We start from the raw sequence: 278,714 nt of genomic DNA on the forward strand, positions 1-278,714 counted from the left end.
GGAAAAAGAAATATACATCACCCGATTGTATGGGGCGTAAAGAAAAGTGCATTGTGGCTTCTCTTCCCCAAGTAATTTTTGTTCCGTGAAATAAATAAATAAATTGACGGAAGCCTTTTAAGTATGATCTATACACTTTTAAGGGGGAAATCAAACCAAGTGTAAAAGATTAATCTGAAGCGATATCTCCCAAGGTGATAACAGTGTTGAGCAGATATAAGGTCACGACTAAAGAAACTTTCTAATTCCCACTGAGAAAAAATATATTTGGTTTTGCCAGCATCATGCAAAGCTCTGGCCTTTATTACCACAAGATATTCCAAGGCCTCTCAGAACTGCAGACACACATGGATACTTTCGACTAAAATAGATCAACGATGCAAAAAACATGTCCAAAGGGATTTTTTTCCCCATTGAGCAAAAGAAGTTCAGCTGGAAGTGACCACTAACAATTGCTGGCCACGTTATTAAAAACCACTGGCTAAGGAACAAGCACTGGCAGTTCCCACTTGCGAACAAAATCAAATTGACCAGCGAAGGTAACTAACTTTGGACATCAGTTATTATTTTCTACAAGTCAGGCACTAGCGGCCTTACGAAGGAAACGGATGGGCCCCGCTTTGTTTCTCTTCTCGCTTTCACCAGCGTGTAAACGTAAGAAGGAAAAAATGAAGCAGAGTTACATAAGTTCAGCAGAGAATCAGTAATGTGCAGGGAGAGGCAGCCATCTGTCTCACTCCTTTATGCTACGTGTTATACACATGGCACTGGTTTGCACCCTGCGATCTAGCAGAAAAGGGACCCGAGTGAGCTTTGAAGCAGCCCAGCTAAGTACCCCAGCGGTCCTGAAGCGGAGTACCGAATTGCAAGCAAGAGAGGGAAAATAATGCATTTAGCAGAGGATGCGAGATTGCAGACCAAAGGGCCTCTTAGGCTCTCATCGCTGAATGAATTAAAGTTCCAGGGGAGGAGGCCGGAGAAATCTGAGTGCCCGAAACAAAAAGTACGACAGGAGAAAAGGAGCCAGGAACCGTAAATCCGGGGACGAGGCGGGGAGAGGCCAGCAGCCAGAGCCCGCGGCCCGGCGTCCCCGGCAGGCGCGGGTCCCCCGGCGGCGGCTGCTCCTTCCCCGCGGGGCTCCGGCTGCCCCCGCCCGCCGCGGGGGCGGGAGCGCTTCCCACCGCCGCAGGGCTCCGCGGGGCGCGGAGGGGGCGCGGAGGGCCAGCCCCCCCGGGAGGCAGCTGCCGTCGGCGGCGCGGCGAGAGCCGCTGCGGGGCCGGCGCGCTGCGGCGGGGCAGCCCGGGCCCCCGCCGCCCCAGCCGGCGGCCGCCCCAGCCGCGGCAGCAGGGCTCTCGCCCCGGCCCCGCAGCGCGGCCGGAGCCAGGGCCGGGGCCGGGGCCGGGGCCGGGCTGCGCCCCGCTGGGGCCGCCGCCGCCGGGCCCCGGCCCCCGCGCCCCCCCCCGGGCGCGGGAGTCCGGCGGCGGCCCGGGAAGCGGGCTGGAGAGCGGCGCTCGGAGCGGTGCCCGGGGCTCACCTTCCCCTCCCCCCGGAGAAGCGCGCTTCGGAATGGTTTTGCAGGCGAGGCTGGCCGGGCTGCGCTTGGTGCATTGATTCCAAGTGCAGTGCCTGGTTTGGTTTCCGTATATTCTTTGGCTTTTAATAGCTAGCGGAGGAAAAAAGAAAGCATTATTGTTTTCTTTCTTTCCTTCTCTCATTGCCTATTCTAAATTTGACTCCAAAGTTTAAGCAGTTGAATTGGCTAATTCTGAATACAGTCTATTGAGAGACCAGACACAGCAGTATATCCCTGTATAGCAATAGATACAATGTGCTGAATTGGCAGTCTAATTATAAATGTGGCATTTGGACCTCCTTTCAGACCCAGTGCCACCTTACCTTATGAGGGAACTTCAACTACAGCAACTGTTCAAAACAAAATGCCATTACAGGATCAGCTTCACCCAACACTGGAACCAGCCAGGGGATTGTTTTACAAACAGCCTTTCTCACTTAGCACAAGAATGTATTATAAGGAAAAGTTATGGATAGTGCAGAGTCTGAAGAAAACGCGTATGCAGTTTCTGCCAGGTGTCGAGCTACTTCAAACTGCAGCATACTCCGAATGACCTCATTATTTTCTTTTAAATGTACTCACTATAAATAGATTATTTCTTAGTTTTACTAGAATGAGCTGCTAGGTACGCTTGCTGTTTATATTCCGAGTGTGGTGTGAATATAACGCTCTGAGCACAGAAACACGCGAAATATCCTGGCTCAAAACAAAAACCTGCAATAAGATCTTGCCAAGGAATCATGGTGTGCTGAAAAAAGTTTTTTAAAGCGTCTTTTCCAGGGAAATATTTGTATATAATGGCAGGCTACATGCACGTATCTCACATTCATTCTTATTATTTACTTTATGGTATAATGGCTTAATTAAATGAGTGGGCACAAGCACGTCAATAAAACAAGTCAAGTCAAGTCGAAGTCTCAAAACAGGTTTCAAAATTACTCCATTGCACGAATACAGAAAGGGAAATTCGTTAATTTTTGGACTTCAACCCCTGCTTGGGGACTGGATAAAACTGTTCTTCTGCCCTCACGACCAGCACTGAAGATGGAAACACCAAAAACGTTAAAATGAGGGGAAAAGAAAACAGTGGCAACAAAGTGCCGCTCGTGTGCCGAAGGCTATTTAAATTAGCTTAATAAACACATACCTTATCTACAAACAGCAGGCGAAGATATATGACTTTATCACAGAAAGTTTCACCGTCTACGTTTTGGGGAAACACCCCTGGGACAGAACTAATCTGTCGTCCCCAGGCTCCCACCAGCCCGACTGTCCCCGCAGCCCCCCCGCCACTCAGACACAACACTAATTGTCTTTTCACGTTGCCACTTTCGCTCCTTCCCGTCCTTTAAAAACAAAAAACCACCAGAGACCCGGCTGAAAGGAAGACAGCAATCAAATCGATATGATCGGTGCCTCCGATTGACCTCAAGGCCCTGCTCTGCTGCAGCAGGCAGCCCCTGCTGCAGAGCGGGTTAACTGCTCAGCGCTCTCCAGCGCAGCCCGGAGAGGGAGCTGGGAAGCTCTCCCGGCCGCGCAGCAACTCTCTGGCAGCTCAGTTCTTCATGCACGCGTGGAAGTACCTGCTCACATCACGCCTACATGTTCTCCCCCACGTATCTACACACGGCCGCGCTCGCGCAGGGGCGACCCCGCCGCCGGTACACGCGTGCATGCATTACACGAGCGGGCTCGGCGGCAGCGCGGGTGCCCGCTCCTCCCCGGAGCAGGGCAAGCCGCAGAGGCACACTCATTAGCTCCCACTGATGATTCCTTTCAGGATCATGAATGGAACGATTGTCAAAAACTGCGGGAAAAAAAAACAAGCCCCGAGACTATTATACACAGACACAGCTTGTGTGCGCGCATGTGACATTTGCAGGCAACCCAGATTTGTTCATAAACTCTTCAGCATTATCCGAGATAAAACATTAAATTGCCTACACGGTTACAGAGGCTCCTTCTCCCCAACCGAAAAACAAACCGCTTCGAAGGCAGTGAAAGCCAGGAAAAGAACAAGCTCTCCACCAGACACACCTTGCCTTACACTCGGATCCTACAGCACCGTCTGTAAACAGCTGCGCTAGCTTGTTGCAACTGCCACTACTTTATTTTAAAAGAAGAGTAGTAATAATAATAATAGTAAGTGAAATACTTCCTGAAAACTTACTTCGCATTTAGTTTAGGCACTATTCTTTTTTTCAGCTCGCAAAGGAAGCCGTTTTGTCCAGGTTAGGTATTGTCTACTTATGGATCAGCCTCTGGCTAAGGGTTTATTTTAATTTATGGCTTATGCATTCTTTTAAGGTCGATTTGCATGACCTCCGGCAAAGAGCTAAGGCAGCAAGAAATCCCAAGTCGAACGTTGCCACAAAGCGGCACACATCTCCCCTTCCCCGGCTGTAAACAGAGCTCTCTGAGGGTGGACCGCTGTCTCCCCCCTCCTCGTGTGTCACAAATTAGGGTGCGATAGCCATTTTAAAGTTTTCGGTATAACTTTATCCAAGCCCTCTGCTCGGAGAGATAAGGCGCCCGCAGGGACGCAGCTCCTCGGGACAGTGCCCTGCCGTGGCCGAGGCCGGCATTGCACCTCCGCTCCAGCCGCCCTGCCTTAGCCCACGCTCCGTGGAGAGCACTCAGCTGTGGAGAACTTCAAAGCAGCTACCCACCTCAAACTTCACGGGGAATTTAAAAGCGCCCCTCAACTCCCTTCGCCTTGCTCCATCCCCTGCCTTTCGGGGCTACCCGTGAAGAGAAACCCACGCGAGCGCCTCGGAGCACTGACAGCAGCTCCCTGCTCGCAAAGATTGATTTCGGATTTCATTTTTCCTCTCTCGCTCTCTCTCTTTCTCCCTCTCGTGTTAGTTCCTTACGTGCAATATCTTCCCAGCACCATGTGTTCGCCTGCCGTGGGTGATCTTAAAATACAACGCTGATCTGTCACTACATTTTAAAATAAACTCTACTCGGGAAGGATGAGAAAGTGTTGTGATTTCAAGGTACTGGGGTCCCTTAACGTCTCGGAAACCTCGGGATTCAAACCGCCCCGGAAACTCGGACGGGGACGAGACTATAACTACTTTTCCCTAAAGAAAAGGAAAAAAAAAAAACCAAACCACCCTCCTCGTGGTATAAAAGTAAATAATCGTGCAGGGGGAGGCGGGGGGAAGGGGTGAATTCAGCAATGTTAAAAGCTAAACAACAGATCTACCTCCGGACTCTGCTGCTTCACTCAATTGCAGCTAACAACCCATTAAAGACAGCGCAGGGGGAACCGGATTCTCTCCTGCAAAGCGACATAAATCCAGCGAAAACCCATTAAACCGCCACCGCCACCACCGAGCCACGCAGCACTACACACCACAGCAAACAACAGGTATACAACACAATAGGGCTTTTTTTTCCTGGTTACCTCCTCGGGATCCAGTGTGGCACAAAGCACTGGGAGAGCCTCCTTTTTTTTTTTTTGCAACGCGCTTCGGTAATTTTCATTAAAAAAAAAAAAAAAAGAGGGAAGGAGATGAAAGGGGAGAGAGAAAGAGGAATAAATGGGTGGTAATTCGGTAAAATAAAATAAAATAAAATAAATGAACTAGAGTCTGCTGGTGTTTCTCCGGGCCATGGATGTGCAGGATCCCGATCGTTAGAAGTTTGCGGATGGGTTGCCTGGAGATTTGGTTACGATCAGGTTCATTATTATTATTTTTTTTTTCCTCCTGAAACAAGTGAAGGCGATGGTTACTGCTGTCAATCTTGGCAATCAATGTGAGCGGCCATGTCGTAAGTATTCAAAGCATTTCCCGTCGTGCAACATCAGAAAGTGAGTGGCCAGGGCATTGATCTGAGGAAGGCAAAAGGAGGCAGGGCTCCCCCGCCCAGACAGCACAGGCAAGATGAGACAACACAGAGAGAGAGAGGGAGAGGGGAAGGGAGAGAGAGGGAGGCTGAGAGCGAGCGAGCGGGGAAAGCAACAACTGCGGAGAAAGTGAGCACAAAACAGAAAGTGAAATCACCCCAGGCTGCCAGCCGCATCCCCGAGAAGCTATCACCACTCACATTGCTATTAGACAAGTGAAACCTTAAACCTCTCTCCTCTAATGACCACTGATTGCCCGGAGTGGTGAGGAAAGGTACTAGAAAGTTACCGGGGAGGGGGTGCGAGGGCGGGGAGGGGAGGGCGGGCGGGCGGGGGCCGGAAAAGGAGGAGGGGGAGCGGGGGGGTCCCGGGAGAGCCGGTTCGCGGGGCCGGGGCTGCGCGGGGGGAGCGGCGTGTTGCACGCCGGCCCTCCCCCGCCCGGCACGGCGCTTCCCGGGGAGTGCGTGGGGAGGCACACGCCAAAAAAGTCCGACCGGGCTCCTGCTCGCAGATTTAAAAAAAAAAAAAAAAAAAAAGGGGGGGCAAAAAAAAGGAAAAAAAAGCGGGAGAGGGACCCTCTGCAGGACATGGGAAGGGCTGGCGGGGAAGCGGGGACGAGAGGGAAAGCACTCAGCAAGCGCTCACTGACAGTTGACGGATGGGGCTCCGAGGGGCCCGATCCCACAGCCCGGTCGGGGTAAGAAACAGACGACATGTGAAGTGTACATGACACTAGAGACGGGAGTCCAGCTACGGGGACCCAGGGGAGAGGAGGAAGGAGAAGGCACTCAGGGTCCACAAACTATTTAGTGATGCCTTCAACAGAAAGGTAAAACGTGAGCGCAGTTAAAAGGGAAAGACAGGTAGGAGCGGAGGAGAAAAACTGATTTAGGACGGACTCGAGCTGAAGTTGGGATTCTCGTGGCGACGACGAGAGATTTTAGCAGCGGCAATATATAAATATCTCTCTCTCTGCCTACCAAAAGGCAACAGATAGGGACTTGAATATCAGCTTGAATACCAATTTAGGAACTCACGCTCCCTTGGAAGTGCTAATTGGGGGGGGAAATCTGGGAGAAAGAAGGGAAAACTATAAGGAGCTGAGGAGAAAATCAACCAGTGGCACAGCGTACTGCAGAACCAGGAAAGTCTCTCTGCTGTATTTTTACATTCCAAAGGTAAACATAAAAGAGTCTTTCAAACTGTCAGGGGCCCGCAGATCAGGTGGGCAAACAGCGCTGCAAAGCCAACGTCTCCCCCTTTTGATATTATTCACACCTAGGCTAAACTGTTGTTAAGATGGGAGTGCGGAAAGCAACCTCAAGCCCACAAAATGAGAAAGAGAGAGAGAAGTTGTTGATTCATCTCTGTATTTTTGGCACTTTCTCCCCATTTTCCAGAAGGCGCCTGGAACAGTTAGTAACAGAGAAACTTTTTAATTTTAAAATAGCTTCATAACTTATAGAGGCCAAAAAGACGAGGAGAAAGCCTGATTTCACTTTCCTCCTCTCTCCAGTAGAAATTTGCGGAATAGGTTAGACCCAGACACATGCTCAGCCCCACTGCGAATGAACCTTACTTCATAAGGACGTGATGAAAATTGAGCATTACCGTGGTGGCACAGGACTGATCTGATCTGGCTCTATTTCACTCTGTTAACAAGCTGTAAAACTCAACACACTACTAGAGTCGTGCACGTTGCATCCTCTACCTTGCTACCCGAGGTACTATCGTCCCTCTCGAGGCGAGTCCAGGGAAAATGAGTTTTAAGTCAGAACCTCTTGGAACAGCGGACCTATTTTACACAGTATTTTTGGCAATTCCACTACAGTAAAAGGAGCAATCGAGTCCTATTCGGCAAGCAGCAAACACCTTGAAACAGAACTTTAAAATTACCTAGTAAAGCTTTATCATCAAATTAGCTGGCTGAGGGCATAGTAGCTAATTTCCATGCATTCTTTCAATTTCAATAAAAGATACTAAAATCCTGAAATTCGGAGACGGGGTAAATTGTAAGATTGTAAATACTGAGTTTGTATTCACCTGCGTTCAGCCAAGTCAAAGCATTCACCTTGCTGCAGTTATCTGGGCTATGGATTTAGCAACAGGAAGTAGCTGTCTTTCCAGATATTGCTATGTCCTTTTTAATCTTTAATTGTAAGAATTCCCGTGGTTGGTCACTAACACTTCCCTTCTAACACATTTAAACCTGCCGCAAGTAAAGGAAACACCTTGACGTTTTGCATAACTAGTAGCTTTGGCGCGCAAAAAAATGAGCTCTGTAGGAAAAGAGATATCATCAGAACAGCAGGACGAACTATCCTGCCCGAGTTTGCAACCCCATCAATTTGTTACTGGAAGTTTTTTTCTTTCAAGAAACAAACAGGAAAAAAAAACCCCAAACCAACAAAACCCACTCCTCAAATGTAGCGTCCTGCTTATCAAGGACGAGGCGGTAATGGGACAAGAGATAATTCAGGCATCAGCCCAATCTAACCGCCCACCTAGCTCCAAATCGGGGGAGCATCTCGCTGCGCTCCCGAGAACCCTGTGCAGGCAGTGTCCCCCGGGAATGCCCCTCGGCTGGGGCAGGACACCGCCGAGATGCGTCCACCTTCCCAGGCGGGGCGCGAGTCCCACTCGCCAGCTTGTTGCTTGCCCTGTGTGAGCCATTAACGTACAGATGTGGCACACAGTGCCAGGGAGCTGCAACTTCCCCGCGGCAGAAGAGGACTCCTCGGGCATTGTATGCAAATGTGCGCGTATGGGCGCTGCACAGGAATCATTGTGGCTCCCTCTTTGTTTGCATAAGTGAACACCCGCCGTGTAGACACGTATACACGTGCCGAGAGACAAGAAAGCGCTTTTACTTTTAGCGTTACCAGACGTGTAGGGACCGCGTTTTAAATTACTTCCCTTGCTTTTGCTTCATTAAGGCTAAAAGCGGCCAGAGCAGGCAGCGCAGGCAGATGTTGAGGAGGGATGCTGAGCTGCTGGGTCCTGGCAGTGGGAAGGGACCGGAGACGCTCGGTTCACGTCGGGGCACTTACCTGTTCACAGCTGGCATTGCATTTTGCGCCGTCTCTCTCATTCAACACAGTAAAGTAAAGCAATATGCAACAAGCGAAGCAACCTGTCTGTGTGTTCAGTTTTACATACCGCATCTTTAACATGATGAGCAAACCTGCAACTCCTGCAGAGTTGGCGGAACAGTCTCAGAAGTTTTGATTCAAAGGGCAAGAAATTCCGCCTTAAAAGTCATCCACCCATTTCTGAACTCCCCTCTCTCCCCAGCTAATGCCGGACAATTAACAGGCATATTTATAAATTCCCTCTGCTGACACTCTCCGACAACGAAGACTTTTTATAGGCTTGTTAAAGATGTTCAGAGAAACTTTGGCAAAATAATCAACAGCATCTGAGAGAAAGCTAAAGGAAAAGAAGTTACAGCCTGATCATCCGATTGGGAGAAAGTTTTGTTAGACTAGATAGAAGCATATTACTGCACGTTTCTTCATAAGCAAACCCATCAGCTGGTACGAGTTCCCCTAGAACAAGAACCTCTGGCGATCTCCTCAAAATTTAGGGGACGTTTGCTTTTTATAACGCCCAAAGCTAAAGATCTGACTGAAAACAAAAACTCTGAATTCCTTACAGCGTCATCTGCCAACACAGTGTATTGTCCTGGCGGAAAGAGGACCAAGCAGATTTTAATTTCATTTGAAACTGCGCATCATCTTGATAGTGAAGCAAAAAGCCGCAGCAACAATCTCCCCACTCCACCCCCCCGTTCCAAAAAAAAAAAGGGGGGGGGGGACCTGGAAAAACCACATCAACTTTTACAAAGAAAATAAAAGCAAGTTTGACATGAAAACCCCTTCCTGTCTCAGAAAGTTCATTTTAAAGGTCCCCTCTGTAAATCTAAAGTGCAAACACCAGGCTAAGGTAGTGAGTGGCTGGAATTTGCATGCTGATAAGAGAAGGCTGTTGTACTTACAGTGACAGAGGGCAGGCTGCGGAAGAAAAGCTGTTTGTGTTAGCCTGAGAGTCACCCAGGGCTGCAATGAGAGGAGAAGAGAGGAGTGGGAGTGCCAAGCTGGATACACCTTCACCGCATCTCATCACATCTGCCAGCCTCTCTCTCCCTCTCTCTTTCATTTCCACATTCCCTTTGTTCCTGAAAAAAAAAAAAAAATCTACACGTCACATCAGTCCCCAGATGCAGTCTACACCAAAGAAAAAAAATGAATAATTCAATCAAACTGTGCATAGTCTCTAAGGCAATAAATCTATTGCACTTAAAGAAACGAAGGGTAATTACCGCTATAGAATTAGAATAAGGCCAGAGCGCGCAGGAATCCCAGGGTCCGTAAAGTCCACGGTCAAATAAAGTTTCATTTGTTTAATCCTTAGACAACCCCAGTGTAAACTAAAGGGGAGGATCGGAACTTATCCCGGGTGGGTTTGAGAATGCTTGAAGTGAATGTTACAAAAGGAGAGCGCCCGTGATCTGTAACAAACACAATGCGAGGAAGTAGAAGTGTTTCACCGCATCACCTCCAGGGTCCGTTCCCCCCTCCCTAACGACGAGCAGACCACACTCCCACTTCCACCGGCTTCTGCTGCTCTCTGCAAGTGCAACGGGAACCGCTGGCAGCCAGCAGCCGCCTTACCTGCTCCTAGATTGCCAATAGAGCCTGACAAAAACTCAGGGCAACCGGCAATTTTGTTCCACGCTCTGGCGGAGGGGAGCCATGGGGGATTTGCACCGGCACGGATTGCCTCGAAACGCTGGCCCCGAGTTCTGGATTTGTGCTGGGCTGAGTTTGGGGACTGCCTGCCGGGGGCGGGGGGAGCGCGCCGGGGAGCGGAGCCCGGCTGGGCAGGCGGCGGCAGCGCTGCCGGAGCCCCGCGGCAGACCGGCCGAGGTAGGATGGAGGAGAGCCGCACTTCTCCCTCTCCTACCTCTAACGTTGCTCTCCCGGCTCGGAGGTAAGATGACTCTATATTGTGTTTATTCTCTCCGGGTAACCCAGGTCCCAGGGGCATGCTTCTGTATTAATGAGGGCGGCGGCTCGGGGCTGTGTCTCAGATCGTTATACTCAAGCCGAGCTGGAGTTTAACGTCGGCGTCTGCTGCTTTACACTTTCGGTCACATTCTTGGTAAACTTCTCCTGGGGGGCTGGGGGAGGAGAGACACAAGGAGGGAAAAAAACCAACCCCAGGTGCGACCGTGCTGTTCAGATGGCCCCGGCTCTCGCTCCCGTTCCGCCGGGCTTGGCGCCGGCCGGGAAGATGCAAACACCTTCCCCTGACGTCGAGCATCGCGCATCTCCTGTACTTGAGCCGCTTGGATAGACAGTTTTGATTTATCCAAAACATTAACGGAACTGTTATTCTAATAAAGGTAAACTAGAAAACACACTTGCCTCTCCGCTCACTCGGGCTTTGTTTATGTGCTTAAAACGCCACCGTGAGGCGAGCGCACACAAAGCAGCGAGAGCAACCGCCTGCTGAGGAGCTCTCGGATTAGCACTTGGCAAAGCAAAACAAACAGCGTTAGCGGCAGCGCGAAAGTCACCGAGGGACCCGCTGCCGGCGGGCGCGGGGCCGGGGGTTCCGCCGCGGGGCCGGGGGTTCCGCCGCGGGGCCGGGGGCTCGGCCGCGGCAGCGCCGGCCGGCAGCCTCCCCCGCCCCGGGGGCTCCGGGGCCAGCGCACGCACGCTCTCGCGGGCCAGAGAAAGAAGGGGAGAATTTAAGGCGAATTTAGGGAGATGGGAACACACAAAGAAAAAGCCCGACAACAGCGTTTTCCTTAGCCACCGGCCCCTCGCCCCTCGCCTTCCTTTGCCGTTCTCACCGGCCCCGGGCGCACCCTGCGCGCTCCCGCAGAGGGACGTGGCGGGGCGAGGAGCGCACCGCGGCCCCGCTCGCCCCCCGGCCCCGCTCTCTGCAGAACGCCTCCGACCTCCCTGCTCGCAGGCCGTTTCCCCTCGCAGCGTGTGCCAGGGAGTCCTTCCAACTCCTCTGCCCGTCTTCTTTCCACCTCCTTCCCCGGCCGAAATCAGGCCAGGTGCACTGCCCTGGCTGTCCTGGAGGATTTTGCTTCCCGAGTCTTTTAGGTGGTTTCAAGTCAGAGGCTGAGTTTATAGTTTATAATCTACACTGGATTTATTTTTTAATGGAAGGGGAATGGAAAACAGAAAGACGGACTAGGCTGTTACGACCCGTGAACAGTACCTGGGGTGACACTGCTAAAAGTTGTGGGCAAGAGTCAGCACCGTGAGTTTCTTTGGCACGCTCCAGGCGCAAGAAAGCTATAGGAACGGATCAGCTTCAGGAGGCAGATCCTGTTGTGTAGGGGCACAATGCATCACGATACATTGCAGTTCTTAGCCCTGCTTCCACAAAAAGCCATGAACCAGGAAGGGGTCCTCTCGTGGGACTTTTAGCAGCTGGTGGGATTGATGCTGTCCCCCGGCCACCCGAAAGCATTCATCATGTCAGGGCATCCTGGCACCCAGAAAAGCACTAACTGCACCGGCAAAGTTGAAGTCACCAAACTTTTGGCTAGAAGTTGCACTGGCAGAGTAAGCTCTGCAAATGAATCATGAGAACACTAATAACAAGCTCCAAAAAAATGGCAATTACATTCAGCTGTAATTAGAAATCACATTAAGACTGAATACCTGATACTTTGCAGGTATAGAGTAAAAAAAGAAAAACAGCAGCACGACTGTGGAAGGTGGAAACATTTCTACTGACATTCTCCTCCTACTCTGGGTATTTCACCTAACAGCTGGATTTGCCTACTTGTCACCTTAATAATTTTTCTACTCCCATCCCTCTATAATAGGATGACCATAAAACACAGTTAACATACAAAAAAGCAGTTCAAGATTAACAATGATTTTAAATGTACTTTTTCAGAAGCAACCCAAAGCCATGCAAGAAACGCTTACAGCAATCATCACCATCATGCTAAGGCATCTCTTCCTTCAGCATACACCTGTGTGGCCTCACGTATTATTCCAATATTCCCAGCTTCAGCTGGGAATAGCTGAGCACGTCTTGTGAATGAGGAAGGTCGGAAAGATATACTGGCATATCTATACGCGCACGCACATTTGAGGAGCTGGGAGGGGACACATGCTAGAAGACCCCTTTACAGCCCTCAGTAGTCCTATTTTATATTTCAGCCCAGAGTAAATCGTAGGTCAGTGACATAAACGTGAAAGTCGCTGAATATTTTTCCCTAGAATCGCAGTCACAGAAAAACCTTTGCTAAACATGATTAATGCAGACCCCTATGAACCATTCTAAGGGTTTATCAGCACACCATGGTGCTTTTCTTTTTTGTCCCATTCTGACAGCACATGCTGGAATTCAACAGAATATACATAGATTTTATATTATAACACTGTATTTATTCCATCAGTTTATTTTTGTTTCATACCCCCCACCCAAAAAAACCCCCTCATAATGCCAACAACAAAGCACAATTTTTAAAGTTCCTGACCTAACTACCATGCTACAAACAAGATACTGTGTAAAAAACCAAAAAACCCTGAAGGCTAGAATAAATATACAAAGCTGTCTTTGACCTGAGGACTGGCCCACATTGCAAATAAATGCATTGCCACTAAGCCACATATATATGCCACATGAACAGAAATAAAAGGAATCCTCAAGATAGGCCAAAGATTTTGTATTCTATATTACTACCACTGTGCACTTATCAATTGCATTGGTTTTAAGATGTTCTTGTGGGTTTGTGATAACATGGCCTAATCTTGTAGGCTTGTGTCAATGTCAATTGTTTCACCCAGAAGCTCAAGTCCTGTGCATGTAAAGTGCATGCTTATTAAGAGAATCAAAATGATGATGCTGGAAAGGACAAGCTGTTTAGAAAATCTCAAGAAAAAAGGTGAAAATGTCTACAAAGAAATTCTGGGGTACAAAGTTGTTTCGGATTGTTGCATTTTGCCTGGAGCTTATAAATATCATGGCATATTGAATGGGTAGTATGGCTGTCTCCTGCCTTTGATCACCTTTTAGAACACTTTACATTTTCTAACCAAAATACGCAGTAGTAACTTCTTGCAACAAAGTTGACTAAGAAGCAAATCACTGTATAAATCTTTCAAAACATGTTTAAATATAGTTTACTAAACCAGGAACATTGGGTAGAAACTGCTGAAAGTATTCAGACTGTTAAAAACTAAAATGCGACATGATCTCAACATATTTGAACATTCAATTATATGAAATGTTTTCCCAACGTAATATCAAATTTAAGACTGAAGTAAAGTAAATGTGATTTGACTGCTTTGGAATCTTCCTGAGACAAATGACTGAAAGATCAAGGTGTTTTATTTCCTATTTGAATCAATGATCAATAAGTCTTATACACAAGAATCATGCATTTTGAATATAAACCACACTTTTTTAATAAGTGCAAGTTAGATCGAATAAAATAACTATGTTTTGAGAGCAAAACTCACTATTTTTTAAGTCATTGCAATCTATATAATTATGAAGTAACTTGAATAAGGCATCTTACATTGGTCCTAAATTTTTTACTCAAGTAAAACACTCATTGATTCCAACGTGAGTGTTGCCTGAGTAATAGAGTTCCCTGTCAAACTGTTAAAATCAGCTAACTTCTAAATGCCTGCAGATTGATGGAATAGTATGATTATACTAACGGTATATATTTAATATGGACAGAAAAAAATCAAGTTACCAGGCAAAGCTTTTTAACATTCACAATAAAAGAAGGCAGTAATATAAGTAGATATTTTTAGGGGGCTTATAATTCTGTGCCTGGTCATGCAGACACCTATGCTTGTGACTTTATTTCTGTAAGTCGTGCTAGTGAATCAGTACTCTTATGTCACAAGCATTTGAGGTTTAGCATCTAGGACAATAGAAATAGGAATAAATTGTCTTTAAACATTCCACTAGCAAAACAAGACTATTTGTAAATCAATTGCAGTGGATTGGAATGTCGTATTTAAAAGTTTGTGACTGATGATATACATTTTCTTTGTTTTGATTGAATAAGCTCTTCATCAATGTTACGTAGCAGAGTTAGATTTTAAAAATGTTCTCATAAAAATTAGAACTCCTTTACAAAAAAATCGACATCAAACAAACGAAAAACACTGACATACACCTTTTTTCTCATTTTTTTAAAATGAAGTATTGAAAGCTTAATTCTAATAAAAATATTAAGTAAATAAATGTTAACTCTACTCAGTGGTATTAGCATAGTTGAAATTGTAGTTTATAAATTTTTGAGAGCATTGGCATCATGATATGGTTGTCATAGAAACTGCAACAATATGTCATTTCAATTAATTTTACATGCAGTGATGCTGAGGTCCGTGTAACAATTCTTTTAAGAAGTTCTGGAAGTAAATATTGAAAAGCAGGAACAAAAATATGAATAGGCAACAGTACCCTTCAATTATTATTTAATTAACAAAACAGGGAGAATTCTAAATTATTTTAAAACTATAACCAAGATGGAGAAATTAGTTAGGCAGACTCTGACTTAAAAAACCACCAAAATTAAAAGACGAAAGCTACGGAAACATTCAAATTCTAACTGAAAAAAAGTACCTTTTCCCAATGAAGCAGATTTGGTGAAATATGTAAAAAAAGACTTATTCCTGTTTAAGAAATATAAAACATGAAATAGTTTTAAATCATGAATGTTCCTTTTGTGTGTGCAAGAAGCAAAAAGTCAAATGTTACAAATCCAGGACCATAACACAATATAAAAAACCGCTTTAAAGGTAGGAAATGTAACATGAATAGATTTATTTTTCCTGTATAATGCAGCTACTGTGTGTTATGAATGCTACCTTAAGTAAATCATTGCCAGACACACTCAACTGACATTAATGACTTGATTATTAGAACAGAAAAGCTAACCAAAATAAAGGCAGTGGTTTTTTTTTTTTAAAAAAAAAGTATTGTAGCAGTATAAAATTAATTTCTTTATTTTTGCTGTTATAGGACAGTATGAACATATACTCTTGGGTTTTTATTGCATATGTATGATACAATACCTAATCCGATAGTTTATACATGAAAGAAAATACTGAGCAGATCCTAATGAGAAAAAAAAGTAGATTTTCAACACATTTTACACAGTAATCAATAATTACATAGTATATTTTGTTTAAATTTACTGAGTTGCCACACAGACTACAATATGCAAGACCTTTCAAACTGAAACATGAAACAAACTGTAAGTAAATGAAAACTATCAATATTAAAAACAAAACAAAAAAAAGAAAGGAAAAAAAAAAGAAAAACCACAGCCTAGAGAAGCTATCTGCAGTGAGAAAGGAGAAGCATCTAGAGCTATCCTTTCTGATAGGATTAAGGAATGCTACAAAAGAAGCATTTAAATCTCTAGTTTTCCCTGACAATTAACAATGAAAAGCAGATGTTTACAAAGCTATTTTACATGCTTGTTTATAAGATGCTAAAAGATGGTTTGTGGATGGTAAGAAGGAAGAGCTGGATAACTGCTTGTCTGGTGTATATTTAAAAGCATTTTCATTGGCTCAGTTATTGTTAATAATGAAAGAAACACTTTGTGCTGTATGGCTGTGACTATAGAAAACTGCCGTCATAAAGTCCTCAACAAACTCTTAAGATGCAATTTACAAAGATAATAATAACACAGAATTATTTCACTTCTCTGAATGCTACACATTTGCATACCAGGACTGTGTACAATATACTCATAATGCACATTCATAACAACAAGGACTTCTTAACATTGCAACAGCACAAGATCTGTGCATTAAAAATCTACAGTTCCAAGTTTTCCTTTTTGGTGGGAAACCATTTGTATAAACCAGATGCTCTGCATCTACGCAGGGTAAGCCCACATTCAGTTCTACACCTTTATTGAATGGGATCATATCAAGAAAATTATGAAACACTGGAAGGTAGCAACAATATTAATAAATTCCCTCTCATATAGAAACACAGCAAATTAAATTTTCACACAAATTTAAGAAGTCTGGTCTATAACCGTGAGTCAGGAGATGTGGGTTCTATTCCTGGCTGTGCTACAAACCTACAGAGTGTTTTTGAACAAGTCACTTACACCAAGTCACTTGAGTAGAAAAAATTCGAAGAATGCATGCCTCAAGCTCAATTTAGACAGATCCATATCTGCTTATGTTGGATGCATGCGAAGGTAGGCATATGTCTCTGAAAAGCTGGGGCCTACCCTTTTTGGACTTTTCATCTTCTTATTCCATTTCCTACATGGGGAGAGGCTGCTGGGAGACTTAATTCATAAAAGACTCCTCACATATCAATTATATTCATGCGTAACAAGATTACCATTAAAAGTCCCAGCCCTGCAAAGACTCATATGCACGTTTCACTTCACACATTTGTAGTAGTCCAATTTACTCTAATGGAATTATTCACTCTGTATAATTCTAGGCATATAAACTTCTGCAGTATCAGGAACTAAGTTAATGGAATAGATAATGTGTAAAAATACTCATACAAGTTAGTAATGAGGTTCAGGCTTCACATTCAACAGAAGGATTTTTTTAAATATTGCTATTATAATGTTCTGGTACAAGTAAGAGGATGCATAGCCAACGACATTAAAAAGTTTTGCTATCCTATCATATCAACATTTTCAAAACAAACAAAAACTTCTTTGCGACGTGTAAAATAATTCCAAAAACTTCAGTTCTAATCATAAAAGATACTCATAAATCACCTGTGTGTTGCCACCATCCAAGCTGGTTTTGGTTTTTACCTCAGACACTGAATAAATTCTAATTTCTGTTAATGCCTATGCCATTCCTCTACTTATTCAGTTGTGAATGAATATATTACACTAAAGTACAAAAATATTTAATTCATATTAGTTGGCTAGATTTCATTTCTTCAATGGACTCTTCCGCAACTCAGACTTCCCATCTACAGGCTACTCTCTTGGACTAAAATTATGCTACATACATAATGATATGCAAAGTGGGTCAGGTTTCCAACTTGCAGCTACAGCCATACTTCACTTCACCCAAATGGATACTGCTCACATGGTTAAAACTAAACATGCATATAAATGTTTACAGCATTGGGGCTGAAAGTAGCAAACAGCCTTCCTGATTTGGATGGAATTTTTACCATAACACAAATTATTTACACAGAAATCTAACAGCAAGGCATAATTGAAAATGTTTTGTATACCTTTCAAAAAACACCATGGGGAAAATACCTTCCCAGCAGCTGTTAGTGGTAGAGCAGATAGAGACAAAAGAAGGAAACCACTTCTCCCTCAGTCTGTAATAGCCTGCACTGGTATTGCACTAATGCCAAGTACCAAACCAGCTAATACAATGCAGCTCACAACTGCTTATTTTTTCTAGTACCACGTTCCTCAGCCCAGAGAAACAAAAGGTATCCTCCCTTCTCCCTCCCCTTCTTCCCACAGAATTATACTCCTGGCTGGGTCCTTGAATGCTGGCTTGCCACAACCACAGAGGAGGGGACACAATTTGCCTCTGTCTCAGTACTTTGCCATTATTTTAATTTGATGGCATGTTAGTAATATGGAATGGTTAGCTTTCTCAGACTACCATCTGAAATGTCTATGACTAAGGTTTCTGTTCTGTGGGTTTTTCTTTTCTTTATTTTTCTTCTTTTCTGTTTTGAACATGTCTTTCAGTCAGCTTTCTAATTTATGCAATAGAAAGGTATGCCCAAGGTGAACATTATAGGGCTTTTTTTTAAATTTAACTTAGGAAATGTTCATAGTGTTCAGCAAAGTAGCCCATGCTCATGGAAGTTGAAATTAAAAAGAAAAATACTTTGAGCAAAAGGAGAGCACATTAGAATCAATATGGTCACACACACCCCAAATCCCCAACTCTTATGATCAGCAAGTACTAATTTCTTTAGTATGGTAATTTTCCACTTAAGCACTGAAACCTAAACCTAGATTGTAAAGCAGTATTCAAGGGGTCATAGCTTCTGCTTTTGCTTTTCCTGTCCTTTCTAGAACGCAGAGTTGCAAAGAAAATTTGCCATGTTACGGTTCTTAATGTACAAAAGTGGGGGAAGTTGAGTGTGGAATTAGCAATGTATTAGATTTGAATGCACGCATCTATTGTAGCCACACATGATGAACCTTTTATAAAATATCCTCTGTAATCATTGTGTTCAGCACAGGTAGCAATTCCTAAAAAACAATACAAAATACTCTGACATACTTTCTAAGGTTCTGGGTCAAGGGAGGTGAAACAAGGATTTGTTAAGGCCTATTTACTGAAAGACTGAGATAGGAAAAGACTAAAATCTTTCCTTTAAATGTAGTACACCATACCAAAGCCTTTTTTCAATTCTACAGAACCCAACCCTCTCCTATACAGTATTTGGCACACTTGTTTTCTAAGAGTGAGATTCAAACTTTTCAAAGCCCTTACATGAGGAACTTGTTTCTTTTTGCTCAAAAAATTAATGAAAGATACAAATCCTTTGATTTAGAGAGAAGCTTTATTTTGTGGAGAATATTAAGGGATTTTACTGTTGATATTTTCACATTAATATACATTATTTATCTCCACAGGGTGGCGAAAAAGAGAAAATTGCAAAGTCTTACTGGGTGGCAGGAAGTGGGATTCACTATAATCAACAGCAGCAGGGGACTCTTTGAGGTTGTGTTGCAAGATATATTCAAGATTTTAGCAGAAAGAAAATAATTGCATTTAATATTGTGCTGGTGGGAAATAACATATGTTCAATCTTTTCCAGCTTTTATACTTACATTCAGATTTAGACTCTTGCCCTTTAGATGCAGAGATACTACTCCTTCAGATCTGGAATTTTTTATTTATTTTTTTTTAAGTACACTTATGCAGAGGATATTAGCCAGCTAGAGCTTTATGCTACTTGCAAATTTTACTTCAAAAATTTACTAAGTTTTCATGAACGTACTCACTGGACAAAATAAACAGCTCTATGTTCAATGAGCAAGCTATTACCAAAACATAATTAAGTTTTATTTTAGGGTTTTTTATGAAAAACTCAAAAATCATATGCTTTCTCAGATGTTTGCTTAAAATTTATTTCTAGGTCAAATCACTACACTTCTTACAAATTCAGAACTTCTTTAAAATAGATGTAGTTCTGTCTGTCTGTGTAAAGAGTAACTGATAAGTTGATGAAATAATTGGAGTTCATTAATACAAAAAAGCTGCCAGTCGCATAAAGGTTTTCCACACTTAAACGGGATAAAAATTTGTGCATATGATAAACTAACATTGAGGCTCAATTATATCTCATATAAGTTCAGGAAATTAAAAGTAGCTGTCTAGTCTAAGTTAATTGTGTAGAATTCCTTTATAATTAAATACATACATACAGAGAGGTATCTCCATAGCATGTTTCAATATTGCCCTGTTTTGCCCATGAATAACTGAAGTAGAAGAGACAAAGTGGCCACTGGAGGAGTCTGTCCCTTTCTCCTGACTTAAAAAGGACCTAGAAACAATTAATTTAGGCTAGATAACTATCTTTTAGTGACTAAAGCAAGTGAGATGAATTCTATCATCTTGCACAACTATTGCAACCCTTGTCTAGTCTTACCATTTACCTTTTGTCATTCTCCTGCTTTGTGTTACTTCAGAATGGGAATCTCGGGGCAGACCATCATCTATGTAAAATGCTAAAGGAACAGTGATCATTTACACCATATGGGGATCCGCCTATTCCACCCCTATGAGTTTAGTTGCACACTTCAGGGAAGCATATAAAATTATTTTTCAATGAAAATCTGTTAAAACCTTATTTCTCATAACCCTATTGTTTTCTTAATTTTTTATGTAAGTACAAATGGGAGTACATGTATATATGTATAAAAACACATCATAAACTTTCGGAATATGACGGATGCCAGATCTGGGCTTTATATTGACATAGACTTACAGGTATCTGCAAAAAGACTTAAAGTGGGAGTTGTGTGTTGGAGGAGGAGGTGGGGGGAAACAATCTTCCATTCAAGAACAGTCTTCTAAAAAGACATATCAAGGCTAAACAGATTGGTTTCATTTGTAAAGTGTAATATATATATTTCATAAGCTGCAATTCCATGGTTACTTTACATGGCTTAATGGCTGGCATCACAGAATTTACTTTTCTTGCTCCATCCTCACTGCCAGCAGTAACATTAAGTGGCTACGTAGGCAGCCAGTTGAAGAAACTGCTCTGGATTTGGGGGGCAGGGAGAGGGGGGGTCTGTTGTGATTTGGAATAGCACAGCTACACAAAAACTAGTGCTGGCACAAGAGGGGACAGTGGTGAGTGAATGGGTGCTGGTATGGAGATTATGCCAGCTTAAAGAAAGAGTGGAACTGCAGCCTGCGGGTGGGATCCTGTGGCACCTTAAACCAACAAAGGTTCAGGTTGACAGAGCCTTGCCTCCCATCCTTTCTCTACCAACTAAGCATTTCTATTCTTTCCCTTGCATCAGCACTAACACCCACATAAGTGTGCAGGAGCCAACTCAGGGAGGTGACTTGTCTGGAAGCTAACCCCACAAAAGTAAAAAAAAAAGAACAACCAAACAAAAAAACTTTTCAGCCAGATCTGCTCCAAGGAGCAATTCACAGAATGATCAGACAAGAGCTAGTGCCAGCACAGCGCAGAAGGTGGAAACACAGAGCCAGAGGCAATAGAGGAGAGGACAAGGCAGCCCAAACTTAGATCAACTCCAGCTGTGATGGACCCAGAGTCGGAGCCAGCCTGACCGCTTGCAAGCTTCCTCTAAAACCTCTGCACTTTCTCTGAAAACGCGATGATAGAATGAGTAAGTATACAGAGCTGAAATTACCAAGATGCCAAAGAAATAAAATCAGGATACTTACTTATACACTGAACGAGACAAGAAGCAAGAAAAAACCCCTATGGTCTTAAAGCTATCTAGCAGAGTTTCTGTAGAATGTAACAGGCAAGGACAAATCTTTCCTGACTGGAGTACTGGAGCTATACAGACCACACTTTTGAGTAAATTTCTACTGTAGTTTTGGGCTGACAGGAAGACATTAGCAGTGGATTCAGAAAGCATTACTCATAGTTTACAGGACTCCATATCACCATTATTATAAAACACATTATTCTACATATTATTTTTTGCAATGCAATCATCATGGAGATGAGAAGATAAGGTAGAGACAGCTTGAGAAGGATTGGAAAAGACTGAATCCGAGAAAACTAGGAGCTAGCATTTGGAAAATTAATAGTGTGGAAGACCAGACTTCTTTTCTCTATGCAAGTATGTAAATTCTGCTATCCCACATCCACAAAAATCTGAATCTTTTGTTACTTGAGGATATACAAGATTTTAGAACAAACAGATTTACCCTAGCTTAAGCTTGTAAGGGCAACTACATAGACACGATGAAGTGTTGGAAAACTGAATTTAAAAGAAAAGAGAAAAATCTTTATTCAAGGAGAAATAAAATCAACAACAAAAAGATTTCTAATATTACAGTCACACTGTAAATAAAAGAAAAAAGTCTAGTGTGTTGACTACAGTAACAATATTAAGAAAAAAAATCTCTGTAAAAGATAGATTTTCTTAAAGCTTTGGAAACTGCAGACAAAAGCTGAAGGGAACCTATAAAGGATTGACATGTCAATTCCTGAAAGAGAACTGGCTATTCGCAAGTAACTGATTAGATCAGGAAGTCAGCTACATGGAGACTGACTCACACCACTGAGGTATTTGTTTAGTTTATGTATGCAAAGTACATAAATAAATAAATAGATATTAGTTAGTAGAGGTTTAGATTTCCCATCCACAGCTTGTACTAGTTGGAAGGAAGATAAAAGCTGTCACTGATTAAGGGGAAAACATCTAAGAGGAGATTAGAAAGTTTGATATTGACCACCTGACTTGCCAAGAAGGCCCAGAATGAAGGACTCTAACAGACCACAAAGTGACACGTGGACTGTGAAATCTCTGTTCCCACGAATATACATTGACTAGCAGACAGGTCTTTGAATCTAACTAGGATAAACCAGTATTTACAGATACATTTGTGCTCCCACTGTTGTAGTACCTTCCTGTACTAAATTACAAATATTCCAGGGTCCTCTGCTGATAACTTAGGAAATTAGTATAAATTATATGAAGACATAAAAAGATCTCCAAAAGTTAAGTAGAATGGTCAAGGTATGTTAAAGGTTAACACAAACATTTGAACACACGATGGGATAAAAATGCCTGCTTCTGGAGGATAGCAGTGGAGAGCAGCAAGGAAAGAGTGTAAAGAATACTTTAAGGGGAAAATCCTGGAAAACAGCTGTCAAAGGAATTCAAAGAAGAAAAAAGCAAGCAGAAGTAATTCACATGCAATCAATCCATTTTCAGATTTGCAGAATTATTAGATGACAGTTTTCTAGAAATAATAGTTTCTTAGAAATAAAAGTTTCATGTGTGACTGTCCCCTGGCCCTGTGTACAGATATTGAGGAGAGGAAAGGTAAGGAATTAGATTTCTGAAGCTTTGATTACTGGCCTGCCCTGGCTGAGATAATAAAAGCAAAGTTGAGTTGAGTTAATCCAATCTGGATGTATATTGATTTGTTGTTGTTGTTGTTGTTGTTAGCAGCATTGCTACGGTATACTTCCTGTCTTCTTGGGCAAGCAGAACAGAAAGCATCCTGGGAAGGGAAAGATATGGCAAGGGGAAAAATAGGATGGCATCTCTGAGGCTGGGAAAAGGAAACATGGGCTTTGATGATACAACTGTAAAAACACCTGTAAATCCTACGTCTTTCTGGTCTGCTTTGTTTATACAGATTTGGTAGCAGTCCTCAAAACTGAGTTCTCATCAGTCAAGCAGATCAAGTCAGTTGAACTCAAACTGCCTGTAGGAGCACAGCTCAAGGATTCAACCACACTTAGTGGCTAGACTTAATTAGATTCAACATCTGAATGTATTTCCTTAAGGAATTTGTCACAGAAACAAAACAGTCTTCTTATTTTTATAAAAAAACCCGCCACCACCACCCCCCCCCAAAAAAAAAAAAACCCAAGCAGTTTCATCTTAACAGCAGAAAGACAGTAAAACTTATGAATAAGAACACAAGGACCACAGAATGTCTTTCCTATCTACAGTATTTTAACCTAGAACTACAACTCTTGTCTAAGTCAGTCATCTCAGAGTGCAGTGCCCCTGCAGATTTTAACTGGTAGTCTTTTTAATCAGGATGTGTTGGTATACAACTGTGTACCTTTGAGTGAAGCCTGGAACTGCTGTCTTCAGAGCAGATGATTTCAGGCAATGTTTTGCAATTACTCCATACTGTGTATCATAGTATTGTTCAATCCAGCATGCTTCCTCACAGTCCTACCATCACAATAAATTATGATATGCATACAGAAAATATTACAATAATACAATTATGAAGTAAACACCCTAATTTACTAGATCACATATAGTATTCCAAAACAATAACACATTTCTTACCTAAAATTTAAAAGATTGCTACTAGTGGGGGGAGATCGCTGGTCTCCGTTTGTAATGAGTTCATGATATCAAATGTCCTCCTTATTGGATGTTGGTCACTGGGAGAATTAATGGGTAATCAGTGATCTTTTAAGATCTGCTGGATTGTCACTCACCTCCTGTAATACCCTAAGAAATATGTCCTTTCCTGATTAGATGTTTTGGTACCAAAAAAAGGCAGTTCATAAAAAAAATCACAGTGAATTTAAGGTTTGCAAATGCATAGTAGTTCAACAAGTATAAATTGCTTTATAAAAAGTGTAAAGTAGATGATCATCAACATGCTAGGACACTAGAAACTAAGGTAGCTTTTTTTTTTTAACAGACTGAAGTCATGTTCGACTCACTCAAAATCCTAGCTCTCCTGTGGAAAGACACATAAAAGGTTAAAGCCCTAGACAACAAAGAGAAACCCAAACAAATTCCTCCATCCTAAATTGTCACCAGGATTACAAATCAACTAATTGCAATGCAAGAATATGAACTAGGTTGCTTATAGGCAGTGTGTAAACTTAAAACTGTTCTACACCGAAGGTTCATTTTTCATGCATGCTGTCCTGTGCTAGGCATAAATATCTTTTCCTGCACAACTATTAAAAGTATTTTCAAGTATACATACATTCTGCACATTTCTCAGGAATTATAAGTTTGAACATTTGAAGTTGAGAATTCTTAATTAAATTACACATAGTTACAGACTGTCTTTTGGTGTCTTACAATTTTAAAGTAATTTTTAAAATACAGTAGTTGCCTATTTACATGTTGAAAAGTTGTACTTTAAAATGGAATTGGTTATGGTTCCAAACTGCTACTCATAACATAGAAAAATAACAGATATGCATAATTCCAGTAGGCACTGTATTTTATTGTATTAGCCTTTACCAAGAAAAACATTTTCAAGTAATTTTTCTGACCAGAAGTTTATGAACTAAAATTGGAAAGGTGGTCTATAAATCAAGTAAACAATTTCATTGTCGATGACTCTCTCCCTGGCTTCCAAGTATCTATTGCACACAGAGACTTCATTAAAGTGGATTGCAAAAAAAAAATTATACAACAATATTTGCCTTTCATGTTGCAGCTTTAATTTACTGCATATATTATCACACACTTCCAAATCAGTAATCAGTAACCTTAAATTTAGAATTCCTTAATTTTTTTCACCAACAAAAAATATAAGTACTTTAAAAAATTTGTTCTTTTAATAATATTGGGAATATTAGTTTAATTGAAAACAAAATGAAATTAATTATATTGCTATCCAAGAACAACAAAGTAAGTTACAAACAACAAAACCACCATAAAAAAAAAAAAATAGCCTTTGCCTGTATGTCAATTTCATTACGTATCTAAAAGATTATGTTATCTCTGTTCAATGGCTCAACAGTTCAAGATTCAGAATCCATTTTTATGGCTCCAACATAATAAATTTAGTCATTTTTAGGTGTGTTACAAAATGATCAAAGACTAGAAACCCCAACGCACAACTGCATCCCATTCTACCAGGCAATACTCATATAGACAGAAGATACACAGTAAAAGGCAGATTCTGTCCTGAATAGTGTGAAGTTTAACAGACAAGAGAAACAGAAGGTGCAAGGAAAGAATGTAACGCCTAAATAAAAGTATGGAATGTGGGGCAAAGACAAAGTAAGCAAATGGCTCATGGTCACAGAGGAAGACCATGGCAGAGACAGAAATTACAGCAGATCTCACATTGTCCTCTAACACAAAAGAATTCCTGTCTGCATACAGATGGCTTTGCTTGCCTTTCTGCAGGTCTTAGGCCTTATTAAAACTCAGACGGAGATAAACAAGATATTTAGGACCTTTACTCACTTCTTCAAATTAAAATTTGATCATTAACAGGCTAAGCAGGAAGTCCCAAGCATCACCTATTAAGATGACAATGTGAGCTTGTCTCTTACTTGCTACTAATAGCTTTCTTTCACTCAGTGTGTATGGAAGAAAACTTAAGGTAACAAATTTTCATCCAGTGAGTAAAGGAAGAAAATATAATCTGAAAGTTTCCTTTGGCATCTTAAAATGGGAATCATATAATTATGACAAGGGAAATTAATTGCTAGCATTAATCCCATGTCCTTGTTGCATTCCTAATTCTTAGTTCACACATTCACCTAACAAGAAATACATAGAATACAATATATATAATCCCACTGCATTATAATACTTGTATTAGAGTACACACACATTTGCATTCTTAACTGGTTATGTATGTATATATGTGTATTTATATGCATGGAGACACAGGAAGACAAATACATATATAGTATATAGACACATTGATATGTATACTTCCTGAAGAAATCAAAACACTTTGAAAGAAGAGAAAAATACCTTGCTCGACCACAGTCATTACCTGTTAGTGAACTGTTAATTCAGACTTTTCTTAGGAAAATGCAGAGTCATGAGTTTTACTATAGATATTTTTTTAAAGAAAAACCTTTGTTCATCAGATTTCTAATAATATAAACTAAACATTTTCCTTCTATCTGAATAATAGATATATCTTTTTTAAAGTGTCTTAACATTCATAATCTCAAAAATAATACCTGCATAAGTAAAACCAATTCACAGCACTCTAGCACTTACGAATTAAATTAGTGCTTGTTATAAAAAGAGCTAACGGGCCAGCACAGCAAAAAAAAAAAAGTTGGGTTCTTTATGGTCTTTCTGACACACCTCTTCCTGTGTCAGACTGTGCAATGCTCTCTTTTGTTTGCTATTTCTCTAACCCTAATCCTTGCCTCCATGACAGAAGCTACTAGTTTTGTGGAAGTCAAAGCAAAACCCATCAGCAGTACAGACGTATTCTCAGAGAAGGTCAAAACACTCACAGAAATAAGGAAATCAAAGCCCACTCCAAGATCCAGCACCGTGCTTTAACACGACTTCAGACAAAGCTTCCCTTCTCTCCTCTGTGTTGTAATCATTGACCAACGTCTTTGTTCTGCTTCAAATGTGCACAGGTATCACCATTACTGTCATCAAACTGCTGTTAAGGCCAGGTATTCACAAACTGATAGTTTAAAATAATGGCAATACTGTTTAGCAGACATGCTAAACAAGATAAACTATTTATTCTGTCGAGCTCCATATAGTACTAGAGCCACCAAAGCCCTGAAAGAATTCTGCAGTGCTGTACCTACTTCCCATGACAGGTAAATTCAGAACTATCTTTCAACCAAAGGTAAGATTTTATTTTAGATATAACCTATCCTTACTCTTCTGCTGTATTTCTGCAGGCGTATTTGCCCACTGTTGTAATTGATCTATCACCAAATTATATGTTTTGTTCTTTGTTTCGTCCAGCAGAGATTTTATTGTTGTTATTGTTGTTGCCTAAGGGCACCAGCCAGAACAATAAACAGTTCCAAATAAGTTCCCCTTACACAGCCTTGGACGTACTAAAAATTTACCTGCTAAAGCCTGATCACAAGTGAAATGTGCTTGAACTTTGTCAGTCCTTAAACCAGAATGTTTTCATTTATCCCAACATAAACATGATGAAACCTAGATTTAAAAGTTTGAAAAAAAAGTCCCATCACTGTAAAACAGAACTAAATGTCCTATTTCTCAGTGGTGCTCAAGGAGAACGCTCTGAATGTTCATTTAAAAACAGAAAGTACGTAGATGAAATAAAAGGCATAGAATTGTCAAACAGAAAGAATATTGTAAGAGCAGATCCAGTGCTGTTCCTTTTTACTTTCACTACTCCACAGTTCTCCTGATTTGTATTAACTAGATTGCTGCCACTGATAAGTCTCTTTGCTACTGCATTTGACATGAAAATTAACAAAAGACTAATTTTAGGAATATTACAAGCATCCTTCTAGAAGTATATCACACAGGTTTTTTTCAATACGCAAAACATTTTCCTCCTAAATATCAAGGAGATAATAGACATTCATTATCTAAATTCCTTTTTAAAAGTCCAGGTCCCCCACACTTCTCCATGTTTAAGGACAGCTGGTCATCAGTAGGGAACAGAGGGTTGAAACGGTTTGAACAACTGACAGGACACTGTGCAGACTCCAAAAGGCTTTCTTGAATGGGTGTCTCCTGAATCAAATATTATAGCTTTTCCCTGAGTTTATAATACACGAGATATAGTCCAATGGCTTGTTCATTACAGTCATTTTCCTTCCTTTCTGTTTTCATGTTCTTTCTTTTTTTTGTCTTTAGTACACATTTGGATCTATTCCCTTTCTTAAACCTCAGAATATACAGTAAGAGCTTATCCAATAAACACTTTTTCAAATGTCCTAAAATATGTTAACAAAACACCCAAATAAACGGCTATTGCATTGAAGTGTTCAGCATCTTCAACACCCTTCACAGCAAAACTAATTTATTTAAACAGTTTAAAATGCAGAGATCAGCCCAAAATACAACTACTTAAGCAGAATACCATCAGTGTGGTTTTCAGACTCACTAAGTGTAGATGACTGGAAGATACCATATTTTCAGAAGAGCGGCATGGCCATTATGAAATATTTTTCAAATCCCAACACCTAAAGGAGCCATATTGTGGCATGCAATTAAAAGTAATTGCATGCACCTTTCAAAAATAATAAAACAAATCTTGTAATATCCCATCAAGTGCTGCCAGTATACCACCTCTGCTGTACCTACAGAGAATCAGGGATATAGAATGAGGACCTGATTTACCCCATTCACAAAGAATGTCTGTAGCGTAACTGCAAGGAAAACTCTGACCTCTTGAGTCCTTATGCCTTAAGCACTTGATCTACATAAACACCCCCCTGCTCCTTAATAATTACTTCCTAAGAAATAAACATAGCATACTTGCAAAACTGTAGCGTAGATAGACTGAAACAACTCTTCAGCTGCTTGTACTTACAGATATAAACAGTACACAGTTCATAATCCACCTGGAGTTTTCAGAAGGTTTTGATGTCAATGCTGTTCAAACACATCCTCTAAAATGTTGAGTCTATAATCCCTCAATATGTGTCAGATAAAGGATTTCTTATTGATTTGAGGTCAGGATTTCAGCATAGTGTAACTCATGCAAACTTAAGGCTTTTGTGTTGTTTCTTTTCCTTTGTCTGGCTACTCCCTTTGCACTTTTAAACATGCAATCTGTGATCCATGAGACTTAGGAAAAAATCCAAAACTGTTTTCCTTGTAATTCAGTACATCCAGATAAAACCATGCTAGAAGGTTATTATTGATGCCTTGTTTGCTCATGCTATACGCACAGTCTATTATATGTCATCCCTGGATGTTCTGAAGAATCATTGCTAAAATTAAAGAACCTTTGTTTGAGCTTAAAGTTTCGGTGAGTGAAACGCATCTGCTAATAGAAGAAAAGCTTAGAAAAAACTGCAGAAAACTGTACTTCCTCACTGTTACTACTTTTGCAAACTAGCCACAAAAAAATCATGCTAGGTAACCTCAACAAATTGGTTCAGGTGCCTAAGATTAACATTCACAGTGCTTTCCTGGGACATATCTTGCCCTCCTTAACACATACAGAGTTGCATCATTAACTCATTAAGTTTATTTAAAAATTGTTCTCCCTGTTTGCGTGATAGGCTGCAACTAACAGTCTGCTTTGTAAACTAAGCAAGTTTATTCTTGGTCTGTGTTCATGCAATGCTTAAGATTTGTCTACATACAAAAGTTATGCTTAATTACACTGATTTAATTTAATCAACTCAAGCCCTGTACTGTGATGAGATCATAAGGTTGCTTTCTATGTGTGAAGTTCCTCTTGTTAGGGAAGATGGACATGGCCCTTTTATACTATTACAGTTGCATCCACATCCAGGTTACACCTGCACAATTATTTCAACAAAACATAATGCATAGCCAAAGTACTTACACTGCTCTAGAACCCACGTTTAGAACAGAACACACATCTGAAAAAGTAGGTGGTCCTTAGAAATTTGGGTAAGAGACTTCATTAGGAATTAAAATATTCTTTTTTTTGATATGTGCTATTTTAGAGCTGAGGGAAAGTTCCAGATATAATAGTCAGTCTCTACCAGAAGAGAAAATGGCATGAGTACTGGCAGAACCAGCTTCCTGAGTTTCTGTGGCATCCCAGTAGCTGAGAAGATGTTTCAATTTTCACGGCAAACAATCCCTAACTTTGGATGCTTTTAAATAGCATTCAGGTGGTATTTATATTTGTTGCTTAGAAAATTGCAAGACTGAAGATGCAAGGTCACCTGAGCCAACAAATCCTAGTAACTATTTGAAATTTCAGAAAGTGTTGAAAATGTCCCAGAATTTCTTTCAACTTAGGATGAGATTTTTCAGTATTTTGCAAAATATAATGGCTCTTTGCTACACGGTGCACTGGCACTGAACTAGAAAAACAATGTGAAATATTAATAATTTGAAATTTTCTTAATGGAAATATCTAATAAGAAACTTTAATCATTGATGACATTGCTATTTCTATAATTGAGCGGGGATCTCCATTCTAGGGCACTAAGAACAGAGGAAAAATACAATTTAGGTATTACAAGGCCCTAGAATATGTAGTTTCATTAATGGAATTTCACCAGATATAAATGGTTTTAATGAACAAATTGCTCTGTAAGCAATGGAAATGTTTATAGTGTGGCTACTAGTTGATTTGTGCTGTATCACACCCACGTGGGTCCAACCACAATAATTGCCATTTGTTGCGTGTATGCCCTATGGCCTCTCCCTCCACTTTCCCCTGACCACGAGTGACACCACGAGCGCTGGTTCCCTTTAGCGCTTCACCAGGGAACGCAGCTGGGTACTCAGCTAGGGGCTGGGCAAGACGCAACACATGATTCATACAGAAATGAAGACAAGCTGCCTGGTTGGCTATAGATAACTGCTGCATTCACTCTGCAGTCTTCACTGCACAGAGGAACACTGGATCACTCTCTTTCCCTATCTAGTCACCAGTTTTTCTGAAGCTTGTAAAAACTTGAAACTTGACTGCCCCACTGTCAAATTCGATTGAAATCAGCCAACATTTTCTGAGATACAGACTTGCACGGACATTGCAGATATGCTTCTATCAGAAACAAGATTGAAATACGCTTGATAATGAACATAAATATATCTATTTTTTCTGGAGATAAGTGGTCGTGCTGCTTTTCTGCTCCCAGATTCCTAAACTTTGTTTAGGATAATACAAGAGGTCGCACATTGCACAATCACAATAGCTGATAGTAGAATGCTATCTGCTGATAGTAGAATCCACAGATTTGTTAAATTCCACCATCATCAATATTTCTGAGCAATCCTCTACTTCAGTAGCATAAAAACTTTATTAGCTACATGGATATAACGACAGAAACATTTCAAATGCTATGAGTCTGTAAAGCAGTATTTTATGGACTGCTGGAATACTGGGCAACAGGTTATGGAATATCCTATATGAGTTTTCAATTTTGGATAAATTACATTGTTTGCATATGGAAATTTTTAGGTATTATATTATTTCCTCACAAAACGCCTGTAGATTCAGAGAGGCAAAAACACACCGAAGTGTTAAGAGTTAGGTATATATGCAAATAACAGAGTGCATGCAAAAGATTGTGTGCTGTTACTCACTTATTATATACAGAGTATATATGCATATTCATGTATGAATTTAATATCTTATGAAATTCAGTGTAAGATAATGAAAATACAGATAAGACTTACAGATGAGCATTTAGGCTTCTCACTCTAATTTCTGTTATCCACTGTAAAGCAAAAATAATCTGAAATGGCCAAACCCGTCTTCAACTGATATATCTTTTTTAACAAGATATATGAATGCTACACACAGTCTAAAAACTTTCATGCTATAAATCACTTCAGAAATAATGATGGATTTATAACTCCCTCTCAATAGTGCAGACAAGTGCTACTCTAGTCCAAACCACTGGGATCAGGCAGGTTGCATGATACACCCTCACTCAGGATTGTTTAGATCCACCTAAGCATCAGTGCTGAAAGTTATTTAGCAAGGCATAAAGCATTTGGAACTGTAGTATATTTACTACTGTTCATATTTAAAATCTCATTTTAAATATTTTGTAACTTTCTTAAGTTTTATTAAGGAACATTTATTGGTTATTAAATGACTCCCCACCCTATTGCTCTACAGGACAACACTGCATGCTCTTAAAGGCTTGGGTGGCTTAACAGTCTGTGGCTGCTCTCAAACTTCACTTGCTAGATATATTTACCTTATTTCTACCATTTCATATGGAATTATTTGTTGGTTTCGGTGCCATTCCTTCCTCTGAGCCAGCACTTTAATTTTATTTAATTTTTATCTTTTAGATTCATTTTTCCTCTTCAAGGGATAAAGAAATTGAGGAACGAACTCCAAATGTAACTTCATATGGCTTCCACCTCTTTATGATAACCCTCTAGATTAGCAGGCACTTTCTGAAGAGCACAATGACAGATTCCTTTGTATAGTGGTCTCTCTTCAGATCCCACAAATAAGCACCAAAAAAATTCTTAACTAATATGGAATTTCAGCTTAGATGGTCACAAATTAACCAGAGAAGGGTGTATGTTTTAGTTTAAACAAATTACTCACATTTTCCATTTTTGGTCTATAGCGTAAGAAATTAGATAGTTAATTTTAAATGCAAAATTTTGTACAGCGTGCAAATCATGTCTGTATGTCAAAGTAAAATAACAAACCTAATGAGGAATGTTAAAAAAGCAAGACCCATTAGTTTAAAGATACATGGAAGCAGCCAAAGATGACAAACATGCATAAAATTCAAAACATGATGGAAAAGGGAACAGGCACTGAACCACATAAATCAGTGTTTTGAATTCTATTTCTCTGTGGGTATAATTGTACCTTAGTTTCTTATAATGATTTATTGAGGTAAATAGTCTGTATGGTTTAACAGCTACAGCTTCAAAGTGTCAGGCACAGACTCTCCTTTATTCATGAGGCAGCTGAGTATTGGGATGTGAATTAGCTTCTGTATTCTGGGACTTGGCAAAGTTTGTTTTTAAGGTCCTTATAAAGGATTCATGTTGATGCAGCTATTCAAATGTGAAAAACACTGTGCTGTAACAGATGAAATAGAAAAGCTTTACAGTAATTCTGGAGGCAAAAAAGTAAAAACACTGAAATAAACCATTCAGAATTACCTTCAGCAAAAGAAAGGAATGCCCCAGAGTTAATTTTAATACATTATATCAATTTGGGGAACAGAAAAAAACTAATTTCTTGATGAAGTACAAAAGTGTGATGGGATTCCAGAATTTACTTTTAAGTTAAAAGAAAATAAAGTACGAAAAAGAAATGGTAGAAGTTTAAGCTGTGATAATCACATTTTGAGTTGATTGCCAAACCACACGTTCTATTGCTCTCAGACCAGGATAAACCAACCATTAAATAATCAAAAGAATCATCACCCATGAAAGCTATGATGGCATTTTAACAGTTCTTAATCTATTAATAAGAAAGAATAATTTGCAAAATATATTCCCTCTTCTGTTTATATTCATAGGTCCATTCTTAGCAGAAATTATATGTAGGCTCCCATGGTGTAGAAACCCTATGAAAGCCACGAAAATTCACTAAGCTTCCTTACGTACTGTGCCAAGATATTCAGCGGGAACTTTGGTTGTTGCCAAGAAACACGTGTGCCTCAGATACAGAAGCTCTGCGTGTACCGGTATTTCAACATTCCTGGAGAGAAATGTGACCCCTTGATGCATACACTGGTTTGCTGGCATGCTTGCATTCCTCCCCATCTGTCAGAGTGGCATTCTGCCTTCTCACAAGGTGGGATGCCAGTTTTGGAGCACAGGTGCCAACCAAATATAGGTTCAGACTAATACTCTGCAAAATGTGGCACATGACATTTCACCTGCACAAGATCATCCTACCTCTGACCCATGCCAAATTAGGATTGCATGCTTCATTAGCAAAGGGGGTCATCAGCTGAAAATCACAGGCAGCACCAGAAATGCTAGTTTTCTGTATAACGTCTCCTAGCTCAGAGTCTTCAGCACTGAGGTTTAATTTACTATACGCCAAATTTTCCTAACATTGTGGACATACAGCCCTTTTGAGAAAGCTGCGACAGACCATGGACAGAGATCTGTTGAATTAATCCTCCCAGACTCATTTCTGACAAATTCCAAGATTCTTAAAAAGGGCAAACGAATTAACAGTGGGGGAAAGGCATAAGTAAAGATTTGTGTTACCACTAACGGGGGGTTGCTAACAACACAAAGAAAACTACTTTTATTATGACTGTCAAAAACCCCAAACCAAAACCACTTGTTATTAACCACCGAATTGCTCATATAATTCTAAAATTCTTAAATTACAATAAAATATTTAATTATAAAAATTGACATACGATATAAAAAGTTGTGAGCTTTTAGTTTGAGAATTTATGTACACGTGAAAGCACACTAGTCACGAACAGCCATTATATGAAAACCATTCAACATACAATGACAACACTGGATAATATTAAATGGTATTTCAATATCCTCAGAATGAAGTATATTTTGAACTCTTTTATTAATGAAAGTATTCCACCCAAAATTAATCTAACAAGAAAAGTTAAATATTCAGTTGATCAATAAACAGAATAACCACAAAGTAGTGTTCGGTTTGCTTCCAAATTAGCATAGCCTACTTTATTTATAAATGTACAAAACAAAAATGAAGCATCGCTAGTCTAAAAAAATTATCTGCTTTCAGGAAACAATTCACTATCCCTTCTTTGGTAATTTACTGATTTCTGTAATTTATTTATTCCAGGATGCACTTGATATATCATCAGCCTTAGGTGATTTTGTTAAACTGACTATCCAAAAATGAGAGTCATGTTATGCATGATTCTGCATTATTTAGGCTATTCAGAAGGCATGCCACTGCTATTCCCAAATGACAAACTCAAAGCTATTAATTCTTACTAGCACAAAATTATAACTCAATACATTGAATTCTATAATTATAATTCAATACATTAAGCTGCAGAGTCCTGCATCTGAGGTGGAATAACCCCATGCAACAGTACAGTCTGGGGGCCAACTGGCTAGAAAGCCTGTTTGCAAGAAAAAAAACGGAGGTCCCTGTGGACAACAAGCTGATCATGAGCCAGCAGTGCACCCTGGCAGCAAAGGCAGCCAACAGCATCCTGGGCTGTTTTAACAGGAGCATTGCCGGCAGATTGAGGGACCTGATAATTTCCCTCTTTCTGGCACTTGTGAGACTGCATCAGGAGCAATGTCTCCAGCTCCGGTCTTCCCAGTACAAGACAGATACTGAAACAGTGGAGCAAGTCCAGCAGAGACACCAAGACAACTAGAAGGCTGCAGCACAATATGCAAGGAGAAGTTGAGAGAGCTGGGTTTGCACAGCCCAGGGAACAGCAGGTGAAGGTGAGAGCTTATTGCTGCCTGCAACGGCCTAATAAGAGGGTGTAGGGAAGAAGGAACAAGGCTCCTTGCAGAGCTGCGCAGTGACATGAGAAGAGGTGATGGACACAAGCAGAAATATGGGAAATTCCAATTCAATATACAGAAAAAAATTTACCTTGAGGGTGGTCAAACACTGGGCCAGGTTGCCAAGAAACAGTGTGGCACCACCATCCTTGGAGATACTCCAACTTGACTGGAGATGGCCCTGTGCAACCTGCTCTAATTGGACCTGCATCAAGCAAGAGGTAGGACTAGATGACCCCTGGCGGTCCCTTCCAATCTACATAATTCTATGTTTCTATGACATATGTGATATGATTTTGTATGATACACATACCAGTTTTAACAATGCCAGATACAGGAACATTTATGAGTATCGCACTCTAGGCACCCGCTAAACTATTTAGGGTTAGCATATAGCCTTACATTTGCTTTTCTCAGCTTTTCATTCAAACAAAGGCTTCAGTCTTTTGTACAGAACTTACTCTAGCAAATTAACAGCATTATACATGGCATTTATACTAAGCCTTCCCAGTTCAGATCCCAAATGCTTTAGAAATAATGTATTACTTGAAATAGAAAAAGGTAGCTGTTATGCCCCCAGAAAAACAAGGAAGGTGGTATAAAGTCAGTAGAACAGCATATTTTTCTTCCTGTATGTCACAACCACTGTCCTGATGTAAAGGACACAGTCCTGCCTCTAGGCAGGATACCACAATTCCATGACAGTCTCAGACCTATCATAAATATCACAATATTAAGAGGACATGATCTTTCATGCCTAGGTTAATTTATTTAAAATTTATTACTTCAGACTATTAAAAATATCCTGATGCTTGGGCTACAAATTTCTATGCTCAAAGCCAAAATGTACATAAATTGCTGCAGTACTGCACCTGCAACTTAATGTAATTTATTATAGGAGAATGAATACCAAAATGGTAAAGTCAACTTCAGTATAGGCAGAGTGCACAGTAGGTTCTTGGCAAAGTTGCCAGATAGTTTATAGTTTATTAATACCGTATATAGCTTGAAAAGATCACTACACTAATTTTAAAGACCTGATGTAAGAAATAAGAAGTTGTTGTTAAACAGGTAAAAGAGGGTAACAAATTTCCCTTTTATCTTTGTGTTTATTGCAGTCACTCAAAGCCAATAGGCTGTGGCTGATACGCAATTAATAATCCATGAGCCCAGCACATGGACAAGCAAATATGTATTTGTATGTCCTTTTGTACAGTAAAGAGCTTAAGTAGCTAAAACAAGCAAAAATCAGCATTGCCAAGGAGACATGCTGCCTACATTTTAAGTAATACAAGTCACCAGAACACATAGAAACTGGCTGCAATGGACCTGATTCATCTTCCTATAGGCTCCTGTAAATAAGAGGGGTAATGAATGATCACATATTTGGAACATATACTGTCAGGACACAAGTTAATGAAAATGTTTTTGCAGGAGGAAAAATCTTTCTGATGAGCTGGCAGCAGAGAGTATTGTGACATAGCTCTATCATGGAGATGCAAATATTGTCAGAAAAGAAAAAACCAGCAGTCTTCAAAGTTTCTTTGGACACTGGGTGCATATGAAAAGTCTAAGTGCTCCACTGACAGTGAAAGTTAAGCAGAAACATGTCTTTTCAAAAAGGACTCTGACTTGGGAACTATGCAGATATACCAGAGTTTTAACATGCCCATTTTTTTCACACCTTTAAAATCTTTCTCAAAGCATTTTGGATCAAGTGAAAATCAGCAGTATAAAGATACCTGGTGTTATTTCTTACTCCTTTCCACTGACCACTTCCACAAATGTTACAGAAGTCCCCAGGGAGGAGCAACTACTACAATCTTACAGGGTTGGGAAGGAGAACACACAGAGCCACTATTTTTCCCATACCAATTATATTCCCAAATGTAATTTTTCCCATACCAATTACATTTCCCAAAAACATAGAAGAAATTACTTCTAATTTCTCTTTGCCATACAGTAAAAGATTCAAAGGTGTTGGGAACAGGAATAATTATATGAAGAGGCAAATTCTTTATACAGACAACTTTCAACTGACTTCAGAGACTTTGGCTTTCACAGCACCACAAGACTCAAAAAAGGACAATGTTAAATTTGTTCAAATGCCATCACTCCAAACGTCCTCCCTTCCTTCTTCTTCCCCAGCTTGATAGGCTGAGCATGATGTCATATGGTATGGAATATTCCTTTGGTCAGTTGGGGTCAGCTGTCCCGGCTGTGTCTCCTCTCAGCTTCTTGTGCACCCCCAGCCTACTCGCTGGTGGGGTGGTGTGAGAAGCAGAAAAGGCCTTGACTCTGTGTAAGTACTGCTCGGCAGTAACCAAAACATCCCTGTGTTATCAACACTGTTTCCAGCACAAATCCAAAGCATAGCCCCATACTAGCTACTATGAAGAAAATTAACTCAATCCCAGCCAAAACCAGCACATTCTCCACCCCTTATTCCATACCATTTATGTCATGCTCAGGTCCCACACTATCCGATACATTCTCATTACCCACCATGCCCCTTCCCATCCTTAGTGGCTGTGATATAATACACAGATATCATTCCCTTAGTCTATGGACTACCCCTATAAAATGTCTTTAAAATGTCCACAAATGTCCACAAAATGCCCATTGCGTTCATTTAGTCCATGACTTTGGGCTCCATCCGTTATGGTGGTCACTCAGGACAGGAGAGGTGGTGTGTTGCGTGGAGTTACTGGGTACCAAAGCCAGCTCAGGTCGGGTCACTGCTGCACTTGCACTGCTTCTTGTAAGGCTTGTCCTCCGTTGGTTCCAGTGGTTCCTGCTGTAGTGAATCCTATAACATGCAACTCAAATCATGGGTTACAACAATTTAAAGGTATTTCCATTACAATCTCCACCCCTGGTCCCTTTAGACCAGACCACAGGATTTAACATTGCAATGAACTCCTCTCCTTGCCTGTGCTCCAGCTTGGACTTATCCACAGACTGCAGTCCCTTAGGGGTGTACCTGCTCCAAGTGGAGCCTTATCTATGCGCCACAGTCTCTCCAGGGGTGTACCTGCTGTGGCATAGACTTATCCACAGCCACAGTTGCTTTGAGGTGCACCTGTTCCAGCATGGCCTTCTCCATGGGCCACAATGTCTTCAGAGATATACCTGCTCCAGTGTGGCCTTACCCACAGCCACAGTCCCTTCAGAAGTAAACCTGCTCCAACATGCTCTTACCCATGGCTGCAGTCCCTCCAGGGGTGTACTTGCTCTGTCATGGGCTTATCCATGGCCATACACATGGCCATGCACTTAGAGGTGCTCCAGCATGACCTCATGCACGGCCACGCACACTTCAAGGTGTACCTGCTGCAGCATGGACTTATCCACAGCCACAGATGCTTCATGGTGTACCTTCTCCAGCATGGACTTATCCTTGGGCCACAATCCCTTCCCTGCTGCGGCACAGGCATAACCACAGCCACAGACACTTGGAGATGTACCTGCTCTGGCATGGGCTTATCCATGGCCACAGATGCTTTGGGGGTGTCCTGCTCCTGTGTGGATTCATCCACAGGTCACAGTCCCTTTGACTCGAGTTTGCACTGGAGTTCCAGCCTGTCCGGTACAGCAGCACAGAAACAGCAGCGCTGCCCTGGCTGTCTGCCAGCCCAGGCGCATCACCATTGCTGTTATCAGAATGTTCCCAGGCACAGCACAGTAAGATGATGAGCAGTACAGCAAGCAGTGAAAGCAAAAAGCAGCCACTAATGAGCACTAGACTCTAATATTCGGTAAGGCAAGCAAGCCCCACTGCAAGCACAGAAGCCTGCTGATTAATAGCTAAACAGCAATAACAGCTATAAATTCAATCTAGCACATTCCAATCAAACCTGTTGTTATCTTGAACCCTTCAAGCCCCACATTGGGTGCCAAAAAGGCTGTTGTGGTTTAACCCCAGGTGGCAACTAAGCACCACACAGCTGCTCACTCACTCCCTGCTGGTGGGATGGGGGAGAGAATCAGAAGAGTAAAAGTGAGAAAACTCGTGGGTTGAGATAAAGACAGTTCAACAGGCAAAGCAAAAGCCACACACAGAAGCAAAGCAAAACAAGGAATTCATTCGCTACTTCCCATTGGCAGGCAGGTGTTCAGCCATCTCCAGGAAAGCAGGGCTCCATCACACGTAATGGTTACTTGGGAAGACAAAACACCGTAACTCTGAACATCCATCCCCCCTTGCTTCTTCTTCCCCCAGCTTTATATGTGGAGCATGACGTCATATGGTATGGAATATCCCTTTGGTCAGTTGGGGTCAGCTGTCCCAGCTGTGTCCCCTCCCAACTTCTTTTGCACCCCCAGCCTACTTGCTGGTGGGGTGGTGTGAGAAGCAGAAAAGGCCTTGACTCTGTGTAAGCACCGCTCACCAATAACCAAAACATCCCTGTGTTATCAACACTGTTTCCAGCACAAATCCAAAATGTAGCCCCATACTAGCTACTATGAAGAAAATTAACTCTATCCCAGTCAAAACTAGCACAGCAAGCACAAAAGAAAAAGAAGGAAAAGAAGTGAGATATATAAAGCTATATCTTCATTGCAATAAAAAATATTTTTACTCAGGTACAACATTCTAGCACTGTACCATGTACAGTGGTAAATGAAGAGGCCTAGTCAGTCTAATATGATGTAAAATCTTAGAGGTAGCAAAGCACTATATTTTCTTATTTTGATGTAGCTGGTTCACATCAACTCCAGTTAAGAGATATATGGTTGGCCTTGACTGGCTACACTGATATAAAAACTACCTGGGCCCTGTCTCTGCTAGGACTGTACCTAGAGAAAGGTGTCCTAACGTACCTGTTATGATGTTAAAAAGTGGGGATTTTTAAAAAAAAAACCTTTGTATTGAGGACAAAGCCTAACACATGCAATGGTATTGGAAGCCTGCACAGTCTTAGGTTCAAGGACATAATTTCTCCATTCTTTGTTTTCTTAATTCATTAAAGTGGAGCAACAATTCTTTGTTCTGCGGTATTGAATAATGGTCTGTTCTGCTAGCCCTGAAATAAAAGTAAGTGAAGATAGTCTTTGTATTGATGTGCTGCCTGTCTTGTTTACGATAGAAACTATTTTGTTTTTAGAAGGGAAGTGTTCTAAGAAAAGCTTTTATAACAGGTTCAGAAATATAAAAGCCATTTCAGGGTGAGGACTTCTCTATCCTTTATTTTGTTAGTCCTTGAAAGGGCTTTTTAAATGTTAACAGCTATGATTGCCTTCCCCCAACTGACGCTCCCTTCTCAGCAATCCTTCTGTTGACATCCTTTGTTTGCTCTTAGCTTGTCTCTCCTTCGTCCCAACCCCTTAAAACAAAACTTAGCAAGAGCTTGGAATTGAATTCTTGGCAGACATCGGGCCACTAAAACACACTGAATAAGTATGTTGTGTAAGTCAGATTTCAATAAAAAAAATTCTTTCCCCACCTCCAGTGATACACAGAATATTTTCCACTCTTCTCTGTGGCAACCTCTATATATTACAGTGACAACTACTAAGCAAAGCTGGTCAGAATACAGGAAGCATTTTCAGCTTAAACTATGCTGAAAGAGCTGAAACAGTTTTGAAATGCTAGGGTAATGTCCTGTTTCCATTTAAAAAGAAATAAAGCTTTCTGCCTAAAATGAATTTAAATTAAACTGTGCACTTAAAGTAGGTGTATGCGTACATACTTACTTTGTTTTTATTTCATGCTAAAAAAAATCAGTAGTTGCCTTGTTAAGCTTTCCTACAGAGAGATACTGGCAGCATTCCCTGTCTCACAGTGATAGCTACTTTGAGTATCAGAAGTTCATTAGTAACAATTAAAAATTCTACAGCACTTGAGAAGAGGTTGATCCTATTTCATATGCTGATGTCAGTTAGCATATAATAAATTACAGTAGTCCAATTACACTATAGCTAATATTTAGCACTTATACATTGCTTTGAACACACACCGTGCAACCCTTAATTAATTCTTAACGCTAGCAAGTAGATATATTATCCTAATTTCACAGATAAAGCAGAAAGGTGAGATAATTTTCCAAAGGCCACTTAGGCTTGGGTGGAGCCAGGACTATAACAGGGGAAGATTCAACTCTGAATCCATGACTTCCAAGCCAGGGCTGTCCAACGTCTTGCTCACTGTGTGATAGTTTTATTACTGCAGCTTAGTCAGTCACCGCACAGCAAAGACAGCCATATCACATTACACAATGAAAAAATTCTTTTGGCTGTCAGACCTAGTTCTACTTTAATCTACCCTACCTCTACACAGAGAGCTCAAAAAGAAATTAAAAAAAATTCCAAGATTCTACATCAGGTTCTTCAAAGATGAAACTGCTTCCGCAAGATCTAATTAAGCCTCAGCTTCCCCATACCTAGCTTTCTTAAGCTGTTGTCCGCCTGAAAGTTTTTATAACACAGACTGCTGAGGTCCAAAACTTGGAATTGGACTGGAGTGGAAAATCTTCATTAAGGTAGTTTTTCTGGTATTTCCTGTAATAGAGCTGGTGTTCACTTACCCTCCACCTGCAAAGATGGTTCCCATCCAGAGACCGGAGCTCACTACAGAAGCAGAAATATACAGAAAAGTCTAAGACAGAGTATAATTATACATGACAGTGAATAATTTTGTTACCTTAGTTGTCATTTCACCTCATCTTACCCTCACCTTGTTGTCTATCTCTGTTAATTTCCAACACAAACCCCAACATTCCTCCCTACTGTGCTTTAGCTATACTGATAGAGAGTCATTTAGCTGAGGTCTGATTTCTGCATCATAGACAGTTTCTGCTTCATGAAAAAATCTCACCTCCTGTGAACTGAATGTTAATTTCAGGATAGTGTCTTCAGAGGGACTATGTCAAAGAAATGTGGAAAACTCACAAAAATATTGCCCAGGATCCTTACCTACTGTTTTGTTTATCTTCTAAAACAGTCTCACAGATTGGAGAAGACAGGTTTCTTCTTAGAAACCCAATCTGTCTTGTTCTCCTATGAATCATTATATTTCTCAGTTGTTCAAAAGAATACAGATAATATAACATTGAATCCTAGCATGACAGGATTTTCAGAACTCCCTTCTTATCATTTGCTGGTGTTACTGGAATTATACAAAGCTCACGAGTTGCACATCCTCAGAATTATCTGTAATATCTCCATAAAGATAAGTGAAACCTTTACATAACCAGTCTGCTACTGAGAGAATCCACATTTTTGTAGCAGTTGGATCACTCCATTTTTAAGTTACCCCATAAGTAGATGGATGCCATTTAATGCTAGGGATGTATTTGTTTATTAAGGTACCTCTTTTCTGCAAAAACAGAGCATTTTTATCCCAAGTGAGCAATAAACTAAGAAAAAAAGAAGTGTAAAGACCCCTCACTAAAATATCATCAGCACATCATTATTCAAAATACAAACAAAAACAAAATTACCAAACGGTTAGTCAGCCATTTAAACATTAGTACATTTCAGTTGTCCTGAAAAAGACTTGAATTTAACAGTAAGCCACAACTAAACCCCAATTATAATAGCTGATTTAGACTTTAACAGTCTCATTTTCTTGCACTTTTTTTTCAAAGGCAAACCTTCTCAATTTGTCCCAACTGTAGCCATGAAGCTAAAATTTCACACTTGTTTTTATTAAGTCTTTAGGCATAATAGTACAGAAACTGTAATAAAAGCTTAACTTAAAAAAATGGAAAAGATACAATTTAACCAGTATTAGATTACCACAATTCCTATTAGCAGACTAAAAATGCTGCTAGATACTAGATACTACTCAAAAAAAATCACTTTTTTAATTTATAAAGTGATGTTATTTTTACATTTTTTGCATCCTTACACCCCTTCTGTGAGAAATAATTTTTAAATACTTAAATTTAAATTAATCCACTATTACAGTCATTATCTAATATTCTATATGTTTACATACATTAAAATGAGGTTAAAGTTGTAAATATAACATTCTCTCATATTAATGCTCCCTTCTGCTTTTTATCATTGTTAAACAATAACTACAGAAGTTTTAGAAAGCAGGTGTAACAGCTGTGCCTTTCTATTTGATTTTGCATGCTCAGGCAGTGCAATATATGTGAACATGAATTTAAGCACCACTATCCTAGTACTGTTCTGTATAAATAATAATTGAAAATAATTATATTCTACATGTATCTTTAACTCTGAATCTACCTACCCAGGACTGGAAGAGCTATACCAGCACAACTCTACATTGTTAGATCTGCTGAACTTTTGTGCTCCATCTTCCAGACTATTTTCTTATCAATCAACTCTGCTTTCATTGTATTTCAGTCCTACAAAAGAACGATGGGTGACATGTGAATAACAAGGCTCAGGAAAAATGTTAAAAAGTATCAAAGTGACTGAAAAGCTTAATTGCCATACTCACAAAAACCATTGTAATGACACATTTTTAGCTCTGTAAGGAGAAAATTCATTAACACAAACTTAGCTAGGAGCAGTTCATCCCCCAAGCACAAAGATTCCTCTCAAAGACAGTTCAGAGCAGAAGCCTAACTTCAGAAGCCCTATAGGAACTGTTCATTCACTACAGGGAGAGCATAGGAAAACTACATTCAGAAAACTGAAGGTAGCCACTGCAGGATCTTCCCCAAACTGTTTGAAAGCTGGACCTGGTTCTGACCAGCAGTCAGAACCTCGGCTAAAAGTGAGTTAAGGGAACCAGACCCACCACCACCACCCACCCCGAGCTGCTTCAGCATAAAGAAGTTACTTGCAAGGAACTAACACCCTTCCTTTATGAGATGTGTTGTCCACCAGCATCTTTACACTGTGTGTAGACCTATGTGTTATGGGACCTATGTGCTATGTTTTCAATGTTATGTTTGCCCCTAATCACTCTTTGCAGAGTGTGGTCTTCTGCCTTGCAGATGAGTATACCTGGCATTAGCAGGCATAGCCTACCTTGTCCTTCCTTCCCTCTAACCTTCAAACCCAAAAATTTCCTCGATGGAACACAGAGCTAGACAGGTGGGTGGATAAACTTACTGGCTCAAATCCAATATTTTTAACAGCTGTAGTGACAAAAACAATAAAAGTGAGAATAAAAACCTGTGAATAGAAGAAACTAAACCAAACAAACCACTAAATATAAGTAGGTGCAAAGAAAGGCAGCTTAGATCACTGCAAGTTAAAAAGAAAGTTCAGGCACAGTCAACATGGGTTCACAAAGGGAAAGTCCTGTTTAACTAATGTGATATCCTTCTACGATACGGTCACCCAGCCAGTGGATGAAGAGAAGGCGGTGGATATAGTTTTTCTGGATTTTAGTAAGGCTTTTGATGCTGTACCTCACAGCATCCTTCTGGACAAGTTGTCCAACTGTGGGATGAGCAGGTTCATGGTGTGCTGGGTGAAGAACTGGCTGAAGGGCAGAGCTCAAAGGGTTGTACTGAAAGGGGCTACACCTGGCTAGCGACCGGTCACCCAGCAGTATTCCTCAGGGTTCAATTCGGGGCCAGTTCTGTTCAATACATTTATCAACAATCTAGATGCAGAAGTCGAATGCACCATTAGCAAATTTGCTGACAGTACCAAACTGGGAGGTGCCATTGACTCACTTGAGGGACAAGAGGCTTTGCAGAGGGATCTAGATAGATTGGAGCATTGGGCAATGATTAACGGCATGAAATTTAACAAGTCCAAATGCTGGATTCTACACCTGGGGGTGCTGGTCAACAGCAGGCTCAATATGAGTCAGCAGTGTGCCCTGGCAGCCAAGAGGGCAAACCGCATCCTGGCATGCATCAAACACAGCATAACCAGCCGGTCAAAAGAGGTGATTATCCCACTGTATTCAGCTTTGCTGCGGCCTCACCTTGAGTATTGTGTGCAGCTCTGGGCCCCACAATTTAAGAAGGATGTTCAGGTCCTTGAATGTGTCCAGAGGAGGGCAACAAAGCTGGTGAAAGGGCTGAAAGGAATGTCCTATGAGGAGCGGCCAAGGACTTTGGGCTGTCTAGTTTGGAGAAAAGGAGGCTGAGGGGTGAACTCATTGCTCTCTACAGCTTCCTGAGGAGGGGAAGTGGAGAGGGAGGTGCTGATCTCTTCTCCCTGTATGCAGTGATAGGACACGTGGGAATGCTTCAAAGACGCAGCAGGGGAGGTTCAGACTGGACATTAGGAAGCATTTCTTTACCGAGAGGGTGGTCAAACACTGGAACAGGCTTCCTAGAGAGTTGGTCAATGCCCCAAGCCTGTCCAGTGTTTAAGAGGCATTTGGACAATGCCCTTAATAACATGCTTTAACTTTTGGTCAGTCCTGAATTGGTCAGGTGGTTGGGCTAGATGATCGTTGTAGGTCCCTTCCAACTGAAATAGTCTATTCTATTCTATTCAGATTCAAGCCACTATTGAGAAGAACTGAAGACTTGGGGCATATTCTGACCACCTATACTATATGTGCAAAGCATGCAAGAATATTGAGGGAACAAGCACACGTAATTTATGGGTACTGCTGGAGATGAAAAGTCCATGGGTGAAGTGATTGCCTTTATGCACATGGACAACATGAATGTACAAACTGACAACCACTCAAAAAAGATCTAATTAAGACACTAACTTTAGCTCTTTGACTAAACAAGAAAATTGCAATCATTTGTTTTAAATCAGCTGTTAAGGAGGTTTCAATAAGACTGCATACACTTGTGTGCTCATATACGTTTTCATCTCAAATGGTTTACCTCATTTTAATTTCAGAAATCCTTAAGCAACCAACTTTAACCTTAATCTAGCCAGGTTTAAGCTGCAATATGAATTGGCACACATCATTTGCACATTTCAGCATGTGCACCTTAACCTCCTGGCATTAGTTGGACTGCTACAACTTTATCATGGGGACAAAGTTACTGTGTAATTGAGGAATTAAAACAGAACGGATTTTCTTAACATTAAGGTGAGAAGACCTGAAGATGTGACTGCACACCTTCCCATCCAATAAACCGAAGCAAGACTCCAGAATACTAACGTTCAATGGCAACTCATTCAAATAAAGGTAATTCTGAAGCAGACATACGTGAGAACATACTAACTTGCGGTAGCAAGTAAATTTCTGCTTTGTACACGGCATATATGTGGAGCAGATGGGACCGCAGGAACGACAGTGATGGCAAACGGCCAGAGCAACTGAAGGGTAACTGGAAACATGTGGAGCTTCAAAGACAGGATTCCGCACAGGTCACAAACTGCCGTTCTCCACGCGAGGTGGCGGCACCGGGAGGGGAGCCCCCGCGGTGCTCAGGTGCGGCGGTGAGAGGCATTTCGGGTCAGGCTAGAGCTGACGGGACACTGACGGTTACCGAAGCGAACCACGAAGAACAGCGGGAGAGGCGCCTCATCTCCGTCCCGACTCTCCAGCGCCGGGAGATGAGGGAAGTGGCGGGAACCTCCCGGTGTCCTCCCGATTACGGCCGTTACCGGAAGCGCGAGGGAGGAGGGCGGCGAGGGGCGCTACCGCCGCCTTCAGGCGACCGTTACCCAACCTGAGGCGCCGGCAGCGCAACACCCAGGCGGGGACCGTCGCCGCCCCCACGCCGGCGGCTCGCACACTCGACTGCGGCCAGAGCTCGCCTTCCCTCAGCGGGGATTACCGCCGGCTCCGAGCCAGCCGCCACCCGGCCGCGCTCACACGACGGCAGAAGCGCAGCCCCAAGGCTGGGAACCCCTTACCCCCCTCACTCCCCCGGCAGCGCTTCGCGCCTGACGCCACACCGAGGCACAGCCGCAGCAGCGAGCCTCCCCCACCCCTCCGCGCCGCCGAGGACGCCCGCCGCGCCCGCCGCGCCCGCGCGCACGGCCCCGCTCCCACCGCCCTCCGGAGGCGGAGCTCGGGGCTGGCCCGTGCGCCTGCCAATCAGCAGGCAGAGGCGGCCCGCGCCGCCGCGGAGCCTGTGGGACGCGTAGTCCCTGCCTGCCCGCGCCGCGCCGCCAAGGGCCGGGCGAGAACTACAGGTCCCGGCGCGCCCTGCGGCCGACCCGGGGCTGTGACCCGCCGCTGGCCGAGGGAGCGGCTTTGGCAGGAAGGCGGCGGAGGGGCCCGGTCACCCAGCCGCAGCGATGAGCTCGGCCAGGGAGTCCCAGGGCCACCACGGCCTCAAGCGAGCGGCCTCCCCCGATGTAAATGGGCGAGGGGCCTGGGGCAGCCGCGCGGCGGGAGGAGGGGAGGAGGAGGCTGGGAGGGAGGCCGCGGCGGTACGGCGCCCGAGCCCCGCGGCGGGACGCAGGGAAGGCCGCGGCCTTCCCGGCCGCCCCCTTCCTCGCGCTCACCGCCGTCTGGGGGGCAGCGGCCGGCGGAGGCGTCACGGGGGAGGCTGTGGCGGGGGCAGAGGGGCTGCTCGGGGGCCGCCGGGCCCGCCTCGGCGGAGGGGCGGGCGGGCGGGCGCAGTCAGCGTGTGCTCCCGCAGGGCTCCAGCAGCTGGGAGGCGGCGGACCTCGGCAACGAGGAGCGGAAGCAGAAGTTCCTGCGGCTGATGGGCGCTGGGAAGGTGAGGCCGCCCCGCTGCCCGCCCCGTGGGCACACGGGGACCCGAGCGGCAGGAATCCCCCCCCCCAGCGGCTACGCGGGGTTTTCCATTTGCGATGCAACGAAACCTCCCTAGGAGGCTTGCTGCAGGCCTCAGTGCTCTCTGAGGAAAAAGAGAACGCTCCAAGACAATTTCGCCTTGGGACTCTCCCTTAAGGAGGATTTGGGTTTCACAGCTGCAGCTGTTCAGTCAGCAGCGGTGTAACACAAAACACCGGTCTGAAATTGTCAAGTCTCTGCTCTGCAGCTTCCTCCCTGCCCCACACCTTTATACTTTCAGACTAGCTAATGAAACTATTTGTGGACACTTGTGGGAGAGTCCTTGTTACAAACTACCAAACCTGTGCACAAGGTCTGTAAAATTCTCTCTCACTGGAAAAAAAAATTAAAGATTCAAAAAAATGGCAGCTGATAGACTAAAACAGCAAAATAGTAAACCTAATCAAATAATCCAGGAAATATTTTTAAAGAGAAAATGCTCTAAAACAATATTTCTGCTATGCTTTTTGCAAAAACTGCTGCAAAAATAGTAAAATATAATCGTGCTCTTTCCCTGTACAAAATGTTGGTTTAGTATTGCAATTCTACTTACCTTCAAGAAAAATAATTTAATTTGTACTAGCTTGTTTTGTTGCTTGAATACAGTATTTGTGTAAGCTAAAATATTTTACTGTATTAAAGAGGTGAAAGTTAATAGTTCCTAGTGGACAGGGATACAATACCTTATTAAAACATCCCACTACGGCTAATCTTAATGTCTACTTGGATACTTAATGCTGCTTGCTACGTAATGCTAGTTCTTGCCTATAGGGATACCTTTGCTAATGAGCAACTACTGAGGCAATATATTAATGAGCACTGTGAAGGTCTTACCTGATACTGTGACCAGTCTAAAAGTGGGATCATCATAAGATGCACAGACTGAACTATTGCATAGTGCCAGAGAAAGAGACCCAAAGGGTAAATTGTCAGAACCTAAATTCACACTTGTCCAGCATGGTGTAGTGTAGTTTTCATATCAGGTGATCACTATTCTTCCTTGTTTAGCTGACATACTAGCATGGCTTGTCTTCATCTTTGGAGTGGCAAGAAACGGAATGAAATAGAATCAGCTTTGGGGTGTGGGAGGAGTAAAGAGTATCTAGTTGTTGGGGTTTCTCTTTCAGAAAATTCAGTGAAACAAAGATGAAACAAGTTCATCAAGAGGCAGCAGTTGTTAGCTAGTAAAACTTACAGTCTTACAGTTGGTTGTCAAGGTTTGACAGCAAACCTTTTCCATTCAAGATTTCCAGAATGTTGGCAGAGCTGTCAGTGCACCCTAAAGCTCCAAAACAAACTGCCTTTTCTTTTAGAAAGAACATACTGGCCGCCTTGTTATCGGAGACCACAGATCAACCTCTCACTTCAGGACAGGTCAGTTTATCCAACAGCTGATACAAAGTTGGAAATCGAACACTTATTTAGGAACTTCCCAGTACTTTGAGCTTCGTAGATGCTGCAGGGAGAGATTTCAGGTTTCGTGGCAGAAGTTGAAGACAGGTCAGGCTGTGGAGTTGTAGAAGTTCTTAATTTCTCCTGTTAGGTTACTGACAAACAGTTTCTCTGACTGCAGTTACTTGCCTTCTAAAGTCCAGGTTCAGCAGAGTACTTGATGGTCATTAAACTTGCGTACAGATGCCCTGGAAATCAGAGCCTACAGGTCCTCAGTCTTGTTTTCCTATCAAAATAAGAAAGTGAAGTTTTATTGCTATTGGTACCTAGCAGTATTATACTTCTTCCTTGCTGCCAGGTGTGGATATCCAAACCTCTAAATCACTGTGCATGGACAAGAACAGGGTTGATTTCTCCCCCCACCTGATTACCTATTGAGTAGAAAGATCTCTGCCTTAAAGCAATGAGGTGGAAGCTGAAAAGATCTGCAGGGTCATCTTGGCAATCAGCAATAATTTGATGTCATGTAATGTATGACCATGGTAACTTCTTATCAGGCTTGCTCAGGTAGTAAGTCAAAGTACATCGAAACCAAGCTGGGCTTGACTGTCTGAGAGAAGCTTTGATAAAGCTGTATAGAATAGTAACTGGCAGAGTTCCAGAAAACTTCTTTCCCTGATATGCTCCACTAGTAGTTTTTCAGTTGGCAAAAAATGATCCATGGACCAAAATACCAAAAGAAGCCTGAGGATTGGTCCCAGGTTCTGCTGTTAGCTTGCAGAGTGACTGAGAATCACTTCCTTATACCTGAATTTCCTAGAAAGGAGATGATGCTTCCCCTAAGGAGTCATAAAGAATCAGTACTGCTTTGTTATTAGCAAAAAGTTAAGCTGCTGGGGGTGTTTTTCCAAAAAAATCAGAACAGCTATTTTCTTAGCACTTTACTTCCTTGTCCAATGTACAGCTATTGTCCTTTTATAATAACATACAGCTCTAACTTCCAAAGGAGGAAACATTTATTTGCAATACAAGCTTTTAATTTTACAGATATACAAATTAAAAACTAGAGTGTTTTAGGCCTATCGGGGGAGAATTAGAGATTCCTACCTTTCACAAGAACAGAGGATTCTTAACTATTTTAGACCATATTTTCCCCCAGTAAAAATGATTCTTTATTTACTCATTCAAACAAGTAAGTAAAGGGCATGTAGAAATAGCTCATGAAAATTAGTTTTTCTGCTAATTCCTAAAGATGGAAAAATGCAGAGCTGTAGTAACTGCTCCTGATAATTCAGGATGCATGAAATAGTTTCAGATACAGCTCTATAAACAAGAGTGGTAGTACTGTCCCCAACTTCTGCTGCTATACATTAGTCGTGGTTTAATCATAGTAATCACATGTTACGTAGCGAAGGTCAGAAACTTTCTCCTTGCTGTGACATGCTGCAGTATTGGCAGGAAGCACAGAGAAGTCATACGGGTTACACTTACCTTGTTTAGTAGAACATACACCATGCATAGTACAACTGTCTGAATGCGTCAGGTCTTAGGAACTTACCAGGCCATCTTTGTATCAAAGCAATTTTGCTTGCACACTTGACACGATCGCTTATAAGTCTGATGGTTTGTACGCAATAATACTCAATCTAGTGGTTTAAGATGGCTAAATTTAAACTTTTACACATATATAGTGATAAGCTTTGAAAATGTGATTTCATGTAATTTGACGTCTTTGTTAATTGGAATGAACCATAACCAAAGTACACTGGACAATGCAGGGGAAGAAGACAAGAAAATGAATGAAGAACTGGAGTCTCAGTACCAACAGAGCATGGACAGCACGATGTCTGGACGAAACCGGCGCCATTGCGGACTTGGTTTCAGCGAGGTAGTAAGTTGTTTATTTCCATAATGATTTAGCTTTCTCTTCACTAAGACAAGATGGTACATGGTTTAAAAATCCAATCACCACAACTAGTGGCAAACTTCCGCAGTTTGGGTTAAAGGACAAACTTAGTGGAGGCACTTGACCCCTATTTGTGTACACTGTGGTGGCCGTTTAGATGTCTGGAAATGATTGATGCTTCTCATTGTTCTGAAAAGTGATATGACATGCTTAATGCTCCATAGTAGTCAAGACTGATTAGGACAGAAAGTGACAAATATATTAAACCAGGGTGTTACCAAGGAATACATAAGAAGGCAGGATAACCATCTGCATTGTCACTGAGAGCCAATTAATCTTAGCTTCTTGTTGTGGTGAGGCACATACCTCTCTATAGTCCTGAAAAGTAAGTGGCTATAGAGGGGTCAGGCAAGGGAAGTTGGCTGTAGAGTTCTCTAGTGAGCTGACACCTGACTGGTCTTGTACTTCCAAGGAATTCCATAGGAATGAGCAGGAAGAGAAGTGTGACAAAACCCAACAGAATTACGTTATGAGGAACATGTCTTCATCTGCCAATTGAAAGGCGCAATAATTAATTTTTTTGCTAACTGTTAGCACCAATTACTGCATAAAAAACATAGCTGATGTTTCCAGAGTGAGTAAAACCACCTGCACAGTGCTGGGAATTCTTAATATCACAGCCGTGGAGGCTTTGCTCTTTAGGAGCATGAGCAAAATTCCATTTTGGGATTGTTCTTGTTAGCAGTATCATTGGATTACTTCAGCATTCCTCACGCTGTGGTGTGCTAAGCTTATTTTCAAAGATTAGTCACGAACAGGAATTCTTGGTGGTCTAGCCATTATTTTCATCATGTTTCACTCCATGACAAATACTCAAGTGTCGTTATGTACTGTGTACACCAAAGTAAGGAATTACTAAACTGATGTGATCTGAAACTTTTCAAACTCATTTAATGGTGTCTTTAGGATTTCTGCTGTAACTAAATAAGAATGTGGCTGATGAAACCATGGATGTCACGGTTGGTACGGTTAACCACTTCAGTGGAGTTGCTTTCTGTCTAATAATTTGTATATTAAAGACCTGTGTTTAGCAAGATAGCCCTTTTTAGTACTAAAATGAAAGGAGGCATTAAGTGAAACATTCTCACTGGGAAACTTTAAAAGCTGCAGTGGAGTTGCCATGAAATAATGGTTTATCTGTTTCATAATCTGAACTTCTAGTTTCAGGAAGGTGAAGAACAAGAAGAGGCAGCTGGACACTCCTCTGAAGAGAGTTCAGAGGACTCCGAAAGTGGCTCTGAGTCAGAGCAAGAGGAGTCTGCAGAGGAGCTACAAGCTGCTGAAAAACATGATGAAGCTGAGGTTCCAGAAAACAAAAAAGAAGCAAAAAGCAACTATAAAATGATGTTTGTTAAAGCCAGTGGTTCATAACTGCAGATGTAACAGCTTTGTATTTAAAGTACAGTAAGCCTTATTGTTACAGTGCAAAGTGGAGGACTGCTACAGCACAAATCTTTGTATTATGATTTTAAAAAGACCCCGTTAGATGACAAAAAGTAGTATTTGCTTTCAGTTGCCATGGATAACATTTTTATGGGCACAGTGATATTACTGGTTTTTGTAAAGTGTATAAAATTCTGGATGGAGAAATAAATTCTTTTTGTTCCTGCCCAATCTCTACAATGTTATCTAAATTATCCCTCCCCTTATTCCATGCCAGATAAGGAAACTTCATGTTAGTGTTTTCTTTTGTTAGTACCCCAGTCTTGAATTTCTAACTATTAAGATTACACGTGAATTACTGGATGTTGCATTAGTTGTAAAATACCAATATTGGCACTATTCTATGATGTACTAGAGCTTTAAACAATGATTTTGTCTATAGATGCTAGTGTTGACAGGGCTAAGAGAAGTCACTCACTTTTGTGACAGTGTTAATCACTGTATCCATCTGAAGTCCTACAGCAGTTGCAGGGGAGAAGATGTTTTAGAAACGTGTAATACAACAGAAGGCTCTAATTGCTTCTTTGGCTTTATAATGAGGGGGATAAGCTGTAGTTCTTTATATCTTTCAGTAGAAAAGAGTGATTTTTTTGAATTACTGGCTCCTGGCTGTAGCACTGAGCTGTTATTAAAAGTAACTCCTCCCGAAGAAACCAGTTTACTTTGAAAGAGAAAATATACTTTGATAATGAAAAGGATATACAAATCATTTAGCTTTTCTACATATAGAATACAGAGTTAAGTACGTAAGCCCTTCTTCATTTTCTCCCTGTACATGCATCTCTTGGAGGTGTAAGTCAATTACTACAGAAAGGTGGTACCGCTCAAGTAAAGTTGATACGCCTAAAGAGTCAGGAGTTCCAGTAACTCCTTCCAGCAAGATTTAAGCACATCCATTCCTCTGCAAATTTATAGTTTATTGTATTCAAGTAATAAAATATCAGAACTTCTTAGACTTTGTTTCCTCTTTGTACATCAGACAGATCAACTGCCTCTCCTTGCTGGGAGAACATCTGATCTGTACCTCTAGTACAACCTCATTCTGCCACAACAGTGTTTCAAGAAACACTCCAGATGCTTGTGGAGAATCTTTCATTTCTGTATACAGTTTATGACATGTGGACAACATTTGCAAGCCAGTTGGCTTACATAAAAGCAGCAGTATGTACTATCATTGTACAGGTTTATTGAACATAAACATTGCAGCACCGGTTATTGGGGGAGGACTTGGAATAAGTTACATTATGGAAAAAATAAAAGTAATATGACTGTAAATAAAAACTGAGTGTAGATTCTGATTAATCTGTTTTACTATACTTGCGTTTAATACAAAATTTTTCAAAGTCATTCAGTTTTAAGAATGACGTTACAGCAGCCACTAATGGTCAGTGATTTGTACTTGATTTGGATGGATTTTTTTGTTTTACCAATACTGCAAGCTTCTAATACACAGACAAAAATTAAAGTTGCTTGTACATGGGGAAGAAAGAAAAACCTCACCATGACTTATGAAAGCTGCTCTATCTCTGGGAAGAGACAGAGGCCCTCCCCAAAAGATCAACTTATTAACTTTCCTAATAGACTGATAGCAGTTTTTTCCTATTTAGACAGTCGAGCTACACTTAAACCAGCATTTCACTCTTAAATCCTTTTCGATGTGGCTGCTGGCTGTTTATTGCCTTGAGTGCAATTACAAAATTAAGGTGTAGGCTGAAAAATGCTGCCTATACGCTGACTTCTCTGTCCCAGCACTGAAGCTAGTGCTGCTCTCACAACCTTTTCCTCTGCAGATGTTCAGCATGGACTTGCCCATCAGCATGTGTTGAAACAGAGACTCACTTTCAGAAGGTGATTGATAGAATCCATTGCTGTAGACCCACCCTGCAAGGCCCTGCAGCTTTCCCCCTAGCCTTAAACAAAGGGCACAATAAAACCTCACCTGAGAGCTTTTCTCCACAGTGCAACCAACCTGGAAAGACCCAGGAAAAGCAGATCCAGCTGGCAGGCCCTGCATGGGTCTCTGCCGACAGAACAGGTGGCCACAGTGAGCACCATCAGGGGCCTCTGCCACTCAGCTCTGCCCTGAATTGATTACAGTCTCCTGCCTTGTATAACAGATTTGGTGGCCAGTTGCAAATATAAATAAATAGACCACACAAGGATAAAAAATAAACTGAAATTAAACTATTCTAACAGCTCTGACCAGAAAAAAAAAAATCAACATAACACAACTTCCATTCCCCAGAAGTATGGCACGTAATATTGTGAACATCTGATGAGGTTTCGTGTAACGCCTTTATGATGCTGACCTAAGACTAATTGCTCAAAATAGGAGGAGTTCTACACAATTGCACCTGTTTCTGTCCAACATTTATAAACATATTATTAAGAACCTGCAGATTCATCTATGAAGCTGCCTAAGAAGCTTCTTTGTGTACACTGAGAAAGGCTGATGTAGTTCAGTGTAGATTCTGCAGTACACATTTTAATTCAGGAGTCAGTTTTAGCAACACTTGGTATAACAGCATCAGCAGTAGTGGCATGGATAGTAGCAGAATGGTTTCAGCTCTCATACTTATCGGAGACAGAGAACACAGGAAAAATCAAGGTTGGTGTCTTAGCTGATTCTAGTCAGTTCTTTGCTTTTTCAGGTTGGTATGGAAGCTCCTGGACAGACACCAGCAGACACCAAATCATAAAGAGGGCAACTCTATTTGTCTTTTCAAACAAGATTTGGCCACTGAAATTCCCCAACTTAAAGACCAGCTTATTTCCATCTCAATAGAAAGGCAGAAGTCTGCCCATACTCCTACATGTCTTAGGAAACAACTGATGAAAGTTAGATCTGTCACAGAACCACCATCACATCTGGTAAAAGTTTTCATGTTTCTAAACCACACTGAAAATTTACCTACACATAGGTCAATGCAGGTGCATTATCAGCATTTGGCTTTGGAAGACTGAAAACACTTGAACAGGTCGAAAGCACTGGTGTGCCTGTTCCCCTTCCATTTGCCCTGGGACAGGGAACCCCTCAAGATGAGTAGCATCACAGCCCCACTGCCCACAAGGTCCTGCAGTCACAAAAGAGGATGCTTCTAAGCCAGGTGAAAATGGATCTGATTCTTCCTCAACATTGTACAGGAATTCTTTGAGGCCAAGAAAACCAGATCTGTAAGTTGCCCTGTAGCTTTATGCAACTGCTTTACACTTACTCTCCCTTTCTTCCTGAAGAGGAGGCTGACAACTTGATTCCTGAAAGCACAATTTATAGGGCAGCTTCAAAGCTACAGGTCCTTCTAAGGCTCTGGTTGGGGAATTCACATCAAAGAAGATGTGCACACGTTGTTCTGATGCCAGAGAGGACGGTTGGTAGAAATCTCTGTGGATTTGCTACAGTCCCCAAAACAGGGATTAAATTATGCACTGAAGCTGCTTCTGTAAACTGCAGGAGACAAAGAGAATAAGTGGCAGTGCAAGATCTCATAATCAAAGCCTGGCACAGTTATTTGCATCAGTCTCTTGGAAGCTGTCAGGGGATTAAGAGAAGGGACATGTGTCAAGGTACCCTCACTGAAGGGACAAAGCAGAAGTTGGTTTTGTTTGCTTTTAAGACTGCCACCTCAACTGCACTTTTCCTGAGAAAAATATCTGAGGAGTACATAGGTGTACAGCATCACGATGGATAGATAAAAGTTTCCTTAGTTTTTACACAGCATTAAAGAAGCAAAATACCTAGTGATTTAATCTCATTTGATTTGGTTTTGATGTGCAGGTGCAGAATGAGACCACGCTGACAGTTTGTGCTATTATCTATCCAAATCCAGTACTATTTATGGTGTCCATAGCTCAGGCAGAGCTAGTTGAGAGAAAAAACAAAAAAAAAAGAATGAAAGGTAACATATATCAGAAGAGGGGTTTTGTATCATCAGTCAAGCAATACAGGGGCTCATACAAAAAAAACTTACTTCCTTTGAACTTTTTCACAATTGCCCACCCTGACGTGCAGGGAAATTCTCTCAAACCATTATCAGAAGCAAGTGTTCTCATCACAAGTATATCAAGCTACATTAAAGACTGCAGAAAGGTTTGCCAATCTGAACTGCCTCCTTTTCACCCTCATATTTATTGCTAAAGCTTTAAAACAAATGCAAGTGAAGCTTTTGATCCTTAACTGGTTGGGGCCAAGTCTCCTTCTTCCTGTTACAGCCACTAAAGTCTAGTAATTGTGGTCTGTTTGTAAGGATGCTGCAACAGAGCATCTCTTTCCAAAACCTTTTTTTTTTTTGTCAAAAAGACTTCTTCTTAACATAAGAAATGGATACTGGACACACACACAAAAAAAAAAGAGATCAAATTTATTCAGTAGTCAACTGATGGAGCCGCTACCCAGATCCTGAATAAAATCTGCATATAAAATAATTTCCAAGTCACTTTTAAACTGGATTCAGTGAAGACAACTGAGGAGTCCTCAGGGGTACAGAAGGCTTTGAGGAAGCCAGGGGACACAGCTACACTCAGGAGATGCTGCTCTCTTGTCCCTCTGAGCCTCTCATCCAGGTTACGACTTGGAAAGCAGCCAGTTCTGGTACTCATCTCAGCAGTGGTCCCTCAGCTTTTGCTGATTGTGTCTTAGCACCAAATGAAAGAAGAATGGGATCAACATGCATGTGTGTGTATGCATTCACACCCCCCAACACATACACACAGACACACTACAGCTGTGTTGGGCAGAGGACAAAATCCTGTTCCATACTGGGAAGAAGATGCTCAAAGGCGCAGTATGGAAGAAGCAGAGCAGGGACACAGAAGAACTGTTTAGCATGAACTAAGCAGTTAGAAAAGCCAACAAAACAGACAACACAAGAGACAAATAGAATTAGCAGTGACCTCTCCGATGTCAACTTTCTCCCCCAGAGTGGTACAACTCACCAGAACTACATGTCGCCAGCTACTTAATTTCATTAGGATTACATCTTGCCTAAGCCATCAGCCAGGGTTTCAAAAAACCTCCAAAACCCTCCCGTGCCTCAAGAGATGAACCGGAAAAACAATGTTAAGGCTTTTCTCAATTCTGGCTCTAGAGAAAAAAATCAAGCCAGGCCCAAAGCCCTGACAATATCACAGAACTGAGGCCAGAGACTACCACAGGCTACACAACACTCAATCTTGCAATGGCACATCACAACAGCTGAAAGAGCGGCACTCACTCGGGCCAGGCTCTGTGCCAGGGAGGACCAAACTTTTCCACCCCTGGCTCTAGGGTAAGCTGTTTCTACAGAGAAGAGGAAAGTTTCACTCATACTAGCCATTCTTAACTGCAATTTGGTTTAAAGGAACAGAGCACAGCAGCTGCCAATAGAAAAGACAACTGTCCTGTTGCCAAAACACTATCTTAAAAGTCATCAGTAATTCTCTCCGTCACCTACTGCCACCATCAACACTCTACTCTCTTGTTTATCCCATTCACAAGGTATTTTTTGTACTAGGACACTGGACTTACATTCTCACTTGCCATCTATTCCTTCTTCTTACCTCCCCCTCTATGATTTAGGTTGAGTCCCTTCGTTAAAAGCATTATGCTTCTGTCCGAGTCCACATATTCCAGCTCCTTCAATCTTTTTACTACCTCTCACTTCAAACCACTCGACTGTTCTCCACTCTCACCTTCAGCCTCTCACTTAGTCTTGTTTGCAGATACATCTCTGCCATTATTTGCTACAAAGTCACTACTCACCTTTGTTTTCTTAACCTCTTCCTTCCTTTAGTGCTTTCTTATGCTATGGCTCCTGGTAAAAGGCTTCTTCTAGTGGGCAACAAGAAAACAGCATTGCCCTTTAAGCTTACATCTTCTAACACTATTTCATCAATAACTTCTCCAAAAATGCTGTCCAATTCTGTTAGCGTTTTCTTTGGAGGCTGTTTTGCACTCTCTGTAAAGCAACCAGGAGCACTGGCAAGTAAATAACAAGTAAATAGTGCACAAATGTGCACATATGCAATACTTTCTGGCTTTACTTACTTTTCTAATTAGTGCTCTAAGTTATTCTGCCATCCCCCAGTAATTTCACGGTAGGCTTTATAATTTTACCTTCCTCTTAGGTTTACCTGTAGTTTAACATTCAAAGTATGGTTGTTGCACAGAATACCTCAACAGACTTGTATTAAAAATGCTCTTTAAAATTCCAAAGCTTTGAACTAAAGAAATATCTCAAGAAGTTTTCATGGAAAGTTCATCTCAGTTGGTTCAATTCAGCTACAGTTAGATGCACCTTTTGAAATAATGGAAAAAAACGTAAAGGGGTCAGACCCAATCAATACAGTTGTTCAAACAGAATTTCAGGCACTGTGATGTGTGTATTTTTTGTGCTCTTTCTTTGTACTGCTCCACTATGAAGAAAGCTTGCTTTTGCTAGTAGAGCAATAAAAGTCTTAGCCTTTTGAATACAGCCAAATAACCAATGCGAATGTTTACTAGGTGTGGAAAATATAGCAATTTTTCATGTTTTTCTTGTGCATGGCTTTGTTCTTTTTATAACTATGCAATACATAGACAGACACACGCACGTGCAGCACAAGCAAACACTTTAAAATACCCAAAGACAGACATAAATCAGAGGGGTAACATCAGATCATGTCTTCTATATCTTCTAAGTTTTGACACTAAGTAAATCTGGTCTTTCCTTCACAGATCATCCAGAAATTAATTGCTAAGACACATGGGAAATACGTGGTTTTACAGAGGGGAAACAGACGCTGATATAAGATATGTACACATAGATTTGAATCTGGAAATCAGATGAGTAAATGGTGCAGGTGGAAAAATAACAGTGTAAACAATACCAGAACATGTTGGGAGCGCTCCACTTTTTCAAAGCACCAACCCCTCTCCCCAAAGGCTAGGGGGTACCTGAGACCACCTCACTTGACCTTTAACAATTTTTTTTTAAATAGCAGCACACAAGTCTAGTAGTATCTTTCAGTAGCTTTTAGTTCCATACATTAACTTTCCAGAATAGAATCTCTTAATACAGTTGCTTCCTGAAAAACCTTTCTATCTAGGGTTTTTATCCAACTGTTCCAAAACAGTCTGGATGCCTCTAACTACTGCTACTGTCCAGTGCTTCAAACTAAAAAGTTTTATATAGATGTATGAAGACAAGCAACACCTCTACAGCGCAACAGGATTTCCTAACAGCCCGGCAATACCTACAAACGCAATATAACACCGGTGAAAAAAAAAAAGGGGGGGGGGGAGCGTTATGCAAGTTCAAAAATGTGAAAGCAGTGCTACTTATGAGTATCAGGCTGTAGTTTTATAAATTCAGCTATGCAATACACCTTGAATAACTTTAGTTGAAGAAATTGAAAACATGTATAAGGGAAGATAAGTCAGCCTGCATAATTTTTGCTTGGTATAACATTATGAAACACTAATTAGAAAACAGCGCCTTCAAAAGAAGAACTGATACTGCTTTCTAATGAGTTTCTGTTTCTTTAATTAGAGTTAGTCTCAAACACTTAAGCTCCTTAATAGGCAGAGGAAAATAAAAGCCACTTTCTGACCAAAATGATATTGATCTGCAAATAGACATCATTTTTTTCTAGTCTTAGTATTAGAGAATAGTGTCTAAAACCTACAAAACAGCATTTTTATTAAAAGAAACAGAACTGAAAAAGGAAATCGACCCAAACCAAACACTATATGCATATGAAAATTAACCCTAATTATTTAAAACTACACCCATGCCTGCAAAAAATATGGCCACTGGAGAACAGCATTTCACATATTCGATAAAAAGTTTTGGAGGCAAAATTATCTTGATAATTTTTTCTCAAATACGGGATTAACTATGGACACAGACCAAAACCTTTAGAGAGACTAGCTTTGTGAAAACATTAATGGTATAACTATTTAGGGCAAAATCCTTCTCTTTCATGCATGCTTGAATGAGCAGATTTTGTGTGTGTGATCAAAGGAAAGAAAATTAACGTCTCCCAAAACCTGCAGAGCGCAAGTGCCTGCACGGCTTTCCCTTCATTGCTAGGGCAGCAAACGAATTCGGAGTCAATGGCTGCTGCAGTTCAGGAACCCCCGGGCTGCGCTCTTCACCCACCAATTATGGCCACATTCTCTTCCCTCCTGCATAACAAAGCTTCTGGAGAAAGAATGCAGTTTCACTGAACATGTGGTCAAAAGCTCCTTTGTGTACCTGAGAAACAGGAGGAGCATGTCATAAGCAGCTCAGGTCTTGACCTTCAGATGTGTGCAGCAGAAATTAAGTACTCACATTCTCAAACATTTGCTCTCAAGTTCGCAGAGTCAACACGAAGCCACAGAAATACTTCTAACTGTTTCTTTAAATTTTGTTCTAGAGATGAAGTTTCAGAAGAATTAAACATTTCCACTGGTCTCCATCAAACCGATGTCATTTGAGGGAACTGTTATAGTGTAAATCACTGCTGGTTACCTGCTACTTAAACCTGCTTTGCCAGTTGCCCACCAACCCTCTCTTTGGCCAATACCCTACTCACATACAGTGCACATGTTACTATGGATGCCTCCAGGTTTTTTGTTTGTTTGTTTTTAAATTGAAGTTACTTTTGATACTTTATTTCACCAGAAACTGAAGGGCTAAGAGTGTGTCAGAGAAACATATTTATCTACGAGATAGAAAGGACAGTATTGTAGTCATTATGTTTAGGGGACAACCCTGAAAAATCTTTCTATTCAAGAATAAAGACAGATTTAATCAAATGCTAAGAAAAATTTCTAAAAAAAAAAAAAAAAAGAAAAGAAAAATGAAGCTTTGGTGTAAGGGAAACCTGATCGAAATCCCAGTGAAATAAGCGCAAAACTGGGGAACTTCAATGGGATTTGAACCAAAGAAGAGCAAAATGTGATAACAGCACAAATGACTCTGGATTTTCAACCACATGGATGCTGATAAGAGAGCAGACAAAACAGAGGCAATAGGAGGCAGTTATGTTAATATTTTAATCTGTACATATACCATTTTCCAAACTGTTACATTTTATTTAAATTAATGTTTTCTTGCAAAATATTCATTTATGCTTTCAAAACTTTTTATAAAGGCAAAAATAAATCATTATTTTGGCAAAAGGTTTTGAAGTTGATACTGGCAGTACTGAGGTAAAGCATTAGCTAAATATATACTTTAAGAATATTTCTGAGTATAGTGTTAATATAATATGATTGGTCTTAAAGTCTGAAACTTGAAGGTCAATTTCAAGGGTTTTGTAGCTATTACTTGAATACAGCAAATGAACAAGTTAGTTGTTTCACAAAATACTGCAGAAGTATTTCTCAGTCATTTCTCATACAGAGCTGAACTCAACTAATAATTACATAATGGGAAATTTTTGCATGTCTTGCATTCAACATGTACACAGTCTTTTTCAAGTAAAGTAGTTGCAGCAATTAATTTAATCTTATTTTCTCCTTATGTAACTACATCACCCTTTGCCCTATACATAAGTAAAACACTGAATTTCCAAGTTTGGCAAAGTTAAGCACCAGGTGAATATACACACGAAATTAATAGGTGCCACATTACATTAGTTTTGCTGTTTCCAGGATAAATACTAGTCAATACATCATATTGTAATGTTTATTGAAAAAAAATCAAAAGAAAAATACATATTTACTAGTAAAATGACATATCCTATTATATTTTTTTATTGCTTAGTTCACATATTTAATTAAAACTTTTCTTCTTCCACATCTCAACTTTCAAAAAAATATCATTTGTTAGCTGTTTGTTACTGAGGGGACAGCACTACTGTCAAGAGCAACCTAGCATACTGTGTATTGATACCAGCAAGTTAATCATATGGGATCAAAAAAGGAAACGGGAGTTAAAACTGGCTTTCATTATGGCTTTCATGGAAATTTTCAGCTATTCAGTGGTTACTGATATGTAGAAATTCAAGCTAAAAACTCCTGGCAATGTATTATTTAATGGGGAAAAGGGTGGGTGATTAACTCTACAAACATATTCAATCCAAAACACCCTTTTGGCAAACCTCTCACTTGCATTAGCTCTACCCATACCCTATGAATGTGCTTCTAGGTTTGTTCAAATTTACATTTTTTTCATGAAACTTTACATTGTGCATCTGAGCCTGAGGGGGAAGTAACAGCATCTTTTAACATCTATGCAAGTAGTTTCTCTTAAAATGAATTCAGCCCTTGATTTAAAAAAATTCCAAAATACATTGTCCTAAAAATACATTGTCAGTACTTTACAGTTTATTAAAAGTGCCATTTATTCATATAAAAAGTCTGAACTAAACTGAAGTCAAGATAAAATGATTTGCAATTCTCTTCATTTTCATAGAAAATCCCCCTATTATTCTCTGAATGTATTTCCAGAAGAACATGTCATCAGCTGATGAGTATCTTCACAGAAAGCCGATAATGAATCTCCTCTTTCTTCCATGCGGCATCACTAGGTGGGATTTGCTTTGAGTCTTATGTCAATGTTCACTTACTGCTTTGGCTAGCATGAAGTAAAATAAAACATGGTTAAATATTAAAGTGAGTACACTAATGCCAAGCAGTAAGCACTTTCAGGAAACTTTTTTTTATTAAAGCCTTCTGCAGTTTGACAGAATGAACAATTCATATAGACACACTAAGTGAATAATTATCTCATGATGTCACTGATGCTCAAACTTCTGTGTCCCCTGCATGTTGCTAGTTACTGCAATTATTTTCTTGGTAATTTTCCTGCAGAAAATGTAGTTTTTATATATATATGTAAATATATATCTATACATACACATGTATGTATGTATATTTATACAGACATGTGATACATGTTTTTAAGTCAGCCTGGAACCACAGGATAGTTGGGGTAGCAAGGGACCTCTGAAAGTCATCTGGTCCAAGCCCCCTGCTCAACTCTAATACCCTGGGACCATACGGTTATTTTTCTGGGTTCTTGAGGCCACACATGGGTACCCTATTCGCATGCAAAGATCTCATGTGATAGTGATAATCAACTAGCATATCCCTGGATATAATAGTAGAGTCAAGTGTTATTCAGACACAGCAAAGATGGTAGAATCTGGTTCTCAGAAAGATAAACTGAAACCAGAAAAGCAAATAGCTATTTCCATCAAGCTCTGTAGAGGTTTCTAATGTCTATACACCTCTCTTGATGTAAATTTGTCATTTTTCACAGGCCTTGTTGAAGGCAGGTCACTGCCCGTTTGGGCCTTCCTGGTATGTGCTCATTTTTATTTAGATTTTTATTTTTTGCACAGATCTTTGGCTCAGATTAGTGACAATGAAAACAAAGATATCTAAAGATTAATCTATTTGAGGTATTCACTCAATCAACCCTCTTTACTGCTTCATCTATGTTTTATCTTTCTGTCCAACATCAGGCAATAAAATTAGGCCAAAGGAAATCAGAAAGGTGAGAATAATTTCCAAGGGAAACTATGGAAGCATGGGGAGTGCCTTACCTAGGGGCACACTTAGCAGTTAAGTATCATAATATTTATGGGTTTTCCTGTTTCAAATAGAAAAAAATCTGAAAATACTACTGGGAAGGGATGATACACATTTCTTTGTAAGGACAATGAAATTATCATAATTTTAATACTTGAAATGGCAAAATAACCTAATCGAAGACAAAAATTAAGTCTTCTGTTAACACAATTCAATGAAAAACACATCAAAGGCATGAAAAAGTCAAACATGATATTGTAGAATTAGTTATAAAGGGCCAAATCTTCAGCTCACCTCAATTAAGACTCCAATGTTTGCTCTTGTGTAAGATACCAGCCCATAAACGAACCCCCGGCTTATACAACTTCGTTTGCACTTTGGATTGTCTTATGCAGCAACTGTATATGCCACACGCAGGTAAAAATACCTATGCACCCCTACGGTAGCCACAGGAGTACACAACACTAGCCACCAGAGTGCAAACCGATGCTGAAAATCTGGCCCCATGCTACCAAGAGTACAGATGTCTCTTTCCTTCACCACAGTAAGATTATGGAAGCATCTTATCTGTAGAGTGACAACAGTTATTTGAAGACTTTATTAGCCCACGTGTTAGCTCATTAGAAGCAATATTTACAAGAATAAAAGGTTTCTGAAAAATAGATGCATGCGTTCATTTGGATCTAATTTAGGTTTAGTAAAAATGTTAAAATTCAGCAAGCCACAGCAAAGGTACAATGGCAAATCAGACATGCCAAGAGCAGTTAGTTCTTACTTTTAAGGTGTTTAAACAAATGTGTAGTGAAATCCATTGCTTAAGGGGGAGTGAGGTGGCTGTGGTACAGAAGGTGAGGGTGCTTTAGATGGATAGGTCAACTGCTGAGCTAGAAGGGATCACATACAGGAATTAGGCTGCACAATCAAACATTCATATTATAACAGAGCCACCTTAATTTTCTACCACGTGAATAGGAACCCTGATTAGTAATGCAATGAGGTGTTACACTATTTTAGTTACAGGGAACACAATTTAAACAATAACATTTCTACCTGCTGTTTTTTTCTATTGGTTGTATAAATTATGCAAATAAATGTTCCTGTTTTGATGAGAATATGGACAAGCGATCTTAAGATGAAGTTTCACTGGAACATTTTAAGGCACACAACACTGATATACCCTAATCAAGCCCTGCTTTTAAAACTACAGTTCGGGAATAGCACCTATATTTGCTAATTTGATTTCAAGATTTCACTGAGGTTGTACAGGTTTTCAACATTCCCTTTGTTATATGCCAATGAGCAGAAACAAAGATAATATATAGAAAAATCACCAAAAAAAAAAATTACAGATGCATGTAACGTTTGCTTAGTACAGTGCATGATACAGTAAATACATTTTCAGATCTCAGCTTGAAACTTCAGGATAAAGAATACAGTGATTAAAACTATCCTTGTTTATAAAACAGAGTAATGGTATAGTATTAGAAGACAATAATCATAAAACTAAAGAGATTGAAGCTCAGTCTTAAATTCTGCTTTTACATTTTGGAGGGCCAAAGGTAGACCTAATTCCAAAACACGCAATTTAGGAAATGACTTCTTGATACTCATGCATTTGATTTTAATCTTTCAGATTCTTGGCATGATTTCCATTTAGAAGGTTGATATCTTACTAGGAACAGAGGGACTCTAAAATGCTGCTTTACAAGGATTAGATAAACGTACAATTTATTGTAAAAAATATTTATATTATCATAGCATCTTAACATAACTGCTTCCCCCTGAAAAATGGGAAAAGTTAAGCTTCACAGTCTTTTTCATAAGCAAATCTTTGTAAAAAATCTAGATATTTAGTTTTGGATTTTCAGATATGGTCTGCTTTGTCACAAGAGCAAATGACAACCCATACTTTAAAAATCAAACTACAAGAATAAGAATGTGAAGGAATCCATAAAATTAGAATAAATGAGAATGTACAATCAGCTGTGCAAAGCATCAAATGCTTTTCTTTTTAATCACTTTAGATAATCAGAAAATAGGCTGTAACTAAAAAACCTGAACTATTTTTATGGTTTGTATATTTTCTATCAAAACCCAACCACTCTGGCTTTTTTAAGAATTCCCTGAAAGGTGTTTGTTTTTAAAGGAGTAAATAATAACTGAAATCAAAGCAAGACATGTTACCAGAAGTGAGTATTTGAGATACAAATGTGGCAAGGAAAACTGTGCACAGACATAAAGGTTTGGGCTTCCTTAAAGAATCAAGTCCTTGGCTACTATGTTAGGGTTTTTTAAGTGTCTGAAAGACAAAAGAGCTAGCTGCTATACTTCACAAAGAAAATTAAATTAAAAATCGTCTCACAATTGACTGCAAATTTTTTCAAGCAGCATTTAAACATTTGCATGCTGACACACATTTTACTTCTCTCTTTGGGGAGAACTAAAGAATTAAGAAGACTTCTGTGGTTATGTATACCTAAGAATATGTGGTGATCACACTTTTGAAATAATTACAATTAAAAAATTAAAATATAAACAGAAGAACTGTAGTAATGAAAACATAGCTACTACATTCACTATACAACATAAAAAGATCACACATATTTCAGTACTGTATAGTTACTGCAACTTCACGCACACCCAGAAGTAAGTTAACTGGCCACATGAAGACTGTTTAGTATGGCAGGCACTCTGCTCTTCTTGTACTGATGCAGAGGAATAATTTCAAGTATGGGCTGCGTTCATCCTGGTTGATCTTAGTTTTGGTGTTACCTTTTCTCAGAAGAAGCTAGAACTTGTGGCAAAATGCTGCATTGGTTCCTACCTCCTGAAATGCAAAAGTCCCACTCCATAACCAAAGTGTGCAAGTTCCTGTTACAAGGAGCTGGTTATTAGAACTGGGACCAGACTGCCTGCGGAGAAGACATTTTGACGCACAGATGCCTGAAGGTCCAAAAGGTTATTCCTGAAATGCTCCCAAGATTTTACAATTCTGGAGGGGTGAGGGGGTGTTTGTTTTGTTTTTTTATAATGCCTAGCCTCCTCAGTGAATCATTTTATCCCTTCCAGTCAATTAAATTACTCACAGAACCTCTCCGAAGTCTCAAGATTTGTATCTTGAAAATGTATTCCATCCCCTCAAAATCACATTCCCCTCAGGTTTAGCTGCCACTGCATCTGTGAGTATACAGCCACATTCAATCAACAGTCTGTTACTATAGATGCCTGTTACGCATCTGGGTATTGGAATAATCTGTCTTTAATGGGAAGGTCTTAAGGGCTTCTGTGGCAAATGCCATAAGTTTAAACTGGCAACTTCAGATAAGAAATGTGCATATTTTATCTCCATCATAGCTGAAGAGCTGAAGTTTCCATTATTTCCATTCTCCACTGGAACAGTGAACTGTGCCAGTTATAAATGGCCAGTCAGATACTTGCTGGAATAGCTGCTGCATGTATTAGTCTGCGATACAAATCTCTTGACATTTCTTACTTATTTCAACTATAAAGCAATCAACAGTGAAATTATCACTTTTAGTAATGTATTGCAAAGGATCTATTAATTTCCAGGCATCAAGCAGAATGCATGCACGGCTGTCTGGCTGTGACCTCTAATCTTGGTCACCAGACAGAAACATGCCAATACCCATTTTACAATGTCTTTTTCAGCCTGTTGTCATACAGCTTAAGCTGCAAATGATCACACTCTAATCTCAATCACCACACCAGGGAATCTTGCTGTTAAATTAAAAATCCCTTTGTCTTGATTTTTTTAATTCATAGGTCAATTTACTTTTTAAAAATGAATATAGAAATACCTCATTTAATATAATTATAGGGAATTCATTGAAAATGTTAATTTTTTAGTCCTATTAGTAAGAGCAAGTTTCCAAGCTCTGAACTTACTGATCATACTATTTTGTCCCCTTCATCCTGTCCATTAGAGGCCAAATACTCAACATAAATCTTTAGTCTCTCTAAATTCATTATCTATACACACGTTTCACTATTTTTAATATGAATGACTAAAACTGTCTTATGCCAGGAGTTCAGCAACAACCCCTCACAACTTTAGAAACTGGTAAGAAATAGCTGTTATTTTGTAAATAAGTATTACCTGCTACCTCCTTGCTCCTCTGAGAGGCTTCAGAAGCCAAAGCGTATGATATGGTAATGATGCGCTCCTGCTCTTGCAGCTGTGAATCTAAATCAACTGAGTTGTGCTTGTCCTGGGCAACAGTAGGCTGTAGATTGTGCATACTAGTGGGAAAGTGCAAAACAACGTTAAGATTTACAAACGGAAAGAAGAATCCACCATGCAGATGAGAACAAGCTTGAATTCATACAGCAGTTTTCAGATCTCATCTATCAAGCTCCATATTTTATTGAAGTTCTTTAAAGTAGTGTTAGATACTGTATGTAAATGACTACAGCATACAAAAATATGCAGCCATTACACATTCACTCACAATGTCTGCAGAGCATTAAGTACATCTGAAAGCCCTTTGTTATTAATACGCTGTTCACATGAAAGCACTACCGAAAATGCTATTTATTTGAAGCTGTTAGTAAAACTTCTTGTTAGTGCCCAGACGAAAAGGTATAACCTGGTGGTCCTCAGGCACAGCCTCTTTAATTGTCTTCCAGACAGCAGATACTTGAGGTAATCAAATTCTTGAAACTGAATGTTTCAGGTGACTCTACACTAGCTGCAAGTAGCCAAAAGTGTTCTTTCAGGACTCCAGCTCTCTGGAGACAACAGAAACTTGCTCTCACACTGACTCTTCTTCTGCTTTTGGCCAGATCTGTGCCTTTCCTTCCTCCTCACTCTCATCTACAAGTGTTTGGTAAGGACTCACTACTATTTTAGGATGCTCTGAACAAGAAAATGGACATATAAAAAATTTGTCATTATCTCTTCTACCCTGTTTTTAAAAGGAGCTTTAAGTATACTATATAAATTCCGTGTGCACTTTCTAAAATCCTCAAGTTACACTTGATAATTCAATAGGACTTAGACTATTGTATGAAGTTAGTTCCCAGTGTTTAACACCAGCCCCTATATAAGATTTGAAAAAACCCCTGACCTTGATTTAGTAAGAAGATTCTTTATCTTTTCTGCTTTACGCTGCCTTGCTGCCAGTTCTTCTGTAGAAAGAGGCTCTTCTGGCTCCAGTTCAACATAGCGTTCTGGAATTGCAACCTTCTCAGGTTTTGACAACTGTGGAAAGAAAGCAAGTGTCAAGTTTTTAATAACAAAGACTGAAAAAAAAATTGAGATAAATTCTCCTCAATGGGAGAACACAGTGAAAAGAATAAAGCATGGGTTTTCACAGTCAACACATGTACCTGATGTTAAACACTCCCTCTGGATATGAGCTGATGCCCTTTTAACAGTCTTTTCCCTCTGATTCATTTTACTTCAGAAGATAGATCGAAAAAATATTAAAGGGATTACAAAAGAAATGAGAATCAACAGGGAACCTTTCTTCAGCTCAGGCTTAGAGCTCAAACTAGGACACTGCCTAAAACAGTAGAAAGAAGCAACCACTACAAGACTGACTGCACAACCTGAGATTTTAATGTCATGATATGTATGTCATGCCAGTGAGGACTTCCTACAACTGAAAGGAAATATCACCTAAAGTTTTAATCCAGGGTATCATTCTTTTGAGACTGCATAATCTTCTTCTGTGAGCAATGGAGGAAAAAAAGAAAAAGAAAACCAGCAGTTTATCTTCATCTTAGGAAATTCTTGGACTATAAAATCTGAAAACCTAGATGTTCAAAAGTTGTCTAGGGAACTGACCCAGAAATACACTAACATTGCGCAATTGTCACAACATGTTGCATACACATAAAATTCTGTAGACTGAAAATTTTAATATGATTGTACAAAAGCTAGCAACAAGTTTTTGTTAGGATCAATTTTTTTGTGGGAAATTTTTGCTCCACATAAGAGATCTAAATTGCCCAATGAATATTCAGTTTATAAATGGACTTTGAAAACCAATGCTTATTATACAGAACAGACTTCTTTTGAAAAACACAAATAGAGGATGTGTGAATAAATAAAAATAAGTAAAGGGGAACTGTTTTTTCTTCTCCTCTTTGGATTTTTGTTAAAACACTCATGAGGTGATGAGTTTTCAAAATTCAAAGTTTTAAATAAAAATAATCCTAAATTTCTCACCACTGAACTTAGTCCACACTAATTCAATGGCATATGTAAAGTGGCTTGACCTAACTGGCAGTGATTAGACTCAGTAATTCGCAGGCAATCATAGGCCCAAAGCATACAGTACAGTCGTCGGCACTCATAACAACATTAAAATCACAACCTCAAATTTTCATACTTCCTTCTCAGTAAACCCAAGACCAATGCTCCCTGAAAAATCGTCATTTTCCACTACACTTCCTTACCTTCAAATGCAACTCCTCTCTGGAGCTCTGGAGCTATATATATACATATTATTTTTTAAATTTAAATTTCTATCTCCCTACTATAACTAACCTAGATCAGCTCATCCTGCCACTTCCAGAAAAACAAACTCAGTTATCATGTGAACAGCAGATTTATTGGCCTTAAAGACACAACTGAGTACATTTCCTTATGGGGCACACATTTCCTTATGGGGCACAGAAGTTCCTCAGGTACAGAAGTGCCTGCTGGGTGAAGAAGATGGATACATTAAATGGAAAAGGACAACCTGGGTAATCTGAGAAAGAAGCTTTACATTCAGAGCTTCAGACCTGCTTCAGTTACTCTGAAGTAGGACAGAAATGCCTATAAACAAAAATGTTTCCTATCCTAGGCTTAAGGAGCTAATTTGGGTGTACGAAGTGATTCACGTAGCCCTGAAGGCCTTCTGAAAAAAAATTTAATAGCAGAGTGCAACAAAGAAAGGCAATACAACACAAGTATTTTTTTGTGTTTCTGACGTTTACAGGAGCACTGCATTTTCTGTAGAAAATATACAAAGATTAATTGAAAGACACATTCATTCATAGAGATCAACAGATAATGGCTCACAGATTCAACCTCTTAGAAATATCCCTCTACGTAAAATGATACGTTGCCAACAGCTTTCAGAAGAGTAGAGGTGCTTACTAGTCTAATTATCATTAATAATTTTACTGATTTTCCATCTACCATGGCATTTTACACAATGCATAGTACCTACTGAAATCTTTCCACTTGCTATATTCTTTCTTTTCCACCAGATGGCTCAATCGCATTTCAAACAAGTATTTTACTGTTACTAGAGCTGAAAAAAGATCTAGTGCCCAGAATACCAACCAAGTCATTTGAAAAACTGACAGAAGGTGTTTTCTGTTCTGACCAGGATAAAGCAGTGCTCCCTCTTCTCTACCATGTTTTGCCAGTCAAAATGAAGAGTAAGGTAGCTCTGGGGAACTAACTTTTACTTCATTACTGTTTCTTATTTTCAAATACTCTTGATGTTGTCTTCTCATCTTTTTTTCCCATTTATATAACATTGCCTAACTTAATTACTTTTCCCTTGATAAAGGCTGAGATGTATATTTCAAACAGTAGAGCCAACCTTTCAATTTCTTCTCTCCACTACAAAACAATATGAACACAAACCGTACAGATCTAAGTGCCAGGCCATAAATTTTCAATACCCAAAAGACTCCTTTTAGTTCAAACTTCCAGATAACTTTTGAAAGAAAAGATGAGAATTCACTACCTAAAACTTAAAAAGGTCAATATTTTGGGGCACAGCACAGGAGGCAAAAAATTATGAGTGTTACCTCTCTGCTGATATCTAAATCATAGTCTTGAGGCTCCAGGTCTGTCTCTGTCACTGCTACAGGCTGAACTTTTAACCATTCATTTTCATCCTTGTCTTCTCCACGAATTGCCCTCTCAAGTAACTGCAAATCAAATTCTTGCTCTCGTTTCCACTGGTAATAGATACAAAACAATTAACAGCATTCAACAATACTGCCAAATTCATAATTTAGCAATGTACATTACTACTGCTGCAAATGCTCTATTGCTGAAAGAATCCACAGAGCAAACCCCTTAACTGAAAAGAAAAAGAAATGCATTCTGTATTTCTTGGAACATATGGTTGGGAGATTTGATCTCTAGCTGTGTTGCACAGATTTTGGAGTATTGTTTAATTTTATAGGTAACGTTCAGCAGTATTAAATTTTAACAAATGTATTAATCACAATTTCACATATGCTGATTAACATGGAACTAGCTACACACAAACATCTTCGGAAGTACAGGTGTCAGTACAAGTGAGTCTACGGACGGACAGACTAGTCCTAGGCATTCTAACCAGGCAGTGCTGTGTGATTTTGAATCACTACACAGAAAGGGTATTTGTATTGCAGGTTGAGAATTGCAACTTGAAAATTTTATGTATCTTTCTAGAATAATACCTAGTGATTAAAGCTGATAATATTTTACGTACTAGCATTAACTTGTCTTGAATTCAAAAATAATAATTTAGTAACTTCTAAGCTCTTATGTCTTTCCTAAAGTATCTAGCTACCTGTGAAGATAAAAAAAAATCTTTCACATTCTGTATTTACAAGGTAAATATTAAGCAATAATAAATTCAGAATGTATTTAAATTAAGCAGCATAATTTTTGAGTTCCCAAATCATTGCATAGTAGCTCCTTCACAGCTACACACAATACAACTACATATAAACTCACGCTTGAAAACACTACCAACACTTTTTTGTTCAAAAAATTAAGGTCATTTGCAGCATCATTCCATCCAGCAGATCTCTGCAACTTTACCATACAGAATTGAAACACGACATTCAAAGCAGTGGGAAAGAGAAGGGACAAAAAAATGATCTCCTCAAGCATTTGAGGGTATCAATAGGAGAATGTGCCATTATATGTTTCTTAAAAGCATCTCTAGTATTTCTGTTACAAATCTTTGGCTTGTTTTGGTTGAAGTTTGGAAGTCCTTAGACTTCATTATGCTACTTGCATTAATAAATCTAATTGAAACCTATTCATGCACAAGCTCTCAAAATTCACTCAGAAGATACATATCTTCCATGTATGTTAAAAAAGTTAAATAGCTAAAAGACAATTATATCTCAAAAATTAAGATGTTTCTTTACAGAATTCAAAAGAGAAAAAAATGTTTTCTCATACAAGTACTCCAAACTCATTCTTCTACTCATATTCGAACCAGGCCTGATTGACATAGTATATTTTAAATACACGGTATTATTTTCAAGATATTATATATAGGTAAGAAAAACATCAAACCATTATTATGAAGCAGTACTTTTATTGGCTTTGATGTTGCGACTTTTACATTAAAAAGGCATTGTATATAACAAATGAATTCATGTACTGTGATCAATACTTAAAATGTCATACTACACTTGAGAGCTGACCGATTAAAAATTAGTTACACATACAATGTATGTTTAAAGCAAATGTTACATACTGAGCCGCATTTCAATTATACATTTAACTGTGTGCCATTTTGGCTGCTAAATAATTGTAATGCTGTAAGTAATTGTGCTATCAAACATGCTTTTTGCGTATCGAAGCCCTATAGGTACAAGAGATGACCTCTACAAAACATTGCTAGGGCTGAAAGATTCTATTTTAATTCTTTACAGCAAGAAAGAGACCAAGATGGCACCTAAATTTATAGATAAAGTGTTTGCCACAAATGTTAATAAGGAGTGTTACGAAAACGTTTAAATTCGACTTGTGTATGTTAAGTGAGTCAGGAAACATAAGAAGCTCAGATTTAGTTCTTCTAATTAAAATACGAAAATAACAGTGATACTATAGTTCTACAGTTCCAAAATATTATGTACTATCTTTAATAAATTTGTGATTGCAAACCAGAAGACAAAATAGATGAATGTCTCCAAGTAGTGCACTCGTATTTACTAGGAAAGTAAATACAAATAACTGGCTATAAATTAGTGCTACTGAACAGTGGGAATGAAAGGCTGAATATTATAGGGGTTTTTTAATGCTAGCAATTGACACACATGTACTAAATGCAATTAAGCCTGGTAAAAATTGAGTAGTCCAGTTAGAAATTTTAAAATAACTACAAAATTCTGCAAATTAAAAACAAGCAAACAAAAAAAGAGGCATTAGGTATGATGAGTGACGAATCTAAAAGCAAGAGATCTTGTGCAATGAATTAGGTAAAACAAGGTGATCATTCTAAAGCTCTAGTGGACCAAATAAAAAATAAATTAAAAGACCACAGCATAAGTGCAATTACAGTACAATCTTGGTTTAGCACCAAGTGAGCAACTGGGTAACTTCACCAATTAGAATTGCTTTGGTTAGTATCCAAAATGTATCATTACAAACTTATCGTCTGTACAGCATTTAATCTCAGAACGCAACAAAAATCCTTTTCTTCAGCAGCTTAAATTTGAGCCTTATTAGAATATTCTAAATTTTGAGCTTTAAAGAAGAATTTGTATCAATTAAAACACATTAGCTCTTACATTAATTTCTAATCAGCATGATTAGATTTTAAAACTGATTATCCATTTATCACCTCTTTAAAAAAAACAAACACACACCACCTTGGTCTGATATAACCACGACTACCTTGCAGCCTAATTTATGAATTAAAAAGAAAAATACCCATGGTGAATAAGAACATTCTATAAGGCCCATTCCATTATGAAGCAGTTTTAAAACTGTACAAGCTTCTTACACTTTCTAAATACAATTCCAATAAAAACCAATCAAGTCTCTGAAATCACTCCAATATACACATATCTCCACTCAGCACACTAACCTCTGACCAACTTACCTGCTGAACCTGCTACATATACTGTAACTACTAGTAAAAAAAGATCATCTGTTACTCACTCTCTGAACTCATTTTATACTGCATAACACTAATTTAATTAGACTAGAAGCATCACACACACTCAGTGAAAGTGCTCGCTAGGAAAAAAAAAAAAATAATCCAAAGATATTTTTAGTTTAGTCCTTTTAAGGCATATCTAACATACTGAGCCTACGTCTGCAGAAATGGGCCTGATGAAAGACCGAGATGAAACAGACTGCCTTTCTCCTTGGCTAAGAGTTCTCTTGCGTTCACGAACTAATGCCTTCTGATGTCGCTTCATTCTTTCTAGTTGTTCCTCTGCACTCATCTTGCCTCTTTGGTGGTCTCCAGAGTATAAACGTTCCAAGGCACTCTTTGGTCTCTCCTGTAGAAGTCACAAGGCACACAAAACACACATTGTAATTAATACTTTCAAGAAGTATACAAAAAATTAACTCTTTCTCCTACGTTATTACTAAACTAACATGATTTTGTTCTATTATTTTTGCATTCATTTGCATATTTCAACTCTATATTTTCTATTATTACTGCTGATTTTTGGTTCTAAACCTTGTTTTATAAGTCTATTTCAAATGCAGTAAGTTGTCTGTCTGCTTCCCGATTCATTTAAGAAAGTGAAAAATTTGAGATTTTATCAGATCAGAGGTGTTGGGTCCTCTCCCATGCTACTACAATCCCACTTCCTGCTATGCAAACTGTATTCTGGGCTTAACTATTTTGAACAGTTCAGACATTTGCCTTCAGATGTTGATTTTAAACTTACCTTGGACCTATCCCTTCGAAGTGTTGCATATGATGAAATGGTAGATGATTGGTGCAATCTGGAAGTTGATCCAGATAAACCTTGATAAGGAAAAAGAGAATGCTTTAAAACCAAATGACAGACAAAAGGAAGAGAAGTGTCAGATATTTTTTTAAATTATCATGCTTTTTCTATGACATTCTGGTTACTATTTTAGCTCATATTTCACATTTTGCAGTTCAGAAGATCATGAGAGGCATGAAATTTCATTTCAGCCAAAAGTAATGTGTTTCAGGTCACTATTGATAAAAATTCAGAAATATCTACGATAATTTAGAAGCTTATATTAAATGAAGTATGGGATGAACTCAGCTGCACAACAGTAGATAAGCTGTACAAATAATCACATCTATGAAGAAAATCAAACCTTAACATTCACAGTTAGGAAGGAAAGAAATAAGAATGGCTAAGAAATTAATTGCTCTTCCTGAACTATCCTCTCTGTCCTCATTTGTTAAACAGTTACAGGACTGTAGCACAGTGGGGATGGAGCGTCAAGTCACATGTAGTGCCTGAGGCCATTATATTCTTATTCTTCATCGCTTTCATTTCAATGGGAATAAAAGTGTTTAAAAAAAAAAACTTGAGTTTGTAGCAGATGACACAGAAATTATGAGGAAAAATAACTGAATACAGGAGACATTCTAACAGCTAATTTCATGTTTTGCTATGTTTTTTTTTTAAGCACTATATATTAAGTTGCTTTGCGAAAGTCTGGTTGTCTGTAACAGCACCATTAAGATGCACAAAATCTCTAGACTTTCACAGCATTGTATAGTTAATCTAAAAATAATGATCTGATGATAAAGACCATCTCCAGAAAATCCTAGGAGAGAAAAGCTCCTATACAGACAGTACTGTTAAAAACAACTACATAAATTCCTGGCTTACCACGGGTAGGTAATGTCTGGTATCCACTGTCAGAGCTTATTAAACCACTGGAAGGTTGGCTGAGGTCACCACCTATTGTTGCTAGTTCTGGTTCACTCATGTATGAACGCAGTTCCACCTATATGGAAAAATACTCATCAGCTCAAAGGAAATCAGAGGCAGCAAGTCTTAATAATCTTAAAACAAATCCTAAACCTTTGTTTCTGGATTACTAAATCTGTCTCTGCCATTATTATACAGCATAGATCTCTCCCTGCCATTATCTCTCTCTCCTTATTACAAGACCTACAGACAATATCTTTTATTATAGGTTGTCCTGGTGTCGGCTGGGATAGGGTTAATTTTCTTCCTAGTAGCTGGTATAGTGCTGTGTTTTGGATTTAGCATGAGAATGATGTTGATAACACACTGATATTTTAGTTGTTGCTAAGTAATGTTTCCACTAGTCAAGGACTTTTCAGCTTCCCATGCTCTGCCGGGTACACAAGAAGCTGGGAGGGGGCACAGCCAGGACAGCTGACCCAAACTGACCAAGGGGCTATTCCATACCATATGACGTCATGCTCGGTATATAAACTGGGGGGAGTTGGCTGCGGGGCAGCGATCGCTGCTTGGGGACTGGCTGGGCATTGGTCAGTGGGTGGTGAGCAGTTGCATCACTTGTTTTCTTTTGTTTTTCCCTGGGTTTTGTTCCTCTCTCTCTCTCTCTCGTTATTTTCCTTTACATTACAATTTAATAATATCAACAACAACAACAATAATAATAGTAATTTATTATTATATTTCGATTATTAAACTGTTCTTATCTCAACCCACGAGTTTTCTTACTTTTGCTCTTCTGATTCTCTCCCCCATCCCACTGGGGCGGGGGAAGGGTGAGTGAGTGGCTGTGTGGTGCTTAGTTGCCGACTGAAGCTAAACATGACATAGGTTCACATATCTTTAAAGTGCAGGTGTATAGGTGTAGGAGTGCTCACCCTATAATCTCCATTAACATACTGTCCGTGTTCTCTGTCTCTCTTTCTTTCATCTGACTGACGTTTCAGGCCCCGCACTGATGTGTGTCTGATGACTGTGGCTTCTCTCGGGAGAGGTGGAACAGCTGGTGGCTGATCATCAGGACTGTACAACTGAGGGAGAGGAGGTCTGGGTGGTGCTTCATCTTCCTGGTAACACGAAAGCACAGGTATTTGGCAAACAATCTGGCATAAACTGCCTGAAAGTTCATTACATATATGAGTTATTTGTGACTGCTTTAGCATGCTCTCCTCTGTCCACACCAGGAGCTTGAGGCTTTAAAAACCAAAGACCCAAGAAAGCAAACAACTAATCAACCACAAAGTATCACCAAAGAACATGCATCGGCATGTTCTAAAACAGTATATGGCTACTGTACATAAAGCTCCAGGTTATGCACTTATATTCTGCTGTAAGTGCTATTGCTCAGTTTCAATACAAACACCTTAAGTGTCTCCCTGTTGTGCCTCCACACAGTGTGCCCTTTCTAACCATGAAACTTCCACTGCTGCTGCCAGAAGTAAATGGAAACATTGGTGAATGAATCTCACAAGAGCAGTACTTACAACCTTTGGCTTTAGCTTAATTGGTGACTGAAGAGGCGGCTCGATTTTTTTCAGCTGCTGTGCTTGGTGCTGCATTCTGGCCTGGAAATAAGGCTGTGGATACAGCCTAACCTCCAGAGAGGATTTAACAGGACTGGGTGGAGGGCTTTGCGGGACTGAAAGTTTGCTCTCCGCAGTTGCGAGGGAAGCTGGTAAGGAAGGCACTGAAGACTGAGAAAATGAAGGCACTATTTTTCTCTCTAGGGGACAAATATGCAAATGTGTTAGGTGTTGTTTCTTATCAATAATGTTCATAAGAATAGCAATTAATATCCTTAGACTTCATAAACCAGCCCTAATACTCTGCACATTGCTTTGAACACAAACGGAGGGTTTCTTGGAGATAAAAATGTTTGATTGTTACATTATAGCAGGGGTGGAAAACATTTTCTTGATGAGGATCAAGCAAGCCTTTCAGGCCAAAATTAGAAACACACACTTAAATATCATCCAGTAAAATTCCTTGGAAAGGGTAGTGGGAGGGAAGGAAGAAAAAGCCCGAGAATCATACGAAATCAGTTCATAGGCTGTATCTGGCCCTGTGCCACAGACTCCTTAAGACGCCTATAGATCTAGACAAGGCTAAGCACTCACAGCCATACCTTAAATAAAATAAGATCTCACCATCTCAGAACTATTTTATCTCTGTATGTAAAAGGTAAGCAAAGATACTTTAAATATAAAGTGAATTTACAGCAGGCGTTAACAGTCTCTTGCTGTCGCAACGTGTTAGGTCTTTTCTTTGAAACATAATAAAGCAATTGAAATGCAGACCACACACACTTTCCCTTCCTCTTTTCCATAGCTGATGATGTTGCTCTGCCCACCAAACACCTGCCCGAAGAGGGAGGGGGAAGGCAACTGCAGCAAGGGTAGTTGGGCAGCATTCAGTAATAAAATTATAACATAATATAAAACAAAAAGCAGAGAAGAACACAGAGAGGAGCTCCTGGACAGAACGCAGAATAGATACTATGTTGGTATGAGCCTGGAATGTGACAGAAACTCTTTCTGCAACTTGAAGAACTTAGCCCATTATTATTATTATTATTGTTCCCTTTTTATGTCTTGTTACATTTCAGTGCCATCACAATGTGAAAACAAACAACAAAAACCCTTTCTGCTACCTCAACCAAAGAAATGCCAAGTTAATATGCTCAGAGTTCTCTGATGCAACCAATAGCAGAATTAACTGGATTTTCTGCAGTAGAACAAACGTCTAGACTATTTGCACAGACCCAAAGATTGAGCTGCATTTGTGTATTTTTTATGTTTTAATTATGTTCTCCTTACCTGGATTCTTGATAGAGTCTACTATGGTTTTGTAGTTTGTTTTATTTGCACTCAAGCCAGCTGTAACATCTTCAATTCTCCACAAATCTTTTTGTATTTGTGTTTTCTCCTGATGTTTGCAGTAAAAAAGAAAAATCAATTATATCTCATTTTTAATTTATTATGGGCTTATCCTTCTTTTGATACCAAAACCAAACTAATGTTTCAGAACTTACATGAAAACTTAGGAGTCTAGAAATGAGTTGAATAATTATTTTAAAATGAAAAAAAAAAACCAAAAAACCCCCAAACCAACAAAAAATAACCAAACAAACAAAACAAAAAGCCACCAACACAAGCCAACATATCTTGCCCATAAAATTTATTAGAGCATTTTCTGAGTCTTGGAAGATTTCCTATAGAAGACTGCGAGAAAGAGACACCTCTACATTTTTCTCTACAATATTATACACGCTACAAAAACCTCGTTTCATATTCTACATAAAATGAGCTTACAGAACCTTTTCATTTGAACTTTGTTCTTAAATCCTATACTAACACACTTAAGACTGCTAAGGCAGCCTTATGAAACCCATCTTAATACATTTAGGGGAAATGTCCAATATTAAAAAAGCAAAAAATTAGTATAGCCTCCCTGAATACTTCTGTGAACTTCCTAATGGCTTTTAATGGATGAAACACAAAACCAAAACTAACTCAGAAGGGCTGAAAAATTTAATTTCTGCTTATACTTGGTATTGTTAGGCCTACTGGACATGATGTATTATAGGTTGAAACAATATATTAGTGCTGTTCCAGGATTTAGTCTCATCTTGCAACCTATTTGCTTTATCGAGGCTTTCCAGGAGGGAAAAAAGGGAATCTTTGCCTATAGTCTGGACTCCACCTTTGCATCTTGCAGCCAGAGGCCTCAGCTACTGAAGCCACCACTTTGGTCAGATGTTCATTGCAATCGTCATAAATAGCTTTTCTCATCTACTTAAGCAGAAGGCAGTGAAACACCATAGTTAAGAATTGCTTAGAAGCTGCTCAAGAACTCTAGAAATCCATCACTTGCCATGAGCTGCAAAATAACCGCTAATTAATCCTATAAGCCTGAAAGAGAAAAACTTTAGTAAAAGCTCTTACACCTCATAGAGCTAAGGAAGGCATATAAATTGCTTTCCACTTTCTGCCTTAGATCAGAAAATATGTTCACCCAGGTTATAGATCAGCAAACAGGGTGCCAAGAATGCAAACGTTTAAATGATGGAGAATGTTATTTGCATGTAGTAAACTCATTTGATAGATGGGACATATCTTCAAAGATTGTCAGGATGCAAACTATAAATTTGCACGATTCATTTCATTTTTCTGAGATTAATCATACTACAAGGAACCAAATGATGGATTTACAATAATCAAGCCTCAGAACTGGTTAAAATAACCGCACAGGTACAAAAAAATCCTGCTTCTGAAACCACTCAGGAAAATGTTCGATCAGTCATGTACAAAAGCCAGGAGATCTTTTAATATTATTTCTTCCCATTACTTAAATATTGATGTGAAGAGAATATTTTAGATCAAAAATGGACTAGATCTAAAAGATAAAGATGAATTTATTTTTAAATTATGAAAGCCAAGATTGCTGTTCACGAAAGGGTATAAATATACTTTATGGGCAAGCATGAAAAGGTAACTTGGAGAGATAAATCAATTTCTCTAATTTCCTTCACACAGAAACATAGTTTAGAATGATTTATAAAACCAGAGGAGAAACACTTACCAACTAAAAAGTTATCACTGACAAAATACCACATCTCAGTTAATTTCAGCATGCCCAGATCCCCCCAACCCGTAAGCAAAAGACAATGAAGCTACACTCTTGAAAGCAAGATTTACTCTGACCGAGCTGCTTGAAACATTTAGTTTTTAACCTCTTAATTAATGCTATATAGCAACAACATTAGCTGTTTCCTACAGCAACTTGAGCCTGCAAATGTATTGAATTTTTAATAATATTCCATGAAGACTGCATTTTTTTAAATACAGTGTGCATTAATTTAGTGCTATTGGAAAATACTAGATTAACAATCTTGAGTCTACATACCCTTAGGCAGAGATCAAAAAAACTCTAACTATTATGGGTACTTCAAGTGAGACTTCTTTGAAGGAATATAGTTTTAAGAACATTCAATGCTTCCTGAAAAAATCAGCTCCCCTTAGTATCTCCAAAATAGGTATTCAGAAACATTTTTTAAAATCTTAGCCAAAGACAAACATATCTATGCATACATATACATATATATATGTAAGTATACACACACAAAACACATAATGTGCATATGTTTGTGTGTGTGCATGTGTATTTTTTATAATTATGCATGTATGTGATATGAGATTATAATAAAACTGAGTTAACATTTTTTTTCTGTGCAAACCGCATTGCCTTCTCTATGTATTTCTAAATCACATGCCACACATCCAGTATTTTAAGCATGCTCAATGCACAACGGGAAATTGTTTGTTAAAGTACTTTAACAAAGTATATTTTGTTTAAACCTGTTATTTCCCTTTGTTAAACAAAATAATTTCATACAGGGACAATTTTATTCTAAAATACCCCTGGGATTTTTTGGAGGGATGTATTCTACAGCTGAGCTCAATTACGTATTATCTGGCTCTAGAAACTGAATCACTCCCCCATCCCCCAAAATCAAAAGTAAATGAAAATGGACTTTGAAGGTTGATGAAATCTAAAAAAGTTTTACAACTCTTGCTTTGATACAAAACATTTATCCATTAATAGTGAAAATAAATATCCTTCAATTCATATCTGACCAGATATTTGTTGCAAATAAATAAATTTAAAAATTTAACTAGTGAGCTCTTTTGGTCCCGGATATTTGGAAAAGTAGGTTAAGATTTGAGCAAAATGTATACATTAGCTTTGTTCCTTGTGTTTTCTCTTTTATTTAAAACTGTTCTGCTTAAACACAGGAAAAATAATCCAAACTGTATTCCTTGCTCTAAGAATAAAATCACCAGTTGTAAGCAGGTACGTAGAAATAATCTGGTATGCCACATCCAGTTCAGCAAACAGAATAACTTAGCTTCAAAAAAAGCTTATTTGTAAGATTCAAAACGGAATAATTGATTTAAAACTGAGGTGCCTTTCAATTACCAATGGCTGTTAAACACTTACTCCACTTCACAAAACAATCTGCAGAGATAAATCTTCCATAAATAGAAGAACATGACAAAGAACAAGTAATGACAATAACAAGCTAGTGACTGATGTTCTTAAAAATGGATAAAGCAGCCAACAATGTCAGATCAAATAAATGGAAGACTAAGACGTCCTGCATAGTCTTATAAATTAAATACGTTATCAATGTCAAGATGTCAGCATGTAATAAAAACATAATAAAATAATGACAAATTTGCATAGACAACTTATGAGAAACTATTACACATGCTGCAAGATAGCTAGTTACTGCACAGCTATGCTGTTACAATGTCTGAACTTTGCAAACTAAGCTACATGACAGCTGAATACAGTGCAAAAATTGCGGAGAATTTCTCTTAGGAGATGATAGCTTTCAAGTTCAGACAAAATAATCTCATAAGTGAACCAGTGTCTGGAAATGGACTCACCTGAGATAGCAATGAACTATTCATCTGTTCCTGTAAGGCTATTTTCAGCTGGCTCACATCCTTTTCTAATTTCAAATATTCACTCCAGGCATTTTCCATTTCCTATTAACAGAGGGAATACTCTAATACAATGTTACGATAAACTTCGAAATCACTCTATCCATTCTCTAATTGAGCACCAAAGTGTTTTTAAGATAGTGTTGTTCTATTATAAAAAGCAATCCATTTTGAAGTCTACATTTTTGCTTAGAGTTGATGATAAACTTCAAAATGTTTTATAGCTTGCAAGATCAAGTCAAGAATCCCTAGTTAAAAAATTCTGGCCAGCTTCCCCACACAAAACCATTTCTTAAGCAGAAAATTGGCATTTAATAGAATCTGAACTATGACTAATATGCTATGAAGGAATCAAGTCTATTCCAGTTCCATTTCCTTTTACCTTACTCCTCTATTTAAAACAAGTTTATAATTAAAATCCAAGCAGTCACCTAAACCAGAACTCATGTTTTGAAACACAGAACAGGTTATTCTTTAAAAGTTCTACAGACTGTGTTGTAATGTCATTAGAAGTGAATAAACAAGCAGACACCTGGAAAATAAGGCTATCCAATCACCCTTACTTAGATTATTTCTAGCATTCATGGCACCATAGTTTGCCTTCTGACACAGAACTGAGAAAAATCAAGTGTCTGGAGCATTTTTATGTAAGAAATGATGAAGTAGGCTTTTTCTTTGAAGTCTAGAAAAGAGATCACTTGGGAGTTGAGAAGAAATAGTGGAGGTCTAAAACCATGAGTGGCACGGAGAGAGTGGATAACAACTGACCACTCCCCATCTTTTCTCATACAAGAACAAGGGTCTATCACATGAAACATGTACAAGTCAGGCTCAAAACAAATAAAAGAAAGTGGCTGTCCACACAGTGGGGAAAAGATCTGTGCAATACCTTGCCAAATGACGTTCTGGATGCAAAAGGTTCACAGAATTTAATGTACAGGTTCTTGGAAATGAGATCTACTGAGGATTACTAAACAGACAAAAAAAAAATACCAACCTCAGGAATTCCCTGAGCAGAAAATAGTTAGAAGCTGGATTGGTTATGACAGCAAATACTACCCACCACTCCTACCCTTACTCTTCCCTAAGCATCTGCTTATGCCCACTGCCAAAGCCAGAACTCTGAGCTAAAAGGAGCCTTGGACTGGACCAGTACAGCCATTCTTACGACTACTTGCTATTTATGCCCCTGATTAAATTTTAAATGCTGTCTGTGAAAGTCATACATTTTCTACAGGCACAAAACACTGCATATACCCATTTAAATAATACTTGCATTTTAATGATCAGATATTACGATAGGAAAGGTGTTCAATTCTAGAAATTAATTCAATTCTAGAAACAATCTTATGAAGAGCTGGTCCCACGTTCATTAAGAGGCAGGAATAATATAATGAGTAGACAACACCCAGGTTTAATATAGTCTCTTTTATGGCCAATTCTTAGAAATACTTTTATTAACAAAAATGCAACATGAAATTGCATTTGAATTTTATTAAGTCATAATGTCAACAGTAAATTTTGACCAAAATATCAACAGACTTTCCCAATGCCTTTTCCCCTGGAAAAATACCATGGAATCACATTTACATTTTCAAAGGACTAGCTGAAAGATTTGCAATTTAAGCCCCATACATAAACGAAAAAGGTATTAAAAAGGTTTTTGAGCTTGGGGGGGGGGGGGGGGGGGGGGGCATTGAAAAGGAAAGCTGGAGAGATTGTTTAAATTTTTTTGTTCTGGTTTAGTATCCTGTACCTTAACCAAATCAGTTCAGAACAGGACTTAACTCCCCTATTCAACGAACAATACAGTTTTACGCTAACTGGTATTTTAATTACGGTTTTAGTGAAACAACCAAAAACACATACTGTTGAAACTTTGGATATTTCAGCCCGAATATGTATGAGATCCTCTTGCAAAAGTCTCTGCTGATAAGAAATTTTTTCTGCGTGTTGTGGTTGGTCTTTGTACTGTTCCATCTGCCTGTGTAACACCTCCAAAACAGACTCCAGCTGATCCTAACAAAGAAGAAGATGGCAGTAAGCTTGCAACATTTACATGGAATTTTATGGATCTACCTGTGGGAAAATAAAAGTTGTTTTCCACCTCCCCAGTCTTTCCTATAAGCCACTAGAGGTTAGGATTGGCCTCCTGTTGTGGAGACTACAATGTAAATGAAAAAGTGCAAGAGCCTTAATTAACTGTTATAACCAAAATTATCTGATAGTTTCCATTAAATCTTTCCATTAAGTAGCCAAAACTGCGGAAAACACAAAGCAGTGAGAGGGGAATTTTTCTGTTTACAGTCTGTACAAAACTGTAATTTACAGTTTCAGAAAAATTCCCACTAAGCAGTATAGAACTGTGACAGCCCTACCACAGCACAGCATTAGCTGTTTATTTAAGGATAGGTTCTCATTCACTGCTATAGTTGAATTAGCCATGTGAGGGATTAAAATATTGTCTAAAACACTACGCAGGCCTGATTCATTCAGTCAGGAGTAAATAACACTGAATCATTTTTGCATAATAGCTCTTCTGAAGGATCTACAGGGACAGTACTTTCATTTTAGAATAGATTTTTTTTCTGAACCACCTCGATTTATTGACAGCTATAGCTTACAGGCAGTGAAGCAGATAAAGATACATACAGGCAAGGAAAGACAAGGAAAGGCAAACCATTTTGTCATTGTCTACTATTTGAACTCTGACTTGAACAGGCACAGAGGAAAGGAGGTGGGTTCCAACTACAAACTTGTCACAGAAGATATTCCAGCATTTCAGTCATAACCCTCAGAACTAAGTTCACAGTACTATATATAAACCACCATAGGTTTCCAAAATTACTACAAATTTGAATCTCACTCGCTTCTCTCACTTAAAAAAAAAAAACCAACAACAAAATCAAAAACCAACAAAAAACCCAAACCACCACACAAGTTACAGTGAGAGCTCAATATGGTAGCAGACTGCTATTTATGCAAACAATGTTTGTGCAGGTGGGAAGAACTGCAAATTAAACATGACTCCACCTCACACCATATACATATTAAGACACAAAGCAAAACTACACAGAAAAGTATATACTTCAATTTGTAATAAATGCCAAAAAATTAAATGTATGTGGTTTTAAAACATTCATTTTCAAAAACATGTTTTCTAAAAGTGCATACTCATCCTAATGTAAAAAACAATTATTTTCTTTATATAACTTTATATATATGTCCAAAGAAAACTACTACAATGCAAGCAGCATCCTGTAATTTGATTTTTTGTTTGTAATTCCATATTTTATGATTAGATGAAAGTTGTTGTTTTCGTTTATAAAACCCTTTTTAATCTACTTACTTTATTTTCCTTAAGGGCTCTTATCTTGTCCTCCAAGTCCTGCAGAATTCTGTCTTGCTCACAGAAAATGCTTAGCTTGACCTGAAAAATGAAATCATGTAAGTATATAATGTTAGATTTTAAAAACCAAGCAGAAAAGTCTCCGCTAGCCATATTTTACCCAAGAGCATAGTAATGTGAACACATAACAGTACAACATAAAGAGCCAAAACAATGCAAGAGGGAGGTTCTGAAGTGGTATTTGATACTTACATCAATATCACTTTCTGCAATCTTGACAGGTTTTGTACTTCGTTCTTTTAACGTGTCACGCCCTGTCACCTAAGAGGAATAGGTTTTAAAGATCTGAAAAATTTGTTGCAAACTAAAACCTAATTATGCTTCAGCAATGAAAAGTTTTGTTAAATATTCACAGTTATTAACAAAGATGAATACAATTTTGGATACAAATATTTTCAAATATGGCTTTAGTTTTAAAAAAAATGTTATCAGAAAGGATTGCTAGTTATATTAGGCTACTTAATAACTCTTACAGTAGCTTAAAATTCTGTACAAAACAGCATAATCCTACTTGTCTATGGTTACAAAGGTCCTGTTTCTGTAAAACCAAATATTTTTAACAGTTCAGCTTTAATAGCTTTCTTGAAGGCAAAGGACTTCAATAGTTCCTTTAAATGCGTGGTTGCAAGAATAACAGTGTTAATTAATGACTAAAAATACAACTTTTTGGCAACTATTTCATTCTACAAAGGGTAGTCTCTTCCATAGTACAGGGTGCATTTTATTAAAAACAGACTGCTATAGCAGTGCTATAGTGGAATTAAATGTAATTAATCTACTTTGACATGTTTATAGTATGACAAATCTCTCATTCCATAAATCACTCGTTTCATATTCAATTTCTGGTGAGAAGATTATTTTCCCACATAATGCAGTTTTCAAATCAGTACAGAAACTATACTATATTATACTTCCAACCTCCACGGCAATCTTAAAATGAAGGCATGTCTATCTCTGTAGAAAAGTTTATTATTTCCACTGTCTACATGGGACCCTTTTTGTGAATAAATGAGATTAAGAGAATGGCAATATAATACAGCTCATTAATCATACAGTTTTTAAAAGCCTTAAAATCTAATGACAATATTACTAGATTAGAACACTTTTAAAGATTCATTAAAGCAAATACTATCTTACCAAAGAAACACCTGGTGTTTAGAAGTACACCACTCATATACAGTATATTTCTATTTATATACAGGCAAGAGCTTATGAAGAAAAGTTCACCTAAATATTGTCTTTAATAATATAAGAGCAGAAGTTTTAATATAAGAGAAGTTGTTGGCTTTTTTGGTGGGGTAGAAGGGATAGTTTGCTTTTTTACCGACTGACTGGCAATCTCCAGACTTGAAGCTACATAGCTTACTTATTAACCTAACAGGCACCTACAGGATCATGTTAGCTTTCTTAAAGTAATTAAATTTTACTGTAAGTGTAGATAAATCTTTGATACAACCTCAGTTTCTCATTTAACATGTTAGGTGAAGTCAGTCATTTACACATAGTATTTTCAAATAACAAAGTATGTTTAAGACAGAAGAGTATGGTTATCATTTATGTTTACTGTCTTCTCTTCTCCAGTGGCAGACTCCATTCAAAGACTTATCATGTGTTTTCATGTGGTGAAATGTTACTTCCCCACCACTAAAATCAAAAGCATTTACTGCATCTCAAAACTTTCAATTTTTGGATATTTTCATTTTCAACAATGACGTGTTTTATGTAAGAAAAATCCTTTCTTTCAGAAGTATTAATGGAATTATTTAAATGCTAAATCCTATGTATAGTAGTAACAAATAATTAAATATAAGCATAAATACTAGAATGTCAAAGTAATAATTTTGCATATTTAATTAAACTAAGAGAATGCAATAGCCTTTTTCAAAGCAATAGAATTAACATAAAAACCAGAGCCTACAGATTTTGGGGATATTTTAAATTACATAATCAGAATTGTAAAGAATTTGTTAATTATTAAGCAGCGAACATGAAAACATAAAGAAGATTTAGCATGCTTTCACATTTTCAAAATTACACATAGGAGTCACTACTTGACACAATCATTTTCAAAACATGATAAAATGAAACCAAACACTGAGGTCAGCCATAATTTCGCACACAGACTCCAAAAGGGGGGGGGGGGGGGTGCAGTGGGGAAGGAAAAAGAAAATCTTACAGAAAGCTTTACTGTTTACCGTAAGACACCTGTAAAAGCCCGAATATGTAAACATTGACTGCTATTTTAAAAAGCAATGGGATGAGCACATTTCAGATGCAAGCAGTCTTACATGTATACTGGATAGTAACCCTTGTGCTGAGTTCTTTAGCACTTTGTATATCATGTTGATCAGAGGTCCATTATTTTCTATCTGTTTCAAACAAAAGTTTAGTAACAGCTTGTTATAGATGTAAAAATTAAAGACCCCAAACTTTACAACTCGAAACTCCATGAGCAGCAATCACATGCTCTTATGTCACATTGATCCTTGAGGTTTATAGTCTATATAATCTGCCATTACAGAAGCTACAACTGGATATCTACCTATCTTGTTATATTGTGGGTAGATTGTTCATCCAACCATAAGACTTTTTTACTTTTGCAAAACACACATACAAACACACAACACAAACCAGGATTTGCTCAGACTTCCCCAATTGCAGTTTCAAGACTGTTGGGAATTACAGCGAGATATTTTCTGTCATGTAATATGTAGTAACACTTGCACCAAGAGCTCTGTATTGATAATTTGAGCAACCTAGTTAAAACCTCAGTGAAAAAAGTTATTTCAATCACACTTACCCTTCCTCCCACAACAAATACCTGCCATGCACTTTTTCCTTCATCATCTATATGACACAAGATTGCACTAGCAACCTCTTTCAACTGCAGCAGAAACTAAACAGCTTCAGATATTACAGTATGATTGCAGAAGAATGAAGCAGGACCACTGTCAAACCACTGAGAGGGCCCCAGATTTGCTTCAACTGGTTGCACAATTTACACTTAGTGACACAAACTTTCCTATACTTCCTCATCCGTATATTGTATAACCTGCTTGGGAATGCTTGTAAACTACTCTGAAGTGAGACTGCCCATCCATCCCTCCTGTAGCCTGCTTGAACTTGATTTCATAGTCATGAAAAGGGAAGCTTCCTTCACCACTTGTGTTTCACCTTATTTGCAAAGTCATCTTAGAAGCTTGTGCGGAAAATTGAGTTTTTCTTTCCTTTGCTCTTCCTTTCTGCTTTTCTAATACAGGGTCTATCCACTTTACAGATAAAAACAACTGTGGAAACACAACTGTGGAAATTTGTTGGCAGAAAAGGCATGGTTATGCTATAGCATACAGTTACACCATTTCTTTCACACTCCACATACCTCTATTTCATGAGTGAAAAAAGAATACAGAGTCATTGCAACAATTTTGGGGAAAAAAAAGTTCATAATCTAAGGGCAGTATTGTTAAAGGAAACCTCCACAATGCATGGCATTTGACAAGTTCAAAATTATCATAATTGCTCCTCATAGCGTGAGTAAACAGCCTTTAGATTATATTTTTTTTAATGTCAGAACTAGCTTGCATGCAAGAGAAAACTACTGAAATGGATTAATACCTCTGGAACATTTTAATTTCATTTATACTTATGTTATGACAATACACTATAATGTTGAACAATATCATCTTGGTATTAACATCAAAATTATTTCTCAGATAATATTTTTTAAACTCTTAAATAATAAAAAAATAGGCTCATATAAAAGGGTAAGAGCAAGACAGGGACAAAACATGTGAGTAATGGCAAATTACTAAATGCTGTGTAACCAGTTACTGTAAACAGTTTTAGTACTATGGCATGCATTATGCAGTTAATTGCTTAATTACTATTCCATGTTGAAAAGTTATATTTCAAAACCTCTAGGAAGAGAGATCTTCAGAAATAATGGATTTAGTGAAAAGAAAAAAGTTTAACTGCAGTTCTAAAATCTTCAGTCCTGTTTGAAACTGTTTAATCAGAGTGGGCCTATCTCAAAGCCCAATGAAGTCAAAAGAGAGACCTGAATTAAAAGGCTTTCTATCTAAGCCTTCAGTGTCTTAAATGACAGGTACAACGTATATTAACTGTGAATTTGCCATATTCTGCCATTACCAAATCACTATGTAATTTGCTTAGTTTCATCCAGCATTCTGTTCTTTTTTCTTCATACTGCAAAACAAAGCATCTCTTCAGTAATTTATATTTAGTGGCAAAACACAAATTTAACCAATACCAAGACACCTTCTCAAGTTTCACATGGTCTCTTTAATCTCTCAGCAACCTGACCTGAATTTTTACATTTCCACTACTGAAAGACCACTTTCTGAAAGAAGGTTATTAAGAAATGCCCATTTTGAAAAATTAGATCATTCATATGGAAACACACTTGACATTTTGACTGTCAAGATTTTCAAAAGGGAACTAATGCTAACATTAACATTAACGCTGGGGGATGAAGGGATTGAGAACAGTCGTGAGGAGAAGGACTTGGGGGTACTGCTGGATGGAAAGCTGGACATGAGCCGGCAATGTGCGCTTGCAGCCCAGAAAGCCCACCGTATCCTCAACTGCATCAAAAGAAGTGTGGCCAGCAGGTTGAGGGAGGTGATTCTGCCCCTCTTCCCCGCTCTGGTGAGACCCCACCTGGAGTCCTGCCTCCAGCTCTGGAGCCCTCAGTACAGCAAAGACATGGACCTGTTGGAGCAGGTCCAGAGGGAGGGCCACAAAAAAGCTCAGAGGGATGGAACACCTCCCCTATGAGGAAAGGCTGAGAGTTGGGGTTGTTGAGCCTGGAGGAGAGAAGGCTCTGGGGAGACCTTGTTGTGGCCTTTCAATACTTAAAGGGGGCTTATAAGAAAGATGAGGACAGAATTTTTAGTAGGGCCTGCTGCAATAGGACAAGGGGTAATGGTTTTAAACTGAAAGAGGGTAGATTCAGACTAGATACAAGGGAGAAATGTTTTACGAGGAGGGTGGTGAAACACTGGAACAGGTTGCCCAGAGAGGCTGTAGAGGCCCCATGCCTGGAAACATTCAAGGTCAGGCTGGACGGGGCTCTGAGCAACCTGCTCTAGTTGAAGATGTCCCTGTTCATTGCGGGGGGAGTTGGACTAGATGGCCTTTAAAGGTCCCTTCCAACCCAAACTATTCTATGATTAAGTTTTTCACAGAAGGATCAGGAGCCCCCATATTTCTCTTCCTGGCTGCTTTCATCAGGTGCTATGCAGGCTGCAGGAAGGCACAAGGGGAGCTCCTGGGAGACCAAATAGCTCTTCATGTCCCAGACTGCAACAAATCAATCTGGATGGAATCCACTAAAAAGTTAAAAACCCATCCTGATACTTTGGCTAAGCACATAACATTTTCAGAGGCTTAAACTGTGGCCATTTTTAACTGTGAAAATTGTTGTGTTTTATAATCGACAAAACACTGTGCTTATTAAAAATTTCTCAAATTGTAGGACCTTTCAAATTGAAATTTGTCATAAAATTCAGCCGATGGCTTGGGATGCAGTTACATTTGGCACAGTCATGAACAAACCAAGAACAAGGCCTGAAGTTAAATGCGTCCAACCAATTTTAAATTCATATATTAATGATTACAACAGTTGACATATTTGATCATTTAGACTATATATACCACATATATTATGTGACAAATATTCTATCTTTATATATATATGACACTATACATATGTGTAATATGTATTATTAATATTTTCCATTGATATATTTGGTTATATATTCAGCCATTAAAACATCAGATAAAATTGAAATACACATACTAATAGGTCCAATCAGCTCCTTAGTTGCACATATGCAATGCCCCCATGGCATCAGTCAGAACCTACATACATGCAAACAGTAAGGATAACAAGGTGTCAAATTTCACTCCACCTTGATTTTCAGAAACACCACATGATTTATATATGGTGAGACATCCTACACACCATAGAAAGTGGTAAACCGCTTTGCTAAGCAAAATGATTATACGTTTTGGGGTTTTTTTGTCTTCAAAACCTGATATTAGTAAGTCTAGATTTGCTTTCAAATTGCCAACTATCAGGTGTACCAGATACAGAAGCCATTTAGTTTAGACAGATGCTTTGATGCTCAATATCATATTTTTTAAAATTTTTTTTAAAAGGAAATATCACGTAACATTATTTGGGCAGATTATATCTACGGATAGATGGATGAACGGGTGCATTAGAAAACTCTTAGCTGTAATAATATGAAAATGACAGGTGCTAATTAATCACCACATTTTCACACGAAAGCAAGACATTATAAATATGGCATATTATAAAAACAAGGAAAAAGTCAGCTCAAGAAGATTTAAAGGGAAAAAGATAGATTAAAAGAACACCCTATTTTAACTTAGAGGAGTTGACTTCATATTGGTTCTAATATTACAGCAGACAAATATTTTGAATCAGTTTTTTATCTGATTTCTCTATACTCACATAATATAATTCACCTGAAGTACCAGTAACACAAGTTCTTCCTACAAACTGAAGCAATTACATTTTCTGAGCTTGCCCTTTAATTGTATAGTCACTACTATAAAGACACTCAATATTCTAAGCACAATAGTGATGGCAAAAGACCCAGAGGTTCTATCTCTGAACAGAAGGTGATTTGAAAACCTTCAGGTACAAAGATGATACACAAAAGAGTACTGGGTTAAAAAGAAATAATGGAAGCAGACTCCTATAAAATCCTACCTTTAGATCCAAATACTCCAAATCCTTTTTCAACTGGATGTAAGTGTCATCCGCCTTAAGGTAAGTACATAGGGAAAAAAAAAATGCAATGTATTTGAAAGTTTGAAACAATTTCAAAATACTTGGATTGGTTACATCTAAGAAAATGGATGAAAGAGGAAACAAAATAACAGAGTAGGAAGTACATAAAAGAGCACATTTGCTCCACCAGCATATTGCTAATTACAGCTGAAAAATGGGCAAAATATTTCCCAACAATATTACTACCTCATGCCGACCCTCCAAACATATAGATTTGAGTTTTCCACCTCTAATGAGACATGTAACTACCTGAAACAATAGATTTTCAAAAGTTATTTTTTCAAGATCAATTTCTACTGACTATCCCTTCGCTGAAAAATTTACGGTGTTGTCCTCCAGCACAATATGTCTCTTTGGGAGAAGAAGAGAAGACTTGTACCTAACTGAATGTCAAATGTAACTAGAAGCCATTATATAACAAATCATTAGAATACTTTTGATCACATTTCATACACATTTTAAGATATGAATTCCTTTGTTCAGGGAAAGTATGAAATAAGTTTTGTGAATAAAATACTGAAAAAGATCTCACTTATATGATTAGAGAATCCATTTTGTCTTAAGTAATAGCATTCAACTTGATCCTTATATTTCATTGGCTCACCTGTAATTGCTATCATCATAATTTTATAGTTACATTTGTCTACCAACATCTTCATTACAGTCGCTTCAAGAAAAGCATGCACAGAAGTCATAACAAAGTTATTTCTCCTTTTTTCAAAAGAGGTATTTGCAATACACAACAAAATAAAGCTTAACTGTTGCAAAAGTGCTTTGTAATCAGCCAAAATGCCCCAAAATTCCTAGAATTTTATTGCTATTTTGACAGGATTTTATATCCTGGGTACATTAAGCTTCAGAACAAAAGAAAAACAGAACTATACCTTTTCTCAAGTTTTGAGCCAATGAGAACATGTAGTTAAAAAAGAAAAGAAAAACCCTTTATGCCATAAAATCAATAGGTCACACTTGCATTTCTTTAGAAGCGTTCACTTGCAATTCTTGTCCAATCAGCTTGTAAGTCTGGCTGAGTACTTGACTAGAAAGTCTGCCCATTTTTTGAGAAATCGCTGTTACTATCACCCACCTTATTGCAATCATTCTGTAGGTGAGGTAAGTTGGGAAATGAAACTTTTCCAAATTCAAAAAAATTCCTTTAGTTTTGGGCCAATATAAAGCCTTCACCAATTCCAAGAAGAGTCACCACATTTTATTCCCAGATGGCTCCATTTTTGAGGCTCTAATATGAACCGAAGAGCTCTGTAAGTACATTTCTGTTTGATCTCACATTTACAAGTTTCATACATCAGTGCAATCAAGAGCACTGTTGATGATCCAAGATGCCCCATGAGCTTTTATGAACCAACGTTCACCTGCAGAACTGACACAGTTACAAGCTCATATGAATGTACAAACTGGCCGACGCATTTGAATTTGCAGATGACGCAGCATGTGGCACAGGGAGCCAATCCCATCATGAAAGCAGCACAAAGAAATGGTTTTGCTTTAGAATGAACCTATCTAATATTTTAACCCACATTTCTGAAGATGCAGCATTTTCAGAAATAGTATAAAAAGAAAGTATACATAACACTTTGAGATATATGTACTGGTGCCCTATAACTTAAAACGCTCATCTTTTATAGCAAATACAGTAGCAAAGAAAAACCGCAAACGACCTGGGAATTGTAGAATACCAAAGAATGGGCAAGAAAGCACAGACTCAAGCATGCCACTAATGAAGCATCTGCAGAGTCACAAAATGTCATACAGCACAGATGAGCCAAGCAGCAGCTGACCTGATAGGTGGAATTAGTTGGCAAGTGCTGCAGTAATTGTGCGATTGTGTAATTTCGTATACTAGCCAACTTAGCCTGATGTCTCCTTAATCGAATGAGAAGCAATGTTAGCTCTTCAGGCTGCAGGTATTTAGACACATTGTAAAGAGCAAATTAGCAGTCTTCAGGGAGAGTAACTGTAATTACATTTTTCACCTCAGTGCCCAGAAAGCAGTTACTTGACATGATTAAGCAATTATTTCATTAACTCTGCATTTGGTCAAATAAACATAATAGAAGTTGAATCCTGTAATAACAGACAGCTCACGCCTGTTCACGTTGCAGATAACGGCAAAATTCCTACAGGCTTTACTGGGAGCTGGTTAAGATTAAGTTCTCATTCAAGTTATTTATGTTTTAACTAATAAAAATACAACTACTATGGAATGAACAGGATTTTAAAACTTAACTACAATACTGTGATGACACAAAAGGAAAAGTAACTGCTCTCTCAACTTACCGACTTGCCATGCAAACTGGGTGCGCTCACAGTATGTGTCATGTAACCCATAGCAGGCATAGAGCGTCGATCAATGTGAGTTGAGCTCTGTAAGAAGCCACAGCCAGAATTGTAAGGATTGTCTCAAGTGAGAGGCATGTTTTACTTGATGGAAAATTCAGAAGATATGCCCCTCTGCCACAAATTTTGTATTTGAATTCACAGCATACTTAGATCATGGTAACATTCATGGGCCAGCCAGATCCTTTGATGATTAAGTAAAACTTACGAATGAACAAACACAAATTTAGCACCTGTGATGCTGGGCAGATCAGCAGATTCTGGCAGCACAAGATGCTTCAGCAGAACATGCAAAGTGGCTTCCAGCAAATAAAAATAATATTCATGAAGTTCCCCCCCAGCAATGTCTCCCAGAGAAAGGCTGGCTGACTTATGCCCTCCAACAGCAGGTTGGCAGTCCATACAGTAACAACTGTGAAAGCCCTCTTTTAGCCAGGGAACACTAAGCTACTGACATGAGTGACACCTTGTGGCAATGGGTTCCATTAATACCAGGTTTTATTAAATAATCGTATTTGATCTGCCCCTTTCTGCTTGTATTATGAAAACGTACTGCACATCCATTCTTTCATCTGTCTCTTAATGCCAAACTTTTATGGCTTTCTTCAAGGCAGACTAAATGTCTCATGGTATATTTTTATTCCTGTCTCTGAATTTCACTGAATGCTGTTTTGTTCTGCATTTTTTCTTTTCTTTATTTTTTTTTTTAAAGTGTAACTGGATGGAATTTAATAAAGCATTCCAGGAAGGGGGGAGTATCACAGATTTCTGTAGACGCTGTGTGCTTACATATAAAAACATGAGCATTTTTCTCTAGAAACTTTTACAGAAGTTTCACAGAAAAGTTTTACAGATGAGGAAAACTGTGTTTCCCTATATTGCTAAAACCAATGTGACATAAAAAGAGTTTTATTTTATGAGTAAAATTTATGCAGCTACATTGCACAGGAAGGGAAAAGACTGCTGTACATTCCTTTGTAAGGGATGTAATGCTTGTTCAACTTATACATGGAGAAACCAATGTCTGGTATAATATAATCAGGAGTTCAAAAAAATATTAATTTCTAGTGCTGCATATCACTAGACTATTTCACCCTCTGACAGAATATTATAAATCTATAAATGCTGAAAGACACCTGACAGCTACACCACATATACACTAGGAAAAAAAATCTAAACTGTGCATGAAGCTGGCATGCAACCTAAAGTCATGGCCCTGAACCCACGCTGGGTATCTGAATTTACAAGTCTTTTTCTTTGCAAATACTTTCCCCCATCAGAGCCCATGGTTGAGGTCAAAGAATCAGGTGAATACAGAAGCTTCCACTTCCACTTATTCCAGTGCAAGAGCTACCAAGACAAGTAAATTCTACATTGATTCAATCCTGATTTTCCCTAATTTCCTTAGGCAAGGAGAGCCATGTGGAGTACTAAATAGGAAAACCTCTGTCACCTCTGGATAAAAAGGGTACAACAGTGCCTACAAAAAAAACATACTGAAATTCTGCAAAAGGTTAAAGTTTCAGACTAACACTATTTGATTTTGGTTAGCCCAATGCTAACAACTCTGCAAAGGGCTTAAACTATCAAACACATGAAAAATTACTATGTTTTTAGCCATAACTAAAACTGAATCAGCTGTAAGACTAACTACCATAGCAAAACATGTAGAGAAAGCAGACACAGCAAACACTGCAGACTACAAGCATAAGTAAATAATCAAGAAGGGTTCATCCTGCTGAGTTTTCTATTCTTGCCTACCTACTCTATACATTAAAATACTACAATTTGTATATTTTATACATATAAACATATGCCTTCCAGTTTTTGAATAAAAATATTCCAAACCAATGTGATATGCCACCAACTTTCCTTTCCTAATCAACAAAAATTAATAAATCTGAAATGATCAGAAAGATAAAATTTTTAGGGGAAAATTATTCATTGTATTAACTTTTACAACTTGCAGGATCTTTCATACACAAGGAAGGATGCAATGAAAATGACTAAATTAAATTATCAATGTACAACACCACATACAGACTATAGTTTGAAATCAGTTATACTGTATACAAACCTTTACAGTGTGATTTCGTATCTTCCTGGGTGATCCAGCAAAAGGAATGTCTACAGTCTGTCTCTCATCAGATGGTTTAACTGTAAGCCTTTCTGCAGGAGTATGTGGTCTCCTTGGGGGAAAGCTTTTTGGAGGTCCAGGTGGAGGAATATCAGATGGAGAGGGCGGAACAGATATTGATCGTGGAACATCTAATGAACTTTTTGACTTACCACGATCAATAAAGTCTGAAGAACCTATATAAAGTGGGGCAGTGGGGCTGCCATGTTTAAATTGCTGTCTCTGCTGCCACTCATATAGCTGCCAAACGGTTCCATCCTTATTTGCTTTCCTTTCCTCCTGGGACATCTTCAAGTGGCTGACACGGTCTTGTGCATATTTGTAGTCACTCGGCAAATTGCGGTTTGGTGGTGGTGGTGAGCTCCCTGAAGGCTGCCTGCTATTCTTTGGCAAAGTGTGATAGTTTTCAGGAAAAGGCGGATTGGGACCCTGACGTGTAAGAGTCTGATCAGAAGTGAGGCTGTAAAGGAGGGAGAAAAAAAAAAAAGGGTAAATTTCAGCATACATTGATGAGTGGGAGTGACTGATAAAAATCTAATGACATTAGCATAGGAGCTACAAGACACAACGTATAAGAGTAATTTAAAAAGAATTTACAGAAATATTAACCAAGTAATACTAATGAAGTCTACTCTGCACAAAAACATTACACTGTATTCATGCAAAGACGCAAATAGTATAAATACAGGCTTTCAATTTAGTGTCTAACCTAGGATAACCTACTAGAAATAAACTTAAGGGACAGATGCATTATGTACTTAGACCAAAAAGAATTTAAAGAACATGAAGAAAGGAATTACTATGTTTAAAGAGCAAATCCGTAAATTAAAATATTTATTTTCATCGAAAGCTTGCTCACCACTAGGTGGAGCAGTTCACGAACAACAAATGCATGCTCATTATAAAAAATTACCTTAAACTGCAAGAAAAAATCTCACCAATCATAGAATGAGTATCTCAGACAATTTTTGTTCATGTGAATGAAGAAAAAAAAAAAGGTAAGAAATTGCTCAAAGTCCCCAAGTCTGTACGATTTACTTTCATCTGACCTAATGCTACTGGTTCTACTGTTTTAAGCAACACAAGGCTTTTTGCAACAAAACTCATTGACAAACTAAAATATAAAAAGAGGCATTACATCCTGGCTTTAGTACTGCATCCATAATGCACTTACACTGTAGAAATTAAATCTTTTAGTAGACAGAGAGTTAAGACAGAACTGGCAAAAGCCTGGACAAAGTGTAGTTAGCTCCCTCTCCTACTTTAAAGTCAAAATCTTTCCATAGCTTCATGCTTTTTCCATAGCCTCTAATTTCTGATTCTCCATTTAAACATCTGGGGGTTTTGTACTTGTAGTCACTCGCCCATTGATTCAGGATCTCCAAACAGAAAACCATTCTGCTAGACTTGTCACAGAGCAACAGTACAAAAAATAAATAAAAACAACATACAAACCACAAATGAAGAAACTCAGAGCATGTTCATCACTCCACTTGGTAGGCTCCGCTCTTTGCATGAGCAGGAGACCCAATGGTGTGTGAACTGCAGGAATTCCACATGAAAGAAAGGGCAGTATGGAAAAGAACATCTTTGTTCAGCATCCAAGAATAACAGAAGCAGGGGGAAAAGAATTGCTAGCCGTAACTGCTGGTAGCTCAGTAGTTGCCTCCACCTATTTCTGCTTGCAGGACTTGGCACTGTTGGACTGTCTTGAAATATGGATGCTCTTGAGAGGATATATAATTCCTCATGTCAGAAAGCAGAATAACTGCCTTGCGCTGCATGGAGGATTACAAATTCATAAAAGCTCTGCTCTCTCATACCACAGAACCTTGATGTTCAAGGTCTGTGAAATTGATCCTCAAATTTCACAATAAAGGTTAAAGCAAGCAGGTAGTATGAACAGGGGCAACTCAAAGATCAACATTTAGTGGTCAAATAACCTCTTTTATTTGTCTAGCTCATTATCTCATGTGTACTCTGTATGTTCGGTACTGTACTGCCCACTATTTCCAGATGAAAATCAAAGTGGTTGGTAGAAATGTGTTTTCTCTAGATAGGAATGAGAACTGAGAAAGTCTGGAGCAGGTAATACTTTGAAAGGACGAGAGACAGGCATGAAGCTAGGACAGATTCTTTGGTGATTTCTCTGTGGAAAAAAGGGGAAGAGGGCTTAAGCATTCCTATACACCAACCTAGTGGAGCCCTCATGAAGGCATCAGCAAACTACTGAATATTGCAAACCATCTGTGTGTGGTTATTTTCTAATTGGACACAAAAGTGTAAAGTATTCAGATCAGCAGGAATTACTGGTAGTCAATTAAGTCATCAGGGCTAGGAGCTTTAGGAGCAAAAGCAGTCTGAAAACAAAGACCTCATGAGTTTTGGGGGAAAAAAAAAGTCATGCCTTTCTTCTGGAAAAGGATGCATTTGTTTGAGAGGAACTAAAAACTGGATGAAAGCAGTACTTTGAGCAGCTGGGAAGTGCCGGCTTCATGCAATACTTCAGCCTGCTAGAAAAAAGAACAAAGTTGTATGTGCATTACATTGCACAGGGAAAGTCATATTCAAAGCTGAACTGCAGAGGCAACTGCCTACATACAGGCAGGTTGTAATTTCTTACTATATGAAGTAGGGAGAAACCTCCAGCTAAGATTACAGGCTTTAAGCAGGTGGCATCTCTACCATACAAGCTTTCAGACCCTTAAAAATAATTTGCATAATACAAAAATAGGCACTAAGATGGCGTACCAATTTCTAGAACAGGGAAGGAACAATGTCCCAAATGACTCAAGTTAGCCCACAGTGGACTCTGCACAATTGCTTTCTCAGGGATCAAGAGTAAAAATGAGCAAAAGCAGATGTTCTTGAGAATCTCTCTGTCTTGAATGATGAGGTATAAAGAATATAAAAAGGAAAGCAGACATTGAAGAGTGAAAAGATGGCCTGATGCCATATTATATGATTATTTGCCATGAAAACCATCCAGGGTCTGCAATGGGAAGCAACCACACAGAAGATATTGTACAAAGAGAAGATAAATGTTTAAAAGAAAACAAATACAATTATTGGAAACATGATTCCCATTCATGGGAATGCACAGAAGCTAACAAAGACAAGTAATGTTTCTTCCTTAAGCAAATCAGGAAGAAAGGGAAAGTTCTGCATAACAAGAAATGTTAAACACTGTATTTACAAGGATTCCTCAACGTGACTGCATTTAGTTGGGAAATATTAAGCTTACATTTACCAGATTTATTTTTTTTAGAAGTGTAAACTGGTTGTTAGAAATATCAGATTCTTTACAATTATGTATTCACTATGTCTATCCAGGCACTGGAATCAGATCAAAGACTAATAATTTCTGGACAGCTGCTGTTTGATGGTCCTGACCTGTGATTACTTAAAACCAAAATCTCCTGAAAGCCTCCTTTCAAACCTCCTTCCAATACTCTAGATCTCTCTCAAAGGCTGGCACGAACCTTACCAAAGCAGGTATTCCCCTTTGCTGAGAACAGAGGGAGGTTAGATGACTACATTGGACACAACTGCAGTGCAGCTAACATTTCATTGTCTAAGAGAGAGCTAGCATTTACTAGTTAGCAAACAATTCCGAATGCTTTATAAAAAGAGGAAGTAAAATATCTATTTGAAAGATCTAAATATCTATATAAAAGGTGCAATCCCTGCAAATAATTATACAAACAACTGCTGTATTTGTGTGAAGCCTCTAGTTGAAAGAGTTCTTTCTCGTCACAATCAACTTGCTGGCAAGCATTGCAGCTTTATACACCTGAGCCAGGAAACAAATAAAACTGTACTCATTCTGTGTTCAAATTATAAAGGCTTCTAAATCCTCAGAGGTTCTTTATTTGTAACAATTCAGGTGGAATAAGAGTAAACATGGAGCATTAAGAAATTAAGTGGTCCACTCATACTTACTAAAATCAAAACAGAATGTCAGTCAAATTATCATCTCTATCTTAAATTTCTATATCCTGAAATCAAGACGACATTTGACAACTAACTTGCCACTTTTATTCATCAGTTAAGTGCATTGCAACAATCTCAGCAGGTTGAGAGAAGGTGCCATTTAAAAAAAATCAATCTGTTAATCTTCAGGAAGGTAATGTGCAATTTATCCTGAATGCAGAGACTATAACAGCATTTGTCAGGGAAAGACAAAGAAAACAAGGTCAACTGAGCTAAAATAGAACATAAAGCAAGTTCTTAAGGTAAGAGGAAAAATTTTATATATATATATATGTGTGTGTGTGTGTATACATATAAAGTTAGATTTTGGTTACATCACTGCAGTTAACTCTTACAAAGTTTCACTGAATACTTAACAGCTCCAGCTGAGGTAGCTGTTTTTATCTAGAACAAAAGCTGGCACCTGCAACAGCACTATCTTAACACTACACCTGATACACACCTAAAGCTGATTTACTGGAAAGAGTAATTAGGAAGAAAACAGTACTTCTTAGCTATCAGTCAAGTCTGTTCATTGTCTATATTTTTGATGTGAAAAACATCAACAGAAGTTTTCTGAAGCACTGGCTAGTTAGTTCAATAGCTTTCTGTATTGTTTTAGACTAATACATCTGTGTGTGTAAGAACTAACATACCAAGTACTTTTTTTCATTAAAGTCGTATTCTCTCAGGAAGGACTGATTGACATCCAAGCAAAAAACATGCAAGTAAACTGACTCTAGTAGTCTAGAAGAACATTATATAAAATCAAAACATATGAAAGCTTCTTTAAGGGTAATTCCAAAGATAAAAGAGTAAAAGAATGGACTTCCAAACAGAATTAGCAGGCCTTAAATTTCTTACTGGATCCAAAATGACAAACATTAGCTTCAATAAGCATCAAAAAAATGCTCAAAATGTTTTCTCCCTCCTAAGAACCACATGCTAATGTCTCCATATGTTCTATATTATAATTAGATTTTAGCAAATTTATAAGGTACTAATTCAGTAGGTTACTCATGTTTGAAAAATCCTCACATGCAGCACAGACCCCAACTGCCTTTCCTGCCACTTGACACAAGGTGATATTCTGAACAGATGCATATATACATCGCTTCATTTTTTCAACTGGTACCTAATCTGACTGCACACTTTGAAAGTAAAGCAATTACGAGATTTTCAAATGGTACAATTGGTACAATTTATGTAATTTTCAGGGACTCAAAAGGGAAAAGAGAATCCTGGAGACCATGGGAACATCCTAAGACCTATTCATTAACTAAATGAATATACGCAGACCTTTCAATATGTGACGCACACACTGTGACTTTGAGTGCAGTGATCTGATATAGAGGAGGGAATGGATGTTTGGAACAGGAACAGAAGGGAGAAAAAAAAAAATCAGCATTCTTTACTTTTAAGTGGAAAACAAACAACTATAATTTATATTGTGTAGTTGTTTATGAATAAGAGGTAACTAAGGGCTGCACACTTCACTTTCTGTCTCTTCAACTATAGCAAATTATAAGAAGTTTTAAGCATGCACAGGTGATTAAAAACAGTAAAGAAATAGCACTCTAATCTCACTTTTTCTATTTGCAATATAGTGACAACATAAAAGGGATTTGATTAGCCAATCCCATATTGACTTTCCCATGAGATAAACACCTGAAAAATGCCATTCTGTACTGGAGGAGAAAGTAAGTTTTGTTACATACTGTCTCTGTAAAATATCATTCTGATTTGCACTAAAACATATTACTAATACATATTTTCCTTTAATTTAAGAAATTGCCATTTGGCAGTCTATTTAAAGATGGGCCTATTACTAACCTTTTTGTATCTCCTTTTTGGACTTTTACCCACTGCTCCACTTGAGCCATGTTACTTTTTCTTTGAATCTGTTTATCTGGATTTGTTCTGGGAACAAACCCTCTTTTATATGAGCTGGTACCATTCTGCTCCACCAGGCCAGCACTCATACTTAATGAACTAGGAAGCGTTCCATTCTTCTCAGCTGGCTGAGGCTGAGCTACTTGGGACCGCGATGCATTTGTTAAGTCTGGAAATAATGAATCAGCTTCTGTTAACGCATGCTTAGCCTTTCCCTTCTTAGTTTCCAGAGTTTCTTTTCTGTGGATATAACACTCCTCTTCCTCTTTTTCTCTTCTTATCTCTTCACGCTTATCATATCCAAGCATTTCAGCTGATTTTTGATAACTTTCTTTTGTATCTGTAATCTCTGCCTTCCCACACTCTTTACAGGCATCCACATGATTGACTTGGGGAACAGCTTGCTGATCGACTTTTTCGGTTTCTCTGAAAAGAAAATACATGTCAGTAATGAACACTGCTTAATTGTGAAAAGTTGATGTGGTCTTGTTACTATTTTAGAAAGGATATCCACAAAAGCACCTTTTCCAGGCTGTGATAAGTTTGACAGAAGTATGTTAAGGTAGATATATGCAGCAAAACTCAGTTGTTATCTCAGTTAGACAAATGTTACATTTACAGTGCTATCAAGGACGCAGAAATCATTTATACAATATTAGTATTTTCAGTCATTTTTACAGATACGTATGAAAGAAGTGTTCAGCTTCTGTAATATTACGTACAAAAAACTGTAAAAAAGAAAGTCTTCCTATCCTGGGAAACACTGAAAACCAAAAAACCAAAACCAAACTGACAACTGCTCATTTCAAAGTCAAAAAAGTCTTTCATATCTTTGTAGATGCCTTAGGGCCTAGTCATTTCTGGCCAAGAGGACGGAACAATATCTACATTTGAGTTAGTACTATCATTGTCCAGGGAATTTCTAACCTGGGGGCTATTCCTGAAAAAAAACACCCCCACAGAAAACCCCCCCAAAACCCCAACAAAACTCCATTGCTCCCAATACATGCTGCAATGCACACTAGTTTATTTATTTACCTTATTGTCTAAATATTTCAAAAATGCCGTACCAGAAATCTTGATATTAAACTTACAACATGCTATAAAATGTCTAAGGATCCTAAAAGTTTTATGTTGCTTTTGACATGTAACATACTTCATTTGCAATTTTCTTCATCTCCTTATAGAGATAAGCTTCCCAACAACATTTTTTTCTCTTACAATTCAATGGAGTGTCATTGATCTCGGAGTAGCACCTCATCTTCTCTGAAACTAAGTTCAGCTTCTTTAAAGCTTTATAGTAAGTGCTATAAAACAATTGTTTTCATTTCAGTCTACTCAGTGTCTCAAAATGAATAGTCTACTAGGAGGAAGAACACTGAATCAATAATTCTAACATGCCAGACTTCCCCAATTGTTCTTTCAATTATTCCTATCCTTATAAAGAAGATAAAGAAAAAACAGCTAACAGGTTACATGTTATTTGAAATTTAAATTAAATTCAGAAAATCTTAACACAAAGTCATACAGGATGCAAAGCTCTGTCAGAGATGTTGATCCTTTGCTTATATTTGATTTACCAAAAGCAAGCAGTAGTGTGAGATACTCCGAGAAACGGCACCATGACATTTTAATCCTCACAGCCCCAAGGGTTAAAAGCAGGGTTGTCCCACAGTACAGAGTCTTCTTTCACAAGGACTTGTAGGGAAAGAATCACATTCCCAAAGTCAAAACATCAAGAAGGCTACATCAATTTTAAAAAGAGGGAAAAACTGGAAGCACATGAAGGTACAGCTGAATTAGTTTGCCTCTAGCACTAATTAAGAACAATGGGACAAAGGACATCCTCCTTTTGAAACAGTGCTTTTTTTTCTACACTGACAAAGCCATAAAAAACCTCTTACAAGTACTAAAGGCCACCAAAGTAAGCAAAGAAATAACCAGCTAATACCTGCATAAATGAGTTAATATCCATAACTCTATGCACTTATGATTTACCTATCTTTAACATTCTTTTCCCTCTTAACAAAAACTAACTTTTTAACTGAAATTCCCTAAAAAATTATATATATACAGAAATTAACCCACGTCACTACATGTGGGCACACAATTTGTGTGTAGACACAAATACTGAACAGCAGGTTTTCTTAATTAATGTTAGTTAACTAATTTGCAACAGAATGTAAATTAGAAAGAATTATTTCTTTAAGATGGGAATGAGTTTCATGCACATGTTTACAAATATCACTTCCAGAAATCATCACCAATCTGATTTTATACATATATTTTAATATATATGTATAAATATTAATTTTTTTTTTTAAAGCTAATAGTTTCTGTATTGAACTTGCCTCTTCAGTGAAGAGCGTGTTTGCATAAGAGCAGCTTGATTCATAGCCCGGATCCAGCTATTCATATCCTCCTGGGTATCTGCACTGAAGTAGTATGTCCGCATCCCTGAATGCTCTGCCTGAGAGCCAATAACAGAATTCTTATTATAAATATATGCCCGCATACCTGTATGAACAGCCTGTAAAAACAAAAACAAACAAACAAACAACAAAACAAAAAAGTCAGACAGCCCTTTCATTTCCCCCCCACAAGAAAATTTACTGTAACTTTTCCCGAGATCTTTAAAAAAAACTTTCCAGATTCTTTGGCCATTTCTTGAATTTTGGGTAAAATTACACTGCCACAATGGGCTATAGTGCAGCAAACTCAAATGGCACTCTGTGATTTTTACTGAAATTCCTCTACATCTTTCTCGCACTATTAAACTAAAAGTGCAGTGCTTCTTTTTTTCATCGTAGGAAATTTCAGCTTTTCATTTTCTCTTAACTGATACATTTCACTTGCCATAAATACCATACAAAACAAATTAAAGAAATTCCGAGACATGCATAAGCAAGCCAGTTTTCCCAGCTCATTTAATAAAGCAATTTATTCAGACAAAACACAGACAAAAATCTTACAATTCAAGCAATTAAACTGCTTATGTAAGAATTGATTATAATGCATGTTAAGATCTTTTGGTTAAAGCGTGCACTTGAACCTCCATATTAGCTGCAAAAATCACAAGACTTACTGATAAAGTTAGTAATACTCGTGGAATCATCACAGCACATAAAATATTGACAAGTATCTCTGCACACCAAAATACTCCATGAAATTCCACTTCAAACTAGAGGTATTTGGACATTCCTCTATAAATGTATTCAATATGCAATGTCTTTGTAACTCTAGGCTAGTTGAATTTAATCAAATCTCATCCACATTTGTATAAGCACTAGTATAGATATTACTAAGTTGTATCAGTCCTGAAACACTTGACTACATTTCCTCAAAGTTACTTTACAGATGTGCATCAGATTAGTAGGGAGAGATTCATCTCCTTACTTTCCAAAAAACTGAAGACCGTACACTCAGCTTGAAAGCTCTAGTAATGATATTAAAACAAAATTAGTAATTTAAACTGCTTTTTATAAAACTAAACCTGCTATCATACACAAAAGCTAATGGCATGAAACACTGCTGAGACGGGGTTTTTTTAAAAGGAAAAAAATTATCTCAACTTTTTAATTTGGCTACATCTTCTTTTAAAGGTTAAACATATTTCACAAATCTTCCCTAAATGACTGGTCTTTTTATTTTGATGAAATCCTCTCCCCCTCATTATTCCAAACTAAAAAAACCCCACTCTACAACACAGATGCCTTCAGAAACACAGCAATACTTTTGCCAAAACCCAGGCTATTTAATTCAATGCAGTCCTCCCTAAATGTTACAACTTCAGTTGTTTACCCTGAATTTCCCAAATTACCATAATCTTAGAGACTCGTATCAACAGCTCCAAAGAGCAAAATATTTGCTTGCTATTACAGTGCTCTAAGTTTTGTGGAAAATTTACTCCTTTCTGTTGCAGCCTCTTCTTACAAAAGTGTGAAACATTGCCTTTCCTTTCTGCGCCTCAAGCAAGGAGAGCCTCAGTTTGTTTTGAAAACTGTGGTAATACAGTCTCCGCAGGGGTCAGTCCCTGGCCTGCCATCACACCTGTGGTGGAACGGATGAGACTGCAGCACAACAGCCAGCCAGAAAAAGAAGGAGAAGGAAGAGGAGGAAAGGGTGACATAGAGAAGTCCAAGACTCTCTTCTGCTAGAAAGAGTCTCCGCTTCCCAACAGCACTGGCCGATAAGGGAATACATGGTGGTTTCTCCCTCCCCACCATTATCTGCCTACCTTAACACAGGAAAACAGGACTTACATACATGAAACAGTAGCTCTGATCAATCAGGTATTTAGGAATCACAGGATTTTTTTCATGTTCGCCTGGTTGAGTTCTTTGGGTTTGGGTTTTCTTTGTTGTTATTGGGGTCTTTTTTTTTTTTTTTTGCCATTTTGAGACCGTTACAACTGGTCAAAACAAATATGATTTAGAAGCATTTAATTCATTGCAATTTATGGTTAGCATCCAGTGTAAGAACAGATGAAAAATTGGAAGCTCCAGATGTAAAGGAAATCAGTGATTTTAATGCTAGACCTTATGACTACAGGGTTCCTTCACAGACCACGTTGAGCCCATAGAAGAAGATGCTAGAATTCAGAAGTGAAGCAACTCCTGCAGAAAAGCAGACTATGCATGCCCTGCTGCAGATGGCACGTTAGGACCCTACCATTCATGGTTATATGCTTGCGGAAAAAACCCAGAACCTTGGGTAAGTAACTGCAGAGACTGCATACCACATCAATAAATGGGCTTAACAGCTGTCTGTCTTAATTGACCTGTACATCCTGATCAACATAACCCGTTTGCCTTTCAGGTTCTCTTTCAGTGGTGCATGATGAACACAGCTGAAAGCATTGCCTGAGAGGCTCTAGGTGAAAACGGTATAAAAATGCAAAGCATGTTGCACCATTCTCCCTTGAGAGACTGAAGCTATCACAGCCATAAACATTCACAGCTTCAGAAGGGATAACAGAGATGGTGTGTTATTATCAACAAACACAACATTCTGAAGTTCATAATATATAAAACTGGTTAAAGGAAAATTCAAATATATTTCAGTTATTTATTAGTAGCGTGTTTTATATGCAAGAAAGCCACTTTGTGCCAATGTCCTGTAGCTGTCACTGCTAGTAGACACAGAAGCTAGCGGTTCTTTTTTTTTTTTTTTTTTTAAAGCAATAGCTATTAGGATGACTACAGCACACTAAAAAGCCTAAAACACGGCACATGTGCACATGTACACCATACACACAACAGGGAAAAAATAATATTGGTACCTATTCATGCATTCAGATGCCTTAACGTGGATAGATTGAGAAGAAAAGCAGTCTCTCTCCCATAATGCACAGAAGGAGAAATGGACAGTAAACCCCAAGGGCGTATCAATAGGACAAGACAAGGACAAAAAGTTAAATAAGTTAAATTAATGAAAAGATTCATGTTTCCCAAGAAAATACTTAACAAAAGACCATACTAAAAGTAACTAATGCCTACAGCTGTTACGTTCACCTCCAATAATTCAAAATTCCTAGAAGAGAAAAAGCCACAGTTCATAGGACAGTGGGATGGGGAGGGGAACAGTTTTCTAATAATTGTGATCTTTCAAAGTTAGTCCTCTCAATAAGCTATAAAATACAGGAAATTCTCCTTTCTCCTGAAGTTCAATATTCATGAAACATTTATGAGCAAAAATTGAAATAATACTCTGAGCCTTCACTATAAACACAACAGCACACTACAATCTAACTCACCTTTCACTCTCAAATAATATTGAGGTTTTTCAGGATTTCTAGAAGCTAGAATCTTCCCTTTTCCAAATTCTAAAATGGCATCTCAAATTTATAGTCCTTGGCAGTTCTTTACCTGACTCCCCAGAGCCAGAGAAGCTTTATAAGCAATATGGGAACCTAAGGAAGCAACAATGATCCAGAGAACATACAGGAACAAACTGTGTCAAAATTTTTTAGGAAAACCATTGAGATCAAAGAAATAGGTAAGAAGTTTGCCCTGGTCCCAGGAGGTCTAACCAATGAACAGATACTTCCATTAGTAAGTCTTAAAGAGTGTCAATAATGAAAATATGTTTAAAAACAAGCTGCAGGAGCATCTTCTGGAAGTAATGATTTGGCCTGGCTTCCTAGGCTCTGAATGCCCTGACGCTGAAAGGGTATATATCTCTGAAAAAATTTAAGGGTAGTAACAAAATAAAAAGGAGTAATTTATATCTCCAGCACTACTTCCTGACTCTTACAGGAACATCAGAGCATCTTTCATTGACTTTATTTGGTAGCAAGATATGCACCTAAATACAAAAATTGCATAAATACAAACATACTTGCATACACTGTCTTTGCATGAAGTTTTGTTGTTTTCTTTACAGCAAACGTTGGTAGGCCTTCCAAGTTTCTCACTTTGTATTACTGTCAGATTCATATAAATTAGTTTACATTCAGTATTCTCTCATATATTTTAACACATATAAGACCAATTAAAAATAATCTTCATGATTGAGGACAATGAGGCTTCTAAAGAGACTGCGATGACATTAACCTTCCTAAAATGATACTACTCATGTTTAAAATAGTTGTATTACTAAAAAGTACAGTCAATTATCTATTAATCACAGGGAGTATTTCCAGCTATATGTTAATGTTGTGCAGACTTTTTCACATTTAAAACTATACATTGGATTTGTGCTCCCTCACATTTGTATCAGAAAAAAAAAATACTGTATTAAAAAATATAGCAATTAGATTAATTAAATATCTTTAAGATGTTAGCTACTGAACTAAATATGCAGTAAGGATCCTGAGTTCTAAAAGGCCGTCACACAGCTTAATGACAGTAGCTTACAGCTAGTCACAGCACTTTGCTTGGGACAAATAAACAATGTGAAAAATTCATCAAGATAAATACTGAAAAGCAGAGTTTCTAAACAAAACAATTTAACATACATACTGCTACACTTCAAAGTAGGCATTTGAACAGCCTGTACGCAGTTTTGCAGGCCTGTAATTGTTAAACACCCAGAGACACAAAAGCTTAAAGCTGGTCCTTAGGAGATGACGAAAGGAAAAGAGTTTTGAGAACTCCTACGGTGCACATTTTAACAATTAGCAGGGTTTAACATATATCCTAGTGAGCATGTATTTTAGAAACCACCTTCTAACTGAATCACATGCAAAAAGCATCCATGTATTTGCTAAGTAAATTTCCTTCCTTTAGTTTTACAAACCAAAATATTGAAATTTTTTGCAGTTTGACTGCTTCCCTAACTTCAAAAACTCATTGTTACTTAAAACAGCCATTTAAAATGAGAGCCAATATCTCTGTTACAATATCTCTGTTACAATATATAGTAACAGAGGATTTACAAGAATCTGAAAAAATGGCAGGCCAAATGTAAAAAGTAACATGGCACATTCTCCCACTCATTCGGGACTTAAATTTGAGAAAGTCCTATCTTTATTTTGGGCATAATCTGCTTGTGTTTTCTATTTCTGGCTGCACTATGTCGTGAGACAGAATGTCCGTCTACACTCTGGATATCAAAGCGTACTGAATAGATTAGATAAAGGTAATGGCTGGTGAGTGATGGAATGCCAGTACGGCCATGCTCCTGCCGCCGTGGTCACAGCCGTGACCACTGAACATCAGTGTTGGATGGGGTCCATGCGACAGGAATCTTATGAAATTCTCCTACTGCCGTAGGAGTTGGTTCTAAATAAAATGAACCTGCAGCATCAAGCCTGCAGTCAATCATCAAACACCTAAAGCAGAGTTAAGATTGGCTCAACAAACTAATACGTGAAATGTACGTTGTGGATTTTTTATATAGGTTTCTAGCATAAAGTTTATTTTGCTATCAATTCCCTGTTTCTATATCAACTTTTTAGTAATGACCCTATGTTGAAAGTCTCAGGTTACTGGCGCATGCTGATATTCAGAAAAAGACTCAGATTACAGACTTGGTAGAGCTCATATAGAAATGATATCCTAAAAGGAACAGGGGAAGTTTGCACTTGCTTCTGAAAACATGATAACCATGATCACAACCATGGATTCTACTCCGCAGGAAAGGAGAGGCACAACTTGGCAGTGGTGACTTGAGAGCTTTCCTATAGAACATACTGCTTGGAAACTATGTGTGTGTGTGTATATGTATATACACACACACACACATGCACAGGGTGGTTTTTTTCCCCTTATCACTGAGAGTGTTAAACTGGTTAATAATCCTAATATATACATTTGATTAACATTTACAAACATATTTTCAATAAAATAAAAAGCTGATTTTTTTTTTTAAACTCTAAAGCAACTAGATACTATCGCTACTTTCTTTATCTCCTTCCCCAGTCTGCACTAATTCAAGAGAATTCGATTCTGCACTAATTCAAGAGAAGTAGAAGCCTAGAAGTACATTGGGTCCTTCCCTTTCAGTATGTGCTTCTCCCTAGCAAAAGGCTCTAGAAGAGGAGGACTTGATGAATTACACTCATTAAATATTGGAGTGGAATGTTTTTCTTAAACAAAGGTTCCTTTGTAGCTTGTCCTGCTATCTCATGTTCAATGCATTTGAAAAAGTACAATAAACATTTCCACAAAGTGCACTGGGTCTTTTTTTAAACACATTTCCCAAGTTAATATTTGTTTAATAAATTTCAAACCATTATCCACCTGAAATTAGAACCCAAAGCAACAAAAAGCAGTCTACAATTTTAAAACAACCCAAAAATCAAAACGCAAGAGAAAGTCTAAGCTGAGCACACATTCTTTGTAATTTTAGCAGAGAAAAGATTTAAACAGAAAGTGTCCTTCTAGATCTCCTAAAGTATACCTGATCAAAACCTGATCTCTAAATTTATTTTTTTTTTAAGTACATAGCTCATTTGATTGATAGAAAAACAGGTTCTGCTCCAAGTATCGGTAGAATTTAAATCTGCAACATACACTGAAGTTTCTAAACTTTGACTTAGTGCTGCAGCTCAGACAATCAATTGGAGTCAGGTTTCTCCACTGTCAAGAAGGAATGTATGTTTTATTTCATTTTCATAGGCTTTTATAACAAAGAATAGAACTGTAAATTATACAATTAATTTTTTTAAAAAAAGAAAAAAACCACAAAACCAACCTCAAACTATATCAAAACATGAGTATTTTTTCTTTAAAAAACTCCATGTCACTTAGGACGACTGTTGCTCCACCCAAAGAAAGGAGAAAAAAATTGGTTACTCTTTTTCCCCTTGAAATGAGGAAACTATACGTCAAAAGCTACAGTGTTGTCATTTTCTAACTGCGAGAACTGAGCTAATTATTTTATTTTAAAAAGAACACAACAAAACCAAAAGACCATCAATCCAGTATGAGATTAAGTACTCTATAAAGAACAAATGACAACTCTTCTTTCCATTTGTAAACAGTACTGGAAGAACTTATCAATACTAATTTCTAATTTTAGAAACAGAATCTTTACTCACAGACACATTATTAAGCTCTAAAGACACACAGTTACAGACATATGAATGTCAATTCATAAGCAACAAAGAAGTGCTATGTCACATTGGAACAGGCAGTCAATAAATCTGTCTACTTTAAAAAAAATAAATAAAATGGGAAAGCAGATGATGTTTCCGTTTACAACAGCACCTTTTCTAATGCAAACAAACATTTAAAAATATAATTAGCTAATAAGCTTTGTAACTGTACCTTAAAAGAAAATTTGCGATTTATGCGATCTTCAGGTCCAACTGGAGATATTACGTAACTAGGCAATGGTATGCTACCCAAAACAGATTCTTCTCTGCTGTCTGTTGAATAAAAAAAAAAAAAGAATCTAATTCACTGCACTTTTCAGTGGGGTAACAATACATTCTCCTTTATGGACACACAGACAACAGGCATTAAGTAGAAAGAAGAGCGGTTGAGACTGGATATAAGGAAAAGAATTTTCCCCATGAGGACAGGGCAGCAGCGGAACAGGCCAACCAGGGAGGGTGTGCCATCTCCATCCTTGGAGGTTTTCAACGCCTGACTAGATTAAGCCCTGAGCAACCTGGGCTGACTTCTTTCCTGACCCTGCTTTCACCAGGCGGTTGGACTAGACACTTCCTGAAGTCCCTTCTGACCTGAATTTTCTTATGACTCAACACCAATAATACATGGAGAAAAATGTTTTATTTTTAAAGAAACAAGATTGAATTTTTTTTAAAAAAGATCAGTTCGGGTTTTTGTTGAGGTTTTTTGGGGGGGGTTGATTTTTTAGGTTCAGACAGAAGAAGAATACACTTTGAGAATAAAGCTTATTGTGACAAATGAACTCTGACAGGCTGCATAACATGACGGACCTTCCATTTAGCATTCTGTATCTAGGCTAATTGCTATAATTAGGAAACCTCTATTACTGCGGGCTCCAAAGTGATCAGCAGCAGAAATGCAGTGCCTAGAAATATGAATTTGAGTTTCATATTCTGTAAGGCTTTCCAAAAATTGTAACACACTACAAAATATTCAAAACTTCAAAATAACCTTATGTCATACCATTATTCCCAGTTCAGGCTAAGATCACATCTAACCTTTTTTGGTAGAAATACTGGATCCAGAAGTTCTCACTCTTACATTGCCGCTTGGATTAAAGCTGAATCAATACCCTTATCTAGCCATAGGGCATTCTCAAAAAATCAGCTGTCCAAGCATAAGCAAGTATGTAACACAACGCAGACCAGAGATGGAATAAATCTTAAACTGGTATTGCTGCCAAATGTTTTGCAACGTAAACCTTGGCATATATCAACGATAAGTTATGTGACAGAAGATCATACAGCACCCCCTTGTTCCCTGACTCTGGCCTGAAATTTGCTGTGCATTATAGACATATGAATAAAGTAATTGTTTCACTATGCATCTTCTCAGAATACCTAACTATATCTGAAGAGGTCAATTAGTTTATGTTTGCAATGTGATTTGAACAGGTGAACTGTTACAGACTAACTCAAAAGAGCTACTATCTACTCACCTTTGTAGTAAAACAAACAATAATCAGCAAGCACAAACCATCGTCTTTTCCATAATCGCATTCCAGAGCTATCCTGAAATGCAAGAAACGCGATACACTTTTCATTTAAGGAAAGTTAACAGCTTATCATATAATGCTGTACCAGTGAGCAGTTTACCAGAAGTTTACCTAAATATGGTATTAATTGCAAAAACAAGTGGTTTATATTTTGGCAAAATATTATGTACTAAGAAAGATAAGAGGAAAAACATCCAGCTATAAAATAATCAGGGTAGAATATTCAAACTGCTAATTTTCATTAAGTAATTAAAATCACATCCCAAACAGCATTCAGATTAACCTTATACACAACCAATGCATATTTTATCTAGACAGATTCATCCTGCAGTAAAGAAACAAAGTATGCAGCTGGATGGCACAAACTCCAACAAGGATTGCCTGTAGACCAAGATGAAAATCACTACACAGCTGTGAAGTATGACCTTACATTTCAGACAATGATCCCCTATAATTCTACAATCAAACTCCCATGTTGCCCATGCCTAAAATGTAATTTAATCTAGTATTCCTTAGGAAATAAAACAGGGTGCATTATGTGTAAATTTTAATGAAGTATAAAATAATATGCCTGTGGAGATCTACATATATATCTCTATATATATAATATATATCACCTTGTCAAAATGGGTAATATTTACATTGAAATTAATTATAGAAGCTTGCAAAACTGCCAGACTGTAACCTAAGCAAGTACAACTTATTCAGCTGAGGGAGGCTTTGATGAGACCAGCAGCACAGAAAGCACCTTCAGGCTTTAAGTGCTTGCAAGTAGAGGAAAGGGGAGAGAAGGAAATAGCTAGAGGAATGCTGTATATACTATTTCCCTTCTTCTTTCTGCAGTCATATTAAGTATGCAAGGACTTTCTTCCCTTTCTTTTTTCATGCTACAATGCTGTCAACACATACTGTGTCTGAGTTCTGATTCTGTCCTGAAAACTAATGGACTTGGGTAGTGGATGTCAACAGAGTTGATAGCAGAATACAGCTCTCCATGCAGGAGGAAGCAGACGCCTGTCGGCAATTTCACTTTCCTGTATATGTAGAATCATAATTGTAAGCCTTAGATTTCAGCCTTCTCCTACTCATCCCTAAACCTAGCTGCTGGATCTCTGGTGATAATCTGATGGACGCTGACGGCCAAGTTAGAAGCAGGGAAGTATTCGCATACAACAAACAGCTTTATTTACTTTTTTGCACTCAAGGATGTGCTTCTGTCAGCTTAAGAGTTCAAGATGCAGCAGCTGTAAAATTCTGTTTGTTGAACAAAATCCTACAATCCAACCTTTGCTTGGACACTGGTCTTGGTGACAGCAATGTATGGTGAACGGATCCCTGCCTCCCTTCATTTTCTCCCTCCTGCTTCTGGAGAACAAAAGGCATATGGGTTGGAATTCAGCCTTTGGTCAGGATACACGGGCATAAACAAGCAGATGGAATAAGGCCTTCACAGCCAATCTCGGGTTTATAGTGCGTTCTGAGGGAGACTGAGGTCAGCATGGCAGTAAGCCAGCAGGATAAAACAGGGAAAACAAACAGACTTAGACGACAAAGTTATAGCCTCAACATTTAACCATGATGGCGATGTCCACTTATCATTTTTTCCCCTTCTGAATCAAACCTGTATGTAAAACTTGATTTTCACACTTGCTGAGCACAAGCTCCTCATTATGGAAGCTTGTAGGAGAACCCAATACTGCCCTGCATCACCAACATTCAAGGTTCTGTTTTTTCAGCTACTTGGAAGGCACTTACTTTTACTTGATGATTCTATTGAAGTACACGAACAGAAACATAACATTACATGGATACCTGTTTGTGTAGCCAGCCTCTTACTATAACAGGAACATTGGGATTCCTCCTGATAGCTTGTTCCCTCTTTCCAAAGCTATGAACTTTGTTTCCAGCCTTCACAACCTGTAAAGTAGTATAATGTAGCAGTGGTTTTTAAACTGTACTGAGACTCATTTCATACTACAAATAACCTCACTGTAGTAATTCATACTTCATTACACAGTAACACAGTATTTATAGCATTTTCAAGGGCAAGTAAATAGACAATGATATTTACAACATAGCAAAGTCAATCTCTCACTTTCAGCAACCTATCAGTGCCAAGACGGCCTGCCAACTTCCAGCTGAACAGCAGCAGCACTGGAGACTGAAGCCTGAAAGGCAGAACTGCTGAAGTTTTAGTGTGCTTTGGGAAGTATTTTTGAGTGCACTACAAGAGCTGCATGCAAGTCTCTCTCTGCAACACGGTACAAGTCTCTTACACGTGCAGGACTCTGTGCGCATGAATCCTACTCTTGCTTTTCGTTGTTTGGGGGGGTTTTTGGTTGTTTTTGGTTTTCTTTCCTGTTTAAATTCAAACAACATTGATAGCTTAATAAAATACTTGGACTTTGACCGTGCAAACAAAAGGAGAAGACACAGAGTGATGCTGCTAAGGAAGAGACCTAGAGGCAGCGAGTAGAAATCACAAGGTCTAGGTAATGGTTTGTGTTTTACTGCAACCTCAGTTTTGACTCACATGGGCAAAACTATTTCAAAAACAAACGAGGAAAGCCTATCAGTGTGTGAAAAAGACAGCAAGAATCTCTGGATGAATAATCTGCCTGTTCTTTTCCAATCTCAGCACAGTTTGCTACTGCAATTGCTTTAGGAACCTGAGGTGCACAAACCACCCTTATAGTTGCTCCCGACTTCTCCAAGGAAAGAGCTGTCCAGATTCACTCTCTGTCTCCTTCCTACAATGTCTCCTTTGTTTGAACCTCTCCTCTCAGCTAGTCAGGGTAATGATGCTCTGTCAGCTGCAGACAAACAGCAGCTCTGGAAATGAGCACATTTGTCATACACAATCTCAGCATACTGCTTCTGCCAGTCAGGCAACATCTGGACTAGAAGACAGCATATATAATAATAAAATATTCTAGCAATATATGATAATATTAAATGGATTCTGTTAATTTTGAGGCCAGGCTTTACCAACCTGCACTAAATTTCACACATTTCAGTAGACAGGATTAAGATAATAGCAATAAACAGTAAGAAAAAAAAATCCACTTTTTCTTTGGTGATACAGCATATAAAACAGCAATGTAGATTTAAAACTCATAAGGAGATACCAAAGGGCAGATTTTACTAGGTAGTTTCCCTGAGGTCTGTTTACCAGGAAGCAACATCCTGCTTTCAGCTCTGCTGAGAAGTCAGGTGAGCTGCACGTCACAGTCATTTCTGTGAAACGCCCTGACACTTAGGAGACAGGAACAATGCCAAGTATAGGCTTTTCCCTAGGAGTGACACCTCACCTGACACCTCAGTGAGAGACTGCACAAGATTTACCCGCAGCCCAGGGCAGCACAGAGGATTACCTGAGCAGCCCAGCTGTCTAGGGCCAGCACAACCCTAACAGGCCAGGTTGTAAACAGCAACAGGTTTCTGAGCAGATGCCCCTGGCATTCAGCTGGCAATAACCAGTTCACAGTAAAAGCTGGGTGAGGATGGTATCACCGAGGTCTCCCAGCCCATTTCTCTGCCATACCTGTGCTAAGGCACTCAGCTAACAGGCTGCAGAGCACTAGCTTTGTGCAAACACAGCATGTCAATTATGACCACAAAATCTCTTTCAGTACTAACTCACAGACCTACAAGCAGCAAGTCCGAGACTAAAGGAAGGAAGAAATAAGATGTTAGGCATCTTGTGTTTGCTATTGAAAATATTTCAAAAGATAACTTGTGAACCTGTGTCCAAATATCACTTTAAACGAACACTCAAAGATGTATCATGAGGACAGCAAGCTCTGGATGATCGTATGATCACCAGGCCAAGCCATATATATTTCCTCTTCAGAAAAATGAGAAGTAATCAATTCAGTCAAGATTTTAAAAAACTGTTGCCAAATGTTAGATGCCACAGCTACATTAGAAGGGTGATGAAAAATCATGAGGCCCAAACTGTTTAAGGCTCTGAAACTCAAAAGTTTGCACCTGAACAGAAATCAATTTACAAAATGTACAGAATTTAGTTTCCTAATTTTTCTTTCTCATATTTATCCTAGGAAGGGTGGATGAACGGAGGAACTGATCTAGTTCCTCCTTCTAGCTAAAGTATAGCTGATCTAGCCTGACAACAGGGTTTAAATTTGATTTTTTTCATCAGATCCCGTGTCAGTGATCAAGCACTTTGATTCTCTGACCTTATTTAATTTAAAAAAAATGCAGACGACAATGTAGAAAACTCATCCTTGGACTTGGTCAAAAGACCAAACAATTTCTATTACATGGGAGGGGGAAAAGTTTTCCTAAGGCTGTATATTCTATATCAACACAATACCCATTAAAGAAATTAAAAATCATTTTATGGTGCTTTATGCAATTAAAATTTTCATATCATCTGTAGTATTAATAATCTCATTCTGCTCTGGAATAAAAGAAAGCATAACAGATACTGCATGTCAGGCTTTGCTTCTACTGGCTAGAATAAAAAGTTAGTTTAAAAGAAAAGGTATATTTTAAAAACTCTTTGTCTGTACTGCAGTAGTCTTTTCCTAACTTAAAATATTCTGATATCACTGTTGTGTGTTGAAAAATGCAGGTCAGAGCAGCTGCCTGTGCCACTGAAGACAAAGAAGTCACTTTTTACTTCAGTACATTTGTTATGCTGCTTGTTTGTGAATGACTCATAAGTTTTTGCAAAAAACCCAAAATGTCAGGAGCCAAAATCTTCAAATCCCTTTTCGTCACTGCATCATCTTCTTCCTTACAGTAGCCTCTAGCTGAGGAGGAAAATTGCTAACTTAATTATAAAATGTGATTATTTTTTTTCTAAAACTGGACAGTCAAAAAAAATGTAAACAGCCTTTCATTTGGAACAGATTTTCTAAATGGCAAAAAGGAAGACTGTATATCGGTAAAAATATGCATATATATATATACACACACACATAAGAGAACACATAACTTTCAATCTACAGGGAATTAAAAAAAAACAAAACAAAACCACAAACCAACAAACAGCCTACAAAAACCCCACCTGTTTAAGTCATAAATTCTTCCATTCGAAAAATCTCAATGTTTCACTAACAAATGAACTCATGCATCCTTTCAGTATCTCTAAGTCAATTAGACAAAATCCTTATTCTTCAGATAGGAAAAAACAAAACTCTCAGAAATTCCTGCTCTTAATATTGAGCATTCATCTACAGTGGCCCTGAACTAATCCCTGTGTTCTACACTCCAGCTCCACACAGTCCCACAGAGCTGGCACCATTGCCTACCTGTCACCATTGCCTGTTTCTCTCAACTGCTAGACACGTTCTTTATTTACTTGTTGTAATCCTCACCAGTTCATCCTGGAAAAATACCAGCAACTATCAGTGTCATCAACAATTCAATTACTTCTCTTGTGCATAATCCATCCAAAACGCACTCTCAAAACTAAATAGTAATAAATACATTACACTACTATCCTTTATGCTTTTGACTTGGCCAAAGTACTGCGTAGCACAGTAACATTTACAAGCTTCCATTCACACCATCAGATGCTTTAACAGACTAAATTCCAAATGTACCTTACTCTCAAACTGAAACAGATCTTTATTCCTCTATATCCTTAATTTGTAATCAATATAAATGGCTTTTAATATGGTTAATAATGTAATTGAATTGGCTATGAACAAACAGACCTTTGGGACAGAGAACAATTGTGGTTTATCAGCATGCTCTTTTGCTTTTTATTCCCTCAACTCCATACCCCTCAAATTTCAAAAGGAAGGGCAGACTGCATTGGTCTAAAGTCTTCAGATGACTTATTCAGACAATGTCAGCACCAAAATGGTGGGACTGACCCCAAGAATCTATGTGCATTTCTGCAAAACTGCCCATCTCAGGTGTCTTACAAAATGAAGCCTTATATATTTATATGCACATCAATAAAACATGACATTTTGATAAGTATAAGCCTCATTTTGGCTTTTTTCTTTTTCTTCTTTCCAACATGCTCCTCTTGTTGTAAACTGTACAACTAACACTGTTGGACAGAACATGTGAAATTCTCTTTCCAAACATTTACTTTTTATTTCAGAAGTTTTATTCAATCCAAGTTCAGACTTGAACACTGCAACAAACAAACCAGATGTCTTCATCTCTTTCATCTTGAACTGAGAATGACAAATCTGCTGTACAGTTGGCAGCTTATCTTCCCCCTCCACCACAAATGTAGCAATTGTTAGCTGTCAACTTTCTGCAGAAGAATCAAGTGGAAAGCAATGTACCTGTTCTTGCACTTCCTGATTTAGTACTAATTCAATGTGCATAGCTCTATATAAAAATCAGTTTGAATTTGACCAGGTTTCCAACACTATACCTACAAAGTTCCGTGACAGCATTTGCAGGACAAAATTATGAAAACATTTCATAAAAGATAATAATTAGCTATGGGTAGCTAGAGACCTTTGCCATGACCTGGGGAAAGGTGCCAAGAGGCACCTTTTCATAAAAGATCATCTTAATATCTTTTCATAAAGGATATTAAGATAAAAGATAAGGTCATAAAAGATAATCTTAATATCTTTTCATAAAAGATAATAAGTAGCTATAGGTAGCTAGAGACCTTTGCCATGACCTGGCGAAAGGTGATAAGAGGCACCTTTCCCCAGGTGCCTCTGCACAACAGATAAAAGGCTCTAGAGGTGGAGGACCAGTCAGTGGACGATGAGGATGTCAATCCATCTACACCAGAGGAGCAGCCAAGACCAGAAAGACATACCCCCCCATATTACTACAATCTCCACAAGGACAAAAAGATGTGTCCTAGTTGTAGGAGACTCCCTGCTGAGGGGAACAGAGGGTCCAATATGTCGGGCAGACCCTTCTCATAGGGAAGTGTGCTGCCTCCCAGGAACCCAGCTTAGAGATATCCCTAGGAAACTTCCTAGCCTGGTACAGCCCTCTGACTACTACCCATTACTGCTCTTCCACGTGGGAGGAGACAAAGTTGCAGTACATGGCCCAAGGGAGATTAAAAGAAACTTCAGGGCCTTGGGACGATTAGTGAGGGAACCTGGGGCACAGGTGATTTTTTCCTCCCTCCTTCCAGTTGTGGGCAGTGACACTGGAAGGAACAGGCAGACCCAGTCTATTAATACATGGCTCCATGGCTGGTGTCAATGTCACAATTCTGGGGTTTTTGACAATGGGGTGGACTATACGTCACCAGGCTTGAGGGCATCAAATGGGAGCTACTTTTCTCAAAGGGGAAAGAGGGTCTTTGCCCAGGAGCTTGCAGGGCTCATTGACAGGGCTTTAAACTAGATGTGAAGGGGGAGGGGGAACATATCAGGCTTGCCTGCAGCAAGCCGCGGGAGGACACACAATGGTTAGAGGCACGGGGTGCTAGTATGGGCCCTCACCCTGTTGCCCAGGGGCGTGCTGGGGACACTGCACCACAGTCAAAGTCTTGCGGAGATGAGGTAGTAGGAGCCAACAAGGAAACTTCCGTGGAACACCTTAAGGGAAACAAGGGGTGTTCCACTAGGAAGGTGACATGGCCGACAGCCCAGATGAAGTGTCTCCACACAAATGCACGCAGCATGGGCAACAAACAGGAGGAGCTGGAAGCTACCGTGCTGCTAGAAAGCTATGACCTGATTGCCGTTACGGAAACCTGGTGGGACGAATCCCATGATTGGAGTGTGGCTATCGATGGCTACAGGCTATTCAGAAGGGACAGGCGGGGAAGGAGCGGCGGAGGTGTTGCCCTCTATATCAAGAAATGGATAGAGTGTGAAGAGCTGTCCCTGAAGAATAGCCATGAGCACGTCGAAAGCTTATGGGTAAGAATTAGAGACCAAGGCAACAAAGGGAACCTTGTGGTTGGTGTCTACTACAGGCCGCCTGATCAAGGAGAGCCTACTGATGAAGCCTTCTTCCTCCAGCTACAGGAGGCTTCACGCTTGCAAGCTCTTGTCCTACTGGGGGACTTCAACCACCCCGACATCTGCTGGAAAAGTAGCATGGCAAGCTGTAGGCAATCCAGGAGATTCCTGGAGTGCATTGAGGATAACTTCTTAACCCAGGTAATAGACACCCCTACCCGAGGGGATGCAATACTGGACCTGATGGTCACCAATGCAAGTGAGCTCATCAGTGATGTCAAGATCGGAGGCAGCCTAGGCTGCAGTGATCACGCACTGGTGGAGTTCACAGTCCTGGGGGATATGGGACAGGCGAGGAGTATAGTCAGGATCCTACATTTTAGGAAAGCAAACTTCCAGCTCTTCAAGGAGTTAGTCAGTAGGACCCCTGGGAAACGGTCCTCAGGGACAGAGGAGCAGAACAGAGCTGGCAGATCTTTAAGGATGCTTTCCATAAAGCGCAAGAGCTCTCAGTCCCCAGATGTAGGAAATCAGGCAAGGAAGGGAAGAGACGAGCATGGCTGAGTCGAGACATGCTGGTCAAACTAAAGAGCAAGAGGGAACTGCACAGGCAGTGGAAGCAGGGACAGGTAACCTGGGAAGAGTACAGGGATGCTGCCCGCTTGTGTAGGGATGGGGTCAGGAAGGCCAAGGCGCAGCTGGAGCTAAACTTGGTAAGGGATGCAAAGAATAACAAGAGGGGCTTCTACAGGTGTATCAACCAGAAAAGGAGAGTTAAAGAAAGCGTACCTCCACTGATGAACAAGAATGGTGACCTAGTATCAACAGACGAGGAGAAGGCTGAGGTACTCAACAACTTTTTTGCTTCAGTCTTCTCTGGCAACCGCTGTCCTCACCCCTCCCGAGGCAATGGACAACATGTTGGGGACCAGGGGGGTAAAGCCCCTCCCAATGTAAGGGAAGATCAGGTTTGTGACCACCTGAGGAATCTGAACATATATAAGTCTATGGGACCTGATGAGATGTGCATCCCAGAGTCCTGAGGGAATTGGCTGATGTAGCTGCCAAACCACTCTCCATGATATTTGAAAAGTCATGGCAGTCAGGTGAAATCCCTGGTGACTGGAAGAAGGGAAGCATTGTGCCCATCTTTAAAAAGGGTAGAAAGGATGACCCTGGGAGCTACTGACCTGTCAGCCTCACCTCTGGGCCTGGGAAGATCATGGAACAGATCCTCCTAGAAGCTACGCTAGAGCACATGGAGGACAGGGAGGTGATTCGAGACAGCCAACATGGCTTTACCAGGGGCAAGTCCTGCCTGACCAACCTAGTGGCTTTCTACGAGGGAGTTACCACATCAGTGGACAAGGGAAAAGCAAGGGATGTCATCTATCTGGACTCCTGTAAAGCCTTTGACACGGTCCCCCACAACATTCTTCTCTCTAAATTGGAGAGATATGGATTTCATGGATAGACTGTTCGGTGGATAAGGAATTGGTTGGATGGTCACATCCAGGGGGTAGCGGTCAATGGCTCAATGTCCAGATGGAGATCAGTGACAAGTGGTGTCCCTCAGGGGTCCATACTGGGAGCAGTGCTGTTCAATATTTTCATCAATGACATAGACAGTGGAATCGAGTGCACCCTCAGCAAGTCTGCAGATGACTCCAAGCTGACTGGTGCAGCTGACACGCCAGAAGGACAGGATGTCATTCAGAGGGACCTGGACAAGCTAGAGAAGTGGGTCCATGTGAAACTCATGAGGTTCAACAAGGCCAAGTGCACGGTCCTACACCTGGGTTGGGGCAATCCTCAGTTTCAATACAGGCTGGGGGATGATGTGATTGAGAGCAGCCCTGCGGAAAAGGACTTGGGGGACTGATGGATTAAAAGCTGGACATGAACCAACAATGTGCGCTCTCAGCCCACAAGGCCAACCGTATCCTCAGCTGCATCAAAAGAAGCGTGGCCAGCAGGTCAAGGGAGGTGATTCTGCCACTCTGCTCTGGTGAGACCTCACCTGGAGTACTGCGTCCAGCTCTGGAGCCCTCAGCACAAGAAGGACGTGGACCTGTTGGAGCGGGGCCAGAGAAGGGCCACGAAAATGATCTGAGGGCTGGAGCACCTCTCCTATGAGGACAGGCTGAGAGAGTTGGGGTTGTTCAGTTTGGAGAAGAGAAGGCTGCGGGGAGACCTTAGAGCAGCCTTCCAGTACTTAAAGGGGGCCTATAAGAAAGACGGGGTGGGGACAGACTTTTTAGCAAGGCCTGTTGTGACAGGACGAGGAGCAATGGTTTTAAACTAAGGGAGGGCAGATTTAGACTGGATTTAAGAAAGAAATGTTTTACAATGAGGGTGGTGAAGCACTGGAACAGGCTGCCCAGAGAAGTAGTGGAGGCCCCATCCCTGTAAACGTTCAAGGTCAGGTTGGATGGGGCTCTGAGCAACCTGCTCTAGTTAAAGATGTCCCTGCTCTTGCAGGGGGGTTGGACTAGGTGACCTGTAAAGGTCCCTTCCAATCCATAGCATTCTATGATTCTATGACAAACAGAACGTGTCTCTGGCTTCATGATTGTGTCTCAAGTCTGTATCTGGGAACTCACTCTTTGAAAGAATGATTATGGAATTCATGGAAGAAAACATTTAGAAATAGATTAAAGGATCTTAGAATCTACTCTCCCCGTGCCAAAAGTCAACCTCAAAATGGAGGACAGACTTTACAGCCTTTGGTCTCATTGCTAGTTCACTTGAATTAATTTTGTGTTAGGCTGTGAAGGAATTTAACAGATGTCCTTCTAACTCTACAGAACGAAAGGAGTGATTTCAAGCCTGGAAACACATGCAATGATGAAACACAGCATATATAAGAAAGGTGTTGGTTCTCTGTCTTAATCAAAACTCCAGTAAAGTATTTATTGAGGGCCTGCAGCAGGATGGATCTTCTATAAACAAACTTGGTGGAGAAAAAAAGAACAAGCAAGCCTTCTACGGGAGCTCTATTCAAAGTCTAAAGCTGCCATGTAGTAAAAAAAAAATGCCACACCGGGGAGCCTGCCAGAAGCACGCGTGGCCACGCTTATACTGGACTGCAAACAAAATAGAAGCAGACACCAAAACCAGACCAACTGAAGTTTTGGGAGGTGATTCTGCATATTCTCCAAACTGTGATTGAAAGAGCATTATCCTCACCTGTAGCTGTGCGGTTCTGATGTCTCCAGTGAACTAGTCTCTAGTATGTGGGTGGCCCTGTAAGTTGTATCCAGTCACCATTTTTGATCTCACTGTTTTGCAAAGCCTGATTAGATCAGTGCAAATACGTGACAAAGGGAAGCAGCAGGAGCAGATGACGGAGGATACACACTTTTTGGCAGAAGTGTGATCCTGGGTAAGGTAAAGCCAGCTGCGTCACGGAAGAAATCCCCAACTCAAAGCAGAGTATCAGGTCCCCATTAAGTTTGCTGGTTTTAAGAGTGAAAAAATGAGCCTTCTCCCCCTAATGCTGGCTTCAAAAAAATCAGAATAAGGAGGATAAATACAGTAAACACAAATGCCCAAGTACTTTGGTAAGTTCAACTGATAGAATATCAAAAAGAAATGTATCAAGTAATTCAGGTAACCTACTAAGTTCACTGTTTCCAGTGATAACTTCATCTAGCACTTTAAAGATAAATGTATTCTTGAGATTTGACACATGACAATCTTTGTGTTGGTCCAATAACCTATACACCTTCAATCTAAAAAAACAGGGTTTTTTTAGCTTTTCATGAAATAGTTTTCATCTTCTCCAATATTCACCCAAGCAATTCAAAACATTAGAAGACGACTGTACGTGATTCCAACTCAACAAAAATATCTTTGCAACCAATTTGGCAAAGTCCTTTCTTCAACTCAATTACTTAACAGGCTTCACACTTTTGCGTTTAAAAAATACCTGAAAAGTTTAAAAACTGCAGACAAATTTAAGAAATCTATCTTATCTCTGCTAATTCTTCCAGTATTTTTTTGCTTCTTTTTATCCAGCCCCCTCCCGTTCTCACTATACTGTAAGTTATTGTAAGGTCAAAGAAGCATTAAAATAGTTGGTGACACTTCAAGTACAGCACTCTATTATATTTTGTGCAATAATAAACACAGGCCCTTTGTCAATGCCGAATAATGGATTTTTCTATTATTAAACATTCTGTGTGTAAACTTGGTGTCTGCACTGTTTGTGCACTACAGTGATGGCATAAAAGAATCTAAGTTCTTACTAAGAGGAGGAACAGCAGTAAGGTTTCATGGAAAAGTAAGAACTGCAAATTACAATTCCTGGTATTCTGCAGCACTTTTTGCCATATACACTGGACTATCAAAAGACTTGCTGGAATACTAGTATTACAGATACTTACTTCCGTTCTTAAGAAGCCTCTCAAACTTTACATGTCACAATAATCACTATTTTTCAAATTACTATTCAACACTGTCATGTGGATGTACAGTGCTCCTATGCCGTAAAAAGGTTTTTGCTTGGGTAGAAAATATTACTTCTTATTTGAAGGAAGTTATTAGACTTCTAGGCTAAACCCATGGCCCTATTAAAATCAGCATTGAAAGAGTATTGGACTTAAAGCGAGTGAGGTTCTAATCATCAAGCTGAAACAATAGCCTTTTTCCTTTACCTTAGAGCCAGGTTTTGTATCAACAGCAGATGTAGTTACTGCAGTGGACGTTTCACTGACCATGCTTGAAGGTCTTTGGTTTATTTGTTGCTTGGACATAGATGAATGCTGTCTAGAAAACAAACAAAAACAGATAATCTAAAGCACATTGTTTCAAACAGTCAGCTTTGCCTTTTTATATTTAAGATTCACAGTGAGTAAATGAATGACAGGCTAGTCAAACATTTCCCATGCATCTGCAACTTCCTTTGCACCACCCCTATTATTTTTATTTCAGGTATTTCTCAAGCAGATGTTGCCAGTGACATCTGATGATTGGTATTTGTCAATGTATCAGGACGAAGAAACCTGCCAAATTGTCTGCAAATCCAACAGAGAATCAGGATATAACAAAGAGCACACAGAGAAGATAAGGCTAATGCAGGGAGACTAAATTGTGCCCAATTTAGAGGCTTGGCTGCAAACATGTGGAAGAGCCAGTACTGGGGAGGGAAGGATAGGAGACAGAAATTTGCAATAACAAGCTTCTTATTTAAAATCAAAGTGAGACTAGCCTAGTGTTAGTTCTTTCACTAACCTAATGTTAGATCTTTGAATCTGCCCAAAATATGATGCATACTACAATATGCATTATTAAAATACCTTCTAAGTGAAATGGTGCAATTCATGGCAGATATTGTTCGAAATAAATAACTTCTGAGTCATACTAAGATTCAGGAAATCTTGGTAACTAGCTTAGATGCAGATACCCATTTAAAGCATAGGTAAGATCAATCCTACCATAAGAACCTGTTCAACAAGTAAGAATTCAGTACAGCTGCCCAGATGAAGAAACGAGAGGATAAACGGAAGTGCAAAATCTTGTGGAATCCCATATGCAGGTTGTGAAGAGAAGCCTCAGCAGCCAACCTCAACACCAACTTGTGAATTAAACCCACAGGTGGTATTTTTAAAAATCATTAACAACATAGTTTAGCAAACTGTATTTTAGGAACAAGTAGCAATACAGTCACATCAGAAAAAAACAAAACAAACTATTAACAACTTATGATTTTCCTTTTCCTATCTTGTTAAGTCACCCAAACCATTTATTTATTGGGGGGGGGTGGGGGGGTGGGGGGGGAAGAAGAGACACACAAGCCACACCAAACATTACTGTTGCTACCACCAAAATTCAATTCAGTTCTGAGCACAACAGAGAACAGAGTAATTCTGGGCAGTTACCACTCAGAAGAACAGAGAAGAGTTTTTTATTGTAGTAGCTCAACACAGGGTTTAACTGAGGACAAGGTGTTTGCCATTATTGCTCTTCCTCAGTTACAACCTGAACAATTACCTGTCCAAAAGCTTTTATAGTTGATTTGGTGTCAGGGAAAGCACATTTTTCCATTTGTGACCACACAGTTTCAATTAAGCTTGCAAGGAACTAACACAACTTTGATCCCGTTTCCTTTATGCCTTGCTTATCTGGCATAAATCCCTTTTTTCTAGCTTTTCTATGTAAGTTCAAGTCCAAGATGTGAGAACAAACTACACCAAGAGTCTAAAATCCCTGGCCAGCCTTCAATGCGTGAGAGCTTCATCACATCAGTTTGAGTCAATTTGCCTTACCTCTTATGGACCAGTTATCCTACTTCAGCATTTAATCAGCTTTAGGAATATCCAGTTTCAGCAAAGAGCAGATTAAGACACTTCCCGTATATAACGCTGCCCGACTAAGCTATTTCTGTTGATCAGCCAGTCTTATTATCTGCTTTTGACTCTGTTCTTACTTGTTCCTTTTCCACCCTATAAACTTTCAAAACAGGTAGAAAATGCAGAATTACAATGTGCCTGCATTTTCCTTGCAAAACCATCTTACTTGCCTTTTCCTAATATTTACTTATCAAAAAGGTTCTATTTCCCTGCTTGAGGCAACTAAACAGAGAGTAGATATTTCAAGGAAGGAGGAACACTAAGAGAGATGTGACAGTCTTCTACATTGCCTCCTCAAAATGAATTTAAAGTATTAGATTTTATATCATTAAGAGGGCTACTAGAAATGAGTTGCAAAAGTATGAAAACAAAACATATCCAAGAAAAAAGTTTGGCCTTAGAAGACACAAACATTCTCTTTTTCCCTTCAGGTTTAGATTTTTTACAATGTCCACACCACAAACTACGGAGTTTTATACTGTAGGACAGTCGCACAATACATGTTATTTTCCAGATACTCACTGGGGCAAGGAGGGGGGAAAGGAGGAGGTGGAGGGAAGAGGATAGAGCACGTAACATACATATTCAGAAAATCTGTAGGCTTTCCAGACTATAGACAATCTGATTACATTTATTCATTTTATAGAGTAGCTATTTCACAGAGAGCTAATTTTCTCAGGAAAAACAAAAATGAAAAATATAATTTAAGTTTCAACAAATCGGAATTAATTTTTCCAACAAAAACATTAATATGAAGAGAAAAATAACCCCAGAGGAATGGCTTTAATCTACCAATCAGGGTAGGCAAACTCAGATTGAACAGATTTTCACTATTCCACAATATACTGTTTCACAGTAGGTTAAACATACTGCAGTTTAAAAAAAAAAAAAAAAGAAATTTAGAAGAACTACAGAGGAAGATTAGCTTTATATGTTTAACAAGACCATCACTACCAGAAAATCATAATGCAATACAGAACAATAAATGCATAATTTCTAAGCATTTATAATTTGGCCATTTAGTAATTTGTCTTCCACTTGCTACTGAAAATGATCACTGCCAATAAATCAAGCTTTCCTTTTCTAGTAGTACGAAGATTAATTATGAACTTCAACTGGGAAAAGAACAAATTCACAATGAGAAAAATGTTTTTTAAAAAATGTGAGGTTGTTGCCACGTGGAAGAACTCACATAGCCAGCAAAAGAGACAGTAAATCCACCAAAAGAGAAAATACATTGGTATTCTCCTAAAAAAAGCCTTTGTCAGTAAACACTGGTAATCCAAACTCTCTGTGTGTGAGATGTAACAGTGTCCTGGTTTCAGCTGGGACAGAGTTATTTTTCTTCCTAGTAGCTGGTATAGTGCTGTGTTTTGGATTTAGCATGAGAATAATGTGATAACACGTTGATGTTTTAGTTGTTGCTAAGTAATGTTTACACCAGTCAAGGACTTTTCAGCTTCCCATGCTCTGCCGGGTACACAAGAAGCTGGGAGGGGGCACAGCCAGGAAAGCCGACCCCAACTGGCCAAAGGGCTATTCCATACCATATGACATCATGCTCTGTATATAAACTGGGGGGAGGTGGCCGGGGGACAGCAATCGCTGCTCGGGGACTGGCTGGGCATCGGTCAGCGGGTGGTGAGCGGTTGCATCACTTGTTTTCTTTTGTTTTTCCCTGGGTTTTGTTCCTCTCTCTCTCTCTCGTTATTTTTCTTTTCATTACAATTTTTTATTATTATCATTATTATTGTTGTTATTGTTATTACTATTGTTATAATTGAATTACTAAACTGTTCTTATCTCAGCCCACAGGTTTTCTTACTTTTGCTTTTCGGATTCTCTCCTCATCCCACCGGGAGGGGGGAGGGTGAGCAAGCGGCTGTGTGGTGCTTAGTTGTGGACTGGGGTTAAATCACGACAAACAGAAAACACCAAACAATACCAAAAATTAATTTAAATACTCGTATATAGCATTTCAAGGATAAAATAGATTTGCATGAAATCAGAACAAAACAGAACTCAAGTATTTAAGTCTCTTCATAGCTAATTAATATTCTCAGTTTTAAAAAGCAAATAAAAATATGCAGAATATGCAGAATTACCTGATACATCCCAGCACGTTAATGCAGTTAACACTGTCTTAATAGTGTTTACAGATTAATCTTTAAAAATAAGTGACTACAGCATTAACACTGTGCATTCAGAAACACTACTTCAGAATCACTATTACCAAAGATGTTTGATAATATCTGTTATTCAAGACATCCCATTCTGTCTTCATAGTGCTGATTTTTGTCTATTTTCAGGATAGTTTTCTTACCGCCTCCCCCAGGCGTGTGCATACACACGCAGAATTGCAGTATGTACATTTGGAGCTCCAGTGCCTTGTAAATCTTTTTAAAATACTTGAAAATAACACACTATATAGTGTGTCCTGTCAAGCAACTCCTTGCTCTACTTAAACAGTGCTAGTACATCCACAGAAATCACATTTACCAGCTAAAAGAATTATATGGCCAATATTTGGTTTATTTAAAAAAAAAAAAAACAACCCCAACCAAAAAAAACCCCACCACACTGAACAACACAAAAAAATTACACCAGTAGCCCATATTGAAAATGCAATACTCATGAGAGAACACATTCCTTTTCTCTAAAGGATCATCATAAAGATTAGTCGACTTAGAAGATCCACATTCATACCAGCAACTTAAAAAGTTTATTTTGTTGAAACCAAATATGACACAATAACATTGTGTAACCTAGTTTTTAATATTAATAAATCTCCTATTCAGCTAGATAAAAAAATAACTATCCTAGTATTTCTATACATGTAAACATGGCAGATGTTTATTTTGGGGTTGTTTGGGTTTCCTCCTTTCTCTCCACCTGATATTTTTGCTGCTATAGTAACCAAATGCAATAGACAAAATAAGATGGCTCTCTCCCCAGAGGTGATACACAGGCTTTATCAGGTGCACAAACAACAGGTAAAAAAGAGGGTAACACTCATTGGATTAAGCTCCCAATATATATATTTATGTTTTCTATATTTCCACATTTATATTAAAGTCTTATCTTTTTTAACTTTAAAGTACTACCTTCTCAATTGCAAACATAATACTAACTGCAAATATATTGTAAAACTTCTAATACGTAACTACTAGTGTTTAGCAACAGATGCAATTAGATACACAGCTGTCAGTTATTTGAAGAACTGTTATTTAAAGATAAGAGAGAAGAAATATAAACATTACGTACATCTACCCTAAGTAATTCTATCACAGATTTTTCAGGGAAATGCGTGTATAACGATATGGTTAAATTAGACCTAACACTTGTCCAGCAGCCCTAGCCTTAACACTCATTTTTCCATTGGTTGTTTAGGAAAGGTCCCCTTGTGGATTAAGGGTTCATTAAAAACATGAAAGTAAAGCACAGAAATTAAGATACAGTTGTTAAATGGAGGAAGGCTACCACAGGGACTTCCCATGCAGCCAAGGTGTTCAAATTATTTAGAGGTGATCCTGAAAACTGTGAGGTTACCAAGTGAATAGAGGACAAAAATTAACCTGGACAAATACTGAAATGCTAACAGGAACAGATAGAAACATAATCTTCAGATAGGAGTAACCATGTGATAAGATGCCAAACTGAATTCAGTGTCAACAACAGAAAACCAATTCAAAGAAGGGAGAAATTAAAAAACATCTCTGCAGCTTTTTCTGCTCAAAACAACACTAGCGATCTAAGAAAAGGATATTTTTTAATCTTAGCAGAATGATTAACAGTGAAGTATGTTAAGAATTATTAGGAAAGGAATAGAGAAGAAAAAGTATAATTAAATTATTATAAAAAACAATGGTCTCATATACTGAATACTGTATTCACCTATAATCAATCACTCCACCAGATAAAAGACAAATCTAAAAGCCTCATGCCAAAAAGCTAGCACTCAAGCAGGGCTAGTGAAAGGTACAGAACACACATTCCACACAGTAAATGACCAAAGCTTCTAAGCTTGGAAAACAGAATGAGAGGTGGGGATTTGACAGTGGTCTCAGCTAAGAATGGGTTAGGAAACAAGGAATTATTATCACTGCTTCTCAAAAAAAAATCTAAATAAGAACACCGTTAGGAAGAAGGAATAGCATAAGGATCAAAAGAATGTAATTTAATTTAGGTTCAGGCAATACTCTCTGTTTTTATCCTCCAGTTACAATGGAGTTGAGGAAATCAGATTTTGGCTTAAAAAGCAAGATTGATGTGATACTGTTTAAAAGGGGAAATGCCTTGGGAAAAGACTAGTGAAATACAGCCTCAGCCTTCTACTGAAAGTATCCAGTTCTCATCTGATCAAGTGAGGCAAGGGCATCTGGTTCATAACTGACTCATAATCAAACTAGGATTACATCATTTATTCACATAATTTTCCAAAAATTATTTTCAAATCTTCTCACCAGAACATTGCTTCCTGGATGACAAATGTCCAAAACAGCGCGTACATTCATCATTTCTAGGTTACTGTAAATTACTCTTCTGATGTTAAATGTGTCCTTTTAATAGATATGTTTGTTGCAGCCTGAACCAGTTTGTGCTTATGTCTCCCCACTAGCTCCCAGTCAACATCTGGTGACAACTCCTGGCTTTGGCCCTAATCTTAAATTAAAATCAATCCATAAGTAATAAATCACGTCACAACAGCACTGAAAAACAAATTGCCATTTATGAAAACCTTAAGAGTGCTACTACTTCAGACAGGGTTCTTCAGCTATAGAAAAAAGTACTCTTGGTCAAAAGTATCCCATGATGGAAAGTTTCCACAGACCATGCAAATCCAGAAACTACCTTTCCAACTGCATCCTGTTTGTGAAAGTCATTTCATCACAAGATACGGTCTACAACACTGATTGCAAACTAACATACAATCAAAAACACCGATTCCATACAAATCCCTGATGCCCGAGGGACAAGAACTGAAAACATGGCGTAGCCCCATTATGATTCCTAGGCCTAAAGACAGGAAGGTGCTAACAGCTTCTTTGATTTCAGCAGAGACATCCACATATGTCAACAGTGTCGTTTGACAGGAACTCGGATATGACCATGATGAACAGCATCTGTGTAAAACCTACACTGTTGCATAGAAACAGTACGAAACTAAGGAAACCAGAGCATCCCACGCACTTGAAAATGGCATCTTTAAAGTAATTTAAACTGATGTATAAAAACACCTAATTTTAAAAACACTCTGTATGTACTTCAGGCCAATAAGAAAGCTTAGAAAAATGTTCTTGCAACTGTTTCCTAAGTAGTCACTACAAACACATACTCCTCTCTATATCCCTCCAGCCATTCCCTTGTCTTTTAGAATAGAAACCACCTGTCTCTATTAATTCTACTACATTCTAAGATCTTTTTCCTGCTTTTGATAGCATCTCAGTGTAATTGAAATCTAGAGATGACAAGTTATGCTCATTCATCTGACTGCCCTCCAAACAAACACATCCACTTCTCTTCCAAAAAAGTTTCTAACATACACAAAAGATCACTAAAACCATGTGCCACCAGCAAATTGTTCTTTCAATTCTGCTTTTAATATTTCATCTACTACCATGATTACAAGACCAGAAACAGCCCAGGGAAGTGTGACTAACCCAGGGAGGCACTCCAAGGAGTTCTATCCAAACACCTGTTTTCCCTTACTCATGTACAAATTTTCTTTATATTAAATTTGATCAAACCTTTACAACAGATTAAATAAAAACCAATTAAAGGATGGAAGTTGGAACACAGATGCACAGTGGCTGTTTTCTATACTGTCTTTGAGATTTGCTCCATTGCAAGACTCCTATTCTCCTCACTAAATGACTTGGAGTAGCTTGTTTGCATACTTGTGGCGAGCCAAACCCCTCCAGAGCAGCAAGCCACATACCACATAACATCTGGGGTGACCTCCAGCTCAGTAGCTATCCCACAGTCCTTGTACCTAATCACAGGCCTCTCCCACACACAGCAAAATAAGTTCAACCTTCTATTTCATGCTGGTTCTCAGCATGGGCCTTAACATAGGATTGGCCCTTGGATTTGCTTTGGGCTTGGGGAGGCGCAGATGATTTTTTGTTGTTGTTGTTGGGGTTTTGTTGCTATTGTTGTTTTTGTTTGGTTAGTTTGTTTTTTAAACCATATAAGAAGCACTTCTCAGGGCTGTATCAGAAGCTCTGAGCAGAGGGCTATACAGTCATGCTCTGGATCTCCTTTCCTCTCCAGGTCCACAATAGAAGACGTTGCCAGAAATGCCTCTCTCCTGGGAGTCTCACATGCCCCTTCTCTGGGCCTCATTTTTCTTAATGCTATACTGCTTTAAATTAAATGTAAAGCAAATTAAATGTCAGACAATTTGAAACAAAGTGTTCATAATCGTGTGGGCAGCCATACAAACCACCACATGCAGGCCATCACAGCATAATGCTCAGCCTTTGTGATACATGAAGGGCTAGAGGCTACTTAAACAGGGCTGGAAGACTAGGCTGGAAAAGAAAAAGCTATCTGGTGTAGTCCCATTCCTCTTGCCCTTTGGAGTGCTTTTAGAAGTGATGTAGAACTTTCTCCTAGACTCTGTCTAGGGAAGATATCCAGTCATCCCATTACAGAAGGGATTCCAGGAGCAATCTAGCACACAGCAAGGACGACAGGAGTAGTTAAACCCTACAGCGAAACAGGGACTGATGCAAACCAACACCAAAGACATGCCCAGATACACCAGTTTGAATACATGCATTTCTTCTTTTCCTTTTTTTTTTTTTTTTCCCCCACATCAGACAATCAAGATAAAACATGCTGGAAACTAATATATATGATTCTAGCCCTCTAGAATAAATTGAAGAACGCCTAATCAAAAATTTTTTAATAAATACCAGACCAAGACAGGAAATGTAGAAAATCTAAAACATAAGAAAACCAAGGAATTACAATAGAAACTAGTAATATTTTGCATATTTCAATTTCAGTACAAACCTTCCAGTTTGCTCTAAAGACATTTTACATTTACATTCTGTACATTTGATATTTATTATTAAAGTATCCTATTTATACTGCCTTTTTTTTTGTTTGGTTGGGTTTTTTTGCCCCCCCCCCCTTTTTTTTTTGGGGGGGGGGGTGTGTGCTTGTTTGTTTTTTAAAGATTTGGTGAAGATTTTCTCACAAGCCCTAATGTGGAACAGTGCTAGAATCAAATACATACTATCACAATGAGAAGTAAGTTTTTAAGTATAAACCATCTCTATGACATTTTTGCTACAATACCAGAAGAACTGTCAAACTACTAAACTACTGTAGGTAAATGTGTTACTGTTTTAGATCTCTTGACACAGGTATAAAACTACTTACTCTTCTCGCAAAATAAATTCAATATTTTCTGGAGAAACCTGTCCTGTCACAGGATGTCTAAATGACGTGGTCTGCTGATTATGGCTGAAAGGAAAAAAAAATAAAAACAGAAAAAATAAATTAATATTGCTAAACTCAGTAAAATATATCTATTATCTCTAGAAGGCAGAACTGTTTATATTGATGCTTTGCTGCTGGTACTCCAGAAATGAAACATATTTCCTAGGTACTTTTGAAGCCAGAAATGTTTTCAGCTCCTTCCTGCATCACTTTGCCAATGGCACACTGTACCATTTAATTATTAAACAGGTTAATGTTTTAAAAGTAAACTAGTTGCAATCCTTAGTTAGGGAGATGCACTTGAATTTCTGATTATTTACACCTGACTGTTACAAGATTATTTAAACATAACATAGAAATTACACAACATAAATTACTGATTTGTATTTCTGTAAATTTCACAGAACAGAACCAGTAAAATAATTTAAAATGTTGCTGGACAACATTTTACACAATTTGTAATGTTTAATCAGATCACAGAGAGAGATTTTGTGGAAGCCATTTATTGCATGCTTTTTTTTTTTCCTCTAGTATGTTATTTCTTCAATTATTTTTCTTTACACCTCCATGTACAGGGTCATATATAACCTTAGTTGTTCAGTTGCATGGCCGATATAAAACAACGTAATTTAGTATTTCATCCAAGTTGAATTAAAATTGGGATTTTCTATCAACTTTCCCTCAGAGTACTATCTAAATGTTTTGCTACCCTCTGTGAAATATTGCTATCCATTAAAGACAATTATTTTATCTGTGTAACTGTACTCATACAATGCAAAAGTATGGAATGAGAAAAGCTTATTTCACAAGACAAACTGGTAGTCTTCCCTCCTCCCCAAAGCAGATAATTTGAATTAATTATATAGAAAACACAAGACAATTTCTAGAGAGTCTCATACCTACTAAGGCCCTTATTCTGCAGCCCTGTCCAAAGAAGCAATCTATAAAAATCACAAACCTTGAAGGAATAAGAAATAGAAGACCTTATTTCAGAATTAGAAAGGTCATGGCTGAGATGCTGTTAGGGAGCCTTAGAATTAGACAGAGTAATGACCCAAGAGCTCGCCTACTTAAGGTTCTGAATTTTTATGGGTTTAGTTAACAACATTTAGGTAAACAACATCCAAAACAAAACTAGAATTCTCATAAAATGCAGCAAAATGTTAACACACTGCGAGTATATTCAGAAGAAAAATAATAAGGCCATTAAAGGAATTATACATCAAAGAGCCAAACACTTCATCCATTTTTCTGTTTTAAAGATTTGGGGGTTTTCCTCCTGTAATGCCCAGCGATTTCAGGTCTTACAGATTTGACCCAATTGTCTAGCATACCAGGTTGTCCCCCCAGAAACAGAATAAGGCATAAAGAAATATTTTGGGGTTTCAAAGTAATGAAATTCCAAAGAGGTAACAGCCTTTCTGTAGAGTAAAGGACAGCTAAAAATCAAACAGCTCATGCACCCATAACATTCAAATATAAATAGCTCAGGACATGCCTTGATTTAAACAACAAAACAAAACAAACGCCACCACCAAAAAACAGACAAAAAAATAACACCAAAAAACACACCACCAACAACAAAAAAACCCCACAACCAAAACCATAAACTGCTCACGCTAAGTCCCACTTGGACCACGAACAGCAGAGGATGTTTTCTGTGTTATAAACTTTTCACCGCTTTTCCAATATGCCTTGCTACAGGAAGTCATATATAAGGGAGCAACATAATGAACATTTTCAATAAGCTGAAAGCTGTGACAACTTACGTTACACCAAAAGGACTTTTTACAGCCTCACCTACTGCACAAATTCTATCCCTACAGCCATTAAAAACTGTGAACAACATATTAGGCCATCAACTACCCCACAGCACCAGCAACAGCATTCATTTCCTGGAGTGGAGAGAACTGACCTCTGCTACAGAGGTGGATTAATGAAGTACCTTTGCAGTTTCTAACTCTTCAGTTTTCCCATGAAATCAGAGATCAGGAAGAAGTATTTCCAATAAGCCTGCAGTGCTAACATCTACAAAGCAACTATGACCTTCTTCTCACAAAAGGACTGAGGAGTATTTTTTTCTGAATAAGCAGTTTTATGTGAATTTATATTCTAATTTTGAGTATACATCCAAAGAAAGGAATAGCAACTTGCAGATGTCAAATAAAATAATAAATAAATTATAACAGTAACAATTAAACTCCATTTTTGTCACACAGTTCAAACAGTTAAGCTAAAAGTCTTTTCTTTTAAATCAGGATTGAAGCAATCTGTTTAACCTTTGACATCTAGGCTAGGACTACTAGCAAAAATGCAAATACATAGTTAGCTTTAAAAGGAAAGTACATTGTCAGTTTTATTCTCCAGAGGCAGACAAACTGTCAGCAAGCTCTCATATGCAGGCTGTTAGTCATTAATAACTCACTCTACAATTAAGACTAAGAAAAAGGACTATGTTCCAGAAGTGCTCGAGGGTTACTTAGGAAATGAAGTTACCCATTATACCATACTAGCACTTTTACAAATGTTTTATTATTTCCCATGAAATAAATTCACGAGGCCTTCAGAAGATTAATTAGTCCTCTTGCTGTAATTAAAGAGCAAGTCTATTACCAATAGACTAAATATTACTTGCTAATAATAAAACTTTCAGCTGGAAAGTAAACACTTCTTAAATATCTAAGCAATTGCATTTGGGGACAAGTTTTGCACTTCGAACAGTAAAAACAGAGAAACAGAAGGATAGTTCCATTACTACATAAAAAGCAGATGGTAATTTCACAGACAAGGAGAAGACATACAAAACCAAAACCTTCTGCAAATCTGCAGCTTCAATCCTTAGGACTTTACTGGGATGAGAGAAATTAAACCACTGCCACTAACAATTAGTTTTGCAGAACACAGTGGTTTATTTGAATTTGAAAAGTGAGAGTTTAAGTGTTTTGCCTCATAGGACTCATTAAGAGTAAGCAATACTATTCAAAACAACCCATACAACAGATGCCTAATGCCTTGCAACAAGGAATTAGATAGCAGGGAGATTTTTGTCCACAATGAGAGCAGTCAAACATTGGAAAGGTTGCCTAGCAAGGCCGTGGAATCTCCATCCTTGGAAACATCCAAAACGTGGCCAGGTAAGGCCCTTAACAACCAAATACAACTTTTTAAGTTGGCTCCAACTTTGAAGCTGGGCTGGCTCTGAATAGGAGGGGCTGGATCCGATAGGGTCCAGAGGTTCCTTCCAATCTAAATTATTCTGTTCAGTCATTCTCTGCTGCTCCCTCCATCTTTCTCTGCAAATATTTAATTTTTACAATCCCTTTGAAGCTTTCCCAGTATTTAAATAGATGTATCCCAAGAATATTAGCAGTAACTGGTTTTGATTAGAACGAGAGAAATTGTAACATTATATTTTTAGATTTAGATTACGATCTTTTGTTGTTGTTGTTTTCATGTCCTTTAAACATTTGCTTAACAGTAATATCTGTTTACACAACAATGACAACAATAACATCTCCAGTGAGAGTGATCTAGTAAACTTGTTGCAGTGAAAGTTGTCCTTCCCTTCCAAGCACAGACTAAGAAAAGACCTGGCATAGTTGTTCTCCAGACACATCAGCTAACCAAGCCTCCCGACAGTTAATCACCTGTATTTCCTCCAAATAGCAACTGCTGAATGTGTTTCTATTGACCAGAAATCTACCATGTATAACAGACACAATAAATGAACCTTAATAAAAGGACACGAAACGCTGCTCCACTCTTCATGCCCCTTTTATTCTTTTTTCCACCAGAGAAAGACTTAATACCCCCAACAAAACTGGGAAAGGCTTATGATGCTTCACCACATGAATTGTGAACGCCATGTAACTTGTATTAGTACAACACCACACATTTGAAATCCCAAGCTAACTTTGCTAGTAACATGAATTTTCTGTGTGATAAATTATGGCATTTTGCCTAGCAATCATCTTTTAATTTTATTTTGTATTATTCTAATTTTGTATAATTAATAATCAACAGAACCACCAAACCAAAGCAAGTATGAAACCATGAAAAATCCACACAAAAATTACATTCGTTAGCATCTACCACTACCATCGTTATTAAATTACACTACAGACTGCTAAAAGTAATTCTGAATTTCAAAGTTACAGAACACCATTTTCCAAGGCTTGCTGCTGGTTTGTAATAGTTAAGACTAAGACTCTTCATAACAGAATCACAGTTCAAACACCAGTTCTTTGAAATTGGATACTGCAACACAAATTCTACCATTTCACAGCATGCGTACACAACATTTACAAACATAAGAACTGATAGTCTCCCACTGTCTTAATGCTAATGTACTATAGCAGTTTAGAAAGACTCAAGACCTTCAAGATGTAAACAACGTTAATACACCTGGCTAATATTAGCCACATGTGACAGCATGCTGCTTGAGCACCTAATGTAACTTCTAAGTTGGCCCTGGGTTCAGGGGTGGCAGGGTGGAACCAGATAACCTTACAAACTGGATGTTGTTTATGATCCTACTGAGTGGGTGGGAATGCAGACAGACAGACACCTATATCCTTTGATAACACCTTACTGCTTGCCATCACAATGCAGCCTAAAACATTTCTCAGGTATTGATTAAGCAAGTCTGCAAATTTAACGATGCCTATCATTTGTTTGCACTAACCTAACCTATAGTATGATGAAATTTAACTGATTTAAACACAGGAAAACCACACAATTACAATCCAGTCTCCAATCCTATACTATAACTGCCACAGGCAGGCACTTTTGCCTGCATGGATCCTTTTGCAGAACTCATAATTAACATGACTTCACTGGTTTTTTTTTTTTTTTTTTTTCAGTTCATTTTGTATTTGAGTCAAAGCCAAGTTTTAATGATTAACTTTTGGACATGACTGATGCTGATGACCTTTCATTTGAAGTCAAGCAAGTTTATAGATTGCCTCTAGAGTAATTTAAATGCCCAGACAGATGAATCTTGAAATGTGTGAATCAACTACTGATTGAGTCTACATCACATTAACAACAAATTTATAAGTTGCAAGAAAAATTCATGTTGTCATTGGACAGACTGTCCTATAAATTATTATGAGCCATTTCTACAGTATTTACTTTCCTGTAGGCCAACTCCTTTACACTTACCTGCAAGACTAGATAAACATGAACATCTTTATGTTGAACCCCCCACAAATGGTGATAGTTCCAGGAAAGCACCCACGCTTCTATGGGAGTTACTGGTGTGCGTGCAGCTGACAGAAGAACTCGCGCAGTGAAGAACTGCTGTTCAGCCAACAAGTTATCACTCCAAACAGGAGGAAGTGCTTGCATCTAACCAGGCAAACAGCCAGGCATAGTTTGCTTTATTTCATATTTCTGAAATACATCAATAGCTTCAAAATAGTTTCAGCATTGCTTCTGAGTATTTTTTAGATATTAGCTTTTAAAATTGGTTGGAAAGAGTATGAACGAATAGTCCAAGAAAATCAGTGCCATCAAAGCTCTGCAAAGAATATTATTGGAAGAAAAATGCAGTGTAATACAAACATAATCTGGAAAAATTTGGAACAATACCAACTAACTGTATTACACAAGCAATAGCACCCACTACAAGCTGGACACACATAAAACGCCATCTTTTCAAGATACTGAATGTTATCCATGGTTTTAAAAAGTTGGGTGCCTCCTCAGAGTAGTGGTAAAATCCTTGTTCCACTGTAATCAGTGTCTGGGAGACTTTCATAAGGTCAAAATTTCACCTTCTCATACAATTTAATTAGCATCTTAACCTATGAACTATTACGTAAGAATCACAAAGGAAAAGTGATTCTCTCAAATCTCATAACCTCCTTAGATTATTGGCCTGAGAATTCACAAGTGTTTAGTCATTTAGTTAGAATACAATTCAGTGTCTTGAGCAGCTATGTCTGTGACCAATCAGTCAACACAAGAGCCTGTGCTTATAGAGACAGCTAAGGGGACAGCTAGCATGACATCAGATTATATAATGTGTTCACTTTTCCTTGTAAGAGCTTGCAGACAAGAAAAGTTTGAAACTAACCGTTAAATGGTCAGTAAACCAATAGACGTGCTCTCGCGTAGTATCCTTCCTTCTACCTAGCTCACTAATGATGAGGTTAAAAAGGAACTGCAAGTTTCTTTGGAACTGAGTCAATATTTTTTTTTTTTGTCTTAATGAACTACCAAAGATAATTTATACTATCCAACAGTAATATTGGCAGAAAAGATTTTGCTGTTAATGAACATCCTTTTAAGAACAGATCTAATAAATCAATGGTAAGCTAATGTGGAACATGCCACTGAATCACTGCAGATACTTTCAGTCATTAAAAGAACAGCTAAAAGAACAGACGAAAGGATGAATATAACTATCGCATCACAAGATCATCACAGATTTCCATGAGTAATACAGGTTAAAGTCATCTGCTGATTCAGAAATCCTTTTGATACATACCATGAGACATCATCAAGATTTTATTAACCCACAAAAACCACATTCAAGTAACTTGAAATTAAGGAAAAAAAAGCATGATGAAATTTTGAAGACAAGGAAATACTTAGAAAAGAGGACATTCCTGGAAAGTTAAATTTGATTCTATTTCCTTACTTTTGCAACTTCAGAAAAATTACAGTCCCTGCCTTCAAAAATGAAAATCAAATTTAAAAACTCCCTGATCACAGCCAAATAAAATTAGAAAGATAAAAGATCACATTACTGTATCACATTATCTTAATTCAGGTTTGGAACTCACTTAAGACTGTTCCTTTCTTTCCCACTAAAGTATTTGAAGATAGACGATTCTCCATAAACCTCCAAAATAAAAATGTAGTACCTTCAAAACTATCTATCTAAATTATTTTGGAACTTTGCTACCTAATAAAAATAATCTTGACTTTTAGCAACTACGAAATGTCACTAAGGTCACAATGTGAACAGCAGACTCAATCAATTGTACATTTCTTACAGATATAATGTGAACATCTAAGCCAAATCTTGAAAGTTTGAAATGGAAGCAGGAGTAGGTCCAATAGTTAAATACATGTATTGGTGGTATATACATACATATATCTGTATGCATACACATATACATATGTGTGTGTATATATACTTATATGTATATCTGGGATATATACACACACACCTCTCATCTCCAATGCTGGCACAGATATTTCTGCAATTATGTAAGTAGCTCTGGCTCCTATAGGATTAAATGGTTGGGACAAATGGTCCCAACAGTCCAATTAGATGCGGAAACTCCAAAGACAGATGCTCACATAGTAAGCAAGTATTTTTTTTAATCAAAGATTTTGGGAAGTATGGAGATGGTTTTTTGTTTGTTTGTTTTTCTACTGGGGACCATTGGTGTGACAGAAAAGCAGCAATGTAACTTTTTTCACTACTCAATTCTGTACTGCACATAAAGTAGTATTTGCCATATAGTCTTTCACACAAAAGAAAACTATGCAGGCCTAATGTAACCGTATTACAGTAGCAGAGTTGCACAATAGTTATACGTGAAATGCTGCTATAAGCCAATCCTGCCACAAGAACACAACATACAGAGTGTGACACATCACATTATTTCTTCTGGATCTGATACACAAACTAAATTAATAAATGCGTTCTCTAATAAAAAAGAAAGCAGTGATATCACTAAGTAATATGATTAAAACACCCTGGGTAAAAGCAGCATACCCTTAAATTCCAACGTCAACCACAACTGAAAGAGTCTAGTGAGGAAGCAGTCCAACAAGCATTGCCATATAAGCATACTATTTTGGAAAAAGTATTTAAAGAAAGCTTTACACAAAAATATTATATATCTCAAATTTTAAGCCATAACAAAACTGGTTAAAATAAGAGATGTTCATATGCATAGCATCTAAATTTACCAATGGAGGCTGAAAACCCTCACCAGTTTGATTTGAACATATTTTACTTTGATGCAAAGACTTACACAATAATAGACATGACAATTCACATTGTTCTAAATATGAAAGCAAATACAAGTTTTCCAGCATCCAGCTTTCATCTAAGTAGCAAGCCATAACAGTGCAGAAAGCTGAAACAATTTAATACAACAGCTATGAAAACAGAATAAAACAGCTTTCAAAAACTTTATTCCTCTGCCATGTAAGACACATAACCTCAAACCATTTTCTTTTCATCTGCTTTTTAATGTTGAAGACGGATTTCAACTTCTTAAGACAAACGCACTTCTGATTTATTATTTATTGAATTTAATGCATAATATGAAAAGGTGATTATCAAAGGACAGTACTGCAGACTGAGACCTTGCTGGGCTGCTGTGTGTGCCCTTGAACAGTGTGGAAACACATTGCCCTTTACCCCTTTCCATAAAATGGAAATGCTTTATCTACAACCTATACCATGGGAATGAAGTTTTAATCAAATACTGTTTTCTTACGAAACCACAAGTGTCCAGAACAGAATTAAAGAATTATAGCTGGTATCCATCCATCCATGTCGCAGGGCTACAGACCAGAATACTGGATCGAATTTTGGACCTCCTCATACAGGAAAGGCATCAGCAACTTGAAGTGAGTTCAGCGGAAGGGCACCAAGATGGTCAGGAGCACCTGCTCTGTGAGGAAAGGCTGGGGGAGCTGGCTTTCTTTAGCCTGGAGAAATGACAGCTTCAGGGTGACCTACCAGCAGCCTCCTGCAAGGAGGTACTCAAAAAGGCTCTTCACAGTGGTGGATGACAGGAGGACAAGAGACAGCAGGCATAAACTGAAACAAGAGAGCTTCAGACTGCATGCAGGAGAAGCTGCTTCACCTTGAGGATACAAAGATGTATCATGAGGATGGTAATGCACTGGAACAGGCTGCCCAGAGAGGTTGTGCAGTCTCCATCCTTGGATGTTTTCAACACCAGAGTGGAGGAAGAGCTGAGCAACCCAGCCTGACCTCACCACTGACCCTGCTTTGAGCAGAAAGTTGCACTAGGGACCTCCTGAGGTCTCACCCAAACCAATTTGTCGTACAATCATAAGGTTGTGTATAGTTCCTATTTCTACCACAAAGCCAAAAAACTGCAACCGAAACCCAAAACAACCAAAAAAATTTCACAGAACAGATCTTCCTAACAGAATAATATAAAAACTCCACATCATTTAGGAAGTAAAAACTCAAATTGGCATTAAAACCTGGATTCTTCCTTCAACCTTTAACACCACATTCATTGACTTCTTCACCAAATCATTAAATCCAAAGTTCATTTACATTCTACTAATAAATATTCCGTGAGAGAAGAGAATTTACACAGCCTGGGTTCCTGTGGTTATGTGGCTTTTATCTAATAGGACACACGTTCCAACCAAAGCCTTTTCTGTAGTTAAGGACATTTAAAACATGCACGTGTCTGTCTCAGTCCCTCTCTAGCCCTATCCATGTCCTCCACTGCTTCACAACACTGCGAGGTACTGACTGTAATCCTACAAACCTCATCCCCTTCAGACACCAGGCTAAAGAATAAACAAGGATATTAGCATCACATTCGCTGAAGTACTGTTTAATATGAAGAAGCCACAATTCCCACAGCGCACACCTATTCTCGTGGGTTGGCTGTTTGTGTTTACTGGCATATATATTAATAGAAGTTCCTTCATTAGTAACAAACTGTTCCAGCCTACTTTGTGGATAATTCTGAAACACTTCAAACTCTATTCATATACAGCTTAAGCCAAAAATAAAAAATTACAGCAACAAAGTTACTTCCTTTGGTTTGTGTGATTCTTGACTGTTTTAAAGAAGTTCCTCCTTTCCCAATCTCATTCAACTCACTGTGTTGGATGAAATATGATGCATCTCCCCCAAATTTAAATGCATTTGTAAAATATTTTTTCCCATCAAATCCGAAGTATAAAGTGGACTACAGTATTCCTGAAAGGTACATAACATCAAGCTTTTGCTTAAGAGAAGATGAGTAATACAAGACCAACTTGCTTTGAACAACAAATGTAAATTAACAGTCTATCAGACCAACTCTTCAGAGCTTTTGAGTTACACAGCTACTGGTTACTTTCCTTTCCAAAGAGGCCCAGCACCTACAGCACTGAAATACTGACACATACGAAAGCCATGACGTTAGCATCAGTTCACAGAAGACTACTGTAAGTCACACGCAAATCCATACAAACCCAGAGACAAATTTACACTCCACAATTAAAACCAACAGAAGGCCCATTAACCAGGGGCAGCTCAAGCCATTTGTAGCAGAACTTCATAATCCCCTCTTTCTGAGCCTTTCTTCCCTCCTGCATGCAGCGCAGACCTCAGCCCTGCGGGCACAAAGCCTGGCCCCGCAGCACACCTGCGCAGGAAGCGCACAAGAAGTGCATGTACCTGCATGCACCGCACGTGTGGAGGGCTGATCCCTACCAGTTAGAGAAAAAAAACCCAACACAATAGCTGCTGCTGCCGTTAAATAAAACTTCAAAGATTACAGAAAGGGATTATTTGCACTGTCAAAGACTAGTGTCTCTTAAAAAAATTTTTTTTTAAATCACATTAATCAATACTTATTAAAAGTTACCACGTGTTAATCACACTCTTTTATACCTCATATAAAATGGTTCTGAGGCCAAAGCTCTAAAGCGGATAAAACTTTACTAAAATGTTATTTACCCAAATGTTTCCATCATACAGTTACCCCACTGTGTCATGAGAGACCCACTATGATTCATAGCCTACAACTAATTCCAGAGTAGTATTTTACGGATTGGAACTGTAAAACAGATATGGAAGACTCTCTTTTTAGATTGTGCACAGAGTTTATGAATTATCCAGAAATGTCTTTTTAATTCAACTAATAGTTCTTCAGCATAAAAAAAAAAAGGGGGGGGGGGAGGGGAAGTTTATAGCTATCAGTTGTTGACGACTTCAGTCAAACTTGCTCAAAAGGCCCACTAGAGCCAACTCTTCCTTACAGAGACGTCAGACAAGCAGAGAAACTCCCGTGATATTTCCAAACAATCACAGAAATATTGCTGTAGAACTAATTTCAGGTATTCTCTTTGGCATCTGTAGAACAGAAAATATGCTAAAATTTATATAATACTACTAGACAAGCTTTATACAACCAAACAAAAAAATAACATTAAGACATTCAGAATTTCAACATTGTACTAAACAATTCCAATCTCTAAAACTTTTCTGCTTTTAATGCTCATTATTTACTCAATGCAGAAACCCAAACAAACTGTTTTGAAAATCAACTATTTTGGTGTGTGTAATGCCAGAATTTTCTTTGCTAAATATACACCAATGAACCAATTCTGCAGAAGGAGGCAATTATTTTCAGTCATCCAGTGTCTCCTCCCCAACCCCCAAACCCACCGCTATGTAATCAAAGCATGTCAAGTCACAATATAACCTACAGCAATAAGTTAATAATAATTTACATTTTGGCATAAATCACACTGAGTTTACTGTATTAAATGTCTAAGTATGTGAACCAAACATAAATCAAATTTAAGAAAACTCTCACATAATCACATTCTGTTTTTATTTTCCTGAATCAACACATTGCACTACCAGAAGGTGAAAATTTGAGAATAAAATATTAAAATAAAATACAATCATACAGCTGTGAGAAGAGTGGCACTGAAAACAACCCAGCCACAGAACAAACATTTGCATTTTCTTAATGTCACTAAATAGACACATTAACAATGCCCAAACAGCCAGCTCAGAAAAAGCCCAGAGTACACACTGGTGATGACAATACAAAGATCTAGTGGCTAAGGAAAATAGCACAAGGAATGTATAAAGAAACACATTTTCACTCTTTCTGTCTCAAAAATAGCTTTAGCTAAGCTAGCAAACACATTTTTAAAACTACTTTGTTGGTTTTCTATGAAGTGGTTCGGACGTTCCATTTATATCAGTAAACATCAGTATGCATTACTAGATAGCATGCAGTTATTTGGGGACAGCATGTATCTTCAAAATCAGCTCTGAATTAGACTCTGTGTGAAACCACATTATCCCACTGGGAAAGATGAAAACTACTTCCTTCAGCACATAAAGAGTGCAATTATTTTTCAAAGTAATTGGAAGGATGAAGCAACTACCACCTTTCACAATAAGCCTGGAAGCCAACAGCCAAAATATCAACAGTCAAAACAGATGAAATCAGGCTCCTTAATTTTGGTTCAGGGAGCAAGGCTTCAGCAAAATCCAGCCGAAAGACAGCTCTTAGTACATCACTATATATATTGGAGCTGTTAGCTACATTCCTCTTGCATCACTTGAGCAGCATGTTACAGCTGCATTGTCTGGTTCTCGTGCTGTAGCTCCACCACCAGAGCACTCCATTCTCACCATGAAGCTGGTGCAGATAACAAACACCTCCAAGAGTATAACGGCACTGCTCTGCTGCTGCTTTATCACCAGGGTTTCCATAGCCTATACGGCTCCACAACAGAACTCACACAGATGAATATCAGCAAAATGTGCCCTTAAATAAGACCTCAGCCAGAGGATCTACAGTATTACCCACCTCTCACCTTTGCAACGCAAGGACTAGTTCTCTGCCATCTCCCTGAACTGGCCAGCGACCTAGGAAGGACAGTCTCACACCAGTTCACTTTCTGACCTCAAACCACCACCACTGTTTGCCGCTGTCAAATAACAGGGCCAGAGCAGAGTGCAAGCACCACTCGGAGAGCGCTCCAGTTTGCACGTCTCGCCACTTAGCTGGCTTTCCTCCAGTCAGCCTATGCACAGGCCAGGGCAACGCTGAAGCAAGAGAATCCGGAGGCAGGCGAGCTCTCACGTTGCTGACGAGGCCTGGGATAAGGACAGGGAGCGCTGGCAGGATTAGAGACTGAAAGAAATGCCAAAAAACTTCTTCAGATCCTGCATTAACTCCTTTCAATGCTGAGCAAGTCTCTATCAAGCATGTGACTGAAACTTGGCAGCTATGAAGGTGAAGTAACTTCACATGAAATAATATTTGTTCTTTAGGTAATTATTTAACAATACATACAATTACAGAATGCCTTAAAAAATGTGCAACTTCCACTTACAGGAAACTTTATAATCTCTTGAAAATATAGGTATTAAATAGTCCTTCACTGTTCGGGGAATGAAAAGTTTTATTCCCCTTCAGATGCAGCAAGATCAAAAATAAAGTGCTCCAAAGCACATGAGTGAGCAGAGCCAGACTAAGAGCTAGACACTCCAGATAAGTTCAGACCAGCACTATAGTAAAAATGGTTTTATTCAATGTTAACTTTTAAAATACAAGAAACCTCAAGTGCAACATGATAAATATTGTATGCATATACATTTGATCAAGAGGATTGCAAGCAGCACAGTACCTTTTCATGCTTTCAGTGCTTCAGTTGCATTTTCATTTACTAATTACATAAAATGCACAATGTTTTAAAAACCACTTAGATAAACGTATTATCTAGCAATTTAGTTATTTGCAAAAGAGGATTCAGTTGTTTTGGGGGGGTTTTTTGTGTGTGTTTGTTTTGGTTTTGTTTTACATATTGACTACTCTACAATTAAATCAGCACCAGACATCAACATTGCAAGGATTTTCTCAAGAACGCTTGGGATCTTCCCTTCCTCTCCAAAACTACATTTGACATTACAGCAATCGAAAGCAAAGCTATGATTTATTTCTACCTTCTTGGCCAGTGTGCCACACTACACTCAAAATTTTTAGCTTTAACTTCATAAAATGTACTTATTTGCTTTTCACTTTGTACAACTGAAAATATGTTAACTACTCTTTTTCAAGCATCCTATCTGCTTTCCTAAGTAGTTACAAAGAGTAGAATAATTTGTCTGCACAGCTACTCACTTGGTCTCTCATTCTTCCACATGAATTCTGCGTGATCATGAAAAAGCTGTAACTTATAGCAATAACCTCCACAAAAGGGGGAAAAGCTCTAGACCTGTTGTTTGGAAGCTGCTTAGCTGTGACCGCCACATTCACCTTCCCTGGGACTTTATCTGATTACAGAAGTCAAAACTTCCAAATAGGAAACAGCTCCTCTTAGAGAACAGTAAGTAACTGGACAAACACTGTATTATTTCCTCCTGAGGACTTAATTTCAGATCAATTTCTATTTGAGTTTCTCCCAATCAGCTGTTGGAACTAACCAGCGCCATGAATCATTACTCTGAACATTTGCTGCCCGTACTTATTTAATTCTAATAAAGTGACCAACAAATGATGTTTATTCCTAAAACTTAACTTAATAGACACTGCAATTACACTATTTAAAAAAAAAATAAATCTGTAAGTAGCACAGAAAAGAGTAAGACTTCAGAGTGACTGATTTTTGACGAGTAAGTCATCACTGACTCACAAGAGTGATTCTGCTTCAAGGTTAAATTCATCAGTTTTGCAATATAAAGTTGAAACAATTTTGATTCATGGAGTGATGACATTTCAGTTATTTCAGATACTGGATCAGGACTTGGAAATGTGTCTTTACAGAGAAATGGGGTTCTCCCACAAGAAAAGAGAAAGAAGTGGCTAAATTTGCAAAACTTGAAGTGCCGTAATTTTTTCTGCATCATTAACAGATAAAAGTAGTTAATAGTTTTGGCACTACTACATTGGGTTTTGGGAGATCAGGATTCAGATCTTAGCTCTGAAGCAGATTTCTCGTATGACCTTGTTGAGTAATCCTATTTTTGTAAGATCACCATTTTATTAACTTTAAGACTTTCAAAAGAGATAAAAGGTGCCTACCAGTTTAGAGTCTTTACCTCATTTCCAGCTTTCAGGGTGCTATTGCAGTACATACAAGCAAAAACATTCATTGTTTTTCAGTAGCAGAAAGGACTACCTCGACCTTCCCAAAGAATTCCAGCAAACCGGAGGCAAGAACAGGCTGGAATTTCTGAATCTAGCTAAACAAGGCATGTTGCTGCCTTCCAGGTTAATTGTTTACAGATTTACAGAAAATCTCTTCCAATGCATGGAAGTTTATTCTTTATAATATTTATATCCAACAGAAAATCTTCTCTATTCTGAAGACAACATTTTGGCTACATCAATTATTCTTTTCACTTCAAGTACTAAGTGTATGGATGTGGGAAGAAGAAGGTTGCCTTTTACTAGTGTACTTTTTCACAGCTGTGAGGTAACACACTGTAAAACAGGATACAATTCTGTACAAACATAATAAAGCCCAATGCATTATGATAACCAGAAAGCAAGTTTAGCAAAATTACTTGGCAAGATTAAATTCCCAGTGCAGTTCTTCAAAACTGATCAACGCCATCTGAAAACTTGCATCTCCAAATGTAAGTCTCTAGAACTAAATTCACTCTGAGATTAACTTTTCTATACTACTTAATTAAAATCTTTCTGCTCAATTACTTATCTCCTAGTTGCTATCAACTTAATTCACCCAGGTATGACTTACAAATAACTGCACTGAAACATCAAGTTCAGCCTAACATCCCCCAGAATATGTTTGCTTTTGTGGTATCATGTACTGTCATCTTATTACTGTTTTTTGAAAACAATCTAAGAATCTAAATTTAAATTAGTGATGCCAATACAAAAGATTAAATTCCAGAAGTGATGAGTGGCAGCATTCATTCATCTCAAAGTAAAACACCAGAAAGACATAACTACATTGTAATGCAAATTACTGTCAAATCAGAATAAAAGGAGGGAAAATGCCCTGTTTCTGAATAAGAAGATGCTCTCTAGGAAAAAGAAGATAAATTAATTATTCTTCTCTTGTATGATGCAGACTGTGTTTTATATCCAGCATTCTGGGACTTGCATGTTATATGCCATGACCTTAAGTTTTAATGCCTCTGAATTTAACTATTCTCAGACAGCTCACAAATTCTGCAAATACCATGTGCATATTCTACATTCTTTTGACATGAATAGGTTGCAGAGTAAGACACTGTATTCTTAAAACATTAAGAAAAGGCAGCCCAAACTTTCTGGCACCTTGAAATGTCTAGTCCTACATATCTTACATACTTACAGACCTCTTTTCACTCTCAAATATTTCTGTTGACGTGAATGTAAATTTTATCTGCATGAGAACTAGAAAACAGACATGAAAGCTATTTTATTGATGCATCAGAAAATAACAACTGAGATTTACTGTGGGAAGAAAAAAAACCCGCTAGAGTTCTACTTGGAAATGGTCAGTTATATTTCAGGGACAGGAACCAGAAGGTCTAAATATTTTTGTTTTAAATAACATGATCTAAAGAAAATAAACTAATGTTTCTGATTAGTCAGCATGCCTACAGGAAAGGACAACAAAAATAAGAAAGGAAACAAACAAACAAACAAAAAAACCAAAACAAAAACCCCTCCACCACACATTCCTATTTCCATAAAGAAACTGAACAGAACTTAATCTTTAACAGATATTTTACTGAAACTGGATTTCCATGACTTAAATATAAATATTTCACTATTAGTTGTTATCAGTAATAGTGTTAGAGTACTTCCCTTCAACTGAGGGAACCCAAAATCCGCATCGGCAGAACATACCCTAACTATCCAGCTGCAACAGCAGAGCCACTGTACAGCAGAGATCAGTCAGGTACTTTGCTGCGAATTGTGAGACCACCTCCCTGCATTTTATATTGAAGAGTCATTGGAGGAAACAAACAAACAAAAAAACCAACCAAACCTTGACAGCAGGACCAAGAATCATGTTACGTCTTAATAGTCTTCCCCAGAAATTTATCTGAAGGAAGAAAAAAGACAGACGTACCATTTTTATTAAGTGGCCTCACCCTACCCACAAAATCACAAATATAAGGACTGCGGCCCCATTTTAAAGGTATTTTCCTGCTACAGTTAAAAGCACATTCTTACGAGAAAACAAACAAAAAAAATCCATATACATGACATGTAACACCAACTATTTTTGGAAGCAAGGAACCGTCACCTAATGCCAAGCGTGGCATGCATCAAAGACACATGCAACATGCCAGTTTTCTAACTGCTTAACTCCCCTGCCATGGGCAGGGACACCTTCCACTAGACCACGTTGCTCAAAGCCCCATCCAGCCTGGCCTTGAACACTTCCAGGGAGGGGGCATCCACCACTTCTCTGGGCAACCTGCTCCAGTGTCTCAACCACCCTCATAGTAAAGAATTTCTTCCTTATGTCTAATCTAAATCTACCCTCTTTCAGTTTAAAACTGTTACCTCTCGTCCTATCACTGCACGCTCTGATAAAGAGTCCCTCCCCATCTTTCCTATAGGCCCCCTTTAAGTACTGGAAGGCCACTATAAGGTCTCCCCAGAGACTTCTCTTCTCCAGGCTGAACAAACCCAACTGTCTCAGCCTGTCCTGACAGAGGAGGTTCTCCAGTCCCCTGATCATGTTCGTGGCCCTCCTCTGGACCTGCTCAAGCAGGTCCATGTCTTTCTTATGCTGGGGGCCCCTGAGCTGAATGCAGGGTCTCACAAGAGCAGACTAGAGGGGGAGAATCACCTCCCTTGACCTGCTAACCACAATGTCCCCACGGAAATTTCACAAAGTTAATTTAAAATGTATTTTGACCAGTGTTCACTTAACATAGATTGTCTGCACATATTCTTATCAATGACAACTGTATTCTGGATTACTCAAGATTTCCTGTACTTGATAAAAGTATCCAAGCATCATGTATAGTTCATAAACAATGTGTTCCACAAATTCTTCTCACAACATTTTCAAAGGAGCTAGAGATTTAAAATTGTATCTGCTCTTTGTGTTATGCTATCTTGCAGTGGGAACAGTTGAGTAAAGAAGCAAGAGTGAGGATGCAGGAGCAATAAGGAACAGTACATGCAAGGAGACAGGGGAAAGATGTGTGCAAAATGCCAAATGCCCATGACAAAGTGAATCCTTCGCAGTTGCCACTGAGGAAGAAAAAAAGGTTCATGAGAGTTCTGGTTCTGTTACAGGAAAATTATCATTACAGCTCGGAAACCAGCTACTACCTAAAACCACCATATAAGGGACTGGACTAGCAAGAACTTATATGTCCTTCAATAGGCAAGCAGCATTGCAATACACACAGCCCAGGTCACCAGCTTTTCACAGGACTTTGCCTTAGGCAAACCAAATGCCAGCAACTAAAGAAAGTCATGTAAGTGCTACAGCGATTTTCCTTGCTTCCTAATCCTCTACAATTGAGATATTCTCTTCTGTTCCTTGAGCTCCCAACTGTTCCCTGGGGCTGGAATTACAGGTAATTCCACCTCTCCAAAGAAATATCCTGTCCTCTTCTTCACATGATAACTAATGTATAACCGTATTATAACAATATATGTTATATTCATATATAATTACACAACTTTTACAGTCAAGATCACTATATATCCATAAATTCAAGAACCAAAACTGAAGTATTAACTGACCTATGAGATTCCAAATGGAGCAGACTTTTTAAAATGCAGATATTCAGAATGCTGAATATGGGGCATTAGCAGCAGCAGTTGTTTCTACAAATTAAATCTCAATGGTATCAATTAGCAGATTTCTCAGGAAATAATTAAAATGAGATTCTCAATTCAGTCTTCACAACACCGCTTGTACTGCAACCTCTGTAATACAATACTCTTAGAAAACTTTTAATCTTAAATTTTCTCAGAGTCTGTATGTACAGTATTATTTTGTAAATGAGAAGTTTCAGACACTTCTATCTCCAGTTATTATAACAATGCTGCACTCATATTGCTCCAGGCTCTCCCACCCCCAGTCTCTCTAAATTATTCACCTCCAAGCAAGATTTTCACTTTGCACTACTTTTAGTCCAACCAGCCTGTCATACCACTGTGGTCACTATACAAATCCTGAATTAGAAGCAGACAGGCAGACTGCAGAGGCATATTTTATCTTCCAAAAAACAACTGAAGTTCAGGATGCATCCATTCCGACCTTTCTTAAAGTATTTTCCACTAACTTTCCCTACTTTTCATTCATGGAAAACTATCAGGCACCTGCAACAAGCTGGCACCAAAATGTACAGAGAGAAACAGAATGTAAGCCCTTGAGTTAGAGAATAACATTGCGAGAATATTGAGTTAGAGAATAACGCAAGCAAAGCAAAGCAAGGAATTCATTCACCACTTCCCATGGGCAGGCAGGTGTTCAGCCATCTCCAGGAAAGCAGGGCTCCATCAGGCGTAACGGTTACTTGGGAAGACAAACACCATCACTCCGAATGTCCCCCCTTCCTTCTTCTTCCCCAGCTTTATATACCAAGCATGACATCATATGGTATGGAATAGCCCTTTGGTCAGTTTGGGTCAGCTGTCCTGGCTGTGCCCCCTCCCAGCTTCTTGTGCACCTGGCAGAGCACAGGAAGCTGAAAAGTCCTTGACCAGTGCAGCAACAACTAAAACATCTCTGTATTATCAACACTGTTTTCAGCACAAATCCAAAACATAGCCCCATACCAGCCACTATAAAGAAAATGAACTCTATCTCAGCTGAAACCAGGACACTCTGGCACACTTTCTCTTCTTTATTCTGTTTTCTTCATCTCTATCAGGAATACCATTTTAGATATTGAGCTGTTTTTCAAACATTTTCTTGTTACTGAAAGATCAGAATGACCAAAGAGGGAAAACTGTATTACAGCATCTCAGTATTTCCATTGTGGAGTTTCTAAGAAAAAATTTTACCAGCTAATACTTCTAAAAAGCATGAGTAAAATTTATTGCAACTAAACCCATATAATTTACTTAAACATCCTCAAAAACCTGAATTAAAATAAAGTAGATAACACTTCCTGATCATAAATTAAGAATTACTACAATGCAGGCAGCAAAGTACAGATTAAGGTAGAACTTGCAAGATGCCAGTTTTTCTTGGCTTGTGTATGCTTTTGTCCATCTAATATTTTGTAGTTAAATGTCTAATCACATTACTTTAACTGGCAAGAAGCAGATTTCCTACAGAGGACTAAAGAAGAAAGTAGGGTTATAGGCCCTTATTAGCATTATCCAATGTGAAATATGGTTATTTTACACAAAAGGTAAAGATCATATCATTTGGTGACTGGATCACAAAACAGTTTTGCTTCATATTGCATATATTCACCATATTAAAATATATATTTTTTTTAAATACTTCCATTTATTTTTCTTTAAATGACAAACTTCTGTGTGCATTCTCTTCTCTGTATCCAAGACAAGACTGGAATCACCCAATGTATTTTCTGAAACAGTACTCTGTACATTATTTGAATTAAAATGCCTAGAAATGACTCATCACACTTAAAAACTCTCTTAAGGTAAACTAATTATAACAGGCACTATGACTATCGTACCAGAAGCAATTTTGCTAGTAAGAAAATAAAACATAGTTTAAAACAAACAAACAAAAAAATGTTTAAATGATTAACCAGAAAGTGTATTACCTTCATCAGGAAGGAAAAATTTATGCAGTGACAGAAGCCACGAGTTGCAAGGAACAGCAAGACTTTTACAACACAGTGCAACAATACCTTTTGCATAGCTGAGACCTATCAATGGTATCACCTGAATGTCTAAATTACAGCACTGATACTATTTAAATTACTTACTAGACAAACAGATCAGTAAAAATGAAACCTGAAAAAACTGAGATGTCATTTACCTACTACAATATAAAAACTGATTAAAGACATGCCTAATTTACAACACTTCAAACAGGACAACTCACGTTTGTCAGTGTTTGAAGAATTAAGATCAATGGACACCAAGCAGTATGTCTCTTTTTGTCAGTCTGTAGAGGATTCTTACGAGCCTTTTTGCAAAAAGACATCTTAAGAATCAGTACTCGTGGGATGAGTAAAAACATAGAGAGGTAACCCTAGAAAGTGTAAGTCTACTTACAAAACATACAGAAAACAATTATATTTAACACTTACAATGCAGTGAAAAAATATTTCAGTGCTCTTAATGTAACGTGTTCAATCTCATTTTTAAACAGTGTTTTTCATGTAAGAGTATGTTTTAAACTACTGAGCTCATAAAGTTATGAACCAGAAGCAGGCAGAAAAGTACTTTGAACGTCCTTAGTTCGCTTATTCCTCAGCAAATGAAACGGAAACCTGTCAGGGTTTACCAAGCATAGAATGACAGTTCCGATCTAAGATACTTTATCACCTCTGAGAAAAATCTGATCAAAATTGGACAAATTCACAGTTATGGAGAAAATTTCATTGCATAGTCTCAGCAGAGTTTTCCTCCGCAAACACAGTAGTCCTTCAGCTCTCCAATTGTTCCAGTCACAGTCTGCAGAAGTAAGGCTAACAAGGTTTCCTGAACTACTGTGTGGCCAAAACCAAAACTAAAGTTATTCCCTTTTGCTGTTGCTTTTCATTAAGAACAAAAATAAAACAAACAAATATATGTTTACTGATACATTTACTTGTACTTTATTTTTTAATATATATATACACACACAAAATGTGTGCATGCATGTGCACATGTGCATACTTAAGGTTTGCATTTTGAGGCTCTAGACACATCACAAGTTAGGTAGATCTCCCAAAGATTAAAATTCTTAAAATTCACAAAGTTGATCTTTTACATATTTAGGAACAGCATGTAGGTTTCGATTATAATGTGCTCATGTAATTAATTACAATGCATTTTAGAATAAAGGTATCAAAGCATACAAATCTAAAAAGCACTATCAAGGATGGAACGAAGCCGTTAAAATCCAAGAGAAACCTTCAATTCAGCTTATTATCAGGAAGCTGATGTATCAGTAAGCACATAAATTAATTTGTGTTTACCAGTGGTAAGAAGAACACGAACTCAGGCAGCCAGGTTAACACACCGTAATGATCTTAAGGAATTCTTATTCCATGAGCATTTCAAGGGATCTTGAACTAAGCTGATGTCAATATATTATATACATTTAAAGCAAAATCTAAATTGAAAATATTTTTCCTAAACAACTCCCAGAACTTAAGAAAGTATCTTAGATTTGAAGAAAAACAGGTATGTGGTAACAAGGACACATATAACGGGATTACTGTTGCGTGCAGTATTTTGAGACAAACACACACTTTAGTGCAGTACTATCTAATGCAAATCACAATTTACGAACATCCTTATACCTTGTAAATCTCACTTGCCTCGTCATTCTTAAAATCGTGGAATTGATAAGGGTAAAAGCACTGTGGAGACTGTAAAATCAAGAACTTCCCCCACTAAGTGTATAACTTCCACTATTCAGAAATGGGATTCACAGCAACTTTTTAGACTCTGAAAAGTGAGCATAACTCTCAACTGACTTTTCCAATACAGTCTTCCAAAAATGAATTTATAAAACTTTTGTACTTGTAAGAATATCTTTCAATCTTTCAATGCTATTCATTTTACAAATGATCAATTAAAACTTATCGCCTGAAACACATTACAAATCATCAAAAGGCAGTAAATACAACATTATATATACAGACTGTACATGCATGCACACATGCGTCTTCTAGGATGGGATGAAACGCATACACACCCCTGCCGTAAAAGGAGTGTTAGAGAACAACTCAATATACAGGACCTGCAGGGTACTGCGCATTCTAATCAACTGCATTGGCTAATAGTTCCTGTGAATTTGGCCCTCCTCATCAGAGCAAGGCAAGAAAAAGCAATCAGCAGTGATATTTCACATGGCTCTTATAAAGAACCTTCTGAAACAAAGTCACCTAGACACTATTTCTTTATACAAAAACATCAGGTTAAAAAAAGATGTTTTGAAAGCCCAGTAAAGAAATCCTATTTTGTCTTGAAACCCTTTCTGAAACATTGTACATGTTCATAATGGAGCTCTCAGTAGCAATTACTCACTTTGAAGCTGTCACTCAACTGTTGCCATGACAACAACAAAAACCTTTTCAAGCCTAGAGAAGACAATGGGAAATTTTAATTACTGCCATTCACTCTGCTGACAGTTTGAGCAAAATAAAATTCTACCCTCTAAAAAAATACAAATACCAATTTAAGATTTCAAGAATAATACAATTTTTCTTCCCCTCGAACATCCTCCTCCCTGTTATTTTTTTCCCACATTTAGATTTCACATTTGCTATTTACCAAATACTTTGGTGAATATGAATTTTAGGATGGCTGGCAGAATTCTTTTCATGTCAATGCAGAGTAAGTTCTGTAAATCACCTCAGTAGGAAATCTCAAATGTTTATCAGAGATTGACTTGTCTAAGTCACTATCCTCACAGACTGGTTAACTGCAAAAGACTGGAGGCAAAGCGGTGGGCAAAGCCTCACATGTCTTTTCCAATTGTTCCCAACAGCATGCAAGATTTTAGTCTTGGGGAAAAATAAAGACAATTCTTCTAAGTGCTGTTGTGGGTTTTCTAAAAATAATATTCTAGATACTGTTTTGTTAAAAAAAAAAAAATTAAAAACCATCATGTTTTGGATTCTGCAGATTCTGAAACATAAATCCCTGACTTGACAGGGCTATTCATTAGTCACTGTGTGCATAAACAATCCCGGAGATTAGAAAAAGTTTTCAGTTCCCTGATAAAAATACACAAGGAGATAAAAAGAGGTATTTTTTCTCTATGCTACCACAAAACACAAACTACAGGAGTTATTTTATATAACCACATAGCAACATTTTTCTCTAACAAGCTGGCAAATGAATACAGCCTGATAATCTCATAATCTGCTATTATTTGTAGATATTCATATAGTATAGCCTATCATCAGACAACAATATTCAAAGTATACTTGGAACATCAGGTTAGATCACGGAACAAAGAAAAAAATTACTTCAAGGCCTAAATCCACCATGACATGTCCTATCAGGAAGTGTTAAAAAAAGAAACTCCTATGATGCAAGAATATATAAATGAAGATTAAAATGCAAAATGGCAGAAAAACTAGTATTTTTACAGGTTTCAGAGTAATCCCTTTGCTTAGAAATTTTATAGTATACAAATAAGAGATATGAATCAATTGGAAATACAGTTAGATTGCCCAGGCAAAAAAAATTACTTTTTCTTTTGATATTACGGACATTTGTTTACACAAAAAAAAAAAAAAAAAAAAAGAAAGAGAGACCACTAGGCATGTAAGTTTAGGTAATGCAAATAAATTCATACAGAATATATGCTACCCTAATCAGTACAGTGTCAGGATTCTTCCTCTCATGTTTTTTTAATCATGAATACCTATTTGAAGTAACAGTTGCATTCATACAGATTCGTAAGTATTCACAGATGCCAAAAAGCCATTCTATTATACACCGATATGTACATTTAGAGAGATAGAAATGTGTAATCTTCACAGAATATGTGAATAGATGACATTTTCAATTCTTTGCTTGAACAAATGAAACAAACAACAATTGTTTACGAAAAAACAACAACAAAAAAGATGAAGAGTAAGGAACAATGACAGAGAACAAATTCAAATTCTCCAGAACATGAAGCCTAGATGAACATTTTAAGCACAGAATCCAGCCAACATGATGAACTGCAATACGAAGACCAAAACAGAGCAACGGAAGAAAAGCACAAAGGAACAAAGAAAAGTTAACTTATTTTGATGTTACAGGATGTCCTGAATAGGAAATATGGATTCAATCTAGAAAAGCACTTCTGGTGAAAGAGTTTTAAAACAAATATTCAAGAAGGACACTTGGAAAGCATCAATACTGTAAAGTTTCAAGTTCAATGGGGAGAACAAAAACACATGTTCAATACAGCAAGAAAGAGTAAGTTTTTATTGATCAGTAAGATCTTCACACCAATGAGAAGGGAGTATTACATGTAGAATCGTTAATTAATTATTGATCTCTTGAAAGTAAAACAGATGACAGGAAACTCAAAATTTTGGGACGAAGCATGAAATTGAGCGTTTGACGAATTAAAAGTCTGAACCAAACATACAGTTTCACTAATACCACATATACTTAGCGAGCCTGATCAAAAGTACCGAAAGCACACCACTGAAGCAAAGTACTTCACAAGTATTGCAGAAGCCTCAAATCTATCTAGAGATAAAATCCCAATAACTTTTTCGCAGGAAGTGATCTAAACCACTAAGTCATTAAAAGAACAGATGGAAAAAAAGAACAGTACATGTCCACTGCTGTTAGATACAGTATGTAAAAAATGTTCTCGTCTCAGTATTTAATTTCCTACACAGCTGAATGGTTTGGTTTATTTTTCCTAAATCAAGGGCATCATTTATATTGTCATCCAGAATTCATTAAGGCACTCAATCAAGTAGCAAAGGACGAAAAGTAGGGTTGATTATTCTCAGAAAATATGTACATATTTTTCTGCCAAAAAAAGTGTCCTTCTGTGAAGAGTTAGTGTTGAATTACTTATTACTGCAAGGGCAAGAAGTGGTAGGGAGTCAAAGCCCTTTATTTTTGCATGTTGTTCCAAATCATGACCAAGCAACGCTGAGTGCTGATTGCCTTTCTAAAATGCACCATTTAATAACACAGGCTTATTCACACAACTTAGCAAGTTCTACAGGTAGAATGTTCTAAATCAGCACAAAAAAATTGCTGGCATGTATATTGATTAGAAAAATCAACTAAATAAAAATCTATAGCATTAATAACCTGTATTTACTTTGTTTAAACCATCACATTATAGAAGTTAATGATCAAAACCTTAGAGGCTTTATTACCAACACTGATTTAAATCAAATTTCCTACAGGGTCCAAATGACTCAGGGGGACTAATGGAGTTATTTACACCAGTACCTTGAATCCAGACTGGGTTGGTAAAGACAGTAAATCACTAAGATACAGTGCCTGAATACAGGTTTTTATGAAATATTAATGTAATCAATCCTTATCACAAAAGCCTCAAGTGGTATCAGTTGCCAGTATCACTTGAGAAATCCAAGCCTTTTTAAGAAGTGTCAGAACTATCTATTTGTCTTACAGCTGATCGCTCATAGCTGTGCTTATTTGGAAGAAAGACAGAGATGTGCAAGTTACTCGTGTTACGGTATACCTAATCTGCTAAAAAGCAGCGGATTTCACTTCAACAATGGATAAGATTTTCTAGTGCAGCAAAACAGAAAAAAGATCAGAATTCAAGATGAACAATCCACATTGTCATAGTGGTTTTAGAGTTATGTCTTTAGATATAACCATCAAAATGGTAATAAAAATAACAAGACTTATACACACACACGCACACTTATATCTCATCGCTGTATTTTCCTTTTGGTACTAAAATTTGTTCCTACATTATTTAAAGCTTAACCAGTATTACAAGTCAGGTGAGAAAGCAGTGATCTTAGCTCCACAGAGATTTACTATACTTTTAATTAACTGAAAATGAAGCATTCTTGTAAGTCACATCTAAAATAAAGGAATAAACTTTCATCCTGCCAACTACCTAATTATTAGCTTAAATAATTCTAAACATTTTGCTGGCTATACCTTAATCATATACTGTCTACAAAAAAGGGATAAGGAGAATGATTCTGTTACTGCAGTCTTTCGCTTTCCTCTGTTCTGGGAAACAGACCTCACCTAATAGCAATATCTAATTACATTTGTGCTCTACAATACTTTTATGTTGGATTCTTTACATTTTAAAGTTTATTGATAAAATTATAAAGTGATGGAAGGAAGTATCAACTATCAACATGCAGTCATAATATCAAACTAAAAAAAAAAAAAAAAAAAAAAAAAAGGCCAGTAAGTAATTCCAATTTTATTTGTTGAATTATAAAGCCCTCATATTTGGCAATTCATCAAATCCTATAAATGCTGCAATTTGTACTATGCACAGAAGCATTTAACTTCTGTTGTATCAGAACACTAGTTTTACTAGTAGAAAGGAGCAGTGATTCAGAAACAATAGCTTCCAGATAGCAGTAGTATTAATCATATTAATCAGACTATCTAGTTCTAGCCCAAGGGCTACTGAAATTATTTCAATCATTATCTCATTTTCCTGAAAGATCTTAATTGTAAAGAACTTCCAAATTCACAAACAGGATACATGTTATACAAGGCAAGTAGCATATTAGGAGCAAAATATAAACATTCCATTTTAAAGGGTGCAAAATTTCAGCATGTGTTAGAATTCTAGGGAAGCAAGTTCCAAGTTAAAATTATAACCACTTCTTTCAAAGTAGCAAATAGAAAAATAGTACATTTTAAGTTGTGTTGTATACTTAGTACTTCTAATATTTAGAGAAAAATTTATTCACTTGTTTATACCACAAAATTATTTGCCTCAAAAGTGTATTCAGACATACTATCTGTTGCTTCTCATGTAAAAGTCCTTTTGGCTCTACATTCACAATAAACCATAGTTTAAAATCTTTTGCTCTTCACTAATCAAACAACAAAAGAAATCCTCAGGGAATTAATCTGAAGATACTCTCAGTAAGAGAGTTCCTAGGGATTACCCAGTGACCGCACATACATTCACTGTCAGATTAGATTCCCATGTAATTTCACGTACTAGCACCAAAACTATCCAAATAGGCAGTAAACAGACTACACATTCTTTGAAACATACTTGCAGGGCACTGGCACTTTGCAAAATAAAAGTATGTGACATACAACAAAAATAAGACTAAATTATTACCATTTTCATTAAAAGAAAAACAAACCCAGATTAAACCCTAAAAAGAGCAACAGAAGAGCAAGTTGGATGGGAAGCATGACAGTAGAGAGATTCAGGACACAAGGAAACAACCTTCATTTCTTCTTCAAACACCATTTGTGTTACTACTTCTGCTCTCACTACTTTGGCAGCATTTTTCCAGAAGAGTGCACAAGGCAAACACCAAATTACCAATCACACCTGACCAAGGTAATAGAATTATGGGGGGTTTTGTGAAATATTAATTGAAATCCATGCAGCAGCTTTACAGCTGTCTGATGTGAAGACTGCAAAGTCACCTCTGTCCTAGAGGCATCTCCTACTTCCACTTTCTGCCCTTTCTTTATCACTGTGCTGGTTTTGGCTGGGATAGAGTTAATTTTCTTCATAGTAGCTAGTATGGGGCTATGTTTTGGATTTGTGCTGGCAACAGTGTTGATAATACAGAGATGTTTCAGTTGTTGCTAAGTAATGCTTACACTAGTGAAGGACTTTTCAGCTTCCCATGCTCCGCCAGGTGGCACAAGAAGTTGGGAGGGGGCACAGCTGGGACAGCTGACTCCAACTGGCCAAAGGGCTATTCCATACCATAGGACGTCATGCTCAGCATGTGAAACTGGGGGAGAAGGAAGGTGGAACGTTCAGAGTGATGGCATTTGTCTTCCCAAGTAACCATTACATGTGATGGAGCCCTGCTTTCCTGGAGATGGCTGAATACCTGCCTGCTGATAGGAAGGAGTGAATGAATTCCTTGTTCTTCTTTGCTTGCGCGCGTGGCTTTTGCCTTGCCTATTGAACTGTCTTCATCTCAACCCACGAGTTTTCTCACTTTTACCCTTCTGATTCTCTCCCCTATCCCACTGGGCGGGGAGTAAGCGAGCAGCTGTGTGGTGCTTAGTTGCTGGCTGGAGTTAAACCATGACAATCACCAAAGGAAACTTCCTCTGCTTCTGCATATGTGAGAATTCTCCACACAAGAACACAGCAATACATGCACCTGAGTGCATGATGACCTGAGCCCTATCATGACAACTTTAAATCCAGAATAAATCAACAGCTGAAGGGAAGCAGCACATGCCAGCTGGAAACAAATGATGTTTCAAGCTCAAAAGGATGGCCTTAGTACTGAGCACCCATGGTTGTTTGCATAGCTCTGACTTCCAAGTTTTAAAGATACACATTGTCATGTATCAGAAGGCTGACAGTAGTATAACGGCCCAGTAAAAGCAACCCTTACATTCAACCTACTTTCTGCAGATTCATATGGGACAATTCATGCCATCTGAGTTTATGAATTTGCTCTAAAGCAGTTTTTCTTTCCAATGCTGAGAAAGGAAATCTTTCTTTGAAAAAACTAATTCAACCATCTGAGTTACACTTCTAAACTTGAACCACAAAAGCTTGCACAATACACAGTGCCTCCAGCAAAGGTTGCCAATATTTCATCAGATTTCTATGAAATATATAAACATTTATGGCTTGGATCCGAGACGCATGTCCTAACAGTTACATATCTCCACTTCCAAATCGGTGCACTTAACAATGATCAGCAGATTAACAATGATCACTCCACTAAAAAAGTTCTGGCTTGTATTCAAGCTGGGCTTAATATGCTATATGTGATGCAACGAGAAGCTGAATAAACTGTCAAGAAAAACCAACAGCACAAGGATATTCACAACTGGAAAAAACAACCAATGAAGAGGCAATAGTTTAAAAATAACAGAGCAGAGGATTCATGTATCGGGACACAACTATTTAATAGAACTAACTAGGCAACGGCATTGCTTCAAAGAACCTAAGCCCAAACACTTATTGCAGTTCCTGACCCATCCAGTACTGAAGTAGAAAAGAATAAATGCTCCAACTTACTAAATATCTGTAATGCTTCCAACTTCTAAAAATTCACAGTCATAATAGAGAAAACAGAGATTATGGGAGTATGCTTGTGAACTTTGATAAAACATACTCTACCCAAGTTTAAGCTGCATCTAGAAAGAGTAAAGAATATTTTAGAAGAATATTTTAATATACGTTAATATTGGTAAACCACACGGGAAGTTTCTTTCAAATCACTGCAGTAAGTAGACTAGGCAAACTGACTAAGTACAAACATGCAACAGCTTAGTTGTTTGGAAAATTTAGGTTTTAAAACATGTAAAATTATTACATTTAAGCAAGTAAGGTTTTCAGAACAACTTGTGCTTAAAAATATGGGGCTTATCTTTAGGAGCTTTTAGTGTCTGAAATACAGCAAATCATGACCCAGCAGGGTGAGAGTGGGCAGAAAAGAACATAGAGAGAAAGCACAATGGAGTGAAATCAAGGCCCATGGTGCATAGCAATATAAAAGTTTACATTAGCAAATGCACTGCAGAATTGCCTAATGTTTTCAGCACATGGAAATAAGGCAGACCCAGTAGACAGCAGCAATATATCCATAAAAGAAAAACATTCTGCCAGTGAAGGAACATAAAAGACTCTTAGTAGGTATTAATAGATTGGTGCTGCTTTTCCTCAATTGGAACAATTCTGAATTGTGAACTGAGATTTTAGTATTACAAGTTGACACAGGCCACGTACTAAATATTCCGCATTTTATCCATCTATGGTAACACAGTGCAGGGAGAAAATAAAGCTGCCTGTAAGGTTTCCACATGAATAAACAGAATTGGAACAAAAACTCAGTTGCGTCTTTTCCCATCCGAAAGCTGTATCACTAGTTGCTACCGTTCTTCAGACATCACAGAACAGCTCACAAAAGCTGGAGTTAAAACAACAGAAGTATCTTGCGGACACACATGAAAAATCATTCTCATTAAAATCCAGTTGACCTGCAAGACACTATACATACATTTCTCTAATCAATATACACATGCTGACTTTCCATTAGTGTGAACAATTTACAACAGAGAAACTCTTGTGAACAATGTTTCTGGATCTCTGACATCACCTGGAACCCACCTTCCCTCATAGCATGCCAACAAAAGACAAAGGCACAATTAAAAGACTCCACAATTATGGGTAATGCTCCAAGTTTGTCTCTTACTTCCCTTCAGGGAACTTTTAGAGCAATAGAAAAGACAGAATGGCTGTAGGAGAAAGAAGGTAAACACTAGCTTTTACCTGAGAGGGAAGAGGATGAGGGGAGGGAAACCAGTAAAATCCAAAATAGGCTGAGAAAGACAAGACAACTAAGTTTTCAGAACAGTAATAAGTGAATAATTACTCTTACACACCAAGAGTTACAAATTCTGTAAACCAGGACGTATTTCAAATCTAGATATCTTACCTAGTCAACAACAGACAAGCATAAAACAAATCATTTCACTACAGCCACATTTAAATAAACTTAAACAGAGGGAGTAACCTGGTAAGAAACCAGAGTGGGGACAGAGCTAATGACACATCTTAAAGCAAGAAACACAAGCTTGAACTTGATGCAGTTTAACAGGAGCACGAAGAAACGGATTTTTTAAATGGATGATGTAGTTAAAGCAGTAGGTATAATGTGGATTACTTACATGGGAAGAGGAGGATAAATGCTACAGAGCTCTGTGAAGTTAGGATAACCTTGCAGAGAGACAAGGCCTCTAACAGGAGGCCCTGTCAATCCTAAGGGAAAAGGGGTAGATCTTCAACATTTTAGGGAAAGGGGAAGCAAAGTGCAGGCACAGTTGGAATTTGGAGAGTAAAAGAAAACAGCAGAGATGCTGTCCCACTTCAGGAGAAGGCAGTAGCCACAGGGAAGACAGAACTAACATCAGTAATGTCACAGCAAGCAAAACTTAATAGTACAACATGGAAGAGTTGCCAAGGAAAGAGACTAGCACACAACAGTGTCTGAAAATGACACGGGTGTTAATTTCTGAGAAAGCACTCTGTGCCATCTGATTTTTCACTTGGGGCAAGTTGTATATGAGATAGACGTGCCGGGGAAGCAGCATGGTTATGTAGTGCCCTGGCACCCTCCCCACGTGCGGTCATAGTCTCAGCCATTACAGTCTTCTCCACTGTAATTGTTTGTCTTCAGCAGATTATTAGTCCTTACCTAAAGTTATGAGTAAATGAAACCTCTTGCAAGAGCTGAAACCCTGATGTAAATTTTGAAAAGGCTAGCACCATCAGCATTATCTGCATTGCAGTCATCTCAGCAGTGTACAGAGGCATCTACACATCAACAGGACTAACCGTCTATTTCAAATGTCTTTAATTTAAGATGGCTCTCCTCAGCATGTGAGAAAGAAGTAGTCTATTTTTTGCAAAAAATCTAAAAATGGAATATATAAATATCCATTTATTCAGTGCTCAAATTTATGCTCATTTTCTGCAGGAAGATGTCCTTCAAATGAATTGCAGGATTCATAAAACTGGATTAACAATGTCATAAATCATACACCTGCCAAAATAACAGCATAAAAAGTGAGACTAAATATAATCTACATCTTATTTGCATACATACAATCTATATTTAACTATTCGTTATAATTCAAATATTAGCTGACACGTATTCAAATTTAAACATAAATCACTATATTGGTTATAATTTTCCTATAGTTAATTGTTTTAAAAATAACTTTTAAGCTTCTGCAATACCCTCATTTCTGATTTAATAAGTTTTGAATTTGCATAAAGAAGAAACTTGCAAATTTATGCCTTACAAATTTTCTGCCAGTGCTTCAACTTTTTTTCTCCAAACCAAATTGTAACAAATTCCTGGTTTACATTTCTGAAATTATCAACTAAATGCTGTGCAAACCAGGAGCATTTCTAGGACCAGCCTTTAAACTGCAGGATTTATCACAAGTCAATGCTTCCTTTAGGTATACTAGAAAGAGCAGTATTTGTCTCCAGGCTCAATTTCCAAGACACAAAGTTAGTTTCCATATTTAATTTCAAAATGAATGCATTAAGAGCGCAAACTCTCAGGATGGTTCTTTGACATACATTTTGCTGCATAACCCAGACCCCCAAACACACCAAGTAAATCTCAGAAAACCTCCAGACACATCCCTGTAAGGATTTTAAAGGGATCCAAGAGGTATCCAGGCAGCTTCAGCTCTAAGAGAAGCAATCACAATGTAAATCTTGGGAAGCACACTACTGAAACTAAGGACTATGATAATTCATTAACTTAATTCCATAAGTAGATTAGTCAACTGCTGAGGCAGAAATGGTAATGGAAAGAAGAGAAGAACTGAACAGAATTCTGAAAACCATCATCATTCAGGAAACCAAGGTAGTGTATATTTATACCAACAAAGCAATTTTGTTTCAGAACACACACATGCACAAATTCCTCTAAACCAACAGAAATAACGCACAATGTTCCAAAAATAAAGAAACAATCTGCTCTTTCATGCTGAAATCCTCAGAATAATGAAAGTACAAAAGATTTTACATCTGAATCGCTAGTTACACTAGACCTTTTCCTTTTTTTTATAATGAAGAATATGTTAGAAAATAGCTGTTAAGAAAAAGGTAACAGAACTTGCTGTAACTGGTTCTGCTGGCCAAATATCAATATCATTAGAAGAACTACAATTACATTTCTGTACATAAGAGCCTGAAATACCAGGTATCACAAAATAAACAAAAAGAAATAGTCAAAGTTTCAGTCAGAATTAATTAGAAAAGCAAGTAATCCACATCAGAGCTACTGCTTTGCATCATATGCAGTTTCTACTTTTGTCTCCTTTTAAGGACACTTAATAGATAACATCATCATAATGCTCACATTTTTCCTCATAGTATCCTCTTTCCTGACAGAATGATTTAGAATGAATTGTTGCAATCTGCCACACATTCGTCTGATTACACCCTTACCAGCAAGCGTAACCCAAGCCATGCTAGGAATGTGGAAAGAGACCTGAGGAGCCAGAAGGTAACGTGCATTAAGCAAGCCAGAAGTGACACACATACCTAAAGAAGGCAATACCCAATCTAACTCAACACAGGCAAAACTAGCAACGTACCACCACCAACAGTTTCACAAGTGCTCAGTTTAACACTGGGACAGCATCAAGACATTCGCAGTCTCACAGTTGGTCCTGTAGGTCACAAAGGAGCCACACATGGGATTGTATCGATCTACTGGCCACTTGCACAGAGCTGAGGCTTTTCATTTCCAGTTCAGATATGACAGAATAGGGGAGATTTAAAAAAAAAAAAAAAAAAGGAAAAATAAAAAAAAGAAAAAAGTGAATAAAATAGAGTGAGGAAAAAAAGGAGTGGGGAAGGAGAGGTAGGAGTAAAGGCAGAGAAAAGAGACTTCCCATACTAGAGGCATTTTGTAAGAAAAGCATTCTTAGCCAGCTCCACTTTTCCAAGGAAGCAACTGAGGAAAGCACAGGAACCGCAACACCAGTCCAAACCTTAATCAACACCTCTCACGATTTTGTGCTTGTATCTTCTGGACAAAATTTAGAGATGGTGATCTTGCAACCTGCCTCATCTTTAACAGTTTTCCTATCATTTTGTCTTCTCAGAGAGCAGCCTGTACCTAAGATTTATTCCCTGCAAGCAAAACTCTTTTTTCAAGTTCAGTCTTGCTTAATGAGTTACTTTTTATTACGTGAAGCTTTTTAAATGCATTGTTTGTTCTGTCAAGCCCAAATAACTGCTGACATCCTAATCATGAGGCCCCTTGGAAAAAAAAGGGGTTTTTTTGCTTAAAAGCAATCTTTACATTTGCCTGCAAAGCAATTATATAATGTTTAAATCATTTTAATATAAAAATAGCCTGCCTACATTTTAAATGTTGCAGAGGATAAAATATATAAAACTGAACTGTCTTCTTCAGATTTTGATTGTTCCCCCTCTTACTTAAATCTGAATTTCATATATTCCTTTTTAGACATAAAGGAAATAGCTAGTGATAGCAGCACCAGCTTTCTTCACTAGTTCTTCCCAAGTCCTGAAAAAGGAATTATCCATCTAAAAGAGACTGATCTCCCTCTCCCAGTATGAAAGCTACATTTTATTGTAGGCATATATTTAAAAAAAAAAATCAAATTCTATGGGGAAACAGCTTCTAAGGCCAGCTCAAATTTAGCACACCATGTTCTTGCGTATATTTTGTCAAAAACTCCCCCCTCCCCTTTCTCCTCCTCTTCTCCCTACAGGGGAAAGGGAACAGCTCTGAACCAATAAAGAACAAAAAATACAGGAAGTTTTGCTCAATGATTTAGTTATTCCAAGAAAAATGCAATTGTAAATCCCTGTCATACACATGCATATTGCTGAATATTCCAAACAGCAACATTAAATAGTAACCCAGGAGTTTGGTTAACACTACCAAACAAGCAAATATTTTAATATATTTTTTGTTATTCTTGATTGCTATTTGCCTGACCTCATTATTTCTCAAAGATTTTAGTTTAACTAAACTTGTCAGATTATGCTACAAAGAAAACTCAGTAATTGTTTTGTTTCTTTAAAAGCACTGGCTTTCTCCTAACACTCTACAACATGGAGATGATCAAGATTTATTCCTCTAGCTAAAATACAGCAGCTTTTTTTTTAATTTATTTAAGAAATGGATGCTGATTAAAGGCCAACATTTGAAGTGGCCAGTGGCTCTCTTGTCAAAGGAAAAGCAGCAGCTGAATGCTGCAAGATCTCTCCCCTTTCCACAGTTAAGCACTGTCAACTTTTTGCTTAGTTTTAATTATAATAGCTTATTTACGATACTGCTACGACTGGATGGGATCTGCATTACTGCATTTGGAATCAACTGCACATATGTAACTGACTCACCTTGAATTCACAAAATTACAAATTTTCACTCTCCCCCACTGGATACCTTCCCCCCGCTTTTCTTTTTAGCAGACAGAAAAAGTATAATAGTATGCGCAATTCCAAGGAAGCCTTGATCTGAACAGCAGCCTTTTGTTGTGAACATGGTTTCAATCAACTTCCCTAGAAGATGAAATTCCAGTATTACAAACGGCTGCAGAAGGTTCCAATACTGGTTAGGCCAAAGAGCTATGGCAGCCCTGATAAACCCTAAAAACTGTCCTGCTACTTTGAATGTAACAACTGAAAATGGCAAGATCTCTGAACTATGCAGAACACCCATGTCTTGACCCCTATACATTTGTGTCAGAAACATGATTCTTTCTAAAGAGGAATCTTCTTATGAAGAGTATCACGGTCCACCAGCAGAACTCCAACTACATTACAGAAACACTAGTAATTGCTCCATAACTGAGACAGGGTTTGGTTTTGTATTATCTCACATTTCTGTGTTAGGAAAGAGATGGAACTCCTCCTACTCAAAATTGATTTTGAATGTGTATTTTTGAGGTAAACATAAAAACAATTACCACTTTCTAAAATGGCTGCAATCTGCTAATATCCCAGTGGAGCTGAGAGCTCTGTCTTCTCTTGTCAAACACGGCTAGGACACTAGATCTCTTCCTTTTCTCTTTGCCAAAGAAAAAAACATAAGGCTACCATCTTCTCTAGAAGCCTAAAGCAATGAGAAATAGCAAATGTTCTTACAAATAAGGTCTCTTGCCGTATCAGGGTAACTGGGAAAAAGACATGAGCACAGCCTTTGCAAGCTCTGTCAGAGAAAACTTTGTTCTTAATCTCTACTGATTAAGCTTATGAAAATCAAAGCATTATAAGCATATTTTCAAAGACTTTTGAACAGACTTCCTTCTACACTATATGATATATGAAAGAAAACTAACATTACAACATTAAGCAGGTGAAAAAATGCAAGCTACCTGGCTAATGCCATTCTAGCCACTGTGAGATGGCACATTGCAGGTTTACTTGCATGCTTTGGCTGCCATTTAAAGTTTAACCACCAATACTAATTTTACATTTGCTGCTACTTATCTTAAAGTACAGGAATCATAGATGGCAATATTTTCTTTGAATTTCTGTATTAAATACCAAATCTGGAAAAAACAAAGACTACAAATTACTTGAGGAAGTGTTTCTCAATTACATGGAGTATTTTCTACAATTAATATCTATATCAGATCTCTTATGTTGTGCCATAAAAGAAACAACAAGAAATTTGTTATCAATCTCAACATGAATCCTATTAATCTGTAAATTTTTTCCAAATATGGAAAAGCTCCCAAGAAACTCCACTTCTGCATTGCCCAGATTTCAAAAATGAGTTACAATACGGCTCAGAAACACAGTTCCCAAGATGAACTCCTGATTTATGCAATTCTGTAATTCACAGCCAACCAAGAGACCATGACACCCCGAGTGACCTAGCTTTGGAGACTATCTTGGTCATCTCCAAGACAAACAATGTCCCAAGCAATCTTTAGAAAACTATAAATGAACAAAACGCTGATTGCACACTCCTCCAGAACAGGCTATCATCAATTCTTCAGACCCACATTTCCACAAAAATATCATACCAAAGCTATTACTCCTTATGTGTAACAGAAAGTACAATCCATTCCAAACACCATGCAATTCCAATGATAATTCTGATCTCTAGAAAAGTAATCTTGTCTACACAAAAGGCGAAATTTCCTGAAGACAGAGCTTTTCCAGAACTCTATTAGAGTTCTGAACTAATATTAGATTAATGTCTCTGCCAACATACAAACTTAGCATAATGTATACTAACCCTCGCCACTCCACAGAGATCACAAACCAATTATGATAAACAGTAGTCTCACTGCCTATTTATTTTACTGGAAAATGTTCACTCACCAGAATATGACAACTAGAGTGGAATAAAAATACTACTTCAGTTCTGTCTCTCTAAACTATTTTACTCCCCAAACAGAAACGGACATACGTTATTATTCTGAAGGAAAATTCTGCACTGAGGATGAGCTCTAAAATGACTGCAGGAATACTAATTTTACATAGTTGGACCTGTCAAGTTATCAGTGGTTGTACACAAAGTAAAGAATTTCTCTTTATAGGTACCAGAACAAAAACAGAGTCTCAAAGTCAGAATGACTTAGTGATGAAAGGAAATAAGTCCACCCAATTCTACATACATAAAAGAGGATTTCATGATCTCAGTTGCATGCACACAAACTAATTATCTGAAAATTATTAAACACAGGCTCCACTGAAATCCAGAATAACTATTTAAAAACATGCAAGAAACAGAGAGAAGATAATTAAAACCCAAATGCAGTTAAACAACAGGGATCCAAAAGTTCAGGAACTTCAATCTATCTCAAAGGTGAGGACTTGGAAATCACTCACAAGACCTTCATTCTGTCCAGAAGGTCACTGTGGAAACCAGGGAGATGGGTGGTAGGCTCTGGTCATTTTGATTTTAGGGAGCAGGAGTGAAAAAGGTGTGCAATTGACTAAGCACCTAACATACTTCTGGGAAGAGAAGGCTCTTACATCAGCTGTCATTTACCGAATTTCTGTCGTCTTTAATTTCCAGCTTATTCATGCCTATTATCACAGAAGAAAGGAGAAAGGCTACTAGACTTCAGCATCCTCCAAAGTTAGGCCAAAGGACAACAACCATGAGCAATCACTGTGGTTGACCTCTAAACAGCTAGCTCTGGTTTCAATAAAACCCTACTGGTACCTTCAGCCAGACAGCCTGGTAGTGATACAGAGATACAAGTATGCAAATAAGTGCAGGAATTTATTTCAAGAAACACACAGAAAAGTGGTTAAATGAACACTATGCAGAACCACTTTTGTTTCTATTCACAAATTACTATCACTGCAGCCTTACAAAACTAACCCATACCACTGTACATGCTGCAATTTATGAAGGGTATTTGTCAGGTTCATTCTCTGGATACGAACATGTTAATAATTAACTTATGCTCTTATCCTACTCTTCAAATGTGTTACAGAAAGATGAGTAATAGCACAAAACTCCTGCTACTCTGATTTTCCCCTCCCTCTGTTATTGTTGCAGCATGAGAGGCAGGAACTTCAAATTTAGACACAATAAACAGATTACATTCCTTTATTAAGGTGTGCCAGAAACCTGAGATCTTTCAGCCAAAGAAGTATTGTAACACATTCCCTCTACTTATTATGCAATATTACAGTCTTCCACAGCAGGAACAGTAATTTCATGGTTAGAATCCAACCCATTCACTAGAAAACTGTTATACAGCAGTCTCAGAAGGAAGGATTTTTAATAAAACAGGACTGTTGAGTCAAAAAGATAAAACAGTAAGAAGCCTGTATGATTAAGCTTTATCACAACACTAGCATTTATCACCTTTCCACACATGCACATTTTAGTAAATTGTCTTAAAAGCACAATGACAGTAAGTACTTTTGTTTATTTACCTTACGCAATTCTGCATGAAAAGACTTAAAATTATTCATGTTTCTAGAAATCTGTATAATTTCCATTTCTCAACACCATAGATATCTGGTTGCCAATAAATGACTGAAATATCTGAATACATAACTCACTTTAAAAATCTCCAGGGTTATAACTTCATTTTTCCAGATAGAAAAACTCTCAAAATATTTAGTATGTTTAGAAATAAAAAAATATTTGCTTTAAACAAATACAAGCCTAATTATAAAGTCAGGCACAAAGCATTCTAAAACTGTATTTATGTTTTTCAGCTTCTTAATTCTCTGATTTCATAAGTTTTTTCAGAGAACAGAGAAATTGAAACAAAAAATCTGTTAACACAAGCATCATGTTACAGCTCTATATGCAAGTGCATTAAAAGATAAAACACGATATACCTGCATGACACCTGGTAGAAGGGATATCCTGGTAGAGGAACAGAGTTTGAAAATCCAGACTGACTCGACATTGCCTTCAGGTATTGTATCCACTTAAATCGCTTCTGTATTCCATATGTTAATTCCTTACCAAAAAAATATGTATGTATGTATCCATCTGTATATTTGTTCAAAGCTAACTAAAAAGAAACCAAGCGCACATTCGAAGGTCTTGAAGATTCTGCCTGCATTTCAAACTGCTTCCTCAGTAGTGAAATTCCTAAAAGCCAACACCCTCATGACATCACATACTACAAAATCATAAACATGCAATTGCTTCAGTAAAGGAAGGACAGCCCGTCGTTTTTGACTCGACATAAAATCCTGCACCGCATTCTTCTTGAAAACACAGTGCCTTTCAGGCTGGCGAAAGGCAGAGAGACCTGCTGGCTTAAACAGCAGCCCTGCTTTGGCAGTCAGCCAGCAACCAGCAGAACTTATTGCCAATGCCGCAAATCCCTCCTATCAGCTAATGAAGATCCAGACTGCAGGTGAAACACAATTTTAGCCTGTAACAAGAATTTCCTTGAAAATGCATGAGATCCATGACCTTGAACTTAGTGGCAAAAATTTCTTTTAAAAATTTCAGTTAAATGTACAATGCATACTACTGTTTTATAAGCAACATCAGATTGCATTGCACATTACAGTAGTATAAAAAAAATCATATTCAGTTTCCCCTGCTAAAAGAGAATCCTATCATGCTACACTCTCAACTATGGGAAAGCAGGAGGGAAGGATAGGAGGTGGAATCTTAAACTACATTATTTAAGCTACTGAATACAGAAATAAAATTACGTGCATGCACTCCTGTAGTATTTTACTACAGCTTAAATCAAAGAAATATCAAAAGCGAGATTTCTTTTGATATACAGTACAATGGTAAGTTACATTAAAGTTTATTTGGGCATGCCTTCCTCTGGAGAGGAAAAGACAACTGGAAAGCAGGAAGACATGTGAGGAGCCACAGTATAGCCCAGTGGCATGACTAACGTCAAGTAGACTTAAATTATTATCTACCTACACTACTCTTACAGTAAAGAAGGTGTACAGTGCCCTCACATGAAGACTTGCTTAGTTTAAGCAAAATATTAAATAAAACAGATTTTAAAATTATTTTATTATCTGTGCGAGCTGAACTGGAAGACATTAAAATGTTGAATTTAATACCTCTACCCTATGACACATTATTTACTCTCATATTATTTTATTGTCTCTCAGTTTTAGAAAAAGACTGAATCGGTTTCACTTGGTTTATCACAAGTTTATAATCAACATCTCAGTCATTAGGAAAATGGTACAAAACTTCGTCACTATTCTAGGTACCTTTCAAAGTCTGACTTAAAAGAATGGGAGCTTGTTCTTCTACCTTAAATGTAGCTTAAATTTAAAACTAAATCTGATCTCAGTGAAATGTTTTGTTTCTTTTGCATATAACAACTGTTTTTATAGTGTTTTAACAGCACTGTGGTGTTTTACATTGCCTAACTATTATTTGTCAAGGTGTAAAAAAGGGTGGTTTATTTGTGAAACATGATAGCAACATTTCAAATTGAGATAAAGCAGTAGCGGAAAAAACCCAAAACAATCACACGCTACAGAATAAAGGCTTGGTCCTCAAAAAAATAGGAATGCTTATTAATTAGCTCTGCACACTGTCACACATAGAGCTCAGTCAAGTAATTGACTGTTCCCACCAGCTACAACTTGGGGAGTCACAGGCCATTTTACACAACAAATGCAACGTACACCTGCACACAGAATAATATGCAGATACCATAGGTCACTGGATATGGCACCAATTTCTGAAGCCCTGTAAAAATGCCACGACAACACACAGAGAGCACAGTTTTCCCAGATAAGTAATTTTTTTTTATTAGCCTAACTGATATGTCTGGAAAAAACAAACAAGCTTCTGGGCACATCATTTTGCAGAAATTTTTATACCTCTCCTGGCTGTAAAGAAAAAGTTTGAAAAGGCAATTCAAGCACAAATAATGCTGTGGTATCAGCTGAGTTTTTACAGACAGACTTGAAAAAGTAGCTTTTATAAACATAATCTCTCTCATGTCTAGCATGGAGCATTAATTCCAGAACCCACGACTCTCAAAAACCACACAGGTAACAGCAAAAAAAGTTGTGTGTGTGTGAGAGGAAGAGAAAACTCTACCAGGCCTGTCCAAGTCACCTTTCCCTGGCTGCCTCATCAGGGATGTTAGGATAAGTACTGTTAGCTTTCATCCCTACTGCCACAGCTGCTGAGGGCTATGTAAGTCATTCTGCTACACTGCTGTGGTGGGACCTGATGAGTCATCTTGTGTGCAGCCCCTAAAGCACTTACATTTCTATCCTATGTATTGACTCATTTTTTATTTGGTGCCGCCTTGACACTGATAATCACAGCATTAACACATTTATGCAGCAATTCTCATCTCAGAATAATAATTCTTAGTCCCAACCAGGATTTAGGCTGTTTCCATTTGATTTGCCAGCTGAAAAGAATGTCAGTGTCAAGTCAGCAGATTACAGGCTTATAAACCAGGAGTCTCAGAGGCTGCCAGTGGTTCACCATGCCATTTTGCAAAAATCACTTAGTCGCTTAATGCGTAGCTTATCCACATAATAAGGAAAGTACTGGCTGACAGCAAAGGAATGATGTGAGGTTAAAATTTTTTTGTAATTAAGTATTGAAATCCTCTGATTAAAGATTTATGAAGGGATAAAACAGCTATAGCATTTCAGGGAAAAGATGTGTGGGAATATTCAGAATAGGGCTTTCTTTTTGTCTCCTGCTCCTAGCTCTAACACAACAGAAGCATTATTGCTCTGAAATTTCAATTTAAATATAAAAACCATTCAAATTTTAAAATGTGGTGGAAACTACACGGTTTTTAAATGGGTGGACAGCATTACATAGCATTTAAAGATGGGGATAAGCGAGATGACAATAGGCAGACAAAAACTGAATTTAAGATGATCTTTGCAGAAGCAGAATCCTTCATTGGTAAGCATCACACCCATTCAGTGATTTGGAAACAGGAAGGAAACGTGTGGCGTAAGAGGGAGAAAGGGGGACGAGGAAATCTGCTAAGGACCAAAGAGAAAGCCTCCACACAATGACACCCAACATTTACCAAGTGCCCCTTTTATTTCTTTCCATACGCAGGCTTGATTACAGTACAGAACTACTTCTGGAATCCAGACCTACTTGCCAAACACCACCTCCAATAAAAGAGACAAGTGGGTTTTGTTCCAACTGCAGTCATGTTTGTTTGAATTTTATGCTTCCGTGTTTTAGTGCCAACAAACTTACTTAAAAATAACCACATTAGTATTGTTTGGCATAGCATGCCATGTAGTACTTATTACTTTGCTGGAACAAAATTAAACAAAGAAAATAAGTTTGAGCCACAAATACTGTGCGTTCTAGAATTTACCATGACCTTAATACTGAAGTAACTGACCTGTTAGCTGTTACAGCATTTAGTACTGCTACTTGAAAAGGTGTGCAATACTTAACTGAGGTGTACCTGCACTTCAAAAAGCAGGGATAGGCTGAAAGACTGCAGAAGAGCAAGCTCATGACCACCTTTGGGTATTTCAAACAAGTAGCATCCTTGGTAAACTAATGGAAAATTAGTTTAAACTAAAAAGGCAGACTGAAGGAGAAATAGAAACTAACCTTATTACCGGAATCTAAATCAACTTCATCAAGTCTAGAAGTGAAAGCAGGCACATTGTAGACAGTTATGTGATGATATATCAAAATGCATATAAAATGTTTAGTATTCATAAAAATAGAATGAAGTGTCAGGCAGAAATTATTGTAACATCAATACCATAAATCAGTAATTTACTCCCATACGAAGTGTTATATTTGATATTTTCCCTGCCTCCTAAGAAATGTATTACAGACACTAAAAATAGAAGGAAAAAGAATACTGTAGGAAATATAGGAAAACTCATTACATGGAGTTTGAAAACAACAGTATTACTTACAAAGAAAATATTACAAAGATATTAAATATAATGAGCAGTACTTAGAAGACATAATGGAAAGTCTTTTTTTCCTCTCTGTACAAAACACAATAATAGGAAAATATACAACAACACTGAAGAATAATGGCAAATGTGAAACTGAAGAAGGACACTATCACTGAAACCCCAAAACTCAGCCAGAGTTGAAGACTAACTGGATGTTTATATAGCGAAAACCAAAACCAAAACAAACGAACAAAAAACCCCAGACACGGTAACAGAAAAGCACTGGAAGAAAAGAGGACTTGAAACAACACCAGAACTTGGGAGAAAACATCCATGTAAGATAGCATTATCTAACCTAGCTGACGAAGGATGTCTTTCACTCTTTTCTAAGGCAGAATAGTGGGTTCAATGTTAATACATTATCTCTGCTGCACTCCTATGCTTGCTGGTCAAACTACTGAATTAAGATTTTTTTCTCCAGTCTAGTTTCCTAAGAAAACTGAAGTGATCGATGTCACATAAGCAGATACAGAATAAGCAGGTTAGTTGTTGTTTTCAGGTAGGCTACCTAATGAAAAATAAAGTGAACAACCTCTGAAAGAAAATAGGCAGCACATGAAGATGTTTGTATTCTGACTTCAATTAAACTGGGTTCTCCAAAGCAAAACACACATCTACCTTCTTTCCCTCTCCTACCCTGACTTCCAGTCTTTGAAATTTCCCATTTACCTGCCCTCCTAATACCTGGTTGCTCTGTTTGCCTTTCAGTAGCTTTTAATTTCTCCAGCCCTTCTTTCCCTCCTGCTGTTAAGACAGCTTTCTTGCCATATACATGGCACTATCCAGGTTAGGCCTATTACAAGCTTGTTCAGCCTGATAACCCATTTCTCTAGCCTAGAGACAGCTGCCTGTTACCCATCCTCATCCTCCATCAGCTTTGCATCACTCCCAGTAAGATCTTTAAAAAGAAGTAAACATCCCAAAGACCAAGCAACACTTGATTAAACAACTAAGTGCTGCACACTTCATAAAGACACTGAAGTTCCCTCACATTTTCTCCATATGCTCCCTGTCCATATACTGTCATGTCCTGAAATACGTCTAGCAATGCTGACACAAAACTGATTCAAAAGGCAAGATTCCCAAGAAAAGCAAGAATCTCCACTTAGTTTCTCAAGCTTGTCTGTTTCCTACTTATTTTTAGAAGGAAACAGTGAGTGTAAAGCTACCCTCTCAAACTGAATACTGGAACATGAAGTTAGCATCTCTTATGATACAAAAAAAAGTTAAATCTCCTTTGGAAGGAGCTTTAAATTTGCAGTTGGGCCCCATGTTAGCCATTGAAAGGCTGGGTAGGTCAGATGAAAAAGTACTGGCGGGGGGAAGAGAGATCTACTTAGTCTTTCCTTGGTATCCAGGTCTGAGATTTGAACTCCACTGGCTATTACGAAATACTAGCACCAGAAACAACATACAAGTTTTAAGACTTTTCAAGCACTATGCAATCCTCCATCATCTGTCCCAGTAAGTTTGTCTCTGTTCCTCTCAACCAGGCATCAGAGGTGGACCTTCCCAAAACAGAGCCATTGCCCAGCCATCCTGTACAGCAATTAACAGAGTCCACTCTGGGATGCAAACTAGAGCACAGAAATTTACAACCTAGCTATTCTAGGTCATTCTTTCCTTCACTTTAGGGAAGCCTCTCAGTGGCAAAATGCTTGCATTTTTCCTTGCACTTTAAAGAGGGAAAAATGTGTTCCCAAACCCAGTCTTCCAGATATGAAAACATGTAACAGTTATGTAGGACCTGGCTTTCAGCTGCTTCTGCAACACTCAAGTTGCAAAAAGGTTCCTTTGAAGCAACTTGCATACCACGTGAAATTCTTGAGAAAGGCATCTTTTGCAAGACAAAATGCCAATGCACTCCTCTCTGTGACCATGCAGGCTGGTAAGAGTGACGGAACTCCATAAAGTAGAAATTAGGGTTTTGAAGTGTAAAGTATCAGAAATTTAAGGAATTTATTTCCATTACAGATTTGTCCTTCAAGGAATAGAGAAGTAGAAGTAACTGCAAGATACAGCAGTAGGTTTTATTTTAGGTACAAACACATTTCTGCATCTAGAAGCTTAATCTTAAGATGCCACATATGAAAGCTAACAATTCTGTTTCATTCCATGCTCCTCTTCAGAGATGCAGAAGTCACACAAAGACATCAGCAGCACTGTCTTAAAACTAGTTGTCCTCTATACAGACACCAGCTTCCATGTGTTCTGAACATCATTCCAGGAATCAGTCATTAAAAACATACGATAAAAAGCTAAATACTACTTGACAAAATGAACTTCAAAAGACATTGGATTTGGAAGAATTCCACAATGAATACTTTATTTGGTAGATTTAAAAAAATAGTAAGTCTGGATTAAGCCTTTCTGTCAGAGTCTGAAGCTAGATTTTAAAAATTCCTACACCTGAAACAAAGCCTAGAATTTACTCTAAACATCTGAGAATTCATAGTGGACTTACTAGGACTGATACGTCTGCTTCCTACCTTAGTCCTTCCAGACACTCTTACCTGAGTTAAGAAATAATATTTTTTTATGTCTTTGTTCCAATCTGGAACAAAAAAGCAAAAGTTATTAAATTCTCATCTAAACAATATTCCAAACATAAAACTGCTCTTAGCAGTCTTACTACTAGACAGGCTGTAAAGATGCTCAAAAGTCCAACACCAGGGCCCTGACTTGCAAAGCAATCTTAGCAGCGTTACCCAAAAGCCATTCCAGCTACAAGCAATTACAGTGCAGCCCGCACAGCCTCCATTGACCTGATGCATTCCAATTCTACATCAAGTCAAAAATCACAGCTTAAGTACTAATCACACATTGCCATTAGTACTTGAAAGCACGTCCTCCTGGCCTTCGTGCCCAAACTGGAGGTGGCACATGTCCCTCTCTTGCCTCTTCCACTCTTCCTGGAAGTTGCCACTCCCCATTTAGAAGTAGCTTAAGGCTCTATTCCTTCTACTCTCCTCTGGGTGCTCTAAGAGACAGGATCCTTCTTCAGGCTTCACATATTAATACTGCCATTGTCCCTCTACCGTAATGTCCCACGGCACCTACAGACACCAGGTTTTACCACACTATTCTGTAACAATGACCAACACAGAATAGCTGGAGGGCCATGCGGAGGTATGTACCAGCAGCAACTTAGCCCTGTTCACAAAAAGACCCTTTATGGCAAAGCATCTGTTCAGGGAGTTAGCTAGAACAATGTTGTTTACTACTGTACCTCAAAGCAAAAGGAGGTACACTGTTGTGTTTAAAACCTGCATCACTGAAGAGCCAAAACAGAAATTCTCGTATCAAGAGGGAACCAGAATGGACCCCCATAATCCTGGGGGAAATGGTTAGTGACCTGCTGCACCACTTAGACATTCACAAGTCTGTGGGGCCTGATGAGATCCACCCAAGAGTACTGAAGGAACTGGCACAAGTGCTCACCAAGCCCCTTTCCATCATTTACCAGCAGTCCTGGCTAACTGGGGAGGTCCCAGTTGACTGGAGATTAGCAAATGTGATGCCCATCTACAGGAAGGGCCAGAAGGAGGATCTGGGGAACTACAGGCCTGTCAGCCTGACCTCGGTACTGGGGAAAATTATGGAGCAGATCATCTTGAGTGCCATCACACAGCATATAGAGGATAACCAAGGGATCAAGCCCAGCCAGCATGGGTTCAGGAAAGGCAGCTCCTGCTTGACCAACCTGATCTCCTTCTACGACAAGGTGACCCGCCTAGTGGATGAGGGAAAGGCTGCAGATGTTGTCTACCTAGACTTTAGTAAAGCCTTTGACACGGTTTCCCACAGCATTCTCCTGGAGAAACTGGCTGCTCATGGCTTGGACGGGTGTACTCTTCGCTGGGTTAAGAACTGGCAGGATGGCCGGGCCCAAAGATTGGTGGTGAACAGAGTTAAATCCAATTGGCGGCCGGTCACAAGCAGTGTCCCCCAGGGCTCTGTGTTGGGGCCAGTCCTGTTTAATATCTTTATCAGTGATCTGGACGAAGGGATCGAGTGCACCCTCAGTAAGTTTGCAGATGACACCAAGTTGTGCGGGAGTGTTGATCTGCTTGAGGGGAGGAAGGCTCTGCAGAGGGACCTGGACAGGCTGGATCGATGGGCCGAGGTCAATTGTATGGGGTTCAACAAGGCCAAGTGCAAGGTCCTGCACTTGGGCCACAACAACCCCATGCAACGCTACAGGCTTGGGGAAGAGTGGCTGGAAAGCTGCCTGGCACAAAAGGACCTGGGGGTGTTGGTGGACAGCCACCTGAATATGAGCCAGCAGTGTGCCCAGGTGGCCAAGAAAGCCAATGGCATCCTGGCTTGTATCAAAAATAGTGTGGCCAGCAGGACTAGGGCAGTGATCATGCCCCTGTACTCAGCACTGGTGAGGCCGCACCTCAAATGCTGTGTTCAGTTTTGGGCCCCTCACTACAAGAGAGACATTGAGGTGCTGGAGCGTGTCCAGAGAAGGGCAACGAAGCTGGTGAAGGGTCTAGAGCACAAGTCTTATGAGGAGCGGCTGAGGGAACTGGGGTTGTTTAGTCTGGAGAAAAGGAGGCTCAGGGGAGACCTTATTGCTCTCTACAACTACCTGAAAGGAGGTTGTAGAGAGGTGGGGGTTGGTCTCTTCTCCCAGGTAACAAGTGATAGGACAAGAGGAAATGGCCTCAAGTTGCGCCAGGGGAGGTTTAGGCTGGATATTAGGAAATTTTACTTCACTGAAAGGGTTATCAAGCATTGGAACAGGCTGCCCAGGGAAGTGGTTGAGTCGCCATTCCTGGAGGTATTTAAAAGACGTTTGGATGAGGTGCTTAGGGACATGGTATAGTGGTGGTCTTGGTAGTGTTAGGTTTACGGTTGGACTCGATGATCTTAAAGGTCTTTTCCAACCTATATGATTCTGTGATTCTGTGAAGAAACCATCACCACCTGTGCAACTCCTGTGCAATACTGTGTTTTACACTGCAGCTTCCCCGTTCCTCACACATCACACCTTCAGAGGTTTTTAAACAAAAACCAGAACTCAGTTTCTGTTTTCAGTTATAGCACCTATTTTTTACGGTTTTATTCTGAACATAGAAGGCGGGATAGGTAACTAAGCAATTGCGAGCAAAAACCTAAAGCTCATAGACCAAAATAAGCTATTTAGGGAGCCTGCAGCAGTAATGGTCAAATTTTATTTGACATAATTATTTCACTTCTTCTGTATTTCAGGTAACTTTTACCACCATATGTTTCAACAGTCACCCACTGAATTCTCAGTAGCTCTCACTAATATTGCATGATAGCAAATACGGGAAGAAAGCAGGTACTAGAATTGACATTAATAAACTGCAATCTTGATCTAGATGTTAGATAACCAATGCATGTTTCTTTAGTGTTTAGCAAGTGTTCAGGCAGAAGCTAAACAACTCTTTATTGTGGCCAAAGGTTCTCAATTGATTCATGAGCAATTGAACACAGTTGGCATCCTGCCTGTCAGAGATAACCCTGTCCTGTTGAACTAGAGCAGTGAATCTTCCTGCCTGCAAAACTAAAATCACAATGAAGTTGCTATGTAACCAGGTACCGTGTTCTCAACCAGGCCATTCTGCCCTACAGCTGGCTAAATTAGTCTACAACAATTTGCAGAATGAGTAAGAAAAATTCTTGTCAACAATAAAACATCAGGATGTCTTCTGGGGCAAAAGAGGAATACCTGGGCTGTAAATTCACCTACTGCAAGTCATGAAACCTCACAGATATAAAGCCATTGACCATGACATAGACAGGAAGGGGGAAGTATCCTCCTTATGACCTTGCCTTCCTCTCTAACTGCAATTCCCACTGAAATAATTAGCCACAAGTAACCTGCAACTGGAAATTAACTTCCAAGATCACCTGATCTTGGAAGTTAGAGGTACACAGTCAAGAGGTACACAGATGTTAGTTATTCTGTACCTGTGCACATAAACAGTCTGTACTGTACATCTTTGAATTCTAACCTACGTAAACTTTGGAGGATGATCTCAACCTCAGTGCTAGCAGGAAATGTTACCCTCTACCACCAGGTTCACTCTGTATCATCCCCACGACCTTTACCCAGGAAGCAAAGTAAACATATCACCTGGCCACACAGTCATGCTTATTACCAGCAATCCATCACCTGTCAGTAGACTGAAGAGGGAGACTGCTGTTGCTGGAATTCACGAGGTTCACAGGCCACAGCACAGGCTGCAGCAGTGAGCATCAAAGACATTTCATCATTGGAGTCTGGTTGGCCTGGCACTGCCCTCACACTGGCTTTGGAAGGAGGTGGCTGGAGGACTAAACACCTCTTCCCCCCAGCTTTACAACATACACAAATCATAAGGGCTGCCACCTGCAATACACTGAGGAAGCTCAGGTCAGGCATACCAGTCTGGTGGAGAAAGGCTGCAGGATTCACGTGCCTGAAATCCAGTGCAATCAGAGTTGCAAGGCTGTGAATCCATGCCAGCATCACCACTGGCAAGAAAGAGGAGGGAATTCCAAAACAAATCAAGCAAAATCAAAAAACCCCCACAAAAACTAAAGAAATCCAAACCAAACCAGAATCCCATCTAGTTTCTCATAAAAGGAAGTCCATCAACCTGACCCATACCCTACCCTCTACAGGACTTTTCCAAACAGTTCTACATAGCAAAGATTTTTAAGGCCTGTACCAGGTATTGACTATCTTCAAAGACCATTTGGGAGCGATCATTCCATCTTCTGCTTACTGCATTTGTAAACACAAGAGTATAAGTCTTATGTGCTGTAGAATCAGCAGGTATTCCACACTTCAGTTCAAAGAAAAATCAGATAATCAAATTACATTCTCTCACTGTAAGAAATAATTCCATATTCTTAAATCTGAAATAACTCTTCTAAACAACAACAAAAAAAGCATTCATGAAGACATGACATTATTATAGAAAAAAAATATGCAGAACCTGAAATGGGATTAAGCTACTTTATCCTACTTAAAAATGAATTATACTGGAGAGAGACAACTATTTACTGCCAAGTGACACAAAAATATTGAATAGAAAACTAACCAAAATGATTGAACAAAAAAACTGAGTCAGCCAAATAAACTTTAAAGGAATAAACTTTTGCTAAAACCAAACAGGAAATCTAGTATTTCATTGAGTATGGATGCATGTAAATTGGACTGAAGTGATTTAATAAAAACAGTCCCTAGAAACATATGTAGAAGCCAGAATGCTGATATTATAAGCGATTTTTTAAAATTACTTTGAATTTAGAAGGGAGGTTCCTCTCTACCATGACCCAAATAAATCTTAATTTACTTGAGCTACCAGAAGGTACTAAGTTTCCCTCTCCAACAGAATCAACTCATTAAAACAAACTAAACAGATGTCTATTTAATGGCATCCAAACTTCAGCTTGCTGGCCCTTGATGAAGCTCCAGAGTACATAATATGCATCTCGTAGGATTGCAAATAAGGAAGGCTGAGTCTATTTTTGATCTTCAGGATAAATCAGACAAAGTCTTCTACATAAGAGGACTGTCATATAGTGTCCTTTTTAACTCAGACATATTTTATGTTAACAGCTCTGATAAATTCTTATAGATAAGAATAACTTATTCAAAATTCTTACTAGCAAATCAACTGTAACTACAATGCCCTGTAAATTGTGCAAATCACATACCAGATTACAGAAAAGTGTTACAATTAGAGGCAAATGAAACACTGTCATTTCACTTTAAAGTTTGTATTTGTATAAAGCAATTTGTATAATTCGACGTGCCTCAAAAGAACAAGAGTAAATGAAACTGTACAAACTCCTGAGGTCAGGGTGATAAATGAAACCACTTCCAAAATAAGCTTTCCTAATTAAGGCTTCTAAACCAGAGCTGGCTTGCATTCAGTTAATATCACTGTTACAAGTAATCTGAAATATTCTTGATAAAATATTTTTAGTATCGACTCCAGCATATTAAAAACCAGTTGAAGGTCATTATGAGGATGAAAAAAAAATAAAGTTCAGACACGGAAAGATAACAAATTCATCCCTAAAACTACACAAAATATTTTGAGAACTCTGTACTTAAATCAGTTCAAGATTAATTGTTTGTTTATAACTATCATCTTAATGTATTATAATCTGAGCATTAAAGAAAGAAACAACGAATCTGTCAGTTCTTGGATTACATCTACTGAATTCTGCTTATTTGTCCCCACAGGCCCACCTGGACTACTAAAAGCAGGGTGAGTGGTTTTTAGTTAAAAGACAGAAACATTGTATACATAGTTTTAATCAAGTTTATGTCATCCCAGCCTCCCTGAAGAAATATTTAATTGCTTAATTAGACAGATGGCACTTTTTATTATATTTATATTTGTTCACTGCACTTAAAAGTAATTTGCACAGCAAAACTTTTTCATTTGTTAGGTCAATTCATGTGCCACTAAATGACAATTTAGCACTACAAACTAAAGTAGAGATAAATCTAACCTATTCTCTGAAATGTAAATATTTCATACTAGTCTTTTTAAAACAGTCAACTGTTCAAACTCTTCATTCTGCGTTGGTGTAAGAATTTATTTATTTAATTTCGGCATATTCTTTGGTATGTCACTTTAATCTCATAAAAAAATAATGCTAAGGAATCCTTTATATTCTGTCACATTGTTATTATTTCCATTATCATACACAATCTTGAAATGGAAGAAATTAAACTTAACCATGAAACGATACAATCTACAACACACATTTGAATGACAGTCACACTGTTAAGAACTGAACGGACTGCATAGAATTTTAAAAGAACAATGAGATTTACAGAAACACAAAAAAAATGAAATACCTAGAAGCACTATGAATGGCAGTGTGCAAGGTAACAGGGGGCACATGCTTTCCAAAGGCATGGGATACATTTCTATGCAAAACAGAGCTGACGAACAGGACATCCCTTAAAACATACACTGACTTATACACACAAATAAAAATCCCTAATTATATTTTGATAAATCTTCTGAAGCCTGTGAAATGATTCATGTTTACAACACCTGACTAACCTCAGGTGCTTTGCCAAAAGAGCAGTTTTTTGGGTTTGTTTTGTTGGGTTTGTTTTTCCCCCTAAGAACAAGGATAAAAATGCAAAGAATATAGAGTCAAACCTGGACAATAATACCTATGACTTGCCATTATAAGAAATAGCTAGATATTTTCCAAGATAAGGCATGATTTCAGTCACAACTGAGCTTCTGATTGCTAGAGCAGTTTCATTACTTCAGAAGGCATTACAAATACTTCCACTCTTCATCCCCCATAATAAAATCTGTTTAAACGCTTTTGAAATAATGCAAATATTTATTCTCTTTGGTAAGAATTAATCATCAATTTCAAGGCAAAAGTCCACGATGACCAAGAAACAATCCTACCCTCCTCATCAGGATCTTTCACAGACCTGGAATGTAAGTACCGAGAGAGACTCAGTGTTAACAGTATGTGCCAGGAATATCCAACACTCACTGCCCTAATTATTTGAGATAACAGTACTCAACTTTCAGCAGGCAGGTACTCTAATCACAAACGAAACTTTGAAAAACATGGCACTAAATAAACACTGCACATTTAAAGTTACAGGATGGAAAACTCAAAAGGATTAGCAAGAGATTAGTACAAAATCCTTATATTATCTCAGGCATTTAGTACATGAAACACAGGAAAAAGTGCAGGGTTTCAAATGAAACATCACAATCTTTTTGCAAGGACTGAACACTGATACATACCTAAGATAATACTTTTTCACAGCACTGTTTACACACTGTCAGCTTCAGTCAGTCCTTAACCGTTCTCATGATTAAGCCTGAAGCATTCATAAGCACTCAAAAGTGAAGCACAGTCACTAAAAAGGACCACACTTGCCCTCTCCCCATTAGCTGAAAAAATCATTAACGCCTTCACTCCTCTCTTTCTGCCTAGGGAAAGAAAGAAAGGGGAGGGAGGAAGATTAGAGCAGAGTACCGCCTACCTCATTGCCATCATTTCCTCCCAACAGGTCATCCACACATAGAAAAAGGACTAAAACTGGTCTCTAAATCGGTTTCAGTGCTTCAGACTGGCTTATGAGAAACAAACCATAATTAGCTCATTTTATGTAACTGATGTAAGTTTGAACATTTAATGTTAGTTGATTTTACACTGATGTTAAAACCATTGTTCCTGGAGATGCCCTAGCATTACCACATCCACTTAGTGCCATCATTCTTTCATGTTTCAAGATATAGGCAATAAATTTAAATACCAAATATCAAGAAACTATAATTATGATATTACATCCCAGATAATTCCTAAAAACAGGAAATTGATGTTTTAATAGACTTGCATTATTTTAATTAGCTCTCAACATTAGTCCTTGGCCACACAACTTCTGTGGCTGAGACAACAGCAGCTTTTCATAATTACATTTGCAGACAATCACCTTCTGGGTTTCCTCCCATCTAGAACAAGTTAATCACCTTGTTATATAAAGCCAAATTAAATATAATCTTTCAAGAAAATATCCCTCCTCAGATTAATTATTCGAAGCAAAGCAGAAACAGTTATTGTGAGCATGATTTTAATGGAAGTTCTTATAAAATTGGAGCACTTTTGGGATGGGTGAATTAAATCTGTAAATTTCTCTTCAGAGGTATGAATTAAAAATCTCTGCAGTTTTATGAGATATTAAATTTATTTAAAGAGTCTTGACATGTTCCATGACTCCTACTCAAAGTAGCTAACTTATCAGGAATTATTAGGCTTTATTTTAAAACTGCCTTCAAAATACTGCCTATCACAAAATGACTTCTGGTCCAATCGCTTCAATAAGTTTGAAACTTTTCTGTAAAACACTTCCACACAAAGCAATCAGAAAACTCACTGTAACTGCTCTTGGTAACTAAATTTTGTCTCAACAATATGCTGTGTTAAAACAATTATCTAACACGTTATGCTAATTTAAGTAGGTCACACTGTTTCTATTAGATTTGCCTTAAAGCTCTTCCTAATAAATCTAGTTGCAAGAGAAGTGTTTGCCTTATTTTCTCTATAAAGTTGTTCATTTAAAATTATATATTAGGCCCAATATATATAAATTTATTAAATATATTTTTATATATATAAATTATATATTAAAATTATATATTAGCCCACAGTCTTTGAGAGACTCAACACATTCTCTGCCAGTTATATCAAAGTACAGAAGATGTATTTTATATTAATTTTGTTATGCTGCAGATACACAGAGAAGCCTTTGTGAAAATGCCATCATTTACAGCTACACCACTGAAATTCTTTCCGAATCTGGGAGGAGAAGGGGGCTGAAGGGAAGTGTTATTTATCATGAAGCTGCCATGACTTTACTCTCGTTGTTGAAATGCTCTTCGCAGCCCCCCTGATCTTTGCTTTTATCTGTATCTGCATTATGGCTGTGCTCAAGAGCAATATGCAAGGCATGACACAAAAGCAGAAGAGGTCCATCTTTATAGCTTAAGTATATATTAGCTATGTTTACATATAGTATTCATTTAATAACAAATATGTTTTGACTGAAATAAAATGCAACGCAAACAATAAAAGGCAAAAGTACCATGCTCTTTTTATTAAGGGATATAATTTTAAAAATAACATAAAATAAAAATCTGTAAAACTGCAAGCCTTCTGTATCCTTTCCAGTACACCATATGTGTGAGAAATTAAACTTTCTCCTAAGCTTTTATTTTACTCATCACCACAGGATCAAAAACTTCAAAAGTTTGGAAATACTCCCATTACTCCTTATTTACCTTATAAATGAGATATGAAAACACATGCAAAGAAGTGGTTCTAGGAGTAAATGCTATACAAGTACCTCCATTAAAACCTAACAGAAGATGAGATCTAGTGAGTAAGTGACAATTCATCCTAACTCAACAGTTGTTTTTAATTACATTTAATTGCAGGTGCTCACAAAGCTTAAAAAATTACACTGATCTCTGCTTACTACAAAATATTTTAAGCTGGAATCTTAATATTAATTAGTCACTAGTATCTTGGTTTTGCTTTGAAATAATATTTACATAATGTTCCATCAGCAAACATGTCCCAGGCAGTACTTCCGAGGGATATATTAAAACCAGAAACAAGCACATACAAGGTTTAGAGCAACATCAGAAAGCAGCTGTTGTATTTCAGCTGAACGGTGCTGACAAACTTTCACTCTTCTACTTTATACAAATGTAACAGTAAGTACTTGCATAACCCCACACCAGTTCCCACGTTGTTCATTCCCACAAACTACATGGAGCAGAAAGGGATTAATTTCTTCCTGAAGTGCTACACATAATTGCTGAAATCCCACTGTCCCATCTTTCTGATCACTTTTCAGAATCGGCCATAAATGCCTTCTCCACGTGGAGCTACCAGTAAAATCAATTCTTACAACCCCTGCAAGGGATTGTAAGAATTGCAAGGAGTTTTTTCACCTATAGAAATTTTTCATGAACACATCTGCGAAGTAATGTTTTTATAGATTGCTCTATCCAATTATTTTGGATATTTAAGCAACCACTCCTCTTCCTAGATGCTCCCAGTTCTCCCTATCACAACTTCACCATCCTGGTGACTCACTCTTTTTTTTCCCCTGCTCCCTTTTCAAAGACTCCTTGTGATCTCCCCAATACTTCAGCTGCTGTTTCTGTCCCTGACACCTTCCAAATTTAGGAACTGCCTATAACATGAAATCTTCTTATCATATTCAGGCATTCACAAACCAGATATTTTTTTTATACAAGACTAAGAAATCCTGGCCATTCCTAATGGAAGTATTTATTCTCAACCTGTTTCAATTTTTATTTTGGCTTTGTGGAAAATGCTAAGTTTCATAACTTTACCACTCTTCAAAAATCAGAACTGTCTCATTACCAAGAAGTACACAACTTTTTACATGCTGATTTTAAATTCTAAAAGGGAATAGTTGATAAATATACTACAAAAATTTGCATGAAACAGGACCACCTCTTTTCCCACAGCATTTAGATTCAACAAGCTAAAGATCTCAAACTTACTTCATGGTTAATCTATTATAACAAAATGGTTTACTCACTTAAAAAAGGAGGAACAGGAGGCAGATTATTCTTTACACTAATGATGAAAAAGGAAATGTTAAGCATTAAACGCAATACAATTTCCAAATTTCCGACAGGCTACTTTGATAAGTTAATAGACGGGAACCTTAAACTATGGGATCTGTGTTACTGATGTCATTTAAAGAGAAAAGAACAAGATTACACATAAGATGCCTGTGACAATTTGTGGACCTGTTTTCCAGTTTTAGTATGTCATCTAAAATGGAACAGACCCAGGGAAGTATCAATATGCTAAACAGCTTTTCTGCATAGAGAAATACTTGGAAGCTATGTGAAGTTGTGTGAACAGCTTTCATAAGGTTTAAGCTTTTGGCGCAGAAAAAGTAATTTTGTAAGAAGCTCAAATTACAATTATAATGGCTCTATAAGTATTTAAATATACCAAAAAACCTCCAATGGATTTCTCTAGACTGAGAAAACTTTTCCCCTCAGGCATGACATGTTTGGTACTATAAAGAAATCACAGCTGGAATACCTGAGACTGTGTGAAACTACTACCTTCTAAGACCTGATACCTGAAATTCTGATTTATTCCTGATTTAACATCCTAAAATGTGAAAGCCAGTTTACTTGTGTTCCAACAGATTAATTTTGCCATCTAAGATAGAGAAAAGCACTGCAATTCCATTACAGAAGCTTCCAAATGTTTGTTCAGCCTAAACATACATCGTAAACTTCACATCATAAATGATGTGTTATTCTAGAAGATTTTTTCCTTCTCCATTGCAGGCTAAAAACAGCATAATAAGGATCTAGAAGACTACAGAAGATGTCTTGTGGTTTTTAATTAAAAATGTCAGAAGATAAGTATAATGCAGGCTTCACTGGATTTATTTAAAAAAATAAAGATCATCAAAAGCTCAGAAACCTGAACACCAGACCTACCCAGATTCGCTTTTACACTTCATCTTATTTCCAAATGCTTGTGCTTGAAAGATTTTTAAAGATTTTTTTTTTTTAACTACTTTAATTATCCAAAATCTGCTATTAATTCTGTAGGCATACTCAAGGAAATTTAAAAGGAGCTTCAACAGTCTTAACTTAGAATTGTTTAAATGATGAACAAGTACCACAGTGTAGAAGCTGCTACTTGTAATAAAATTTCCTCATGATGGCAGCATAAACCATTCTGATGAAGTGCTAAATGACAATATACATTCCTACTCATACAAAACAGTGAGATCTCAACTGCTCTAGAAATAGTGTTCACTACTCTTAATTTTCTCCCTCTTCACATTGCCATTTCTACACTACATTACAGTCATCTTATTTAGTCCCCAGAATTCCCCAGGAGTATTATTCTACTTCACACATATAATCTATCAAGAAAGAAGAAGTACCACCCTACAGAGTATTTTGACAAGTGATACATAATTTTAGGTATCTACCCCATAAACTCCATTAGACTTTGTATCATTTGTATATTCTATTTTGAAAAGTCTATGACAACTGCACAATCTATGTGTTTGCATGAATCACTAAGTTGAGGCTTCAATCAAGATCTTTGAAGTTCTTCCCAAGAATGATCTTCCATCAAGTTCTGTTTGCTTTTAATGTTTCTGCATTACAAAGAGGACAATACCATGACTTTGAAGGCCCCATTATTATCTTGGCAGTAACAGTAATTTTAAAACCAGCCAGAAGGATTCTGAAAATCTTGCATTTTATCTTACTGACCTTCCACAGTATATAAGTTACAAAGATTTATAGCCAGTTGTATACTTTTATAAGGTATGAAATTCATTGAGTTCAAAATCTGCATAGATTTCAGCTTATATTAGTTAACTCTGGGTTGATTAAGAATAGGTTTGAGATTAAAAAGATCACCATGCTTCGCAAGACTTTGTGTAAAGGCTATTACTAGTGCAATTCACTCTTCTCAGACTACGCTGCAAGCAAGGCATTGCTGAGGCTACCACCTCCAAAAGCTCATCACCTCACACTTCAAAAGGTCAGTCAATGTCCCCCTCAGATCAGCCACCATAACTGTACACGTAGTTGTTCCTTAACCTAGTTCTATCAAAATAATCTGGGTTTTTGAAAACCATGCAGTAGAGTATAAAGTAATCCAGATCACTGAGACACCAGGTTAGGAAGAGACAATACACACAGTTACGCTCATTGATCCAAGGGGACAGTAAACTCCTGGAGGAGAAAAGACAGACAAGTAAGAATGATCTTACCTCAATCTCCTGCCCAGCTGCAAGTTTCGTATCTGTCTACAGCCTTTAAAACTGCACTAAGCCCCTACTTGTTTCTCTCTTAGAACACCTACCTAGAGTTTAAACATCAGAAGTCCATCTTTATTTATTTCATCTTCATATTACTGACTAGCCGTGCTTAAATATACCTAAAAACCTTACCAATTTGTAGTTTTACACCATCTCTGATTGATCGCCAACTGCTTAAAGGAAGCAATCTTAAGACTCCATCAAACTGAAGATAAACTGCCAGTCCCCCTATTTCTAGATGTTAGTAAAGACTGAAAGAACAAACATTCAGAAGGAAAGGAAAAAGATAAAATAAAAATCAGTCTGTTTTAGATAAAAACAGAAGCTAGAAAAAACACAAATGAAAATTTCTAACCCATGAAATGTGGAATGGATGTATTCGTTCTAGAAGTTTAACTTGCAGCACATGTTGCAATACTACAGCCTGTACGACTTGGCAGTTCACATGACTTGGCATTCCTGGACAGAGCAAACAAACATGCTTGCACACAGATGTAACAGCCAAAAGCAGCAGCGAAGGGTTTTTTGGCTGTAGTTAAGCTTTTTCTTAACTCTCTTTTTTCATGTCTTGGCAGTTTTATCTTCACTATTGTAAAGAGGGAGGTTAACGCCAGTTTTCTCAAATCAGACTCAGGTTACAATGACTGAAAAGACAGACCATATCTTAATTTGAGGGTTTACAATAAGAAAATTAAAACAAACCAGCAGCATCTTTGTTTTTAAGCAATATACTCACTGCATAGCAAACAGACATTTACCACATCAAAGAAAAAGTAGCTTTATAATGAAAGCCCACCTCCTGAACATTTATGGTTTCTAACATTATTATTATTCCTTGAGAAACCTCCCATTTTCCTCTCCATACACCCTTACAGTACACCTATTTTAGCCAAGACAGAAGCAGAGCTTTACCACATTTTCTCTGCTAACAGGATTTTTCAAATGAGCAACAAAGATTGGAAACAGCTGGAGCTTCAGAAGAGGATTGCCTCATTACCAGTACCAATAAACAGAATAGATCAAGCAGAGGAAAAAGCCAAGTCCTCCATCTAAAAGAAAAATTACTAGGTTTAAAAAAAACAGCCTAAAATCAAGACTCTGCTGCTGGTATGTCCATTTGTGTGTATTATTATATAACAACAACAATGTAATAATAGGAGTCCTATATGAACTTACAGCTTTTTGTTTCTTTAAGTAATGTTAGTTTAATCCAAGAAACATGATGAGGTCAATTGAGTTATGTGAAAGAATTACCCAGATGTAATTAGAAACCACAACTCCTACCATTTTCAGCAAAGCACTTCTTCAAACATATAATGAAATATTCATGGCCATATTGTGACAGAAGAGCCTACAACCAACTTAAAAGGAGCAAGAGAAAATGCATGACAGCCTGTCAATTAAAAAATTTTAAAAATCCAATTAAAAGGTGTATTTGGCAAGACAAACTTTCACTCCCAAATTATCTTTTCCTCTAGTCTTATCTCTCATTGTTAGAGACTAGCAGAAAATACTAATTTTTATGTAACTGTGCAATAAATATACTCTGAAGAAATTTTTTTCAATTATCAGACAAAAGGTTTCATATGTAGGAGATAATTAGTCAAATACAAGTTTAAGTAAAAAAAAAAAAAAAAAACACAAAACTGAAGTTTTAAAAAGCAAGGGAAACAGAACATTCAAAATTAGATCCAAAGCATGACCTAACAACTGAAAGTACAGAAATGCAGAGATAATGCACAACATATGTCTGACAGTAAACTGATCGGTAAGCAGGAGGTACCCTAGCATGAGCTACCATTGTAATATGGCAGTGAAAAAGACAAAATTCAATGCCAGGATACATCATGACAGGTATTTCCAGAAGAGACAAGGAAATATTTTAAGCGGTTTTTAACCATAAGTGTTTCAGCAAGACTTTATCAAGAATATCGTGCACCATCCAGACTTAGAAAACATCAAATAGGTGCATGTAAAAAGGAGGACTTTCTGTATCTGGGGAAGAGATCAGGACACATCAAGTACTCTGTCATTTGCAACAAGCTAGGGCACATCTACTTTGTAAAACGTAGCACAAGGCCAAGAAACTTGAGCTAAAGCAAGTCAAGCTAGTGTCTGAACCAGACTGACTGAAGATGGAACACTACGAGACATCTGATAGCCCAGGCACATCATCATGCAGACATTACTATACTGCTTTTGGCTGAAAACTAATGCCTCTGACTTGCATTGTGCTACACAGCTATATGAGCTGGGCCTCGTGTTCAATCCATTGCACAGTGGAGACATGCATTAACATGTAGCTTATTCAACCCTGTACTTTGTAGGGTGTAGGACTGCTCTGTTTAAAAACAAACAAACCAACCAGTAATACAAATACCAGAGAAGGGAAAGCTGCCTTTGTCAAACAACAGGAATGGCAGGAGACCAACAGATACCAGATTGCCATTAATTAATACGAGTCAGAACTTAAAACAGAGTTCCCAAAATTTCTTTATTTCTAACATAATCTGGTAGGTACAGGAAAAAGGAAGAAAAAACCCAAACAAATGTAAAAAAAAAAAGATGCAGATTAATCAGCCCATGAGATAATTTAAATGAAGTGGTGAAAATCAGAAGACATGACTGAGTCAATACCTGCTTGCAGACACCAGCCTATTGTCTGCAAAAATCAGAAATAAAAGTTAATTCATATATTTACTAGTATTTCATAACACTGTTCATGCAAAGAATTCATGGCTGTTTGTAAATATCAATAAATATTTTGGATTCTACTATATCTCTGAAGCCATGAAACTTCTCCAATTGAGCAAACACCTACTTGTGAACTTCAAAAATCTGAATCAAGAATATTCAAAAGAAGTCTTTGATCTGCAGCATACGAGAAGATAATCTATTATGAGTTTACCATGCTAAGCTACTATGCAAACTAAGATCTAACTCTTTTTTTTCATTTTTTCTTAAACTGTAGAGCAGAGGTCAGCAAACTCTTAAAACTTCAAGTCACATTTTAGTTTGCCGAAAAAAAATAGTTTTCCCATGCATGAAGGTATTACATTATGTAATACATAAAAACTGCTTAGATTCTGAAAACAATTACTTTACGTCCACAATAGTCTACTTACACACATGGGGTTTTGTTCCACTACTTCAAACTTGCCACAAAGCTCTAACTGGGCAACGCATGCTTCTTGGATCAAGAGAGTTCAACATCTGTCCAGCTGCATGTCTCAAGACAAACAATTATGTCTTCCTTAGCTAGGAAATAACTTTTTTTTTTTAATTAACGTACATGGTTAACTAGTAAAAACTCGCCAAGTGCTAATCATCTTCCCTCTGTGGTCTCTTCAGTCCAGCAAAGGAATCTGACCTGAATTCTTGCCTCCACCAATCTGGTTCCAGCAATGGTACTGGAATCTCCTCCCTCCTCCCCTCCAACCAGATGAATGACAAGGGCATCAGAAGTTGGGTATTTTCTTCTTGCTGGCAAAGTAGGGCCTCAACTATCATACACAATTTCATTAAGAATATACCTTCTTCTCATATGATCCTAAGTCCAGAATGTCAGGAATCCCAGCTTCCTCTCGAATAATTAGATTATCTCAAAAGTATAAAACCCATTTTGTTGCAGTTCAACCCATACAGCCAGGATGCCTGATCTGCTGAAAGAAGGATGTTAAAAGCTTCAAATGATCAAACTAAATCTAGAGAAAGGAAGACATCCCTGCTTCATCCATAAAAGGACAACTAGCAATATCCAAAATCTTGCCCCAAACTAATCTGAAGATGACTCTGGTGCATAAGCCTTACCCTTTCCCAGTGAAGAATCACAGAGACATAGGAAAGCCTAGCCTGGAAGGGGTTTCAGGCAATCATCTGGTCCAACCCTCTGCTGAAAGCAAGGCCTTAGATTAGATGATCCAGAGTCATCCAAACTGAGTCTTGAATACTTCCAGCAAAGGGAGATTCCACCCCTCCTCTAGGCAACCTACTCCAATGTTTGATTGTTCTCACAATGAAGAATCACCTTTCCTGGCTGATCAGGGATGATGGTGAAGGCTTGTGAATGCTATACTTTGATGGTAGAGAATAGTGCTTATACAGCCCCTTCAAGCCCCACAGCACCTAAGCACAATCCTTAACACGCACAGGTTTTCTTGTGTGTCCATTTGTCAAAAGTGGGGGGAAAAGAGGATAGATACACTAAGCTCTTACCTATGCTAGAAATAAATATTATGTTAAATGAAACATTAACATAGTTTTAACCAATCCATCGTAAGTACCAGGCTTGGCCTTAGAACAGCTGACAAGAACAATCACACTAGACTATATTTGGCTAAGAGGCACTCGCTCATTAGCACTTCAGCAAGAAATGTATAGTGGCATTAGTCAGGGAGATACACATTTCCAATATTTTGGGCCAGCCTTGCCTTTAATCCAACTAAAAGGTTTTGGCAGGCAGTTGAGAGCTGCCATTTGCAAACAGAGGTGATATTTAGCATATTTATTAAGACCTCGGCTCCTGCAATCATGTAATGACTACAAGATGAAAGCAGGCATTCTTAAAAGATGTTCCTAATATTCATAGTTTAAGAGAGAAAAAATAGGCCCTGAAGAGGCTCAGGAAACAGATATAAATATGTGGGTATAAAGAGTACAAGCCCAGTAAACTTAGAAATTGTTAAGCAATTTTACATGAGAACTTTAGATTTCAGGCATTCTACTGTACTCCACACATAAATTATAATAAGGTCCACAAATATGCTATTTTAAAAATCCTCTTTTTTGCATTTTACTTGGAAGATTTTCATAACTCTCAAACCCTAACCATTTCCTTTGTGTGTTCTTTTACCTCCCCCCCCAATAAAAACTCAAAATTTGACCTTGTAGAGACTGTAGCTCAAAATGAATTTAAATAAAATAAGAACAAGTTAAATTCTTTGGCTTCGCTGTTTCTCAACTGCCCCATCTATCCCCCACTTCCATTCCTGTAATTTACCATATATCTTCATAAAAATAAGCAAGCCATCTAAACTATAGACATAAGCAGTGCAAAGTTCAAGTTCTATATAGCTTATAAACAGATACTTAACAGCACATCTATAAAAAGACCTGATCCAGTTGCTGCCATACAAAAAGTTTCATGTAACCAGTATGAACAAGCAAAGGCTATCTGGTGATTTTCTCACAAAGCTGTCGCAGTCCTTCACAATGACCGTCAAAACGCACACATGTAACCAGTTGAGCGAGCCAAGCACAGTAAAGTCTTGAAGAAGAATTAGAGCAAGACAATCACAGATGCCTACACCAGCATTTCCAACTTGAGCGTAACTTGGCTTGAAGTTTTGCTATAGTATCACTGACAGTAACGGAGTTCTTCAGTAACAGTGGTTTCATTGAAAAAAACAACAGTTTTTTGAAAGCTTAAATACTTACTTACAAATAATTTAGCTCACACCCAGAAAAGCACGATAAACAATGAAGACTTCAACAAACATCTCTCTTACAGAGCTCTCTATCATTCTTTCAACACATACACACAAAAAAATCCTATACGCCAAGCATTCATCTTCTATGTTTGTCAAATTCTAAAGTCCCATACTTGTACTAGATTATATAAGCAAACTGAGACAGAATAGATGAGCACTTTGTGCACTAGTGCAATAAGATGCTAAAATTCAGACTTGCCTTTAAGGCTGATGATTTACCGTACTTTCTTATAGCCGCTCTTCACAATATAGAACTAAAAAGGAAACCAACACAAAAGCTGACCAAAAGCCATGCTTAATAAACCTTCTAAATTTACTACAAAAGTTTTAAACAACACTAGACTGGAGGGCAGAGCTGCCATTTGGAGGGCTCTTGACAGGCTGAAGAAATATGCTGACAGAAACCTCATAACATTCAACAAAGACAAGTGCAGGCTCATGCACCTGGGACAGAATAAGCCCATACAGCAGTAAAGGTTGGAGGCCAACTGGCTAGGAGACAGCTTTGTACAAATGGACCTACGGGTCCTTGTGAAGAAGTTGAACACAATTTATTTATTACACAATTTTCATTCTAGATCTTGACCTCTCCACTACAACAGGGAAATGCGGAAAACAAACAAAAAGAGACAGAATCTACACCAAGAGATTATTACACACCTTTAAGTTTTCTACAGCAAGCAATACCAGGAAAGCAGGGAAAGGAACAGATAGCATTTGTCTCAAAAACATGAACTAGCGTACCAAAATAAGCTGGCTCACTGATAAAGACTGACATGCTCTTGCAGAAAAGCACAGGCTAACAAAACCAATTACGGAAGCCTCAACATACTTTGCCGACTAAAGTTCCTTGTCCCTATGACCTGGAAACAGGTCTGACAAAAATCAGTTCCAACAAGGTTCAGCTTCTGTGGTTTCCAAAAAGACCCTCCTCACACACAGAGGTCCTTTGGTACTTCGTCTGCACTCTCCAGAAGACTAGCACACTTCCATTCTTTTCAAGAAGCTGAGTGTTCACGTTCAGAATAAAGATGAAGCTTTAACAAAGACAGAAATGCAAAAGTAAAATTACACTATTGATGCTCATTGCCTATCTGAGAGAGGTATAAACATTGAGCTCTGAAGATTTAGAAGTTAATTTGACTTTTAAAATATATGATGTTCCTCTAAAACAGGCTTGGATAATAATTTTTTAAATTACATTTTATTTCAATATTGCTGTTCTCCCATTGTCTCAGGAATACTCATGAACCCTAGATATAACCATGCATCATTGCATTCTACAGATTCATCAAGACATTTTCTTGGCTTAAGCCTGTATTCTTTAAAACATACTTCTAAACATCAATTTTTATACTCTTCCTGACTGTCATTTCTGAAGATAGATTTTGTCTAAATTTGATTATCTTGTTTGCTTCTGTAATTTTCTTAAATTCTTTCTGAACTATCTTTGTAATACTGAAAATTCTAGCCCCTCATCGAAATAGAGACACCTGAAATAATTGTCATCTTGCATTAATTACAATCTGATATTTCCCATGAGGAAGAAATGCAGAGAATACAGTGCATGACAGGCAGATCTTTAGGAAATTCATCAGTCCTATTAAAAATGTTTACTTTTACATTAGGCAGTATTCTATTATTTAGAAATCCCCAAAAGTGATACACTGGAGCTTAAATGTTACTGTTACCAACTCTCCCCCTCCGAAAAACACAAAAATAGACACACTTTGTCAAATACAACTCTTATTAACAAACATTCTGGTAAGGTTTGTTATTAAAAAAAAAAAAAGACAAAACAAACAAAAAAAGCCCAACAAAATGAAACACCAAAAACCAACTCACAATTCCTATGCTCTCTGTTGGATCTCATTAAGAAATAGAAGTAGGACAACATCCAAACCCAGCACCTCAAGTTAGAAATATGAGTTTGTTTTGCCATCTATGTAAACTATTTTGCAGCTAGTCAATACCACAAAGATCAATAAACCCAATAACAGGCTTCCTTCCTAGACCTTTACAAATAACACCATATTACCATAAAAAGCAGACAGTAGAAGACTGCAGATTAGCTGCAGTTTTCAACATGACTACATAAACATCTGAAGAACAATAAACAATTCATCTTACTTATTCAAATGAATCATTTCAATTTGCTCCCCAGGAACTACATATGGTCAGGTAATCCTTCTGCTTTCTGGGATACATAGAAACGTGCCTCCTGTAATTTGGTTTATGCCACAATTACTTCGAGAACACTCTCCAGCAGCACAATCCCATTCTCTACCTTGGCAATAAATGTCTTCTGTTGAACTGCAGGAAAGGCATGCCATCTTGCAGGAAGGGCTCCCATTACATACATCTTTATAATTAAGCTGATCTTTCTCAAAGCTGTTAAGCAACGCATTTTGTTAAATGTCACACCAAGTGCATTCCATGAGATGGAATGTACGTGGTGTCCCTGCAGAAACCACATCCTCCCACCACAGCTGTAGACTTGAATGTTCCTTTGTATTCCTTATTTGGAAAAAAGGACAAAAATATCCAGTATTTCACAAGAGTAACTCTCCATGCACCAAAACAATGGCTTGGTATTTTGCAAAGTTCTTGAAAAGCAAATTTATTCAGTTTCCCTATCGCAAAGGGTAGCAAAATAAACCAAGTGCCAAGCACTATCACATCTCTACAGGAAAGTCTATGTACCATAAGTATGTATCAGAACATATCAGTGATCTAGCCTGGGTGTCTGCGCATCCTTATATAACACTCAGACTCCATAAATGGTACTTTAAAGCCTAAACTACATTAAAAGCATGATGCGTATCTGTATTCAAAACTCCATAAGACATTCATTGTCTATAAGCATTTGTAAAGTGCCTGTTTTTTAAAACAAAAGCTTAATGCTCTTCCAATAATGTTTAAACACAGATGTTGTTTAGCAAATTGTTAATTTTTCCCTATCTCTGTCAAAGTATTTTTGGCATAGTAACTTCATTTCAAAGTTCACAGGTAAAACTACTTAATTTTAACTATGCATTGTTTTTATTTAACTGGAGCTATTTTAGTTCTGCTCATTGATGTAACAGGTGTAAAAAGCTAAGGTCAGGTAAGAGGTATTTAAGAAACGAATGTAAAAAAAAAAAGGAAAATAAGATTAATTACTTCAGATGGGAAGTGTATAAACTCTTTAAGGACAACTGCCAAATCTCAAGGAATGTCTAGTCTCTTGGGAGGTCTAAATCTCTAAGACGTGCTCTACTTAATTCTCATCTGCCATGCAGTTCCACTGCCATGTATGATTTTCTGAAGAGCTTAAGTCCAACTAAGATCCCACTGCTACTGAAAGGAACAGTCCCACCTCCTGCCTTCCCAACGCTTCCTCTGCACCAGCACTGGTGCTTGTGCAGCCATGCAGCAAAGTGAAGGGCAAGCTATTCAGCTGAAATCAGTCTCTCATAGGACGTGTTTTTCAGCTAGATCAAAGAAGTGAGCTGGAGCATCAGGCTGCTAAACAAGTGTTCCAGGACTGGTCAGGAAAGGGCTGCAAAGGAAAGATACAGTGGAAATGTTAGTATCCCCTTCATAGGAAGCTCTTTTCTAGATTAATTTAAGCGCCTCATGAAACTTATTAGCTAGTCAATTTGTGTCCTTCTCATCCACAGCAATCAGGATAGGACTTCACACCTTCTTCTTCTAATGAAAGTGAAGAAGTTGAATTAATTGGCCTCTAACTCAGCCATGCAGTAATCCAAAACTCAACAAAATCAGCAAGCTTCAGATTAGACCTTTAATGACTTAGAGTGGTGAAAGCACATAATTTACTTTTCTTGTCCTTTGTTTCTACAGAAATGCTCAAAGCAGGCGCATGTTAATTCCTTTGGCTCTTCCACTCCCACTGGATATAAGTAGCCCACCGTCTGGTGGCAACAGCTACTTCAACCAAGCACATAATACCGCCCTAATAAAAACAGTAACCTAAGAAAGAAATTCCTGCCAAGTTTTAAGCAGCAACAAGAAACTTTTTAGGGCACCATTTAAAACTTCTCAGAATACACAAAGCATATGCCTATGATGGGGTGAGGGGAATGGACTTGGAAAATGGTACCAAACAGAATACAAAAGTACAAAACTACCCAGGGTCAGTTGTTTTCAAAAGTCTTGGTTCTTCTCCCCACACATTTTATAACCTGAAAAAGGTAAACAAAGACACCTATTGAAGTTAAGGGAAAAAATGGAGAAGAGTTTTTTAATAATATAACTTTCAAAATAGGTACTGCAGTACCCTTAATGCTTTATTTATGGATTTTCTGACTTTAATCACTCTAGTTCTTTGTCTTTCACTTAGATACTCCTGCTGACAGTATTTTGTTAGCTGTTTGGAATGTGAAAGCTCACAACAGCTATTGTCACAAATGAGAAGCAAAACTAGGGACTTGCTTGAACAGCTTAATTGTATGCAGGCAGAATACATTTTAGAGCCAAACTGAACATTGAAAAACAGCAAGATATCTGAATCTGTGTTGAGAGTCTGTTTAGAATCAAAACTTTGATTAATCCCAGAGAGTATCTCAACTAAATAAGAAAAACCCAGGAAATGTTACAACACAGAAGCAACTATCCACTTTGAAAGAATAACATGAATTTTTAAAAAGCCAACACTACTGTCTTATTTTATAAATACTTGTTATCCCATCAGTCCCAGACTAGTAGGAAGCTGAAAACACTGCCTAGCAAGGAGAAAGTTCTCCCCTCTGGACTCAAATCGACAAGCAAGTACTAATTTTAGAATCTTTACTGAAAGCATGTAAGAAAGAAAAGTTCTTTACGCAGAACAGCTACAGAGGTAAGTGACTTTTATAGTCCTATACCGAAAGACCTACCATCAACCAGGTACTGGCTGCATAGTAAGTTGGTAGAAAGCAGCTGCACAGTAAGTTTCCACATAAGAGATGATGTGGGATTTACTTCTTGTATCTCTAAACTTCAATAGCTGAGCTAGTCATTGCATTGCAGTCCACTGCATTTCACAGTGCAAAGAAAGGGAATTTGGGGGAACAATTCAACTGATCTATTTTAGATGTCAACGTTAAGATAGATGAAGTTGCCCTGGAAATGCCTTTCTTCTGCTACCTATAGATGAACCTGAAAGTGACTTTCTCAGATGTCATCTATGCTACAGATATCTACAGCTGGACAAAAAGTAAATCTGTGTATAATTTCTAGCTAATGGCTTCAAGACCACAACAAATACACAAGACATGCTTGAAAGTACCAAAGAAAAGCCATGGGTGACTGTATCACATCACAGATTCGGCTGAGCTTGCTAACTGGGCAATCATATAATAACCGAGTCTCCGCAAGACAAGGGTGGTTTGATGGATGGCATAGCTTTCAGAATAGACACATTTTATTTTACACACTTATCCTTTTGGCAGCTGCAATCTCATGGTCATATCAGAACACATGGCTTCTGGACACCCTTAGCACAATCTCTCTTTCCCCTCTTATGAGATAAGAAACCCCATAAGAATACCAAGAACATGTTTTCAGCATTCTTGGTAAAGACATCTCTAAAAACTACCCACTGTAAAAATGTAGAGCAGTCCTAAAACACAATCTTAGTGAATAAAACTGCATAAGAAATGAAAGATGCTAAAAGGCAGAACCAAAACTATACTTCTGCTGAAGTAACATTCAACAATTAAGAAGCATGGTTAAAACTGATCCTGCTTAATTCTTCATGAACACTTTGCTTCTTTATGTTAAACAAACTGGAGTACAATTAAAAAGCATTTAAATTATTTCAGATACCAGTATTTATGAATTCTAGCGTAAAAATATGTCTCAATGTAAAACTTGGTAACGGATAGGACAAAAAAATAAATTTGGGATTAATCTTCTCAATTTAAATTTCTTAATATAACTATTATCTGGCTTTATATATATGTAAATATGTATACTTGTATTTATATACATATCATATACTTATGTATATAAGTATTCTGCCAATTCTTCTGTTTATTCTCAGACTGTACTGAAAACATTTATAAGCTAAAATATTAATCACTGAAGTAATTTATTAAATCAATAGCTATTGTTCTTCAGCCAAGATAGCATACTGTTGAATACCCTCAAATCACACAGTACTTATTCTGATACACATACAACTATGCAACATTCAGTGAATACCTGAAAGTTCCTCTCATCAAACTTGCATGTATAGTACAAAAAATTTAAAATTAAATATGTATGCATATATATATATATAAAATGTTGTTCAGGAAGTGCTATGGCAGCATATTTTGCAAAGTAAATCGTGCTGGGGAAGAGGTTTATAGAAATACAGAGATATTGAAGAGAATAACTTTTAGATTAGAGCCTTCAGGATCAGATTATGTTAGGGATATCCAAGAACATAAAGGAAGTGCACACCACTAGAACTAATCTATGCCAAATGTGAAAACTCATTTAAATGGTTAAATTGGTATCACAAGGAAGTCTAGCCAAGGAGCATTTATCCATTTTCTAAGGCAGGACTGCAGCTTGTGCTAGATTAGCAGGGAGTACAGTAGTCACGTATAGCGGGACTCCAATTTGGAAAGGATTTTAAAAAGTACGGCATTACACATTTTGTAACTTCCAAATACACATGGAGAGAGTACACTGAATTATAATTTGACTATTTGATTCTATCTGTAACAAAGTCACCTAGAATATTTAAAGGAGTTGGTTCAAACTTCAAGTTTAAAAAAAAAAACCAAAACCAAAACAAAACCCAAAAACAACATTTAGTCACCACACTGAAGAAAAAGATTACTAAACATAACCAGTTTGGAATGACACTGTTTAAAACATTAGTAATCAAAAAATGTGGGGGTCAGAGGGAGAAGAGTAATCTGAAGGGGGGGGGGGGCACAAGAAACAAATAGAGAATAATGAATACTCTGCCTGATAAATAAATCTTACCCTATATACCTCCCACTTTCACTTTATTTTTCCAACAGAGATGCATAAAAACATGTAACAAGCATTAATAAAAACTGCCCAAAGCTTAGTTAAAAATAAAAAAATATTGTTTTGTTCCCCAAATATTTTTCTGTCCCTTATTCCACTTATTGTGGACCTTTGCAAAAATCCAGAACTATACTGGCAACCACAGGCTTTGCTACAATTTCCACATGGCCTGAAAGCTTAACTCTTTATCAAAATGTTTGGCTATGTTACAGTATGATATTTTCTATATAGACAGAAATTATGTTTCCTTTATAAAAATAGCCTGTTTTAAAATGCAGAACTCTGACAGCCAAGCTTTCCCAGTTTTAATATATTCCCTAGCATACTTGAGGAAAAGTTAAACTGCAGGACAAATGCATGTCAAGAATGTAACAACATACAAAAATGAATCTGTAATAAGCCCAGGTTCTATGAGAGTGTAACTACATTAATTTTCAAGACGTTTAGCATTTTCTGTAGACTCATTTGAGTGACCCATTATTTAGCATTCCTCATTTTCCATCCACTAAAATTTCACTTATGAATACTACTCACAACTGTCAGCACACTCAGCTTACTTGAAAGGCTATTGTTAAAAGCTCATATAAAAGGAAAAGATAAGGACAGATACTGTGGGTTTACCTCAGAGAACAGGAACACTTTCTGGAAAAAGTCAAGTCATGAGATTTAAAGAAGACAGAATAAAACCTTTAATTACCATTCAGAGGATCATCTAAGTATGCTAATTTATTAGCGTGCAAGTAAACCTCTGGTTCTTCAAAGTCATCTTCTATTTCCCACACAATTTTTGCCTCCTATCTTTACATATATTTGCTAATACTCACTGTTTATGGGTAACTTGGTAGAAAACCCATCACAATGGATGACACATTCTGGCAAAACATCACATGAAAGAAGGACTCACTGAAGGGAAGGGTGGTGGGATCTCAAAAGCGTAGTTTGAAATTCAGTACCTCGGTTACAAGCAAGACATGACGTTCTCAAACTGCCAGCTTTGACTTTTAGTTAAAGCAATGACCACTTCAGCAATCATTTTAGGAGAGCAATGGGCACATCCATAGCTACAGAATTAATAGGAAGAAATGCTATAAAACATCCTACTCCTTTACATTGTAACATTTTCCTGTGTGTTTCCTTCTATGCGTAGGCTCAGTCAATACTGTACTGACTTACTGATACCTTTTCTGTTTTTGCTAGATCCTCAGCTTTCTTGTCCTGGAGGGCTACTCGATGCCGGCCACTGAGGTCCAGCACTTCCCAACACAAATCAAACCACTGTTTACACATTCCTACATTTCTTCTGTGTGGCTGCTAAATACAGTATCTCCATTACTTTTTCAGCTGATTACAACTCAGATAACTGAATGGAACTTATGAGGCACACATAATGAGAGTTAATTCTATTCACATGATGCAACTGAATTTATGGTCACACAAAATCTCAGCTACTGTAACAATTACACAGACCTAGCGAATCCCCATGCACAAAGCAACAAGTATACTACAATGACATCAAAAGGGGCAAGACAGGACAAACATGCACATCAGTACTACCGTAAGGCATACTAATCTAAACCATGGCAAGATGGTTTACCTAAGTCTTCTAGATAAAATTAAAGGCACATATATAAAACCAACATACCATCTTTCTACAAAGTTTTAGATTAGGACCTAATTACATGAGAAACATATATGGTTATTATATTCTTCAGAAATAAACAGCAATAACTATTTTCTTATTTTGAGTAGTTTAGCTATATGTGATCTTTTTAAGTATTGATAGAAGACCAACTCTAGTACGATTCAAAATTGTGAACACATAATCTATAATCTAATTTCATTATTTAGCTTAAAAACAAAGGGCTTAAACAAATGCCTCAAAATGGATGACAAGTTTGAACATTAACTGCTACAGAAATTTCATTTTCTAAAAAGGTACTCTCAAGGTCACCAGCTGAATCATCACCACATAATGTTTATATTCATTAACCAATCTGGACATCATCTGTTATATTTCAAGATTCCTTGTCCCATAATAACCATGAGGGAAACAGGCCAGTAAACGCAATTGCCCCCATCTGTAACAGTGTATATAGCTAGTGTATAGACAGTACAGACACCTTTACTTTGTGACAAATATAATAAATAATGTGGAGATAAAGTAGGAAAAAACAAATACATGTGCTAAGTAATAGGAAAAACAACTTTTATTGGTTTTAACAACTTCACTATTCTCCTATTTATTAAATATTTGTAGGAAAGACTTTATAAACAAGCAAAGCTTTGATATATATGCTGTTATTAATTGTTCTGGTTTTGTTCTATTACTTTAAGTGCAGAAATTGCAAGCCATTCATATATTTAAGGAATACACACAAAGATATTTAGTTCCAGTCAAACAGATATTGTCCCCAGATTAAATAAAACTGTTCTCCTTTTCTTTCTCCTTTTCAAAACCCTGGAATGTCACACATATAGGATTTTACAAAAGTACGATGCCTATGTTGAGGTACTGTACTCTCTACACCAAACAATTTTGTCTGCAATAGAACTGCAGCACTTGACATATTCAAAAGCACTGCAAGTAAGAACATGCGCATCGTGGCCAAATTAACATTCCTACGATTTGGCCCTGGCTTTAAACCACAAAGCAGACATGCTCTACTTATATCCTGTAACACTATATTGTTTGTTTTGATCACTACTGTATTTTTTCCACACCAAGTGATACCGTAATCACAGAAGTAAGGTGGGGACTAATTGTTACTCATTTATAGACCAGTATACAGCTAAGTAATCTCCTAACAGTTTCTTGGAAAAGCTAATGTCCAAACATTATATGTTTAGCAACAGTCACTCACGTTGTCACTGTGACATTGTCATTGTCATTGTGACTGTAAAAACACTCACATGTTTTTATAAATACATTAACAACAAAAAGAGAGACAAGGAGAACCTCCCTCCTTTATTGGATGCAGGGGGGAACATTGCCACCAAGGATGAGGAAAAGGCTGAGGTGCTTAATGCCGCCTTTGCCTCAGTCTTGAATAGTCAGACCAGTTATCCCCAGGGTATTCAGATCCCTGACCAGGAAGACAGGGATGGAGAGCAGAATAAACCCCCCATAATCCAGGAGGAAGCGGTTAACAACCCGCTACGCCACCTGGACACTCACAAGTCTATGGGGCTGGATGGGATCCACCCGATAGTACTGAGAGAGCTGGTGGAGGAGCTTGCCAAGCCACTCTCCATCATTTATCAGCAGTCCTGGTTAACAGGGGAGGTCCCAGACGACTGGAGGCCTGCCAGTGTGACGCCCACCTACAAGAAGGGCCGGAAGGACAATCCAGGGAACTACAGGCCTGTCAGCCTGACCTCGGTACTGGGGAAAATTATGGAGTGGTTCATCTTGAGTGCACTCAACAGGCATATGCAGGCCAACCAGGGGATCAGGCCCAGCCAGCATGGGTTTAGGAAAGGCAGGTCCTGCTTGACCAACCTGATCTCCTTCTATGACCAGGTGACCTGCCTAGTGGATGGGGGAAAGGCTGTGGATGTTATCTGCCTGGACTTTAGTAAAGCCTTTGACACAGTTTCCCACAGCATTCTCCTGGAGAAGCTGGCGGCTCATGGCTTAGGCGGGTGTACTCTTCACTGGGTAAAAAACCTGCTGGATGGCCAAGCCTAGAGAGTTGTGGTGAATGGAGTTAAATCCAGTTGGCGGCTGGTCACAAGCGGTGTTCCCCAGGGCTCTGTGTTGGGGCCAGTCTTCTTTAATACCTTTATCAATGATCTGGGTGAGAGGATTGACTGCGTCCTTGGTAAGTTTGCAGGTGATACCAAATTGGGTGGGAATGTTGATCTGCTTGAGGGTAGGAAGGCTTTACAGAGGGATCCAGACAGGCTGGATCAATGGGCCGAGGTCAATTGTATGAGGTTTAACAAGGCCAAGTGTCGGGTCCTGCACTTCGGTCACAACAACCCCATTCAGCCCTACAGGCTTGGGGAAGAGTGGCTGGAAAGCTGCCTGGCACAAAAGGACCTGAGGGTGATGGATGACAGCCACCTGAATATGAGCCAGCAGTGTGCCCAGGTGGCCAAGAAAGCCAATGGCATCCTGGCTTGTATCAGAAATAGTGTGGCCAGCAGGACTAGGGAAGTGATCGTGCCCCTGTACTCAGCACTGGTGAGGCCGCACCTTGAATACTGCGTTCAGTTTTGGGCCCCTCACTACAAGAAGGACACTGAGTTGCTGGAGCGTGTCCAGAGAAGGGCAAAGCTGGTGAAGGGTCTAGAGCACAAGTCTTATGAGGAGCAGCTGAGGGAACTGGGGTTGTTTAGTCTGGAGAAAAGGAGGCTCAGGGGAGACCTTATTGCTCTCTACAACTACCTGAAAGGAGGTTGTAGGGAGGTGGGTGTCAGTCTCTTCTCCCAAGTAACTAGCGATAGGACAAGAGGAAATGGCCTCAAGTTGCATCAGGAGAGGTTTAGAGTAGATATTAGGAAAAATTTCCTTTACTGAAAGGGTTATCAAGCATTGGAACAGGCTGCCCAGAGAGGTGGTGGAGTCATCATCCCTGGAGGAGTTCAAAAAACATGTAGATGTGGCACTTCAGGACATGGTTTAGTAGGCATGGAGGTGCTGCATTGATGGTTGGACTAGATGATTCTAGAAGGCTTTTCCAACCTTAATGATTCTATGATTCTGTACACACCCCTCCACTAATTCTTTCCCTCTCCTGTTATGAATCGCAAAAAAGTAAAAATTTCTTGGGCAGCACATAAACACACCACTCATTCTTCTAACAGTTCCAAAACATAAAAAGTATATATGATTTTAAATGTTTCAAACAAGTGTTTTTCTAAAGAAGTTATAGTGTTAAATTAGAAAACTATTACGAAAAATATCCAGCCTATAAAGTACAATCTATTCAATAACCAATCATCTTAGCTGAATATATTATTTTCCAAAGCCATTCTGAAGGCACCGGAAGTTAAACATCGTTACTTGAAAAGTGCCATTTACATTACACATATGAACAAAATAAATCATTGTCTTGTCTGAATAAGACTGACTGCAACTACTTTACACTACAACAGGCCCTTTATTGTACTAGCCAAGAGCTTTACCAATTTGAAGTAACAATGAAGTTTTATGGAACTTCCCTGGAATCTACTCCTTGATTTGTTGGACAGGTCTCCACTGGAAATATTTTCTACTAGCAGCATCTTTGTAAAACCTTACCACCCAAAACATGACTTCTGACAAGACATTTAATGTCTTATTTTCCACAAATCCAGCATGTTTTTTTCCTCACCTGTATGGATACAAGTACTGTAGTTCTATGCTGATGGAAATGTTAAGTCCTGTCATTTCTACACCTGCATGTGTGGGAAGAGGGAGGGTATGTTTGTTTTTAAATACAGCTAACACAACTTGTCATACTTCCCAGACTCTAGATTTAGAACAGAAGGGTTTTTGAAAACTGTTTTATTGGCAGTATGAGCTCCACGTATGTATCTGCAGGCAAGTACATCTGTTGCATAGGTGTGTATCTTTGGACTTCTACCAGCTTCCTCTCCAGTTTAACACCGATTTATAGCAGAATTTATAGAGGAAAATAACAGAGATACCATGAATAATCCAAGCCAAGCCTCAATTAAGACTTTCAAAACAGTAATTACTCGGTGCCAATTATGACAGTACTTCTTATATGAACATGCTTTAAGAATCCAAGAAGGGCTAGCCAAAGACTGCAAACACTTAGCCTTTATTAATTTTTATTCAGCAGAGTCTCTCTAAAAGCAAGTATAAACCCAAATCTCCAGCAGCTTTCTACATTTTTTATTGTTGCCCCTAACACTGTGAAAAGAATAGAGCTTTCGTTTGGAACTAGTTATTTTTGCATTTCTATGCAAAAACAAGCTAAAAAGGTTTAAAAATAGAAACAGGTAAAATGTTTTTAATTGCCATCCTAGTGTTAATAAACTCTTTCTAATGACAAAACACTGTTCTTTAAGGGTAAACAATAGGAGTTACCAGCACATGCACTTTCTTATTGCAAAAACATTAAAATTCTGTAACAGCCTCAAAACCAAGTTGTTAAAAGATACAGGAGCACTGCAGAATCCAGTTTAAAAAAAAAATCTGTTAAGGTTATCTTTTCTTTCAGCATGTATTCAGTTTGCTATTTCTTCTTTCAAAGAACACGCATTACAACAGTGTTTTCACATACCTTTTTTTTTAAAAAAAAAAAAAAGCCAATAAAGTAGATTTTCTTCTAAAGGGGAAAAAAAAAAACTAACAAACCAAGCAATGAAGTAATCTGATTATTGGCAAGCAAGCCACAAAAACAGGTACCTCACATACAAAAGCACATAAATTTCAGGAAAAGTATACAGCACAATAAAAAAAATTCCCAATAGAAAACTACATCGGTGGAAGAATTAATGTTTTTCATAATGAACCATGCCAAATCTAACTGAACAGCATTATTATAAATAAGCATCCACATTATTTAACTGATGTACAAAAATTATTGGTGCCACCATACCCCTCCACATGAAGTATTCAGAAGGCTTCAACCATCCTTTGAATAATCATGCACAGATGCTGCAGAACCGAATGACAAAAACACAGTTCTCTGTTTTCCTGATGCAGAGAGTACCGCTGACTTTCAAAGGCACAATTTCAGTACAATCTTCATTTACGAACTGGAGTATTTTAGAATGTTAACACAACAGCAAAAAATGGCAAGTGACTGAAGTAAATAAAGCTAAAGGTATTTCCATAACTTAAGTTTTTATGGACAGAGACCTGATACTACCTTTGAAGCTAATAATGCATGGTTTGGTTATTAAAGAAACAAGTTTGGTTTTTTTTAAAATGTGAATTTGGTGGAGCAAAAATTACATTAAAACAATCTAGCCAAATTTTGCTTCAGGTAGAATTTTTGTATCAACTTTCCAAATTCTCAATGTTGTTTTTCTAGTATTTGCTAATGTCTTCATCCTAAATTTGGCCCACCAACCTGAGAGCCTGAACAATGTTTCACAAGTCTTCAATTGCTACATTTTAAAAACCAAACAAACAAACTAAATCCTACCACAATTATGTTTTGTATTCAGTGAGATCAGAAAGCCCCTGAAGATTAGTTGAGCTGGCATAACAAACCAAACCTGCCAGAACAATTCATCTGGCTTATATGCTGTTCCTTACGGACATATTTCCTGAGGAATGCTCAAAACCAGACATATTTCAAGTTGGATAAACTCTTCTGGCATTCTGCTCCTGCAACTCTCTTTTATGAGTAAAGAGCCCCCTTATCACATGACTGGTTTGGGAATCAAGATAAACAACTGAAGTGCATGAATTTATCCTCACACCTGAGAAAAGCACATGTTGGAGGACGCCTCCGTGTTGTTAAGAGGATATGCACCCACAGGTAACAGGCACTCGCACGTCCCAGGCACGTGAGAAGCAATCGCATGCAGACACCCTCATGCACAAGGAGGAAGCAACAGGCATAGGTCTTCTCAGGCTTACTGAAAGAACTGTGGCTCGTCCCACAACAAAGGGTGGGCACCTCTGAATTAAACGGCAAGCCAAACTTACTATGCACATTTTTTTCTCCCATTTACAATATTCCTGATCTTCAGTGATAAAATGCAAACTCTATAAAATGTTAGCATGACGATATCTTGCATTATTTAAAGCACTTTATATTGGTGTATTTATAGTACATTTCCCCTAGTTTTATTAGTCTTGAATTCCATATAAACAGAACAAAAGGATTCACTGTTCTTACGATCACAATCTTCCACATTGAACCACATTATTTTAAGTTACTGGTCCTACAAGGAAAACAGTTCTAGCATCATATTTTCTTCAACGCCCAACTTAATTCTTTGTAATCAACACTAGGAAGTTTATTTAAACGATCTGAACCAGGCACAAAATTCTGAACCTAACACGATTCTACTTTGAATTCTCAGACTTTATGTAATAACATGGAACTGTTGAATGATTTTTGTAAACCAGGAAAACAAAGATCTCAAACTGTTCTTTCTTGGTTATGAAACTAAGGAGCTTGGAGAAAAGATGCATCATTTCAATTCTATTTTTCACGATGAATTCATCCAAAGTGAGACATTTAAAATCACATTTATTCGTTAATAGTTGCAGAGTTGGCACCAAAAACGCCCTCTTGTGGCACAGCAGAACCCTGCAGAGCCTGCTCTCAGTTCTTTCAACTTAAATTTTAAAACAAGAATGTATTACTCAGGGCTTATTTTGAAACAAAAATGAGATAGGAAAGCCCATAATAAAATAAACTAAAACTGCAGACATTGTTCAGAGTTTGAATGAACGCTTGAACTTACTTTCTCTACATGGTTCTTTCATTTTCCTTTTTTTGAGCGTTAGTGTAAGTAGTGAGAACATCTGGTCCCTCCTGTAAATCTAAACATAATCAAATTCCTGGGGAAAGCTGTTCTGAGAACAAAGCACTGTCACTTCGGCAGATTCCTGAAAGGGGAATCTTTGTGCTGTTTGGAATCTTTTATTAAAGAATGTGTGTAAAAACAACTTCACTGGGAAAGCATCCATGCACTTCAACATGTCCAACAATAGGCAACAACTTGCAGGACTGCCTCACCCTCATCCCCACAGACTACTAATTCTCAGAGGTGTATCACTGAACTTAAGAGAACAACCAACAGACAACTGCAATCAACAAACAACTACCCAGCAGATTTGCTCTCCCATGGAGCAAAGCTAGCACGTTACATATTTTTCTATCAATAGAAATGCAACCGTGATGGCTTCAATTCCCTTATTTGAAAGCAGCATCTTTCACACAGGTTTTATTTTTGCTGCTTTTTAACTCTTAGTCTGGCAAAATGATGTTAACGTAGTGGTTCATTTGCAACCAAACCAAAAAAAACACTTAAGAAAGCCTTTCAACTGAAGCCCAACCTCAACAGGCACTGAAATCCTGATGCCTAGCGAAGCAGGGGACGGGGGGAGTCTCCCATCTTGCGTCTACAATACAGCGCAGTTAAGAGCACATTCTTTAACAGATCTCTCTTGGTTGCATGCTCCCAACCGATGGCAATCCAGGCCACTTGGCAGCCTGCCAGATTACTGATGAGGATAGTCACTAACAGTTTGTTTCCCTCGTCCTGCTCCTGTGTAAACAGTCTGCTGTGAAAGGTGTTACTCTGTTTTTTTCAAAACACAGCTCAAGCAGGAAACAATTGTTTGTAAGCACAGGAATATCATATTTCAGCTGCCAGTTAATCTGCAACAACCCAGAGCACAGCCGTATTTCACCAATGTGGGCTCATTACAAGCACTCAGACTGAACTGCTAGCAGCATACACAGCCTTGCACAGCGGAACAGATGAGCGAACAGGCAAGTTTGAAAGTGGTAAGTTTGAGAGAAAAAAACCCCACATTTTGGTCAAACAGGAAAATGTTCAACCAATGTTTTTACCCCAGTGGAATAATTAAACACAAGAAAAAAAACCCATACAACACTTTCACAACCTATTATAAACCCTCAATCCAGCCTAAAATTTCAGCTGGAATATTCAGACAACCTTAGAAAATAACAAAACATTTTAATTATTTGAGTATCTGAAACTTTCTCTTTTCAGACAGAAACCATCCATGTTTGGTTTATACAAAGGCATTTTCAACATTTTCAATTGAAGTTTCAAGTTCTGAGAAAATTTTTTGAAATACTTGTTTAAAAACGATGCCTTTTAAAGTAAAGTTATCATTTAATCCTTAGGGAAATCACTATGTCATTTCATCCGTAAGAGCACAGATGTAAACTAAAAAAAAAAAAAAAAAAAATCCTTTTTGACATGTGTCACTGAGCTTTTTTCTCAAAGCTTGGTCTGTACGTAGCTGAGATGCAAGTCTTCCTGTGAAGAGTCAGATGCATGCACCATGGGCTTATTTGTATCCTGTATTTTTGTAGTGGTCTGGGCCCCTCAGATGACATCACTTCATGCAATGTTCATGGAAACACACACATCGTTCATACTGAACGTACAAGCAGATACCTCAGGACAAAGCCCTGTTAGCCATACTGCAAAGCTACTCAGACAGTTCAGAAACCAGACAGGATTATGGCAAGTTTACCAACCCAGCATGACAACATGGGAAATCAGTAGGATGTGAGGCATTTTTGATCATTTTGCTCATGCAGCATTTCCAGTAAATTCTCAAAGAGAAGAGAATCAAGAGTCATTAAGCTGCATTCTTCCAGGTGTAACAGTCCAACAGTCCAACAGCCCTTTTCTTTCTAAGTACAACCAAATTTTTCATGCCTTTTGAAACCAATAAATCAATATTTCCTTTCAGAGTTATCCTAGCTCGTGTCTATTTTCTACATCCCGGTCTGCCTACCTAAAAGGAAAAGTTAACCATCAGACACTGAGTAAAACCAAGCCATAGGAAGATCTACAAAACCAGTTATCTGGTCAAGATCCCAACCTGTCAAAGCTGCAGTATTTCATGCAGTTGTATGTAGTTCTCCTCCACTGCCTGCAGAATTTAAGAAAAACATATATGTGTGTACACACGCATATAAAAGGAGAAGTATAGGTTGGGGAAGAAGAGAAAAAGAAATCACCAAGTTTCCTTATTACCTGAGAATAGCTATTAAGCCACACCTAAAACTGGAAGAGAGTAGTCTCCAATCAGTAGTATGCAGCCTTGCAAAGCTTCCGCTTCAACCAGCCTTCCTCAGGCATATCATAACAAAAATTCCTCTCTCCATAATTTAGCCCAGATCACTAACCTGTGCTGTCCCAGGATGTCTGCAGCTCTCTCAGCCTCTCTCTCTGTTTTCTGATCCTGGAAGGAAATTGTCAATCTTTATACCCACCCATCTTGACTCAGCAAGTCTCGCCTCCAGAGCACCAGCCTACCCATTCAAGCAGAGAATACCATTTCCCAACCCCTACAGGAAATAACTCCTCATAATCCTTGAGCAGTTGAATGCTGAGAAGGTCTGTCATTTACAATTTCACTTCAGTGTATGCATGTTTAAACAAATGGTATTGATTACACAGGTCACAAGTATCTGTTTTCTTGAAACTAGGAGCACTCTCCCATCAGTTACAGTATCTACATCATCGCTAGTACCGATTGCGTAAAGAAGGCAAGTATTCAGCTGTCTATTGTAGGTCCCTTAGTTGTTTGCAGCTACGCTGAGCAATTAGGACAATGTACTATCCAGGATACCCTTACACAAGTCAACTTTAAAAAGGCAGCTGTGACATTTAAGATAAGCTTCTTTAGCAGGCAATCTAAGGAGAAGCCTATACTTAAAAAAAAAAAAAAATCCACATTATTATTAAGTACATACTAAGCAGTAGTCCATTTGAGTGGGTTGGTCTGCCTTTCTTCCAAGCAATGAAACCATTGCTTTCTAAAATAGAACATCTCTAAAAACTCTTTTTATTATAGTCTTTTTACTGTTTATTTCCAGAGGAGCATTACCTAACTATAAACCTCTTTTTCATGCCCGTAGAAACTGTTTTCAACACCGGGGGCGGGACGAGGTATCAACCTAAGAGCTAGAAAGCTTTAAAGGACGTTCCTCTCCTGTCATATTTCAGATTAAGTACAAACTCCTTCCTCTAATTGTTAGACCTGTTGACAAGAAAGTAGACATCATGATTAGCCACCTTAAAAAATAAAAAAATAAGTTAAAAGCTTCATTGTAAGAGTTACCCTAGTCTATTTGAATACCAAGTTAGTGAAAAGAGTCTTTACCCCAAACAACGGTAAAGGTCCACACTTCAAAAAAAGAAGGAAAATTAACAGAACAACATCTACAAGCTAAAAGTTTACTGCAAATCTCTGACTGACCTTTTAACAGCTGAAATGGCGTAAATTCCAGGAAAGACTTACAACAGAATTGCTCCTACCATTTTCCAAAGCTTTTGAAAAAGACATACAACTTTTTTTCCTAGCATCAAGAAAAATACCCAATACAGAAATATTTCCTCAAAGCCATTTGTCTGAATAAGTAGCATAATGTTGTCTTATGAAGATGGCAAGTGTTCATGTCTCAGAAGATTTATTTATCCAGCATGAGATACAAAAAAAGCTTCCACCAGACAGCCTTTGACCTGCTTGAGCTTCAAGAATACTTTTTGCAGGGGGAGGGGAGAAGCTGTTAGCTACATCATTATAAATGTATTTTAACATAAATGCATTTTGACACAAACTTATTAGGTAGAGGACTCTTCATTGTCCAAATCTTCCAAGATTAGAGCTCTGCATCTTTCTTAAAGAATGGAAGCCATTATAAAAGCAATTGCTATCTTAGATGGAATGACAAAAAGAAAAAAATTCACTCTTTTTTTTTTTTTTTTTTTTTTTTTTTTTTTTTTTTAGATATGGCATTTAAAATTCCAGGGGTTTGTGTTTGTTTTTTTCCTAATAGCAGATGAAGTCTAAAGGCTTGCTTTTAAGACCTTGATGCGAGACCATATCAGGAACTTTTCAAAATGTATGCATACATGATTATTTCAACACAACAACGCCACACGAATCTTTCCTATCATATCGGAAACTCCGCATTTTAACATCATCCTTGTTAATCTAATTAGCCCATAACACGTGGTGATAAAGTAATTCTTGTACCTCTAAACTGCTTTCAAAAGTTTGTTTAATGCTTTACCTTCTGGGCAGGCCCAGAGAAAATATTTGCTCCTCTTATTCAGCTAATTCAGTTAACAGCGACGTCACAAGCTGAGAAAAACTACCAGGAACACACTTAAGCTCCTTTTTCTTTTTGCAATTTATAACCCACTAGGAATGGAAGAACAAATTTACGTGGTGCTAGATTAAAACCAGTATTTGAAAAATACAAAATGAAATCAAGATTTACTATTTAAAATTATGTGAAACAGTCAAAAAAAAGTCTATCATGACATTTTAAAAATCCATTTTTATAACATACTAATAAGAGACATTTTATTTTAGCTCACTTCAGAAGTGAAATGCAAGTGGGACCCACACATTTACTGCCACAATTTAAGTAGCTTTGTGACCTCTACTCCAGAGCACCAGACATTCATTTCTGGAAACACTGGTGTGGCATGAAATATCCACTGAAGGATTTCTTATAACAAATTCAGAAAAATCCAAAACATTACACAAACAACTACAAGTAAGCAAAACTATTTCAATTGTTAAGCAGGGTATATTTCATAGATAGAAGTCATTTTGTTTATAAAGACAGCAGTTCCAACTAACACTAACTCCTACTGACTCTCTACTTCCCCGCAAAAAGTAATTTCTTTGATCATTAAACAGAAATTGTTTTTGTCTACCTCACAAATAGTTAAAAGCTTCCAGGAAGGTTGTTTTTTCTTACAATAATCCATTCCTACATGGCAGGTTCAGATGTTTCCTAAACATTTTTCATAGCTTTTGAACTAGAGCTCAACCTAAAGAAAGCCACAACGCAACTGAGGAACAAGTACACTACCTTCCATCAGCTGAAAACACAGGGGCTTTCCTAACACTACTGCTCCACTCTAATTCTTCACATGGGCACTCTTCACAGACAATAGCACTCTGAATTCATACCTTCTTTGTATTTCTACTCACCTCCCTGGTAGACAAGTCTCACACTGCAATTTAGCATTTTCACTACAAACTTCAGTAGCCAAAACAAATGGAATGTCAAGTTAATTAGCATGGAAGCTGCTGAGCTTCACAAAAATGAATAATACAGTAGAATTTTTAATATATTTGCAGAGGTCAACATTCTCTCAGATTTCTGTACTACTGCAGAACCAAGAAACCTTGTGACAGAATACTTAAGAACTTTGTTAAATCAATTGAACATATAATCATGCTCAATTTATTTTTTCACCTACATGTTTTACAAATGCTGAAATTCACAAGAACAGCATTCTCGGCATGTTTCTCTAATTCAGTTTCACCCAAAACCATTATACAGACCTGATAACAGGTAGAAAACATGTTCTTTATCATTAATGGAATTCCTGAAAGATGAGATTAAAGGAAAAAAGTTAATTTATCATTAACATTCTGGGGAAAACAAAAATTATTGATGCCAAACTTGTTCTTAACTGACTCCATCTGCATTACCTCATTTGGAATTATCACAGTTTATTCAGCTCATTAATAGAATTTCTTATTGTGCTTCTAATCATAGAAATCTTAAAAATTCATCAGAAATAAGACATCTGAAATTTTCCTTCTACAGGAAACAAACATAATATTCACTAACAGGCCATTATCTATGAAAATTCACTTTTTTCCTATTCCCACATACACAAAAAAAAGTAAGAGGCCTATTTACAATGTACCTCAACACAGTTAAAGAAACCACTCAGGAAATAGTAGTATGACAGCCTAAACATAAATTTACAAGTCTTCTCATCTCCCTCTGCAAACAAAATTCTCTTCTGTACCACAATAATTCAAAAATTCTTGTAGCCTTACTACTCACATTACTTAAAAACACAATCTACAGCTACTTCTTTTTAAGATTTCTGGCAATGCTTAATCTGACTTCCACAAACCACAGTTTACCTGAGCTTCTGCTGTCTGCCTACCACAGTGACACAGGAACAACACGCTGGTAACCAGAGACACCCCTCAAATGGCTAGCTGCAGTTCCCCTATTAGATTCATTGAGGAAGACGAGCTGTAAAAAAATTGAACTCCTGTAGCTCCCTTCTCACTGACTGCGACTTTTCTGGTGAGTGAGGAGAGAAGTCACGTTATCCATATGCAGAAGCTTCAATTTTCCTTCTTGTTTCCTCTCTTTAGCCCATCTTATTTATCAGTACCATCTAATAGTTTATTTGCAACTAGTTTAAACCAATGCTTTCCAACCCTCCCACATCACAAAATTTTACATCCTGTCCACCACCCACTCAAGAATTTATTGTCCCCAGAGATGGCTGATATATATAGCTCCATCGTTCACTTCTTGAGCCTTGCTTGCTTGTATTTTTCTGCAGCTTTCCAAGCACCTCATCACCCAGCTACCCCTACGCCACCAGAACCACAGGTTTGACCAGTGAAAGGACAACCATTTGAGGCATGATAGCTGACTGCTGCATCTGGTCAATGGGAAAAAATAAAAAACGGTGAGCTTCCTTATAAGCAATGCTGATGCAGCAAAAGTTGGAGAAAGAGGACACAGATTTGTGGGGGACTATTTTAAATCCCCCAGAAACTGTATTTGAAACAGTCCATAGTATCCAACACGAACACTGCTTCTGGTCTTTACAAGTCCACACTGCTGACTGTGTCAAAACGCTTCGTCTCTTTTCCAATTTGTGAACATATAGCCACATCCAAAAAATCCACATCAAAAGGCTTTCAATTCACTACTTATCTACATTTCCAAAATTAGTTCCCATCTTTCCTTCTCTTCTGCTAACCTTGATTATCTTATTCATGCAAATTCAGCTTAAACAGTGTTTTCACAAACTTCCAATGTTTGGGACACATTTTTTTACTATTATTATTAGAACTGAAACCATAACAGCAGATTCTGCCTGCCCAGTATGAGCAGCCAGCTACCCACAGACTAACTGCTGGGCCTGGCACATAGCACACCCTGCCCATTGCCCACCCACTGCTGACTGGTGTGCAGCACTGGTGTGCGGCGAGCACAGTGAGCCCCCTGGGAATCATGGGTTCAGACAATGCCACTGCAGTTCAGCTTTTTTACATATGGCATTTAAAATTCCAGGGGTTTGTGTTTGGTTTTTTCCTAATAGCAGATGAAGTCTAAAGGCTTGCTTTTAAGACCTTGATGCGAGACCATATCAGGAGCTTTTCAAAATGTATGCATACATGATTATTTCAACACAACGACGCCACACGAATCTTTCCTATCATATCGGAAACTCCGCAGCCATCCTGCAGCCATCTGACCCTGCAGCCACCCCAAGGGAAAGTCACAGCTGAGATCCCATCTTCGCATCCAAAGAAGAACAACAAAGCTGGTGAAGGGTCTGGAGCACAAGTCTTATGAGGAGCAGCTGAGGGAACTGGGGTTGTTTAGCCTAGAGAAAAGGAGTCTGAGGGGAGACCTTATTGCTCTCTACAACTACCTGAAAGGAGGTTGTAGAGAGGTGGGGGTCGGTCTCTTCTCCCAGGTAACGAGTGATAGGACGAGAGGAAATGGCCTCAAGTTGCACCAGGGGAGGTTTAGAGTAGATATTAGGAAAAATTTCTTCACCAAAAGGGTTGTCGAGCACTGGAACAGGCTGCCCAGTGAAGTGGTTGAGTCACCATCCCTGGAGGTATTTAAAAGATGTTTGGATGTGGCACTTAGGAACATGGTTTAGTGGTGGACTTGGCAGTGCTACATTTACAGTTGGACTCAATGATCTTAAGGGTTTTTTCTAACCTAAACGATTTTATTATTCCTTACTGTAGTCAGTATACAGGAATTAATGTTTCCTTGCAGTGCAGAAATCCATCAAGCACAAGGGGTATTGAAATGTCATATAAGACTTGAAGATTTTTCTACTGAAATTCTCTGGATCACCTGGCAAAGCCAGTAATATTGTTGCAGCCTTTCAAATTGCTCAGTAAGGGAGAGGGAAACTACAAGAGTTTAAAAATCCATATTATTTGTAAACCTCTAAGCAAGGACTATTCTACATCAATATGACAGTTCCTGCATAGCAAATACTGGGTATTATGTTTGAATGCCTTAATCATGTATTTTCGTATCTTGTCTTTAACCTTGACACTAGATGTTCTGGGTTAGTAATATTTACTTCAGGAATAACTGCAACTTATGTTTCTACCCGAGTTGTTTTTTTAATCCTTCAACTGCAATAAAAATCCATAAGCAAAGCCTGAATTTCAATGCCTAACAATTCACATACTGAAAGCCCAGCAATCAACACCACACATGGAAATATACTGAAAGTCATAAAAGCGAGTGCTGTTTTACTTCTTTGTCAGATGACACAGTCATATACCTCAGTAATTTCAATTTTCCTTCCTCCGTTCTGTTGTTTTAATATTTCCTCGACAATTCAATACTCTCCAAAGGCATGGAAATGCAACTCTCAAGAAAGACTCTCTACCTGGAGATTTAGCTGTCCACCCTCTCAAACAAGTTAGCAGTAAGAGGAGAGAAACCAGCCAGTGACACTGAAGAGTATCTGTTACACTGATATTAACACCTTGATAAAGTAAAGATTTATCACTTCGCATCCAACTGGAAGGACTAAATACACCGTTAAATGAGTATATCAAAGCCCAACTTGATACCTGTAATCTCTTTATTAAAAGAATTTCATTTAATGATTTTGCATGAGACAAGTAAAAATAAGTCATTGATTTATATTTTTTTAAAATATAAATGACGTCAAACTGCAAATCACTGCATAGCTAACTGGAAGAGCAAAAGGAAACAGGTCAGGCTATTTAAAATTGAATACTGGGAGTAATAACATGCACAGTGTTGAAGAAATAAATCTTATCACTATCTGAAATTGGTTTAGGTATTCAAGTATTTCTGTGCTTAAACAGTAAAGCACAAAAGTAGCATTTAAAGAACAGCATCAATCTATGATTTGCAAGGAAGGAAATAAAAACATTTTCTCAAGCCACCTGACAAGATCATTGTCTTAACTGGAAAGCAAGCAACAACTTCACATTAAAAAATCTGGCATGTTCACAAATTACTCTCTCTAAATAAAAAATGAGGGCTGATATCCTGAGATGGTAACAATAAATATCAGGTATCTGACAACTGTCATCTAAGAAAAATGGTTTCCCTCATTTTGCAGCTAACTTTTATTAATTTAATTTTAATTTAGTCCAGGCAATTCAACATGGTTTTGAACCACCACGTCCTCTGTGGAACAACTGTCTACATCTAGGTTTTGTCAGTCTTATCTCACCATGCAAACAGCTAATGTTATAACTCCTGATCTTCAGAAAAATATAAAGAAAATATTACTAATGCTGCTTTACCAACCAGTGAAAATTACATATAGCAAATCACACCCATTAGCACAGATTCTGTCTGCAGATGTGTTTAAACATTCTGCTGAAATAGATCCAATAGATTTATTATTCTAGGTATTAGGATAAGCCCCATTTCTTTCCCTTTGATCCAAGGTAGGCATTGAACTCAAGCACTAAGAGGTTAACCTGCAGAGCATACATTTAAAACACCTAAGAATCAGCTTAAAAAGACACTGATTTAAAAAACAAAAAAAAAGTTACATTTGCCTTTTGCTCTCTGATTTACACTGCTTGATAAACAAACAGTGCCTCTATTTTTTCATTGCTCTCAATTATATTAATACCAATATCCTAAGTTAATCAAAATGAGTCTTTCTTCTGCCTAGAAAAGGGACAGAGAAATAACTGCAAAAAGCAAAGAACTGAGTAAACATGAAACTTAAGTGAAAGTTGCTGCTCAAGCTTTATGCTAGTTTGAAGATGACTGTGAAACTATGACATTTTGAAACAAATATGCAGCTTGCAAAAAAACAGTAACTCTATATTTTTTCAGATGACAAAGTAGCAAATTAACAGCAGTTTTTCTGCTTAGTCATATTTAACAATCACAGTCTATACAGAGCTCCTAGAAAAAAAAAAATCACCTGCATGTTGGAGAATAAACATCTATTTTCAAAATGCTCAGTACTGTGCTCTTAGTTCAGGATATTTGGCCTCTAGGAAATAAATAAAAATACAATAACTCACTTGACAAAGAATTGTAAATAAAATCCAGTATTACTCAAATGCTTCATTTCAGCAGTGTATCCAAATCTCACTTTAAAAGTTTTTGTGGTTCTGGTTGTACTTTTTATTAAACCTAAGATAAAACCTTTAAAGATACAGATAAGCAATAAGGAAAACAAGGGTTTAAACAGAAATCATCAGGCAGAAAAGCACATACCTACTATATATTGGTAACAAACTTCTGTACCTGTCTAGACAAGTCAGTGATACTCTTGCCAAGTACTACTTGGCAGACAATCAAAAAGAAAAGGGTTGGGTGCTTAACCAGATTCTTCTTGGATTTTAACATCTTTAATTACAAATCTGGGTTTAAATTAAAAGTTCTGCTTCTAAGGACAATATCTCAGAGCAGACCTTGTAAAACTCTCTAATAATGCTTCAGGAAAAAAACAATTAAACTACAAATAAAATTAGGTTTTAGCCCCATCCCTTACTGTTATCCAAGCCAAGGTCATAAAAAACACATTTTTAAAGAAGCACATCTAGGAAGCAAAGACAAAACAAATTAGATTTAACAGTAAATTAGAATGTACAGTCATACTGGATAGAATGGGATGCAATATTAAGTAAATGTGACACTACATTATTCAAGTTGGTCTTTGCAGGGATGCAGCACTACAATACTGAAGCAGTACACTTAATCTGTACCAATGAAATGTAAATATTTGAGATGGTGGCAAACTTTGATCAGTAGTGAGTATAACCCATCTGCAGCAAACGGAATGATGGGAAAATGCATGGCATAGAACCCAAGAGAAAAACCTGCAACCCATGTACTTCACAGCATGCACTTCTCTCTTCACCGAAGCACTTGCTAAGATTTAGTATTGCTAGACTCGCCTGGAAAAGGTACTTTTTTTTTTTTGTTTCCTCCATTATGAAATACAAAAACATCTTGCATGATATATTTGCCTACAGATAGGTAATCCTTTTAACTAGGTCCAGTTGCTAGAGAGTTTAATGGCTACTGATAGATTGAAGAAGCAATCTTCTTCAACAAAACGTGTAGTATTAAGATTCTGCTGTCCCAAATATTTGAGATTCTCTCCTTTCGCATACATAATGGGTAACAAATAAAACAAAATTAAAAGTGTTGAATAAATTACTATTTCCTCATTTGATGTGGTAGGCATACTGCACACTTCTAAAAGCAGTCTGAAATGTAACATAAGGTTATGAAAACTATTTTTAAGACTATAGTAATACCTACCCGGTACAACTGTATTTATTTTTCATCTTTACATTTTAGACAGACTTTCAGAAATACTGAAACCCTCACTGTAATATGCAGCTTCCTAAAACATACGCACACGTTCACCTGCACACAGATTCAATGAATGCAGAAGTGGACACTACTTTGGGAAAGAGGCTGAATGAATGAAGTTTTTCTGACAGATTCATGTTAAAGAAGCTAGAATGTGTATGGAACAAAATGTGGATCCTGGCAGCTCCAGAGAACCAGTTCGTACCCTTGTTTCTGAGCTACAACACAAGTAAGTCGTATAACTCCAACCAGAACAAAAGAATGTTCGTCTGTTTTCCAGACAACTTTGATTTTCAGAAGTGTTCAACACCCAAAACAATATCTCAAGTTAATGGGAACTATGCTTTAAGTGTATGTTATCCTTGCTGGCCTCCTCAGGTAGTCAAAATTCAGTTTTCCAACATGTGTGTATTTTGGAAGAAAGGCAAACAAGGATTGACAAACCAAGCTAAGTAGTTTTTGGTGCAGCCTTGCTTTAAAAACAAACAAAAACCAGCACCTCCCCTTATACACTCCTCCCTTCCCCAAGGAATGCACACAATGCTCCTCTTCATTCATATACATTGCTGAATCAAACCGTACATAGCATTTTCCTTACGCACAGTTCCAAGCTTGCGCTTCTAGAGGGCACTCTGCAATTCAGGCAGCATGAACATACCCTTTTCCCACTTTCTGGTAGCTAAACTATAAACTACTACTTTTGCTGTCCGCAATCGTCAGCAATCTCTTCCCGAGCACAAATCCATCAGCATTTACTTCTCTCATTAAAGAGTGATCTCTCATTTTAACTGTCATCAAAAAAAGGCACTTAATTGTTTGCCCAACTTGAATGAAACATAGCTACTGTATCTACCCAGCAGGTCCAATATTCCCCGCTCAGTTCTGTTCACAATCCAGGAGAACAAAATTTATTAAACAGGCTGTCTGATCAAGCCCAGAGCTGGAGAACAAAGAACAAGAGGAGAGATACAGAGAAACTCGTACATGCAACACTATTGTATTGTATATATAACAATATATAAATGGGAAAAAAGAACTATACATAACTGTATATGGTTCTTCTTTTCTATTGCCCAAATGGAATACTTTCTTACAAGAAATTAAGAAATAATAACAAAAGGCACCAACACATATTCACTCCTATCCTGGCAGCTTTTCTCTTGCTGCCTAATTTCCTGCCAGTGAACCAGTAGAGGCCGCTCAAGACCGTCTACCGCTTCTGCAGAACTGCAGGATGGGACAGCTTCCCTACTTTCGTATTTCAACCCAAAAGCCAGTTCTAGTATTTTTCTTTCACTTCTCAGATTCATATCCGTTTTTCCACCCGTACAAATTACCTCAATGAAGTCTAGTCCCCTCAAGGACAACTCCTGATTAAATTCTAAGAACCAGTCATAACCTACAGATTGCTGCATATGGTGCCTCTCAAGATTTATCCAAACTAGAGCTTTACCCATTGCTGTGGAACCAGTCCAGGTTTCTTTCCCTGAAAGTTTCACCATGACATTTCATAGCACACAAAGTCCTTTCATTTTGCCAGAGACTAACCTCAAGTTTGCTAGTGATGGTGTAAATGTCTTTGCTTTTGGTTGATGAAGTTCTCATGTGGTTCCAGCTACATAATTTTTATTCCACTTCAGGAACTCCACACATAAAACTGGTTATACACAGCAATGACAGAGTGAAGTACTTCATAGGCCAGATCCTCACAGGTGGATTTCATATCAGTTTATATACTTACTTATACACTAACTGAGACCTTTTATCTAAGCACGGGTTCAAGAAACGCAAAGGACATAATCTATATCAAAGATCTCATTATGAGGGATATCACTACTCTTTACTCACAGTAGTTAAGTACTCCAGTATCTTTTGCTTCTACAGCAATAACCATCACAGAAAACAGAGCAAGAAAAAAAATAATAATAATTTGTATTTACAGCAGGCCATGAAACACATACAGTAAGTAGTGCTTTAGCCTACCTAAACAGCTAAACAGCACTAAAAAGAAACAGTCTTCAAGATCCTACCAGGAGCGGGGAAGACAGGAATTTCTGCAGGGCAGAAGAAACCTGTTGATTAAATTTATTAATGAGATTACAAAACAGTCTTCTCAGATAATCGAAAGGACTGAACTCAATAATCCAGATGGTCTCTTTCCCTTTGGGCTTCTGTGATTAAATAATCATTAATTGGGCATCGTCTATAGCCCACACCAGGTGAATCTGAGCTCTTGTATGGTTTTCAGTGACATGGTATCTGAACGTACACATTTGGCACAGCAGAATGAAACTTACAAAGGCAGACTTCAATTTGGTGTTCACCAACTTCTGTGTTCTTTGCTCTTTTACTGTTTCCAAATACTTGAGACACATACCATGCGTATTTCCTACATACAGTAAAAGCTAAATAAAAGAACTAAAGAATAACAGTTGCAAACAGTTACAGCCTATTGCTATGAACAATGGCAGTTTCATAAAAAGTTTTGTTTCTTGCACATCCACCGTTATCCAAAGAAGAGGCCAAGCTGGACTAAAAACTGATTTCAGAAATAAATAAATAAAGGGTTAACTTCAGATATTTAAGTGCTGGTTTACACTTTTTTGTTCTTAATTTTAGGCTACAATTTGAATGCAGTATTACCTTTGAGATGTGGAATATTATTGCAGCATTCTAAAACAACCTCTATAGCAGCAGTACACTTTTTTAACATACTTTAATACAAGCCAGTTAGGTGTCTAACACTGGAAGAATGGATCCTTTCACGTAAATACCCATCTCAATCTTTCAAAGCCATAAGAAGGTAACAAAAAAAGCATTCCAGACTTTCAAAGCTTTCCAACTTCCCCAAGTCTTTCAGATGATCAGAAAAAGATCATAAGCAAATGGAAACAAAAGCCTGAACTATGATGCATACATGCACTGTTTTTCCATCAGTCACTATTTTCCCTGCATGTCACATCTCCCTCCCCAAAAAAAGAGTCTGCCAACCACACTTACCACTTCACATCAGCAACCCAACTACCAGAGCAAGCATTGTCAAGTCCTCATTCAATTCCACATAAGCTCAGCAGCAACCACGTTTCTGCAGTGACTCTAACAGAAAGCAGTTGCCCAACAAACACAACGTATTTCAAAAACATTAGCAGAGAAAACGAACAAAAAAAGAGATGGAAAAGAGTAGTGCGAGCTGTCCTCAGCACTCAAAGTCAGAAAACGCAACATCCATGATACTTTTATACAAAGAAACATCCAGTCCTACAATCACACCTAAATCAATACGCCTCTTAAAATAGATGAAAGGTTGCCATACCAAGCAAGTTGAACACTCCATTTTTTTGGTTTAAAAAAAATAAAAGTTAAACTGCTGTTTTTACGCATTTTTGTCACTCAAAGAAAAGAGGAAATAAGTCATATTGATGAAAAAAGTCTAACAGTTCACAAGCAATGGTGACCAAATTGCAACCTGTCATAATTGGTATCTATATTGAGTATAGCTGATTGTGCCATGTCTTTATTTGATTAAGAGTAACAAAGATGCTGAGGCTATGTATGTGGAAAGACATAAAATAGCATAAAAAGTTATCCCATTTTCTCCTTAGGACACGCTATTTAAGTTGTAAATAAGCTGCAAAAGAAACAGCAAGATTTTATCAAAACTACCTAATAGAGATCCAGAAAAATCAGTTTATACATCATTTATTTAATGTTTTATTTAGTGATTTTAGGATAAAAGGCAGGACTGTGCTAATACAGTTTGCCACTATAAAGAAAACCTGAAGAATGATCAGAACAGAGAAAATCATTCAGGAAGATGTGGATATGCACAAATGGGAAGAACTAGAATGTAGCTTCATACATGGCTTCCTAATATAAATTATAGCCTTAAAAGTTAAAACAGTAAAGGAAAAGAAAAATCTGGATGTATCAGTCAATTTGCAGCATTCACATGTGCTGTCAGTGTGGGCGTCTTCCCCAAATAGGCAAACAAGCTAAAATGCAGAAAACTGAGAAATTTTTACAGCCAAGAAAGCACTTTTGTTGTTTGAGAATCTCACAAAAGCTCATTCCAGCGTACGATTCTGTTCACTCACATGCAACAAAGATGACTTCATATTGCAAGAGGTGCAGAGAAGAACTACAGGATAGTCAGACAGAGAGCCCTTTTTGAAGGACTGGACAAAGAACACAGCTTATTTAGTTGAGCAAAACAAGACTAAGAGGGGGTGTGATTTCATACAAACATCTCGAGTAAATAACCAAAGGGAAAACAGTCCCCCTTAAACTACAGGACAGCTGCTTAACTACAGGACAGCACTGACACACACACACACACAAAAACAAAACCCAAACACGTTATAAACCAGAGCACGTTAATTTGGAAAGCTTCTATCCATCAGAAGGGGAGTTCTAGAAATTTTCAAACTCCCAGTATGTGGAAAGAGGAAAAAAAGCTTACCTGGTTTTGATATTAAGCTTGACCAGCTTATAAACCTTTGTTTTACTAGATGATGTTTCAAGGTTGTCCATAGTATTGAAGGAAGTAATAAAGACAAGGAAGTAAATGGACATAGGATTAATTTAAAAATATTTTTTAAGTCAAAGATGGCTCACATTAAATGTTTTATCTAACATTTTGATTACTGCTGTACCAGAAATCAGTTATGTAAGTGGAGTTAGGCTATATATATTTAAATAAAATGTCTGATACTGTGTTCCACATGAAATTATTTAAAATAGAAATAATACTTAGTAATACTTTAATTTCATTAAAGAAATAATATTTATTTAAATGAAATATTTCTAGAAATAGTCTAAATATTCTAAATATTATAAAAATTTCTAAATATTTTAGAAATATTCTAAAAATATTTATTGCTATTTAAATAATATTTAAAATAGAAATAAGACTTACAAGAGACATAAAGAAATTGACCAAAGAGAAAAAACTACAATAGGTTATATTAATAGTGGAAATTATCACTAGAGAGAGGGGTTACTCATAGCATTCCTCCTGACATCCTTCAACAAATCAGTAGCCAAGGAGTGAGAACATGCTCATGAAATTTCTGTGGATGACACCAGACTGGAAATTATCATCAGTACAAAGAGGACTGGGTAGTTATACAGAAGAGCTCATGGTTTTTGTGAGCTAGAATGCCAGAAAATGGAATTTTATAGTACAACATGTGAAATCATGCGTTTAGGGTAACCTTTTCTGTAAGCTGAGAGAACTCATCATGTGGAAGCAACATAGGAGCAATGAACAGAGCAGTGAGGTTCGGAAATCCTCATCTAAGGATGCTGATGTTTACACGAGCACAAGGGGAGTTCAATACATTCATGGGAGAAAACCTGAGAAATTCTACTTGGCTCAGGAAGCCTCTGAGCTGACAATAGGCTAGAGCAGTGCTGGGGGAATTATCACTGCTGAAGAGGATACTATATCAGGTGAATCTTTGGTGTGAAGCAGTATAGCTGAACATATTTATGCCAAAAAATTGCTGTTGCTCCTTGCAAAACTTTGCTTGGCTAAAGATGGTCGAGTTTATCCAGTTGCTCTGTAAAATACACACTCCATTCCGTATTTCATTTCCTGCAGCAACTCCAGTTCAAGCTAAATAATGCTATTAGCACAAGTTATGACAATGTACTGCACACAACTATAATTTAACAGATCAGAAATTAAAAGTTTTGTAATTGCCTGACAAACAAGACACAAGAACGGTCTTCCAAATAGAGCACCTAAGAAAAGGAATCTAAGCTGTTCTAAAATTGCACCAGTAAGCTTCTGGAAAGCACAGAAAAACAAAGAGAAGTATTCCTACAAAGAGGAAATAATTTTGTGTTGATGTATCTGTGTAAATGACCTGTTTACACTACATTTACATACATACGTACGTACATTTACATACATACAGTTATCATATTTTAGAGTTCCAACAGCCAGCAACGTAACCAGAACTTTTATTCTTTTTTTTCAATGCATTGGCCACAGTTAAAGGGTGGCTGCTATAAGCGGTATTTAACCGCCCTCCAATGCCTTGTTGCTACCTCCTGTTCACTAGTTGAAGGCTAAACTAACTGCCCAGTCCAGCACTCTAATTAATTCTCTGGCTCAGGCAAACAGGGACTGATGGGTTTTTTCCTCCTTTGTAGGGAAAAAAGGACATTTTAGGATCATCTGGAATTTTATTTAACAAACATCCTACTGTGTGAGGTATTTATGATGCCTTCGGTCAATCTCTCCTTCACGTAGCCCACTATCATTTTGAAGTTTGACCTTTACTAAAAACCTCAAGTTTGTCAACGGTTTTGGGGTATGCTCTGCAGGCATTTCAAAACTAGACACCTGTCACACAGTTGCCAGCAGTTATAGGGGAACGGTACTTAATGATCTGGGTTAACCTTTCCAGTCCTGCACTGAAGCAACAAGTGTTTTCCAATTCTTTTCTGTTAGTTTCATTGAATTTGTCATGCATTCCGATTTCCAAAGGAAAATGCAAAGACATCATAAGTGACACACAACTCTATATGCAGGGCGTACCAGAATTTTACTGATTTGATTAAACCTCTACTTTTACATCAGTGTTTACATTTGTAAAAGCCTTATATACGTAATGTGTGAAAGAAGCTCTCTTACTTATCGTATTTTACTGGAACACGTTTGCATCTCATAGAATAAAAGAGCCTTAACAGGCAGCACATCTCAAGTTTTTAACTGTTCTCTGAGTAAGATACACTATATAAGAGATATGACAGCCACCACCAGCCCAGGCAAGGCAAGTTACCCGTTCTTCCCGTCTCTGGGAAGAAACACTGAAAGCCTTTCGCTTACAGAACTTCCCAGTGCTGCACCCACAGCCACGAGCCATTTAAAATAAAAAAACAACCATCCACCTTCAACCATGACCAGCAATGCAACGCTCCACCTGCCACAAACCGCACTTTAAATACCAGGAAGGGGGGGGAACAAACAACAAAAACTGAAGAGCCGCCTCCGGGGAAACCTGTTGCTAGCCTCCGAGAGAGCGCGGCAGGCGGGGGATCCCCACATCCCGCCGCGCCCGGCATTCAACTTTCCCCCTCCGCCGCCGAAACCGCACACCTCGTTGCCACTTTCCCTCGCGTTGATCATTAATTAAATCGGCGGACGTGCCCGGCTGGTGGGGCGGTGGGGGCAGAGGAGTTGGAAGCGGGCCGGCGCCCCCCCGCCCCCATCTCCCGCCTGAGACGTCCCCGCGGGCGGGCCGGGGCCGCGCCGCCAACGCCCCCCGCCAACAGCGGCCCGAGGCCGGCGCGGGGCAGGGGAGTACTCACTCGATGAAGTAGCTGGCGCCCTCCTCCGAGAACCCCTCCTCCCATCCGCGGGGCAGGTCTGCAAGGGAGGGGGAGAGAGAGAGAAAGAAAGAAAGAAAGCGAGGAAGGAGGGGTGAGAACTTCGCCCGCGCCCCCGAGGTGCCTCACTGGCCGCGGGGGGAGGTGGGGGGGGGAGCGGAGCAGGGGCCGTTAACGGTGCACGGCGCGAGGGCAGGGCGGGGGCAGGCTTCCCGCCGCCCCCGGGCACCCACCTGAGCGGATCATGTGGCCGGAGTTGACGGGCTCCCCGGTGCGAGGATGCAGCCAAGTGGTGGTGCGGGTCAGATCGCTGGGAGAGAAAAGCGGAAAACATGCACCTGTTAGTGACTGCGTGCGGCCGCCCGGCCGGGCGGGAGGGGGGAAGGCAAGCAGGCAGGCAGCGGCGGGAGCGGGGCCACCCTCCACCCCCGCACCCCTTCCCCCGGCGCCCCCGCCCGCAGGCGCCCCCTTACTCGATGAAAAAGACTCGCCCGTCCTTGCAGACGCCGTAGGACCAGTGCTCAGGTAGACTGTCCCGCCCCACCGCCGCCGCCATGTTCGCCGTGCGCGCAGCCAGCCAGCCAGCCGGCCGGGGAGGGGGTGCTGGCGGGCGGGCGGCCGGCGCTCGGCGCCCAGCGCCCGGCTCTGCTCGGCAGCGCCACCGCGGCCGCCGGAGGCGCGGCGCCCTGGCGCGGGGCGATACCTCCCGCCCCTGAAGAGGCAGGCGCCTGCCCCGGGGAAGCGGCGGAGAGCCCGCAGGGGAAGGGGGCGCGGGAGCCTGAGGTGGCGCCGGCCGGCTTTGTCCGCCACTGACCCGCGCCCGCCCCCCCAGGTCCTGTGTGGGCTGGCGGATTCGGCCCCTCACGCCCCGGCGGAGCCGCCCGCCCTGGGGAGGCGCAGCGGCCCCCCGCGGTCAACGCCGAGGCGCAGGACACCGAGAGGGACGCAGGGACGCCGCCTCGGAAGCAAGCAGCGTACCGCCCGGGCAAGAGCGGCTCCAGGGTCTGACAGGGAGGGTGCACATCCTTAGAGACGGTCTTCGCTCAGTGAATCTCCTGCTGCAGTCTCGGAGTTCTAGCTACCGCCCAGAACCTGTCAAAAGGGAGGATAAGTACAGGTGTGATAGCACTTGATTGTCCTGGGATACACTCTCACCAATGGTGGAAGGTGAGGAGAGAAAGGCCGTAGGGACTTTGAACCTCGGGTACAGGGGACAATCGCTGCAAGGTTAAAGTATAGCAGAGAGTCAGTAACAGTCCTTTGACAAAGTAGAGCTGTCACCAGTATTGCAAGGGACCTGTGCCAATCTCTATATTCATCAATGACCTAGAAAAGGAGGGAGTGGTAACATCAGAGCCTGCTAGGTGAATTTAAGTTACACGTTACTCACTCCCAGCTCAGACCTGTGACATTAAGATCTCTACTGGTGCTGGTGCATGGGGAAGCTATAGCTAAGGACAGAGTTAAGTGCTCCAAGCAAAGCTGCAGTCGTGTGAGAATATGGTTTAGGGACAGAGTGGATGGGACAGGCAAGGGGGTCCTGTGGCTGGGCTGCCACACAGTAGAGCCCTTACGCTTCTTCCTCTGGTCCTCTATGCTAGCCAGCAGAGCAGTGGTGGGTCCCAGGTGAGGAGACCCAGCCTGTGCCTTGGCGGTAGCAGTAATTGCAGCAGAAGAGGGGGACTGAGAAAGCCAAGGGGGGTCAGGGTGGTGAAATCTGCGCCTGCTTCTCACAATGAGAGCAGCAGCAGTAGAGCCAAGCATGGCTCTGTGGGGTTTTTGCTGTTCTGATAAAGGGAAGAGAGAAGGATCAAAAAGCCAGGAAATGGGATGTTTGCTAGCTCAGGATAGGAGACTGTTAAATAGGGGAAAGACAGGCTGCAAAGAGGGGTGGGAAAGGGTAGATGGGCTTGGCTGGGGGCAGGTGGGCAAAGAAAAACAGAGGAGAACAACTGAGGGCATGGCTGTGGGGGAGAGGGAGAACCCCTGCAGTAGAGAGGGTGTAAGAGGGGAGAGTGCTGCAGTATGGGGAAAATAATACATGTATGCTTTTTCTTCTTCTAAATAACCAAAAGACATCATCAGAAGAAAGCAGGAGGCAAGAAAAGCAGCAGCAACGGGAAGAGAGAGGGCTTTGCTCTGTTTCACAGGAGTTCCAGACAACATGCAGGTATGTTTTCTGAAAGGATGGCATTGTCTGGGGCTCCCTCTTTGGCCACCGTTGGAGAAGATGATGCTATACTAGACCAAGAATGGTCATTACTGCGGGACACATTACAGGCTAAATGTTGGAAAGTGGTTTGATTTCAGTTGCATGTGAGAAAACATTGTCTTGAAATCAAGAGTTTGGTGGGGGTTTTGTGAAAGTCTAGCAGAGTCTTACACCTGCAGAACTATTGCTAACTTCTGTAGACTAATTTGCCTGACATTACACCATCAAAAATTCTTCCTCAATATTGTCATCTTCCAATAATTCACAAAATTTTAGTTTATTAAAATTATAAAATTTATAATTTTAGTTAACTAAAAAGCAGGAGAGAGTGTCTTCTAGCCCTTTATCCTAAGTCAGAATTTTGATTAAAACTTCTAAAACTAAAACTTCTGTGCTGCTTTTCTTTGAAACCCTAACAATTTTGAGTCATCCTGATAATGTTGTGATTAGATGTGAGGTATCACGGTGTTGTCTCACAAATGGAGTTCGTTACCTGGTGCACAACACCCAATACGCACACAGAGCTGAGATATCAGTTTATTTCAAGTTTTGCACAAGACCAGATGCTAGGTGGTAGCGCCACAAAGGTAGCTCCCTGCTCGTCCATACAGGTACAATATTTATACAGTCTAGTTATACATATGCATAAGTAATTACATAAAGCAGTTTTCTATTTGTCTACATTTTCTCGTCTTATTCTTAAAGCTACAGTATTACTTTAATATTCTACGCATGCCCAAAGGTGAGGGGTCTCCATTTGAGCCAGGGTCTCCAGCTCAAGGGATGTGACTTTTAGTATTATAATGAGGAGAGTTCGCACAAGGGTGCTTCTTATCACACTTCTACTAGTAGCTTCAGATTGTTCCCAAAACATCTTAATTAGCTTACATATTTCTCCAGGATGTGTTTCACTTCCCAAGGACAATAATTTTGATTAGACGTTCCACATTCCGGTCTGAATCCCCCTTATCAACTTTATGTAAGTCCTGGCCTTCTACCAGCACCTGATTGACTACAACAGAACCTGCAGTAAGGTCAGTTCTTATGCACTTACAAAATAAATCAAATACAAGTTGCTTAGTGTCATTGCATGTTTATATCTGTGCAGAAGAGGTAAGACACTCTTGCTCTGGAGAGATTAATTTACCTTGATGCTATGAAGCAAGTCTTTCATACTCTCTCAGCTGCATGAACTCATTGAAGTTAGCTTGTAACTTCACCACGCTTTGGCCACTAGACCACCGTGACAAGATAGGCTTCTTCACTTATAGTGAATAGCCACTTAATTGAATAAACATTATTGTGTTGTGGATTTCAGGTCCTAAAAGCATCTGTATTGGGTCAAACTAAATATCTGTTTAGCCTAGTATTCTGTCTCAGATCTCAAAAAGAGCAGGTGCCAGGAAAGAGTGCAAGAGCCAGACAATCATATGCAACTCCCCGGCTTCTTCCCTTCTTCCGTTAACTCTAGTATCTACATTTAGGGCTTGCCTTCAGAAGCTGTGAGCTCAGAAGGCTCTTGAGCAAGGTGTTGACTCCATATGTAACTCCTAATGGATCTCTTCTGTGAACCTGCCCAGACTAGAGCCCACATAACTTCTATCATCCAAAACAGCCAGTAGCAAAGTGTTCCTAATGATCATCTTACATGAACTGTGTATGAAGAATCACCTCCTTTTTTTTGTTTTGAACCCAGCTCCTATTTCATTGATTCTCCTCAGTTCTTGCAATGAAAGAGACAGTGGTCATCTAGTGCAACCTCCTGCAGGGTCAGCATTGAATTTAGACCAGGTGGCTCAGGCCTTTGTTCAGGTAAGGATCTGAAAACCTCTAAGGACAGAAATTCCACAGCCTCTCTTAACAACTCATTCTCATGTTCTTGTGGTAAAAATACTTTCATTACATCAAGTTAGAAGCTTCCTGTTTCAATTTATCACTCTTGTCATATGACCAAATCTTGAGTTGATGCATCATGGTGCCTCCAGCATTAGCACATTATCACATACACCTGTTAATTTCAGATAAATGCATTATTGAAAAAGCATGTTTTATTACAGTAACTCACAGAGCTCTAATCTAAAATTAAGATCAAGAGGAAAACTTACTCTAAATTCATAAAAGTTCACAATCTGACTTGTGTTGGGCTCATCAGGAGGTAGGTTTGTGATTTAGAGCCCTGGAGGAAGAATGCCTCCAGGCATCATTCATTAATAAGGTTACCAGATTCTTCTGATTCCCCACCCCCACCCCCCCTGTGCATACAGCTGGTACTCCCACCACCCCCCACCCCACCCCCGTGCATACAGCTGGTGCTCAAGCTCTGGTTCCAGTCTTCCCTGAATCATCTCGGCCACTTTTATTTTCTATTACATATCATTCATTGCTCTCTAGAGGCACTATCTGGAAGAAGCTATATGGGATTAAATTAGGATTTTCAGGCCACAATATCAGGTACTCAGCTAAAGGAAGTGAAATATGCTATTCAACAAGACTTAGGGTCTAATAAAAGCTAGGAGATTCGAGGATCCCTTTGTTGATAACTGGGTAATTCAAGGAGACATGCTGAGGTCCCCAAATGCTCCAAGTTTGAACCCACATTTGGCAGCTTTATATGAATGCATTACTAGTGTTACTTGCTCTGTCTGCATCCCCTGGGAGCACTTTTTTGTATTACTTCGTTAAGTTTCTTCTGCCTGCGATATATTTTAAAGTATACCAAAATCTGTATCTACACTTTGCTATTTCCAGAATAAAATCAAACCACTGAATATGAATATCCTTTCTACCTCATCCCTTTCCTTTCTTTTCAGCCCGTGCCCTTACAGAATCACAGAATCGTATAGGTTGGAAAAGACCTTTAAGATCATCGAGTCCAACCGTAAACCTAACACTACTAAGACCACCACTATACCATGTCCCTAAGCACCTCATCCAAACGTCTTTTAAATACCTCCAGGGATGGCGACTCAACCACTTCCCTGGGCAGCCTGTTCCAATGCTTGATAACCCTTTCAGTGAAGTAAAATTTCCTAATTTCCAGTCTAAACCTCCCCTGGCGCAACTTGAGGCCATTTCTGCTCGTCCTATCACTCGTTACCTGGGAGAAGAGACCGACCCCCACCTCTCTACAACCTCCTTTCAGGTAGTTGTAGAGAGCAATAAGGTCTCCCCTCAGCCTCCTTTTCTCCAGACTAAACAACCCCAGTTCCCTCAGCTGCTCCTCATAAGACTTGTGCTCCAGACCCTTCACCAGCTTCGTTGCTCTTCTTTGGATGCAAAGATGGGATCTCAGCTGTGACTTTCCCTTGGGGTGGCTGCAGGGTCAGATAGCTGCGGAGTTTCCAATATGATAGGAAAGATTCGTGTGATGGTGTTGTGTTGAAATAATCATGTATGCATACATTTTGAAAAGTTCCTGATATGGTCTCGCATCAAGGTCTTAAAAGCAAGCCTTTAGACTTCATCTGCTATTAGGAAAAAACCAAACACAACCAGCATTTTGCATTTTGTGCACAGGGCAATTTATGCTGTGGGGAAGGTGATGGCAAATTTTAGACAAAGTAAGATTTTTACAGCCTGTTTCCCTTGCAATAGATTGAGACATTTCCCTAAATTTCCATGGGACTAGTGTCAGGCAATAGAATTCTACGAGTACCAGAAGATAAATATAGTTCATAAAGTAAGAAGGATTAAATAACGGTAAATCTATTGTTGAGGGAATTCCAAATACGGAAAAAGGAATTATTAATTTTCCTGGCCACTGGAAAGAATATAAACAAGCTCAAATTGTATCCACAGTTCCTTTGAGGAAGATATGGAGCATGGCAGACATTGTACAAGAATCGTTTTCAGGCTCACTGTATCACTATGCAGTATGATCTGACTGATGACTGCACACGTGGATCAGCCGAGACTGTAACACTGCTGAGCAAGACAGATGGGAAAATGACATTGAGAAGGCAACACTCATGCTGCATAACAAATCCAAACTTCTCCTTCCAAAACATGCTGAACTCTCCTAGGAGTAAGAAAAATGGTAATTATCTTTAGTTAAAAGGTTTTCTTTTCAAACCACTGTCAGTATTTAAAAATGTGTTCATGCTGAAAGTACCTTTTGTGGAATCCAGAAGATATCTTCAAAACAATTCTATTTTTCTTACAAATCTCCTTCATTTTTAAAGACATCCTACTGATTTAGATGCTAATATCTGAATATATCCAATTACCTCTCTCACCTGAATATCCTATTGCCCAAAAGATTTATATTTCAGGGATCAAATTAAGCTTGTCCCCTGAAATGCACAAAAATGCATGCAAAAGCAAAAATGAATGAATAAATTTCCTAATGACTATGTCAATTTACAATTTTCTGTCACACAAGCTTTTATGATTACTATATTTAACACAGTCCTATCGCTTCTTCTCTTCATTTTCTCTCTTTTGCATTTCACAAAGTCCCAATAATTTATGTACCTAACACCTAGAATCCTTGTACTAAGATATATTTGCTAATCAATAATTAAACTAAATAATAAATAGTAATAATTTTGTAAGGACACATCTTATCATTCTAAACAGAAGTGGCAATAGTTAAATGGCTGCACAGTGTTCAAGTTATTTGTATACGGAGTATACAAATACAAAAGAACAATTACGTGCCAAAGTTACTTACAGGATCATTTCCAGAGATTTAACTAAGATTTTTATTATGAACAGTTAAGGGTCTTTTTCTTTCTTTTTTGACAAAGGACAGTGTAGGCCTGGCTGCACTGAGAAACCCTCAGTTCTTCAACATTTATGTACCTGTGGCTATCAACATTTGGTTTGTTTTAAAGCAGACGCTTGAAGTCAGTTCCATGTTTATGAACACAAATAGGCTCACTGTCATCCCATAGCCATGGGCACCTGGGTGGGAAGAGGAGATCCTTTTGTAAGAAACGGGACAAATGGAAAGATGGACATCGCTGACCTTTAAGACTAAAAGCTTTAAAGTTTTAAATGAAACTGTTGAATTCTCTGAGGTTTCCTCATGGATTATGCACTTTACTCCTTTCTCCAAGATGAGATACCTCGCTTCTGTATTCCCATGAAAGCTTTTTTCCCCAGCTTTGAGTCCACTGTCCTGTGTAATAGCCCATGACTGGTATTACCCTTTTCCAGCACCTCTGGCAACTGCCATTACCATATTTGCCTTTTTTTTGCAACTACATACTGCACTCGGGGCAAGCAGAATGTCACATATTCCCAGTAATCTTCACTAAGACATTTTTTCCAAAGAAATTAAAGACCCCTGAATTCACTATCCAGGCTCCTCCTGAAGTTTGTCTCTCATTTGCTTTGCAAGACCCAAAACTTCACGCTGGAGTCCCCTTAATAACAATCCCCACACAAAATGCCAGACAAGATTCAGTTTTAGCATCTTCTGCCCTGTCTTTCCAAATATGTTATTTTCTCAGCAGGGTTATAACTCACTGAGGTCTCAGCTCTCTTCCTAAATAAGCTTTTGCCAGGCAGAGCAATCTCTTCCCACTGTGGTCTCCCAGTTCCTCTTTCAAAGACTCCTTTGCAGGAGAATGTAAGATTTTGGTTATCTGCTTGTCTCCAGAAGGAGATAACTGAAGGTTAACCAGGCCTCTTGATTTTTCTGGTAACATGAAGTGTGCATACCTCATCACAGGTTTTCCAATATCCTACTTCTTTCCCATTTCTTCCTGCTTTCTGTTACAAGCCTAGCAAGTGTGCCTGCTTGTCAGTCCTCCACATCTGTTTCTGCCTCTTCTGTGCTGGACTGGGGTCCTTCCATGGTTTTCCAGTCTCCTGCTACACATCTGTATCCTCTCCACTCCTGGCTCCGATGGTTTGCAACAGCAATCAGTCGGTTTCTAAAGACAATGTGATAAAGCATCTGTATGTGAGCATGACACAGCCAGTAGCTATAGTAACAGAAAAGCATACTTTAAACAAAAACAACAAAAAAAAAATCTGAGAGATACCTTTCATCTTTTCCCCCATTCCCAAATATTGCAAGGTTCCAAAAATATCCTCCTGCATATCTTCACCTGATTGTATCTCCCCCTAGCCCAAAACAGGGTGAGAGAGAAATAAAACTTTTTTTTGCCTGGTTTAAGGAAGAAAATAAATAAATAATATCACACCACAAAACTAGAAAGAAAAGATCATCTCTTTCCCAGAAAAAGAAAAATCTGTAAGTTGCAAATCCAGGGTAGGCAAAATTGTCACTGTCCCAGTTCTGCCTTAATTTCCGATACAGGTTCAGCCATAGGACCCTTGTGGGCTGTGAAATTAATTTCCACTGTTCCCTTTTTATTGTCTTGTTCTCTTAGTAATCTTCCCTTCCTGCAATAAACCATCAGCATGACCAGTGCCTCTTAGTTTGCAAGTCAGTTCAATCTCAGATGTAACGGGGCTGAATAGTTACTCTTATTCCTCAAAAAGATGGATGGGATGCAGATGTGTGGCTATTACTTTTGGGTTACAAATTGGTCTTCAGGGCAGCACTGCCCAAGGGCTTCATCCAGGACTGAGGCTGGCATCGTTGCCTGGCTGCACAGTCCTCCACCTGCAGTCCCCAAATCCCAGGCATGCAGGTGGATTTACAGGGCCATGGCACCCAGCATGGGAGCCAGCCCTGGGGATGAGAACTACAGCTGAGCCTCCCTGCCTTGCTGGGCGCACACACAACCAACTCCTGTAATGCAGCTCCCCACCTCAGGCTGCTCTGTGGGAACTACCGAGGTGCAGATGCCCAGTGAGTCCTGGGAGCAGTTTGAGAGGTTAGCAAGGGTTTGAGATGACATTTTCCCCAGTGTGGTGCTGGGCTGTCTAAAGACATCTGTTCAGATCCCAAAGCAGTAAGGCCACGTGGCTGATGCTTGTGACCCAGCTCACTGTTGCACAAACCTGGAGAGCAATAATTCAAAATAGCATAGGTAACTTTTAAAACACAGATACAAAAAGAAGAGCCTTCTGCAAGTTCTTGAGAAGAGCTCTTGAATCTGACTGGACTGAGTCAAGGTATTAAAGAAAAGATGTTTTTTTTAACCCTCATATATTCTTCATTCCTCTAGAGCCTGTGTAGGTGGACTTCCACAGAAAAGACTGAAATAGACTCGGTGCCTCAGCTTGCTTTACCATGAAAAAGATCAGCAGGGTGCAAAACATTGTTCAGTAATTTAATGCACTTATATGTATGTCACACCTTTTCATTCCTGCTTTTTAAATTATGTTGAAATAGATAAACAATACAGACTCAATTCATACAAAAAAGATGTCTAGTGAACTTCATTATTTTACATAAATTAAAAGAAATGAAACCTTCATTTACTGCAGTATTACCTTTCAAAAAATTACTCTTTCTTATTTGAGACTTCCTTTCTTGAGGGAGTAGGACTATTCCATATATCTTTTAAATATATACAAATTTGTTACTAGTCACAATAAAACCCACCTGAAATACATTTCCTTTTAATCAGTGAAGCAAGTAACCGTGCAGTTAAGGAGAGAGAATTATGTATTTCAGCAAGTTATATCCTGATATTTATCAAACTGGAATATTGTTATACTTGATTCAGTTTTCTACATTGACATCTCTCTATTGTTATTGATTAATGATTAAAACTCTCTAAGGTTGTTATAAAACACTGTTATAAATAACTTTTATTGTTTAGATACCTAATAGATGTGATCTCTACAAATGATGAATTATATCCCACTTCTTAATTATAGAGGCCTCTGAAATCTAATTTAAATAGTAGCTAAGCAGATTAAATACAAAAAAAGAACAAAAGCAAGGCAGTTTGCAAAATGATACATTTATGGTTTTTTCTTAGCATCGTATAGTTTTTCCACAGACTGTTTTGTAAAGTATCATCTTTCTCAATATCTTGCTAGATCACTGTAATCTGGATTTACATATTGATTCATTCAGTTTCAATGTCAATCATAACGTGAAAAATTAATAAAAAACAACTCTAATTGTTCTTCAGAGACTTAGCAATAATTACTCCCGTATCATCTCAGTCAAGGAGATGTCTTTCACATGTTCTGTTTTTCAAGCATAACAATTGTACATTTCTTTTGGGCACTGCATACTTCTCAAATCAGTATTTCATTCACTGAGATGTTGAAGGCTGCCTTAACAACATATCACATAGGGCTTACACTTGATAAAATTGGAACTGTATTCTGTCAACAATAATTATCTGGGTGTTCTGCTCATTTCCTGCTATAGCTGTCCCATGGCAACAGTGTAAAAGCAGTACTCATTTTTTAAATACATAAATGACTCCTTAGATGACATGTTTCTGGCTCAGGTTTGGCAAAGGCATGGTGAAAACAAAGACTTTTTTGAGAAACTATCACAACTGCTTCCACTATATGCAAATCTGTAGGGAATGTGCTAATTCCCGAGTAGAGGGTGCAGCTTTGCTGTAATAGTAGCAGTGGTGGCCTGAGGCATTTCCAGAGACTGATAACAAGCTAGCGTTTTCACTTCAGGTCATTCTCTCCACTTGCTGGTGAATTTCCCAAGAAATGCCTCAATCAAAGGTCATTATTCCAATTAACCCTGCTTTTGGGGTTTTGTTGCTGTTAAAGCAAATCAGATAAAATCACGTTAAAAATGCCACTTTTTATCAGCATTATGTCCTTCTGGAGTGCTGAAAAAACAGCTGATGGTATTGATGATGACATTGTCATATAAACTGTGGAAAAGAATTAGTTTGGTACATGGGAAATCAGCTCTGCAATTTTCAGTTGTAGCTGTTTTGAGAATATTTACTTTTCTAAGATTATTTTGTTGCTTGTGAATCAAGATGAACAGGTATTGTACATACAGTTCATAAAGCAGTTACAAGATGAGTTAGGATATTGCAGGCTTTTACCCTCAGCTCTGTGAGCATCTAAGTTCCGATGTAGTAAGACCTGATGGCAGGATCAAGTGCACCTACAACTCCAGCCATTCAATTAACTTCAGTGAGAAAATTAGCAAAAATGATACCATTATGGCTATATTTTTCTTAATATGAGTAATAGTCTCACCCCGACTAAACTTGTTTCATTTAAGTTGATGCTAATGTAATGAGAAACGTGGAGATTAACAAAAGTGGATCAGATTCAGGCTAGATTTTTAGAAGAAACCATTTAATAACCCACCATATGTCCCTGGAAGCATCCTTTCTTTTGGTTTTAACATTCTAGAGGGATTTTAAGAACAAAATGTAGTGCTAGCCAAGTGTAAGATATATAGAGAGATAGATATATATACACACACACATATATACATATAGATATATGTAAGATATATGTATTTAAGATATGTCTATAAGAGAATTCAGTGCACAACCGTTTTGCACTAGGGGAAAGAAACACAACTCAAAGTAAGGCGACATATAATGACAAGCTGTATATCGGTATATTGACAAAGCCCAACATGCCTGGAATGTCGAGAGTGAATCTTGTGCTAGCCATATATCAATTGTCTTTTGTATTGTCACATGGATGTAAAGGAAACTGTGAGTGTTTGCTATCAGCGTCTGATTAACCACTGAATTCTAACCATAGTTTTAGAACAAAGAACAATTTTATTTGATGCCAACCATTGTCTGTAGCAGTGAAACAGCACAGTTTCCATTACAGGAGGATGAATTTTAATTCTGATAAGATGTGGGGATGAAATGTTAACTTAAGCCAAATGAATATTCATATAGGAAAGTGAAAATAGGTGTCAAGGACTTGCTGCACTTAAGTCCTTGGTTACATGAAAACTGTACACCATTCGACAAAACAACACGGTTTCTAATGATTACTTTCCCCATATAATTTATTCATCTATTCCAGGGCAGTGTTTCGGGGCTTAATGAGTATTTGTAAAGCTCTGGCTGAAATGCACTCTCTAAATGCAAAACATTATACCATTTACAATGAATGAAGTAGTGTAGATTACTGGTTCAAAAAAGCCACTAAAGCTCATCAACATGTGCATTTGAAGGGTGTATTACTTCACCAGCTAGGAAAGCCCCCTGTTAACATCCTGTCCAGTTGAAAGGCTAAGTGTGCTTCCTTCCCACTGAATCCACTCTGAAGTGCAGAGAGAAAGGAAAAGTCGTGTAACTTTGTCTCTTCTCTTATTTTCACCCCACTTCACCCTTATTTTCCCCATATGGGGCAATGCTGTATCACATCTCAAAGACCAACTCGGAGAATAAATAAACAAGATTAAGTAGCAATAGCACTCCCTTTGGAAACAGCTTTTCTTAATTTCTAAAAAATGATAGCTGACTTACTGACATGGTCCAAATCTCTTCTCTATGTCCTGTGAGCGCAAGCACTTTTGTTACTATCACTAACATCAAGAAGAGAGTGCTGGAACACCAGGAGAGTTGAGCTCTTTCAGCCCATCTCGACCACCTTGGCACCCTATTGAAGTCAACTGTTGTTCCTTGCATGGCCATGTTTCTCCTTGGAAGATCAGCTTTCTGAAATACAGATTTCTGAAAGTGTACAACATACAACGGAATTCTATCAGCAGAAGTGGCAAACAAGATGATCTCATGTTTCCCTGTGCTGTCTGCTTGATGATGTGATTATCTTGCCCATTGTGGCGATACCATTGCATCTGTTAAAGATGCTGTATGCCTTTTTAACTAGTTACGTGTCTATTTGAAAAAATGAGATTTCCAAAATGGTAATTTTCTTAAACTCTAAATTTTTTTTCATTCTTTGTACACTATGATAGTTGCATTATCACTAATGATAAAAACTGATATAACACTTGTGATGGTGAAGAATAGTTCCACTAATTCTAGAGGAAATCCAAGACTTTATAAGACCAGGTTTTAGTATGAAAAGAGAAACATCAGGCACAATAAAGACTATGGAATTAAGTAGTCCTTTTTCCCATGTTAACGAACTGTTGCCCAAACACTTTATTTCTACATCTTGCTGCGCACAATAAATGAGAAGTCAGGAAAGGCAAAACCTTGGCTTTTAACATCTCGCACCTTTCTGCCCATTAGTTCATCTTTCTCACACCTGTAAATGGTGGCTGTTTCTTCAGTGGCTCTTACTTTCCTCATAGGTGGCTTCTACTGCATCTTGGGACACAAGAGAGGGTACAGTTTGTATTATATGCATCAATGCACCAGCACCAGCAAGGTACCAACAAAAAATAAAGTTGTCAGTGGTTCACAGCAGCCTCGTGGACAGAGTAGGATACAAATTATTTTTACATTCTTTTTATTAAATAGCCATCTTTGAAGTTAAATGTCATTTTTCCTCATTAGCCAGGCATAGTAACTTGTATGGCTAAAATATGATCTAATAACCAGGGGTCAGCATGGAGACTGCATTCTGTTGGGAAGGAAAAATAAAAAATAGCAAAAAAATTGCCTGGGAGAAACATGACTGGAATTCAAGATGATACCAATTTCCTTAGCAGTACTGTATATGCAGATAATATTTATAGAAACTAGCATCTATCAGAAAGAGGCATTAAGTTAACTAAACTGTGTTGTAGCCTAAGATTACATTTTATTAATTCCTGTTTGCAAGAAGGTCATGTCTAATGATTTCCTCATGGACTTACTGGTTTTTGCAATTGGACCATTAAAGATTTAGATTCTTGTTCTACTTGTGAAGTTGCTCAGACTCTTGCGAACACAAGTGCCAATTCCCTGATCTTTCAGTGTTGTTTTTAAGTTTTTGCCCCAATGGGATTCTCTTTTTCTCAAGGGAACACAGCTGCACACACAACATCAGGAATTGTAATTGATTTTGCATCAGTCGAGAACAAATGCCATGCATCCAGATAACCAGTATACTCCAGCTTCCAAATACCCAGGATAAATTACTGTAACAGCCCAATACTGTTCTCAGTTGCATCATTGCTGCTTTACCACAGCTGTGACAAATATACAATTCCTTGTGAAGACTTAAGCTTGAATGACACTGTAAATGCATATTGAAGTATGTATGACATTTTACAGAAAATCACATATTCAAAGTATTCTAGATGAATGAGATGTGAATTAAAAAACAACCACCACCTTCACTTTAAGTCCTTGGGGGGTGGGAACATCCTGACCACCTGTATTAAATCTCATCTTTTAAAGTATTTTGGAAGCATGCAGAAACTCTGTGGAGAACATAAGAGTGGTTAGATGGATAGGCAGCGACACAAAGACATGCAACCAATTTATCTGTTTAAATAAAAGGCAATGGTTCGTTGCGAATCTTTTCAGAATACGTCTGAGTCTAGTATTACTAGTAGCAGTAGCACATAACACACAGCACATTCCACCCTTCTAAGTAATATTAATAAGTCTCAAACCCTTCTAAGTAATATTAATTAATCACATTGCTGACCTGAGTTCACAGAAGGGAGTTAACCAATTAAACACAAGTAGTCAGTGCTGGGGGGGGGAAGCCAAGTTTGCCTGAAGTTCTTTTCATCCTGACTTAAACAAGTCAATGTGTAGTTTATCTATCTCATCTGCTGTATAGACAGCATGATTAGTCTTTCTAAATTTACTGTAAGGACATCCAGTCCTGGAGACACTGAAGTGCGTGCTTAACTTTACATAGATTCAGCCTTTGAAGTCAACGAGGATGTTCACCCAGGTAACACAAGGTATGCATACAGATGCCTGTAGCATCAGGGTCTCACAGTCTCGGTTTCCCAACATATGAAAGGACTCCGTGACTTATTTCTGTTCTCCTACAAGAAAATTGGTGCTATGCATCTTCCAAAACATTTGGCCATGGCTGGCAGAGGTATCAGGTGCATGGGGGGGGAATTTTGAAACTTCACACCTATTTTGCACGCCTTAAAGATTACTCAGTTAAATTCCTCTGTGTATTTTGGGCACCCCTAGCACCTATGGTGATTGAAAGCATCTTGTGGTACCAGCATGTGCTGTGGTTCTGTGTCCAGGGCTCATTCTTGTGGGTGCTTTTAAATATACAGCCTCCTCAAATTCAGACACTAGCTTAGCTCTCCCTAGTGATCAATGCAATATGTATTGGCACAACAAGTGCAAATATTTGTAATCATGTCTCACAAGGGGTGCCTTATGACCTGAGAGCAAAGAGCAGGTACATAGTGAGAAGCAAGGAAAGTGCTTTCAGACAGGTAAGGGGGAACAGAACGAGAAATGCAGCTCCTCCCTAACATAAGGGGGATTCAGGCAGATTTTCAACATTCTTTGAATTTTGCTAGTTTCGCATGTCCTGAATTTGTTCTACAATTTGAAAATCCCCTTGTTTTGACATTTGCCTAAGCAGGAATATCATTCCTAGCAGCTGCTTTTGAGCTCCTGCAGGAAAGTCTCTCAGTGAAAGTAGCTGTCATCTAAAAAGGCAGCAAATCAATGTCAGAAAACTATTGTTGATCAACTTCCTGCTTTCCCATTCCCTGAAGCAATGAGCTCTGAAAGGCTTCTTCAAGGAACAAGAAAAATCAGATGCATACCAAAGGTCACAGTCAAGCTTAAGCATCTACTAAGGCTTTGTTCACATAAAGAAATATCAATGTAACTAAATTCATTTAGCAATTTATTTGGTGAAGTGCTATCCTCCTCCTGTGGGGGCATGTCAGATTATTTAAGACAGTCTAAAAAAACCAAATGTATTGTTTTTACCAAGAGCAAAGGCACACGACTGGGGAGGATCCAGTTATGACAGCAATGCAATCTACAGCTGAGGCAAGCTAAGGGCACAGTTACAGCTTGTGAGCAGTCCCATTTGGTCGAGGTGCTCATGCCAGCACCATAGCAACAGGGAAAAGATTTGGGGGGCTAAACAGCATCTCCACTTTACCGGCAAGTGAATAAAATTGCTGTTCTTTCCCCAGGCCCCTTGTGTGGCATTTCTCAGTCCTCGCAGGTGACCTGAGGCACTCAAACATTTCTCTCCCCTTCCACCTGCCAGCAACCGAAATTCTCTCCTCCCTTATCCCTTTCCGTCCCACAACTGACCTGAAGTTAATCCTGCCTTCAGACTTGACCCATACCTTGAAGCAGCTTCCAAAAACAATGCAGTTGCAAACTGGTAAAATTGTTACCTGCAGACAAAGCTCAGTCTATTCTACAAAGCTTTGATGATGCCGTATGTCAGCTAAGAATGTGAAAAAGATCCACAGCTTATCTTATATGACTACACCGGCAAAATTACAGCATATTTTGTTGGCTTACTTTACGGCTTTCAGGAAAGCAGGGAAATAAGCCCAGCAGAAAAACTTCCCTCTGTCACATGCTGCATCTTCAGTATGGCCCTAGCTATCCTGGCTGCACCAGCGCAGACAAACTAATAATACTTACAAGTGTGAGATATGCGGGTTTTATAACAGCATTCCAGTGGGAGTAATTGTAACTGGTTTTAAGACAGAACTTGGCAGGTTTAGGAAAGAAACTGAATGCTGTTCTACCTGTGATAGCAGTAGGCTGGATGCAATGATCCAAGAGGTCCTATATTTCAAAGTAAAAAAGAAAATGAAAGCACTGAGGTCCTGCAAAAAAAAGAGCTGAGCCTCAGAAAGAACAACAGCAGAAAGAAGCTGGTTACACATTAGCCAACACACGTGCTCCTACATGGCTTCTGTGGCTGGATTGCTGAAGCTCACAGAGACAAGCGCATGATCCAGCAGGGCCGGGGCAGTCACTGCCACATAATGTCTCCTTTGCCACAGAGAATAAGAAAATATTACAAAGCAAGAAAGAAAAAATGAAAAAGATTTAAAAAGCAACCTTCCTCCATCCCCACTCCATTTCCCAGACACGTCGCAATCTTGGAAGAAGAGGGAGAGAGAAGGGAGGTAATATTTTCAGTGACAGCAACGCATCCACAATTCCTAGCAGCAGGAAGGCTGAGCAGGCTATTACATGTGGTACTACACAGTGACTAGAGGCCTTCATTGCAATCAAGGTGCTACTGACAAGGTGCCATGAAAACATGTGCTGAGAGATTATTCCTATTTGGAAGAGTATATGCCTTTAAAAAGGCAAAATAGACAAAAAGCAAGAAAAGAGACAGAAAGTAACCTATCCAAAGGGTGAATTACCATTCAGAGGCAAATACAGCCTCCTCCTGAGTGTATGTAAGGCCAGTGCCCTGTCTACTAGCTAACTCTTTTGTCTCGCTTCCCTTCCTTCTACCTCCAGTTCTTCAAACCAAAACCCATTCAGCGGAAGTCCACTTCAACTGGATTTTGGTGGGTATCAGGACCCAGGGGTATATACAGAATATATACAATGCAGAACTTCTGAACCAAGGAGCAATATGTGGATTGTTCTGCAGAGGGTATAACATCAACCCAACCTTTGTAGGAAGGGGGATCTGACAGATTTCCAGGAAAGAGTTGCACAATATTTGCTGAGCTCTAACTGTATTCCACAGGCCTAGAGGTGGAAGAGGGAAGAGCATAATGGATTCATTCTGAGAAGCAGCAGTTTCCCACATGCTAAAAACCTGCTTGGAGATTTGGGAAATTCTGCAAAGCGGGGAGAAGTTTCCCACTGTGAAACAAGCAATATTTCTGCTGTTTCCACTGAAAAGGGAACCCAACTCCTTTTTGGCCTTCTGCAGCTTGCCATATCATTTCTGCTGAACAATATTTCAAATCTCAAGTTGCAAAGAATTAGATGCAACTTGTATAGCTGCATTAAGGCCACCTACAATTTCTAGTATCTCTGAAGTGGGATAACACTATTCCTATGTGGGTAGGAGAGAAATTTAGCTATAAAAGAATGGTCACACTGTGGATTATTTGTGATGTTTGTTTGTGCTTTACTAAGATTGCTTTGCAAAACACTTTGATTTACATTTGGTGGCATTTTTCAGTTTCATTTACATATATATTTAGTATACCCCTGCCAAAAAAAACACGACAGAAAATTAACATGCAAGGCAAACAGCAAAGGACCAATTCAAATCCCCTTGGAATTTCCTTAGGAATCAAAAGCCACTTGGAGTAAACATTTGCCAGCTCAACGATTTGAAATGTCCTATACACATCTCTCTAATAGCCTCTAATAATTGACAGAGCACAATACATAGAAAAGATGCCAGCACATCACAAATATGAGGCTGTTGAGAGGATTAAGCATAATCCTGTCTCACCAATGAATAAAGAAAATAAGAAATGGAACTGTGTTGTGTTGAATAGCACTGAGTCAAAGATACACTTATGACAAGCTTTTGGGGTTTTTTTGCTCAACAGAGCTTCACTGAGAAGGTCATGCATGAATTCTGAAAAAAATGGCATTATTACTGAGGAATGCCAGGCAAAGCAGGAAATAATCTTTAATTAATTTGTGAGGAACTTTCATTTGGCAGACGCAGTCTGCCAAATAAAGACAGAACAGTAGCTTTCTTATTAAGCTGATAAAATCGACCAAAAGTGAAGAAATCCCATCATTAAAAAGCATTAGAACAATGGATTTTTACTAGGAGATGTAATAGAAATCCACAGGGAATCCTGGCAACACTCATCGGGTTTTTTGTCCTGAAATCAAAGGTATTTCTGATGAAATGTAAAGGAAGAATCTTAACATTCTCTGCTCTTCTAGACTTTGACTCAGTATTTTATCTCGGACACTGTAAAATGCAAGTAGATTCAAACATTAATTCTAACAATGCAATTACCATACTTTGTTTTTTCTTATCGGTATTACTGTCTTTGTAATTCCATTTCCAGTTGCCACCTCCATCTCCCACCAGCTTGTGCAGGTATTAAGAGATATTTTTGTCATTTGTAAAATGCTGGAAGAACTTGAGATAATAGGCACTTCATAAATGTAATGTGTTATTTTAGTGAAACTGGGACAAACCGCTAGTTTCAAACATAATTGGCTACAATGGAAAAACTGGAGCATCCGTAGAAAACTGGGACATGGTACGTGTGAGGTGCTAATATTTATCCTAATGTGGCAGATTTGTCTCTGTTCATAGGAGCTCACCCCTATATTTAGGGGTGTGAGCAAAACAGCGTTAAAAGAATTTAATCTTTATTTGAAATGTTTCCTGGGAACAGGAAGCAATTCAGCAAATCAATGTGTTTGTTTTTCACATCCACAAGCCAAAATTTAAATCTAGCTTAAGCCTAAAGGGAAACAAGTTGGGCAATTTCAGCATAATCCCTTCAGAAATGTATTCTCTTCACATGAACACTGCTCAGCACAGTAGCAGCTCTGTGCAGGAGAAGCCTCACACTGAAACATAAGAACTGCTACAGTTTAGGTCAAGAGGAGAGCCTTTATTGGCAGCCTTTATAATAATATCCTATATAAATTCATAAATAATCTTAGCATATTGACATCCTGTAAAGGAAATGTGGAAAACTTGCCTAGGAGCTGCCTGCGTTAATCTTCATTCTATCCTGTACTGGCGTTTTTCCCAGTTTCCTATGCCCGAAGTTCACAATATCTGTTTTTAAAGGAACACACTGACCCTTACAGAGTAGAGCCCAGAAAGCCTGATTTGCTACTAGTTTTGATTTTTACATCCTCTTTCCCTATAACACATAGGTTTTGAAGTGGGCTTCTAACGAGCCAATGGGAAATGGTCTTTATGTGAAAAAACTTGGCGTGCAAATCAGAGGACTAAAGAATGTGGCTTTATTGCACCAGTGGGCCTTATGGAGAGAGAATAATATAAAAGAGCGGTATGCAAGGAAACTAAAGTTTATGATTCAGCCTTACTTAATATGTATCAACACTGGCCAACGGCCTTTTTATCATGAGCTTTAAGCAGCAACCCAGGAGCTAGTGTCCTAGTTAAAGTCACAAGACTGCTTTCAGCCACACTCTGCAAACTCCTTGCCATGACCAACAGTAACTTTGCCTTCATGAAGTGGATTTGGTACGGGTAGGAGACTCCTAGTGCCTCCTCTGGCTGAGAAAGGGAGAGGTGAGATCAGAGCCAGGCAGCTGATAGCTGCTGTGCAGACATACTCATAAAAAAGTTCCTGGGAAAATAAAATATTGCATGCTGTGAGACAAGGAGATTCAAGGCTTTCTGTACAACAGAACTGCTTCGCTCGTCCAAGAAACTGTCACAGCAAAACACTTTTAGCATACATGCAGATCTACTGGGAAAACTGACTTCGTGTTGTCATCAGAAAACCACCCTCCCTCTCAGTGAAACAAGCTGTCTAGATAACAGCTCAAGTTGCCAGTGGACCTGTTTCACACGTGGACTTCTACCATCACTTTAGGAGCCCATCAAAGTTCATCCCTCTTCACAACACAACACAACATGCACACACTATCAAAGCTCATTATATAGGTCTGACTTGTCTGCATCTGCGAGAAGTCAAGGAGTCCTCGCACCTGGGTTTGGGGAAGAGACTGCTCTGAGGTAGCTGTCCTGATGCTGCTGAGTATAAAGTCCCCAGCTCTCTCTCCCTCCACTGAAGTCTTCCACCTGTGTGGTACTGAGTTTTCTACTATGCAACGCTTAGTGCATCACATTTAAAAAGACACTAGCAGGATTGGAGTGTCGCTGGCTCCTCCAGTAAATGCTGTGGAAGGCAGGCAGGCATACTGCATCTCCTTGAAACCCCTGGCAAAGGCAACAAGGCTTGCCGAGGTGTCCTGTTCAGAAGATGTCATTGTCGTGATCTCTGACTGAAGAGACTCTGTCACCAAGTCAGAGGAAGAGGCAATATGAAATCTGGTGTTGGTGTATGTATATAAAACTAGAGGGAAAATCAATGGTATGTCTGAGTAATCCTACCTGTGACTATCCCAAAATGTCTCTTCAGGATCTTACTTTCTACTTAATGGTGATGGTGTGAATTCATTTTGGGTTATCAAGCACCTTCTGAGATGAATACATAGTTTCCATACTAATCAGCTCCAAGGTTAGCAAAGGGTACGGCCTGCTGTTCTTGCTTATCCAAGCCAATTTATTGAAATTACGTCAGTTTACCTGCTGGCCTACATGAGATGCATTCAGTGTATTCTGTAACGATCCATGATACTAGCCCTTGGGAAAGTCTTAAACAGCAGGAGAAAAGACTAGTACTTTCTAAAGCTTTTGTAAGCAAAGTTGCCCTGTTGCAAGGCTGTTACCCTATAGCTCCTGTCATATGCAGCATTCAGATCATATACTGTGCTAATGGAGACACAACACTAGCAGATATTCTAGGGCAATTTTCATATACTTTCAGCACAGCGACTGTGGGTTTAGTCTGGTAAATTCGAAAGAATTTATCCCTTACTGATACTGTGACGATGTGAGGACAATGCGAGATGACCATGTAAATTAAATACAATGCACCTTTTCTGTACTGGAGATCAAGAATATCTCTGTTCCTAAGATTTTGAAGTTTTCCCTCTGATGCACGAACATAATTCCCACTGATAACTGTGATGTGATCCATGGCCCGATTCCCATTATCCTGGCACACTGCTCTCAGAGACAGGGGACACAGAGCACAAAGACAACAATAAAAGAGACGTTATTAAGGCAGGTAAAACTTCCCACAAGAGTAAGTCTTAAAATATGTATGTTAGATGAATGGAAAGAGAAACCATTTGCCTGAGGTTGCCTTTATTACTCGACTAAAAAGACATCTAGGAAAAAATATTTCCACTGCCTTGGCAAGACACACAGCCTGCATTCGTTCCCTGAACACAGCTTTCCCTCATTTTTATACAAACACTATGGTCTGCTCTAGCCAAAACTTTCACCCCCTACAGCTGATGTAATTTGCAGCTTGGCTTTATCAGTTGTGCATAGGAAAGTAAAGATACGACAGCTAGGCTGCTCCTTGCTCTTAACATCTCTGCTACTCCTTCTCCCACCCCACCTGGGCTTGCTGCGCGAAGGACGAGCTGCTAAAACAGGTTCACCGCCCTGTGGTGGAGCATTTCGTGTCAAGGGCATTTGCCAGCGAAGCCCAACGCCTGCTTCATGGCCCCAGTGGTATCGTGAAATAAAGGGGTCGCAGCCCAGCGCACATCACTGTATTTCGGGCATTGTTTTGAGACGCGATGTACAACACAGTATTACCAACCCTGCTTATTCAAACTTGAGTCAGTCCCTAAAACCAACAATAATAGTTTAGAAATCTTTTGATTAAAAAAAAATGTCTGAGATTCTTTGTTTTCTGGGCGTACTGTTTTCCAAGCCCTAGGTTCACACTCCTGAGATCCTAACCACACTAGTGAGAACTGGAAGTGTTTAACTTTCAGGCAAAATCTGGCAGTCTGGCCTAATCACATGACTCGAGGCCGCTAAGAAAAAAAGGGGAGAAAAAAAAGAAGAAGAGTATGAAATACGTAATAAAGCATGAAAACTAGCAAGATCCAATTCAGGATTATATTCCACAAAGCTAACAGCCAAAATTATTATATTTCTAAGAACTATTCTAACACAGCAGAATGTGAAGTTTAATAAAACCCCTCAGGTTTACATTTTACTTGCAGACAAAAATGCAGAATTCTGGCAGGGTGAAAGGCCAGGCAGAGACCTTTACTTTATCTGTCACTTGTCATTTTTCCGAACAACTTTGTTTGTTACTGGAGCACTGAAATTTTGCAGCAGTGAAATTTCAATGTATGGGAACAGGGACCAAGGGCAAAGAGAAACACATACAGAAGGAAGCTCATGAAAGAGCTGCCAAACAGACCCAAAGCAGCTTCAGAGTTTATTTCACTCTACTCTCATCCCAACCATGCAGTAAATACAAAAAAACAGAGGAAGGATATCTTATGATTGAACACTGGCCCGGGGACATCTGAGTTCACTTCCCAAATATTTCATAAACTTTCAGACTCAGTTGTCATCTTACAAATATACAAAGGAAAATAATGTTTCCTTTCTTGCACTCTTGTTCTGTCCTTTTTCTTCATATTGTGAATCTGTCTCTTAATTTATATGAACTACTTAGCAAAAGGAAGCTCTGATCTCAGCAGGGGCCCATAGCTGCTGTAATAGCAAATAATAACTGGCGAGAAATCTCAACCAAAGCCCACCTCAAACCTTTGCCAAAGTTCAGATCTGGATCTGCCTTTAGGAGCAGGAACATTTCTACTGTAAATGGACTTCTACCTCTGAGCCAGATGTGAGCAGACATCCCACAGTTCCTATTCGAGCAACCTCTAGCTTTTTGACTAAAATACTTAAAGAAATCTAAAAATACAGTAAGGAATAAATCATGCTGCCTGAAATTCTACCTTCCCTCCCCTCAAATCCTATGCCTTTTATTCTGATATGGACAAATGGCAAAAGCGACAATGAAAGAGTGATTATTAATCTTTGATCCTGCGTCACTTTTTCTTACAGAGCCCTATTCTTCATCTCAGGAAGTGCAATACAAGAGCCTGATTAAAGGTCCAGGTATGGGGTCACACAATGCACAAAGACAGCTGCGGAGTTTCAGAGAGCAATGTGTATTTAATGTCTGACTACACACAAGTACAATAAAGAATGAAATAATGAACATTCCTAACGATTGCCATAACTGTGAAACTGCCACAAAACTGCTTGAGGTAACAGTGGTAAGAAATTGAGTTGCTTTTTAAGAAAGGAATGACCAAATCTCTTTTCCAGAGTGTTAGCCTGGGTGATTACAAAACAGAACTCGCTGAGAATGCCAAACTGTTGGAAAATGGCAGCGTGCCCTTCTCAACAGAAAACAGCAAAATGGACCTAGGTTTTACTGGCTCACCCGAAAGCTAAGGAATTAGAATGGAAAACAACCTGAGTGAGGTAGCTAATGACTGGGATTTCAGGTTTGTCAGGAAAGAGATGCCTAGGAGAAGGGTCAGAGGTTACACCTGGAGATTTAGAAGATAATGACAAAGTCCAGATAAGCGTCAAACCCATCTGGTCCCTCAGAAAGCAAATCATCATTAAATCCAGTTTTGATGAGAACAACTTGGCTTAAGATGCAAAATTCATTACTTCCTAGGGAAGATGCTCAGTCCAGCTCTCCCTTTATTTCTTCTTATCCTAACTGAAAAATAAGAAGAAATATTTAAAAAATCATATCAAAGTCTGAATTTTTAAAAGACTCCACAAACAAACCAGCTGTTGCAGGAGCCCCACGCGATCCTGGCTGACTAAAATAGCAAGCTGCCTGCGAGCTCTTATGACCGTTCCCCGTAAAATTGACTTTTATGACGACTTTTCTACAAGGGAGTTGCAGCTCTCTGAAAAGCATTGAAATTGCAGATGACAACAAAATTGTCTCTCTCTGAGAGCAGGCAGCGCGGAGAGAGTGGCAGTCTCGCAGCCAGCCCGCTTTGGGAATGGCATCCGAGTCCCGCCGCCCCGCATTGGGCAGGAGCCTCTCTTTTCACCAACACAAAGGAGGACGTGTGAGCATGAAATCCACTTTGAGCACTGTTCACTCCACATAGCTGAGTCTAAAGACTGCTTTGGCTTGGCCACCATGAGGAGCTGCATTTTGATGTTCAAACTGTCAGAAAATACCTTTTTTTTCCCTCTGTACCGTCCATAGGATTTTTATGTTCTAAGTCACCTCAGGAATCCAGCTTAAGAACTTGATTCTCACTGTCAATAGAGTTTATAGAGTTTGCAAAAGGGAAACAGCTGTAAAGATTATGGGAAATCAGTAGCTTTACTGTTAATCTACAAGTCCCTCAAGATTTCTGCATCCTTGGTCAGATACGAGAAAGCAACTTTTGTCTATAAACTCATACTTCACACTCATGCATAACACTACCAAATTTTTAATGTGATAATCAGGAAAGAACTGGCAAAACATTAGGACAAACTCAACATTTCATATGCATTTTATTAGATCTAACAGCAATACAGGGTGTATCAAGAACTCCACTCAGTTTATCAGCCGATGAGCAACCTTCTAACTCATCTAAACATGAAGGCTTACACACTTATTCTGTCAAAAGATTTTTTTAATCTCTTAAAGAAATTTTGATTAGAAGGAATATAAAGGAGGAGTTTACAACCATTTAATAACAGAAACTAATAAAATAGCATACGCTTTTAATTTAAACCTGGTCTTAGTCCAAGATATTCTGGGAAGTCCTAAAGTATGAAAATATATTGGCTATTAGATATTATAGGGGCTGTTGTGCTGACAACTGTGTATGAGTAGAAGAAAAAAGATTTTGTGACCTTGTTTCTGCATGTATCTGTGAAAAAAACCCCAGCCAAATCCCAAACAATCTCTACTTGTGAGGGCTCATGAAAAGCCATAGATCTATAAAGCTCTGGAAATCCTTGGTCTCCTCTTGCTGCATATTAGGCATATATTTCGCATTCAAATTTGACTTACAGCTATAAGCAGCCTGACCTCTTATACTGAGGTACAGTTAGACAGTACAGTTCATGTCCCGTGTGACTCACAGACTATCGTCAAATACGCTGTTTTACAAAAGGGGTGTCAAGGACACTTGTCAGTGTGCTAAAAAAGCAGAACCATCACTGATAATTCAGACACTGTAAAATCCCTACACATTTTGCATAATTATTACTTAAAATAAGAACTGAGTTAAAGACAGTAATAGCTACTGAAGATTAAGCACAGGTATTTCTGTATGGAGGCTCTGCATTACGTTAATCTTAACCTTTTCTATTTTCTAGTTTCTAAAAAAGCTGCTGCATCCATCTACTGTACTGGAAAATTCAGTAGGATGAATGGTTCTAAATTTAGGATGCAGGACACTGCAGCTGCGATAACATTTCGGAAGTGGAAGGCATAGTAGATACATGACATATTTAGATAAGACAACTATTTTTAGTCAAAACAAAGCTCAGTTTCGGCTACTTTAGCAAGTGCACTAATTTGGCTAATCAGTTCAGATACACTTTATTCCAGCTCTCAGTCTCACCTACAAGATACTGCATACTGTGACCCCTTCTCCCTGTTTGTCTTCTGAAACAGGTAAAGCAGGAGAAAAGTAATCATAAACTTGTCACATGGCCTTTCTGCTACCCCTTCCTAAGCATCCAGTAGCAGATTTGGAGATAGGCCAGCAACCTGTCTAGTCCGCTATACCCTGACATAGTACAGCCGTGCTCTCCCATAATTTTCTCTTCTCTCACCCAACTGCTTTTGTTGGTCTCCTCCAAATGGATCCAATTATCTGCTGATCTATTTCTGCTAAGTTCAGCATTTTATTGTACCAAGAGATAATGCAGTCTACTATATCTCTTCCACTCATTTCAAGCTTAAAACATTGCTCCATGACTGGGTCATTTTTCATCTTTTTTTTTCCTAGCAACTTCTTCCCATTTACGTCCTTTCCTCCTTTAAACATACCTTGTCTTCAAAGTAATCCGTCCTGCTTTCTTAGGTCTAAGCCTGGCTTCTGTTGCATCTCATTTTGACACATACTTACCTTGTCATTTTTAGATAGCAATTTTTTTATCACATGGAAACAGATAATTGACAGCACCAAGTGAAGTGGCAGTTTTAAAATCAGACTCTGGGCTTTTAAGTCAGGAACTATCAGGCACATGCTTTAAAAAATTTAGTATCAAGTCTTGTTGATAGAAAGAGATTTTTAAGACATTTCAGTGAAAATGAGACATCTTGATCAAGATCTGAACGCAGTTATGTTTTGTAATATTGAGACAGATTTTCATTAAGAAACCACACACAAATTAAGGTTAATTACTTCAAAACTAATCCATACGAATTTCTCCAAATAAAAGTTAATTTTTTTAATTTTTTTAGGAGAAATTGGCAGTAATATGTTTCAAGTACAGCTGTAGCTCTGGTCTCCAGCCAGGAAAGGGTAGGGAGCAGTAAATCTACTGGCACAGTCCTAATTGTTTAGTATAATTGGGATTTGGGGATCTGCAGCGGAGCAGTAGTTTTGAGCTTCTCCAACAGCATGCAGTTCAGCAGATTGAGTTACGTGTTTAAAAATGAAGCAAACTCTGGGTGCCAATGAGCCCGATCCAGCATACAACTTGCCCACAGAGAACTGCCAGTCTGTGACTCCACAGAGCTTAGACCCAGCTCTGAAAAGTCTGGAGCAACCTCACCTTCCGGTGCATTCAGTGGAAGCTGCGTTTCCCGCAGATCTGAAGAACTGGCTGTACCATACACAAATATGCACGCATTGCCAAATTATACTCTCAGGTATACCAGTGAAACAGCACTGATTTCAATAGAGTTACACCGGCAAATATGGGAACAAACATCTTTAGATTATCAGTACTGTGACAAAATTTATATGAACTCCTTGAGATTTCGCAGATTCCACAGTCATATCAATTATGTCTCTAAGAAACATAAAACAATACCTGTAGGCACCATTCATTATTTTTATCCCTTAATCCTGCTGAGCTCCGAGAAGATTTGTTGTGCTGTATTTGAATTTCTCTTGCAGTACTTCAGTGTGCATTTTGATGGAAGAATTAAGCTACCAGAGGTACACTCTCCTAGCTTATTACACCAACACTGCTCTCTTGTGGCGGACACTTAAAGTGAAATATTGATCTCCTGCGCTCTACTATACCACAACTTCGCTATAATACAATCCAGTTGGCAAAGGGTATATACAAAGCAGATCACCAATAAAAACAGATGCTCTGATTTTTGATAGATAAAAGAGACAAAAAGCAACAACAGATCATTAGATTTGCCTTCTCAGATATAAAATATTCAGGTGTTCATCCTCACGCCTGTATCAATGCCAAGATTTTGTGCAGAAAGCACTGCTATTGCAGTTCTTTTCCAACCTGTTCTACTGAGATACCTTTATCAGAGCAAACCTATTCTGTGCATTTTCAAATGCCTTTCAGAAATTCAAATCTCGCTCCTCAAAATGAAACATCATTGTTTCTATCTTTCAGCCCTCACAGTTATCTGACGATTTGAATTCACCGTCTGTTTGTGTCAGCCACTTCCTCATTTTTTTCCTCAAAATCAGTAAAAATTGTTTCCCAGGGATGATTCATATTAGCAAGCTAGTGAAAAATAATTAAGTAAACCGCTTCAAGTGTTAATTTTCTTGATTTGAAGAGTGCCGATGAGGACACAAATTCAATGAGCAGGAGGACTCTGTGGCCAAGTGACTAGAAAGTACATGCCTACAAAGGGGAAAGAGATTCCCAGGTTGCAGTTCACAGTTAGATATCTAAAGCGTCTAAATCGCACCCCGTTTCTATGGATTTTTATCTTCATGGGCTCTGAGAATACCACTGATGCCCTACTGGAGCAATTCTCCCCTGGATAAACATCAACCAGCAGGTTTGCTACTTTTTTTCTTTGCACATTAAAAATGCCAAAAAAATAACGTTGTTTTTCTTCATTGTGGTAGGAAAAGAATAAATTGCACATAGCATGCACGACAACCATTAAAAGGGCAAATATCCCTTGAACTGGCATGCACAAGCACACACAGCATAAAAGTCTGCCGCTCACATTCATACAGACGTAATCACAAGACATTCATTTAAAACAGACATACAGTGTTAGTGACACTTCACCACAACAGACTCGTGGCACTAAAATGAATCAATAATAAAGGGCCACACTGACACCAGCAGAATTAAGAAGATCCACAATGGGCAAAAAAAGTCAGCTAAGGAGCACAGGTATGTACTCCAGTGTGATAACTCATCAGATCATTATTGGGGGTTTTTTTAATGCAATTCAGTACATTCATGTACTGATCCGAACTGAGTAGGTGGGATCACTAGTGACAGCAGGTGTTGGATTTTTACCAAGTAATGGCTTGCCCTTCCATCCTCTGCCTTTTCCTTCCTTGATGCACAATTTGCCTTGCAGAACTCAAAGCTGCTTTACATTGTTAGTGGAAAAGAGAGCCCTCTCCATGCAAATCTCCCACTCTAGCCAACAGGTATTTTGTCACTCCAGTCTCAGACACACGGACTGCTCTTTCAACTTTCAGCATTTTACAATCACATTCTATCCATAGAAAGGATTTGCATATGCTGGACCTTTCGCAAGCAAGTTAATTGAGCAGTTTCCCCAGGGCAGCCCCTAGGAATTGAACCTTTCTGTCCACTCAGCCTTTTCAGAAAGGTCATGACAGCGATGTCAACACTTGTTTATCCTTCCTGCAACTTCTGCTCTGTCTATGTGTAACACTGGACAAGCAACACCCCCTTGCCAAGGCCAAGAACTGCCAACTAAAGTACCCAGCCCTCAGCAGTTACCGTGGGGGACTGAAGAGCCGGGGAACCCACTGGCCAAACAGAGCCTGTAACCCCCCCGCAAGGAAAGATCAGCAGCACTATTGTTGCTCTGAAGCTCCAGGAGGGTGACCCAGAGTTGAAGGACAACATCTCTCCTGGAAAACCTACCCTGTTCAAGCACACACAACTTTTTAAACTCACCGCATAAAGATGCGCATCCTTAAAACAGGGTCCCAGGCTAAGACTGATTTTGCTTTGCCAGCGACAACCCGCCACATGACAGAACACAGGCGTCCAATATTTCACTCAATTGTCATGTTTTGATTGTGTCTGTCACACACTGGTAGATCTTTAGGTTGAGCGATATGATGAGCTTTTAGATTTCCTTTCTTACATCTTCATACTGTGTGCCTCTACAGGAATGAACTTGTCAACTCAGATGCAAAATGAATGAATGGCTTTTAATCACTTTGATAATGTTAACGTTATTGCTTTGACAGGATAGCAGCAGATACAGTTTGCTGATTCAGCCACTTGTATAACGATCTAATGGGCTTTTCTGACTAATGCCATGCTCTAAAAATATACACTGGACTAATAGATGAGCCTCTGCTATACTGAAAAACAGGCTCATTAAGACAATTCCTCTGAAAAGTGGCATTTTTATGACAAGATACTGAAGCATTTAATTACCCTGTATCCTGACAGAGTGAAAGAAATTAATTAAAGAGAAAAAAACTGTGCAGCAATGTAGCAGATCTTGAGGTAGGAAGAGATGCCAATAGCCAGTAGTGTAAAGGGGAATTTGAGAACTGCAAGGCTCTTTCCCCAAAGGAAACGGTCTGTTGATAGGCTACAGATTGCCGTCCATTTACACAGAACAGAAGGCCAGTTTCCGAGAGGAGGCTTGTTACTACAAAGCAATTAAGTTTCCCTGCTGTAGTCTGTGCCAGGAGAATATTGGCTGCTGTTGAAGGACAGTGAAGTCAGAGGTTTGGGAGGGCAGAAGAGTCTTTCGTGATATTTGAGGTAAGGGACTTGTTTTCACTGCAGTGTTAGCTTGGATTATCCACCCTTAAGCTCATTCCCTGCTCTTCGAGTGAGCGCGTAAGGAGAGCTAGGAGCCGCGCTCAGGCGGCAGCGTGCGGTAGGGCGGTTTGCGCGGAGGCTATAGCAGCACTGCCATACATGCCTTGTGCCGGGAAGCGGCTCCAAGTGACCCCGAGTGCAACCCTGCAGCCGGCTGCGTTGGCGTAACTGGGGTGACAGCACTGTAACGTACATGCAGATGGCATTAGCTCAAGGTTGTTGCTGGCCCTGCCATCAAACATGAGAGCAGACCTTCTGCAACCCCTGTCGCTTTTTGGGCAGAGATTTGCTCCTGCCTTTGCTCCGCTCTCTGACATAGCTGTTTGTACAGCGGCATGGTAAAGCAGATCAGAGAAGAGATTTTTAAAATGTTGTTAAAAAATCAACCAAATAAACCCCCAACTTGTTTTATGATTCTTTTTTTTCTTCTCAAACTATATTGACTCTCACTCCAGCTTACTACCCCGCTGCTCAGTAACCTTGCCGACACGACAGAAGAGGGAGTGGAAGGGTAGGAAGAAGGGCCTGAGGAGGAGACTGCTAAATCCTGCTTAAGCAGGGCTGGTATCAAATGAGAAATCCACAGCCTGTGTTGTCCCCACTGCAGCATTAAGCAAGCCTCAAGGCACATTTCCTTACAAAGAGCTAGCACTTAATCAGGCTAAAGACTTTTGCATGTGAATGCAGGCTACATTAGAGGCCAGGCGTTGAGCTGAACTTCAAAGTGTCGTAGTGGTGAAGACAGGCCCACAGCGATCATGAGTGGAGCAGATGGAGTTTTTCCCCCGTGAAGAATAGCTTCACTGGACACTGACAATTCATCAGCTGTTCAGTACAGCGTGGTCTGGATCTTGCTTTTATAGCAAGTTTCAGCTTTAAAAGAACTATGGGCCACGGTCACACGTGGTTTGCCAGGGCAAAGCCGCCAGCCCACAGTCGTTTCTAGCAGCTCTCTTTCCATTTATATCACAGACACACGTGGGTGACAGAGCAGGGAGAACAGTTGCACTGAATAGATGGCAACCTCAGCTTCTCGGACAGCCCATGCCAGTTTGTCTAACGATGAAACAGGGTTGATTTTTCTCACCCTTTTCCTTTTGTCATTTCACCGTTTGATCGCTGTTCAGAGTCAGCAACGTACGCCTGCCTTCGAACCACAGTGCCAAAGCGCGACGCTTGCAGTGCCAGGCTTGTCACACTTAGCAGCCGACAGGCACGACCAGAAGAGCGCACCTCCTCCAGAGTTATAGGTCCACTCTGGCGAAAGCAGCGAAGCATTTGTTACTCTTTGCATTTAATTCTACACGTGTGCATCAAAATTGGAGCTTTTTTCATTGTTGGCGCAAAAGCACAGCCACACACACCTGTTTACTTCCATTCTTTGGAGAATTTTCATTGTTTTAAGTAACACGGGCCCAGCAAAGAAACAGATATCCAAGCACCCCTCTACTAGCTCTAAGCTAAAGCAGAATCCACGCCGCAGCGTTAGAGAGCACGTGTAGGTATTGGGATCGACGGGAGATGCGTAGGGTAACAGGAGACTGCAAATACTTCACCCAAGGGCACACCTGTGCTCCCTGCCATCCCGCCAGATGTACCTGGTCCGCACTCCCTGCCTCAGAGGCGCATCTCACCAGCGAGGAACTTAAAAGCAGCCAATGAGGCATGGGGCACGCGTCTGTGACTGACACACTCTGGGGAGACCTGTGAAGAACACGTAGTTGGCTGCATGGGCAAATACGCTGGCTGAAAAGATTGGGAAGCAATGAACTGGATGGTCCCCCTGTGCTTCCTTGCCTTTGACTGTCATTGGGAAGTCGTCATGAGAACGGCCCTGCTCGCTCTCATCCTACTGTCAATGGAGCGAAGTAGCCCCGCGTCTGCTGCGCATTATTGCCTGCGTGGGAAAGGTGACCCTTTTTGGCAGGAGAGAGACTGCGGCCGTTCCCCCCTTGTGAGGGCCACTCTTCACTAGCACAGTCAACACCTCTGTCCAAGATGTACAACATTTTTATTACTGCAATTAACAAAAAGAAGCAGCTGTGGAAACAATATATAGTGACAAGTGCTAATACTTTGAAGAAACATATCCAACTACAAAATGTTCAGCACATCTCTTCCCTCTGTCGTAGAGGATAAGAGAAGGACTGAAAACAGCTGAGTGGACATAAAGAGCTCACAAATGCCTTTTTAATAAGTGTGTTGGATCTAATGATCTGTGAAACTGAAATGAGATTATTTGGATTATCTCATTAAACAAGAATAATAGCAATAGTAACTGGGTAGTAATTAGGAGTGGGCCAATCCAAGGACAAACTAAATAATAGGGCCAAAAGACTCTTAATTAATACTCTGCATTTTTGTGCCTGCACTTCTACACCCAGAATTTATGAAGAAATCAAGAATCGTGGCTAGCCAACAGCCTGATTTCAACGACCAGAAATTAAGCCGCTGGCTACCCACACCTGTATGCATCATTCAGTCTAAAGACTAAACAATGATTAAATGGGGCTATTTTGGCAGAGCTGGCCTTGAGGAAGCAAAAACATGTAGCCAAAATGTAAAATCATTTTCAAAGGCTCAGCGATTAACAACCAGCTCCAGGCAAACCTGCAAGGCAGGGCCAGAGGCAGAACAGAAACAATACCTAATCTCGGGCCTTTGTTTTGACCGCCGGCCATCGCAACCTCCCAACAAAAGCATGACTTGTCCTCAAAGGGTGAAAGGAATTCCTGAACAGGTTCAACGCATGATTCAAGATGAAGCACCACATGAATTTTACCTTTTAGACCTTGTTTATGTGTAAGTACCGAGAAGCTCTTTGGCTCAGGCCAAAGAACAGGACACCTCTGCAGCCTCCCAGGGATGGATGGGGCATGAGGGATTAAACGTGACAGATTCGGCCTGAGTGGCAGTTAGGTCAAAAGGTCCCTGCTATTGAAGCCTGAAGTAATTACTGTTGTGCAAAACCTACTGCTCCCGTTGCCTTCCCTAAGTACTCTTAACAGGAAAAGCAGGCAATATAATATACAGTGCAGTAGTAAAAGGCTTTTCCAGGGGATTGGATAAATGAATCTAAAAAGTTAAGACAAACTGCTTAAAGGCCTGGCACTTGACACACAGCACCGTCCTCTCGTGGGTTTCCTAAGGCAGCGTGATCTAGCTGCACTTAATGCTCCAGAGTTATTAAGGCCATACCACAGCCCAACAGCAAACCACGGACTGCATTTATCAAGGGAATTTAAACTCAGAAATGTCTGTCTTATTGGTCAGGACACAAAGTGCTTATTTCCCTTTTAAGGCTTTGCTTCCACATACTGAATTATTAACATTAGCAAAGAAAAAAAAAAAAGGGTAATTGAAGGAAGCTACTTTGAAGAAAGATGCCTTTGTTACTAGAGTTATTTTATTAAGAACAGAAACTACAGCCCTACCTAACACACTCATAATTCTCCATAGAGTACAGCGCAATTTGGATCTTGCTTTGTAGCAAGTCTGAACTATAAAAGAACTATGGTTTTTAAAAATTAATTTTAAAGATGACAATGGCTTGGTAGACATTTGAAAGACAAAGAGGAGGGAAAAAATAAAAGCAAAACCAGTGACTGCTCAATTACCCTGAAGGGTAAAGAGGCAGAGCTACCTCTAACACAAGAAAAGCACTCAGAGTAATTCAAGACTGAGGGAAGAAACATTTGAACAGCCATAAAAGGGGAAAAAAACACTCTCCAAAGAAAACCCCAAACTGCTTTGGGGTCCCTCTGAGAGGAACTATGGCACTGCTACGTATAAAACTAATTATCCTAATTTTCTGGGGTTTGACTTGCCCCTCACAGGCCTGCTCGGGCTGTGGCTTGCATGCCACACAGGGCATGCCAGGGCAATGTCTCTGGGCCACAGCTCCTTTCTCTTGGCTTTTCCCCTTTTTATTACAGACCTATGTGGGTCACATAGCAGGCAGGGGAAGAGAGTCTCCCAGAAAAGGCATTGGTGGCAGCAGCCTCCTGCTACTGGGACCACAAGAACTCATCTCATGCACGGTTTCCCAGATTTGTTGGGTTGATGACACCAACCCAGCACGGACTGAAAGCCTGCTGGCGTGTCAAGTCTCCTCCAGCACGAAGCGAGCTGCGTGACCCGCGCACCCACTCACTTCTGTGCTGCCTCGAGCCAGCTGTCAGGCAAAGCTGAACTCTGCAGTTGGCACGACAGTAAAGAGCATTTAACAGATAGCTGTACACCGAAAGGGATCCTCTTCTGCCTCCCACTCCTTTACTGCCTCTTTCCTTATGTCAGATCTAGTATCTGCAGACTGAGCTGCAATAGTAACCACAGACTGGATTGCACTTTCAGCAGTAGCAGGCTAATACACCAACATCACTCAAATAGTAAACTGCATCCTACATAGCTCATGAGAGAACTTCGCATCCTACTCACAGGGTGATAGCAAATGAGGGTGTCAAAGATGTCAGTGGCAGGAGGGCGGAAGAGGATCAGTTATCAGGAAACAGCCCTGCACCTGATGGACAGGGAACATATCCAAAATGAATTCTGCTTCACGTGATCTTCACCCCTAGAGCAAGTTGAAGCCTACATCAACATATATGGAGTTTGGCTATTCTCAAGCCATGGAACTGGGGAAGGTTCCCATCAGCAGGAGCCAGCCTGGACACAGATAGCTGGAAGGCAGCCCATTCCCCTGCTTGGGAAACTGAGGCAAAAAACTAGGTGGCTCATCTGTTTCCCCTTCCTCCTCCATAGAGAGAGATGCCTGCAATTTGTTGTGTTCTGCATCAAAATGGATAGCAGTTTCTTGTTTGAAAGCAGAGCAAATTTTCTGGCAACAAGAAGTAAATGTCTGCAACTTGAATGGGTGGAAGGTTTCTGTTTAAGCTGGCTCTTAACTTGTGTCTTGAATGGACTCCAGCAAGTGAAAGCGCATTTAAACAGGATGCTGCGTGTATGAATTATGCAGGGGTCAGTGTGTGCCCACCAGACATGGGAAGTGCAGCAGTCAGATGGGCCACCGTTTGTGCCCTCTGGGGAGAGGTAATACGGAGCCAGGCACCACTACTTCTGACAAAGACTTTGAGCCTGCGAATGAGGTGTCTTCAGCAGATCACCAGGATACACTGGCTTAGAAGGGAAGTGACAGAAGAGATAGCACTCAGACTAACCCAGCTGTCTATCTGGCACAGATCAGAGAAAGCTCCAAATAATGCACATCAGGACTCCAGGCGCTTTAACATGATGAGTCTCTGCACTTTAATAAGTGCAGGAGTACTCAGGGACTAGGGAGCAGGAAAAAAGCCACTGCTTGAAATATCCAGCACAATCTAACCCACAGTCTGTCACTTTTTTTGTGGACATCAAAGTGTGGAGTGATGCTAATGCTGCAGACCTCCAGGACAACAGTACACCTAACGCTTCTTCACAGTGGCTGTATCTTCCCATCAAAAATACACAGCAAGAGGGAATTTCCTACTATCTCCCAGCTCACATGAGAAGAAATATTAAGACTAAAAAAGTACTGATGGCCAGCTCTTTTACACACATCAGGTGCCTGCACCTAACTCTGTAGTCTGATGCTAACAGGGCTTGCTTTCTTTCACTGCTAACAGCTTTTAAACTCAAATGTTTAAGGATTAAAGGTCAGGATGCATGGAGGAAGGCTTATTACTCAGGGTGTTCTGACTAACAGAAGTTCTGCATTTTAAGACTGGCTGACACACATGAAATATGTTCTAGTCCTCTTTTAAGCAAAAATTCTTGCAAATTTGTGTGAGTCCAGGAGATGGAGCTTTGTGCAATCCACAAAGTATCTCTTGTGAAAGTTCCCAGCAGGCAGCTGAACCAAATCCAGGCGTATACCTCTACCGTCTGGGTAAACACCCCCCTAATCAGTACTGCAGCACATCTGCTTTATTGTGCGTGTTGACTCTTACGTGACTCTCACCACTACCACTGCAGCTTTCTCAAACAGCTGCTTAGTTTCTTGCGCTTCCACAGACGGAGCCATTGCAAAAAGCTCAGACTGGAGTTCTGTACACGGGCTGTTACAGCAAGTACCCTTGGGTAAACCTCAGGTTCATCATCCCAAATGCCATTTCACTTGACCTCCAGAGTAAGCGATGTGGGCAAAATACTCCGGTTTAACGTGGTTGTTGATCATGTGGCACACTAGAGCAAAAAAGAAAAATACGAGCGTGTATGCGACAGTGAAAGGAATACTCTCAACCTAAACTGCAAGCTACATAAACAGTACTAAACTGCTGTATGCCATGGGATTATCCATCATTGTGATGAACTGAAGCCAAAGCCTGTGTTTTGTTAAACCATATCTATCATCGGTATCTGCAGTATGACATTTCCGATTACAGTTGCTTTCAGACAGGCTTTTCAATTTTGTTGGGGAGACAAATCTAATTGCTGTTTAATACCAAACAACACTGCAGCAGGACGTGATTGCTTTGCTTAAATAACATTGTTTCATTAAACTGCTCAGATTCGACCCTATTAGTTTGATCTTTGGATCAGACCAGAAGCAAGGCTGACAGGAATCCTTATCTGAAATAGAATTTCTTACTAGATCAATTTGTGAACCTCAGAATTTTATTGCACAGCTGCAGAAGGTACTGATGTTTGCTAACAGGGGAAGGCATAATTTCCAGAGATCACTGAAACATAGGCTTTGCCTATGCTTTAAGGGGAATCCTGTATATTAGGCGGCTAAATCGAGGGGATTATTGTGCAGTATTTTACCACAGAACTTGTAAGTCAAGAAGTTTCAACACTGGGAAGTGACAGCGTCTCCACTGTACAACATGGCCAAGCTCCTAACTTTGCCTGTTTTTTATATCCTCCTTTGCTATATCCAAAGTTGCCATATGCAGAAAGTCAAGATAACAGTAGGAGACCACATCACGATCTACTCTGAGCTGGCAGGAGTACAGAGTTATGTGCCCCACAAGAGCACAATCAGGTAGACAAAGCTCCGAGACGAAGTCTGGCTCCATTTCCCTGGTGCTCTACTGAGGAAGGAAGAAAAGCCCAGCCCACTCCCCTCTCTGGACAGGAAGAGGTTGGGGAATTGTTCCCTCCGCTCTCAACCCTGCCCATACATCAGTGCAAAAAGCGATTATCGTAACTGCCCACTGTTGTCCACCAAGAGTCGCACTGTGGTGTCCTGTGCCAGGAGTAAGTCCCATGGTCTGTGTCCCCAAATGCCTCTGCGAACTGCCTCCATGCTCCGCTCTACACCGCTCCCCACATATGCCATTTACATATAAACATCCCACTTTGTTTAAAGTGTAACTGTATTACAGGCTCACAGGTAGGACACGGGGCTGGGATTTAGGACATCAGAGCTCCATGCCTGGCTCTCCTACTGCCCCAGGCAAGCTATTTCACTGCTTTAGGCCTCTGTCTCCCTGGAAAGGGTGGGGGATAGTCCACTTTATTCTCACACAAACCACTCAGATTTTTGGGTCAAAAGTACTATGTAAGAGCTAGGCATCAGTGAAGTGGTGTTCCTGCTGCATCGAAGTTGCAACACTCGCATTTGGTGAATTCCAGAAAACTAAACACTTTCTCCAGCAACTGTCCATTCCTAGGTCCTTACACAACACCCACAAGTGTAATACTACTGGGAATTTGGGGCCACTGAAACACTGAGCCACCTCCCTGCACATCACAGGCATGTTATTTGTTGGCAAGGGCTTTATTTGTTAATCATGTATGTTTTTGAGATCCTAGCTTGATTGAAACTAGCTAAATACTATTTTTAAATATTATTCTTGTATTGCTTTCCAGATACAGTGTGGCTTAATCACAGAATACTAAAACAAAAGAGAATCCAGACCTGATTCTACTGCTGAAGAAAGTTACCAGGAATAACTACTGAAGTGAAGTCTAAGGAGGTATCTGTAGTATGAGTTTGAGCTGTAAATGGAATACTCAATACAAAAGATAGGTATATCAGCAGTTTCTGAAAATTTTTCAATTTATAGTCCTAGTTTTGCCAAGACCAGCAGAGATGAGCAAGATAGGATGGACTTTATTTTAAGGAAAAGGAAGATGTTATGGTTTTTCCATAAAAGCAAAAAAACCTCGCAAGGAAACAAGTTATTTTACAGCCTGTATTTCACAACAGCTTTCGGTGTGCCCCAGTGTCCACTAACATATTTTATACTGAGAGATGATTCCACCCCCTTTCTTGCAAATCTCAAACGTCTTCGCCATCAGAACTGATCCTCTGAGATTTGGATCCTTCCCAAGTTCATTTAACCTGATTAATTTTTAATGGCTGTCACCGGTTATTTCACCCAGTCAACAGCTTCTACAGTTCAAAACGCCACCCTCTTCCCACTCTGGCATAACACAGGGCTCAGGATCTACGGAAATTATTCATCTGCATCATAAAGAACTTGAAGGAGCTGTGAAAGAGATTGATCCCTGACAGCTGCACTAAACTTGAAAGCCCCTTCCTGGCTCTGAAGAAGGAGAATTCTGACCTGAAAAGAGGTCTTGAGTGAGCAGCCTCAAAAGGAATAAAATATTAGCCTGTAAAACCAGCACTCACTAGAAAACTCAGGTGATCTTTTAATGTAGGTACACCTCTTGCCTCAGGCACAGCCAACATAATTACTTGCCACACAGTATCTCAAGCTGGAGGGTTGATGTAACAGGCTGTACTTCCCTTTCTTTTGTCCTAAGCACCGAGCAAGCCTCCAGAAATTGACTGCCAGTACTTCTCTAGTGAGCAAGCCCTGTAGGACAACGCTACCGTTTATCGTCATCTCCAGTACATACTGCTATGCCATTAACATTAACCTTTTATATCGATTCAGCTGCAGTTACTGCATCTGTGCTGGTTAGTGTCTTTAATAAATCCTGTGGCGACAGGAAAGAACTCACACTAGTCAGCAGCACCGTTCATTACCAGGGTTACAGATTTCTAACCAGAAGTAAAATTTACCCTAAAAGCAGGAGAGGGTGGAGAAGAAAGAGGGAAGCCTTCATCTACCCAACTGCAAGTATGTCCACAAATCCTTGGGAAGCAAGAAAAGGACATTCACAGGCATCCCATTTGTGCAGCGAACATTGCTGAACCATGTCCTGTTGCCAAGGTATGTGCTGGCAGAGGGAGGTTACCAGGGCACGACGACGTATTGTCATGCAAATGTTGCAGAGTTATTGAAGGGACCTCCCAGCAACAGCGCACATTTTTTCACTAGTTTGATCCCAGCATTGAAAAGGGAACAAAACAATTGCATGAACGTGAAGCAGCATTGGCCCAAGCCAGAAACACCAGCTATCCCAGAGCTATGGGAGTACCAAACCTGCCTTTGGTGAATTCAGTAAGCCCTACTGCTCTTTACTTAAATGGGAACCAGCAAAGAAACCGGCCCTTGAGTCCCGAGAAACACGTGCAGTGCTTTTTAACTACATTGTCTTTCATGATCTGTAAGTGACACTGAAAACAGTGAAAACTGACACACAAACCTTCGCTCAGAAAAATCAAAGTACCTGTTTCGTTCACATTTTGCTATTTGGGATTAGCTTACATGCAATGATTTTGAGTTGAAAACTGTAAAAAGCTTACCGGCAGAAAATGCAACTGAAAACACACTTTGGAAGCTGTTTTCCAGAAAAGGCAGAAAAGCATATACTTGCAGCCTACATTTATAAACCCAAATAATTTCTTGCCTTTTCTGATTGTTATTACTATAGCTTGGTTGACCTTTTTTGCCCTTTTCAGCTAGAGAAATTAATGGTTTCCAGCAGTGGTAATGACTTACCAGCAGAATAACTGGTGTTTAAGTTTCCTTACTTGAAATAAACTACTAGAAGTTTCTTATTTTTCACAGAAGTACTTGTAAACAGGAACGGTCGATTAGAAGAATTCACAGAGGTAAAAGATGGTTTATTTGCCTCCACGAGGGAACCAGTCACACACCACAAAATCCTTCAGAATGAACAGGTATCTAGCACTCAGTGTCCTCTGGGCATAACTGAATCAAAGCTTTCCCTTAAATCCCTGTCAGGGTTAATCTTTCCCATACTTAACAGTCACCTCTCAAACTCTCTCCTAAAAACAAAGGTAGAAGCTGTGCGTGGCATCGATCACCTATTGATTTAACCACAGGAATAAAGACTCACCTTTCTGGGCTTACCATTCCAGGATGAACTGCAGAAGTGAAGAAAACATGAAGTCGCATTCATACATTGAAATGCTGCCCTAGCTGACTCAAATCAGGGCAAGGTAAACGCATGTCACCTAAAGGACCGGAAGAAAATTGGCTTGACTGATTTGCCAAAAAAAAAAAAAAAAAAAGGGGGAAATTTCCTTAAGAGGAACTCAGACACACAGCCAGAAGTGTCAGGGCAAACACTTACAGCACAGCAACTTGGCTGGGGGGTGTACGTGCGTGTGTGTGTGTAGAGAAGAAAGGTGCAGGCCGAGACAACAGGTGGATTAGAAATAAAACCTATAACCCAAAGAATGCCCTTGTGCCATCTCCAGTAGAGAACTTGATGCTCCAGACCTGCAGGAAACCGAGTTCCCTTCTTACCACACTCAGCGACTCAGGAGTGACTGCAAGAATCATCGTTCTTCCTAAAGCGACCCTACCACAAACCTTCCCAGGAAATGGCAGACAACCCTGGCCACTGGGGGCTCTGCAAGAGGAAAGGGTGCCTCAGCAGCCAGCCTTCAAAACCGGTTGTTTATCAGCCAAAGGGAAGCAGCCTCTCCCATACACCCCACAGCCCTGGAAGAGCTGCAGAGCTGGCAAGGGCTGAAGTCTAGCAGCAGGCTTTTGTGAACCAAACTCGCCCCACCAACAAGCCTGGTGTGGAGCAGCAAAGCACAACGTGGCAGCAGAGAGGGCCCCCACGTACCATGGCTTGCCGTGGTGGCAGTGGCCTTGTGGCTGCACCTCTCTGAAGAAGGAAGGGCAAGCTTCACTGTGCTAGAGGGGCCAAGAGAGCTGTAAGTCGGGGAGGCTGTGAGCTCCTTTCTGTGTGTGCCTTTGCACAACACAGGAAAGAGGTCACTTTGGGACAGGAAAAAAAAAAATCATCATCACTCAGACTTGTACCTGCTGGGAGAACAAAAAATACTGCAAGAGGAAAAGAACAACACTGGAAATTCAGAAAAGGCTGCTGGGAATGAGGCAGAAACAGGAACATAGTGTCTGAAGGTTAAGCCAAGGCAAAAGAAACCATAAAGAGACAAGACATCGTGATGGGAGAAAGCAAGAGGGCAGTGGGGCCCAAAGTCCGCAGAAGACCCCAGACTGCTAGGGAGAGGGAAGCCAGGGTGGTGCCTGAAGATAACCATGGCACAGAGATGGTTTGTGCTGGTTCATGTAAAGAATTAATTTTGGGCAACTACTTGCAGATCTGGATTTATTCCCATTATCGCATCTCTCCAGCTAAGGGAAGTTCTAGTACCTTTACCCAGAGCAGCAGGAAAAACTCCACGAAGTATCCCAGGCAGGCAGTCACAACCTGTATTGTACCTGGGCAGCTGCATCACAAGTCCTGAGCTGCCTGGAGCAGTCCTGGCACTCGGCTATGTAGTAGGAGACCACCTGAAAGGGTCTCACTCTCACCCAGGCACAGTCCTATACCAGCCCCAAACGGTAAACTCGCCCGACGCCTCCACAGGACCATATTCCTCCTGGTCCCACGCTCCTCTCTTCAGACACACACTGTGGGACCACATCCTCCAAATGTGTTGTTCGGTATCATGCTCCGTCGGGGTCCACCGCCCCGGGAGGATTTACCCCCGCCAGTGCCTTGGCTCTACTCTTCCCACCCCTGGCCAGGCACCCACTGCCCTGTGGCGTACCCGCTGCTGAGCAGACCTGTGTGCCCTGCGGCAGAGTTCAACGGATGGTGTACCTCTTCTGGTAAGCAAAGGGGTAAGGCACTGACAATGAGAACAGACAGCTTACTTAAGCTAGCCTGGATCATTTACAGGGAATACAGAATCTTTAGCAATTTAAGTAGTAAAAATATACGTGCATAACAGTACAATCACATTACATTACCACTCTTCGACAAGAGATTGCCAAGTTCTACAGGCAGTAAATATGGCGTACCACTCCTTCTCTATCCTCAGGAGTACCTTCAACACCTGGATCTGACCTTACTGCAAGCCCAGGATCTGTCCCTGGGTGATTTCATTCCTGACAGTATACCACAAGGCAATTATTTACATGGTACTCCCCCTCTCCTCCATTCCTGTGAGACAGACCCCATCACGGTAACAGCCCCTGCCCTCCCCTCTTCTTCTGGCAAGGTCAACGGCTTTCAGCGCCACTGGATGGGTGAAATGCCACGAGTACAGCACGGCCTGCTTTCAGCCCCTCTAGCAAACCAGTGCTGGAAAAGACACACTACAGATTGTGTTCAGACCCAAACACCCCAGTAGCATGAAATACAAGAACTGTGTAAGCTTCAACACAGCCATGCTCAAAACCACTCTATCAGTTGGCACCACGTATATAGTAGTATTACAAATCTGAATACATCATCTGTTCACTGGCTGGGACTATCAGCCTTGACACTTGATCTCTAGGTGGCACTATTTGCAATATATAACCTTTTAAACACACTAATGTTTCAAAGTGCCATCTGCTGGTACTTTCATTATTTACATATATTTCAGAACAGGAAGTAGTGAAAGTGTCCATGTGCTTTTCAGTTCACAATACCTCCAACCCCAAAGA

General features: G+C 38.9%; 3 protein-coding genes and 2 long non-coding RNA genes across 15 annotated transcripts in view; 2 read left to right on the forward strand and 3 right to left on the reverse strand.

Moving 5' to 3' along the window:
- The window catches only part of SOX6 (SRY-box transcription factor 6), a 378,993-nt gene extending 373,603 nt beyond the window's left edge, over positions 1-5,390 (reverse strand). The window contains exon 1 of one of the 2 annotated variants that reach the window (XM_072864495.1): positions 4,986-5,390. The gene's annotated coding sequence lies outside the window, so the exon portion shown is untranslated. Of the gene's footprint in view, positions 1-3,743; positions 3,974-4,985 lie in introns of those variants that run through there. The other variant, XM_072864498.1, reaches the window with a different exon arrangement.
- LOC140652983 (uncharacterized) lies at positions 4,751-9,294 on the forward strand. The gene is made up of 3 exons (XR_012042998.1): positions 4,751-4,949; positions 5,300-5,703; positions 8,366-9,294. It is a non-coding gene; the product is annotated as an uncharacterized lncRNA (long non-coding RNA).
- Positions 9,295-41,734: 32,440 nt separating this feature from the next.
- Positions 41,735-47,154, reverse strand: LOC140653163 (uncharacterized). The gene is made up of 3 exons (XR_012043038.1): positions 46,542-47,154; positions 43,667-43,784; positions 41,735-42,033 (listed from the first exon to the last, which is right to left on the reverse strand). It is a non-coding gene; the product is annotated as an uncharacterized lncRNA (long non-coding RNA).
- Positions 47,155-47,466: 312 nt separating this feature from the next.
- Positions 47,467-53,826, forward strand: C6H11orf58 (chromosome 6 C11orf58 homolog). 2 transcript variants are annotated; one of them, XM_072864896.1, is made up of 5 exons: positions 47,467-47,625; positions 47,913-47,993; positions 49,384-49,444; positions 51,241-51,353; positions 52,590-53,826. In XM_072864896.1, exons 1-5 carry the CDS (start codon positions 47,566-47,568, stop codon positions 52,797-52,799), a joined length of 525 nt encoding a protein of 174 aa, XP_072720997.1. In that variant the 5' UTR covers positions 47,467-47,565; the 3' UTR covers positions 52,800-53,826. The 2 variants fall into 2 exon arrangements, with proteins under 2 accessions (XP_072720997.1, XP_072720998.1); XM_072864897.1 differs by having other exon boundaries at positions 51,241-51,350.
- An 8,058-nt stretch (positions 53,827-61,884) lies between these two features.
- Positions 61,885-236,204, reverse strand: PLEKHA7 (pleckstrin homology domain containing A7). 9 transcript variants are annotated; one of them, XM_072865751.1, is made up of 27 exons: positions 236,021-236,204; positions 235,781-235,857; positions 235,530-235,587; positions 136,813-136,896; positions 127,726-127,837; positions 117,003-117,107; positions 115,134-115,206; positions 113,828-113,928; positions 106,466-106,644; positions 104,055-104,540; positions 98,190-98,709; positions 96,053-96,139; positions 93,674-93,727; positions 87,103-87,171; positions 86,851-86,931; positions 85,371-85,520; positions 83,445-83,546; positions 79,809-79,917; positions 78,477-78,715; positions 77,871-78,059; positions 76,894-77,011; positions 75,964-76,043; positions 75,364-75,564; positions 72,130-72,282; positions 69,441-69,574; positions 68,471-68,613; positions 65,140-65,237 (listed from the first exon to the last, which is right to left on the reverse strand). In XM_072865751.1, the coding sequence occupies exons 1-27, from the start codon at positions 236,101-236,103 to the stop codon at positions 65,140-65,142; spliced, it is 3,885 nt and encodes a 1,294-aa protein (XP_072721852.1). In that variant the 5' UTR covers positions 236,104-236,204. The 9 variants fall into 9 exon arrangements, with proteins under 9 accessions (XP_072721844.1, XP_072721848.1, XP_072721849.1 ...); XM_072865743.1 differs by lacking the exons at positions 65,140-65,237; positions 236,021-236,204 and adding an exon at positions 61,885-63,394 and having other exon boundaries at positions 235,781-235,851; XM_072865747.1 differs by lacking the exons at positions 65,140-65,237; positions 235,530-235,587; positions 235,781-235,857; positions 236,021-236,204 and adding exons at positions 61,885-63,394; positions 203,420-203,541.
- Positions 236,205-278,714: the final 42,510 nt, after the last annotated feature.

This window comes from Ciconia boyciana, chromosome 6, assembly GCF_034638445.1.
Source record: "Ciconia boyciana chromosome 6, ASM3463844v1, whole genome shotgun sequence".
NCBI lineage: Eukaryota > Metazoa > Chordata > Aves > Ciconiiformes > Ciconiidae > Ciconia > Ciconia boyciana.

Bases quoted from the DNA above. Each gene is read 5' to 3' on its own strand.
- C6H11orf58 (XM_072864896.1), top strand. From the start codon at position 47,566: ATGAGCTCGGCCAGGGAGTCCCAGGGCCACCACGGCCTCAAGCGAGCG. The intron at 47,626-47,912 runs GTAAATGGGCGA...GTGCTCCCGCAG, and splicing joins AGCGAGCGGCCTCCCCCGAT to GGCTCCAGCAGCTGGGAGGC. The intron at 47,994-49,383 runs GTGAGGCCGCCC...CTTTTCTTTTAG, and splicing joins GGCTGATGGGCGCTGGGAAG to AAAGAACATACTGGCCGCCT.
- PLEKHA7 (XM_072865751.1), bottom strand. From the start codon at position 236,103: ATGGCGGCGGCGGTGGGGCGGGACAGTCTACCTGAGCACTGGTCCTAC. The intron at 127,838-136,812 runs GTAAGTAGTTTT...TTTGTTTTCTAG, and splicing joins GAATTTATTTTGCGAGAAGA to ACAGCATTCATCTATGTCCA. The intron at 68,614-69,440 runs GTCAGGGGTTTT...CTTTCCCACTAG, and splicing joins AATCTTCTTACTAAATCAAG to TATGCACAATCTACAGCCTA.